Source organism: Phocoena phocoena, chromosome 18 (assembly GCF_963924675.1).
Source record: "Phocoena phocoena chromosome 18, mPhoPho1.1, whole genome shotgun sequence".
Classification (NCBI taxonomy): domain Eukaryota; kingdom Metazoa; phylum Chordata; class Mammalia; order Artiodactyla; family Phocoenidae; genus Phocoena; species Phocoena phocoena.
In genome coordinates this window covers 78,110,920-78,397,375 of record NC_089236.1, presented here as the reverse complement: position 1 = coordinate 78,397,375, position 286,456 = coordinate 78,110,920, and the positions used below count along the sequence as shown (strand labels likewise).

The window sequence follows — 286,456 nt, the reverse complement described above, 5'->3', positions numbered from 1 at the left end:
ACACCGCAAAGAGCAGATAGAGAATGTGGTCAGTTCTGCTAGGCAGTGATGCTCCGGTGGGCTGCCTTGTGAACTCGTCGCTTCAGAGAGGTGCCAGCGATCCACTGGGCATTGAGCCCTGGCAGGGACTAACGGGCCACTGGCACGGCCCAGAGCCAGTCCGGGTTGGGGGTCCCCCGCGCCGATGCACTCCCTGCCCTCTTTCACCTCTTTGCTCTGTCCCAGCAGCTGCCAGGCCCTGTGAACCCCGCTGGGCTGTGAGAGCCGAGCAGGGCCCGAGCTCCCTCCTGGCCCCAAGGGCATCAGCGTGCACTTAGCAACATCTGAAAAGACCAACATCTTCCTTGAGTCTCATTCCCCATAAATCAAGCAAAATAATATCTCAGGCTGTGAAAACAGAGCGAGTACTATTTGTCCTGTGGCTTATCATGGGGCAGCCGCTTAAGGTGTCAGAGAAATCCAGTCCTGGCTGAAGGTCCTTTAGAAGGTGTGACCGAGTCCACATGATGGCGAATGACAGCGTGAGCTGGCACGGCTGCAGGTAGGTTATCCTGGAAGGAAGAAGGGGGGCAGGTACGGAGAACCGAGGGCGATGGGCGGGCTGAGGCCAGATACTCAGCCCGCTTGCAGCTTAGCCAAGGGCTGGCCACACAGGAAGCCCCACAGGTGCCTGAAAGGATTCAATTGTCATATGCTGACCTGTGTTCGCAGCCTAAATTATTGTTTGCCTGGGCCAGGAGGCAAACGCCACTTTCTAAAGCTGGAAAAATTCAATCAGTGGGGGCCGAGGAAGCAATCAGTCAACCAGCAGCCCAAACCCGAGACCTGATGAAAAAGAAAGTCCTTCCCTGGAATCCCGCTCCGAGGGGCCAGGAGAGGCGAGTGGGGATGCACAGTCCCTGCGTGTCCAGCCGTGATGGGAGGACGAGAGAAACCACAAGGAGATACACTTCAGTGGGAGAACAGTCTCCCTGCCCACTTGTCACCAGGCAAACGGGACAAGTGATGAAGAAGGTGGAGATGATGGAGCGGGAATTCCTTTCGTTTTCGCTAGCCTCTGACCAGGCACGTAGCCTGGCTGCTGGTGGATGCCCGAGGGCGTAATGGGAAACAGCGTCTGTTTTCACTCAGGGACTAAATAATATTTTTCTAAGTCTGGCTGAGCAACTAGGTTTTCTTCTACTGGCAAACCCAGCATTGTTAATCTGAAGGTAACACCTTTTCCTTAACTTTTTCCCTCTACTGACATGTGGGAAAACAGATTTGTATTTTCCCCTCCACGCCTGGTCCTCTGACGGCCCTTAGCATTAGCTGGGATTCCCACCGGCTCAGAGGAAGAACCTTCCATGCAGACCTGTCCCCACTCCCAAACAGAGCTGGCAGACCGTCTCCTCTCTCTCCTGATGCCACGTTGCCTTTCCTTGGTCAAAATCACAGGCGCCAGGCTGACAGAGGTCTTCCTTTGTCCAATAGAGGAAGAGAAGGGAGCTTAGTTACTTTTTTTTTTTTTTTTAACAGGGGTCTTCATACACACAGTATAATCCGTAGAGCGTACTAATCTTACGGGTACGGCTTGATGATTTTTTTCCATGTAGATTCACCAGGACAAGATCTACAACATTCTCAGCACCAGAAAATTTCCGTCACACACCCTCCTGGTCCATCATGCATCCCACCCCCAGAGGCAACCTCTGTTCTGATTTCTGGAAACACTGATTCTTCCCATGAGCCAGGCGCTCACTGTGGGCAGCTGAGCCCTCAGGACAAGCTCACGTTAACCAAGACCATAAAACAGTGATGCCAATTTGCTAATTTGTGGCTAGAAATGCCATTTTCCCGGAGGCTCATTCCTGCCGGCAAAGCCCCTCTCTTGCCGGTCACTTTCCTGACACCCTCATTCCCGGGGCAAGAGCTGGGTGAGCATCGCTCACATTTTCTTGCTGTAAACTTCCAGGCCAGCAACTCTTTAAAAATGCAGTAAGCCCGACACCAACATGAAAAGAGGGACAACACCATGTGTTGTTGAGAACACGGAGCGCTGGAACTTTCACGCTGCTGGTGGAGCCCAAGTTGGTGAAACGACTCTCAGAATGTGCACTGCAGTCTCTACAAAGCTAAACAAACGCCTCCCCTAAAACAAGCAAATCTATTTCTGATTTATAGCCAACAGATAGACACGTGCCCACCAAAGACATGCGCTGAAATGTTCACAATAGCTTTATTTGTTATAGTAAACCTGGAAGTTACCCAAAGGCCCATCTATGGGAGGATGGATGCATACAATGAAATACTATCCATCAGTGAGGCAGAAAGGTGACAGTGACACCTCTAGGAAGTGGACAGCCAGGGCTGGAACCCAGGCCTGGTGGTGCCAAGCCTCCCTCTCCTGTCTCCCAGTGTGATGTAACAGTCCGGTACTTTTACCATGAGCAACAGGAACTCAGGCCAGCTTAAATCACAGTGGGATGTGTTGGGAGTTCCCTGGCGGCCTAGTGGTTGGGATTCTGGGCTTCCATTGCCATGCCCTGAGTTCGATCCCTGGTCGGGGATCTGAGATCCCACAAGGTACGCGGCCAAAAAAAAAAACCTCCCTGGCACATAAGTGCTCAATAAATGTTTGTTGTTATTAAAAAAAAAAAAAAAAGACTGGGATTTATTTTGAGGCTAAAAAGATCTAAACAGAAGGGAAAAGGAAAGAAAGGAGGGAATGAGAAGAAAAAGGAAGGGGACTGGCCTCAGAGGAAGGTGGAGGGGCGCCACCCCAGGCACTGAACGCTGGCCCTCGGTTCTTGCTACATCTGCTTCCACAGACTCTGTTCTCTGCTGGTCACACGCTCCTCCTGTAGGGACGGACAGGACCCTCTCCCCGAGCCTGCGTCGTCTTACTGAGGGGACTGTGCGCGAATGTCTGATTCTCACTTATCACTGTTTTAAAATACTAATGGACTCACTGAAACAGCAGTTCATGCACGTGATGTTTTAAGAAAATCAAAAAGGGGTGCATTAAAGAGTCTCCTGTCTGACTCCAGCCCCTAGCCCCCTCCTCCAGAGGCAGCACCCATATTAATGTTTTGTATGTCTTTCTAGAGATATTCTGTGTATAAAAGGCACTTTTTTAGCACCCAGGCTGGTAGAAAGAAAAATTCAGAAAGGCCAATAAAAATCTGAACAGATGGCTAATCTCACTAGTAATCAGGGATGAAAAAGTAAAATGACAGGATATCATTCCATCAGATTTTAGCAAACGATTTGGGGCCTGACCAGATTAACTGTTAGCAAGAACATGGTTCGAAAGAACTTTCACTCTGCTGGTGGGAGTATAAATGTGAGGAAGCGCTTTGGGCAGGGAGTTGCAGACTGTAGTGAAATAAAAATGCTTTTGTCCTAAAACCGAGCAACCAGTCCACTGAGATCTACTCCAACCAACACTCAGAGTTTACACAAAGAAATGCATACAAGCGCAGTTGTAATAGAAAAAAAGATAAATGGTCGCATAACCATAACATGGAATGCTATACAGCCATTAAAATAAATAAACTCGACGTCCGTGTAAATATGACTAGATCTCACGTTCAGTCTACACGATCCACTCAAAAGCAGGAAGAGATTCCAAAACTATAACGTTATTCTGGTTTCTGCTTGGGGAGGTAGAAAGCCAGAAAGGGGGTCGCTTCCGGGCTTCCCTGGTGGCGCAGTGGTTGAGAGTCCGCCTGCCGATGCAGGGGACGCGGGTTCGTGCCCCAGTCCGGGAAGATCCCACATGCCGCGGAGCAGCTGGGCCCCGTGAGCCATGGCCGCTGAGCCTGCGCGTCCAGAGCAATGGGAGAGGCCACAACAGTGAGAGGCCCGCAAACCGAAGAAAAAAAAGTTCATTTTAAGGACAGTTTAAAGAGAATCCCTTTGTATATAATTGGCCATTTCCTTTGGGTTTAACTTGAGATGTTTTCTTCTCTCTCCATCTTTGCCAACATCACGGGTCACGTACTAAATGGGATTTCATGGGAATGCATTCGTCATCTCGCATTTGGGCACCGCCGTGAATATGTACCTTGCAGAAGGGATGTTCCACACGTGTACGTAAAGATTCATCTCCTTCTCGCTCACACTGGTGAGCTCTGAATTCCCAGCTTGGGAGAAGGGGGCAGAAACACTTATATAAGATCACGGAGCATTGGGGCATTAGAGGAAGGGTTTCTATAATTGAAAAAGGCTAAACAATCTGGTGAATAATACAAAGTTCAAATTAAGGACATGGATTAAGAGAGATTTATAACCAGTTGATGCTTCATTCATTTAAATAATATCAATTCTTTCCTCAAGTGAGAATATGAGAGAGGGAGCCCCGTCTGTCCGAATCTCCTTTTATAAAACCCAGGCGAGGAATTCAGGTATTTTTTTTTTCACAGAGACCGTCTTCTACACATGGTCAAATCTTTGCAGCTCCAGGAACTTTAGTCCCTCAGGGGCCCATTTGCGTTTTCAGTCAAGAAAAATATGAATAAGGCTTTCTATAGAGTCCATTTCCTTTACCGCTTGATAACTTCCCACCATATCAATAGGCACAGGAAGTTGGTCACGGTGCCCTCGAGAACTCGGTGAAGACTGACCTGTCATTAGTGTAGGGGAACTCTTGTGCTCACTGCCCAGCCTGGGGTCCTAGACTCCTCCTGTCTTGTCCAGTTCTCACTGTCGGGGTTTAGTTGTCAGGTCCAGTCACTGGGCCTGAGCCGCCTTCAGAAAAGGAAGAAAACTGAAGCACGATTTTCAGGACCAGCCAGACACAGGAAAATGCAGCTAAGAAGCTCAGAATAGGGAATTCCCTGGCCATCCAGTGGTTAGGACTCTGCTCTTTCACTGCTGTGGCCCAGGTGCAATCCCTGGTTGGGGAACTAAGATCCCACAAGCCGTGCGGCGCAGCCAGAAAAAGAAGAAAGAAGACGCTCAGAATATTGTTTTCATTCTTACTTGGCCTTCTTCACCCAAAAGGAAGGCCTGGAAGATTAACTCACATTATGTGCGTTCATACAAAGGAAGGTGTGAAGAATTTTGACTGACCTCTGTTGCCACTGAGAAGTGTTTTTCACAAATACACAAATTTTTTACAGTCACAGAATATCGGAAAAGGAGACTTCCTGGGGCCGATTTCACGCCTGTACATCTCCTAAATCAGTGGCTGCAAATTTGAAACTGAGCTTATGCCCGTGGTTCCCAGGCTGTGTGCCAAGGAACCCTGGGGGGCACCACAACCCCCAGTGTACCACGGGATGCTTTATACCTCCAAGGATACTCAGTAATGTTCCGGGAACGATGAGCTTGAAGGAGTCCACAACTTCACATCAGATAGCAGCTCCATGCCTTTGTGGAGCTGAGTTTCCTTCAGCTGCTGTGCTAAAAAGCAAGGACCAGGCAAAAATCAACGTGGACCATGAAATGGGGGTGGCAGTGCCCCACGATAATGAGGGTGGTGGTTCCCCAAGTGCCAAGGACAGAGAAGCTGAGGGGTAACGACTAGGTGTGCTCCCCCATTAGCTGGGGATTGTTCTTACGTAAGGATGACTGAAATATTGTTTTTAATTTTGATGCATGTGGCATGTGTACTAGTTCTTCAAACAATTACCTGCTTGTGAGGATACAAATACTTGTTTGGACGCTACCCCTTAATAAACAGGATTGCCAGGTATTTCTTTGGGCCAAGGGGCACCTTGAAGAGTCACCGCTTGACACTGACAGGTGCCCTGAGCTGGGGAGTCTGGGAGCAGAAGGCAGACACTGTCCTCAGACTAACAAAGGAGGCGGAAACAAACCCAGAACATGCATGATGGCTGGTTTCTTTCTGAAATTCTCCCTGTTATTTTGCCGGAGCCGAACGGCTCGTTAAGCTTTAGCTCTCTGTTGCCCTCAGGGCAACTATGCACTTTAAAGTGTTATTAAAGAAAAACACCTTTTTAAAATAGAGCTCACTCCTCAGTGAATAAAGCAGGACACTCAGAATCAGATCCCGGATGTCTGTTCCTCAGCCTCTGCTAGGAACTGGCGGCCTTGGGCCAGTCAGTTAACAGAAGATCCCTTTTGCTGCAAACCAGTATACATCATTTTTGTAAAATTAGAGCTGGCGGCAGAAAACTAACACTTCGGAGCAAGGTTTTAAATGAAAAGCAAACAAAAACAAAAGAACATCCCCATTCCGTGACAACTGAATTAACGAATTCCCTAGGGAAAATCTTCAGTGTATAAATGTTGTCTCTGATTCAACCACGAGGACCAGAAAGCACTTCATGGACCACATCTGACAGGGAGTCTGCATTTCATTACAGGCCAAGGACACACGGCTAGGCCGGCCACAGCTTCTGCTCATGTGCCCACCTGTCAGGCGCTGGCGCACAGCCAGGAGGAAGTGACTCCCACTCACTGCGGTCCCACCCACAGACACGCGACGCTGGAGCCTCAGAAGTTTCCCACTTTCCACACTCCATCATGTTCGGGCACCCTGACCCATTACTTCTTTCCAGTGCCCCGCTGCTCTGGGCTTCTGTTTCCTCACCAGGAAATGGGGGTAATAAAAATTTCTACCTCATAGTGTTTCTTTTCAACTAAATTAACAAATACACGTAAAGCAATCACAACAGCGCTCACAGGCCTCCATAAACATTGGCTGTTATTGTTATTGAGATAAATGTCTGATACAGAGCTCCTGAGTTAGTGAGAGAGTAGTTTTTGGCTTTTGAAATGTATACCTAAGTTTTCCTAGGGAAAACTTTAAACCAACTTACCTTTCTTGGAAAGGGCCTCTTTACCTGAGTGCTGGATATTTCAATCTTTAAGAACTTGCCGATTGGAGCTGTAGACCAGTATCTTCTGCTGTGCCCACCTCCAGTTCCAGATGTCATTTGATCGTCTACCGCTTTTTGATGTTAAGAAGTATTCTGAAGCATTTTCTACAATAACTCCAACGCTGATTTCTGAATCTGAAAGTTCCAGCTATTCCAAGAGCACGTCCTCTTCATGGCTGCAGGGCTGTCTTGGTCTGGGGGACCCTGGGGACTCATAACCCCGATTTCCACTCAGAGACTGCACATCTCACCACCACGCCCAGCACACGGCCCCTCTGCCCCCATCCCCTCATGTGCTTTGGGAGCAGGGCTGAAGAATTCTAAATCCCACCCTCATAACCACCATGAAAGAACCCCTCAACTGTGAAGGGGGGACTGAAACAAGCACCCCAAAAGGGCTCTTTCTCCAAATAGATAGAATCCTAAGAAGACACAGGTAAAAAACAAAAACTTCCTACAGAGGAAGATGTGAAAGAAACTATTTATCAGAAAAAAAATTGAATTGGCAATTTTAAACTGAGACAAATGTATCTTATTAGAGGAGAGAAAGAGATCAAATTTAGTTAAATATAAATGGAGAAAGTAAGTCCAGGTCAAAGGAAGGAAAAGTATATTTTGACATATGCAGAAATAGAAAATAGGCACTTTTAAATGAAGAGTTAAAAATCAAAGACTTGTATGAAATAAATAAAGAAATGTTGGGGTAAAAGTGAAAAGAATAGACTTGCCTATAAAATATTTTAGTGTTTGAAATCAAATAGTACGGACTTTCCTGGTGGTGCAGTGGTTAGGAATCCGCCTGCCAATATGCAGGGGACACGAGTTCAAGCCCTGGTCCAGGAAGATCCCACATGCCATGGAGCAACTAAGCCCGCGAGCCACAACTACTGAAGCCCGCGCACCTAGAGCCTGTGCTCTGCAACAAGAGAAGTCACCACAATGAGAAGCCTGCGCACCGCAATGAAGAGTAGCCCCTGCTCGCTGCAACTAGAGAAAACCCGCACACAGCCACGAAGACCCAACACAGTCAAAAGTAAATTTTTTTTAAAAGTCCCTCTCCCCCTGAATCCCCTCCTTGGCTCCTCCCCAAGTGTCCGCAACTAACCCAGTGCCCAGGGAAAAGGACTGTCCCCAGCAGCGGCTGCCCACCACCGCCTGCAGGTCCAGGGGCAACACAGTGTCGTCCACACCTCTCATTTCCCCACCACATTGGTGTGGGCAGACCAGGCTCAGGAGGCTTCCACAAGCGGCCTTTCCCCGAGCTTCTCTGTCTCACCAGCACCTCACTCCCTGTGCACCCCCGGGGAGTTAGCTTCCAAGCAGACGTCAGTGTTCTGTGCTCTGCCGAGGCCCCACCACCGAAGGCCCCGGCTGGGCCCCTGGACTTTTGTGCTTAGTGCCTCTCACCTTTCCTTGCTCCTGTTCTAAGCCCCTGAACCCCTCTGAGCCCTCAAGTCAACCAAGACTCGTGGTTCCCTCCAGGCAGCTTGCTTCCCTGACACAGGCCAAGCCCGGGAGGCTGACCCGCCCAGAGCAGACGTGGACCCTCCTGTACCGCCGCCAGCATCACTGCCTGGTTCTCTAAAGCGAGAAGCCCCCAAGTTCTGCAGCCTGTAATTCAGGACTCGTCAGCAAGGTGTGGGGGAGAGGGCCCACGCAGGTGGGGGTGAGACCAGAGGCTGAGGCGGGGTGAGATGGGGTGCGCAGGGGTGCGCAGGCCCATGGGGTGAGGGCACGGCGCGTGCATGGCACAGCAGAGGCAGGTGGGGTGAGAGCCCTCCTTTCTCCCAGTACATCCTAGAGGGAGGCAACTGCAAAGTGGCAGGGGGGATGCTGAAATTGGGGTCATGCAAAAAAGGAATCAGCTGTGTGTTTCTCTCCAGCAATGGGAGGCCCACCAGGGTGTGGCAGAGCCCTGGCTCTGCAGGCGGGCGCGTGGGGCTGACGAGGCCCCAGCGGCCGGAGGAGGCTGTGCTGTCCCCAGGGGGCTGTGGGCTGCTGTCCAGGCCCCCAGGCAGGGAGATGTGAGCAGAAAAGAGCACTTCCGGAAGGAAGGGCATTGATGCGGCGGCGTGGAGCCCGGCTGCGCTGTGATGCTGAGACCAGCGTTTGGGAAATTCTCCCACGGAGCCGACCTTCGGGAAGTCTCCGGATATGACCGGGTACGAAGTGTCCTCTGGTTCCCAGGGCACACAGCCCTTAATCCCCTGCCCCCAACCCCGTCTCGCTCAGTATGACTGCCGGCGTCCAGGGACCAACCTGGTGCCTCCTGGGGCGCTTTCTCACGGGGCAGTTTGGACAGCAACTGACCTGAGACTCCACAGTCTTACGGGAAAAGGCTTTGTTTCAAACTTCGAAGCCACTGAGTTCCAATCCCGTCAAAGTCAAATTTTTCATTAAAATTTCTATTAACCTTTTCCCATAAGAGTAACTCTCAATTGACTCTTAACCCATTTTGAAAGCCTGGAACAGGCAATATTCGATCACAGATCTGAGGCCTCCCGCCGGCTCTCAGACTCACCTGAGAGCATCCCTCCCGTTGGAGAGCAAGCAACACGTCCTTCAGAAACTGCGAGGACCACGGCTGTGGAGGAGTCTGGCCTCTAAGGGTCGAAAAGACGGCCCCTCCCTCTACCATCGACAAGAATAACCTTCTCACTCCCTGAACTTACTGTTCAAATCATCCCAACCCCCATCCCTCAAGGTTCCCGCAGCCTCACCTTGTAACGGAAGAACTTACAGAAGGCTAAGAAAATGACTTAAAAATATAATTATTGTTTCTCATTATAAAAGTAACATATATATTATTTAGTAATATTTTGTAGGCAACTAAAAATAGAAAATGACAAAGTAGACGTTTACCTTTTATAAAAATATTATAGATACTGTATTTTTTAAACGTTAAGAAGAACCAGCAAATACACTTTTAAAACACTCATGACATTCACAAAAGAAACGCCAACACACAAATGAAAATGAAAACAAATGACCCTCCACTTAGCCAGCACAAGGGCATGGAATGTAATGAGGCATTTTCTGCGAGCAATCTGACACTGTGCGCCCCTGGACATCTGAACAGCACTTGAAAGAAAGTGGCTTTTGGATAAACACAGGGCTGCCCATCTCTGCATTATTTCAGAGACAAAATACTCTAAAGCTAAAAAATGCTTGTAGCCCACCAGCTTAAGGGGCCCAAATTGGTCGATAGCACTGATATTAAAGCCCATTTATTCAAAACTGCATCTGCTCACAGAAATAAACAATCATCAACTGTACTTATTCTACTGGCGTTTTCTTTGTGGACTAATATATAACACAAGCAAATTTTGTGACTCTTCAGTAGACACTAAAAAGGAAGGTGTATTTCGTTTCAAGATGCAAAGTTTGATATATAGCAATTAGACCTACTTCACTAATGCTGCTCTTCAGGGTTGCCTGTGTCAATTTGTCCCATTGCTAGTGAAATTAACTTTCATCCCTTGGTTAAGAGGTTGCCAGGCTGCTCTACTGTGAAGGTAACAGCTTGGGGGTAGATACTCTGAAATGATGTATCTATCCTCTTCCACGTCAGTGATGAATCTTGCCAGAAGTATTACCACGATGAATGCCAAATGTTGATTTTCTAATTCCATCACTCATTCTACTTCTACTGGTTGACATTTATTTATATACTTACTCATTTATTTATTTATTTATGTCAGAAGAGATCCATGGATTCTTACTATTCAGTGGGTCATAATCTCTTATGATCCTTATTTATTCTGATGCTCGGACTTGGCCCACAGAAGCTCCTTCAAGATGGCTCCTGTGTTGTTTTGACACGTTCCCAACATCTTTCTTACTTTCTGACCCAAGGCATTCCAGGCTCAGCTGTATTTTCCCTGTGCAGGCTGGAATCAGCCATTTTTCTGGAAGCCCCAGTTCCTTTCAGTGGACAATGGTATTAGAAACCAAGATCTGGGTGCTGTGTGAGCTCATTGCCACTGGACTGCCATTGCTTCTAAGCCCTTTAGTGGGCAGAACTAGGAAACATCTATGCATGAACACGCACATCTGTATCGATTTCCCTGTCGATACATATTAAAGGCCGTGAGTTCCTATGGACATGGCTAATTCTAATTCAATACAACAGAGATCATTAAAGCTTCCCCCTTTCCATATTCGTAGTCTTCCAAGTGTTTGCAACAAGGCTCTGCTTATCCACAATGCATTTACTTATTTGCTCAGTTGCCTATAAGGCAAACCTCCTGGCCATTCAGACTACCTATTTGGCATCAAGACTGCTGGGCCAACCACACAGACGCCCTCCCCAGCCCAGCCCTGCCAGACTTGCTGGTTGAGCCACTGAATTCTCAGCCCCCAGCCCCACCAAATGCACTAGTCACACCAGCCAGTCCTTGCCACTGACCCAGGAGAAGGGCAAGGGAGATGCTATGGTTTTGCTTTATTGACAACTGTTATATCTTCATCAGATATTCCTCCCATTATAATTATAAAGCACCACACTTTAACTTGTGTAATTCTTTTTATTCTGAATTCAATGTTTGGGAATGCCCTGGTGGTCCAGAGGTTAGGACTCAGCACTTTCACTGCAGGCGACCCAGGTTCGATCCCTGGTTGGGGAACTAAGATCCCACAAGCCGCGGCTTGGCCAAAAAAATTTTTTAAACAATAAATAAATAAAATGAATTCAATGTTGTCTTAAACTAAGATTTACATTTTTAAGCAATTTATTATTTTGGAATAATTTATTTTAATTTAATTTAATTAATTAATTTATTTATTTCTGGCTGCGTTGGGTCTTCGTTGCTGCACGTGGGCTTTCTCTAGTTGCAGAGAGCGGGGGCTACTCTTCATTGCGGTGCGTGGGCTTCTCATTGCGGTGGCGTCCTTGTTGTGGAACACAGGCTCTAGACGCATGGGCTTCGGTAGTTGCAGCACACGGGCTCAGTGGTTGTGGCTCGCGGGCTTAGTTGCTCCGCGGCACGTGGGATCTTCCCGGACCAGGGCTCAAACCCGTGACCCCTGCATTGGCAGATGGATTCTTAACCACTGCACCACCAGGGAACTCCTGGAATAATTTTAGATTCGCAGAAAGAGTTGCAAAGATAGGCGAGTCCCATATACCCCTTCCCCAGTTTCTCTAACATAACTATGGTACATTTGTCAAAATTAGGAGCTTAACGTTGGTACCTTACTGTTAACTAAGTTCTAGGTTTCATTTGGATCTCACCAGTTTTTCTGTGAACATCCTTTTTCTGTGTCAGGATCCGGTCCAGGACCCCACACTGCCATCTGGTCACCATAGCCCCTGGGTGTCCTCTGGTCTGTGCAGTTCTGCAGTCTTCCTTTGTCCCTTGTGATCTTGACAGTTTGGTGAGCAATGTTCAGGAATCTGTAGAGTGTCCCTTAGCGTGGGTTTCTCTGTTTTCATTGTGTTTAGACAAGGGTTATGGGTTTTCTGGAAGAATATGGAAGGCGCCTTCTTTCTCCCCACGTCATACTGGGGTACAGGACGTCTTCACTGTGAAGTTACCTTTGTCCCGTTTCCAGACTCTGTTGTGTGGAAGCAAGTGGCTAAGTCCTGTCCACCCTTGAGGAGGGAGGGGGAAGGTTAAGCCCTCACACGTTTTTTGCTTTAGGGTCACTTGTACGTACGATAGTTAAAATTTTATTTTCATGTTTCTTTGGTCATTTAAACTGGTCTTCAGGAGAAAGGAGAGATAGACACACAAAGAGAAAGTTTCATCTTGGAACAAAAGTGTCTATATAATGTTTTGTCATTTTTTAAAGTCCCAGAGTACATAGACTTTTTCATCCTTTAAGTGTTCTCCAAACAGAAATTCTCAATGGCTGCACTGTGTTCCCACTATCCAGCCAAGCATACATATTTACATCATTTTCCTATTACTAAATAATTCGGTTGTTTATAACTTTTATCTAAAATAATTATAAATAGTAACATAAATTACAACTAAAACTGCCATGTATATCTTCCTATGTCAATTTTTCCAGACACGTCTGATTATTTCCTTGAGACTGTGTTTGGAAGTGATGCTGTGGGACAGTCAGGAAGCGCACCCTACAGGTCTCACACACAAGGCACTAGCCCTGTCTGCTGATTACACCCCCTTACCACCTCCCACCCCCCTCAGAGGAGGGTGCCTTCAGAGAATTACCTGGGGAGTTTCTCTGAGCTTGTTAAAATAGAATTCTAGCAAAGGATTTAGCTAACTAGGATTTAGCAAACTAAATCCTAAATAGGATTCTGGCTACATAGGATTTTGCTTACTATGGATCCAGGGGACACTTGAAATCCAAGGGCTAATGCAGCTGATGCAGGGTCATCTGGAGGTCAGTGAAAGGTCAGATCCTCTCCCCCAAGTTCAAAGGTGTCTCCTCACTGATCTAGAAATCCATTGCATCTTAATGAGCTCTTTGGATGAAAAATCTGAAAGTAAGACCATAAGGAAAAGATATTGAGAATGATGAGTTTTTTCATGGGGGAGAAAGGGGAGGGCTGGGAGGGACGAGGGAGTGCACTGCTGGGAGGTGTGGGTGGAAGCCACCATGGTGACCGGGAACCTGGAGGTCCCTGCTCGGGGCGCCGGGAAAAACTAGGAGAGAGTAAGGAGGTGAGAGCCCTGGGTAGGTCGGCTTCATAAACACCCAAGATGAGGCGCCACCCAAGCCAGCCAGCATTGGGTTGACAGAGAAGGGCTGGGAGAGGAGTCCACCTAGACGCGGAGCAATAACTTGAGCGGATAAGCTTTGTAACTTACAAAGTGCAGGTATTCGCTCCCATTTCTTTATTTGGTTTTCACAATAACCCCATTAGATTAAGCGGGGCAGGTGATATCATCCACTCTCCCCATTTTCAGATGAAAACACCAAGTCTTTGTTGAGGAACCCCGCCGGGCTGTTTCGGACACCATGCTGCGATTCTTTGCAGAAAGGTGACTTCCTGGAAGCCCACCTCCTGGTGGACCTGCTGGAGGACTCGCAGTCTGGCCAGTTATGCTGCTGCCGAGTCAGCTTTTCCGTGGCTGGAGCCCCATGTCGGAGAACTCACTCTTACCCAAGGGTTGGGCCCCTATGTCTGGGTCTGATGAGCATCTGTTGGTTGACTGAAAACTGCACCAACTTCACTGAAGAAGGACCCAGCAAGACGGTAGGAGGAGAGATTCCCAGAGGTGTGCTTGTCCCCCTAGATGTCTGCAAGGGGGTGGGTGGGGACCAGGGAGGCGGGGCAAGGGGGCAGGGGCACCGAGGGGTCACACGTGCCTTAGGGTCTATGCCTAGGGCCTTCAGAGCCACACTTGATGACTCATCAGATAAAACCTGGCAACATTCAAGCTATGTTTGGAAGACCAAAAAACTTACTTAGGAATGACCTGTGTTCAAAAGGCACCTGGACGAAGGAGCTACATTTTCCTCATTTGATACAAATCTTAAACCATAAATTATCAAAGGGTCTAGATTCCAAAATGTCTTTTCCATGGAACAGCAGGGAGACGGCCTTAAGCAGACATCTCAGTTTTAAGTACATTTTAAAATGACGAAGAGAGTTTCATTAACCCTTTCCAGAACTTGAGAAGATACTTTATCACACACAATCACATTACTCTTTAAATAGAATGAAAAACCTAGATTACCAACACTAGAATATAATAGCAGGGGCCATGATATTAATTTTGAATCATGAAGCAAGTATGCAAAATAAAGAAATCAGGCTTAAAAGACACAAAACAAAGGTTTTTAAAAAGAAAACAATTAATTTAAATTTAAAAAAAAACAACAAAAGAAGAAATCAAGCTTGAAATCAAACTATTTCTCACTGAACTGGCAAAGAAGAACAGAATTTCATTTTTTTTTTTTTTTAAGTAGAGGTGGGATTTTAAAACCTCTGAGTCTCTGAACCAATAGTATAGGTATTTATGAGATTTTCAAATGAGGCAGAACCAAGCAGCAAAACAGAGAAGCTTCAGCCCTAAGGTCTGGGAGGCAGGAAAGCCACTTGGAGCCCACCCCAGTCTGAGCTTCTCTAATGTGATGTGAGGGAGGAGCTGCCAATTCATACTTTTCTTGGGGTATCTCCCTCGCCACCTGCCAGGAACCTCCATCCTTACAAAGCAGCTCAGAAGTTCTTGGCGGTGGAAAACAAATTCAGAAAGACAGCAAGACTCTTATCACTGAACAAAACATTAGCAAGATAAGACTGTGTTTATGATTTAGATGTTCCACTCTTTAAATCTTATGTTAGCAGAACTGGTAGTAGATGAGGAAGCCTGGGAGAATATGCTTTAAAACCAGAAGCATTTTGCTTGAGAAAAGCATTAAACAAACCACTGTTCTCCAAATTGTCTTCATTGTTCACCCCATTAACAAATGATGCTGGAGCATGCACCCCAGTCTATGCATATCTATAAGTTACGTGAAACATGCTAATATATATTATAAAACATAAAAATAGAATTTTTTTTTTTTTTTTTTTGCGGTACGTGGGCCTCTCACTGTTGTGGCCTCTCCCGTTGCAGAGCACAGGCTCCAGACGTGCAGGCTCAGCGGCCACGGCTCACGGGCCCAGCCGATGGAGCGGCATGTGGGATCTTCCCGGACCAGGGCACGAACCCGCGTCCCCTGCATCGGCAGGCGGGCTCTCAACCACTGCGCCACCAGGGAAGCCCCAAAAAATATAATTTTTTTTTTTTTTTTTTTTTTTTTTTGGTGGCCGAGCCATGTGTCTTGCGGGATCTTAGTTCCCCAACCAGGGATTGAATCCGGGCCCTCAGCAGTGAAAGCACAGAGTCCTAACCACTGGACCGCCAGGGAGTTCCCTAAAACTAGAAAATTTTAAAGGATAACATAAAATAAATTATAAGTATGCTACAATTTTGGGCAGCTCCTGGGGGTCACAGTGCACTTTGGAGTTGACTGAACTACTAAAGGAATTAATAAAAAATATATTCAGCCTGTATTTCAATTGAGAATACAAGAAATGCCAGTTGAAGAAAGAGGAAGGATAAATAACCACATGAAAGCGTGCTCATGAGGGACAGGGGTTATGTTCTGGCTATTCCGGTTGTGTTTTCTCTTGGTTTGTATTAAATGTTATCACTCACATTTCTAAATCGAGACCATGGCACTTCAAGTTTGCATTTAGTTAAAATGTTAAATTTCAGGGACTTCCCTGGCGGTCCAGTGGTTAGGACTCCGCGCGTCCACTGCAGGGGGCACAGGTCCTATCCCAGGTCAGGGAACTAAGATCCTGCCAGCTATGCAGCACGGCAAAAAAAAAAAAAAAGTTAAATTTCAACTTAGTTCCTATAGGAAGAGAGCTATGGTAAAGAACAAATGAAAATCCTGTAGAACATTAAGAAAGAGAGGGAGGGAGGGAGGGAGAGGTGAGGCAAAGGCATTGGGGGCGTCACCTTGGAAGAGTGGGGATGGGGAGCAAGGCCATCTGGTCAGGGGTCACCTTGGAAGGGCCCGTGAGCACAGTGCCGGGAGCAATAAACATTGAGAGTCTTGGGCGGGGTGGATGGAGGCATTAAAATCTGAGCCCGCAGGGGCTTTATGAAGCTTTGCCCACAACAGGAGGGCAGCCTGGGACTCCGACCCCAGGCGACAGGGTCTCGTACTGCTTCCTGCCCCTGACCCACACCCCTTACCTTCTCCTCCATTCTGTTCTCCACCCAGCAGCCTCCTCTCCAGGAAAACGGTCCCAGCTGCTCCAAAACAGTGCCTCACCCTCTGTGCTACTGCCTGCCCGATGCTCCTTCTACCGTGGTTTATCTCGTACTCCATTGCATTGATTAGCGTGAGTCTCTGACTGGGAGGACACAGAGGCAGGAACACGCCTTCTCTGCAGCCTGTGTTCACCACAGTGCATGGGCCACGCACCCCAAGAAGCTGACTGAGGAGATGCATCCTGAGTGAGGAAGGAGGGGGCAGTGAGATAATCCAGTGATCTTGGCAAACGTCGATACCAGCGAGGGAATGTGATACGTCATTGGAAAGCAGCAGAAGCTGCAAACATTTTATGCTGAAAATATTTCTCTAAACCTTTGCAACCTGATCCCCATAATTGTGCAATTTGTCTGCAACACAGACCCCTCTGCTGGCCTATTGAATCGAATTCATGTGACCCAAATTAAAATACAATTGGGTAACTTCCCAGTTAATTTGATTAAAAGAGAACATTCGTGTGGATAGCCAATTTCCCAAGGAATTCTCTAATCCACATTGTGGTGTTTAGTTACAGCCTTAAGAGTTTTCAGGGGGAGTTCCCTGGCGGTCCAGTGGGACTCAGCGCTTTCATTGCAGGGGACCCAGGTTTGATCCCTGGTCGGGGAACTAAGATCCCATAAGCCACGAGGCACGGCCGAAAAAAAAAAAAAAAAAAAGTTTTCAGGAGAAAAACCGCCTTGATGGTACTTAGAATTTCAAGCCAATTACTTGAACTTGAAATGACTGGCTTCGGCATTCATTCAAATAACACTTCTGTGCATACAGCAATGGTGGCAGGTCCCAGGATAGAAAAATGTGTCAGTCATGGTTCCTGGTCTCCAGTAACTCAATGTTTACTGGGCAGAAGGGATTTGATAAAAGACTTCTATCACCAGCAATACGGCAGGCTAGATATCCTGAACACCCTCAGATTGAAGTGATTAATATGTTAAAAAAATATTTATTAAGTGCATTGCTGAGATGGCATGAGATTGAAAAAAAAAAATCCACAGAGGCCAAAACCTGAAGGAAAGCAGAAATCCTTGTTAGTGAGAAAAACGTCTTTCCCCTTAGGCCAAACCCTGGAGTCCTGGCTTCTTCCCAGAGGGCTGTGTGGGACCCAAGGTGCAGGGGGAACACATTCTGGGGCAGAACTCCCTGACCTTTCTCAGGTCTCGCTCTGGCCCAGAACCCAGCCCAGTGGGAAAGCCAGCGTAGTCCGTTCTCAGAAAGCTAGAATGAGAAATAAATTTGCCCTGCAGAACAGGACAACAGGGAAAGTTGTCTTTCTCCGCCTTGGTGCTGTGTGAAGGGGGGAGATTTGAAAACACAAGCCAGCCTTCGTGTGTGTTTGTGGTGTGTATTTCTCCTAGTTGCATGGTTTGAAAACCCACAAGCTGGGATGTTAATTTTACTTGTTTCCAGGTTGTTAGCGTGTTGGCAGAAGAAAAAGCAACTCCTCAATGGAGGAACTCACCTTCAACTGAGGCCTCAAGAATTTCTACAGGTAAAATTCCAAAGAGATTAGCTGTCCCACAGTAAAAAGAAGTAAGTAAGTAAGTAAATAAATAAATAAAATGACAAGGAGACAAGGTACCAGAACTGAGAATTACAGACAGCAAAATAAAATCCTCAAAGACTACAGAAATTAGCAATATCACACAAACATTATAAAATAACTGTTTTAAATGATTTGAAAATAAAAGAATCTCAATAATAGGATCAAAGAACAAGGAAAAATTTTAAATAACCAAGTAGAAGTTTTAGAAATGAAAAATGTTATTGAAATTAGAAATTAATGTACAGAATAAATAGATATTACTGTAGAGAGAATTCATTACTTGGAAGATAGAGCCAAAGAGTGTAATGTGTAGAGACAAAGAAAGAAAATATACTTAATAGTGAGATGAAGAGAATGAAGAATAGAATGAGAATTATGATGTGTATGTAACTGGAGGTCCAGATGGCTATAACAAGGAGAACGGGGATGAGATAAATTAGAAAAGATAATAGATATTAACTATTTTTAATTCTGTTCAAAGCTACCAATCTTCAGATCAATGAAGCTAGGTGGATCCTAAGAAAAATTAGAAAACAAAACTGGACAGACGAAAGTAAAATTGCAGAATTCAAAAGAAAGAAAGACCTTAAAAGCTGCCAGAAGGAAAAGACAGATCACCACAGAGGAAGGGCAGTTAGACACAGGATTGATGTCTGTGCAGCAGCAAGAGAAGCCAAAAGTCAGGAAGCCTGTCCCTGGTGGCGCAGTGGTTGAGAGTCCGCCTGCCGATGCGGGGGACACAGGTTCGTGCCCCGGTCCGGGAAGATCCCACATGCCGCGGAGCGGCTGGGCCCGTGAGCCATGGCCGCTGAGCCTGCGCGTCCGGAGCCTGTGCTCCGCAACGGGAGAGGCCACAGCAGTGAGAGGCCCGCGCACCGCAAAAAAAGAAAAGAAAAGAAAAGAAAAACAAAAACAAAAGCCAGGAAGCCTGTCTCCAGGAGTTGAGAGCAAAATCTGCCACTCTAGAGTTCTTTGCCCTGAGTAACTGCCTTATAAAATTGAGAGTCAAATGTACTTTCAGTATTCTTAGACTCAACTGGAAAGAGCAAACCACTTACATATTCTCATTAAAGGAAACCCCTAAAGTCAGAAGTTAAGGAAGGAAAAAAAAGTCCCAAAGAGAACATCTGAGATGCAGGAGTGTGTGAGCAAAGACAGTAAACAAAGACTGGCTCTATAAAACAATAATGGTAATGTCTGATTTGTGAGGAAAAATAATACTGAAATACTGGACAACAATGTATATAAATTGATCTTTATATTGTTGGGGAGGAGGGCAAAAAAGTTAATTTCAGGACTTGCTAGGTATGTAGGTGAAAAGTCTAGAGTAACTACTAAAAGAACACAGAGAGTGTATAACTCCTTGACATTGGTCTTGGTAATAATTTTTGAGATATGACACCAAAATCACAGGAAACAAAAGTAAAAATAAACAAATGGGACTACACCAAACTAAAAAGTTTTTGCACAGCAAAGGAAATAAACAACAAAATGAAAAGGCAATCTAAAGAATGGAAGAAAATATTTGCAAACCCTATATATGATAAGGAAATATATAAGGAAATCCTACAACTCAATAGCAAAAGACCAATAACCTAATTTTAAAACGTGCAAAGGACCTCAATTGGGCATTTTCCCAATGAAGACACAGAAATGTCCAACAGGTACATTGACATCATTAATCATCTGGGAAATCATCCGGGAAAAGGTACTCGACATCACTAATCATCCAGGAAATGCAAATTAAAACCACAATGAGATACAACCTCACACCTGTTAGGGTGGCTATTCTCAAAAATACAAATGATAAATGGTAGCCTGGGTGCGGAGTAAAGGGAATCCTTGTGTACTGTGGGTGGGAATGTAAATTGGTACAGCCCTTACGGAAAACAATATGGAGTTTCCTCAAAAAATTAAAAAATAGAACTACCATATGATCCAGCAATTCCACTCCTGGGCATATATGTGAAGGAAATGAAGCCAGTATCTCAAAAAGATATCTGCACCTCCATGTTCATTGCAGCTTTATTCACGGTAGTCAAGATAAGGAAACAGCCTAAGTGCCTGTCGTCATAAGAATGGATAAAGAAGGTGTCAGATATAATGTAATGAAATATTATTCAGCCATGACAGAAAAGCAGACCCTGCCATTAGCAACAACAGGGAGGACCCTAGAGAACATCACGCTGAGTGAAAGAAGACAAAGACAAATACTGTATGATCTCACTCACATGTGGAATCTAAAATTGAAAAGAAAAGTTGAACTCACAGGAACAGAGAGTAGAATGATGGCTACCAGGGGTTCGGAGTTGGGGAGGTGGGCAGATGCCGGTCAAAGGGCACACGCCTTCAGTTATCAGATGAATAAGTTCTGGGGATCTAATGACAACACAGTGATTATAGTTTATACTGTATTGTATCCTTGAAATTGTTTAGCAGATTTTTAAATTTTTATTTTATCTACTGTTGGAGTACAGTTGGTTAAACAGTGCTGTGTTAGTCTACTTAGAGAGTAGGTATTAAGCATTCTTACCACACACAAGGGAAACAAGGTGAGGTGATGGAGCTGTTAATTAGCCTGATGGTGGGTGCTCACGTCACAAAGTATGAATATGCCAAACTGTCAGGTTGTACACTTTAAAACACATACAGTTTTATTTGTCAATTATAAGCCTCCATAAGGCAGGAGGGAAAATGAACAAATAAATAAATAATGTGAAAAAACAACACAATGAACTCAAAGAAAGAAGAAAGTTATATTGATAATGGAAGAAATCAGTAAAATGAAAATAATAACAGATTTGATCAATAAAACAAGACACATGCATTTTGAAAAGACCAGTTAAATAGACTAGTGTTTGACAACCCAATTTAAGAAACAAGAGACAATATACGATCGATAACACTAGAAAGGAGAGGGTTCCATAACCATAGTCATCAAGGAGATAACAAGTAATATCTTCAACTGTATGTCATAAACTTGAAAACCCAGATGAAATAATTATTTTAATGAAAAGTGCAATATAAAATATAGAAAATATGAAATGCTAAAATGGAGTCAAGAAGAAGCAGAGACCCTGATTAGAAGGGATTGGAAAGGACCTGCTAAGATGATGGTTTGCCTAGTTATTCCTAACAAACCTTTAAGGAACAAATAATTCCTGTGATATATAAATGTTTCCAGAGCATAAAAAAAGAGGTAAACCTTCTAAACTCATTCTATAAGGCTAATGTAATCCTAACATCAAAACAAAATTGGACAGCTTAAATAAAAAGTTTCATCTCAGAGACATAAAAATACTAAAATATTATCAAATCAAACACAGAAGTGCATTAAAAGGATCAATCTATCATGTCTATGAAGAGTTTACTCCAACAATGCCAAGATTTTTCAAAATTAGAAAATTTACTAAATTTTTAAAAAAGGAGAAGATCCACATGTAGCTGCTCCCACCCCCAACCTCACTGAAAAAAACATCTAACAAAATTCAACACTAATTTCTGGAAATAGAAATCATGGGAGTAACTTGTCAGAATATCTGACAAACGGTATTCACTAGGAATCTCTGTCAACATCAGAATAATGGTGAAACGCTCTAAGCCTTTCCGCGAGAGCCAGAACAGGACTCCGGTGAAGGAAAGAAAAGCAGGCTCTGAGCAGGGATGCAGCCGCCAGCACGGAGGTGCTCCAGGCACAGCTAGAAAATCTCCGCCAACTGACACCTGAGAAATGAATTTCTCTTTCACTGAAAGAGAAATGTCAGCAGGCGAGGTGGCCAGATGAAGGATCGACATACAAAAATTAACTGCAAATAATGGCCAATACAGCAGAGTCATGAAAAATTGGTCCATGTAAGGTAGAAACTAAAATACAAAATACCAATAAGAACTATGAAGAAAATGGTAAAACTTCACAGAAGGCTATGATAGATCTCATGAGTAAATGGAAATATACCATATACCTGCACAGGAAGATTCAAATAGCAGATACATAGGTATTCTCCAAATTAATCCGTAATAGTTAATGGAAGCAAATAGAACGTTTGTCCTATTAAATGTAAAAAAAAATACCACAAAGTGAAGTTTTTGTTTGTCTGTTTTTGCAGGAATAAATAAATGAATCAGTGGAAAGTAATGGGAGACATCCATGTATATATAAAAAATGAGTATATAATAGAGTTGACTTTCCATATGAGTGAGAAGGTAACGGATTATCCAGTATTGGGTTGGGACAATTGACCATCCATTTGGGGAAATATTTGGTGAGAGTTAATATACACATTAAGTTTAAGTTCTAGGCACTTTTATACATTATCTCATTTGAACTTCATATTAACACTTTGAGGGACGCGTATTACTACTCATTTTACAAATGAAAGAAATTGAGCCTCAGAGAGATGAAGAAAGTGCTCGCAGGTCACACAGCTCTTACGTACCAGAGCCCGAGGCCAGGTCCTTCTGCCTCAGGGCCTGTATGCTCCCACACCATATGGAATTTCAATTAACTCCCTTCCCTAAACACCACAATAAATTCCAGATGGATAAAGCAGACATTGTTTTAAATGTAAAGAATATTGGAGAACATTTTATAATCTTAGGGTGGAAAAGACTTTCTTAAGCAAAATGTAACCCTATAAAGACAAAAGTTCAGAGGTGATCTCAAAATGTAAAGGTTCCTATGACAGAAGATGACATAAACAAATATAAAATAACGGTAACAGAATGGGAGAAAAATATCTGTACATAAGGAAGCAACAGGAAAATGAATAATCTTCAAATAAATACAAATGGCCAATATACACCTGAAGAGTTGCAGAAAATAACTAGAAACAAAGAAAGTGCAAATTATATTTAAATACACATATATAAAATGTATGTATTATATAATAGGTATAAAATATGTAATATTCTAAGTATTTCAGATATAACCATGTGTAATTATGTTTTTTTCTCAAAATGGGAAAACCTCTATTTGTTTACTATCCAACGGCACTAAAGGCAAGAGGAAGTAAGTAAGTATTCTCTTACACTGCTGCCGGAGATATAAAAGGGCACAGCTTTTTTTTTTTTTTTACAATTCAGTAGAAAGATAAAGTGTAAAATCTTCTCTGCTAAAAATCTCATTTCTATGTATCTCTCATAGAGAAATACACATGTACGTGCATGACAAGATCAACACAAACATTCATCTTAGCCTGATTTTCAAAAGACAAAGTTGAAACAATCTAAATGCTGATCGTTAGAGGAGTGTTTAAATAAATTATGGCATATCCATAGGACATCATTATTTGCAATAGTTAATTATACTCAATTAATCTCCATGTGTTGACCGGGAAAGATCTCCAGGGCAAAGTGTTACATAGGAAGAAAATTAGCTATTTGAAGATCAATACATAGGATATGATCCCATTTATGTAAAAAACAAAGCAAAGCAAAACAGTATCTTTGCCTAGGCATTGTTCTGCCTACCTACCGCTATGTAACAATCCACCACCAAGTGTATTTGCTCAGGAATCTGTGATTTGGGCAGGGCTGGTGGGGACAGCTCATCTCTGCTCACTTGGTATGGGTTGGGGGGCTGGGCTGGAATTGTCTGCAGGCTCTCGCTCACACGCCTGGTAGTCCATCCCAGCCTTGAAATCTCACGGCACCATGTCTGCTTCAGTCTCCTCGCGAGGGCAGATGGGAAGGCTCAGCCCGAGACGGGGGAAGGGAAACCAGACCGCATCTTTGATGGGAGGAGTGTGAAATCTGTGGTGTTAAAACCGCTGTAGAGGAGTGTGTATAATTTCTAAGAAAAAGATCTGTAAAGACAGATACGCCAACAGTTGATAGCTGTTACCCTGGGGAGGTCAGTAGATTGGGAAGTGGAGGTCGTAGTAGATTTGGTTAGTATACAAACCCATCTTGAACCGGCTTAAGAAGAAAAGGATTTTATTGACTCACATAACTGGCCGTCCCAGGGGTTCGTGTGGCTTCGGAGGTTGAAATGCTGCCATGGGGGCACTCTATTTCTCTCATTTTCCGGGCAGACTTTCTCCATGTGATGGGCAAGGCCACCTTGGAAGCCCCAGACCTAAATCCTCACAGGTTAGCTGCTCCAATGGAAGGAGAAAAAGTAATTGTGCTGGTAGCTCCAGAAGAGAGCTCCAGGAAAGATGCGGAGTGATAGGCTTGGGGTACCTGCCCTTTCTTACCTTCCTCACTACGGCCAGCAGGTAGGGCATTTCACCTGGCCAGGCCTCTGTCACCTGCCCACCTATTCAGCAGCTCCTTACTGTCCTGACTCTGACTTCCTTTGCTTTGGCACGTGGGGAATTTCCTTTCCTGTGTTTGCTCTTAAGGATGTAATAAACCTTTTTCCGTCCTGCACATTTCCTGCAGTTTTTTAGTGTTTGATCATATTGATCAGAAGCTCTTCGTGGCTCCCACAGAGATTTGATTTTTATCGTCCACGTTTTTATTTCTCGGGCTGACCCTCTGCTTTTTCTGCACTTAAGGAATGTTGGCCTGACACCTTCCATTGTCAAAAATTCCAAGTTGCCCCACCAACGAGGGGGACGTCCGCCCTTGGTGATGCAACAGTCTTCTATCCCATGCACGCTTCAGTGCTGTGACTTTACCAGTAAGGCCAGAAGTATCCCTCACTAGCTGCTTTCCTGTGCGGGATATTAGAAAATATAAATAAAATTGACATTAAGAGTCAGACTGCAAAGGAACCTCATAGGAATAAAAGAGGCAATAAGGTGAGTAAATCTGTCCGTATATTTTGCTTCCTCAAGGCAGTAGCCCCAGGAACTACAATAACGCTGTCCCTCTAGGTTTTTGCTAGTATTATCAAATTTGCTCTTCTGCGGTCTATTCAGTTGTCATATTTTCCAAAAATTAGGTTGCACCGCAAACTCAGTGGCAGGAATTATAACTTCACCTAAGATTTGCATCACACCAATATGTCCCGTCAGGGCTTAATAAAAATGATAATACTGTGTCCTTTCTTTACATTGACCTGAAAGATCATTTTTTTTTTTGTTTTTTTTTTTTTTGTTTTTGTTTCTTGCGGTATGCAGGCCTCTCACTGTTGTGGCCTACTCCCGTCGCGGAGCACAGGCTCCGCACGCGCAGGCCCAGCGGCCATGGCTCACGGGCCCAGCCGCTCCGCGGCATGTGGGATCCTCCCGGACCGGGGCACGAAGCCGTGTCCCCTGCATCGGCAGGCGGACTCCCAACCGCTGCGCCACCAGGGAAGCCCTGAAAGATCATTTTTGAACTATAGTATAATATGGAATAACCCTCCAACTATTTCACAGTTGCCCTCATACATTCTTTTCTTAACCTTCCCTTGTGCCTCTCAATCTAGTTTTCACTTTTGTTAATGTTGAGTCTAGAAATAAGGCCTCAAAATTTGCAAAGTGAAACGCTCATTACTATAGCCTTTCTCATTGAATGATGAGCGGTGAAGTTCATCCTGGCGTATCCCTACCTGCAACTGAGCGATATTTTAGGGCAGCTCTTTGTGCCCTGAAAGTATTTCACTGTTAGTCAACTTTGGATTTTTCATGTTTATGGAGTAGATCTATGATTCAAGGAACCAAAAATATTTTGAAAATCGTGTATATTGACCATGGAATAATTATAACCCTCACCACCACCTAATTTTTACTTACCTTAAGATAAAAATGATAATTTCCATTTGCTGAGCACGTCCCAACTCTTGGGGAAAGAATGAAACCAGATCCACTCTGGTTGCCATGGTGGCAGTATAATTATCCATTTTAAACATGGCATCCATCAGGGCAAGAAGAATTTTAAAAAGGGAAGGTTTACTCTAAACATAGTACCTGAATGTCAGAGCCAGACTTGCAGTAGCTCCCAGTCTAGCACACCATCTGCCCCGTTGGCCATAGTTGATGCCAAGTGGATCTGTCTCTACCTGGGCCAAACTGTTTCTCAAGTCACATGTGTGTTGCAGAGAGAAAGCCATGCTGCCTGCCCTCATTGCTGCTCTGACTCCTGGATTTTCTGAGCCATCCCTTCTCTCTTCCGTCTTTGCTTAAGGCATAGTCAATTACTGCTACTGGCAACCAAAAGATGCTTAAATACAATCACAGAGGAAATTTAAGTATTTATCAAGCAATTTGTTGTGCAAAATAAAATTTGGGAGACAGCAAACCATTTCTAAGCATCTTTGTAAATGGATAAATTGCTAATAAACCTTAGGAACAATTATTGACATTTGTTTTTATGAAATTTTATAATAGAAAGTATTCAGTGCGTTGGGTAATCAAAATCTAACCAAATTCAATTTCTCAAATATCAATCATTTAGAAACATTGCATTTCCAATGGCTTATACATTTGTCCTAAAAGTCTTTCCTTCACACAAACCAATTGAAATTCCATTTTAGGTGTGATTCTAGAACATTTAGAACTTAGAGAAGAAAATGTCTTGTTTTTCTATGTCAGTTCTTAGATTCGTTATTTACTCAACACGTGTTCATTGAAGGCTGACGGCTTCCCATGAAGAGTGTCTGAGACCAGGCCACACGTGCAACGGCGTGGTTCAGTGGGATGGGCCGCCCTGGAGTCACAACACTCAGATCTGGTCCAAGAGCCCCGCCGCTGACTTGCTGAGTGACTTTATCATTCTGGGCCTCAGTTTCCTCACCTACACACAGAAAGGACTACTCTTCTCTCTACACTCAAATTCAACCAAGAGGTGAGTCAGCAAGAAGTTGACCGGGCTTTGATAGCTGCTGAAAATAAAAACTCTATTTCTCTACTTACTTCTGTGTTCTACAAAGAGAGACAATCATTTATAGAAAAGCAGCTGCAGACTTACTCAGGCAGGAGGAAAGAGGAAGTGCACGCCTTATTCTAAGGCTCGACTTGACTGTTTCTCTCCAGCTGTAAGGAATCTCAATTTCATTTCTCAGAATACATCTGTTAACTAGAATAATCAACACTTGACCAAAAGTATTACTCCAGTCCTTATTGGCGTGGTGTTTAGCATTTGTAAGTTACTTGCACACCTTGGCTAGGCCGATCCTCCTGCCGTGGGATAGACGTGAATTGCCGCTGGCCTTATTTTGTCTAGGAGGACACAGGGCTGAGAAAGCAACTCCTCCGAGGTCCGACTGTATGAGGTCAACTAGTCCGGATTAAACCGTCCGACCTCACATCCCATGCTGAGGCCTGGACAGCACTCTGCCTCTGGTAAATTGCTTGAAATTTACTATGGGGCCAGATAGGAAATGCGCTAGGACAGCGCACTGCTTCACTGGAGGAAAGGCAGGTGCAGGTGCTATACTTGCTAATTCAGGTAAAAGCCCAGCAATGCAGACCCCAGGCTGACTACCCTGCACCCTGGGCTATTTCAGCTCTCATCCTGGGCCCGGCAAGTTTCTCCTGTCTTCTTCAGTCTTCTCAGTCGTAGGTGGAAGGTAATTCTCTATAGCCCAGGGCAGCGAGGACAGAGGCAAGATCACTGCGGCATCAGTTAATATGGGCCAACGGTGCCAGGTCCTGACTGCAGGCGGGCGTTCTGGTGCAGGATGGTGGTAAGAGGACACAGGCTTTGCAGCCCAGTGAGGGACGAGAGGCCTGTGAGAATCAGGTCCCCTCACCTGAGTCTTAGCCTCCTTACCTTCGAGGCAGGGCTGTTATAAAGGTTGAACCTAAGTATACAAACACCTACCACAGTGCTAGCACGTGGCAGGCGGGGACTGGTGGCTGTTAATTTGTCAGCAGTGCTGGCTCACTTTATTTAAAGTGGACCTGCTCAAACAAAAGCGTTTTCTTTGTTAATAGGAACACTCAGGTTTAACGAAGTAGTAAATGGTTCAAATCAAGATTTAGCCTGTTACTCAGTTTGCGGTGACTTCTTCTCAAGTAAGGGTTTTAAACTGAGAAAGTATCAACCCCATTTTTTGGAACAAAATCAGATAATACAAAGAATTTAAGGCAGGGGGCTTCCCTGGTGGCGCAGTGATTGAGAGTCCGCCTGCCGATGCAGGGGAAATGGGTTCGTGCCCCAGTCCAGGAAGATCCCACATGCTGGCGTACCGCAAAAAAAAAAAAAAAAAAAAAAGAATTTAAGGCAGGGGAAGAAAAGTGACTTAATGCTTTGTTTCATTTCAGTCAAAACACGTTGTCATCCTTTCTCGGGGGCCAGGGGACACAGCACGCTCCTGTTTGGTTTGTGAGGAAAACAACTGTGCGTTAAATATCCTGAAACAAAACCCCTCATAAAAACCTCCCGAGGCTATTTTGAGTCACGACACGCCATTTACCACAGTTACCTTGCGGAGCCTCCACACTCGTGTAGGATGAGGGTGATGAGGACACAAGTGCGTCAAGAAAAGCTGCAGTTGACCAGCAATTTCTCCAGATTAAACGAATCCTAGAAGTCTGCCTCCCAGACTGCCTAAAAGCACCGGAACCAAGACGAAAGAGGAATGGGTCACAGGCTACAACAGAGAGGGAGACAATTTCCATAAAATCTTGTTCTATACATGCCGGCGATCGCTAAGAGTCATAAATTACTTTAGACAGAACGATGGGGAAGGGCCAGACCCTCCTGCAGAGGCACATTACGTCTTTAAAAGTGCACAGACAGAAAGTTCATAGTTTGCTTAGCGAAAGGTTTAATACCTTAATACGTGTGACCTGGAACGCTATATGAGCGTGAGGTACAAAAAGATATTTCAAGTAAATACCTATTCTTTCTAAATAAGTAAAAAGTAAAAAAAAGAAAAAAGAAGTATATAGTAATAACACAATGGATTTTGTTTTGGTAAATGCTTTATTACTTCAGCAACTGAACCCACAGATGGTACTGGGTACCGAGACCACACCACAACGTCCAAGTCGCTGGAGGGCACGTCTCTGTGGGCGGCCCGTGGGTCCTGTCACTGCGGTATTCCTTCTCAGGACCCTGAAGGTACCCTCCTCTGAGCACCCCGTGCCCCAGGTACACCATGCCATGGCTGCCTGATATGCAGTGGTTGAGGGAACCGAGGTGCCTTGTCCCAGTTTAAAATAAAGTATGCTCTAATGGAAACAGTTTAGACCCTTTATCTGGACTGTAATAACTTGGTTATTAAACGTAAACAACTGGTGGTTAGCAGAGGTGGTGGGTGCATGAAATGGGTGAAGAGGGTCAAAAAGTACACACTTCCAGTTACGAATAACTCATGGGATCTAGTGTATAGCATGGTGACTGTAGTTAATAATACTGTATTGCATATTTGAAAGTTAAGAAAGTAAATCTTAAAAAGTCCTTATCACAAGATTAAAAAGAATTATAACTGTGTGGTGACAGATGTCAACTAGACTTAGTGGTGATCATTTTGCAATATATACAAATATCCAATCATTATGTTGTACACCTGAAACGTAATTAACATTTAATGTTATGTCGATTATACCTCCATAAAAATGTTGAAATCAAAAAAAAAATCAAATAAACAAAAGCAACTGTTCTACATTAGATAGCTTTTCACTAACCTAAATAAATACAAAAAGAATTCAATCCCATTTTCGGCACTCCCCGAGGGTTACCTGGATCTTTCTGTTTTATCTTATCACTTACCTGGTGATAAGGTTCTAAGCACTTATCTGTGACTTTTTATCGTGTCCACTGGAATTAATCGAAGTGATTTAAAGGACAGCTAAATCTAACAAACTCTGCCTCTGTAACACTACACATTTTAAAAAGAAAACATGGCCAGCCATTTGTCCTTACTGGAAACTTTGCATCAAAGGTAGGGAAAAAAGACCCAGCTTTAGATTAACTCTGTTCTATGCCAGCGTCTTACTTCAGCTCATTGAGTTCTCGGAACCACCCTAAATGAAACATACGGTTGATTCTTGAACACCATGGAGGTTAGGAGTGCTGACCCCAGGGCAGTGGGAAATCCGGGTATAACTTAGCGCTGGCCCTCCGTCCCTGCAGTTCCTCTGTGTCTGGGGTTCAGCGTCCACGGATTCAACCAGGTGCAGATGGTGCAGTACTGCAGTGTCTACTTTTGAAAAGAACCCGCGTGTAAGCGGGCCCATGCACTTCAAACCTACGCCGCTCAAGGGTGAACTGTGTTTTAAAAGGGAAGAACCACGATCACGAGTTGGGCAATTTATTCAAGACCTAAGCCCTAAGGGACAAAGATGGAGGTCGGACACAGCAAGGTTTGGCCCCTGTGCCTGTCTCTCTCCAGCAGAGCTGTCTACACTGGAACTGCATAAACATGAAGAAGCCCAGTATTAGCAAATACGTTCTCTTCAATGTTCACGTCCATAACTGAACTCTCATCATTAGCTCTAATTAAAATAGAAGTGGAAAACTAGCAAATAGAATTGTTTTCAATACCGTCGATTTATACAAGCAAAGATTCGTTTAAACTGCTCTTCTCCCCATTGGACTGTCATTGACTATTTTAGTTAACTTATTTTCATCTAGTAAACTTCCTAATTTTTATTTGTCTAGGTAAAGCTTATCAAATTTAAACACTTAAGATTCTTAAACGTTTGGGAGTTTTGCTGGAAAGCAAATGCCCATTTGTAGGTATTGATATGCAAACAGTTCACATTTTAATGTGTGATCAACTACAATGTGCATTTCTCTACCAAACAGCCCTCTGTACTGGAAATTCAATGTACAAGTTAGGGAGTTATGTCTGTGGCACAAAAAAAGTTCTCATTAATTGCTCACCAAAAGAAGTCAACAATCAGAAAACAACTTATGGGATTACGTGTAATAAACACATGCCATGCGCGTGCTCAGATGCTACAGTGGTTCCTCGATTCTTCCTTGTGGTAGCTTCAGGGACTCGGCAGACTACGGAGAGAAACTGTTCTCCCCAACACAGGGTTAAAGTGAACCATATATCGCTTAGAAAGAAAAATTCCGTTGACCCTTTCAATATGTGGGCAGTGGAGGGCACCGATTACCACGCAAGAAGTCAGTCTCAATCAGAGGTCAGCACAGTTCTCTGACTGGGCCAGAAAGTAGGTAATTTCAGCTTTGTGGGCTGTATGGGCTGTGTCCCAACCACTCAACTCTGACGCTGTACCAAAGCGGCCACACACAATGCGCTAGTGAATGAGCCTGGCTGTGTCAATAAACTTTATTTACTGACACTAAAACTTGAATTTCATATAATTTTCATATGTCACGAAATTGGATTCTCATGTTTTTTTTTTTTTAACCATTTAACAATGTTAAGATCATTCCTGGCTCACACACCATACAAAAGCAGGTGGTGGGCTGTATCTGGTCTGTGGGCAGTCACTCCCCCACCCCCGCTCTAAACATACGCTCTGTTTTAACACTTATGTTTTGCTGGCAATTAGATAACTTCTACTTCATTATTAAGTGAGAACAATAAAACAAAATTTGCTTAAGGCTTTGTCTAAGCTGCTGGTGACACGTTTAAGACAAAAATTTAACACTTACTTATATCAAGATTAAATATACTGGTAGACGAACAAACTGGCCAAGTTGCATTTATTTCTTGATGTCAAGTCTGTACGGCTCTCATCCACACCATGGCATCTGGCCGCACTTCTGACTACAATACAGCGAGTGCAAGTTCACTTGAAAATGCACAGCTGCACACCTTATGTAAGTTAAAGACAGCTACACTAGTATTTGTTGATGGCAAAAGCGTGATCTGAAGCTCCAGGACTGGACCACTCCTGTTTGGTTTAATAAAAAAATGTACCCAACCATTAAAAATGGCCATCTGGGGAACGGGCCAATATATAAAACGTTTGTCAGGTAAAATGTAACCATTTAGCTTTTTAAAAAAATGATTTTCAAACTTTAAACCTTTCTATTGAACTGTTACATGGATATACACTATTAGAGCACAAAACAAATCTGCTACGGGCTATATATTCAGCAACTTCGCTAACTTTTTAAAAATCTGTTTGTGAAGTAATAACATTTTTTAAAAAATAAAATAGTAGCTAAATGAAATCTCTTCTTTGCACATTTAATGTGTTCGGTTGCTTCCAAGTCATCCCCGACTGCCAACAAAAACAACAGAAACCAGAGACCCACTCGAGTGTTTAATTCAAACCTATATTTGCAGTTTCTAAAATGCTGATCCACAGACCACTCTCTCGTTACACATGTGCACCAACGGAAAAGCAAAGAGAACCCCGGTCATCCCACGAGAGGAACAGCCCCTCTTCCAACAGTCTTCAGAAGGCTACACGTGCAGTCCCTGCGCCCGTCCAGATGGCGATGCAATAAATACACGGCTCGCCCTGCTCGCCTCGGTCCAGCCAGGCCCGCCACTACCTGTTGTAGGCCCGCTCCTTTTTGGACTTCTCCAGGGCCTTGTCCATGGTCTTCTCGTTCTCCCCTCGACATTTGGGGCAGTACCACTTGCCCTTGGGTTTATGGTTCAGCCCCACGCAGGAGAAGTGGAACCACTCGATGGGGCACTCGTCATTGTCACAGCCGATCATCTCTCCATAGGAGACCTGATTGCACAGACAGTACGTGGGCTCGTTCGGGTCAATGGGAAGGTCTGCAGGGGATGCTTCTCTCTCGGCTTTGGCCTTGGAGCGTTTCTTCTTCTTGGAGGCCTTCGCCTTCTTCTCCTTAGGCGTTCCGGAGGTGACGTCATCATGATCGTGATTATTAGCTGCGTTTTCCCGATTCTCGTTGTTGCGCTGTCGCCGGGACCGCTTGCTGTTAGGCTTTTCTGCCTGCGCGACTGTCTCAGTTTTTGACTTATCCTGGCCAGCTTTGCTGTGGCCAGTGGTGTCACTGACCTCTTGATGTGCCTCAAAGAGTTCCACGTGACTGTCCACCTGCCTGGCCCGGTTCTCCACCAGCTCCACCATCTGACTCACGATCTGGATCTTCTCGTCGCCCAGCTCCTGGCTCCGAATCAGGGCCCTCTGAATGCAGTGCAGTGCTCTCCTCCGCTGGGTGCCGTCCGTCTCCCGCTTGAACTTCTCGTAATACTCATCCAGTTCCTTCAGGATTTCTGCAAAGGAAAAAATTAGCGTTACACCCTCACGGTAAACCCTACCAAGGCTTTCGGTTCTCTAATCTACCAAAAAAGGAACTGTTAAGGGACAAAAAGGACCAATGCAAGGCTTCCTAGCACGAAAACTTGTAACCTGTAGGCCTCTCTGGCAGGTTTTTTTTTTTTTTTCCCCCCGGTGAAGAAAATCTCTAGAACTAAATACAAACGTCAACACAGTTCCTATTTATCAAAGTGCCCCTCAAAGCTCCCCAAGGGACTCTGTGTGCATTCAGAGACTGGGTAATGAAAACTCCTTGGACAGGCAGCTACGGGGACAGTTCAAGTTTAGGTGAAGTGCTGAGGTCCAAACCTTTATTTTCTATAAAATTAATGATTATGTCCTAAATTTCCATTGTTTTTATTCAAATATTTTTGTAATAATTAAAAGGCTGTTATTTTAGCTATTTAATGCACCGACATCTAGAATACCAGATTAAATTAGAGAACGTACATAAATACTACATAGTGACCCAGGGCCTCAGTTTATTGGTCACATCATTCCATCCCAGCACATGAATATCTCTATTACCGTGTATTACTGAAAACAAGAATGGTCTGTCACAATAAGCCAGGCGACCCAGCCTTGCTTTAAAACAAATGTTGCAGATTTTACGTTTCCATTTACTACTTAAAACAATGACATCTATATCTATAAAAGACAACAGATTTTAGATAATCTGATTGAAATAAGGAAAGTAAATATTCTTCCCAAGAATCTACTTAAATACACAGATAGAAATTCCCAGAGTTATTTTCCCTAAACAGTAACCATTAAATTAAATAGTATCAGATTTTTCTCCTGAAAACCTTTTGTAGTCTCTTAAAATAAGGCAATTCAACTCTCCCAACTCAGAAGCTGTGGGAGGATATGGGTGGGACGAGTATAAAATGTGACATAACCCCTTCCAGATCTTATATCCAATTAGTTACAGGGCATAAACCTCACACTAGAGCAAACATATGAACTTAGACGAACACTACTTAAGCACATATTATTTTCCAGGATACATTCTTCAACTGAAGATAGCGCTGAAGACATTTCTTAGAGGAACAATGCAGACTGTCTGCCACCAGAAAGGAGGAATGCCATAGTCTCACGGGCTCTTGGAGTAATTATTCCTGAAAATAAACAGCTCTACTCAACTTATCCAAGTTCTGTTTCACAGGTGCTAAAATATGAGTTTCTGCCATTTATTTTTTAAGTGGATTACACATTACAAAACTGTATCACTTGGTTTAATTAGTAACCAAGTTTCTAAAGACAATTACCATTTCATAGAAAAGAGAACAATTCCATCATATTGCTAATTTAAAATTTCATAGCATACAGCTTCTTTTACATCACAAGCAAGCTTACGGCCACGTGAAGCCCCGCTGTGGGGAAGAAACAAACACCCCATTACAAAATTACCAAGAAATAATTCTTTTACCTACACAACAGCATACATCTCTTCGATGCCCCAAGCGAAGCATTCTTATCGACAAAGCCACTGAAGTACAAACATCTGTAAACAGGAACCCCTGTGCTAACTAGGGCGGCATCCTGTTAGCACACCTGGCTTCTTCAGCTTCATCAGCTCCAACCGCTGCTGACCCTTTTTTCTAAAAATGCTCCATACCGTCACTATAGGAAAGCAATGGTACCGTGGAAAGAATCTAAGGATTAAGTGAGACTGCAGCCAAATTTAAACTGATCTGTCCAATTATTAGAAATGTTTTCTTTGTTTTACACAGGGATTGCGCTGAAGTTCTTTATGAGGCCTTCTTCCTTGGTGCGTGGGCATTTAAAAAATAATACTTTAAAAGTAGCTGAAAATATTTTAAATTCAAAATAACCTCAAATATCATTGGTAAACTAATTACGACCCATCCTTATGAATTAATGTTCGGTTGATGTTTACTATGCAAATACTGTTAACCAAAGTTTGACTTGCAATCTAGGAGTTCTTTTAAAAATAAAGCCTTAATTTTTAGGTTAGACTGTGCTGCGTATCTCAACACTCAGTACTAAATCCCAACCAAATGAGTTACGACTATTACCATGACGGATGTTAAGGCTCTGCAGCTCACACAGGGCACTGGCTTCCACGTGAGCCGGGTAGCGTGCGGGTGGGACCGATTTTCTCCGAAGGAGCCATGTACGCACTGAGCGTGTATTAACTCGACGGAAGACACTCCGGCTCTGAATCGGTAAAACAGGGTGTCAGACAGTAAGGAAAGCTGTAAGAAAGCAACCTCAACGGTATACTGACGTGGACGCTCGAGAATTTTCAGTATGAACTTCTTCGTCTCCTTGCGATTTCCTAGAAATGCTAAGGAACAGTGCCGGTGACGACGAATTCCTCAAAGACTGGGAACCCCGTTAACTCTCCGCTTTAGTCATTCCACCACCCGAGCCGCCTCCGAGCTCAGCGCACACGGGACCCCCTCGGGGGCCGCCCGGCTCTCCCTGTCCCGAGTCACCGACCCACCAGGCCCGGGTCACTCACGCTGCCCCCGCTACACGCAGCCGCACCCGCGGGTCCTCGGGGCCCGGGCGGGAGGCCCAACTGCGCCCTCGGCAGCCCCGGCAGCAAGGATTGCCAGCCTCGCCCTGTCCCCCGGGCGCCGCCATTGCTCCGCGACTGAAGTGACCAGCATCACGTCCGTGGGGGCGGGGCCAAGCCGATCCCCGCCAATGGGGAGGTGACCAGCCGGCGGTGCGCCCCGCCCCTGGAACCACTGCCTATGGGGATCGCCGGGCCGGAGGGCGGAGGCCAGGTGAGGCACCAATCACAACGCAGGACCAGAGAACACAGCCCGCCCTAGCTACACCAATGGCCAATGCGACGGCGGAGGCCGAGAGACCCGAAGACATTCAAATCAACTCGACCTCCTCCCTCCTCCCCGCCCCTCTACCAAAGAGAAAAAAGAAAGCAGCGGAAACAGAGACCCGTGCCAGTCACTGCGCAAGGCCCGCCCTCATCCGGCCCAGCAACCAATGGTTCAGCAGCGGACTGATAAGGACATTCCATGGGAGATGCCACGGCCAGTTACAGGAGGCCGAGGCGGAACATTCGCAATATGCTAATAAGGCTCCTATAAAAGTCGCTGCGAAGCCGAGCCTTTGGTAGAGCGCGCAGGGGCGCCTTCCCCTCAGGGGTTTTCGGGGCGCTGTGGGGCGCTTTCTGGCTTCCCACCTCCCCCCACTCTTCCGTTTGCCAGCTGCGCAGTCCTGTAAACATGGGTAAACTCCGAGTGACTATCCACGTTCCAAATACAGACCCCAGTGCCGTGCCTGACCAGGCAGGAAAGTTTCCCCAACAGCCAGCAATTCCCAGCGGACCCGAACCCTCCGTCCCTCTCCGGCAGTCTGGGCAGCCGGGGCTGCAGAGAACGACCCACAGGTCCTCTCCCCTGCCATGTTCCTCTCCAAGCCGACAATACTTGCCTGCGCCCCCCGAGCGCAGCACAGATGGGCGACTTCTTCGCCCCATCCTCCCTTCCCTGCCCTCCCCTTCCCCATTGCACACACGGAATAAAGCCCTGGCCCTCCGCGAACTACACCCGGCCGCGTCGCCCCTCTCAAGTCGGCCCTCACTCGGTGTCCAGGACCGGGGGCTGGGCGGGGGCGACTGGGGCTACACCACGCGAGGTACGGACCCTGGACTTTATGTAACACTCAGATTCGGGACTGGGTGAAGGTGGTTCCGGGGATAGCGAGCAGGGCCGGGGGACCCCTCGTCCGCAGCGCCCTCCCAGCAGCCCTGCGCGCAGCCCCGTCCCTGCGCCCCTCAGCCTAGCGACCGCGGCACATCCCTCCCTCGGCGCTGTAGCCTGCGCCCCCTGCGCCCCCTCCCCCGCAGCACCCCGCCTCGTCACTTCACTACAAAGAGCGCTTTGCTCGCGCAGCCTGGCGTTGAGACCTCTCGTTCCTCCTTCCTCCTCCGTGTCCGGGCTTCGCGCACAAGGACCTTGGCAAATCAAAGACGCTCCAGACCTTTTGTTTCTGCCGGCAAGGGCCCCGCCGCGGGCTCCCGGCTCTCCAGGAGGGGAGCAGGACGGCCCGCAGCCCCGCGGCGCGCCGCGACCGGTGGGGATGGAGCAGCCGCCCCCGCCCATCCATCCCGCCGTACCTTGGTATTTCGCGTCGATCTCCCGCATCAGAGAGACGTTTCTCTGCAGATCGAAAGGCAGAGACTCGATGGAGTCCAGGTAGTCCTCCACATAGTTCACCAGGTGGATCTGCTCCCCGTTGGCAGGGCTCAACATGGTTCACCGAGGTCCCCGGCGACTCCGCGCGGCTTTCCGCTTCCTCCGGCCCCCGCCCCCTCGGAGCCCAGCGCTGCAAAATGCAAGGCTCCCGCCCGCCGTCGCCCCCCCTCCGGCCGGCCCCGCGCCGCTACATCTGCGAGCCGCGCTGCCTGGGCCCGGGGACCGGCGCCTGGCGGGCCGGACCGGCGCTCGGCGGCCTCAGGCGCGGGGCGGGCGCAGGCGGGCGTGCGGGCGCGCACCCCGGCGCAGGGGCCGGGGCCGGGGCCGAGCGAGCGCGGGAAGGGGCGCGCGCCGCCCGCCGCGCCGCACTTGTCCAACGTGGAAAACCCAAATACCAGTTTCAAACACTTGGGAAACATTCGGCCCCCAGCACCGCGCATGCGCCCCGGCCCCTCCGCCCCCCCCTCTCCCGTGGGCCCCGCCCCCACCGCATTCATGCCCCTCACCAGCCCCGCCGCCCGGGGGTGTGGGTTTGTCTGTCACTTTTGCCCGGGCGGGGGTCGCGGGGGCAAGGGGCAGCGGGCGAGGCGCAAACTTTACTAGGAGTTTCGCACTTGCAGGCGGAGCGCGTCGGGCGGCACTGCACGCCCACAGGGGGACGCGGGGCAGCAGGTAGCCCCGCCCAAGACCTGGCCGGAACCGACCCGGCAGTGGCACCATCGCAAGCCCAGGTTGCTATCTCCCTCCCCACGCTCAGCCCCTCACTCTCCGTAGCCCGCCTTGCAGCGGGAAATAAGTACGGCTCGGAACAGACTGGCAACCTCGACAGCCAGTCGAGTTGCCGCTCTCACCTCAGTAGTCCAATCAGGACGAAGAGAAGGCGGGGCGAGCACGGATACCTCCTCCCGTGCTCTTACTACTAGAAACCCGCGTCCTCCAGGGGGCGGAGGGATAGGGCTGGCCGAGCAGGCCGGAAGCGATGGCGCATGCGCAATCGTGCGGCCCAGGCAGCAGCCTGCCCGCGCGGGAGACCTACCATTCGGCAGTCGGACCACCACTCCCAGCAGCCTCGGCGGCTCCCGCGCTTGCGCGGTCCTCACCGCCCTCCCTTTGTGTTGCCGGCCGGAGCCCACTGTTGAGCTGCTTGGAGACAAAGGGGCTCGAGAGAGGAGCCGTTCCCCACGCCGGGCCCCCGCAGAGGGCGCGCCACCCCGACTCCTTCCCGCCTGTGTCCTGGAATCCGTTCTTTAAGTCCGCGCCCCCATTTCGAAAGACCACCCAAAGCGGGGCGGGGCAGGCTTCCACTTGCCGGGGTCCTGGGGGGTCTCGCCCTGTGCTGGCTCGGCCCCTCCCCTCCCCCCACGGCTCCTCTCCCCGCCCTAAACTCCTCGATTAGGACTTTCGGAAGAGCCCCGTTGCCTAGACGACGGGCCCGCGCTCAGACCCGCCCCTTCCGGCATAGGCCCCGCCCACGGGCGTGGCCACGGCTTCGGCTTTTGTCCTCTGGGCCCAGGCCTGCGACACGGCTGGTGTTCCCGGCTTGGCGCGCTCGGCCGCTTCGGCTGTGCTCAGCTGTTTGGCCGTCTCCTCTTCCGAGGGGCGGGTGTCCTGTCGCGGTCTCTAACCCTGTCAGGTAGCTCAGCCGCAGCCTCCGGACGTCCCTACCAGCTCCGCGCCTGGGCGGCGCCACGCCCTTCGGCTCGTGGATGGGGCGTTTCGGCCTCGCTCCCGGGTGCCCTGCTGCCCCGCGGACGCTCCATTTGGTCGGGGAGCGATGCTCTGAGGTTCGGCACGTTCTGGTTGGAGCTCCGAGTCTCCGGAGAAGCAGTGTTGTGACAACCACGACCGCCGGGAAGTTTTAAGTTACTCTTTGTAACCCAGTAGCATTGCAGACCAATCCAGTGTTTATAAACTAGGTAATTATCTGCAGCGGTGCTCATTCCAGCGATCTGCGGGGCGCAGACGAGACTAAATGGAGCTGTTTGTCTTTCGAAATGAGTTGTTCACATTGAATCGTTTATGCGGTGATTTCCAGTTTTGACCCAGTTTAAAGCAAATGATGAGTTAAGTTTCATTTACTGGCCACTAGCCTGCACAAAAGACTTTAATACTATGACGTTATGTGGAAACGGAGACATTATATGGGATAGAGAGTAAACGTTGAATAAGAAAAAAACATATAATTTTAAAGTACAGTTGCAAGAAAGAGGTTCTTTTAATCCTTGCCTTCGTCGGCTCTAAAATGAGTTGTGTTTATCTTGATTTAAGAATAAAGGTGAGAAGCAATTTACCCCTTCCAGTGATAAGCAAGCCGGAGTTTTCTTGTTTGTTTTTTAATCACGATGTCATCCCAATAATGATTCTTCATGTTTTCATGGACTTCACAGACACGTTAAACAAAAAAACTTATTCATTCAACAAGAAATATTTAATAAGCACCTAGCATGTGCTAGCTGCTGTTCTATGCAGTAGGGATGCAGTGGTGAAAAATGTCTATAAGACATTTAATTTATCCCTTGGGCTAAAAAGTCCGAAAACATTTGATTAGCTTTACAAAGTTCTTAAAGTGTATGCCAATGACTTTACCGTTTTCTGGATAAGGTTAGAAGACCAATAGCTAAAGCATGACTGTGACCACGCATTTTAGATATGCCACTAAAGAAAAGTGTTTAATTTTGAGGATAGATTGAAGAATTTTGGTTGTTTCAATTTTGTTCTTTGGAGTGTGTTTCAAAAATAGTCATTAAATTCTCTTTTCTAAGGTTATATTTCTAGTTTAACTGGAGATGCTGAAACCTATGGGAGTAAAAGAGATGAACATACAATTCTTTATGTTTTGAGGTGCTTAAAATATAAATCCGAACACATTCATCTCAAACTTGAATTGCCCTAAACAATATGTGCTTATCTTATCTACTCTACTTTCGATTTACAAATTTTGCTTTGAAAGAAAATGTAATGCTGAGAACTACATTTTTTTTTGCTGTTGTCATGAAGGACTAAGAAATGGCATTCGTGATATTTTGGAATCATTAATTTTAATATACTTTGCTCTGACCTAGACTGGGAGGGGTCACCTCAACGCTCACGCACTCTTTTGGTGTATGTGCTAATATATCTTTCCAGTCACTTTAATATTGAACCTGCAAGAGGAGTCATGCTTTTAAGCATCATTAAATAATGGGTATGTTTATCACTGTTTGAAGATTCCCAGAAGACTTAAGGTAGCATTGCTGCCTGCCAAGGGCTGAGCACCTTACGGGACCGATTTCCAGAGGACAAGATACCACTGTTAGTTTAAAAATCATGATGTCCTATGGCCAATTAAAACACGCCAGCTATCCAGATTCATGTGCGGGGTTTGGTGTTGTCTTACTAAATCTGTTTTCAAAACTTCTAGCTTTTTCCTTCAATTCCGCATATTCTCACAGATTGCAGTCAAGCCTTTTGTTCATTTTCTTATTTTACTGGCATATCTAATATCTGGGTCAGAGCTTTCTCTATCAGATGTTTTACTGCTCAGATGTTCTCCCACCTGCACAACAGGTGGATTTCATCAGAGATTGATTCTGCAATCCTTTTCTGAATTTGTTGGTGGGTACAGTGAGAGTGTTCAAAAGAACTTGCAATCTAAAGTACTCAGGGATTGGGTAATGCACCAGCAGAACTGTATTTGGGGAGTGTGTGCTTAGCACTGATGTGGAGGTCTCCTAATTCTGAACGACAGACTCCAACATTTTAGCGTCATGCACGCCTTAGAACACAATTCACGTTAGACTACCGTTTAGCTGCAGAGCTGGACTCCAGGGATCTTGGGGAAAAGTTTAAGTGCTCTAGGAAGATAATTGTTTGTCTCTAGTTAAGCACTTGCCTTTCTATAGAACGACCAAAACAAGCCCAAGAAAGAACTGGGGAACTTATGTGCTGTTTTGAGGACTGCCAAAGCAAAGGGGACTTTTTTTTCTTTTTTCCTTTCCTTTCTTTTTCTCTTTTTCTTTCCTTCTTTCTTTTTCTTTCTTCCTTCCTTTCTCTCTCTTTCATTCTTTCATCCTTTCGTTCTTTTTTTGACACGGTTTTGGAAGATATCAATAGGGACACATTTGTTGAGATAATTTGAAAGTAACTTAAAGAGAATCCACCTTTAAAAAGTCCCGTTGAAACCGCAATTCAGAATGTTTTTGTTCTCAAGAGACGAGATGACATAACTTTTAATCTTAAAATGAATCTCAGGCAGACATTTCCTACTACGCGTACTTGATGAATGGGTGGTGTCCTAGCGTCGCTCTTTCATGCGGAGACAGAGTGTGTGCGCTGGGGTGCAGACGTGCTTCGCCAGCAGGCGAGGAGCCGGCAGCTGGTGCCCGCCCCGTGAACCGGGCCCGACCGCGCGTGGGGCCGTCCCCAGGCCCGGGTTGCACCGGCTCTGCTCAGTCCCGCGCTGAGAAGGGCGGAACACCTCGGCCCGCGCGCGGCCCGGAGCGGTGACACCACCCTTGTCTGCCGCTCCCCTCCCCCACCCTGAGGCACTGCCCCTCCCCCTGCGCCGCAGCGGGCTCCGGACAGCCCGAGGGAGGCGGGGCGGCCTCTTTCCGACCGCCTCTTCCGGGGTAGGCGGGGCGTGACCGGGCCCCTTCCGTGTGGGCGGGGCCTGGTGGCCCCTCCCGGAGTGGGTGAGGCTGGCGAGTATCGGCGCGAGGCTAGGGGGGCGGCCATGCTGCGGACGCGCGGGGTCCCCGTGGGCTCCTCGCTCTTCCGGGCCGCGCTGGGCTTGGGGCCGGGGCCGCGGCCGGGGCGGGCGGCGTCGGGGGAACGCGGGCAGGGCTGGCTGCAGCCTGCGGGCTACGACACGGGCGTCACGGTGTACAACAGCCTCACCAGGAGGAAAGACCCCTTGATCGTGAGCGGCGCGGACACCGCCTCATGGTAGCCCCCGGGGATTGGGGGTGGGGTGGGGTGCTGCGGGAGGTAGGGCGGGAAGGGCTGTGGACCCAGCGTATTCGGAGGCGGGGCCTCTGCATGGAAAGCGGGATTGGGTGCTCAGGTGGAAGCATTTAATAAGTGATAAAAGCATGTTTAAAGTCATAGTGATTCACAGGTTCGGCTGTGCATTTGGCGATTCGAGTGTAATACAGCCCCGGCTATGCATTCCCCCAAAGTGGTTACTTTTCAAAAAAGGCATGATTATATGATGATCATAAATGAGAGTGGGGTGCCTTTTCTTGCAAACATGTTTCACATGGTGGATGTTAACTCTGTTCCTAGGTATAGCTGTGGACCCACTGTCTACGACCATGCACACCTGGGTCATGCTTGGTGAGTGTCCTGAGGTTGAATTTTCACACTTTTAGGGACCATTTATTTTGGAAAGAAGAAGCCTTTGCATGTTTTTGCCATCCCTCAAGTGGCAACTTGAGAATGCTGAATAATTACTGTATTGCAGGTATCGTGGGAAGCATACATGTCACAGTCTCGCTTGGTCCCATATCACAGGTGAGGAAGGTCAGGGAGGCAGTGAGGAGCAGTGAAGAAGGACCTGTTTTGGAATCAGATGCTTCTTGTTGGGTAGTGAGATGAAGCCTTTCCAAGGGCCCTTGAATCAGCTGGTCAGGAGTTATTTCTGGCCCCCATCGCTTATTTACTTCCCGGCTTTGGACAGGCCACTTTATTACTTTGTTTTTTAAAAAATATTTATTTATTATTCATTTATTTATTTTGGCTGCGCCGGGTCTTAGTTGTGGCACGCGGGATCTTCGTAATGGCATGCAGGGTCTTTAGTTGCGGCATGCGGACTCTTAGTTGCAGCATGCATGTGGGATGTAGTTCCCTGACCAGGGATCGAAGCCGGGCCCCCGGCATTGGGAGTGTGGAGTCTTACCCACTGGACCACCAGGGAAGTCCCCCACTTTATTACTTTGAGTCCTGGTTTCTTCATCTTTGAGGTGGGGATAATAGTATCCATCTGTTTGAATCTTCAGAGTTTTATGAAATAACTCGGGTAAAGTGCTGCTTACCCCAGTCCCTGAGGCGGAAAGTGTGGTGCAGGCTCCCCAGTTCTTGAGGATAGGTAACACGTTAGTTCATGAGGGAGGTCACACGTTAGGAAGTGTGAGAGCAGGGGTGGACCCTGGGGCTCTGACCTCCATGTGCCCCTTGTCTCCACCTGGTAATGGGCTGCCTTCTACGTTTGTTGAAGTTGCTGCTCTTCCTAATGTTTTCTCTTGTGCATCTTTTAAACTTGTTGTTGTTCAGATCTAGATGAAAAGTCACCTTTATTCAGTACGTTTTCCAAAACTTTATGTATCACCCAGCAAGATCTGAATATTTTGTGTGTGTTATTACAAAGTAAATAGTCTAGGAGTCATTTTTTCCTTCACTTTGGGCTAACTTAACTGTTAATTATAAAAAGCATATTTTGATCTCTTTACTGAAGTATTAAATATGTTGGGGGAAATACTGAAAACAGTAGAGGTTATTGTATCTCCCACCCTGGAAAACCTCTCCACAAAGGCAAAAGAGAAAAACAGTTTTACTATCGAATAAGAATTAAACCAGAATGGGACGCACAGGCAGCTCGCTGAAAGGATTGCAGAGACAGAAGGGACTTGCAGTCTTGTGTGAGCTGAGTGGGCCCAGCTCTCTGGTTCAGGCAGGTCTGTAGTGTGGATTCGGGCACAGGTTAGGCCCCTCCCATTGGGTGGTGAACATTCTTGGTAACTTCATTTCAAAGTGAAGGCTCCCAGGTCCTTTAAACTTTCCTGAGTTATGAGACTGACAGAGGCTTGTTTAGCCATTAGAAGCACTTAGGTACATTTTAAGAGGGCTGAGGAAGAAATCCTGAAAGAAAAGGGGAGTAGGGCAGAGCCTCTCCCTTATTTCCAACTAGCAGAATCAGGCCTTTCATTTGTAATTTGTATCTGTCCTTACAAATACAGAAAAGAGTACAGATCTTCAGTGTATGGCCAAGACCATGTTCATGGCTCTTAGATTGAGAAACAGAACGTCATCAACATCCCAGAAGCCTCCTGTCCGACTCCCTCGCCCAGGCCCCCCTTGAGGATACCACTCTGGGCATCTCAGCGGCACGTCATCAGGGAGAGTCCTCAATTTGGGGTGTCCCTGTGAGGTAGAACCCTAAGTGCTACGAGATTTCTCAAGAGGTTGTAATCTTGGGGGCAGGGATGGTCAGGGATGGTCAGGCACCATCAGGCACGGTCCACTGCTCTTAAGTAAAGTTTAAAATCCCAAAGCCCAGGACCGTGTCCTTGCGCGGGTCTGTCCCTACTCACTCTCCAGGTTCCTGTCTCCACACTCTCCTCCCGGCTCGCCCTGCCAGCCTTTGTGTTAAAGAGACAGACACTTGGGCTTCTCTGGTGGCGCAGTGGTTGAGAGTCCGCCTGCCGATGCAGGGGACACGGGTTCGTGCCCCGGTCCGGGAAGATCCCACCTGCTGCGGAGCGACTGGGCCCGTGAGCCATGGCCGCTGAGCCTGTGTGTCTGGAGCCTGTGCACCGCAACGGGAGAGGCCATGACAGTGAGAGGCCCGCGTACAGCAAAAAAAAAAAAAAAAAAAAAAAAAAAAGAGAGAGACAGATACTTAACAGACACAGCTCTTGCTACGTGCCATTCTAAACGCTGCGCAAACCCCAGCCAGTGATATCCTCTGACCACACCAGGTGGTGGTGCTCTCATCCCCAGAGTGTAAATGGGGACAGGACCCTGGCTGGGAAGTGCTGAGCTGAGGGGGAGGCGGGTGTCTGCCGAGTCCAGGTTCCCCGCTAGGTGTGCGGCCTCAGCCTGGGGAGCTGGTCCTGCACCTGGGCTTTCAGGGTACCCACGGTGCTTGTGGAGGCCCCGGGGAGCAGCCCCATGCAGGTGTCAGGGACCCGCAGCCCCCAAGGTCCTCTGGGCTGTGCATGTGATTTGACTCTTTTTTCACTGTTTTAGGTTCCTGTTAGCTTTTTCTCTTAAATCTCATTTCTTGTAGGGTTTTCCTGACTCGACAAAGAGGGGTACACTGACGATAACTATAGTAAGAATTAGTTGGAATTCCTGCTACACAGGCACCAAGATGATGTACAGCAACCCTAGGACGTAGTGGACTTTTGCCCAGTTCATAAGTAAGCAGTCTGAGGCTTCCCAAGGATATTTAACCTTTTAGCTCCTTGAGAAGGAGCTTCGGAGATGCTTGTCCCTGGAATTCGGCCTCAGCTCTCTTGGGGGCGGGTGGGTGTTGGGAGTTCAAGGGATACAATAATGAGGCTCATTTTCGCGGGAAAATGATTTTATGAGCTCAAATTTAGGCCGTGTGGGTAACAGAGATGAGCATGAGGTTAGCTGACCCTGAGTTTTAAGGTTGTTTTTATGGGAAACTAGTTTCTTGAGATTTTAAATGGATCTCAGATGTTACACCCTTTTGCTTTCACAAGTCTAAGTTACCCCTGTGCAGTCTGTCCATAAGCTGGTGTTTCTGTATTCCACAGTTGTGTGCACGTTTCTTAGGAATGATCTTATCCAGCTTTGATGGGATTGTCCCTGTCCTGATTTGTCATTATTTGCTTCTATCCCTTGTCACGGCGAAACATTAGTTATTCTAGAACACGAACAGGGATGGTCAAAGCTCTCAGTATCTCGACCACCTCCTGAGCTTGCACCACAAGTGAATTTTTTATACAGCTGAATAGATGTAAACTCAACGTCTGTAAAGTTAAAAATGCTAATGTGGTGTCCTGAAATGGAGGCAGCACCTTTGTCAGTTTCTCATGCAGACCCACATGGGCCAGTCAGTAAAAGGCTTTTCCTTTTCTCAGCTGTCCTTGGAACTGTCCTTGATATCACACACTCCCAGTCAGCGTGCCTGCGGCATCACGTTAAAAGTACGGCACGCTTTTGAAGGTCACAGTGTCGACTTTCAGTTTTGAAGATGCCCTAACATTTTTTTCTTTCAGCTCATACGTTAGATTTGATATAATTCGAAGGATCCTGACCCGGGTTTTTGGGTGCAACATCATCATGGTGATGGGAATTACAGACGTGGATGATAAAATAATCAAAAGAGCCAATGAGGTGAGTGTGGATTCTCTTGATTAGTACTTTGACTGGTTAGTCTTCTAACCCCCATTTGACACTTCACAAGACTCTTCAGGCCTTACTGTCCACACGTGGCCCTGCGAGGATACTCTGACAGGTTATCTTCCCGAATCCTCTGGTTCCTTGGAGGCTTCCCAGCCTGAATGCAGGCCCTTCCCTGCCCCCTCAGCCTCCAGGGTAAATACCTCACTCCCTGTTTACAGAGGAAAGTCAAAAGGCCATCTTGGGGCTAGGGAAATTTAGCTCATAGGAGGTTTAATTTTCTCATTTGTTAAGTGAACAGGGTGCTTCTCTTATATCTCATTCAGCATTTAGAGGAAGTCTTGGGGGTAAACTCTAACCCAGGGATTAAATAAAATAGTTATATTTTTTATTTTTAAAAATTTTATTTAGTTTTTTGGCCATGCCACGTGGCTTCTGGGATCTTAGTTCCCCGACCAGGGATTGAGCCTGGGCCCTCGGCGGTGAGAACGCAGAGTCCTAACCACTGGACCGCCAGGGAAGTCCCTGTAGTTCTATTTTTATTTATTTATTATTTATTTATTTATTTTGGCTGCACTGGGTCTCAGTTGCGGCATGCAGACTCTTAGTTGCGGCATGCATGCGGGATCTAATTCCCTGACCGGGGATCGAACCTGGGCCCCCGGCATTGGGAGCACGGAGTCCTAACCATGGGACTGCCAGGGAATTCCCTATAGTTTTATATATGTGTGTGTGTGTATATATATATATATATATATATATATATATATGTATATATTTTTTAAAATAAATTTATTTATTATTTTATTTATTCTTGGCTGTGTTGGGTCTTCGTTGCTGCACGCAGCCTTTCTTTAGTTGCGGCGAGTGGGGGGCTACTCTTTGTTGCGGTGCGTGGGTTTCCCATCACGGTGGCTTCTCTTGTTGCGGAGCACGGGCTCTAGACGTGCGGGCTCAGTAGTTGTGGCGCACGGGCTTAGTTGCTCCGCGGCATGTGGGATCTTCCCGGACCAGGGCTTGAACCCGTGTCCCCTGCATTGGCAGGCGGATTCTTAACCACTGTGTCACCAGGGAAACCCCCCTATAGTTATATTTTTAAAAGTCTACTTTCAAAGGTTCACCTCTTCTGCTTCTTATGATTAGCAACTCTCTATAACAATTATGTATATCTATAACAGTTATCTCTAACGATCTATAAAAAATTGTTAAATTGTCTAATTTACAGAAAACCTACATGGAGTGCCTTACATCCTGTAATTTAAAAAATGTATGAATATATATTTATATAGTTTTTTTAGAAAACGAGTTTATACTTTATATTCATAACCTGCTTTTTCCACTTATTGCATTTTGAGTGTTTTTTCACGTTAAGTATTCTTAAACATTTTAAAATAGTCTTACAACCTTCCGTCACACAGACATTGTACTTACTACCATCCTTATTTTTGGACTCTTGCATTCCTCCCATATTCTGTTATTTTCTCTCAGATTTATTTCCTAGAAACCCCATCTTCCTATTTCCTACCGATTTACCTTTTTATTATTTTATTTTATCTTTTTTTTTTTTTTTGTGGTACACGGGCCTCTCACTGTTGTGGCCTCTCCCGTCGCGGAGCACAGGCTCCAGACGCGCAGGCTCAGCGGCCATGGCTCACGGGCCCAGCCGCTCCGCGGCATGTGGGATCTTCCCGGACCGGGGCACGAACCCGCGTCCCCTGCATCGGCAGGCGGACTCCCAACCACTGCGCCACCAGGGAAGCCCCGATTTGCCTTTTTAATAACTAGACAGCATTCCACCGTTGGGGGCTACTCAGAGATTCCTCTGGACCTCCCCATCCTTGACTGTTTTTATTGTTTCTAGGTGTTAAAAATAGTGCTGCAGTGAATTTCTTTTTCTCCCCCTCTGTTTTGTTTGCTTAAATATTTTTCCCAAGGTGGAATTACTAGGTCAAATGATGAGCAGTTTATCTGATACTATTTGTCACCCTTCTTGGAGTTGGATCATTTCAGAGAGAGGTTACCAGCAGCGCCGAACATGGGTTCCAACTTTAGACGTATTTCCTCACGTCCTCAGCACAGCAGCGTTTCCCATTTTTACTTAGTCTGGAGAGTTCAGTGTGTCGTGTTCCCTTACAGTGGACTCGACTTCCGTTTCCAGGACTGTCCCTGAACTTCATTGACCATCCAGGTCCAGGCTTAGGCCTGGGACAGAGGCTTTGTGTGGACAGAGGTGAGACAGACAGTTCCTGGCCTCTGGACCTTGTGTCCGGCGAGGCAAACGGGCCCTCAGACGGATGCTCTGTGTGTCTTAGTTTATTTTGTAAGCCCAGATTGGGGGTGGGGCGCAAAGAGGGTCACTGCGCCTTTCCGGAATTCAGAAGTGACTTATCGGAGGAGGTTCGCCCACGCGGGATATTAAGCGTTAGGAAGGGACTGGCACGTGAAGAGCGAGACATTCTGGGTGGGCGGGGGGAGAGCGTGTCCTGCGTGGAAGCCAATCCTGCAGGATCCCTGGTACGTGGGGCAGGCGCTGCCAGCTGGCGAAGCTGGAGAGGGAGGGCCGTCCCGGCCTGGACGATGCCCTGGGAGTTGGGCTTTGTTCCGTAGACCGTGGGACCTGCCAGCACGGGACCAGCTCGGTGCAGTGGGAATGGCCCGCTCTGGGGCAGGGGGATGCAACCAGGGACAAGGGCCTCGGGAGGGCTCGGTGGGCGCCCTGCACTGGGGGAGGGTGCGTGCTTCGTGAGTGGAGAGAGAGGGAGTTTGAGGTATTGGAGGAAACCCAAACCAGTCTGAAGCTCAGCTCAGGGCTGTGTTGAAATAAAAATACGCATGCGGTCTTTGTCGTGGTTCCTGGTCCACAGCTGGAGTGATAGTGTCTTCTGTGAGCTAATGGGATGACCAGTGGCTGGGGCCTCTAGATGGTGTTGGGATGGGGGCTGGTGCCAGAAAGACCAGCCATGAGTTGAGCTGGAACTTTCACTCCCACTTGCATCCCTCCACCCCTGCCTACCTCCTGTGGGGGGAGAGGGGCTGGAGGTTGAGCTGATCACCGATAGCCAGGGATTTAATCAACCTTCCCAAGGATGGAGCCTCCATAAAACCCCCCGACGATGGGCTCTGGAGCTTCCCGGTTGCTGGACATGGAGGTGCTGGGAGGTGGTGCCCGCCTGGCCCCCTGAGGGCATGTACGCCCCCCCCCCTGCAACCTCGTCCCGGGTGTCTTGTCCACGGGGCTGCTGCTGAGTTGTGTCCTTTATATAAACTGATAATGGGAAGTGGAGTGCTCTCCTGAGTTCTGTGACTCATTTCATCAAACCTCCAAATTTCTAGTTGGTGGAGAAAAGTGCTGTTGGCCTGGGGACCCCACTACTGCAGGTGTCCGAAGTGGGGCGGTCCTGTGGGACTGAGCCCTTAACTTGCGGGGTCTATGCTGACCCCAGGAGCTGGTGTCAGAGTAGGATTGACGGGGCTTCCCTGGTGGCACGGTGGTTAAGAATCTGCCTGCCAATGCAGGGGACACGGGTTTGAGCCCTAGTCCGGGAAGATCCCACGTGCCGCGGAGCGACTAAGCCCGTGCGTCACAACTACTGAGTCTGCGCTCTAGAGCCCGCGAGCCACAACTACTGAAGCCCACGTGCCACAACTACTGAAGCCCGCGTGCCTAGAGCCTGTGCTCTGCATCAAGAGAAGCCACCGTGATGAGAAGCCCACGCACCGCAACGAAGAGTAGCCTCTGCTCGCTGCAACTAGAGAAAGCCCGTGTGCAGCAACGAAGACCCAATGCAGCCAAAAATCAATAGCAATAAAATAAATAAATTAAATTTATTTAAAAAAACAAACAAAACGAATAGGATTGACTTCCAGCTGGAGTCAGAGGGTCGGAGAAGTGGTTGGCATTGGAAAAGACACACCACGTTTGGTACCAGAAAGGAGCCACTGCAGGGCTGGAGGTGAAGATCAGGCGGTGCCGGTGCTGGTGGTTCATCATCCCATCCCTGGTTCTCTCTGACGGTTTATTTCGAGACCTGGCCTGATTCCGTCTGCCTGGTCTCCAAATCCCCCGCCTGTGTCCGGTGTCCCTGCGGTCAGGTGTCCACCCTGGTCCACCACCGGAGCCTAGAGGCGAGGTCACGAGGTGCCGACGTGGGAGCTGCCCCTTCGTGGGGACCTGTGAGGGAGGGGGAGACGGGGGCAGGAAGGGGGCGGGCGGCTTGGGGCCGCAGGGGCGGGGCCCCAGCCCCGACCGCCAGGCGCGCCGTGCGCTGCTGCTGTCGCTGTCCCTCTGCCCTGCCACCGGAGCCGTTTGCCCAGGACCGTCTGACTTCAGTTTGTGCGCAGCCACTTGCTGGGGTGGCAGCCCTAGGGTCCTAGAGTGGAGTTTTTGAGCGAACACGATGCAGGAAGGAGTGTCCTATCGTCCACGGTGAGGACAGACCAAGGGGAAGGCGGGGGGCAGGCGTGCGACGTCCTTCTGGAATCTGCTGGGATCCGGGCGGGAGCCGAACAGGGTCCGGGACGCTTGGTGGGAAGGTCGGTCCCGCGACGCGGAGCAGGGTGGACGCTGGAGCCCCGCCTCGCTGGCCGGGGGTAGGACGGAAAGGACAGAAGCCTGTGACCTGGCGTGGCAGCTGGGTGAGTAGCCTGCAGGAAGCCCGCGGCAGGCAGGGCCGGCGTCTGCAGGTGCAGGCTGCTCAAGAAGGAGGGCGCCCGGGTCGGCCTTTCACCTGTCCTCACGCCCAGCCGGGACGAGAGGCCGCACAGCCGTGTCCCCGCACTGGGCGCTTTGGGGTTGGCTGTGAGTCTTCGGAGTCGAAGGTGGAGCTGTCCAGCCGTGGCGGGGGCTTGGCGGGTGGGCGCCGGAGGGGAGAGATGGGGTGCGCGGGGGGTTAGGGGAGTGTCAGCCGCGGGGTGAAGGCCGGGTGCCTGGGGAGGGAGGGGCTGGGCGTCCCGGAGCACAGGAGGAGTGGGGCTACAGAGGGCCCCCGCGGGGAGTCGTCGCTTGCTACTTTATAAAGAACTTGCGCTACTTAGAACGTGAGAGTCGGTAGGATTGGTTACAGATCCTAAGCGCAGAGAGTGTTTTAAGTTCTGACACCTGAGCGTTTCAGTACTTATTACACAGCAGGATGCTAACCTGGCATCAAAGGGTCTCTTCTGTCCTCAAAATAGAGTCTTACTTCAAGATGATAAACCATTCATCTGACACACAGAGGTACGAAGATACCCATTTGTTTCTTAGGATCCAGCAGAGACGCTGTTCTTTTTACTGAAGGCGAACTTTGTTGATGACGGCCACACCCTTCATGCCATCTGCTCCAGCACTTGCTCTTAAAATACTTTCAATTATAATATTTCACTTTTCTGAATCACTTCCTTGACTTTAATTTTTGGCACAGTTTTCTAGTTCGTCAGGGATAAAAACCGCAGGAGGATTTCTGGGGTAAGGATGAAAAGAAACGAGGTATATTCGCATGGTCGCATTCTGTGTTAAGAAAAACGATGATAAACGTCTCAGCGATTCAAGCCGAGTTACTCTCTCTGTGCTTTGGAACCCTGGCCCGCGTGCCCTTCCCTCCGGGAAGAAGGCTGGACGCACAGCTGAGGGCGAGGGCTGGACCGGCGGGGTCCCCTGCCAGGGAGAGCTCAGCTGAGGTGATCCGGCGGGGGTCTGAAATAACAGGGACCAGGACCCCGTGTCAGCAGCACCTCCTGTAGGTGGTTCTGTGTAGAGAGCAGCGCGAGCCCCCCGTGGGGTGGGCCCAGCTGCCTAGAACTAAAATGTTAGTTTTGGAATATGATTCCCTCTCCCCCAAGCCAGCAACAGCTCGTGCCCACTTCCAGTGCACTGTCGCCCGTGAGCGCTCGCAGCCGTCCTCAGCACGCGTGGAGCGGGACACGCCTGTTTGCGCAGAGGTGTCCCCGATGCGCCGTGTGTCCGTATTGCCGGAGCTGAACACACTGGTCCTAGAGCTCACACGGAAGAGCAGAAAGCAGGAGTAGCCAGGACAAGGGAGGGAGTAGCCCTACCCGATGTCAAAGTTAAAAACCTATAGAAAGTTGTTGTTTTTAATATATTCTTTCCCTTTTCTTAGCACAGCTTTGCTGAGGTGGAACAGACCTGAGGGAAGCTGTGCGTAGTGCACACAGCGTGTGCAGCCTGATAAACCCTCCACACCTGTGACCATCACCGGTGTCGAGATGGTGACCGGTACCACCCTTCCCCCCAGAAACCCCATCCTCCAGCCTCCCTGCGCCCTACCCCGAAGCACCCCGTCCACTTTCTGCGTCTCTGGGGGCTGTAGAGATTAAACATTAATTTACCGTTACATGAAGAGACAGACGATGGAACACGCTAGAAAGGCCAGAAATAGACACAGTAAATCATGGAAATTTATTTTATGATAAAGATGGCATTTCAGATCATTGGGGAACAGATGAATTACTCAGTAAAAAGTGTTGACAGTTGGGTAACCATCTGGGGGAAAAAATAAACTAAAGTTGGATATATGCCTCACAACCAAATCTGAAGCAGATCGGATTTCACATAAGAGAAGTGGAACCACAAATTACTGGAATAAACCTTGGGGCACTTTTTATAGCCTCGTGTTGGGGAAGGCTTTCCTAAGTTTGTTTCCAAACCCAGAAAAGATGGAGAAATGTAAAAGATTGCTAAATATAAAAAATTTTCTGCCTGCCATAAAATAGCCATAAGGTTGAAAGCCTGAAAAAAATTGAAATTCACAACTGCGGATAAAAGGTTGATTTCTTTAAAAAAATACTTCCTACATATCAATAAGAAAAGACCTAAAAGACCTACAACTCTGTAGAAAAAAGGTTAATTTCAGATGGTTTAGTGTAGATGGTCCCTAAACACATGAGATGTTCAAACTCCCTCAAAATATGAGAAATGCAGCTTAAAGATGCAACGAGAACGTGCCCTTTAGTGTCGCGTCGACGAGGTCTAGCCATCCGCCAGCACTGTGCCCGAGCCTGGCGGGTCAGGTTCAAGGTCCTCCGGAGGCGCTGCCAGCAGCCTGCCAAGGGTGTGCGTGTGTCCTCGACCAGGGCGTCACGTGCGGGTCTGTAGCTCAGGCTGCGCACTCGCGTGGGTGTCACGGCCGGAGACGGCGAGAGCGCGGAGCGGGTGGTGCGAGGTTCACGCCCGGCTGGGAGACGGGCGCGGACGCAGGCCTGCGTGGGAAGGTGGCGCTCGGCGCACCGCGTGCCCGGGTCCCGGATACCGTGTGGCGTCAGCCGAGGAGACCAGGCGCCGGCGTGTGTGGGGCTTTTGAGAGGAGGTACAAGCATGCAGCTGACCACACTTGTGCTCCTGGGACGACTCTGCCAGTGTTTGCCTTGCGGGAGCGGGGCCGGGCTTGGGCACATTGACGTGGCTGGTGTTCTCCAAGAGAGAACTACCGTGCGGGAGATAAATCAGGTAAATACTGATCCATTAGATGCTGATCTTTGGGTCCCACATTGCGTTTTATTTGAAACTTCTCAATCGTCACGATGACACCGAGTTTTTCGGCGTTATTGTTCGGTTGGCCTTTTGTCCTCTGGATAGATGTACGGTAGCAGATTTCTTGTTTAGGAGGTCTGCTGTGCCACAAGGCCACGCTCAGGAGAAGGCCCAGTGGGTCTGGGTGCCCTGTCTGCGCGGGAGTGATATGAACAAGGGTCTTGTGTCCGCAGAGCTGTCTCACCCGCGTGCACGGGAATCCCCGGAGCCATCTAAGGGGTGACTCGGTGGGACTCTCCACCTTGCAAAGAAAGCTGAGGCAGAGAGGTTTGTTGTCTTGCCCCAGACCATGCAGCGAAAAAGACGCTTTGTTCACCAGGTTTATTTCTTCAGTAAACGTTCCTGGCCTCGGTTTCCAGTACGATTCCTTTTTCGGGCCCTGGGCTGGGACGAAGGTGGCCTTCCACTTGAGGAAGTTTCCTTGTCCTCCGGAGCGGGGGTGTCTACACCCGGACACTGTTTCACGGGGTGGGGTGAGGGGAGCAGACGCAGGTGCCGGCGGAGCTGAGAGCTCACAGTCGTGGACCCGCGTAGGGTTTCAGGACGTCAGGGTCGGGCTGTGTGCTGGGAGTGTTTTTCTGCTGAAAAGTAAGAAGCGCTCTAGGGAGGATTGTCGTGTGTGCCGGCCCCCCTCCCCGCCTGAATCCAGAGCCCCTGCGTTCAGAATGCAGCGTACTTCTCTGGGGGTTCTGCTTGCCCCCAGACGTCCAGCCCTGGCCCCTCCAGATTGAACACCCATCACAGCCCCCATTGACGGGGACTGCATTGCTTTCAGATGTTTCTGAGACATTTCCTCATACAGGTACTTGTGACTTGTTTTCTCTTGCCTCCTGAGAGATAAAGGGGTAAAAGTCGGGAACTCAAGTGGTTGTGTGTCGGACGGGGTGACCTGGCTTGCCCTGGTCCTAGAAGAGCAGAGGCTACTTTGTAGGTCTTTGGGTTTTGTTTTGAATTATATAACGGAAATCATGACACTGTTTATTCCTTTTTCTCTCTGACCAGAAAGCAGGTCAGTAAACCTTTTTGACCAGCTAAGGGGCTAGGACGATTAAATGCCCCTTTGTGAGCAGGACCGCGTGGAGGCCGCGCCGTGCGGCCCGGGAGGGGCGGCCGTGCCTCTGGGGTTGCGTCGTGAGCCCCCCAGACTCTCATGCTCTCCTCATCTTCTTACAGATGAACGTGTCTCCCGCTTCCCTGGCCAGTCTTTATGAAGAAGACTTTAAACAAGACATGGCAGCCTTGAAGGTAGGTGTGTGATGAGCAGCTTGGACGGTGGACTCTGGGGCTGACCCCCTCCGCGTGGAGCTGGGGAAACCGCGTCTCCTCTGCTTTCTTACAGGTTCTCCCACCCACCGTGTACCTGAGGGTAACTGAAAACATTCCTCAGATAATTGCTTTTATCGAGAGAATAATTGCTAACGGGCACGCTTACTCCACCCCGAAAGGTAGCGGTTATGTTATTAACCTGATCGCTGGGTGAGACCCTGTAGGATTTTGACGGGGGCGGGGGGGCGGGCTGCATATTTGGGTGGCTCGGATGGGCCGAACGTCTTACTGTCTTTCTTGGTAGGGTTCTTACGGCAAAAATGTTGTGAGATTTTCTACGATTGTGTCTCTTTGTGAAACTGCTGAATCAGTTCTCTTTCAAAATACCTTGCACTGTCAGAGGCGAGGTGGGCATCCGAGAGTCGATCTCAACGAGGCAAACGTGGCCAGGTGCTAACGGCCATGGGGTCCGGGTGGGAGTACAGTCTTCACTGGAGCCTTTTTTTTAACTTTGTTTATAAGTTTTCACAACACAGCTGGGGACAGTGGCGGTGGCTCTGAAGACCCACTCCCTTGTTAAGGACTCTTGCCCCTCTCTGCGTAGGGGAGGGTTGTTTTCGACAGGCCAGTGGCAGAAACGGCAGATCTCCCGACACTGCCACTCGCACCTGTGCATAAAGGGCTTCGCCCTACGTCACCCCCCAGGCGCTGGACCGAGCCCTCCCGCATCCCGTGGCCTCGGCACAGGGCTGTGTCCCCTCTTCCGTCTAAGACACACCCACAGGGTTCCCTCCACGAAGCTGAAGACACTGACTGGGTCCCTTGTGCAGAACACCTCGTCTTCGGGTGCTTTGCCTGATCCTCCTGGAGACAAAGCCTGAATATAGCAAATACGTGAAGGGAGGACTGCAAGTCCTCGCGTGCACGGGCTGCACGCAGTTCCAGGCAGGGTCCCCGCGCCTCTCGGGCTCTTGGGCAGGACCACGAAGGAAAGGTGCTCCCTGTGCAGTCACCCCCGAACACCGCATCTAGGGTCACGCCTCTTCCTTTGTCCTTCACTCTCTACGAGCATGGCGGCACCTGCAGAGCCCCGACCCAGGCTGCGCACTCTGGGCATTATTCACAAGGTCAGAGGCTTTTCTGGTCCAAGAACCGACAAGTTGTGCAAATAAGGCAGCACGGGATGGGCTGCCCAGTGGGACGGTGCCGATATCAGAGCTGAGGAGGTCCACCGGCAGCCCCGGGGGTGGAGGAAGCTTCCTGGGAGAGAGGAGGCTTGGGCCAGGGCTTTGGGGATGGGCAGGATTTGGAAGGCGCGGCTGGGGAGAAGGGGATGCAGCTGAAGAAAGGCAGGATCCCAGAGGCAGCCAAACGCCAGGGTGCAGCCTTGCCCTGGGGCCCCAGACAAAAGCAGCAGCTCCTAAACCAGTTAAACTGGACCCAGAGGAAGGGCCAGACAAAGCACCCCAAGACGGGCGTTCTGTACGACGGGGGACCCGGTCGGTGTCTTCAGCTGTGGTGGGAACACAGTGGGTGTGTCTTAGAAGAGGGGACACAGCGCTGTGCAGAGGCCACGGGATGCGGGAGGGCTCGGTGCAGCGCCTGGGGCTGGTGATGACGCTGGGGTTACGGAGGGTGAGGCCCTTTATGCACAGCTACACGTCTGCTCCAGAAGATACGGGAGGCGTCTCCCTGCGGTCCTGGAACCGGAGGGGGAGGAGTGACCTGTGTCCTGAGGCACCAGGGGTTCACCCAGGCGCGGCACAGGATAAATGCTGCGTGTCGTCCTGTTTGGTTTTGGTTTTTTAATTTATTTATTTTTATTTTTGGCTGTGTTGGGTCTTCGTTCCAGTGCACGGGCTTCTCATCGCGGTGGCTTCTCTTGTTGCGGAGCACGGGCTCTAGGCGCACAGGCTTCAGTAGTTGTGGCTCGCGGGCTCAGTAGTTGTGGCACACGGGTTCAGTAGCTGTGGCTTGCGGGCTCTAGAGCGCAGGCTCAGTAGTTGTGGCGCACGGGCTTAGTTGCTCCGCGGCATGTGGGATCTTCCCGGACCAGGGCTCGAACCCATGTCCCCTGCATTGGCAGGCGGACTCTCAACCACTGCGCCACCAGGGAAGCCCTGGTTGTACATTTTTAATAATGGTGACACAAACATAATTCATTTAAAATAAATGTATTAACTTGAACTCCAGTAATTTGGACTTTGTGGCAGTTCCACAAAAGCTTGACTCTAATTTGAGCTTTGAACTATTTGTGAAGAAAAAATTTGTTCAGCAAATGGGTGAAGTAAGCCCAGGTTTGGGAAAATGTGTTCTCTATCAAGGGAGCAGTTTCTCCTCCTGTCAAAGCATTTTCAAAGTGTTGTCTGCATTCTGACTTAGTAGAAAGCAGTTCCCCCAGTATTTGTTTCGCTGCTGTACCCCGGCGCGTAGGTCGGGCTCAGTAATAAACTGCGTGCGGAGGAAGGACCCCGTGGGGGACTGGCAGAGCCCAGTCACCGGGGGCCGTTTCCCCTCTGTTCTGCCGATGGCCCCCCTGCAGCGCTGGCGCCTGCCCTGTCCCCGCCAGCCGGGCTGGAGAGTGACCGGGGACATGAGCCTCTGACAGTCCAAGCTCCATGGATCTTGTGTTTGTCTTGGCCGCTCCATGAGGCAGGTGGGATCTTAGTTCCCCGACCAGGGATCGAACCTGGGCCCCCTGCAGAGGAAGTGCAGAGTCTTAACCACTGGACCGCCAGGGAAGTCCCATAAAGGCTTCCTGGATCTTAAAGCAACCTGTCTTCAAGGCCACGGTCCCTAAGAAGGGTACTGCAGATACAGACTAGTAGCTGTGTCAGTACAAAGACTGTGAAGATTAAAAACCAGAAGTTTGCAAAGGTTAAAAATCGCACCCGACCTTGGGCCCTCGCGCTGATCGCGGCGTGCAGGTGGCCGGTCAGGAGTGCAACCCAGTGGCCGCGGCGTCGGCCTTCCTGAGCGCCAGCTCCTTCGGGGCAGGACTCTTCCTACCAGGGCTGCGGCTCTGCCACCGCCTTCCCTGTTCTGCTTCTTCCTGAGTGGGGACGAGCAGGGTTTCCGGGCTCTGCAGGGTCCCCGTGGGAGGGTCGTCTGGCACCCGCAGCACGTGTGCACCTTGGTGAAAGGACCCCACGGCGGGGGGGGGATGCTTTCGTGTGAGGTGCCTGTTCTGAGTGGCAGGGTGGTCTTAGGGTATCTGGGTTAAAAACGGCTTGCTTTATTGATGGGTCTGTAACCCAGGGCCCAGAGCTGAAGGCAGTCCAGCGATAAACTCACTTCCCTTTTTTCTTGTTAAAAAGAACTGGCTCAACATTTTACAGAGAACTTACATTTGTGTTTTCCCTTTCACAACAGGATGTTCATGATGTGTGCAAATGCATGTTTTTTTTTTTTTTTTTTTTGTGGTACGCGGGCCTCTCACTGTTGTGGCCTCTCCCGTTGAGGAGCACAGGCTCCGGACGCGCAGGCTCAGCGGCCATGGCTCACGGGCCCAGCCGCTCCGCGGCATGTGGGATCTTCCCGGACCGGGGCACGAACCCGCGTCCCCTGCATCGGCAGGAGGACTCTCAACCACTGTGCCGCCAGGGAAGCCCCAGCAAACGCATGTTTTTTGTTAATTCTGGTTTAAACGTACGGTGAAAGGCACCGCCTGAAGGCTGATGCCGTATCCTGGGTTCAGGGTCTAATTGTCATTAGCTGTGAGGCGTGTGTAGATGCGGGTGCTGACGACAGAAACGAGCTTCACGGTCACCTTTATGAAACAGGCAATGTCTACTTCGACCTGCGGTCAAGAGGAGACAGATACGGCAAGCTGGTCGGCGTGGCCCCTGCCCCCGCGGGAGAGACAGGTGGGTCCAGCCTCTCGCTGCCGTGGGGTTCTGGGGACAAAGCCCAGACCCTCCCCTGCTCTCTCAGACGTGGCGATGTTGCCGGACGTCGATCACACCCGAGTTTTCGATTGAGTTGGGTTTTTTTGGAATAGAGAGACCGCGCAGAGTAGGAAGTTGCTGCAGAACGTGACACGCGGCCTCCCGTTCCTGCCTGGGGCGCTCTGCAGGCGCACACGCCGTCTGCGCTGTCACGTCTTAATGCTCTTGTCCACCTGGCTGCTGTCACGTGTTAAATCCCCGTAGGTATTTTATCATACGTAAATGCCCGCATAAACTTGCCCGTGATTCCGCCGCTTTTCATGTGCTTTAAAGGCGACTCCAATCTACCTCTTGAGAACTTCTAGTTAAGTTCCCATACGTATTTTAGCATGTATGACATTCCCACGGTATTCGAATCTATCCCTATACCCTCTTCTGCAAAGTCATTTTTGTGGAGAAGAAATAATAAGTATATAGAACTACATGGAAAATAATTGGGAGATTGGGATTGACGTAAACATAATTTTAAAGGATACTATTGAGATTTAACAAAACCAAACAAAAAATGAGCAAAAACCCAAAAGACAAGTTGTCTGAGTCATCTCTGCTTTTAGGCGTAACCCTCCTGCCCTATGACCCGTGTCGTTTCAGTCTAATTACAGCGGATGTGTTGAGTTGACTCCCCAGAACAGTTCTTCTAACTTGTGCGCAGTCGCTGTTATCCTGCTTCCGTCCTGGACCATCCATGCCTGCGAGGTGTGGCCCCGGCCTTAGGGAAGCAGAGGAGGAACTTCGGATACCTACACATTCTAGCATCAGCAACACTTTAAAAATATATATACACTTTATTTTTTCGAGCAGCTTTAGGTTCACAGCAGAATTGCGTGGCAGGTCCAGAGAGTTCCGTATGCCCACTGCACACAGCCCCTCGTTATCAGCACTCCCCCAGAGTGGTGGACCTGCACTGACACGCCAGCCTCACCGCGAGTCCATAGTCTACATCAGGGTTGCTCTTGGTGTCTCTCTGAGTTTAGACGGATGTGTAATGACAGGTATCCGTCATTATAGTATCACGCAGAGAGTTTCTCAGCCCTAACGATCCTCTGTGCTCTGCCTTTTCATCCCCTTCCCGCCCCAGCCTCTGTCAGCCACTGATCTCTTTACTGTCCCCATTGTTTTGCCTTTTCCAGAATGTCATAGAGTGGGAATCATACAGTCTAGCCTTTTCAGACTGGCTTCTTTCATTTAGTAATACGCATGTAAGAGTCCTCCTTTTTTTTGTTTTTTTTTTTTGATGTGGACCACTTTTAAACTCTTTAATGAATTTGTTACAATACTGCTTCTGTTTTATGTTTTGTTTTTTTGGCTGCGAGGCAGGTGGGATCTTAGCTCCCCAGCCAGGGATCGAACCTGCACCCCTTGCACTGGAAGGCGAAGTCTTAACCACTGGACCGCCAGGGAAGTCCCCCTCCATGTTTTTTCATGGCTCGAAAGCTCACTTCTTATCAGCATTGAATAACACTCCATTGTCTGGATGGACCACAGTTTGTTTATCCATCACCTACTGAAGGGCATCTTGTTTTGGAACATAAAGAGAGCCCCGTACCGGCTTGTCCTATAACCCTGAACCCCCCTCTTCTGAATTTTCTTGCTTTCTGAATGTGATTGATACAAATACCCTGGTATTTTCCTTTTTGCTCTGATTATCATCTCTCTTTGAAAACAGTTACTCTGAAACTCAGCTACTGACAGAGACGGAATGAGGGAGCATGAGAGCACGTGTGGAGTTGGCCCCTCAGCAGCATCACTGCATGTACTTGAAGCCCCGCACGCAGCTGCACTGCTGGGGGACTGCGTGCTTCTCTCATGTTATAGATAAAAGTACCTGGTAGCTGTCTAGCTTTCACGTGGCAAAGAGAAAAACACGTGCATAAGAAATGTGAGGTTACTCCTCAGAGGAACGCAATCGGGGACGTGCGTCCTGCCTGTTTGGGGGTGACTGTGTTGGTTCGTTCTGGACTCCCTCCCGCTGATTAACCGTCTGTCACTGGCAGATCACTCTGACAAGCGGCATGCCAGCGACTTTGCCCTGTGGAAGGCGGCGAAGCCCCGGGAGCCGTCCTGGGCCTCGCCCTGGGGAGACGGGAGGCCTGGCTGGCATATCGAGTGTTCCACCATCGCCAGGTGAGGTTTTCCCGGAGTCGTCTGTGCTGTGATGCACACGCTCGGCCAGCAGAGGGTGCAGGTGGGGGCAGGCTTGGTCCTAGTGCCGGCAACGCAGGTGTTTGGAAAGGAATCTTAGCGCCCGGGTGGGACCGGCCGTGGGAAGGGAAGCAGCAAAACCAGAACACGTTTATCTCCCCAACATCAGCGCTTGTTCTCTTTGGTAGAAGAGCCCGCTTTGCAGTTAGTTCTTGACTGCCCGTCACACGCAGGCCAGCTCCGGGGGTGCCTGCATCTCTTCCGCGGTAGGTTCAGGAAGGCGGCCAGGGACCTGGGCCAGGGGCTGGACCCCCATCCTTGGCCCCAGAGCTGGTCCTGGACCAGGCGCCTCGAGCGTGACCCCCAGCGTCCCCTTCCGTCTGCCCTTTCTGCCGGCTCTGTCTCGGGCAGCACCACGCCCAGGACGTTTCTGTCTTGGGAACCCCTGTAAACACAGCGCTTCTCTGGTCCCCATTCTCCTCCAGGGGACCCTCTTTTTTGTCTCTTCTCTCACTGTCCACGCATCCCCGCTGTTGTCTGACGGGCGTCCCCACCCACTCTGGTCTCCGGAGGTCACGGTGACCGTCAGCCCCGTCTGCGACGGGCCGCTGACACCCCTGCTCGCTCCCTGGCTTCTGTGGAACAACGTTCTTCTGGTTTTGTCGTCTCTGCTGGGGCCTCATCCACCTTCCTTTTGTGGACCTGCCCTGTGGACCGTCCCTCCGGCATCTGCGCTCCCTTGCCTCTGCCTGTGTGTGTTTGTGTGTGTGTTTGTGTGCGTGTGTCTGCGTGTGTGCTCGTGGGTACTGAAGGCCGCATCCCGGCTGGGCTCTCCACTTCCAGCCTGTCCCGGGGGTTCCCACCATGGTTCCCTGAGCCCTGCACGTTAACTCATGGATTTTGATACATCTGATGTGTTTCAGATATTTATTATAATCAGTTTTTTTAAATTAATTAATTTATTTTTGGCTGCATGGGGCCTTTCTTGCTGCATGTGGGCTTTCTCTAGTTGCAGCGAGTGGGGGCTACTCATTGCGGTGGCTTCTCTTGTTGCGGAAGACGGGCTCTAGAGCGCAGGCTCAGTAGTTGCGGCACACGGGCTTAGTTGCTCTGCGGCATGTGGGATCTTCCCGGACCAGGGCTCAAACCTGTGTCCCCTGCATTGGCAGGCGGATTGTTAACCACTGGGAAGCCCCTGTAATCGGTTTTTAAAATTAGAAACAAAGTATGATTAAGGTGAACATTTCAAAGTACTAGCCACACCCCAGATTTTAAGATCAGCAAACCCAGTTGTCCTCCTATCGGCTGTTGTATGTAGCAGCCTTCTGGCTGGGCGTGAACGTTATCTAAGAGCAGGCTGCCCTGTGCCTCGACCCCACGCTGGTTTCGTCTCTGGTGTAGGCTCACCCCACTCTACGGGGGGAAGCCTCACCCTCCGCCACCCGCCTGTGCCAGCATGCTCATCCCAGCGAAGACCTAGAAGGGGTCCCCGCCCCCCGCCCCCCACCGCGTGCTCCTCCCCCGCTGCCCTCGTCCGTGGTGGTGTCTGTGTGAGACTTACCGGGAAACACATCCGAAACTCCTGAGATGTCACACCCTGTTGTTAGTATGAAACAGGGTCCAGCTTTTCGTTAGAAAACAATCAACTAGGGGCTTCCCTGGTGGCGCAGTGGTTGAGAGTCCGCCTGCCGATGCGGGGGACGCGGGTTCGTGCCCCGGTCCGGGAGGATCCCACGTGCCGCGGAGCGGCTGGGCCCGTGAGCCATGGCCGCTGCGCCTGCGCGTCCGGAGCCTGTGCTCCGCAACGGGAGAGGCCACAGCAGTGAGAGGCCTGTGTACCGCAAAAAAAAAAAACAAAAAAACCCCAAAACAAAAAAAAAACCCAGTCAACTAGGGACTTCCCTGTTGTTCCAGTGGGTAAGACTTTGCACTCCCAATGCAGGGGGCACGGGTTCCATCCCTGGTCCGGGAGCTAGATCCCGCACGCATGCCGCAGCTAAGAAGTCGGCATGCCACAACCAAGAGTTCACGTGCTGCGACTAAGAGTTCACGTGTCGCAACTAAGAGTTAGAATGCTGCAACTAAGAAGTTGGTACACCACAACTAAGATCCAGCATAGCCATAGTAAATAAATATTAAAAACAAACAGACGTGTCCAGCTCTCAGCCCTACTATAAACACTTAAAAGTATTTACAAATACTTGTTGATTTAACAGCAGTGTGGGATATACGTTGTGTTGTAAAAAGATCTGTATTGGGACTTCCCTGGTGGCACAGTCGTTAAGGATCTGCCTGCCAATGCAGGGGACACGGGTTCAAGCCCTGGTCCGGGAAGACCCCACATGCCGCAGAGCAACTAAGCCCGTGCACCACGACTACTGAGCCTGCGCTCTAGAGCCTGTGAGCCACGACTACTGAGCCCTCGTGCCACAACTACTAAAGTCCGCACGCCTAGAGTCCGTGCTCTGCAACAAGAGAAACCACCGCAATGAGAAGCATGGCCACAGCAACAAAGAGCAGCCCCCGCTCTTCGCAACTAGAGAAAGCCTGCGTGCAGCAACGCAGCCAAAAATAAATAAATAAATTTATTTATTTTTAAAAAAAGATCTTCATCTTTTAGATTCAAATAATTTCTCTGAAGCAGGAAGCATTTAGTAAATTTCAAATGTAATGTTACCATCAAATGTTTTATTTTTGTTGAAATCTAAATAATGGACTTCTATTCCTTTTCAGCTTTCTCTTATTTTAAAATAGGTGTGACATGCAGACAAGACTAGAGACTAATCTAACGAACACTGCAGACCCACAGTTTAGCCGTTAAGTCTTAACTTCGTCATATTTGCTTCAGATCTTTGTAAAAATGGGTCACTCGTTACAAGTGCGAGTGTGCCCCCTCATACGCTCCTCCCCAGTCCTGGTCCCTCCCACCTCACGCTCGCCCTCGAAGCGTTTGAATTTCGAGGACTTATTAGAGATTCTCTAGAAACCACTGCCAAGGATGTACGGTCCTGGACGACCTGCTCGCCCACTCAGCTCAGGTGTGACCAGCGCATGCGTGGTTTTTCCAGAGCTGGGCCAGTGGGAGGAGAGTCGGCCTTCAGCAGGAAGGACCTCAGTGAGGCTGTGGCATCTTTGAAAACATCTATTTTTAACCATTTTTAGAAAAACTCACTGGTGTCTGCACCCCCGGGGGGCCGACGGCCTCCAGAGCTCCACAGCCGCCCGCCTTGCGCCCCCTTTCCGTTGTGCGAGCTTTTGCATTTTTTCACGTCCTCTGAAGCAGCTGCTGGTCAGCCTGGACCACTGGTGCTGGTACCGGTTGCTTTGCAGGTGCTCTGGTGACAGAGCTGCGCACACTGAGTGTCCCCGGCAGGCCTGAGAGGTGCCGTGTGCGGTTCTGTGGACCGAGCAGCCTTATAGCTGAAATGCGGCCAGCTGAAATGTGTCACTTTGAATTCTGTTACTTTGTTGTTCATGTACGGCTGCTGAATGGCTCATTTTTCAAAAGCCAAATTAAAAATCTCTTGATTTTATAGTTCTTTTTTTGTTATAGTTGAACAACCACTAAGGTCTGCCTACTGAAAGTAAGAAAAAGTAATTTTGAAGTTTTTAAAAACCACATATTGTATCCAGAGCAAAGAAAATGAAGTCTCTTTCCCAGGCGGAAGAGCTATGAATTAGAGATTTTATGAAGTAAAAACAAATGTCAGGTTCCGTTTGCATCAGCTGAATTGTCATGCATTCGGAATTGGGCTCCATTCGGTGTGTGCGTGGCCCAGGGCTGGAAGGAGTAAATACGGGATGTGGTTTGGAGACCGTGTCATTGGGTTGAGTTAACTCCCTGCTCTGCCCTGTGTCTTGCAGTTTGGTGTTTGGAAGCCGGCTGGACATCCACTCGGGTGGCGTAGATTTAGCGTTTCCTCACCACGAGAACGAAATTGCACAGTGCGAGGTCTTTCACCAGTGCCAGCAGTGGGGGAATTACTTCCTACATTCTGGTGAGCGAGGACTTCAGATTACTTTGTTCCATTTCCATTCTCTCGACTCTGTTCGTGAAATAGCTACATTTGGAAACAGCTGCATCAGCTAATAGGTCAAGAAGCAGAGTTGTCCCTTAAGTGGCCTTTGACTTGTTGTCGGTTGGACGTGACCTTCCTTGGATTGGAATACCGAACGTGCCTTTTGGAACTGAAGCGTGAGCTGACGAGAGTTCGGCCCTTCAGCGGGAGGCCTTGTGAGAGCAGAGTGCTCCGAGCCCATCCGGGGAGGGAATCACAGGTCCCAGGGATGGAGGTGTTCCCGTGCCCGGTCGCAGGCTCGGGGACAGGGGATCCCGTGTTACCCGTCGGAACGCGAGGGCTGTTCCCCACAGGCTCTTCGTCGGTGGCGCTCGTGAGGAGTTGGGGTTCGCCGCAAGCACTGGTGCCCCTCGGTGACCGGGTCTGCCATCAGACGGGACCCGCGGCAGTGCCAGGGCTCACGGGGCTCTGTGTCCGCACACGGCAGGTCCTGCTGCTTCGGATGAGGCGTGGGGAAGGGTTTTGCTGTTAAGACCCACGATCTGTTAGGACGTTGGAATCTTCTTTGTCCCACTTTCACCCGGTCCCGGAGGAACAGCTGTGTCTCCTGACACCCTGGAGAATCGATGCCTTTTCCTGAAGTAAATGGATAGAAGTAGAGTTCAGCAGTCAGATGTTTCGTTTTCCAGATGTTGTCAGTTTTTTTAAAACTTCACTTGTACTTGGTGTATACGGCAGGCTGCAGAGGTTGACATATTCAAGGTTACGTAGCTTTTTGGAAGCCACATTGTAACCGGTTCTTGGAAAAGTTGGCTTGAAAAAAGGTGGTGCTTCGAGCTGTGTCAGAAAAAGTGGAAGAATTTTCTGTTGGGAAATCACAGCTCCCTTGGAAGTGAGCCTGGTACAGATGTGGTCCAGGAGGAGGGCCAGGCTCAGATGGAGGAGTCCTGAGGGGGTTCGGGTCCCCCCGTCTTTCACACACGGGCGTGAAACGATGCTGAGGCTGGGATATGTCTGGAAACGAGCTACAGACACGCTCACAGTGTTGCTCGGAGACCCGCACGCTTTGTGGAGGCAAAGATGTGTCCTCTCCTCGGGCGCTGAGTCAGGTCCCCTGTGTTGGTGAGTCACAGGAGAGGGAGGGGCCATCCCCGCAGAGTGATGCCCTGGCCGGGAGTGGACGTGGGCCCCCCTTGCTGGCGGGTTGAGCGCGGGGCCGATCGGGGGGCCTGTGTGGGCATCCACTCAGGGCTGTGTGACAGGTCAGGGCTCCCGGAGTCCAGGCGCCTTTGGAGACGAGCCCTCCTTCACCCTGCCTCTGGGGGTACAGAATGAGTGACTTTGTTTTTGTTTCAGGGCATTTGCACGTGAAGGGCAAAGAAGAGAAGATGTCCAAATCACTGAAGAACTACATCACAATTAAGGTAACGCACTTGTGTTTCTTGTGTGCCCGCCAGTCTGCCGACGTGTCACGGAGGCTGATATGCATCAGGAGACCCTCATCTCCGGTTCCCTGTGTCCCTGGGGCCCTGATGGGCTTCTGCTTCTGGCTTAAACGGCTTTCTCTTGTCTAAAAGTGCGAGGTGGTGTTTCCTGTCCTGTCGCCTCCTGTGTCGACTCCTGTGTTGAGGGCCTCGGCCTCTCTCCCCTCACTGTTCCAGGACTCCGATTTTATTGATTTGGGCCCTTTCTCTCTCTCTCTCTTTTTTTTTTTTTGATGAGTCTAGCTAAAGGTTTATTGATTTTATCTTTTCAAAGAACTAGTTCTTAGTTTCATTGATCTTTCGTATTTTTTTTTCAGTATTTATTTCTGCTCTTACCTTTATGACTTCTTTCCTTCTATTAACTTTGGGTTTTGTTTGTTCTTCTTCTAGTGCCTTAAGGTGTGAAATTAGGTTGTTTATTTGAGATTTTTCTTAAGTTTTTCTGAGGTTTTTCTTATATTACTAAATCCCTTTTAGGACTGCTTTTGCTGCATCCCACGTATATGAGGTTATTTTAGTGGATGATCTCAGTTTGAACACATGCTAACAGGCTTGCATTTTTACCCACCTCCCATGTTTAATGTTTTTTACATCATGTTTTACATGTTTTGTGTATCACTTAACTTATTGTGGATATAGATGATTTATAGTATTTTTGTCTTTTAACGTTCCTACTAGCTTTATAAGTGGTTACTCTATCTTTACTGAATGTTTGCCTTTACCAATGAGATTTTTCCTTTCAGAATTTTCATATTTCTAGTCGTGGACTTTTCTTTTCCTCTTAGAGAAGTCCCTTTAACATGTCGTGTAATGCTGGTTTAAGGGTTCTGTTGCTTGTCTGTAAAATTCTTTCTCTCTTCTCCAGATCTGAATGATAGCTTGCTGGGTAGAGTATTCTTGGTTGTAGGCTTTTTCATCTCTTCGAGTATATCACGTTGCTCCTTTCTGGCATGCAGAAAAGTCAGCTGACAGTCTTACGAGAGTTCCCCTGTGAGAAACGAGTTGCTTTTCCCTTGCTGCTTTTAAGATTTTCTCTTTGTTTTTAATTTTCCCATTTTAATTACAGAGTGTGTTGCTGTGGATCTCTTTGGGTTCATCTCGTTTGGGCCTCTCTGTGCTTCCTGGGCTTGGATGTCTGTTTCCCTTTCGCAGGCTAGGCAAATTTCCAGCTTAGCTGGAAATATAAGCTCTCTGCCGCTTTCTCTCTCTCCCTCCTGGGGCCGCTACAATGCGAACATTAGTGCGCTCGGTGTTGTCCCAGGTGTCTCTTAAACTACTGAGTCTTTTGCATTAGCTTTCTTCCATATGGACTTAACTCGAATAATCATCTGTTGTAAGGGCGCACCTTAATTAGTTTAAACCATCCCTTATTGATGGCCATTTAAATTATATTTTTCGTGGCCGTATTAAACTACATCTGCTTGGGTACATGCATTTAAAATTTTCATAGGTATTACAAAGTCTGCATTACTTTCCTGACCACTTAGTGAGTGGCCCTTGGGGGGCGCTACTACAGGACTGAATTACTTCCCTGCTGTTGGACTTTACAGAGACCAAAGTCTTCCCCAGCCTCACATTCCAGCCCCTGGCAACTACTGGTCTGCTCTCCATCTATCTTCCTTCCTTCCTTCCTTCCTTCCTTCCTTCCTTCCTTCCTTCCCTCCCTCCCTTCCTCCCTTTCCTCCCTTCCCTCCCTTCCTCCCTCCCTTCCCTCTCTTTCTCCTTCTTTCCCACACTGCATGGCTTGCAGGATCTTAGTTCCCTGACCAGGGATCAAACCCAGGGCCCCGGCAGTGAGCGCAGAGTCCTAGCCCCTGGACCACCAGGGAGTTCCCTGCGGTTTCTGTGAGTTTTTCTTTCAGGTCCCACACGTGGGTGAGATCGTGCAGTGTTTGTCTTCCTCGGCTGTCTGTCACTGAGCCCAGTGTCCTCCAGGTTCATCCATGTTGTCACAAGCGGCAGGATTTCCTTCTTTTGATGATTAATAGTCCGTAGCGTGTATATGCACGTGTATGTGTGTGTGAGCGTGTGTCACATCTTCTTTGTCCACTCATCTATCTGTGGACACTTAGGTTGTTTCCGTATCTTGACTGTTGTCAGTAATGCTGCATTGAACATAGGGGTACAGATACATCTACGAGATAGTGATTTTGTTTCCTTCAGATGTGTACCTAGAAGTGGAATTGCTGGACTGTACGGTAAATCTATTTTTGATTTTTTTTTTTTTTTTTTGCGGTACGCGGGCTTCTCACTGTTGTGGCCTCTCTCGTTGCGGAGCACAGGCTCTGGACGCGCAGGCTCAGCGGCCATGGCTCACGGGCCCAGCCGCTCCGCAGCACGTGGGATCCTCCCAGACCGGGGCACGAACCCGCGTCCCCTGCATCGGCAGGTGGACTCTCAACCACCGCGCCACCAGGGAAGCCCTATTTTTGATTTTTTGAGGAACCTCCATACTGTTTTCCACGGTGGTTGTACCAATGTACGTTCCCACCAACCGCGCACAAGGGTTCCCTTTTCTCAATATTCTCATCCACACATTTCTTTTCTTGATGGCAGCCATTCTGACAGGTGCGGCGTCTCATTGTGGTTTTGATTTGCATTTCCCTGATGATTAGTGACGTTGAGCATCTTTTCAGGCACCTACCTGTTGGCCATTTGTGGGTCTTCTTTGGAAAAACGTTTATTCAAGTCTTTTGCCCATTTTTGAATCTTTTTTTTTTTTCTGTTGAGTTGTGTGAGTTCTTTATATATTTCGGTTATTTACCCTAACCAGACAGATGGTCTGCAAATGCTCTCTCCCATCCTGCTGGCTGTCTTTTCATTTTGTTGACTGCTTCCTTTGCTGTGCAGAAGCTTTTTAGTTTGATGTAGTCCTACTTTCTTTCTGTGTCATTATCAGGAAACGGTCCACAGACACAGAATGCCGTAGAAAGGTCAGATTCCAGATTTCTGTTGAACTCTCTGACTCCACAGGGGCACCCCACAGTGGTGAAAATAAATACCCTTTAGTGTTGCTGGCGTTTGGAGAGCTATTAACTTGGATTTCTGAACACACACTGAGGTTTATCTGACTGAGTCCACATTCTGAGTGGCAGGAAACTACCCCCTTTCTTGGGGGGTGGGGCGTGCCCTAGTGGTGTACAGGATCTTAGTTCCCCGACCAGGGATTGAACCCGGGCCCCCGGCGGTGGACGTGCGGAGTCTTAACCACTGGACCACCAGGGAAGTCCAGGAAAAACCCTTTAAAATAAAACCACCTAAAATCCTGTTGGGATGAAATAGAGAACATGGCTACCCCGAAAACATAAAGTGCTAAAATGAAAAAGAGATCTCTTTCGGAAAAACTGAAGACCTAGACAGACATAAAATATCCATAATGTTAGTTTTTAAATTCTGTGACTAAACGCACGATTATGAGCAGAAAGTCAGGAGTGCAGGAGAGGCACCGACTCGCAGAGAGAAGCGCGTGGGGCTGGGGGCGGCGTGTCGTGTGTCTGTCAGCGGTCAGGGCCCCGGGGCTGCGGGGAGGGCTTGCTGACGGTGGCCACGCCGCGGAGATGCACAGCTTTGCTCCTGCCCACACAGCTCCACAGCCGTACATACCAAGCGTCTGGAAGCGATTTATAAAAAGCTAAACACACAACAACTTACAAAAACAAATCCTCACCTAAGGCAAGCGTGTCCACTGGGAACAGGCCTCCTGCTACACTGTCAGAGACAGGAGAGGACTTGTAACAAGTTATGAAGCAGTTGAGTCCATGCTTTGGTGGGGAAGGAAACCTAAAGAAATAATTCACAAAGGAGAGGGAAAAGTCAGAGGGTGGCTAAAGGCCCTCTGAGTACCCGGCGTTCACTCTCTGTCCCCGGTGTAACCCCACGCCAGCTGAGCTGCGTGTTTACTGGGGTCCCGCCGAGCACAGCCGGTTATCACGAGACCCTGGCAGGTCAGGGAAGCGCTGTCAGAGTGGCTGGAGTGACGGCCGACGGGACACAGGAGGACTCGCAGAGAAGGCACAGGATGCGAGGCCCTGGCCTTGGGTGTTCGCCGTTTGGTTCACTAAGCCTTGTCTTTCTGTCACCATTATAGACACACTGCAGTTACGACACATCTGCATCTTAGCATTCTGTAAGTGAAGCTCCGTATGCGACAGCGCTAGTTCGTTACCTGCCTGCGCTGTCCGTGGTGTAGTAACACCACAGTGCAGGGGCTCGGTCTCCGTGCTGCTGCTTTTGCAGATTTAAAGGGGAAGTGACAGGTGAGGACGCGAGGGCGCGTGACCGCGCAAATGCGAGAATTAACACGCACACCGTGCGCTGTCCACCGGACGGGGTCTCTAGTTGGCTAGTTTGGGGAGTTAGGGGGACGAAGAAATACTCCTTTTTCACACCCTGGAAAGGAGCACCAGGGGACGGACACAGACGTTGAAATACCCGGTGTCTTACTGATGAAAGTCGGGTTGGACAGGGCTCTTCACCTTTCTCCCTGTCGATCCTGTTGTTGGCCTGGCGAAATCTGTGGCCGCTTCCTTAGAACGTAACATTTTTGAACACACAGAATGAAATCTGTAGGAGTCTGACAGCTGTTGATTATATCGAGATACAGGAATCCGTGCCCTCCCTCACTTGAGTGAACGCTCTAACAGAATCCAGCCGTGGGTCTGAGCCCCGCAGCTCACGTCAGATGAGTGACGGCACAGGCTGTGTGGAGGTGATGTGGCCGCAGGCTCGTGGGGCCAACACCCCGCGACTGCTCGGGGGGCGGCCCAGGTGTCTACACTGGGGGTTGGAGGAGCGCTGCGTGTGCCTGGGGGTTAGTGGCTCCTGTCTCCGGCCCCCTGCAGGACTTCCTCAGCACGGCCTCCCCAGACGTCTTCCGCCTCTTCTGCCTGCGGAGCAGCTACAGGTCAGGTGAGCTGGCAGGGAGGCCTGGGTGCTCCTCACATGTGGCCCCGGGGAGCCTCTGAGGGCCTCTGGGGACCCCGAAATCCGGGTGGGGTGCTCCCCGTCCTGTTGGGGTGTTGCCCTCGTGCCCTGAGGTTGGGTTCTGAACGGAAGCCCGAGGATGCTCCAGGGACCCCGGAGCCTGTCCCAAGGCCGCGGCTTTGCAGTGGGACTCCGGTGCCCAGCGCTCCGCGGGGCCCGGAGAGCCTGAGCCCGCGGCACCTAACCCCTGGCGTCATGAGCCGTCCTGGCACAGGGCCTGAGCCAGGAGCCATCAGCATGGCACCGCCCCTCCCCTGGGCCAGAGGGCGTGTCCCCTTCCAGCCCTGAAGGAGAGTCTGGGGACCCCGGCACTCCCCGCTGGCCAGACCCCTGTCCAGAGACCTGGGGCCGCCCGGGTGCGGCGAGTGTCCCTAATCTGTCCCCGCACACTCGTGGGCACGGTGATGGCCAGGTTTCCCTGCCCCTCTGGGAACACAGGGCCGGAGTCCTCGTGGCACCGGTCGGCTGGCCTCCCCAGAGGCGCTTCAGGTGCCCGGCAGGGCCCCTGCTTTCCAGAGCCATCTGTCTGTCTGTACATCTGTCTGTCAGCAGGAATGAGCCCTCGGCCACCCACGTGGGGAGGGGTGTCCACATTTCCTGCCTGGGGTCAGGACAGAGCCTGGCGGTCTGCGGGCGCTCGCGGCTCCCGGGTGACCGGGCTCCCTCCCCGCAGCCATGGACTACAGCGACGGCGCCGTGCTCGAGGCCAGGCGTCTGCTCCGTGCCGTGGCCGCCTTTGTGGAGGACGCTCGGGCCTACATGAGGGGGCAGCTGGCGGGCGGCCCCGTCCAGGAGGACGTACTGTGGGAGAGGTGGGTGCTGCTCAGGACCACCCGAGGCAGCGCTGTGGACGCGGGGGTGGGGCTGGCGGGAGCCCCGGGCCCGCCAGGGGAGGGGCAGGCACCCTGCCTTCAGGGAGGCCTGGACAGCCCACGGTCGCGTGGGAGCGTCAGGAACCTCGTGGATGGCATGGTCGGCGGGAAGTGGGGCAGGTGGGCGGACGAGCGAGCTGTTGAAGGAAGGAGGGGGGACCTGGGTCGCGGGACAGGGGTTGACGGGCGCGTCCGGAAGCCCAGCGTGTGCCCCCCACCCCCCCGGGGTCGTGACCACAGGCCGGCCGTGCCTGCAGAGGTGGGAGCACAGCAAGGGGCCCCGGGAAGTGAACTGAGTGGTGGCGCGGGCGGGAGGACGGAGGCTACCCCGGACGTGGAGACGGTGTTTCCAGTTCTGTTGCTCGGTAAATGGCTCGACGTGGTCATCTGTGTTTCACTGCGTCCAAAAAAAGGCGAGGAAGGTTTGAGATTGGCTTCAGAGACGGTGAGAAAGTGGGAAGACAGAGCCTCGGGGGATACCAGAGGGAGATGAAGGGGGCAGGGTCATCGGGGGTCCCCGGAGGCTGATGAGGAGTAGAGGGCCCGGGGCTCCTTCGGGGCCGGCCGGGAAGAGGGCATCTGCAGGAGAGAGGCAGGAGCTGCCTGTTGGTCACAGCAGTGGCGCCCAGGACGAAGCCCAAGCCCTGGGGCCGGGCAGCTGGGCCTTGCGGGGCTGGGAGCCGTCAGTCACTCGGCCACCCTCCCGACGGCGGGTGCCAGGGAAGGGCCGGCAGTGCCGCTCACCGGCAGGCGTGCAGGGGAGAGTCTGCGCCTCAGTCAGGAGAGGTCAGGTTATATGCCGGCTGACAGCGCCGGGTTGCAGAAGCCCAGGCAGCAAAGCTCTGTCTCTCCCTGTGATCACTCGGGCCCAGGCTCGGCAGCTCTGCCCAACCCTTCCTGTGCCTGGGGAGCAGGGCGCCCGGAGGAGGTGGGGAAAGTCTGGGACGAGGGGCAGCAGGGAATCAATACAGTGGCAGAGCCTCGGAGGGGCCGGTGACTGACCGGCAGGCGTGCAGGACAGCATATGAGTGAGGGGTGGCTCGAAGGGGACCTGACGGTGCCGCTGGGGACGGGTAAGGGGGCAGGCGGGGAGGAGGTGACAGTGACCTCAGTTTCTTTGCCAGGGGCTGAGGGGCTCGAGCGTCAGTCACGGCAGCCGGCTCCTGAGGGGGTCTGACAGCAGAGGGAAGGAGCTGGAAGGGCTGCCCCAGGGGCGGGAGCTGAGGGTGGAGCCCCCCGGGGGGCGTCCGTCCTGGGGGCCGGCCAGCGCCGCAGCTCCTGCCACCCAGCCGGGTCCCTGGAGCGGCCCCGTCTGCTCACCTCCCCAAAGGCTGGGCCACACCAAGGGGGCCGTGCAGGCGGCGCTGGCGGACGACTTCAACACGCCGGGGGCGGTGGACGCCGTCATGGACCTGGCTCACCACGGGAACAGACAGCTGAAGGCGGCTGCCGAGGTAACTCCTGGGACGTGGCGACAGTTCTGAGGACACAGCAGATGCCACCTCGCCAGCCCCTGGGGCCACCCAGCTCCCAGAGCCTGTGGCCTCCGGGCCACCCCTGCGTGTGGCCCCGTCCTGAGCCAGGGTCAGTAGAACTGGGGGCCGTGGGGAGGCCCGGCACGTGGACACAGGAGCTCAGGGGAGTCCGAGTTTGTCACACAGATGTGAGACGGGGAAGGAAGCCGGGTGGGGACCCCGACTGCCCCCCAGCCCTGCCCATCCCTGGGCCCTGGCGCCAGGCTCCTCTTGGATGCCCAGGACCCTGGGACGCCCCGAAGGCCACCTGCTGCCGCCGCCACCCAGGGGCTCCTTGCCAGCACAGGTGCTCAGAGCACAGGCCCCAGCGGCGGGCGGGAGCACCAGCTTCGCAGGGCTGCGTCCGCGCCCACCGGGGGCTGACCTGCCCGGGGTCAGTGCTCTTGCCTTTCAAGAGCCTTCTCTGGGTGACTTGTTGCAGGCGGCCGGTGGTCCCAGGAGCCCTGCTGTGTTCGGTGCCGTCGTGTCCTACATGGAGCAGTTCTTTGAGACGGTGGGGATTTCTCTGGCTGAGCGACAGGTATGCCCTTCTCTCTTCAGTCCTTGACCGTGGGACTTAATCTACACGCTAACTCTATAACAGCCGCTTCTTCCCTTCAGAAACGCGGATTTTAACGGTAATTAAAGGCCAGACTTACCACGTGCTTAAGATGTGTTATGTTCCTTAAAAGGGGAACAGATGCAGAGCTGGGATTTACTAACCGAAACAGGTTCCCAGCAGGACGAGCGTGCACCGTGAGCGGCGAGCCACGGATTCCGTGCGCACTTGTGTCCGGGAAAGACCCTCAAAGCGTACACGGCAGTCAGGCTGCAGGGGACACGTTTCTCCGGCGGCATCTGAGCTGCCGGCCGGGCCCCAGCCGTCAGGGATCCCCGGGCCTGGCCCCCCGGCCGCCCGTGTCCCCGTCACACGCTCCTCAGCAGAGGCCCAGTGCAGGCCCGCGGGCTGTTCGGCCACCGGGTCTCCGGTCCCCTGTGTGTGGAACGTCCCTTGGCCTTCCGTGGCCTTTTCCTGCCCTGACACCCCGGCCCCTCAGGGACTCAGCACATGTGACGCCATCCTCTGGGCCGTGATCCCCGTCTGTCCCGTGCCCGGGATGTGCACCGTGACCATGCCGCAGAGACCCTTCCCGGCGCCAGTGTGGACTCGGGTCCTCCTCCCGCTCGCAGCTGGGGGGCGGAGTGTGGAGCTGGCTGCGGTGCCACACACGGCCCCATCCTTTTGGCACATTCTTGCTTCCTGCACTGACGTTCCCAGCCCATCCGGTACCTGGTATCGCAGGCAGGAGTCGGCCTTTCTCCAGGAGCCTGGCTGCTCTCGGCGGGGAGGGTCTGGGCACTGGGTGCTCGCTGCGCTTGGCCACAGCTGCTCTGGCCCTAGGCGGGCAGAGCCAGCCCCCAGGATCCTGGGTCCCCTCTCCGTATCGACTGTTACCCCCGACACCTTGACTCCGGTTCCCAAAAGTCCCGGGCCACCTCCCTCCGCTCTGGGCTCCCACCTCCCAACATCACTCCCCCGCTGCCCTCCCCGTGTATACCTGTCTCCCCACGGCCGCCGCCTCTCCCCTCACCCCCAGCAGGCTGTCCTCTGCACAGAAGCGTCCTTGCCTGATGCCCCAGGCCAGGGTCCCTCCTCCTCCAGGGGGCCCGCCTCGTTCTGCCTCACCTAACAGACAGCCTCAGGACTGTTGTTCAGGAGCGAAGAGGAAAGGGCCGTAGCTGCCACTTTCTAAAGAAGTGTGAACGGGCCGTTAACGGGAGCCTGGACTGCATACGGGGGCACGCCACCCCGGACCTCCCTGCGGGCCCTGCCGGGCCACCTGCCGCCGTGAGGCCTGGGCACAGCCCGCACTGCCGGGCCGGGGACCTGCCAGCTGAGGCCTGGCGCCGGCTGCCCTGGCCGTGAGCGGGGATGTCTCCTAGGACTGTTTGTTAGGCTGTGAGCTTCTCTGGCCTCAACAGAAAGACTCGCGTATCTTTGCAATGATTTGTTTGATCGAGAGACACTGATTCCCCAGTGGACTGCAGCCTTCCCTGGGCGGTCCAGGGCCTGTTGGCGGCTCACACTAGGCTGAGGGGGCCAGGTCTATGCTGGGTCACCAGAAGCCCACCTCCTCCCCGAGCTGGGGGCTCACGTCTCTGTAACGAGCTGTCTTCTACTGTGGGAGCAGTGGCTGGGGATCACGTGAGGCTGAAGGAGTTGGACCGCTGGCCCCTCCTCCGTGGGGCGGGGGGTGGGGGTGGGGTCGGACGCCTGGCAACTTGGAAGGGCTCCGGGCCCACGCCAGCCCTGGAGCTCCCCCGGCCGGCACCCACGCTGATGGTCCCCGGCCCCAGGGGGAGAGTGCCGCGGGGCTGCACGTGTGCGCGTGCCCACCCGTGCGCAGAACGTCCAGGGCCTTGAACGGTGGCTGGAGCAAGTTTGGTTTCCTTGGTCGATGAGGCCCAGGCCTGCCGGCTCTGCCCAATGCCCCTCCGATGCTGCCCGTCTGCAGTGGCAGCTCCCGCTCACCAGCCTGGGCGACCGGGAGACCGGGCCCTTCGGGCGAGGCGAGGGGAGGGAGACGAGCTGCGCCCCCTGCCCCTCCCCGGCCAGGGGCCCGTCCGCTCACCCGACGCCCGGGCAGTGTGTTTCAGGGGCCGGCGGCCCGGCCGCCCTGCACAGCGTGATCGAGGAGCTGGTCCGCTTCCGGCAGAAGGTCCGGCAGTTCGCTCTGGCCGCGAGGGAGGCCCCCGGGGAGGCGCAGCGGCAGCTCCTGGAGAGGCGGCCCCTGCTGGAGGCCTGCGACGCGCTGCGCCGGGACCTGGCTGCCCACGGCGTCAGCATCAAGGTGAGTGCCGCCCCGCCCCCGGCTCTGCCCCTGCCCCCGCGCCCTGACTCTCACCCGGCCCGTCTCCTTCCCCAGGACCGGGGCGGCGTGTCCACGTGGGAGCTGCTGGACCCGAGGACAGAAGACCCCAAACCAGGGAGCTGAGGCCACGGGATGCAGAGGCCACGGCTCCCGGCGCGGTTCTGTGCTGCCTCAAATCACGATAAAAGCTTGATGTTAACGGTTTCTGTGTGGCTGCTCAGTTAACCTTAAACCAAACTGTCACCGCCCCACGGGTGCCAGTACATGTGCTGGAGAATGGGTTTCGACGGCCACAGATGCAGTTCAGTAAAGTCACATCAGCCCACACCGTGGTCTCTGGCTCCTGAGCCCGGGGCCTGACATCGTGGGACGGCCCTGAAACCACGAGACCAGGACGTCGGCCCTACACGGGGTCCCGGAAGACGTCATGGGAAGGGCAGGCGGGACCCCTTCCCCGGGGTCACCTGGTCTCAAGCAGGAGAAGCGGCCTGTACCCCACATGCTGGGCAGTGCTGGACTGGGCGTGGGCATACGGTTTTACATTTACTTTCCTGGTTACAAAGTATCGTGTTAACCACAGAAAACGCCAACAGAGGAAACCCCTGCAAGTGTCCAGCCCATTTCCTCTGAGTGATAGGCTCTGTTTCACCTCTGTTCTGTTTGACCTCTTCCTTAAACAGTTGGTTCTTGGGGTACCGTCCTCTGCTGCCTCTGAGCAGACACCACAGGGCCAGGGCTGTGCTCGAGTCTGGGTGACACGGGTGAGGGGACAGGTGTGACAGGCGGGCACGAGGCGGGCGACCTGGGACCAAGCTTGCCGGCGGCCTCGCGCTCCGTCTCCTTTCTGTCGCAGGCAGGGAGCTACAGCTGTTCAGCCAGCCAGCGGGAAGCGGGGTGACCCTCTCGCCGCTTCCCCCAGCTCTCAGCCAGGCCGCCCCATGTCCACCGCTGTGGGGCTGGCACTGATCCTGTGGGTGCGGCCCCGGGCAGCAGGCCAGCACCCGTCAGGCGCCGCGCGGACGGCCTGGCTGGCCCGGCAGCCGCCTTAACTTCGTCACTGACCTTCCTGACCCTGAAAGGCAGGGGGTTCCTGTTCTACAGATGAGGAAGCCCGTTCAGAAGCTGACCTGCTACAAGGGACCCAACCCGTGAGCAGTGGAGTCAGGATCCCAGAGGGCGGGCAGGCCCCTGACACGGGACAGGCAAGCAGGGCCGCTCAGTACTCGGGGCAGGCTGTCCGGCCGGAGCCTGAGCTGGCCGCCAGATGTGCTTCGGTGCTGGTGTCCTGGCGGAGTGTCCTCAGCTGGAGCTAGAGAGCGCCCGGGTTTGCAAAGGACAAGGAGCAAAACTGCCCACCTCGTTCAGAAGCACGGGCCCTGAATGGTGCTTTCTCAAGCAAAGGGATTCAGGGCAGAAACACAGCACTTCCCGTGTCGGCTGAATCTTGTCTTCTATGGAAAGAAATAGCTACGTTGCGGGCTTAGTACTTCGTTTTAACGGTACTGGTAGGCAGTGGTGAAAACCACACCATCAGACAGACGGGCTTACGTTTTTTTATCTTCCTGGTATCTGAGAATGTCCTCAGGATTAAGTTGAGAGGTGGATTCTGGCTGTTTAACAAAAAAATACAAAACTCTCCCTTGAAGTAAACCAGATCTGCTTTTTAATAGAGACCATGATTTAGGTGTAATTCCCCAAAGAAAAGAATGTCCGTGACACTTAAAGTCTTCTACAGTTAGATATGAAATAACAATGGTAAACATTTTAAAGGAAATCTTGAAAGTCCATGACTCTTTAGAGGAAGTGGGACCTTTCTGCGGGGAGGTTTCTGACCGCAGAGCAGGAGTCCCTGGGGAAGGACAGACGGACAGGCCAGTCCCCGCCCCACAGAAGGCGGCACCAACGCCTGAGAGTACACTCAAGCACACGTGCTGTAACCAGCCCAGCAGAGATGTGACGGGAGACAGCCAGCTCTCGGGCCACAAAGAGAACTGCCCACACTGACAGCCGCGCCCAAGCTGATCTGATGCAGATGGGACAACTCACTACAGTTTCAGAGAGAACTTCTTCAGAACGTTCCTGAAGCCACACCCACTCTCGAAGCAGAGGGACCTGCCGTCCTGCTCCGTGAGCAGGCATGAAGGCAGTGTTGGTGCCCCCCACCTGGGTGCCATCTCCCGCCCGACCCTGGAGCCCCAGGCGTCCCTCCCACTCCCATGTGCTGTGCTGGGGCCTGTCAGCCAGCACCCGACTGGTACACAGGCCAGGGGCCCAGAGGCCCTACCTGTGCACTCGGGGGTCAGGGTCCCATTCGCTTCCCTTCTGTGATCTTCCCAGCTGCCTCCAAAAGGGTTTCAGAGTTCTAACAGATTTCTCATTATTCTGAAATATTTCAACCAATTGACGAAAACAAGCAATGCTTAATATTTCTGCCCAGATGTGTCCAACCGAATCACCGTTCAAAAAGAAACAAACATGAGCTAAAGAATGAATGCCACATCCCTTCGAGGACCTCAGTTTAAAAAAGAAAACATCATTCATGTAGACATTTGAAAACGAGCGATGGGATCCCCCCGAGAGGACTACCGGAGGAGGGGAACTTCCCGCAAACAGAAGAATCGCACAGCAAAAGCCCACGGCCTCAGCTGAGCTGGTGACGGACGGTCTCGCTGTCATGTGATTCTCTTCATTCTTTTCTGATATTGCCCAGAAGCTGAGAAAAGTTCAGGAATACTCTGTTTCCTATCATAACATCTCCAAGCACACAGCAGTTGAGCCAGAAAGTGCTACGTGCCAAGCTCTGACGCTGTCTACGTCAACCCGCACGGCGCAGACTCACACACCTCCCAGAGGACTCGGATGGACCGGAGGCGGGTCCCGTCACAAACGCAGCTCCCCCGTCGGGGCCACCCCTCCGTCTGCACCAGCTGAGGTTTCGAAGAGTCTGCTGAATGCGGGCCCGAGCTCCCTGATCATGTCTGTGGCGGTGGTGGCGCGGCCGTGCTTCTGGAAGGCTTGGCGGGCACACTGCCTGGTGAGCGCGCAGGCACCAAAGGCAGCCACGAGGAGCGGGCTGGACCTGCGGGGGAGCGGCGTTAGCAGGGCGTCGTGGCCACCGAAGGCCCTCCCTGTCCCTCCTGTGGTCGCCCTGGGACCCACGCTGGCAAGTTCAGTCTAACGTGCCGCTGGGCCTATTAGAAATGCCTCTGCCGGCGACGGCAGACCCCACCGCTCAGGGCGCTGCACCCCGTGGACAGTCACCTCCCGGCACACGCTCTGCCCCTGCCTGCGTGTCCCCCGAGGCACCGGTCCCGCAGAGCAGCACCCCGACACCAGCAGGGACACCAGAGCCCCCGGTGAGCGTCCCGGGACCCACCCCTGCCCCGGGGGCTCTTCTTCCAGCAGACACCGGCCCCTCAGCGGAATGTTCCGAGCAGCCACTTACTAAACGTGCCACTGCTGAAACAGCACGGGAGGAACAAAGACGCGACTCACCCATTGGTCTTCTCGGGGCCAGCCAGGAGGGCCCAGTGCGCCAGGACGCCCAGGGAGCCCGACAGGAGGTCCCCCTGCCCGCCACACCTGCGGCCGCTGCCCTGCCGGCTGCACGTGAGTGCTGCGGGGCGAGGGGGCCGTGTGAGAGGGGCCGTGCTCCGTCACCTTGCCCCCCGCCCCCCGGCCGTCCTGACACGGCGCGGAGGCCCAGCTCCCCCAGCCAGCACCGAGGGGTCTGTGGGGACAGGGTGGGGACGGTGCCCCCAGCCCAGGGAGCCCGCGGCGGCCCTGCCGGGACTTCGTCTGTGCCGTGCCGGGAAGTTTCTATCTCTTGGGAAAACGTCTTAACCAGCTGCTGCCCTCTCTGTGTTAGAGTCTAGAGCACCTTCCAGCGTCTGACTCACGGGCTTCAGGGCCACGCAGAGGAGGCTCTCTGCGTCTCCTGTCCAGCGCATGACAGCGAGCGTGTGTGTGTGATGGCGTGTGTGAGCGTGCACCCTCCTTCCTGGGCACCGGTTCCGTGTGTACAGCTCCCTCATCAACGCCTGGCGGGCTCCTGCCTCCGGGGCAGACTTCAGCAACAGGAGGACTCGTCTGCAGGGAGCAGAGGTGTCACGCACCGAACCCCGGTGCGGATGCGGGCAGGCCTGCTGGGGCTCTGCAGCCACGCGCGGGGCCCAGGGGCTCCCGCCCCACCGGCGGCTCCTTGGGTGTCTCCGTTTTCCGGGCGTTTTTATAAAACAACAGGAAGCAGTGAAAACTCAAGCAACTGCATCTGTGCCTCAGGTGAGGCGGCAACGGGCCTGCAGGGCTGCCCGCTGCCCAGAGCCTCTGCTCGGGGCTCTCCTTGCACAGCACGGACAAAACTGCACCCTGTACCTGGTGTCGACCAGGACCAGCATGCATCACTGCCACGTCCCTTTGCAAAACAGCGAGAAACAAGACAAGAATGGCCTTTCCAGAAGCTGTGGTTGACACGCTCACCAGGGAGTCCCTCTCTGGGGGGTAAGTGTGCACGTGTGCCCGTGTGTGACCGACCGTGTGTGAACAGGAGGTCCTCTTGGGGCTGGTGCCCAGCATGGCTGGCCGACACGCGGCGTGAAGCCCTCGGCCACTCACCCTGCCCGCCGTCAGAGATCACGTCCTGCTCCCCTTTCTGGACCACGGTGACGTTGCCCAGGGCCTGGCTGAGTCTCTGCACAGATCTGTAGCGGTCCCTGCCATCCAGGGGGTCTCCCAGCTACGACGGAGGACAACACACAGACACAGCTGTCATCAGACACGGGAAGAGCCCATCCACCCTGACCCCGCCTCATGCGGGGAAGGGCCCGCCGGTCACCTGCCGACGGCCGAGCTCGGGCCCCACGTGCAGAGACGTTTCCGTCCACCAGCGGGAGGGAGACCCAGAGTCAGGACTACTGGCCCATGGCCGGGATTGTAAAGGTTTGCAAGGGATGCGACTTCGAGTAATAACGAGCAGACGTTTACGGCACTAATACGTGAGGACGCTGGGCTTACATATACACAGCTGACCCCCGAACAACGCTGGTGTGAACCACGAGGTCCCACTTACATGTGGATGTTTCCCATAGTACATACCACAGCCCTACACAATCCGAGGTTGGCTGAATCCACGGGTGCGGGACCAAGGACACGGGGAACCGCGTACCCAGAGGGCCGACTGTGGATCACACCCGGAATTTTGACAGCGTGCAGCCTTCAGCGCCTCTAACCCCTGCTGTTCAAGGGTCAGCTGTATTATTTTATTTCGTCCTCACAAACCCTAGGACGCAGATTCCATCATGCTCCACACTTTACAGAGGCAGGGGCAGGGATGGAACGATCCGCCCAGGGTGCACGGTGGCAGGAGGGCGGGCTGACCCCAGAGGCCACCTTTTATCCAAACGAAGACACGCTAACTGGAAGATGCCCCATCATTGCACGCACCCGGGAGCGCACCTGTCCACCCACCTCTGCACGTCTGTCCCCGCAGGACGAGCCCCTCACCCCTGCCCGGGACGTCGGCTGACTCACCACAGCCTCGGCGAGTCTGCTGAACTCCACGTGGTTGGGGGTGAGAACCGCCTTCTGGTAGCCTTGGATGAGGGCCGGCTGCTGAGCGACCAGCCACAGCCCGTCCTGCAGACGAGGACTCACGTCACTGCGAGGCCGCGGGGTCCCCTGGGAGGAGGGGACGGGAGAGGAGGCCACACTCACCGCGTCGATGACGATGGGGATGCCCCTGGTCTTGGACGCTTCTAAAATGCCCTGCGAGGAAAGGAAGCCAGGCTGAGCAACAAGCCCGTCACCTCTGAGAGGGTAAAAGAAACCAAGCAGTTCCTGACGGACTTCAACATCAGGCCATCAACCAACAGACAGGAAACAAGAAAGCAAACGCATAAAATAATCAGAAAAGAGACTTTGTAAGGCAGGGCCCTGGGAACTCTGAAAACAGGAGCCCACGGGAACCGTCACACAGTGCTGGGTCCCAGGCCAGCCCACGAAGGGCAACCCTGAGCCGGCACCTCCAAATTTCCAAGAGACCCGAAGTCTCGGGAATTCCCCAGCTCCTTAGCTTTTATCTACTTCTCGTAAGTAACACTTCACGTGTTTTCACGTGAATGACCGCAGTAATGAACAGTGCAGCACTCCTCTCTGATGCCACACTAAAAGCTGGAGGTTTTCCGCTTGAAAATGATGTGTGTGTCCGATGAACACGACTGCTGATCATCACGCGCCAGTATTTCATGACAAGGGCGTTTACGGCAACAGCGTGAGAAGAGGGCCTCTACCCGATGGACACTGGGTAACAGACAACGTTAGAAGAGAACAGTGAACGAGACACATGACAAGCAGGGATAATTTAAAACACTGGGAGATAAGCCCACGTCTGTGAAGTAGCAGTGAGGAGTGCAACCTCACCCAGCATAGCTGCCCTGCCCGACGGCTTCAGTCGCACCTGCTGACGCCGGTCTGAGTGCTGGGAGCGTGCCCAAAAGCCCCTCCGGTGAGGGTCAGGGTACGGGGCCCACGGAAGGCTCTCTCCTTAAACAGTGGAAATGCTCTGTCTGCTTGCCCCGAGTCGGGCGTTACTGTTAGAACCAATTCAGATTTTCTGAGTCTCTGTACTTTCCTACTGGAGCTCTTACGAAGACAGTGGCCCAGTGAATGTTCAGACCCGGGAGACGCGAGCCGACACCACGGAGAGCACATTAGTAACACCGCACAACGCGACACTCGGCCTGACGCAGAGAACGGAGGGCTGCTGTTGCTTCCATGGCCCAGAGGGCCTGTGCACTTGACGCTGTCGCGGTCACGGCATCTGGAGGGTCAGCGCCGCCAGCACGTGCCGTGACGAGGCAGCAAGCCCCGCACACACACACATCCGGACAGCAGCCTGACCTAAGGGAAGAACGGGCAAACGCAGGAGCCAGCCACACACAGGTCAGGAGGGCTAACGCGGAACAGGGAGCTTTCTACACACGAGCAGGGGGAGTGAGGAGTGGCAGCTCCCCAGAGCACATCCTGGGAAGGGCAGCCCTTGCTGGAGAGCAAACTGCTACAAGCTTCTGGAGAAATCTGGGAGCATCTCTCAAAAACGTTTCAGTTTCACACTGCGTGGCTGGACCACGCTGACCCCACTTTGTTAGCTCCATCTCAGGCCCGCAGCCCTGCCCCTTCCCCTCCCTGCGTGAGTGACTGAGCTTTACCCCACTCGCCGGGAATGCGCCCAAGCCGGACAAGTTCCCTACCGACTTGACCATCTTTCTCTGATATGAAAACTGGAGGAGTGCCTCTGCAGAGAGCCCCCCGGGGGGCAGGGGAGAAATAAAGTCCAGTTCCCATCAGTGCAGACATGCGTCTCACTTGGGGGTCAGATTCTTTCTTCAGAAATCCCCTCGGACCCTTTCCGTGCAGCTAGGGACACCTGGGTCATCTTCCACCCGATCCTGCCTGTACGTCAGTCCCCACGTGAACTTCAGAACTGCACTTCACTCAGTTGCCTGCTTTGTTTTTCGGTCTTAAAAGTTCCTTCTCAGTTCAGAGGATGTTATTCAGTATCTCCACCTTCCACAGATACTCTTTGATTCAGCAGTGGAACTTCTACAAATTTATCCTAAAGAAAACACCCAAAAGAAACAAATAGATATACAGAAATGTTCAAGGCATCACTAATAGAAAAAAATGCTGTAAACAGCCGAAATGAACTAGTTAAATACATTACAGCATATCATGATGAGGCTATAAAAAATAATGAACATCTGCATATCCTGCCAGGAAAAGCCTCCAAGACACATCCATCCATCCAGGAAAACAACAGGCTGCCAAAGAGCACAGACACTAGGCGGGTCCGTCAAGATCCTACAGCCACAAACTCTGGCTCAAAACCAGCTTATGAACTGGAAGACTCAATATTGTTAAGACAGCAGTGATCCCCAAATTGACCTAGAGATTCAAGGTGACCCCTACCCAAATCCCAGCTGTCCATTCTGCAACTGACAAGCTGATCCTAAAACTCATGGAAACTCACGGGACCCAGAATAGCCAAAACAACGCTGGAAAGAAGAAAGTTGGAGGACCCACACTTCGCGATTTCAGAACTTACTGCACAGATACAATAATCAAGATAATGTGGTTACTGGCACGAGGACAGCTGTACAATCGATGGCACAGAAACGAGAGCCCAGAAATCAACCCTCACACTGATGTCAACTGACTTTCAACAAGGATGCCCAGAGAATTCACTGGCCCGAAGAAGTACTGGGACAACTGGATATAAAACTGGACTGAACCCCTTCCTTAACACCATACACAAAACAACTCAAAAGGGACCACAGAGCTAAAAGAATAAAGCTCTTAAGAGAAAACATAGGAGTAAATATTGCGTCAGGCAAAAACCTTAGATAAGACACCAAACGGAGGTGTCGTATGATCCAGCTTCTCCAGTCTAGGTATATACCCCACAGAAATGAAAACATAAATCCACAAAGAACCTTGTAAATGGGTGCTCACAGCAGCACTATTTGTAATAGCCAAGAAGTGTAAACAACCCAAATGTCCACCAGGTGACGAATGGATTTTAAAAACGCGGTCTCTCCATACCACGGCCTATCACACAGCAACGGAAGGCGTGAAGCGCTGACAACCTGCCACACGGGGTGAGCCCTGAGATGACAGATACCACACGCCGTACGATGCTGTTCCTGCGAAGGTCCAGAATAGGCCAATCCATCGAGACAGAGAGGAGATTAGTGGTCGCCAGGGGTGGAGGCTGGGAGGAACGGGGAGCAAGTGCTAACGGGTGTGGGGCTTCTTTCTGGGGTGAGGAAAACATCCTTAAGCGGACTGTGGTGATGGCTGCAAACTCCGTAAATGTACTAGAAGCCACTGAATTGTACACTTTAAATTCGTTCATGAATGCGGCAAAGGTTACTGCCACAGCCACCCCAGGCTTCAGCAGACGCCAGCGTGGAGGCCAGAGCCTCCACCAGCAAAACAGTGATGTCTCACTGGAGACTCAGATGGCAGTCGGCGCTTTTCAGTCACAAAGTACTTGTAAATTAAAGTACCTACACTGTTTTTAGACATAATGCTATTGCACACGTAACAGACTACAGTATAACACAAACGCAACTTTATCTCCACTGGGAAACCAAAAAATTCACGTGACCGGCCTTATGACGAGAATTCGCTTTATTGCAGTGGTCCGGAACCGAACCCCCAGTACCTCCAAGGTGAGCCCGTGCAGAAGTATAGTGAAATAATCACCAGTCCAGCTAACCCACACAGCCATCACCTCCCCGGGGGAGAACGTAACCTCTCCCCACTGCCCTGACGCCCTGTGCCCGGCAGCCACCCTTCTCCTCTCTGCTTCTCCGAGCTCACCTATTCTGACTCCACACAGAAGTGAGATCGCGCAGCGTTTGTGCTGCTGCCCATTTCACTTAGCATCTCGTCCTACAGAGGGTACATATGTTTTAACCAAACCGTTTGAAACAGGCAATAATAAACGGACCAACTATCGACACTAAAGTTGAAAACACATTTCCTGCTCCATTCCATCCCCAGTCACCTGTCACGGCTACTGTTTCTCCTCAGTGATCATTCACGGGCTTGAAGAAAGTGAAATTTCCAGCCCCAACTTTAACCCCAAAGGCTGGAAAGATTTTCCGTGGAAGGGACCCTTAAAATTCACGTTCTCACTAAATTCTGGTAAAGCAAACACACGTCTGCCTTTTAAAATGTTCTTTACCCACAGATTGCTAGGAAAGTCCAACCAACACTCACAGCGCCCTACACCTTCTTTCCCTTGAGATTTTGTTCAGTTTAACTCAAAAAGCAGAAGCTGAGCCAGGAGCCCCTCCAGCTGCTGAAGCAAGTGGCAAATCAGGGTCACCATGACCGCTAGCCCCCTCGAGGCATGTGGCCGACACCTCCCAGGGCTGGAGCTGGGGCAGGTGGTCTGGGGGCACTGAGAAGGGCCCCAACGAGGGCAGGGAGAGCTCAGCAGGTCCCTGAGATGTGTCCCCTCGGAGAGTGACACCAGGGCAGTGTCGGAGGACCTGGGCAGCGGGAACACACAGAATGTGGGGTTGGTGTGCCATCCGAGCTATTTCCCCTGATCCAGGATAGCATTTATTTCTATTTCAACTTTTTGAGGCTAAAAAATTAGTTTCATCTTCTTAGATTAAAGCAGGCATAAAGTTTCAGTAGTAAGGAAGAGCATAAATGATCAACGAAAATGTAAATGAATGCACGTGTACCCACGAGGGTGAACTAGGGTCTCCTGCCCGCTCCCCCATCACCCAGCATCGGCTACGCTGGCTTTAGCTGAAAAGGACGGCAGGGGACAGAAGAGAGTGCAAAGGCAGCAGAACAACTGGCCCGTGGGGTCCAAGGCCCAGGGATTTCTAGACCAATGAGGACCTCAGGTGGTCGGAGGAGCACCAGGTTAAGAAATTAAACTAACAAGGGCTTTCAGGAGGACCCGCTGACGACACAAAGCTAGAAGCACCAGAACACCTTTCACGTTTCTCTCTAAGGGCACAGCTCACAGCAACGGTGAAGTCACCAGCAGCACCCTCTCCCACTGGCTCGCTGTGACAGACTCCCACTGGGCCCAGCCGGGCACCGTGCAGAGCGCTGCACAAAGCGTGGCCCTCGGCCAGCCCCGGGGGGCACTGCGCCCTTACAGCGGGCACCAGGAGCAGGCTGCCAGGGGTCCCCAGCAGGAAGGGGTCGCGGGGAGGCGACTGCGAGCCTGAGCGCACGCCCGGCCACTGCTAACCCTGCTCAGCCCAGATGCTGGGACTCTGGTCACGTCGGGCCCCATGGAGACTTCCTCGGCCACAGCCTGAGACCAGAGCCCCGGGAGCGAAAGAGGGCGCCGTTCAGCGGTGCCCTGCTCTGGTTTAAGCACATCCCTACCTTTACGCCTAGTGTCTCCTCTATTCCCCAGACCACGTTCTATCGGTCTCAACTCCTCCTGCAAGACGCACACAGAGCAACAAACGACGGAAAATGCATTGCCGTCAGACTCCCCCGATCTAAGGGCCGAGCCTGTGGGAATAGGCGTGGTTAATAATTCTACATGTTACCTTGACGTTTTCAAGAAGAACATCGTCTCTGCCTAAGCCAGGCCCTACGACCAGGGCGTGCAGTCGGGGCAACCACTTTTCCACATCTTGGACGGCACTGGGGCTGTCACTAAAAAAGGAAAAGAAGGGCAAAAGAGCTTGAAATTTTCATCTTTTGTTTACTTTATTAATGAAACTACAGATTTTTCCAGATTTTCCCCCAATGTCCTTTTCTTGTTCCAGGACCCCAGCCAGGACCCCACCATAGTTGTCTAGCTTTCAACATTCAGATGCCCCTGAAAGCATTCTGCTAAGTGAAATGAGCCCAAGAAACACAAATAGCGTATGCAAACAAAACAAAAAAAACGCAAAAAGACAACACCAAACTCACCCACAGAGAAGAGACTGCCGGTTGCCAGCAGCTGGTGGGGTTGCGGGGGGGGGACTTCTGGGTTTTGTTTTTGTTTGTTAAAGAGCAACAGAGCACTGACACGTGCTACATTGTGGACAACTCTCGAAAACAGGATGCTAAGTAAAAGAAGGCAGACACAAGACCTCACAAACGTCTGATCCCACGCATAAGAAATGTTCAGAAAAGGCAAATGTTCGGAAACCAAGCAGATGAGAGGTCGCCTCGGGCTGGGGTGGCGATGGGGAGGGGCTCCCGTCCTGGAGTGGTGGGAGCGTTCTAAGACTATGTGACGTAAGAACCTGGCAAGCATACCACAAACCACTGTACTGAAGTCAGTGGATTTTATAGTGAATCATATCCCAGTAAAGCAGTTCCCTCCACACACATCAGCAACAGTCCCGGGAGCAATAGTGGAGAGAGACACTAATACCCAAGAACTGATGGGGGTCGGAGGCGGCTGCAGGGAGGAGGGGTATTTGGTCAGTGGGTGGAGTTTCAAAGGAGCTGGAGGTTTTGGAACGAGAGGTGATGGTCCGGGAGGACGCACGTCCCACCTCCAGACCCAGTGGCCGGGGGAACAAAGGAAAAGCCACCTCCACTTAGGAGGCTCGCAGGGGAAGCCACCCCCTCTGGGGACAAGCAGACAAGAGAAGGAGGGAGCAGCAGGGGCAGGAAACACGGCGAGGAAGTGCTGTTTTACAGGAAACGACAAAGAGCATGATGTGTGGCATGATGTGAGGGCAGCATACTCGGGGATGCAACTCAAGCACGGAGCCTCTCACTTGCTGGGCCCCTTCCCAGGCCCCGGGAGGGACCCCAGTTTACTCGAGTGGTCCGCATGTTTCTGTGAACTCCGCAAAGGTAGGCAGAGGATCTGGGTCTCACCAAAGCTGAGGCAAATGGAACTTCCTTCCCATCAGAAAGAGTCAGTAATGCAGGGTATATAGTCACGATCATACTACACTTTCTTTTTCTTTTTTTAAAATTAAGACTCACGGGGGGAAAAGTACGTAAAACACGTTAAAATAAGACATGATGACTCATTTCAAAATGACCTGTGCCAGTCTGGTTCCATCACACAGGCGCACAGATGCAGTGCAGGCCGCACTCCTATCTGTGGTGCAGACGTCCCCACCTCAGGCCTGCGGGGAGGCGTGTGCCCGGCGGCGCCCCGACCCCCCGCGACATCAGGAGCCCTCCTTAAGCCCAGACCTGATGGCTGCGCACGACTCTGAGGCCCAGCCGCCACTCTCAGGGCCCACAGGCTACCAGACGGCCCGGCCCGCCCCCCAGCAGCCCCGCTCGGGCTGCCGGTGACCCCGCACTGGGGACCCCACACTGGGAGCCGAGGCCTCGTGTCCGGCTCCAGGCACGGGCTCTTCCAGGACCATCCGCAAAGCTCTCCACTCGGCCCCAGGACGCCCTCCAGGCCCCTCCAGTCTGCTCCCAGCCGCCGGCGCGCCGGGCCCTCCCGACCCACACACAGCTTCGCCTCCTGCTTTAAACGCAGCCCACGCGCTGACAACTCCCAGATCTAGGCTCCCCTGCCCACCCCACGGCCGCCGGCACCATCAGCAGGCCATGGAGATGACAACCTGCTCAGCCCACACCCTGGTGGCTTCCCCACGCTCCTGCCGGTCTCACGGCCCGCCCGCGGGAGGGCGGGGCTGCACTCCCCTGCCGTGGCCAGGCTCTGACCCGCTCCTGTCTCTAGCCCAGCACGCACGCATACCCAGGGGCTTACCACAGCCTCCCAGCGGGACCCCTGCTTCCGCCCTGGGCCCCAAGGGCCAGAACCCTTACTATGACCCCCACGACCAGCAAAGCGTGGCCCTGAACCTCTCTGGTCACCCAGCCCCTCCCAAGCACCCCAGACTAAGTGTCCCCAGCAGGCCTGCAGCATGAGCTCCCAAGCCCGCTCCCCCCCAGCCCCCGTGTCTGCGCCTTCACTGGATGCCACGCCCTGCGCCACTGCCCACGGCGACCCCAGGAGCACCCGCCACACACGCGCGCGCACCCAGCACTCCCCGCCCCGCCCTCCCTGCGGTCCTTAGCACCGCCTGACAAGCTGTTACCTCGTTTGTCCCCCAAAGCTGTGTGCATGGCCCAATACAGTAGACGCTGACCACGCGGGGCTTTTACATGTAATTAAAATCAAAGTAAAGACTCAGCTCCTGAGTCCCACTGGCCGCGTTTCAGGCTCTCAGCAGCCACAGTCTCGCACAGCACCGAGAGAAAAGCTTCACCGTTGCAGAAAGTTCCAGGGCACAGGGCCGCCCTGGAGAGGAAGCCACATGGGAGCAGGTCTTGGGCTGCCCAGTCAGATGCTGTCCCCGCGGAACCCAGGACAGAGTCCAGTAAGCGCTTGCTGAGCGATCGAACGGTCATTACTGCTGCCACGTGAGGCACTGTCACAATTACTGCTGCCATGTGAGGCACTGTCACAGGCAGGCCCACGGCTCCTCCTGGGCCTAGGACCCTCCGGCCATTGCCGACGGGCCACAGGGGACAGCCCGGGCAGCCCTGGGGCCCAGGTCTCCTGCACACTGTCTGTCTTATTCTGACTACAGACGCGGGGTCATTATCGTTCCCTCGCTTCTTCCGACAGCACCCTCCCCCCTGCCCCCTCCCTGCACCGCGGCTACTGCACAGCGGCTCCAAGAAGGCGCACCACGAAGGCGCAGAGACCCTGTGACCCAGGAGAGTGGCTACAAGCCCCGCGCCCGCCGGGGCCCCACTACTCACAGAACCGGGTGAACGATCAGCTCCGGGCTGTACGACTTGATCACAGGCGCGGCATCCTGGGTGGTGAACACGTGGGACAAGTCCGCGCCCTGAGGAGGGGCACAGGAGGCCGGCTTAACGCGGGATTCGCCCGACAGACACTCAAGAGCACTGGTGGCTCTGGTACCACCGTGCGAATTCCGCAGCACCGTCCGCAGAAGAAAAGCGCCCCCTGCCGCAGGTAACCCACAGCCAGGAGGCGTCTGAGAGCCTCCGGCCGGCGGCAAAACCTAAGAAAGGCCTGGAAAGAGAGGCGGGCTTCTGCTGCCGCCAAAGAGGCAGGTGGCCCCGCCGGCTCAGGTGGCATCACGGTGAGGTCCGCAGAAGCAGAGCCCACGTCACAGTCCCTATGCCACTGGGCCTCCAGGACTTGATCAAAACGCTGCCGTGACAACTGCCAAGGTTAAAAGAGGTCCACTGCTTATGCTAGGACTGAAAAGGCAGCCTGGATCACTGTGGTGAAGTACAGTTCTAAAAAGAGTTTAGCTTAAAAGAAAACGAGTCCCAATCCAAGTTACTTTGTGGCTGCACAAGAGGTCAGGGTAGATTTAAAGGTACGTCTCTTACCACGATTACCCAAAATGTTATTCAGATTTCTCTGAATATTGAGAGACTACTCAGAAAACATTTGCTTCAGTCATATTTAAATAATCCAACCCTTTACTAGAAAAATCCTGAAAAAGAAGCTATGAACAAACATACCACTTTGAGAGCTGAGATCGCTGCAAAATAGGGGGCTCCAGTGTACCTAAAAAGAAGACATTTACAGTCAAAAACATCTGAGAATGAGGTAAGCACACCAGGCTTATCAGTAAATTACACAGACACGCAGCACCCGGGCACGGCCCGACCCCCGGTAGAAGCTCGGGAAAAGGGTTATTAACACGGATCAGTCCCAGGAAAGTCAATCTTTCCTATGAGGCTCTGAACCATGTCAGGAGAGGCAGGTCCTGGCCAGGTGCCCCAAGGTCTCTCTGAAATGCGTATGTGCAAACTGAAGCCTTGACGGATGGCTTCAGGGGGCCGTACAGAGGTCAAACTTATCGAATTGTACATTTATAACATTTGCAGCTTGCCGTATACCAACCAGACCTCAATAAAGCTGTTAAAAAATGAATCTCCTAGTGTACAGTGGTTCGGCAAGATTTACATCAACCGGAAAAAAATGGTTATTTTCTATACCAGGAATAACTGATTAGAATATGATAGCATCTACAATACCAGCAAAAATCATAAAGCATCTAGGAATTAACCTTATAGAACACATGATAACTCTGTGGGGACATTTTAAAAACCTATTAAAGAACAGAAAAGATGTACACTTGATGAGAGGACTTAATATTATAAAGACGACACCTCTCTCTAGACTAATATAGACACAGAAAGCACTTGATTTATCAGGAATGCACACAGACACAAGTAAGAGAAAATGCAACATCAACCGAACAAGATTGGGGTTCTGTTAGCAAGGATGGTAGGGATGTGGGTTAGGGGAAAAAACAAAGCGAAACAAAACAAAACCTGGAGGTCTGAGAAGACAGGGAGAGTTTCCCAAAGGCACTGCAGAGAGAGACAGTGTGCTCGAGGTGACCACAGGCCGGAGCCCCTGGACTGGTTGGCACCCCAAGGAGCAGGACCCACCCCCGAGAGCAACGGTGAGCAGAGCCAGCGGTCACCTCGGACATGGAGACAAACGAGAAGAGACTCGCACGCCTCCTTCCTGCTTCCACCCGCTTGCTCGGAAACGCCTGTAACTGTGCTTAAGGGCACTTCAAGCACAGCAGGAAAATCCGTGAACGTGACATCAGATGAGTGACGGTAACTGTTACGTCAATCCCAGGGGTGAAGAAGAGCTTTGCTAACCCGAACAGGGAAACGCGCTCAGGGCACGCTGCACGTGTGACAGTCTCCCCAGGGCAGAGCCACGAACTCGCCCGAAATGCCAAAGGACAGGACAGCGGACATACACACTCACCCCACAGTGTGAATACAAGCCTCGCTAACAAAAGAAATACATCCCCCTCACTTAGAAAGGGCAGTCACTGTCACGTTGGGTAAAGAAACACAATCTAGTTACATGTTATTTTAATAAATACAGCCAACTACATGCTAAACTGTTGAAAAGACAAGGCTAGGCAAAGAGCGTATCAGTGCAAACAGAAAGGAAGCAGAAACTGAATAGTAACCAAGGTCGAAGTTAAGTCAAAGGCAGCAGGTATCACAAGCAAGGACAAATTACAAATCTTCATGTGTCGACGACACAGCAGCCTAATATATAAAACTAGAAGAGAAAAAAGGCCTCAGAAAAAAGCTAGGATCTGTCAAGTTTCATAAGGAACTTCCAGGAATATCTTTAAATTAAGAAAGGAAAGCAAGCAGATGCTGAGCGTCTCTACCTTGACCACAAAGTAACCAAGGCTCATGGTAACGAACACCGTCGGTACAGAGCGCAAAGTGAGAAGCAGCGGCCTCACCCAATCGGCGCCCCATGCCTTCTCTGCTGCTCAATCAAACGTTCATCACTGAAAACTACTGCCGGACTATCAGAGGACACTTGGAAATGACCCCTGGGGTCCAACCGGACGGACGGAGGGACGACAGGTAGGCGACAGCCGGAGGAGGACGCTGTGTCCATGCAACTTACTCTGGGCAGCCTCCCACCACGCCTATCCTCCCAGCTTGCCCTTTGTGCTTCCAGGTGGCCAGAGGAGGCACCACATTCCTCACCAGCTGCAAAGCAGCCTCCATGTCCGTTACTGAGCGTGCTGTATGCAGTGGAAATGCTTGATTTAAAACTGAAAAACAGGAAAATGTTCAGAAAGGTAAGTGTCTACCAGCATACATCAAAAACAGACTTGCACAAAATACCCCATTAATCAAAACACCTCCCAAAGCTGGCTCAATATGAATGCTGTAGATTTTTATCCAATGGTTTCATCATTTCATTTCCATAAGCAAATGCTGTTCAGAAGTAACAACACAACACTACCAATACAGTTGCATGGACCAGATTTACTTCGAACGCATCAGACGTCTTGGAAGTCTACTCAAGCTTTCAGAAAGTTTTTTTTAACGCACTGTTACTTAATGAACTACACATATTTCATCATAATCTTCCTTCAAGTTTATTAGGTCTCTTGTCCCCTTTGCTACTTTCAACGGTCTATTCAAGCCAGACAGGTGGTTCATGTTATTCCCAATTCATTTTCCAGTCGTGGTTCCAACACTCAATTAGATAATCAAATAACCTGGAAATGGCGTTCTAAATAAGGAACACATCTTACACTGGGTTCAAAGTGGCATTTTAAAATAGTTTGATCATTGAATTGTCTATAAATAGCTAATTTTAATTGGCCTTTCTTGAAAAACTTTCTATGTTGTATGTTTTGCCATATTATTAAAAACAGCTCAGCTGTGAGAGAAATCCTGTGTTCTGTAGAGCCCAATGTATGAATAGATAATAAAGCATGCATTTTCTCTAGAATTAAAGGATCTTTGCTGATACGAACAACATTTTCACAAAAAAGGCATCCAATATTTTTATCTTCCCATTATCTCAGCAGCAGAGGAAAACCAGACGTGGGTCACAAGTCCAAGTGAAGAACAGAGACTGACTCAGCTCCATATATATGGTAAAAGAGCTTTATCTTCTATCACTCTTACAATTTTACTTTTCACTCAACGACGTTATTCACGTAATTTTCCTTAATGAGTAGATGTAAATGCCTCCTTAGCCAATATATCAGATGGATGCTTAGACCCAAGATGTAAAAAGAATATTAATTACCATCCATCCAAACGCCTTCCTACCTTCTTCTACATCAACACAGGATTAAAACTCCAAACAGAATCGCCGTAACCCTAACCCTTTGGCCGTGAAAAGGCACAAGGCTTGCTCAACCATCAGTCCAGCCCCCGATGCCTCTGCCCCGGGCCAACCTGACGCAGAGCCGGGCCACAGAGGCGCTGACCTAACAGAGCAATCAGCTCTCACTCCCCGCCCCCGGCCCCAACCTCCCGCACGCCCGCCTGCACCCCAGACTCCCAGCCACGCACTCTCTTCGCCACCGTGCACAGCGGCCCTGAGACGCTCTTGCCTAGGCTCCCTGGCCAGCTGCGGGACAGGAACCACAGCTGTTACAGGTGGATTTCAGGATGGCCCTGCTGACCACTGACGAGCCGTCTGTGCGCTTACCGTGGTACTTGCCATGCATCTGTGTCAAACTTGAACACACCTAGCATAAGGTGACTGGTCAATGCGAGGATATCGGAGAATGGTCTCTCCTCCAAATGCCCCAGAACAATAAATACAGGTGCTTTTTAAAGTCTGGAAATTGTAAAGACAGAATCCAAACTCACCAGTCACTCACAGATCGTTCTGAGTCCCTTACAATGTTTTGGGTTTATTAGCCGCCATCACTTTAAGCAGCTAGCCACACACAGAGCATCCCAAGACCACCCCTGCACCTTCTGCCTCCACAGAATGAGGTATAGCCCCACCTGTGACTTAAGGGCTGGACTCCCACCCTCAACCACCTGGAACAGAGTCTGGCACAGAACAAGCCACTCAATAAATGCCTGATGAATTAATGGCATCTTGCCTCACTCTCCTCAGTTTATCCTTCTTTTACAGACAAGGAAACTGAGGCTCAGAGACAGACCTGTGAAGATGCTATGGTTACGAACGGATAAGCCAGGGCAGAAGACACCATTTTACCAAAATGCTGCCATTTTCAGGCAGAAAAGTGTTTTTTTTTAATCAAATAATCACGCCACCAACCAAAAGACAAGTCAAATCCTTCTCAAATGCCTTCTGAAACCAATTTGGGATGGGTAAAAAACATCACTGTGGAGAAGTACAGCGTTTTCACTTTTTAACTGCAATTGTATGACTGCAAAGCACAATCCACCCTGCGCATTAGGGTTTTGTAACACTCACCTGAGATCAACACCTGTCAGTGAGAGGGCCAAAGGAAGGTCAGTTCAACTTCCCTATACTCCACAGAGAATCAAGTTTCAGCTGGCTTACTGACATGCACCGTTTGGACTTATCCACAGAAATATTGAAATACAAACATCAAAGTTCTTAAGGATAAAAAGGCCTTGGCAAGAGGCAACTTGACGTTTATCCTAGTAAGTAATTTGTCTTCATACAATTCTGAATCTAGAAGAACAGGCCATACCCGTCTGGTTTTGTTCGCTTTAAAGTGTGGCTGAGGAAAGTTAAATAGATTTCTTTATTCTGGGCTGTTTTCTAAAATTACTTGCCACTCACAACTTTGCAATACCAATGTTTCTTGCTTTAATTTAACGGAACCTTAGCTAATTTGGAACATGTGACAGCAAGCTTTAAATTAACCGAGATGCCCTAAAGCTGGGATGGGAAGCCAGTTTTTGGTAAAAGCTCCGCAGCTCGGCCCAATAATGAAATCTCAAGCCGACTCAAAGAGAAATCTTGCTAACCAATCAAGGAGTGTACGAATTTAAGACCAACTGCGACAGATAAAGTATCTCCGAACAAACTGGTGCCCAGAAGCGCCTGGGCTGGTGTGACTGAGTGAAGTGCAGAAGCTGAGGGGCCCCTCGATGCTCCTCAAATCTCCTGAAACTACGGTGCCCAAAACCAAACAGCCAAACCCCCCTAACAGTTACTCTCCGTCCTGCCTGCTGCTAAGGACTACAGCCAAAGCGCGTTTTACCATTTCAGCTACTTTCTGGCTGGGAACCTTGGCTCAGGGCCTCTTTCCTTACAAAACAGCAGCCTCTCCACGTTGTTGGGAGAAGTGAGATAATACAACACACTGTCCAGCGGTTTGAAAACTCTTAGGTACAATAATATCCGCAGGGCAAGAGAGGAAAACCATACAGGAGGGGATGGTGCTCCAAGCCGGACGCACTTGTCCCGTTTACGCCTCATTCTTTCTACACAGTCCGCTCTATTCAGCAGCCATGGCCTGGCCGGGGTCCTCGGGGTCCCTCGGTTAACCCCTCCCCAGGTGGACCCAGGACCCGCGGCTCCGCGCGACCCCGGCCCCACGGCGGCGACTCCCGCCCGGACGAGTAGCCCGCGGCCGAGTACCTGCGTCCAGCGGCGGCCCGTAGAGCGCGAGCGCGGCCGAGAGCACCGCGACAACGGCGGCGCCGGCAACCACAGCCCCGGCCCCCGCCCGGCTGGCCATGGCCGGGAAGGCCGGTATCGCGCTTACCTCCCAAGCAGCTCCTGACGGCCCCGCAGCCGGAACTCACAGCCATCCGCGGACTTCCGGTCTCCCAGCCGCCCTCGCGCGGCCGCGAGACTCACGGCCCTTGGCGGACTTCCGATATCCCGGCGGCCCCCGCGCGGCCGGGGAACTCCCCTCCCTCGACCGACTTCCGGGCTCCCGGCCGCCCCCGCGCCGCCGCCGGAAGCGGGCGGCCGACTCCCAGTGGTCAGAGGTTCGGAGTCGCCCCGCCCTCGGACTGGCCTCTGCCGGTCAAAGGCGGCCGGAGACGGTCGGTTTCATCTAATTTAGGTCTCGGCTCAACTGTCGTCTTATCCGTGCGAATCCTTTCTTGCCCATTCTGTATAAGACAATTCACACCCCCTCTCCCGCCATCCTGCACCCTTGCCCTGCTTTATTTTAATTCATAGCACTTTTCACTACTTGACATGTGCATTCATTCATTCATTCATTTTCAAAGGTCTAACCCTGACTAGAAAGTTAGCTCCAATGGAAAAGATTTATTTGTTCTGTGCTGTGTGCTCAGCACCTGGAACTGGGCACACAGTAGGTGCTTTTTCTCTCTCCATTGAGGTATAATTTACATGACAATTAAATTCACTAATTTTAAGTGTACAGTTTTATGAGTTTTAACAAATGTATATAATCAGGTAATCACCACCGCATGATTTAGGACATTTCTATCAACACACCCAAATCATGCTTTTGATGCTATTATTTTTTAATTTTCAGTTGTTCATTGCTTATATATGGAAATACAGTTGATTTTTATATACTGTCATTGTATCCTTTGACTATGCTAAATTTTCCTATTAGTTCCAGAAGATACTTCTGAGATTATTCGGGATCTTCTACACAAGCAATGTCAGTGTGCCCCTTTTTGAGGTGACATTAACTTCGTTAATTTTGATCGCTTGGTTAAGGTGGTGTTTGCCAGATTATTTATTATCAGTATGAACTACTGAATTTTTATTTTATTCAGAATTTTTATTTTATTTTTTATTAACCAGTAGGTTATTTATTACCAGTGTGAATTCATGAATTTTTTATTTTATTCTTTTATTTTATTTATTTTATTTTATGTAATAATTTTATTACATTACCCTTTTTTCTATTTCAAATGGAAACATATAAACATACATTTATAAATGTAAATGTACATTTCAATGGGTCACCTAGGAGCCACCTCTAACCTTGTGATGTAGCGATTCTTGCTTCTCACAGAACGTGAGTTCCTGCTCATGGCACCTCCCCTTAGATTTGGGGGAAAAGATCTGTGTAAACTTAGGAAATGAGTACAAATCAGTTACACTGCATCTTCCTTGCTCCTCTATGAGGCTGTGAAGTCTGAGAGGTGGTGCTGCCCCCTGGTGGATTTGCGGGGATAAGAAATAAGAGGGTGGGTGGGGCTCGTCTCACTCGGTGTCCAGGTTCACCGATGCCATCATGATTTGTCTCTTATAAAGCCTGAAGGACCGGGAGTGAAAGGTGACCAGCCCGCAACGTGGGCGTCCACCGCTTGTCCCTCACCCTTCCCAACATCACCTTCGAATAACATACAGTCGTCCCCCCTCATTCGAGGTTTTGCATGCCTTGCTTTCAGTTACCCTCAGTCAACAAAGGTCCGAAAATATTAAAATAGAAAATTCCAGAAATGAACAATTCGTAGGCTTTTTTGGCTTGCGTCAGGTCTTCGTTGCTGCACGCGGGCGAGCGGGGACTACTCCTCGTTGCGGTGCGCGGGCTTCTCATTGCGGTGCCTTCTCTTGTTGCGGAGCACGGGCTCTAGGCACGCGGGCTTCAGTAGTTGTGGCTCGCGGGGTCTAGAGCGCAGGCTCAGTAGTTGTGGCGCACGGGCTTAGTTGCTCCGCGGCATGTGGGATCTTCCTGGACCAGGGCTCGAACCCGTGTCCCCTGCATTGGCAGGCGGATTCTTAACCACTGCACCACCAGGGAAGCCCCCCCTGTATCTTTTGAGTCCATGAAATGTGGCCAGTGCAACAGAGAACTGAATTTTACATTTTAATTAACTTACATTTAAATAGGCACATGGGGTCTCCCATGTGGGACAGTACAGACCTAGGACATTAAGAAGCTAAACAAATGGAAAATATTAGGTTAGCTTTGAGCGGGAGAAATTTCAGCGTGTGCTGTATCGCCCACTACACCCTACACTCCAGGTCACATTTCCTCCTGGGATGTTTGCTTTGCAGTTACTCAATGTTCACCTGGAGTGCCCTCTGCTGTCTCTAGGATGACTGTGTTTTGAAACGTGGTCAATGGGAGCAATTTCGGATGAACATCAGTTCTATAAACTGAAAACTAGCCCAGACCTAACCATCCTTATCAGACAGTGCTGTATTTACGTCTGATCCTTTAGAGGTTATTCAAGCAGAAATTCTGCTGGAGGTAAGTTAGAAATTAACTCAGGAGACAATTATGAAATTTTATCATGGTAGTGAAAGGAACACAGACCTTTCTGGACTCTTGATTCGCCATTGTTTCTGCTAAACCTCTTCTTGGCAGAGATTATGCCTTTAGGCCTTGCTAAGAGCTGGTGTCTGACATTAACACTTATATTCTGTCTTAGAGGGAAAATAGCTGGGAGAACCAGGACTAGATTTGCACGGGTCTGAGGCAGATGTGGGCAAAATGGCAGGTGGCCTTTAACATGGGTTCCAGGAGTTCAAGTCCAATCCAGGAAGCAGGGAAACCTAATGAAGAATCTTAAGAAGAGGATTAGAACCTCTGTTTGGTTGGTGGGCATAACGATTTTATGGGTCAGAATCATTTCTCATAGTTGATTCAGGGGCAAGTTAACAAAAAGTGAGAGAGAGAAGCCAGGCTGTATTTATCATCCTTAGGGAATACGGTACTATTAAATTTAAAAAACATTTGGCAGAGTTAACAAGTTTATTGGGTAGAAAAAAACAACGATGCAGTCCAAGTTTGTGGAGGAAAATCATTTGCTTATTCTGTAGGCCACATGAGTCACTAAGTAAAAATCTGAGCATCAAAGTTTTGTTACCCTCCATCTAGGAGACGTGGGGAACAATTAGAAAATGTGAATAATAGGATGAAGCAATTCATGTGGGCTTAGATCGCCCATAAATACTTTAGAGAAAAGCACAGACCACACTGTTTGCCTTCAACTCAAAAGGCCAGAGGAATGAATTCCACATAGGCGTGCTTTATTAGAGCAAGGGGAATTAGCGGCTTTGCTTCTGTGGAGATTAAGAGACGTTCCAGGTCACAGGCTTGGTGCCTGGTCAAGTTTCTAGCCTGGGCCATCATGATATGGTTATGGTGTTGTTTTAATTAGAGGTTTGTAAGGCAGAACCAATATGTCGAAGGCTACTTAATTCACTTCAACAAACAGGTACTAATTCTTTACATGCACAGGGCACCTGCAAGGTGCTGGGACTAGTGTAGATCAGGTGGACCCACAAAACACAAACAGGGTGCCCAGTGCCACGGCTGGGAGGCTGGGCACTCCTGGGAAACGAGGAAGAAGAGGCAGCGGGGGGACCTGCCCAAGAGCCACCTTCTTCCTGATTGGCCTAGGTGTGATGCTGTCACTTTACTCGGAATGGCGGCTCTCTCCCCAGGTGTGAAGGTTGATCCGGACTGATCTAACCTGGCACTGTGACCCCACTTCCCTTGGTAGGGTTTATGCATGAGCAATGCCATCCTGGCCACTAGGCTATGAGGCAAGTTTCGAGGAGTAGGTTCTATGCTCTTAAAGAGGCAAAGCGGGTAGTCCAGTCTGTACACGTACCTGGACCTGGGGAAGCCGTCTCGGGGCCCTGAGGTCATCTTGCCTGAACCTGAGCCAATATTCGGCAGAGGCGGGGAGAGTGATGGAGAGAGCCTGGGTCCCAGCGATGCTGAGTTGGGCAACACTGGGCTCCCCAACATCTGAGGTACTAGGGCTTTTATCTGTTTTTTTCTTGAGGGGGTAGGGAACCTAACACCATGTTACTGCTGAAGAAAATGAGACCCAGACACTAAAAAGCAGCAGAGCTGGCGTCTGGGTGTGATCTACCCTACCCCACACCGGTTAATTTATACCTCTAGCCTTTCTGAGGCTCACGTTTCTCAGCCAAATAATAAAATATATATTAATTCGTGAGAAAAAGTAGGTCTTAGATGCTGCACCAGGGGGTCATTATCACAGGTGGAGTTTTCTTTCTTTGGGTTGACTTCACTTTTGTACTGTGTCAAACAGCCAACAGACAAGATTCAAAGGGCAAGTATTTTGTTTGATCTCTAAGCAGCCTGTTCTCCAGTGTTGGAGGGACACTGAGAAGAGGCCCGGAGATAGTCAGGCTGGCAGAGGTGAAGGGCAGAGCACTACCATCAACCACAGCCCTGCTGGTGTCGACGCAAATAATCAGTAAACAATCTACAACAAGAATAGAAGAGTTTTATTTGAGCCAAACTGAGAACTAGCCCAGAAGCCCTCTTCCCAGATAACTCTGAGAAACTGCTCCAGAGAAGCACGGTTGCCAGCACAGTTTTATATCTTGTCAGAGCAAAGCACCTTAAACAAGTCCAGGATACATTTCAAGGAAAAACACACACAGATCAGCATGTACACAGCGAGTCAGTGTGGCCCTAGACCAGGGAAGGGAGTCTTATCATCAGAGGACGACCAGCACTGACATCTCAGGATGGGAGGCAGTTAAGCTTTATTTTTCTTTCTTTTTTTTTGGCGGTACGCGGGCCTCTCACTGTTGTGGCCTCTCCCGTTGCGGAGCACAGGCTCCAGACGCGCAGGCTCAGCGGCCATGGCTCACGGGCCCAGCCGCTCCGCGGCATGTGGGATCTTCCCGGACCGGGGCACGAACCCGTGTCCCCTGCATCGGCAGGCGGGCTCTCAACCGCTGTGCCACCAGGGAAGCCCAAGCTTTTTTTAACATGGACATTTTTTACTTCCGGTCAATGTGCCCTTTTCTTTACCTTTTCTTTACCAATTAAAGCAGATGTACAATGTGTGTCTGATAGGCCACGGTCAGGCTGGTTCAGTTAGCGTAAAATTCAAGTTAACTCGTGCATAAGCCACAATGTCTTCCCTGCATCTCAATATGTGGACATTTTTTACCACTGGTCTCAAGGACAGTGTGATCAATGCTGCCCGGCTACTAATGACGCTGGTATTTGTAAACGGGCTTCTGCTCCTACCCAACAGGGGGGAGGTGGGTCTGACACATCCATATAAAGACAGCTCTGCCCTGATAAGGCAATTCCCCTACATACGAAGCCTCAAGGTGCGAGCTTTCAAAGATGTGACCGTGCGTTCCAGCAACCTCAGGCGTGAGTGAAACTGCAGCTCGCCCTCCGTCTCCTATTGCTGAGGATCTTTCAGCTCTACCCTCTCCCACCTCCTCTCCCTCCTCGTCAGTAACTCTTCTTGCCTGTTCTCTCCATGCCAGCCCCCGTATGCCAACTGTTGTACTTTTCAAGGCACTGTACTGTAAGATTAAAAATGTTTTCTTTATTTTTTGTGTTTGATTTTTATGTATTATTTGTGTGAAAAGTATTATAAACCTATTACAGTACAGTGCTATACAGCCGATTGTGTACCTAGGCTAACTGTGTTGGATTTATGAACAAACTGGACTTACGAACGCGCTGTCAGAATAGAACTCGTTTGTATGTAGGGGACTTACTGTACCCCCTCCCGGACACCAGGCCCCTGGGACAGCACACACTCCTCTGATTTTACCTCAGTGTCCATCTTCAGGCTTCCAGAACACCTCTGAGTACATATTGTAGTTTCCCTTGGCTACTCCTCCCGTTAGACACTTGGACCTTTGAGAAGAACTCTGTCCAAGCCCAGAAACGTGCTGTTGGCTTCTTGTCCTGTTGCTGTCTTTCCTGTTCCGGACAACCTGTCTTTGGATTTTCTACAAAATACTGCTTTCTGCGGTCTGTGACACATCTCCCTGCAGTTAAAAGCTCTATTAACAGGTTCAACTGGGACTCCTTGGAAAAATGCTCTCTTTTCCCAATGTTGAGATTTTCTTCCTTTAAATCTCATTTCTAGTAATATTTAGAAGTAACCATCTTTTTGGGTGAGAAGCCTGCACTTGTTGCTTAACTAAATGAGGAACCACACCCATTGGGTGTTTATAACTTAGTACACAGGTGAGGATGAGTCTAGCCTCCAAAAGAAGCGTTAGGAGCCAGATTCTGTGTCCAGGTGTTAGAAAGTAAACAGTGATGTTTCCAGAATTGAATTGCTCTTCTCTGGGGCCTCATGGGACTGATGTTAGAAGGAATACCCTGCCCTGTGAAAGCACAGGGTAGAGTCAGCTTGGGGCTTACAAGGGTGTGTTTGCCCTTGGGACCATTTTACCAACAGCCCAGGTGTGGCGGGCAGATTGACTTGGGCCCATGATCCCGCCACTGGGGTCACCCTCTGTGGGATCCCAACCCCTTGAGTGTGGGCGGAACTGTGACTTGCTCCTAACCAGTAGAATGTGGCAGAGGAATGGGAGCTGTTCCATGACCACGTAACATAGATGTGTCTTCATCCCCTAGCAGACCCCAATGTCCCTCTCCCTTACCAGCTGATGACAGAGCTGCATTATGGATAGTCCCACATGGCAAGGAGCTGACGATGGTCTCAGGTAACGGACAGAAAGAAACTGAGGCCCTCGGTCTAATGGGCCACAAGGAACCAAATCCTGCAACAACCATCTGACCTGGGACGTTGGTCCCTCCCTGTCCAGCTCAGGTGGGACCCCAGTCCTGGCCTGATTACAGCCTGTGACAGACCCCGAAACACAATGTCCTTGGTTCATCCACGCTGTGGCATGGGGCAGAGTCTCCTTCCTTTGAAGGCTGAGCAGTATTCCCTTGTACGGTTATGCGCTCTCTTTTCTCCTCTACTGATGGGCATTTGTGTGATTAGCACCCGGGCAATAATGACACATGGTTTCCATTGCTAACAATCTTAGTAGGGAGTAGGGCAAGTCCACTTATAATGTTTTCCGAATTTTAGAATATTTTCATTACTCCGAAAAGAAATCCGTGCCCATCAGCAGTCACTCCATATTCCACGACCCCTCCCCGAGCCCCTGGCCACCACTAATGGACTGTCTGTCTCTACAGATGTGCCTGTTCTGGATATTTCATAAAAATGGAATGAATATGTGGCCTGATTTCTTTCACACAGCTGCACGTTTTCAAGGTTCATCCAGGGTGTAGCATGTGTCAGTGCTTCATTCCTTTTTATGACTGAAAAGTACTCCATCTTGTGGATAGACCACATTTTATTTATCCATTCATCCATTGGTGGACATGTGGTTTGTTTCATTTTTTGGCTACTATGAATAATGCTGTGTGAATATTCATGTACAAGATTTTGTGCTTGGACATATGTCTTCAGTTCTCTCGGGGAAGTACCTTGGAGTAGAACTGCTGAGTCAAATGGTGGTTCTGTGCCCTTTTAGGTGAATTTTGGGTATGCTTGTCAACTTCCATAAAATATATGTTGCTATTTTGATTAGAATTGCATTGACTTTAAAAATTAATTTGAGGAGACCAGAGGGCAGACAGCAGAAGCAAGAAGAACTACAATTCTGCAGCCTGTGGAAGGAAAACCACATTCACAGAAACACAGACAAAATGAAAAGGCAGAGGACTTTGCACCAGATGAAGGAACAAGATAAAACCCCAGAAAAACAACTAAATGAAGCAGAGATAGGCAACCTTCCCGAAAAAGAATTCAGAATAATGATAGTGAAGATGATCCAGGATCTTGGAAAAAGAATGGAGGCAAAGATCGAGAAGATGCAACAAATGTTTAACAAAGACCTAGAAGAATTAAAGAACAAACACCTAGAAGAATTAAAGAACAAACAAACAGAGCTACAATAACTGGAAAGAAAATACACTAGAAGGAATCAATAGCAGAATAACTGAGGCAGAAGAACGGATAAGTGACCTAGAAGACAGAATGGTGGAATTCACTGCCACAGATCAGAATAAAGAAAAAAGAATGAATAGTAATGAAGACAGCCTAAGACACATCTGGGACAACATTAAACACAGCAACATTCACATTATACGGGTCCCAGAAGGAGAACAGAGAGAGAAAGGACCTGAGAAAATATTTGAAGAGATTATAGTCAAAAACTTACCTAACATGGGAAAGGAAATAGCCACCCAAGTCCAGGAAGTGCAGAGAGTCCGAGGCAGGATAGACCCAAGAAGAAACACGCCAAGACACAAAGTAATCAAATTGACAAAAATTAAAGACAAAGAAAAATTATTGAAAGCAACAAGGGAAAAATGACAAATAACATATGAGGGAACTCCCATAAGGTTAACAGCTGATTTCTCAGCAGAAACTCTACAAGCCAGAAGAGAGTGGCACGATATATTTAAGATGATGAAAGGGAATAACGTACAACCAAGATTACTCTACCCAGCAAGGATCTTATCCAGATTCGATGAAGAAATCAAAAGCTTTACAGACAAGCAAAAGCTAAGAGAATTCAGCACCATCAAACCAGCTCTACAACAAAGGCTAAAGGAACTTCTCTAAGTGGGAAACAGAAGAGAAGAAAATGACATACAAGAACAAACCCATGACAATTAAGAAAATGGCAATAGGAACATACATATCGATAATTACCTTAAACATGGATGGGTTAAATGCTCCAACCAAAAGACACAGGCTCGCTTCCTGGATACAAAAACAAGACCCATATATATGCTGTCTACAAGATACCGACTTCAGACCTAGGGACACATACAGACTGAAAGTGAGGGGATGGAAAAAGATATTCCATGCAAATGGAAATCAAAAGAAAGCTAGAGTAGCAATACTCATATCAGATAAAATAGACTTTAAAATAAAGAATATTACAAGAGACTAGGAAGGACACTACATAACGATCAAGGGATCAATCCAAGAAGAAGATATAACAATTATAAATATATATGCACCCAACATAGGAGTACCTCAATACATAAGGCAAATGCTAACAGCTATAAAAGAGGAAATCGACAGTAACACAGTAATAGTGAGGGATTTTAACACCTCACATACACCAATTGACAGATCATCCAGACAGAAAATTAATAAGGAAACACAAGATTTAAATGACACAATAGACCAGACAGATTTAATTGATATTTACAGGACATTCCATCCAAAAACAGCAGATTACACTTTCTTCTCAAGTGCACATGGAACATTCTCCAGGATAGATCACATCTTGGGTCGCAAATCAAGCCTCGGTAAATTTAAGAAAATTGAAATCATATCAAGCATCTTTTCCAACCACAACGCTATGAGTTTAGAAATCAATTACAAGGAAAAAAAACGTAAAAATCACAAACATGTGGAAGCTAAACAATACGTTACTAAATACCAAGAGATCACTGAAGAAATCAAAGAGGAAATCAAAAAATATCTAGAGACAAATTACAATGAAAACACGATGATCCAAAACCTATGGGATGCAGCAAAAGCAGTTCTAAGAGGGAAGTTTATAGCAATACAAGCCTACTTCAAGAAACAAGAAAAATCTCAAATGAACAATCTAACCTTACACCCAAAGGAGCTAGAGAAAGAAGAACAAACAAAACCCAAAGTTAGTGGAAGGAAAGAAATCATAAAGATCAGAGCAGAAATAAATGAAATAGAAACAAAGAAAATGATAGCAAAGATCGATAAAACTAAAAGCTGGTTCTTTGAGAAGATAAACAAAATTGATAAACCTTTAGTCAGACTCATCAAGAAAAGAGGGAGAGGACTCAAATCAATAAAATTAGAAATGAAACAGGAGAAGTTACAACGGACACCACAGAAATACAAAGCATCCTAAGAGACTATTACAAGCAACTCTATGTCAATAAAATGGACAATCTGGAAGAAATGGACAAATTCTTAGAAAGGTATAACCGTCCAAGACTGAACCAAGAAGAAATAGAAAATATGAGCAGATCAATCACAAGTAATGAAATTGAAACTGTGATTAAAAATCTTCCAACAAACAAAAGTCCAGGACCAGATGGCTTCACAGGTGAATTCTAGCAAACATTTAGAGAAGAGCTAACACCCATCCTTTTCAAACTCTTCCAAAAAATTTCAGAGGAATTAACACTCCCAACCTCATTCTATGAGGCCATCATCACCCTGATACCAAAATCAGACAAAGATACTACAAAAAAAGAAAATTACAGACCAATATCAGTGATGAATATAGATGCAAAAATCCTCAACAAAACACTAGCAAACAGAATCCAACAACACATTAAAAGGATTGTACACCGTGATCAACTGGGATTTATCCCAGGGATGCAAGGATTCTTCAATATATGCAAATCAATCAATATTAACAATTGAAGAATAAAAACCATATGATCATCTCAATAGATGCAGAAAAAGCTTTTGACAAAATTCAACACCCATTTATGATAAAAACTCTCCAGACAGTGGGCATAGAGGAAACCTACCTCAACATAATAAAGGCCATATATGACAAACCCACAGCAAACATCATTCTCAATGGTGAAAAACTGAAAGCATTTCCTCCAAGATCAGGAACAAGACAAGGATGTCCACTCTTGCCACTATTATTCAACATAGTGTTGGAAGTCGTAGCCACAGCAATAGAGAAGAAAAAAAATAAAAGGAATACAAATTGGAAAAGAAGAAGTAAAACTGTCACTGTTTGCAGATGGCATGATATTATACACAGAGAATCCTAAAGATGCCACCAGAAAACTACTAGAGCTAATCAATGAATTTGGTAAAGTTGCAGAATACAAAATTAATGCACAGAAATCTCTTGCATTCCTATACACTAACAACGAAGGATCAGAAAGAGAAATTAAGAGAACAATCCCATTCACCATTGCAACAAAAAGAATAAAATGCTTAGGAATAAACCTACCTAAGGAGGTAAAAGACCTGTACTCAGAAAACTATAAGACACTGATGAAAGAAATCAAAGATGACACAAACAGATGGAGGGATACACCATGTTCTTGGATTGGAAGAATCAATATTGTGAAAATGACTATACTACCCAAAGCAATCTACAGATTCAATGCAATCCCTATAAAATTACCAGTGGCATTTTTTACAGAACTAGAACAAAAAATTCTAAAATTTGTACAGAGACACAAAAGACCCTGAATAGCCAAAACAGTCTTGAGGGAAAAAAACGGAGCTGGAGGAATCAGACTCCCTGACTTCAGACTATACTACAAAGCTACAGTAATCAAAACAGTATGGTACTGGCACAAAAACAGAAATATAGATCAGTGGAACAGAATAGAAAGCCGAGAGATAAACCCATGCACCTATGGTCAAGTAATCTATTGCAGGGATATACAATGGAGAAAAGACAGTCTCTTCAATGAGTGTTCCTGGGACAACTGGACAGCTACATGTAAAAGAATGAAATTAGAACACTCCCTAACACCATACACAAAAATAAACTCACAGTGGATTAGAGACCTAAATGTAAGACCAGACACTATGAAACTCTTAGAGGAAAACATAGGAAGAACAGTCTTTGACATAAATTACAGCAAGATCTTTTTTGATCCACCTCCTAGAGTAATGGAAATAAAAACAAAAATAAACAAATGGGACCTAATGAAACTTCAAAGCTTTTGTACCACAAAGGAGACCATAAACAAGATGAAAAGACAACCCTCAGAATGGGAGAAAATATTTGCAAACGAATCAATGGACAAAGGATTAATCTCCAAAATATATAAACAGCTTATGCAGCTCAATATTAAAAAAAAGAAACAACCCAATCCAAAAATGGGCAGAAGACCTAAATAGACATTTCTCCAAAGAAGACATACAGATGGCCAAGAAGCACATGAAAAGCTTCTCAACATCACTAATTATTAGAGAAATGCAAATCAAAACTACAATGAGGTATCACCTCACACCAGTTCAAATGGGCATCATCAGAAAATCTACAAAAAACAAATGCTGGAGAGGGGAGGGTGTGGAGAAAAGGGAACCCTCTTGCATTGTTGGTGGGAATGTAAATTGATACAGCCACTATGGAGAACAGTATGGAGGTTCCTTAAAAAACTAAAAATAGAATTACCATATGACCCAGCAATCTCACTACTGGGCATATATCCAGAGAAAACCAGAATTCAAAAAGACACGTGAACCCCAATGTTCAATGCAACACTGTTTACAATAACCAGGTCATGGAAGCAACCTAAATACCCATTGACAGATGAATGGATAAAGAAGATGTGGTACATGTATCCAGTGGAATATTAGTCAGTCATAAAAAGGAATGAAATTGGATTATTTGTAGAGACGTGGATGGATCTAGAAACTGTAATACAGAGTGAAGTAAGTCAGAAAGAGAAAAACAAATATCGTATATTAACGCATATATGTGGAACCTAGAAAAATGGTACAGATGAACTGGTTTGCAGGGCAGAAATAGAGACACAGATGTAGAGAACAAACGTATGGACACCAAGGGGGGAAAGTGGTGGTGGTGGTGGTGGTGGTGGTATGAATTGGGAGATTGGGATTGACATGTATACGCTAATATGTATGAAATAGATAACTAATAAGAACCTGCTGCATAAAAAATCAAATTCAAAAATTAAAAAAAAAATTAATTTGAGGAGAGTAGACACCTTCACCATTTTCAGCTTTATTTCATGCGTAAGTCATAACATGACTCTCCATTTATTTGTATCTTTGAAAATGTCTTTCAACAATGATTATACTTTTCTCCATAAAAGTCTCATATATCCTGCATTATATTTAGTTTTGGTAACTTTTGATGTATGAATAATGGCATCTTTTTCTATTCCATTTTATAAATATTTATGGTTGATGATAACATGCTATTGACTTTTTTGTAGCATAGATATTACTTCCAACAAAACCATTATTTCTCTGTCAATTATCTCAGATTTTCTACATATGCAATTATATCATCTCCAGATAATAACAAGATTTGCATCTTCCTTTCCAGTTTCTGTTAACTCTTAGTTTTCTTTTTTTCTTGCTGTATTTGCCAGGATGCCCTTGAAGAATCATAGGGGTTATAACAAATGACCTTGCCTTTCTTTTACTTGAATGGAAATGCTTTTAAAGTTAAAATAGGAAGTGTGATGTTTGCTTCTGAAAAATACCTTTTTCTTCAGGGTAAGGAAAATCCCTTTGATTCCATGTTTGTTAAGACTTTTTTAAAAATATCACAAATGATTATTGACTTTTATCAGACAATATTTCTGTAACTGTTAAAGTGATCATATGTTTTTTGTCCTTTATTCTATTATTGCAGTGGATTACAACAATACATCTTCTGATTCACAACATATTGTAATCCTGGGCTAAACTACCTTGTCATGGTGCATTAGTGTTTTTATACATTGCTGAATTTCCTTTGCTGATACTTTATTTATGAGTTTACACCTATAGTCACAAGTGATATTGGTCAATATTTCACGTTCCTTGTACTCTGTATTCAAGCCTATACCAGCCTCACAAACTGATTTGGGTAATTTCCCCTCTTTTTCTACTTTTTCATATAGTCTGTATGAAATACGAGTTATCTGTCTTTCTGAGGCCAAGCTTGGTATCTTTTGATTGAGGGTGACTTTTGACTACTGGCTTAATTTTTTTAATTATTAGTTTATTTATAGTTCCTATTTTTTATTCAGTTAACTGTAGCAGTTTTTACAGAGAATCATTTATTCATCCAAGCTTTCAAAATATTAGTATAAAACATGTATAGTATTCTTATTATTTTAAATTTAGTCTGTAGCCATATCACCCTTTCATCCTATATCTAGTTTATTTGTGATTCTTTCTTCTTTGTCAGTCTTACTAGAGTTTGAAGTATTAATAATCTTTTTTTAAACTGGGTTTCAGTTTTATTCACCCTTTCTATTGCTTCTTTGATTATACTTTTATTAATTTTTGCTATTTTTAATTATCTTGTGATTAAAAAAATTACTTTCTGTTCCTTTTTCAACTTTTAAAAAGAAACTCTTTTTTTTTCCCCCCTCTTTGGCCATGCCATGAAGAATGTGGGATCTTAGTTCCCCGGGATTGAACCTGTGCCCTCTGCATTGGAAGCTCAGAGTCTTAACTGCTGGACCAGCAGGGAAGTCCCAAAACAAACTCTTAAGTTAGTTCTCTTAAATGTTTCTTCTTTTTAATAAATGCATTGAAGGATATAAATTTGCCTCTAAGTATGGCCTTTGCTGCATCACACAAGCTTTAATAAACTGCCCATTGATGTTCAGTTCTAAATATTTTGTGATTCCCCACTATACTTTCTTCCATAATTCGTGAGTGTTTCATTCTAAGCTACAAACATTTAGGTTTTCAAACTCTCTTTTTATTGTTTGTTTTCAACTTAATTGTGTTTTATTTGAAGGCTGTGGTAAGAATAATTTAAATTCTTTGACAATTGTTGATATTTCCATCAAGACTTAGTACAGATACATTTTTGTAAATGTTCCATTTCACACACATCATTTAATTGTCATAAAACCCCATGAAAAAAGGAGAGTAGGCAATAACTTCATTTCCAGATGAGGAAATTATGCATTAAGTATACCCAGAGCCTTGCCCACGGTCACATATTAATTGAAAGAGAGAATAAAGATGGAAGTCCATGCTTTCTTCATTAAAATTTCTCTCAACTGATTTTCTTTTAATTAAAAAAAAAAAATTTCCCTCAACTGTTTACAGCAATACCCCTTCCGGATGAGCATGGACAGGGCAAGTATCAAGGTAATGTTACATTTACACTTTGCATTTGATGTAAAAAGCAAAACAAAACAAAACACAACACTGCATCTAGGGACTTCCCTGATGGTCCAGTGGTTAACACTCCAAGCTTTTGCTGCAGGGGACACGGGTTCGATCCCTGGTGGGGGAACTATTATCCCACATGCCACAGGGTGTGGCCAAAACCCAAAACCAACCAAACAAAAAACCACATGTATCACTTTTGTAACTTTATCGTGTTAGACAACAAAAAGTGAATGAGTAATTTAAAAGATCGAACTGGCTTTATTGAACGATTCATGAACCCAGCAGCAGCACATCTAGCAAGTAGAAAGTAGCTTCATTGAGCTGCAGGAAAGGAAAGGGTTTTAAAGGTGGCAGGGAGTGGGGGAGGGAGGATTATTAACAAAGAATGCATTGTTGGAGGTGAGGTCACCCTTCTAGGGGGGAGGATTGGAGTGGGTCTATCAGTCAGATTACCCCCTAGTGCTGACCAGGAAATGCCAGGTTGGTCGGTTAAACATCACATTCCAGGAAAAGCTGAAACTGTATTTGGGTTAGGTATTAAGTCTTGATCTGCTGCCTTGGGGCCTAACACGATTGATTCCTTTTTAGGCCTATAGTTTCCTTCTTAACCGATGGAGGCGTGTGTGAGGAAGGGAGGAGACGGCCATCCCTCTCCACTTCGACATCCCCTACAAGATTCGTGCTGAGGTTGGCTCCAGAAGGGTCCTCGGGGCTCTGGAAGGATTCACCCTCTCCTTGAACCTGGGTAAGGGTGGGTACTACCCCCCATCGCCAGTAGAGGGCGCAAGAAGCTGCCACGGGGATTAGTGTTTGTGGAGCTTGGGCTGCTCTCGGTGACTCTCAACCATCTCCCCGCGTTACAATCATCTGCGGGGCTTTTAAAAAATACTACTACCTGTGCAAAGATCTGAATAGTCCTTTCTTTCTTTCTTTTTTTAATGCGTTTATTTATTTAATTTTGGCTGCGCTGGGTCTTTGTTGCTGTGCATGGGGGCTTTCTCTAGTTGTGGCGAGCAGGGGCTACTCTTCGTTGCGGTGTGCGGGCTTCTCACTGCGGTGGCTTCTCCTGTTGCGGAGCAGGGGCTCTAGGCACGCGGGCTCAGTAGTTGTGGCTCATGGGCTGAGTTGCTCCGCGGCATGTGGGATCTTCCCGGGCCAGGTATCGAACCCATGTCCCCTGTATTGGCAGGCGGATTCTCAACCACTGAGCCACCAGGGAAGTCCTGAATAGTCATGTCATCAAGGAAGATCTACAGATAGCAATAACACCCACGAAAATATGCTTAACATCTGCAGGGAAATACGAACCGAAACCAGAGTGCGGTTCCCCTGTGTACCCACGAGAATGGGCACGATTTAAAAGACCGAAGAGGGGCTTCCCTGGTGGCGCAGTGGTTGAGAGTCCGCCTGCCGATGCAGGTGACGCGGGTTCGTGCCCCGGTCCGGGAAGATCCCACATGCCGCGGAGCGGCTGGGCCCGTGAGCCATGGCCGCTGAGTCTGCGCAGCCTGCGCTCCGCAACGGGAGAGGCCACAGCAATGAGAGGCCCGAGTACCACAAAAAAAAAAAAAAAAAAAAAAAAAAAAAAAAAAGACCGAAGAAATTAGAGCTCTCAACCACTGCCAGTGGGCACATAAATTGCAAGAAGCACTTGGGAAAGCAGTGTGGCATTTTTTAAAAAAGTTAAACATGTACCTACCATATGATCCATTCAATTTCCAGGCTTTTACCCAAGATAAATGAAAGCACACGTCCACACCAAGACTTGTATGGACGGTCACGGCAGCTCTATTGTAGTAGCAGAGTGGAAACTACCCAAATACCCAACAGGTGAATGGAGAACAAATGGTGGGCTATCTATGCAGTGGAGGGCGGGGCAGGAGGGTGACAAGGACACAAGGAGGGTTTGGGGTGACGGACGTGTTCATTATCTGGATTGTGGTGATGGTCCCACCGCTGAACACATTTGTCAAACTTCTCCAATTGTGCACTCAAGAAATGTACAGTGAATTTACCAAAGTAGCTCACAAAAGCTCAAACACCAGCAATTTCATATGCTTCAACCTACATTTTTAATACTTTCACCCTCATCAAGCAGTAGTTGTTAAGAATTGTTGTATAAGTGCTGAGCAAAGTCCTAAGAACAGTGACACTTCAGAATATTAGCACCGCAATATGGCAGTTTAAACACACTTCACTAACCATACTTTTCCTCCACCCCCACTCCCAAAGCCAGTAAATACTCTGAATGGTGCAAGGAAATATAACTGCAGTTAAAAGTAAACAATGAATTTTAAGTTGTTCGTTTGGTCCTTCCCATAAACGTCCATCCCATTTTCCCAGGTTCAAATTTAAGTTTAAGTTTAGATCTGCTTTTTCTCTTCTCAAAAGTAATGTGTATTCATTATAGAAAATATGAAAAACACAGGAAAACACAAACAAGACAATAAAAATTAAGTAGAACCCCACTATGTTTGCCCACTTCTTAAAACCTAAGACTCAGTCCGGTGGTAAGTTATTTTTAAAAATTAGCTTCAGGTTATAAATAGTTCTTTACAGTTTCCCTAAATTATCTGAGACCCGTGTTAATATTTATTCAAGTAGCTTGAAGTTAGAATTAGTTCCTTAATCATTATAACTGGATCTCTTACAGAAATGTTTGTCCAGTGGTGCAATAAAAAGAACTTGTTCATGTAAAGAATAAAAAGCAATTGGAATGCAGATCTGAGCCTCTCTCCTCGCTGACTCTCAGATACGGTTCTAAAAGATTAGTGCCTGGAAAAAGATTTTCTCATTCTGTCTTCTATTATACAGTTACCGATGGTCAGTTAGAGCCAGACAAATAGAGAATTAAATCAAATAAGAGGGATAGAAGACAAGATAAATACGGCAGCCCGGGGATGGACTGAAAATCTGATAAGCTAACATATGAAAATAGTTGAGAGCCACACTGTGGATGAATTACTGAATATAAATGATGAGAGTCTCAAACCGGAGTTTTAGTGGCACGGTGTCTTTCTTTAAAGATGGATGACAGCCAACGGGGTAGGGGCAGCCCTCCTACCTCTGGTGGGTTCACAGGAGGAGAGCACTGTTTTCAGATTCCCACCTGTTCCAGTTGCAGTCCAAAACTCTAGTAAGCCTTTGGGAAATGAAAACACATTTATTTCCCATGGGTAGTCTAAAAAACATATTATCTTAGTCCGTTCAGGGAGCTATAACAGAATGCTACAGGCTGGATGGCTTATAAACAACAGAAATGTATGTCTCACAGTTCTGGAGGCTGGAGTCCAAGATCAAGGTGCTGGCAGATTCAGTGTCTGGTGAGGCCCACTTCCGCATTTGCCGGACTGTGTCCTCACATGGGGAAGAGGGATGGGAGTTCTCTGGGGTCCCTTTTATAAGGGCACTAATCTCATTCATGAGGGTTCCACCCTCACAACCCAATCTTCCCCCCAATGTCCCAACTCCTAATAGCAACACCATGCATGGGGTTAGGATTTCACCGTATGAATTTGGGGGTGGGGACACAAATATTCAGTCCACAGCAAGTATGTATCGTTAAGCCTTGGAAATGAAAAGTAAATTACAGAACAGAGCTCAGGAATCTTTGCCTGTTTCTACAGGGAAATGCTGAAACTCTGGCCTTCTGGAGGCATCGAGATCTTATTTAGTAAACTCATTAAGCCTGGAGCAGACGCCCCTGAGGAGTGGTCCTTCTGGTCAAACCCTAAGCAAGGTCTCTGTTAGTCCTGGAGGGACCCACTCAGCCTCACGGAGTGGGTATGAAGAGTATTTGAACCGGAGACAGCTGATGCAGAAAGAAGCCTTTTTGGAGCTTCCTTCATCTGGCTAAAGACAGCATTTTATTCCCTCTTGGGGGAAGGAGACTGACCCCTCACACAGGGATGAGAAATTGCACAAAGAAACATTACCACAGTTGCCACACCTCCCAGGTGTCCCCCTAAAAGCTCATGTGTCTCCCCATAGCAGCCCTTTCTGCCCCTTCCTTTCCCCGACTAAGTTGGTATATAAACCCCTATAGCCAGCTGCTCAGGGAGCCCCTTCATCTGAACAGACTCACATGTGTGTGAATAAAACTTGCTTTCTTTCCCCCTGTTAATCTGCCTCTTGTTAACTTTTCAGGCCCCCACCACTGACTCAGCGGTCCAGATTTCAAGGGGGTGTCCTGGGGCTGGCAACATGCCCCACGTTGGACCCTGAAGATGGCTGTGTGCTGCCCCATCTCTGTCCACGTGTGGGACTCTCTGATGGTCTCTTCCCTGTAAGGCCTCCAAATCTCATGGTGATGCAACCTAAGAAGTTTACAGGAACTATGAAGTCTTGAGATTAGACTGAACGGTTGCCTAAGGGTCCAGCTACAGCAGTGGTTTAAAATCCTGAGATGGGCGTCGCCATCTTCTTGTAGCCCCAATACAGTCATTGTTTCATCTTTATTTTTCAGACCATCAGAAATTCTAGAGTCTTTAAGAAGGTCTGTTTTCACATGCCTACTCTTGTCAGGATTCAGGTTTGATTACAATGCAGCCCAAGTTCTAGTCCAAGGAAAGCTAGGTAACTTTATATGCAACAGAAGTTTCAGGGCACGAAGACTTATAGGATACTTAAACGTATGGCCAATTTATTTAAAAAGCAAACCCCCGTACAATGGAATATTACTCAGCCATAAAAAGGAATGAAATAGTGCCATTTGCAGAGATGTAGATAGACCTAGACTGTCATACAGAGTGAAGCCAGTCAGAAAGAGAAAAACAAATATCGTATAATATCACTTATATGTGGAATCTATAAAAATGGTACAGATGAACTTATTTGCAAAGCAGAAATAGAGACACAGATGTAAAGAACAAACTTACGGACACCAAGTGGGGAAAGGGGGGTGTGGGATGATTGCGAGATTGGGATGGACGTATATACACTATTGACACTATGTATAAAATATAACTAATGAGAACCGACTATACAGCACAGGGAACGGTACTCAATGCTCTGTGGTGACCTAAATGGGAAGGAAACCTAAAAAAGAGTGGATATATGTACCTGTATAACTGAGTCACTTTGCTATATGGCAGAAACTAACACAACATTGTAAAGCAACTATACTCCAATCAAAATTAAAAAAAAAAAGCAAACCCCCATGATCAAGGGTAGGTCCTGGGGAGGCCGTGTAGGCAGGAAGGTGGGAAGGCCACGGGATGGATTTTCACAAAGAAGGAAGCGGGAAACAGGGTCAAAGGCCAAAGATGCGTTGGAAGACTGAGTGCCGGTTAGATGGGTCACTGGTGATGAAGAGCATGGGGGAGCCAGCACGACTCAGAGCTACGGAGCTCTGTGACCGCGGAGAGGACGGAGCGGGAGGGAAGCAGCCTGCACGGCATCCCCGAAGATGGAGCTGAGCGTCCAACCGGGATGAGAAAATGAGTCACGTCCACGGTGGGAAGTGAAATATCCCCAAGTGGGCGTATCCACACGAGACCAGGAAAAGCGATGCTTTCCCAGAGGATGAAAAGCCCTCTCTGCTCCTGTCCTCCGAGATGCCGACAAACGGTGAGCTTGAAGAGGTGACAATGGATGGATGAGCACAGTTTGGAAGACTTTCACGTACAAAGTTTACAAAAGTTCAAAAGGCGGATCAGTTACTGAAAAATCAAAAGCAACTAATTTCAGTTCCTGTTCTGTCTGGTTGGGGAAGTTCACGTTGTTTCGCAAGAGGAAGTTGAGCTGTTAAACCCGAATATTAGATTACAGGAAAGGACTGAGGAATGTCTGAACGCAGATGATCGCCAGGCCTGGGGCAACGTCAGCAGGGATGTTGACCTGCTGAGCAAACGCTGCCCTGCCTGTGAACAGAGCAGGAGTGGCCCATCTGCTGATGAGAGACCATGGCCGGAGTCGCTGGTGAGATCAGCCCAGGTGTTAGCAGGGGTGTCAGGCTTGAGCTGCTCAGACGCACCTGGGGGGCTTGAGAAAACCCCAGACCTGGGCCCACCCAGAGTTTCTGAGTCAGTGGGTGTGTGGTGGGGTCAGAGAGTTCCTGTGTCTAGATGCCTGGTGCTTTGAGACCTGGGGCCTGGCCCAAGGGATACCCTCCCTGTAACCAGGTTCTAAGACCCGACTAGGACCACAGGGAACAGCCAGACACCAAGGACCCCAGGCTTAGAGGAAAGCAGAAGAGGCGTCCCATGTCCAGGAGCGCCCAGGTGAAACCATCCATTCGGAGAGAAAAGGGGCTTCTCCGCCTGTGAGCAGAGATGGAGGTGTGGTGGAAACCAGAGGGGTTGCTCAGCTCACACCCGCACCCATACCTGCACCCACACCCGCACCCACACCTGCACCCACACCTGCACCCACACCTGCACCACACCTATACCCACACCTGCACCCACACCCACACCCACACCTACACCCACACCCACAGCTGAATTCACACTAACACACCCACATCCACACCTGTACCACACCCGCACCCACACCTGCACACCTGCACCACACCCGCACCCACACCTGCACCCACACCCACACCCACACCCGCACCCACACCTGCACCACACCTATACCCACACCTGCACCCACACCCACACCCACACCTACACCCACACCCACAGCTGAATTCACACTAACACACCCACATCCACACCTGTACCACACCCGCACCCACACCTGCACACCTGCACCACACCCGCACCCACACCTGCACCCACACCCACACCCACACCCGCACCCACACCTGCACCACACCTATACCCACACCTGCACCCACACCCACACCCACACCTACACCCACACCCACAGCTGAATTCACACTAACACACCCACATCCACACCTGTACCACACCCGCACCCACACCTGCACACCTGCACCCACACCCACACCCACACCTACACCCACACCCACAGCTGAATTCACACTAACACACCCACATCCACACCTGCACCACACCCGCACCCACACCTGCACTCACACCCACACCCACACCTATACCCACACCCACAGCTGAATTCACACTAACACACCCACATCCACACCTGCACCACACCCGCACCCACACCTGCACCCACACCCACACCCACACCTACACCCACACCCACAGCTGAATTCACACTAACACACCCACATCCACACCTGCACCACACCCGCACCCACACCTGCACACCTGCACCTACACCCACACCTACACCCACACCCACACCCACACCCACACCCACACCCACACCCACACCCACACCCACACCCACAGCTGAATTCACACTAACACACCCACATCCACACCTGCACCACACCCGCACCCACACCTGCACCCACACCCGCACCACACCTGCACCCACACCTGCACACCCACACCTACACCCACACCTTCAGCCACACCTACACCCACATCCACACCCACAGCTGAATTCACACTAACACACCCACATCCACACCTGCACCACACCCGCACCCACACCTGCACCCACACCCACACCCACACCTATACCCACACCCACAGCTGAATTCACACTAACACACCCACATCCACACCTGCACCACACCCGCACCCACACCTGCACACCTGCACCTACACCCACACCTACACCCACACCCACACCCACAGCTGAATTCACTCTAACACACCCACATCCACACCTGCACCACACCTGCACGCACACCTGCACACCTGCACCTACACCCACACCTTCAGCCACACCTACACCCACACCCACACCTATACCCACACCCACAGCTGAATTCACTCTAACACACCCACATCCACACCTGCACCACACCCGCACCCACACCTGCACCCACACCCACACCCACACCTATACCCACACCCACAGCTGAATTCACACTAACACACCCACATCCACACCTGTACCACACCCGCACCCACACCTGCACACCTGCACCTACACCCACACCTTCAGCCACACCTACACCCACACCCACACCCACAGCTGAATTCACTCTAACACACCCACATCCACACCTGCACCACACCTGCATGCACACCTGCACCACACCTGCACTCATACCCACACCGGCAGCCAGGCCCATGGCCCCAGGGAAGCAGAGGCTGAGGCCTGATGGAGGAAGACGGAGCCCGGCAGCAGTGCTGCCCTCCAACCCTTCTTTCTTTGTCCTGAAGCCCCTTCAAAGTCCTTCTGGGGGCACATGTCCTCCAGGACCAGGTCCTGACTTGGAGATCAGTCAGGAGGCAAGCATAGACCAAGCTGATCTGTTACAGAAACGAGGGAGGAAGAGGCACAGCCCTGTGTCCAGACTTCGGCCCACAGGGAACGCTGTGGCAGCGACAGGGCAGCGGGCACAGGGCTTCTGCCAGCAGCACCAGGATGCCCCGCAGAGCCAGGCCCACCTTGATCTCACACATCCAGCCTCCAGAATCGCGAGATGAACGTCTGCCGTTTAAGCCGCCCAGCCTGTGGTACTTGTTACAGCAGCCCGGGCAAACCTATACACCAGGGAAAGGAAGTCAGCCTCTTGTCCCCAAGGGAACTGCGGTCTGTTTGGGAAAAGAAACATAAAGACCAGCATCCCAGACTGAGAGATCCTGCAACCAGCGTTGGGATAGAACAGATGAGCCACAGTCTGTGGGTCTACCTATGGGATCACCCAGATTTGGATCAAGCAGACTAGAGGTAGAAAGAATGGAATGACTTGGAAGAAACCATGAAGGAAGATGCTGTAGCGCTGATCCTGGACCAGTCATGTGATTTGTGGGCAGGAATAATTCTGACATTTCCCTGAAGTGTGTGTGATCGAGGGCAGGGATAGCAGCGTCTATGCAGAGGGCGGAAGACGGGCAGATGGTGCGGAAGACAGAATCTGTGATCTCCTCTCTGTACTGACTGCCACCACATGCTTTGTATTTTAGAAGATTCTCTTTTTGTCAGAAATCTACCATTTGGGGAGTTTGTCTTGATTTGACTCCCATTCCTATAAAATTCCATTCAATTTGCTTTGCAGTTTTAGGATAATCTTTACGATAAGTGGAAAATGAGCTGTTAGAAAGCGACAGTGTTGAATTAGATGAAAACATGCTCTGAAATCTAAGAAGTGGTCTCGGCAGATTGTTGATATAAACTACCAGCCGGTATAGCAGTTATTTGATCATGACAGCTTTGGATATCTTGTTTTACTCTCTTCAAGCATTTGAAGGAATTTTTCAATGTTCTCAATTAGGTACCCCTCTCCCCCCAATCTGTGTGTAGATGTTTCAGCCTAATAGTCTTTCTGTAAGTTTGGTTCCCCCAGCAGCCCTGCCAAGGGTCCAGAGGCACTGATTCCGAAGCCTGGAATGTTGGGGTGTGAGCCTTCCAGCAGGTGCAGCCCTGGGAGCACAGCTGGGGATCCGGCCCTCAGATCATCAACTTGACTTCTGGGAAGGGAAGAGGATGAAGGGAATTCTAAGAGAAAGAAGAGCAGAAACTCTGGAGTGGGGTGGGTGTTGGAAAGTGAAAAGTGAAACAGACTTGATAAATACCCACTATTTCCTGTCCAAGCTGGGGTAAGGTTGGAGTCCCCAAGGGCCTGATTCATCCTGTTGACTGTGCGTGGTGCTGGCCAACGGGGTGCTGGTTGAATTGAGGGGGGTCCCACAGAGGAGGGGTTGAGGGACCTGACATTTACTGTGCACCCGCTGTGTAGAGGATCACATGTCACAACAACACCGAGAGGGACAGTATCGTCCACAATTGATAGATGAGGAAACCAAAGTGCATGACGATGAGGACTATTTGCCCAGAGTCGCTTACTTAAAAAGTGGCCAATCTGGATTTCAGATCTAGCTCTTCTCTTGCTCTTTCCTTTCACTCAGCTGACACCAGGCCTTTAGCAGGAAATCTAGTGGATCAGATGGTTATTGAAATGGCCAGAAATTATGCAAGAGAAGTTGGTAGATTTGGTTACTTACAAATAAAAAATAATATTTGCACGTTAAAAAAAAAATCACCATAAGCAAGGTTGACATAGTTATTTAACAAATATATACATATAAGCTTTGTATATGTATATATCATAGAAACTTATTTACATATGTTTATAATTTACGTATGTTTTGTATGTATATATATTTGAAATTTATTTACATATCATACACATATGACCCCCAATTTTTAATTTTGAAGACTGTCAAAACTATAGTAGCACCCTAACTGAAAAGTGTACCCAAGTTATACATAGGCAACTAACCAAAGAAAAACCACTAATCACCAATAGATTTTTTTTGCCTAATTTCTCTCTCTTTTTTTTAATTGAAGTACATAGTTGATTTACAACACTGTGTTAGATTCAGGTGTACAGCAAAGTGTTTCAATTATATATATAAACAAAATATAATTTTTTAAATTTATTGAAACACAGGAAACTATATTCAATATCTTAATTTTTTTTTCTGGCCTTGCCTCGAGGCTTGTGGGGTCTTAGTTCCCCGACCAGGGATTGAACCCGGGCCACAGCAGTGAAAGCACCAAGTCCTAACCACTGGACGGCCAGGGAATTCCTTTTTTTTTCAATATCTTGTAATAACCTATAATGGAAAAAAATCTGAAAAAGAGTGTATATATATATATATATATATATATATATATATATTAGGATACATACTGTTAGGACATAACAGCCCAACCTGCTCTATCCACACTGAGGGGGGCATCTTCAGCCGCTGGTGGACCATTTCGAGGACAACAGCTTCTATATGAATCACTTTTGTTCTTAAGTAGATGTGGGTTCTGCAGATGTGAACTAAAGGGAGGGGAATCAGTATTTTATGGATGTAAATGTTGGGGACATGGCCCAGATGGCACGGCACAGGGTAAGACCTCAAGATCAGACACATGCCCTTTGCCAAGAGCCAGCTGTGTGACTCTGAGAAAGTTCCTAACACTCTGAGAGATTTATAGGTAATGAACCCAATACATAGTAGGGGACTAATAAATAGTAGTCACTATTTTATGTGGGACAAATAGGAGATTTCCACAATATTTATAAATATCTCATTCGATATGTTTCAAAATGATTAGTGAGTGATGTTCACTTCTAAGACATCTATTTTATTTATTATTTTTTAAAAATTAATTAATTTAATTAATTTATTATTTTTGGCTGTATTGGGTTTTCGTTGCTGCACGCAGGCTTTCTCTAGTTGCGGCGAGCGGGGGCTACTCTTCGTTGTGGTGTGCGGGCTTCTCACTGCAGTGGCTTCTCTTGTGGTGGAGCACGGGCTCTAGGCGCATGGCTTCAGTAGCTGTGGCGCGCAGGCTTCAGTAGCTGTGGCGCACGGGCTTAGTTGCTCCGCGGCATGTGGGATCTTCCAGGACCAGGGCTCGAACCCATGTCCCCTGCATTGGCAGGCGGATTCTTAACCATGACACCACCAGGGAAGCCCTCTAAGACATTTAATGATGAATCCTAGAGTGCATCGGTATTATTCTAGAGCAGCAGTTCTAAACTGAAGGCAATTTTGGCCCAGGGAACACTCGGCAATGCCTGGAGACATTGACTGGTTGTCACAATGGGGGACGTGATGGTGTCACTCCTCCTGTCTAGTAGGTAGAGGCCAGGGGGCAATGCTGAACGTCCATAGGACACCTGCCACAACTGAATTATCAGGTCCAACACGTCAGTGTGCTGAGGTCGGGAAGCCTTGCTCTAGTGATGGACGGCTGCTCCTCTAGACCTGAGCAAGATGTATGGGGTACCCACCTGTCCAGATGCTAGCTCCTGGCTCCTCTCTCTTTCCCCCCCTCCCTCTCCTCCTTCTTTTCCCTCTCCCTTCCCACGCCCTCCTACCCTTTTTATTCCACGTCTAATCCACACCAAATACTGTACGTTCCACCTGCAAAATACATCCAGAATGTAAGCAACGCTGATCACTCCTCTGCTATCACACTGATCCCAGCCACCATTGTCTCTCCCTGATGTCCCTGCACCTGCCATGGCCACCTCAACACAGCAGGAAGGTGTTAGGACACATCATGTCTCTTCTCTGCTCAGAGGCCTCTGCTCAGAGGCCTTCTACCTGGTTCAGAGTACAAGCCACAGCCCTCATCATGACCACAGGTGCTAATGACCTTCTCTGGCCACTCGCCCCCCTTCCTCATGGGCCTGGTGTCCAGCTCACCTGCTCTGTTCCCTGCTCTGTACTCCCATGGAGCCCACCAGGAAGGCTTCTGCCTCAGGGCCTTTGCACTCACTGCTCTCTGTACCTGAACCCTTCCTTTTCCAGATAACTGCATGTTTAACTCCTAACCTCATTCTAATGCTCCAGAAACTTCATCTTTGCAGACATCCTGTTCAAAACTGAACCCCTGCATCCATCCCCAGGCCTCGCTCTCTATCCACCTTCCCTGCTCAGTTTTTCTCCATCAAACATTTAATAACTGTCTAGGACACTATATATTTTGCTTGTTTATTTTGTTGGCTGTCTTTCTTACTGCTCTAGCCCTAGGTCAGGGCTTAGAGCTTAGCTTCTCAACTCCTATCTGCTGAACAAAGACATGTACATAGCCAGGGTTTGCTTGTTTGTTTGTTTAAGAGGAAAGTACTTTAAAAGATAGAATTGTTCCACAACAAAGTACCTATAAACTCCCAAGCCACTTTGCAAAATCCAACAGAAGCAACCACATTTGCTTATTTCCTTTATTGTAACTGTGGACAGTCCCAGGATTGTCCAGTTTGCATCTATTTAAAAAGGAACTACAGGGACTTCCCTGGTGGTTCAGTGGTTAAGAATCTGCCTGCCAATTCAGGGGGCATGGGTTCGAGCCCTGGTCCAGGAAAATCCTGTATACCGTGGAGTAACTAAGCCCACGAGCCACAACTACTGAAGCCCACGTGCCTTAGAGCCCATGCTCTGCAACATTAGAAGTCACTGCAATGAGAAGCCCGCGCACCGCACCGCAACGAAGAGTAGGCCTCGCTTGCCACAACTAGAGATGTGAAGCAATGAAGACCCAAAGCAACCAAAAATAAATAAATAAATAAATAATTTTTTAAAAAAAGGAACTACATAATTTTCTTGGCCTTGGGCACCTTTCATCTAAGCAATCAGTAAAAGGATTACCCTGTTAGGTCAGTGGTTTAAATGCAGGCAGAAAAAACACTGCACTCGGGATGAGAGTGGCTAGTTTAAACAGACTTTTAACCTTTTAACTTCTTCCTCAGTCCTGCTTCCTGAAAAGGAATCAGTCTTCAAGGCATTTTTTAGGAGTGGTTGAAATTTGATATGGAGACCTTCTCCTGGTTAAATTTAGTTTTTCAAAGTGCTGGACAATTAAAAAAAAAATTTTTTTTTAAACAAACTTGCTGAGTGAATTCCGTCACGTGCCAGGCGGCGGGCTAGGTGCTGCGATCAGCACTGCCCCTCATATCCTGCTCAGAAAACACCGGTGTTTCAAGTGGGGACAGCTTTCAGCAAACCAACACGTTTATTCAAACACACACTGATCGAGCGGGGACTGCGTTCCAGTTCTAGGCACTTGGGAGACACCAGAGAAAGGCACAAAAAGCCGCGCCCTCATGGGCTTACGTCCACAGGTTTACTGAATGAGGGAGCTGCCCAGAAAGGTCTAGTGAGCTGGGGGATACAGAATTAGCTTAAAAGACGCTCCCTCTCCCTAGGGAAATTTAAACTACCAGAGGAGCGAGGTGTGGAGCAGGGTTGGTGGTGATGTTTGCCCGAAATCCCTTCTGGCCTCACCAGGATGGTGAATTCATCCACTGTGTCCTGACTCAAAGCTTTCTTGAGCAACTATTATGTGCTGGAGACTCTTCACCAGGCCGAGTGAGGAGCAAAACAGAAACAGTCCCTTCCTCATGCCCCTTACTTTCCAGAGAGGGATACTGCACGGAGAATAAGCAGCGTAACTCTATTACAGAGTGGTGAGAAAATAAAGCTGGGTAAGGACTTGGAGGGAAAGGGGGCGGGAGAGGTACTGTAAAAAGCTTGGGAGGGGGTGGACAGTAACGGTGGGCAGAGCTCCGATTTGCGGGGCAGGAAACACGGAGCAAGGCAGGAGTTGCGCAAGGCCGGTCCTCCTCGGCTCAGGCGCCCTTACCCCACCCGCGTCTGAGTCAGCGCGCCGCCCCCGACTTCTGCAGGGAACCCGAGGACTCGGCGCGGCCTCGGCAAACAGCGCCCCCCGGTGTTCACACTAGAGCATCACCATTGTCTCAAATAAGTACCGAGTCCCACAGGCCGAGTGTGTTAGAAGCATTTCGAGGTTCACTCCATGAAAGAAGGAAGATGGAAAGATTTCGTTAGTCGTCATCGCAACTGCCAAAGTCAAATTTTCACTCCCAAGTTTTAAGTGGCGTTGGCTGTCCGCTTCTCAAATAGAAAACAGCATAATCGTCTTCTTGCCAAAGTGAACGAAACAAAACAAAAACGACACTAGCAAGCGCCCCTCCGGCCTAATCACTAACAGTCGGAGGACGGGTCCTCGCAGACCCTCACTCCAGAAAAACTCCGTGCGCCCGGCCCCGGGGCCACACTTGCACCCACGGAGGAGGAGAGCCTGGGGGGCCGGGCTGGAGCCTATCCCCCGCGGGACTCTGAGGTCAGCAGGCCCGGGCCGCGTCCCTGCGCTGCGTCCACCCCCGACCCGCCTCCTCGGACGCCGCTCTCCATCCGCCAGCCGCCCCGACCTGGTGCCCGACTTGGCGCTCCTACCTGCCTGAGTCTTCCGATCGCTTCGCGGCGGAAAGCACCGCCCGCCCCGGGGAAAGGTCGCGGGTCCGTCCAGGAGCCAGGTCCACCTGGGCGGGCGGGGGCCAGGTGCGGCGCGCGGAGCGCGGCGCGGGCGGGACGTGGGGGGCGGGGCCCGAGGCGAGGCCCGGGGCGCCGGGCGTCTGGAGGGCGGGGCTGGGGGCGGGGCCGGGGCGCCCTGGACCTGGTGCCGACCGCCGCGGTCTGGGCGCCCGAGGTGGCCGTCGGTCTGGGTCCCAGGCTCCAGCCCGGCGCGGAGACGCGCTTCCTCTTCCGCATTCCCAGGCGTCCGGAGGACAGGGTGCAAGTTCGGGGTCCCCGCGAGTCCGAGTCTCCGTGAGTCCCGGGTCTGAGCAGACTCGGCGCGTCCGGCTGCTCTAGCCGCACGCCGGGCGCACGGGCCAGAGGGCGCGGGAGAAAAGGAGGGGTGCCTCCTGCCGGAAGATGAGGAAGCCCGACGGGAAGATCGTACTTTTGGGGGACATGAACGTGGGCAAGACGTCGCTGCTGCAGAGGTACATGGAGCGGCGCTTCCCGGACACGGTCAGCACGGTGGGCGGTGCCTTCTACCTGAAGCAGTGGCGCTCCTACAACATCTCCATCTGGGACACTGCAGGTGAGGGGTGAGGGGCTTCCAGCTGGAGAGAAGCGTCCCCCAGGGCAGGGGTCCCTCAGGGCCGGGGTCTCCCAGGGCAGGGTCCCCCAGGGCAGGAGCGTCCTGCCCCACACAGGATCCGGCCCTTGCTCCGCAGGTGTCTGCATCTCCGGGATCAGGCCCCTAGTCACAGTGTGGGACCACCGTTGGCCCCTCTTACTTGACTCCTTTGCAGGTTGGGAAACTGTTCAGCCACTGGGTGCATCTTGCGACAGTCCAGGAGAACACCCTGGGCTCCAGAGAGTGTGCTGGTGACTGTGTACCAGAGCGCCCAGCCCAGCCAGCTAGTGGCAACCAGAGGAATTTAAGTGCTCCCACCGACAGGATCTCAGCTGCTGTCCACAACAGCCTTGCTGAGGGGTGAGCAGAGCTAGTATAAATTACCTGTCCTTACAAAAGAGAAAACAGAGGCTCTGAACTCCCTGAGGGTTTAGGCAGGAACGTAGGAAGCAGAACTCAGGTCTCCTCCCTCAGTGCCAGGCATGTCTGCATTTTCCACTTATCAGCCGCGTGATCTAGGCTCATGTGTGTTATGGGGTTTTGAAGTGATTGTCTGTAGAAGCATTTTTAAGATAGGTAATAATTATTTTTAGTGCGTGTAGTATATTTGTGTTTTTTCAAAAGTACAGTATATCAGAGGATCTTGATTCAAGCTTTCAGTTTGTTAACTCAATAATTACACTGATGTTAGAGTGTTACAATAGAATGTATTTCCTTCCCCATGAAAAAGAATAAGTTACCGCAAATAAATAAACTGTAAATAGTATGGCCCGTTTGCAATGAGCATGACTTTTTGAAAGCCTGAAACTTTAAGGTCTGACTTTTTAAATGTCTGCACGTAAGTTTTTTATTTGTTTTGTTTTATTTTACCTTGTGCCATGCGGCTTGCAGGATCTTAGTTCCCTTACCAGGGATTGAACCTGGGCCCATGGTGGTGAAAGCACAGAGTCCTAACCACTGGACCGCCAGGGAATTCCCTAAATGTCTGCACTTTAAAAAGTGATATGTATACTGGAAGATCTGGTCCAGAATTTTAAAATTGCCACCTTGGGTGCACCAGTCAGCTGAATAAACAGGATTATAACTCACCTTGTTTTAAAAACTGAATTAATGAAGGCCGCTCTCGGACGTCTACCCCTCCTCTCTCCCTCCTGCTTTCTCTGCTGCTGTCTTTTTTGTTGTTATGGCTGTTAACATCTTGACTAATTTATTTGAAAACATGCTGTGAAAACAGCATCTCCCAGGTACAAGTGTACCTTCCCTGCTCTGTTCTCCACCTCCAGGCTCAGAGTGAGTGAAGTTCCTCTAAGATCCTTTACCTAAGCTGACTCTCCGGCACTAAGCATTTGGTAGCGATGGAACGAGGGCTGTAGAAATCAGACCACGTTAACACGATGTGTCTGCCTGTTTGGTACAAGGCTGGTCCTGAGGCTCCTTCGGTTGACTGGTTGGGCCTCACTGCTGTCCTTGGTTTATAAGAGGGTGATGCAGGGGTGGAGCTGGGAGACCCAAACCCAGAGCCCTGTGGTGGCTGCTGTTGGAAGCTGACCTTTACCACGTGGCGTGGTGTTTCTGGAACAGGAGCTGACCGCTGGTGTCAGAGCAGGTGTCTTGGCATCCAAGGTATGAAGGAGCAGTGTAATTTCGATCAACCACTTTCTTCTTCGGTGCCAAGGACGTGGTGCAGCTGGATTCTTGACTGCCAGAGGATTTTGTAATAAGGCTGATGAGATGTCTTCGGTATCTTGTTGGGCTCCCGGGGGCAGCGACTCACTTCCTGGCTGCCCGGGCTGCCGCCTTCTTCCCGGAACCCTGAGTGTGGGCACTGGGGGCCCCAGGCCCCTTCTCCACATTGCTCACCTCCTGTGTACACACATTCAGGGTGACCGAGGCTCAGAGGCAGCAGTGACACAGGGCACCTCTGTGCCTGGCTCCCCAAGGACGGTGGGGTTATATGCAGCTTGGAGGGAAAAGGCAGGTATGAATCTTTGCCTCTTAGGTAATCCTTGTTGGAAATGCAAAAGTTTAACTTTTAGGCGATTCTCTCTTTTTTCCTCCTTTTGCCTTTTGCCCTTAAACTTTCTTTATATTCCACATTGTCTTCTAAGTTGCGTTCGTTTTAATTTTTGTAGCTGAGGCAGAAGGACGGGGACCAGCCAGAGGATGCACGGTTTTGATCGCCGCTCTTGGTCACGTGGCATGGGTGGGGTGGGAGGGTGTTGAATAAGAAAAATGACAGCTGCTGCCCGAAGCCTGCCGGCGGAGCGGTGAGTGAGCCAGAGCGCGGAGAGGAGATTTGCTGGGCTCTTAGGTAGTTCTCTTAGTCAGCTGGCACAGGACCGCTTCCAAGGGAGTGTGGCAGTAGACGGGGCTGGAGCTGGTTCCACCAAGTGTCTCGAATTCTCCCAGGCTCTGCTCGTTGCCCAATTCCAAAGCCACTTCTGCATTCATTGCGGCAGCATCCCACTCCCAGTATCAGTTTATTTTCCTACTGCTGTCGTAACCAATGACCACAAACATAGTGGCTCCAAGAGAGATGAGATTCAGAGCACTTGGTTTAAGATCTTTCCCTTGAACAACTTTAGTGCAACTCAGGAGAGGATGCTGCAGTTCCGGGTCGTGAAATCGCGGTTCCTGGGGGAGGGGAATGTAATTGCTCACGCCGTGAAGTTAGCTAGGAGGTCTGGGCCTCCTGTGCAGGACCGAGAGAGCCTGCATCCTGTGAACGGCTGTGCTGTCCTAGGGGAGCATCTGTGGGGCATGGGGTGGGGCGTGAGTGAAGATGCCAGAAGACATGGACTGTCCATCTGAGGACCACGAGCCCTGGTCACGCTCCTTCTGCTCTGCGTGGAGGCCGCAGTCCCCCGGCCCCGCTTCTAGGCAGCTGCTCCTGGATCCGGGGGATGGTGGGGATGCTGTGTCAGAAGTGGGGTTCATTCAGGTTGGAAGAGGCGGCAGCGTTGTGGACCCGCCTGGAGAAGAGCCGTCTTTGCCAGGGGACGCGGAGTTGCCGATCCTTGACGCTTTGGACCGGCCTGCGAGGGCTGCGTGTTTAGCCTTGCGAGACTGGCGCAGAAGTGGGTGGACAGCCTGCCCAACGTGTGCACAGAGCCAGCGGCGCAGGACTCGGCTTTTAGCTCTCTTAATTTATTAGTGCAGCTGCTGAGTGGGTTTTGAGGTCCTAATCCCGGCAAGCAGGATTGGTGCGACACGGGGCATCTAGCGGATGACCTCCCCTTTCTGCAGATCTGGGGGCTGACCTGGGCCTCACCGTTGCCGTACGTAGTGTTACTGGCGCCCCGCCCATCCAGTGTTTTACAGCAGCAGAGCTGAGTGGCTGCCGGAGAGACCATAGAGCACAGAAAGACAAAAACATTCACCCTGGCCCTTTGCAGAAATAGTTTGCTGACTCCTGGTTTAGGTCACATAAAGAGGAAAGTACTTTTCTAAAAGTCTTTCTGTAGTTTTAGAAACTCCCCGAAGAGTTTAGCATTTAGGGATTGAGGAGACCCCTGGTTCTCGACACACAGCTCTCAGATTTCGCCTGGGTGTCCACTCAGAGCTAGACTGGGGGAGGGTGGGGCCTGGATTTAAGATTAGCCTGGGCTTCTACTGAAAAACTGTTCTTGGAAATAAATCTTAGATTAGGTTTGGGATCTGGAAGCTAAGCCTGCAAAGCCTGTGTTGTAGGTGGTCCATGTCTTTGTGGGTGGTCCACGTCTTGGTAGGTGGGTCAGTGTCTTTGTAGGTGGTCCACATCTTTATAGGTGGTCCATATCTTTGTGGGTGGTCCATGTCTTGGTAGGTGGGTCAGTGTCTTTGTAGGTGGTCCACATCTTTATAGGTGGTCCATATCTTTGTGGGTAGTCCGTGTCTTGGTAGGTGGGTCAGTGTCTTTGTGGGTGGTCCACATCTTTGTAGGTGGTCCATATCTTTGTGGGTAGTCCGTGTCTTGGTAGGTGGTCCACATCTTTGTGGGTGGTCCATGTCTTGGTAGGTGGGTCAGTGTCTCTGTGGGTGGTCCACATCTTTGTGGGTGGTCCACATCTTTGTGGGTGGTCCATGTCTTTGTGGGAGGCCCACCTCTTTGTGGGTGGGTCACATCTTTAGCACTACTGAAGATTTTGAATGGGCGCCCTCTGGGGTCAAGGCGTCATTTGTAGAATTCCTTTGCTTTCTTGAGCAGAAACAGTGACCTGAATATGAATGTGGGTATTAGGGTAGGTGGAAGAAAATCTACTGTCTGGGCTCAGCAGGGTGGACAGAGAGCCATTGTACGGAGAGATCTCAGAGGACGAAGGCTGCCAGGGCACAGCTGCACGTGCTGGGAGGTCCGCCCGGAGTCTCCCTGGAGGAGGTGCTGGGAATTCTGGGGGTGGGTGGGGGGAGGTATTTAAGGCTCACTAGTGTGGTGCGATTCGGGAGACTTTAACTGATTGAGGTTATAGCTGGATCATGTTAATGTCTCTGGGCGATAATTCCACGCTTCGTCGTCTTTAAGTTCGCAGGAGAAATAGAAACTTTATGATTCCTAATTGAACCCCTCTCACTTCGCTGAGACTTCACAGAACTTCCCTCTCTGTGAAAAAGAAATTTTACACACACATGAATTTAAAGGAGTTTTTATTCTTAGAATGAGGGCTTCGTCACTGTGATGACAGACTCTTGCGAGCCCTTTCCTCTTGTCCTCCTGTTATGGAGTCAGGTGCCTCAGGGCTGAGCCAGAGGTGCTATTTGGAATTTGTCACACGTGCCCTGTCCGCCTCTGTTTTCACCTTTACTTGTGGCATCTCTCTCTCCGGGACGTCCCCTCTCCTGGCGATCCCCAACTTGAATTTTGTCCCATCTTCCAATGTCACATACTTTGTGAAGCAGTCATGGGAGCGCCAGATTTCTGCTTGCTCCAGACTGTACTACCACGTGACCTGGTGTGCCTTACTGTGTTCTCTGCCTTTTATCTGTTTTGTTACCCGTTTGTCTCTCCTCTGACTTACAAGCTCTTGGAGGGAAGCATTTGGGTTGTATTCATTTTTACGTTCTCCACAGACTAGCATTTTACTCGCAGTATTTTCTTTTTAAGCTAAGTTTTGCTGGATGAAGTCGTTGAAAGCAATGGGGACAATTTGGAGCGGCCCAAGTTTGCAGTTTTATGGTCTTAATGATGGATTGACTCTGAATGATAAAATCGGTGTAAAAATGTCATTGTCATGGGCCCTATAATGCAGCCAAAAATAGGCCGGTGTATGCCTGGTGAGGAAATACTGGTTCCTGATGTCAATTATATGTGCCCTTGAAACAACTCTTTAGAGACTCCTGTCTCTTTTGCCTTTGATACATTACGAGTCTATTTAGAGACGGAGAATAACACACTGGGACTCCTGCTTCTGGGCAGCTGGAGCAGAAGTACTTTCCCCTCCTCTTCCCACTAATTACAGCTAAAAACTTTGGGGTATTGTATATAAAACAAGCATAAGAAGACTCTGAAAGATGGAGAGAAGAGGGCAGACTGCCCAGGGACCTCGGGATCCAAAGGGTGACCCAGCGGTGAGCTCCCTGGGTTTCCTTTTTGCCTCATGTATCCCAGACTTGGAGCTCAAGAAACCAGAAATTTAGAAATGCCAAAGGCTACGGACAAAACAAGACAAAAAAGGCTACTCTCTCACCAGAGGACCAGGAGAGAGGTAGCACAGTAAGACAGAAGCCTTTTAGACACTAACTGCTGTACTCTAGCCAACACACAGGAAACACTGGACCCACACCCACCCAGAAGGCCTTGCAGGAACCAGGGCTTCCCCCCTGCCTGGTGGTAATGAGGCACCCCAACTCCCCCACTAGGGGGTGTTGGAGGAGGCCCGCTAAGGTGATGGGCTCTCATGTCCGGAAGGTGGTGACAAGCCCTGCCCCCCGCCCCACTTCATGGGGCCACGGGAGGCTACGTGGGAAACTTGGACGTTTGCCAGAAAAGAGGCAGTGCCTGCCCGGCCCCTCAGCTCATGCCGAGTTGATGTCAGAGGGAACCAGCCAAAACGCAAGGTTTAAGTAAGACCCAGAGTCTCATAACGCAGTATGAAAATGTCCAGGTATCAATCAGAAACCACTCATCATACAAGAACCAGGAAGATCTCAAACTGAATCCAAAAAGGCAATGACTAGATGCCAGCACCAAGATGGCAGCGATGGCAGCGTTATCCGACCAAGGCTTCAAAGCCGCCATCGCAAGAAAGCTTCCGTGAGCAGTTACGGTCGCACTAAACGAATGAGAAAAAATAGAGAGGCTCAGAAAAATAGATCAAAAGAAGACCTCATGGAAGTTTCTGAGCTGAAATAATACAACCAAAATAAAAGACTTGGTGGATGGACTCAGTGAGGGAATGGAGGAGAGAGAGGAAGGAAACCAGGAACTGGGAGATAGAACCATCACTTCACCCGATCTGAAATACGGAGAGAAAATAGAACGAAAATGAACAGAGCTGCAGGGACCTGTGGATAAAAGATCTAACATCGTGTCATTGGGGTCTTGGAAGGAGAGGAGAGAGGGTGAGGCTGAAAAGAAATAGCAGGAATAATGCCTGAAAACTTTCCAAATCTGGCAACGTCCATAAACCCGAGGATTCCCGAATCCGAGAGCATCACAAACAGGATAAACCCAGAGAAACCCAAACTCCAAAAACTAAAGACAAGGAAAACGTCTTGAAAGCAGTCAGAGGAGGAAAAAAGATTATAATGACAGCAGATAACTCATCAGAAACCACGGCGGCCAGAAGGAAGTGGCACAGTACTTTCCAAGTGCTGAAAACAAAGATGAAGACTATTGATTTATTTAAAAAAAATTTTTGTAGAAGTGTAGTTGATTTACAGTGTTGTGTTAATTTCTTCTGTATAGCAAAGTGACTCAGTTACACACACATGTATACGTTTTTCATATTCTTTTCCATTATGGTTTGTCACAGAATACTGAATATAGTTCCATGCGCTATAGGGACCTTGTTGCTTATCCATCCTACTTATAATAGTTTTGCCTCTGCTAATCCCAGACTCCCAATCCTTCCCTCCCCACCCCTCCTCCCCCTTGGCAACTACAAGTCTGTTCTCTACGTCTGTGAGTCTGTTTCTGTTTTGTAGATATGTTGATTTGTATCATATTTTAGATTTCACATATAAGTGATATCATATGGTATTTGTCTTTCTCTTTCTGACTTACTTTGCTTCGTAGGATAAACTCTAGATCCATCCATACTGCTGCAAATGGCATTATTTCATTCTTTTTGATGGTTGAGTAGTATTCCATTGTATGTATGTACCACATCTTCTTCATCCATTCATCTGTTGATGGACATTTAGGTTGTTTCCATGTCTTGGCTAGCGTGAATAGCGCTGCTATGAACACAGGGTGTGCATGTATGTTTTGAATTATAGTTATGTCTGGGGATAAGGACTATTGATTTATAATTCTTGTTCATCTTCAGTTCCAAAAAATGATTCTGGAAAGACGTGCTTCTGTTATATATGCCACAACCTTGACTCAGAACTTTTCACCTGTTCTCGTCTTTAAATGACAGTGTAATGCTATTTAACATGCAATTTCACGTTTAATGCGCTATCTAGGTAAACCTTGGAGTTTTCCTTCCCACATGAATTTTAAAAGCTTTTGGCTTTGTAGCTTAAAAATTCACAGGTTTTGCCTGTATAATAGTTTTTGGGTGTTGGTAGATTATCTTGGTTTGTTTTAAGTGAGGTTTATTGAATGTTTGCACATAGCAGTAAAGTTCACCCTAATTTTTTAGTTACAGGAGTTTTGACAAACACATACAGTTGTGTAACACAAGCACAACCCAAATACAAACTATTTCCATCATTTAAAACAAATCCCTGGTCTCTCTGAGTCACCTCCTCTACTTACCCCAGCCCCCGGTAACACGGATCTGTTTCCTGTCCCTATAGTTGTCGTTTCTTTTCTTTTTAAAATATTTATTTATTTGATTTATTTCAGCTGTTCCGGGTCTCAGTTGCAGCATCCGGGCTCCTTCGTTGCGGCATGCGTGTGGGGTCCTGTTCCCTGACCAGGGATCGAACGCAGGCCCCCTGCGTTGGGAGCGCCGAGTCTTACCCGCCAGACCACCAGGGAAGCCCCTATAGTTGTCTTGTCTAGGATCATACAGGATGGAGCGTCTTGAGTCTAACTTCTTTTGCTTCATGCATTTGAGATCCATCTGTGCTGCTCAGTCCTGTTAATTGTGGAGTAACGTTCCGCTGTATGGATATACCGTCGCCAGTTATCCATCCACCAGTTGAAGGACATTTGGGTTGTTTCAGTTTTGAGTGATTACGAGTAGTCACTGTAAGAATTCATAGAGGTTTTTGTATGAACGGAAATCTTCACCTCTCGGGTAACCCACCCAGGAGTAGGATGTTAGGGTTTTACAGTCAGTGTATGTTGGACATCAAGCTGACCCAACACCATTGGTTAAAAAGCCAGTTTTCGTTTTAGCCTCCATTTGTTGAGATACTTACATTTCCATGTACAGACTTGGGAGATATGCTGTGTAGTGAACTAGTTCGTTAGCTCTTAAACACTTATGAAGAGAACGGTCTGTTTCTTGTTTCTCTTAGCTGACTTTACCGCACCCACATGTGGGCAATTAGGCAATGACAATTTCATTGATTTCTCTGCCAGCGTCACAGAAGTGTTGCTGGAAAGGCAGGGCGCTTGGAGAGAGGCACTGGGAAGAAAAGACCCAGATTATAAGCTTTCAGCCTTGGCCATAAAACAGACAAATTTAATGGCTCACTCTGTCTCATCGGCAGAGTCCTTTGGAAAGAAGCTCACGCGTGGAGGCTGGTGACAACTGCCTCGGCCACTTACCCCCTTGTTTTCAGCCAGCCTTCAAAACCAGCTCTTCTCTGAGATCTGCCTTCCTGCCCAGCCCAAGCGAACCCAACCTCACACTAGTATTTCTATTCCAAGAGAAGGCCAAGCTGAGCGTGTATCTCCTGCAAAGTGTTTCATAAACACTGGTTGATCTGTTCTTGGGACCAGGAGGAAGTGGGTGTGAACTGGTGGCTTCCCTCACGCTGGCCTGGCCTCTGTGGGCTGGTCTCAGGTCTCTGAAATAGCTTAGCTGCCCACTGCTCAGTTTCCCATTCTTTTGGCTCAAATAGCCTTGGACCTATGAGCAAAGTGGAACTCAGCTTTGACCTCTCTGGGTTTGCTTGCAGCAAAGATGAGACCAGTCAGACCATTGTAGGAGCATCCTTCAGCTCTGGAGAGTCTTCATTTCCGAGCACAGCAGGTGTCAGTAAACTTGGCATATCCATTGCAGGTACCCACGTCGCAGGAGCACACAGAGTCTGGTGTCATCCTGTAAAACTAGAACAGGATTTAAAGATCCATTTTTTCAGCCTCTTCCTCTTTCAGATGAAGAGACAGCCACGGGAAGTTATTTGTCCAATGTCCGAGGACCAGTTGGTGCAGAAAAGGGGCTGGAGCTAGGGACCTGTGACTCCTTAACCAAAGTCTTTACACTGTTTACACCTTATTTCATGCCGCCTTTCCCTCTATCATTGGACGCTTCTTTTAATTTTAGGGGCCCCTGTGCTTTAAAATCCTCCCCTGCTACAGTCTTCTCAGAAATCAGGGTGGTGTCCTAAGGAAAGCTGGCTTGCGAAGTGCTTTCTAAGGCCGTCCAGGTTGCTGACTCATGGCCCCTTCCTTCCTGGGGCTCCTGCCTGTGTGAATAGCAGGGATTACCTTGGCTTCGGCGGTGCCAGACACCATGCTGAGTGCTTTGGGGACCTTGTCTCTTATTTCCTACAACTACTTTGTGGGGTTGGTATTTTTTTTTTTTTTTTTTTTTTTGCGGTACGTGGGCCTCTCACCATTGCGGCCTCTCCCGTTGCGGAGCACAGGCTCCGGATGCACAGGCTCAGCGGCCGTGGCTCATGGGCCCAGCCGCTCCGCGGCATGTGGGATCTTCCCGGACCGGGGCACGAACCCATGTCCCCTGCATCGGCAGGCGGACTCTCTACCACTGCGCCACCAGGGAAGCCCTGTGGGGTTGGTATTTTTATCACCTCCCTTTTGCAAGCCAGGAAGCTAAGGCTCAGGTCATGCTGGATGCTGGGGAGCCCGGATTAGAGGTCGGCTTCTCGTCACAGTTAGTGGGTTCCTTTCCACTCTTCCCACCACTGCGTGGGTGCCCAGGCACTTAACTTCAGTGCCCTCCGCGGGCAGAATGCTCCCCCGACACGCTGCCCTGGAACGCCATCCACGGAGACCAGGGTGAGATGCAGACTGGCTCCCTCACGCCTGGGTAGCACCCAGACAGAGCAGAACAAGTGAAACAGCGCAGCGGGCACTGACAAGAAGAGAATGAGGCCTACTGCCCCTGCCACCCCCATGCCCTCGTGAGCGCGGGCTGGGCCCGTGACGGAGGGTGGATATCATTAGACGGCCAGTGACTAGCGTCTACATTTACAGCTTTCGATTTCAGTGGCCTACGTTAGAAGTTTTGATTTCCGGTTTGTCTGTGATTTCTCATCTGCTATTTGAAAGAGGGTGCAGGGCCGGGACCTCGCTTTTTTCCTGGGTTCATGATATTTATTTGGTTCCCCATTGTTGAAGGGCCACTTGTATTTCCACAAATGCCTGAACCCAGGCATCAGAAGCATTTCTGGGGGCTTCCCTGGTGGCACAGTTGGTTAAGAATCCACCTGCCAATGCAGGGGACACGGGTTCAAGCCCTGGTCCGGGAAGATTCCACATGCCGCGGAGCAGCATGCGCCACAAGTCCATGCGCCACAACTACTGAGCCCACGCATCACAACTCCTGAAGCCCACACGCCTAAAGCCCGTGCTCCACAACAAGAGAAGCCACAGCAATGAGAAGCCCGCGCACCGCAACTAAGAGTAGCCCCCGCTCGTCGCAACTAGAGAAAGCCCGCGTGCAGCAACGAAGACCCAACGCAGCCAAAACTAATAAATTAAAAAAAAAAAAAAAAAGCCCCTCTGTCTTGGAGAACAGGCCTGGTGGAGGAAGGTGGCCTCAGGCCTGTGCTGTGTAGGTGCCCCCGCTGTGTCTGGGTGACTGGAGGGCACTATTAGGGACTGGGTTAGAGTTGAGGGTGTGTGGTGGTCACTCTTCTTTGTGGAGAAAGCAGTTCGCCTCCATTTGCGCAAGACTTGATCATTCCCGGACTGCTCTCTGCGTGTTCCTGTTTTCCTCTGTGAACCCAGGGCTGCATCTGTGGCCCGTGGACACCTGTGCCCTCTTGACGTCTCTGAGCTGCTCGTGACATCGGTCGGGCTCCCTCATTAAATGAGATCACCAAGATCTTCAACATGTGTTTATTTTTTGCATCTGTGGGAGAGTCATGATTTTGCCCTTTCTTGAAAATCGTCTTTTAACACGTGTCAGGGTGGAATTGCTTAAACAATGCTTGCCCAGATCTCGTTCTTGTCCTAACAGGATTCGGAGGCCCTCCACCGCCATTAAAGCTCATCGTCTGGCATTTCCTTACCCAGGTATTCCTGCCGCTATCGGGGTTATGAGCTGCTTACGTCCTGCGGGTCCTTGAGCAGCTGTGTGGCTGCTCTGGGCCTCTGCTTCGAGATCCATACCGTTGTGCCACTAATGGTGGGGAGGACGAGGTGCATTAGGTGTGCACGTGCGTGTGTGCATGTGTGTGTTACACATGTGTGTGCATGTAGGTATACATGTGCTTGTGTGCATGTGTGTACTGTAGGTATGTGTGTGCATGTGTGCGTGTGTGTCTGCATGTGTTGTACGTGTGCGTGTGTGCATGTAGGTATACACGTGCATGCGTGTGTTGTACATGTCTGTGTGTGCGCGTGTAGGTATATGTTGTGCATGTGTGTGCACGTAGGTATACGTGTGTGTCTGCATGTGTTGTACGTGTGCATGCACGTGCATGTAGGTATACACGTGCATGCGTGTGTTGTACATGTGTGTGCGCACGTAGGTATATGTTGTGCATGTGTGTGCACGTAGGTATACGTGTGTGTCTGCATGTGTTGTACGTGTGCGTGTGTGTGCATGTAGGTATACACGTGCATGTGTGTGCTGTACATGTCTGTGTGTGTGCACGTAGGTATATGTTGTGCATGTGTGTGCACGTAGGCATACGTGTGTGTGTCTGCATGTGTTGTACGTGTGCGTGTGTGTGCATGTAGGTATACACGTGCATGCGTGTGTTGTACATGTCTCTGTGTGTGCGTGTAGGTATATGTTGTGCATGTGTGTGCACGTAGGTATACGTGTGTGTGTCTGCATGTGTTGTACGTGTGCGTGTGTGTGCATGTAGGTATACACGTGCATGTGTGTGCTGTACATGTCTGTGTGTGTGCACGTAGGTATATGTTGTGCATGTGTGTGCACGTAGGCATACGTGTGTGTGTCTGCATGTGTTGTACGTGTGCGTGTGTGTGCATGTAGGTATACACGTGCATGCGTGTGTTGTACATGTCTCTGTGTGTGCGTGTAGGTATATGTTGTGCATGTGTGTGCACGTAGGTATACGTGTGTGTGTCTGCATGTGTTGTACGTGTGCGTGTGTGCATGTAGGTATACACGTGCATACGTGTGTTGTACATGTCTCTGTGTGTGCGTGTAGGTATATGTTGTGCATGTGTGTGCACGTAGGCATACGTGTGTGTGTCTGCATGTGTTGTACGTGTGCGTGTGTGTGCATGTAGGTATACACGTGCATGTGTGTGCTGTACATGTCTGCGTGTGCGTGTGCATGCACACCCATCTAGCTTGACACTCTGCGTGGCGCTCGGAGTGACACTGCAGCCAGGGTGGGCTCTGTGCCGACCTGAATGGAGCACGAACTGACTCGGTTAGAGGAACGGGATTCAGCTGATTGAAGGAAACTGGTGAGGATGCCGTCCCAGGGAGCCAGGGGACAGCAGTTCTTCCTTTCTGCCTGGCCGCTTGTCCCGGAAAAGGACAAGTCCACGTGAATGGAGGACGTTTTTCACACTTTCTGAGTTTCTGTCGTGACGGGAGCCCTCCTGTGAGGCTCTTGCTTCCGGGATGGCCGTGAGTGGTGTAGCCTCACATCACGGTGCCGTGTGTGGCTTGTTTTAAACAATCCCTGGGCTGCGTGAGGATACGTTGCTCCCACTTTTCAAAGCCTGTTGACCTACTGTTCACTTAGCCGGGCCCCTTTTCTGTAGCAATTGCAAAAGCACATTCCGAACCTGAGTGATTTCCAGTCTGATTAACTCTGGTTAGTTACTGTGTGACCGCGGGCCCTGGCAGTGTCGCCTTTCAGCTTCCCCGGTTGAGCAGCTGCTCCGTCTGTAGCTGTTCCCCGGGCGCCGAGGACCAGGGAGGGGGCGGCAGAGGGGGACGTGCAGACGCGGCACACGCAGGGCTGGGCTGCAGGGTTGGCCGTGTTACTGCTGCACGCGTCTTGGGGTGATGAGAGCCTCCCGGGACTGCTCCATGGTCACCGTCCCCCTGCCGCTGCTCCTCGTGGGAGCCCCAGGGCGGCAGCCGCAGAATCCAGGCCCCGCCCAGACCTTCCCGATGAGAACCTGCATTTTAACCACATCGCTAGGTGATTCAAGGTCCAGGTCATGAGCCTGGGCTTCCTGCAGCCGCGGGCAGATGAGCTGTGAGTTTCCAGAAGGGCGAGGGTCAGGCCACTGGCGCTCGCTGGCACTGTCTTTACATGCAGTTCTACCATCTGTCCATCATCTTTCTACCTGTCACTCATCTGTCCATCATCTTCCTTCTACCTCTCTATCGTCTGTCTATTTTTAACCATAGGGGATTTTTTTGTGGTAAAATACACAGAACACAGCGTTTTACTCATTTTTAAGTGTACAGCTTGCTGGTGTTAAGCATGGTCAACTGTCACCACCATCATCTCCAGAACGTTTTCATCTTGCAACTGAAGCTCCAACCCCGTTAAACAGAAAACCCATCCCCCTCCCTCCAGCCCCTGGTAACCCCTTTTTTGCTTTCTATCTCTGTGAGTTTGTCTATTCTCGGGAATTATTTAAAACGTTTACTTTTATGTATAGCATAATATCATTATATTTAAATATGGTAAACTAAGTTCAAACAGAATACTTTGATATGATTGATTTGAAAGGGTTTTTGCACTGTTAAATTGATACAGTCATGTCTAGGTACCCAGTCATCCCCAGAGGGTGTTTCTGCTTTTACAGTGTGTGTCTGTGGAAAATGTACTTTCTAGGGAATTTTATTAGAACACACCCAATCTGTTAAGCAAGAGGTAACTAGACATTGTAAACATACGTAAAATCCTTTGTTTCCGTAGGACTGTTCAGAAAAGGTTTCATATACTTCCCTTGGGTTAGAATTACAGCGCTCCCCGCTTATCCTTGGGGGACGCGTGCCGAGACCCCCAGTGGATGCCTGAAACTGCGGGTGGTACCAAGCCCTATACGTGTTATATTTTTCTTATACGTACATACGTATGATAAAGTTTAACTTATAAATTAGGCACAGTAAGAGATGAACGACAATAACTAGAAGTAAAGTAGAACAGTTATAACAACACCCTGTGGCGAAACAGCACACAATTCAAGATTGCTTACTTCAGAAATTCTCCATTTAATATTTTTGGACGGTGGTTAACCAAGTGTCATCGGAAACCTTGGAAAGTGAAACCTCGGAAAGTGAAACCTCGGATAAGGGAGGTGATTGGAACAGGAAAACATTTGTTCTCTGCTGTGTATTTCTCAGAAGACTTTATATTATGGAGAAGAAGACAAAAACATTCTGTTAGAAATAACTGGGGTATTGACTGAGTGGGGTACTCCAGATAAGAAGCCATTCTAGATAACTTCGTATCTTGAGAAAACCCTTTATAGAGTTAAAGAGTCTTCTCAACATGGTATTTGCAGTTCAGTCTTGTCTTTGAAACAAGTTAAAACTTGCTGCAAAAGATCTGAAATGATTTTAGTTTCCTGCTTTCATAAGTAGAGAATTTCGCAAATTATTGACTTTTTCTTTGATAATCTCTTTTTTTTTAACCCCACATTTGTTTATTTATTTATTTTTGGCTGTGTTGGGTCTTCGTTTCTGTGCGAGGGCTTTCTCCAGTTGCGGCGAGCGGGGGCCGCTCTTCATCGCGGTGCGCGGGCCTCTCACTGTCGCGGCCTCTCTTGTTGCGGAGCACAGGCTCCAGACGCGCAGGCTCAGTAGCTGTGGCTCACGGGCCTAGTTGCTCCGCGGCATGTGGGGTCCTCCCAGATCAGGGCTCGAACCCGTGTCCCCTGCATTAGCAGGCAGATTCTCAACCACTGCGCCACCAGGGAAGCCCCTGATAATCTCATTTTAAAAAGTAATTCTCACAGGACAGCAGAGTGTCTGTTGAAGGTAAAGGATATTGGATTTAATATCCTGGTACGTGAGAGTTTTTGTTTTGTAAAGTTAAATCTGTTACATAAGTGTATTTTCTTTGGATTTGCCTTTTTTCTTAATACTAGAGTGTTAAAGAAGGTCCCTTTATTTGAATTATTTGGTCTTGTTATTAGTTTTAGTAAATCCATGTCTGAAAAGAGTAAAGCAATTTGAGAATTAAATTCCAGTTATAATTATATGACCTTGAGAATTATTTCATAAAGCCCGTCAGTGAGTCACAGGCAAGGGATTAACTTATGTGCAGGTAAGTATTTGGGTGGTTCGTACGGCATATGATGTATTCTTGGTTTTTGTTCAGCCTTCAAATTGAGAAACAGAAACAACAGAGGTGACACGTATGCTGATTTGGGTAAATGTCATTGTATATGTATTGAAATGCGAAAATGAATCCGTTTTTCTGAAACACTTTTCCTCTTCCCCATATGTTGCCATTTCTTTAGTTGGAAATCATTTGGGGTTTGGGTTCCTTTACGTATAGAAGGAAGAAAGTCTCATTTTACAGGCGTGGGTCAGGATGACCCTCGTTAAATAGTTGCAGACTGATCTGCTAGTCAGATGAAATGGAAAAGCTGTTTTTCATTTCGTTACTCGTGTGAGCCCGTGGGCTTCCTAGACTCAAAGAAGAATCATTGGTCTTTGTGTCATGAAGCACGGCTATGCTTAGAATGCCTTTTAATGGTCACAGACGATTAAGAACAAAATTAAAGGACCTATAAATGCAAGCAACTAAGTTGGATTATTGGATTTAAAAGAATAGTTTAAAGTGTTATCTAATCACCGCCTTTGACGGTGTCATTCATTAATCTGTGTTGAGGTTTTAGGTCTTCCTTCTGGCAGAAAAGATACCCCAGTAATATGGTGGGGTAGGATTTTTTTCCTTTTCAACTTCCCGACTTTCATCTCCAGCTGGTGGCTGTTGCATCAGTCTCTGCCTGCGTGGAATTTTCGTGAGGTTCCTGTAGGTGACCCTCAGGCAGGGCAGTGGGAAGGGTCTGCTCCCTGGGTGATTCCGCCCGGTCGCTGAGGCCAAGCTTTAAGCCCGTGTAGATGGGAAGGTGCCGGGCAGCCTCCAGCCCCGTCTCGGAGTTACTGTCACCATCTGAGGAGAATCCCTGCAGGGTGTCCACACCCTGTGGGACGTGCTTCTACCGGAGGACTCCTGCTTTCCGCCATTGGTGCTTATCTTGCCTTTTGGGATTTGCTCAATTTCTGATGAGAGAGCTATTGCAGAAAGCATCCCATTGTTACTTCTTCTAGACTTCGAAATACTGCCATTCTTTTTCGAGCCCAGTTTTGTCCCGCTAACCCTTCTCGGAGTAGGACTTGATCACAGTGCAGCCTTGCACTCAGGACCTGGACCCTGGACCCTGGACCCGGTGGCCGGGGTTCAGGACCCGCCTCTGCCATTCGCTGCCTGTGTGCCCCTGGCCTTTGTGCTGCTCTGTCAGCGTTTGCTTCAGGCCTGGGGGTGGAAATGAGGCCACAGTCCCCACCAGGGGATGGGAGGGAGTCAACGGCCATGCGTGTAAAGGGCTCGGATGTAGTGAGCGCTGTAGATGGGTTAGCTCTTGGGAAAGTTGAGCACATGCAGTGCACTCGCTCTAGGAGCCAGAATAGCTCCCGGTTCTGTTCTGTCTGCTCGACGAGGTCCCTCCATGTGGACGTTATTCCTTCTTCTCCAGGAAGTCTCAGTCTTTGCTCTTAGAGCCCTTCAACTGGTTGGACGAGGCCCACCGACGTTATGGCGGGTGATCTGCTTTGCGAAGTCAGTGATTGCCGATGTTAATCACACGTAAAAAAAAAAATACCTTCCTGGCAACATCTAGACTTGCATCGGACCACAGAGCTGGGCACCACGGCCTGGCCACGCTGACACGTAAAATTAAGCATCACGCACGGCACGACGGTCGGTGGTGGATCACCCCCTCGTTTCCCGGAGCCTCTGCATGGAGGGTGGGTTCTCAGATGAAGTGTCCGCGCCCTGTTGCCCCTCAGTTTGCACACACAGGTGGAGGCAGCTGTGCCCAGCGGTGGCTCCACACAGCCGACCCCTTTTATCACCCTGGGAAGACACGTGGACCCACCTTCTGACTGCATGAAAAGAGCTCTAAGCATCTGTTCTTCGCGAACGTTCCTGGGGGGCAGCTGTTTCCACAGCTGTTCTCTCACCAGGTTCACCGTCAGTGTAGAGACACATACACGCAGAGGGAACGTTCCAGATCTTCCCTGTGACTGTAACCCGTAGTCAAATCGCGTCACACTGAACACAATGGAACTAAAGTCATCCTTCAGGTAGTATTACTTATAATGCTGCGGGTGGAACTTGGAAGCTTTAGAAAAGGATTTTGTTTCATGTTTTAAGCATCTCTCGGAAGGGCGTCACTGCTCATTCTGGGCTGAGCTTCTCTGGGCTGTGCTGGGGCCCATTCTCTGAGGTCGCCCTGGAGTTTTAATTGCTCCCCTCTCTGGTTCTGTGGATCCGGGTTTTTCTATCTCCATGTTGCCACATCGATATTTCTGTGGGCGTTTTTAAAGTTCCTCTTTCTTTCACTGTCTGCACTTAGATTTCCTGGTAGACCTCACTCTACCCGGAAATAAGGATCCGCTCCCGGTTCTGTTCTGTCTGCTTGATGAGGAATAAGGAATAAGGATCGTTCTGATTCTCACCCTGAATGACTGCCTCTTACCTCCCACTTCTGCTCAGCGGCTGCCCATCACATTCTCCGGGGGTACTTTTAAAGGGATAGGATACCCACACCCCTGCCCTGCCGGATCCTAGCTCCTGTGCTCTGGGGTAGGGGGTCCGAGCGTCACTATTTTTTAAAAGCTGCCCCCTCCCCTGTTTAAAATGTGCAGCCAGTGTTGTAACATGGTTTCTGGTGGCCGTACCACCCATTGGGTTATTTAAAACTATTTAAGCCAAAAGGACGCGACGCTCGGGGTGAAATGCTGGTCGTCGTCTGGCCAGAGGACGCTGGAGCATCGAGGAGAATGCAGTCAGACATTTGATCTTCATTGTCTAGCAGCAGGTTCGGGGGATTGTGGCCACTGACCTCTGTCCTCTTGCCCTGGGCTGGTTTTCAGTTCCAGTTACACAGTGGGTGGCAGCCACATGACAGAGGGTGCCCGAGAAATGGGGAGAAGGTCGTCCTCGGAAAGCAAGCCTCATACAAATACGGAAGGTGTAGGAGATCGGTCAACAGCAAAGGTGACCAGCGGGCCCCAGGGGACAGTAAATGTGCTGATGAAGAGCTCAGACGGGGGCGGTCCTGGGATGGTGGAGCCGACCCTGAAGTTTGGGAGGAATCTGAGTCACGGTTTAATTAACCAGCACTCACGGAGGGCTTCACACGAGCCAGGCACAGTTCCAGCCCATTGAACAAATTAATTCCGTTTTCACAAGCCCCTTTGGGTGGGTACTGTCCACATTTTGGTGATGGGAAACAGAAGCCCAGGGAGCTAAGGACCTGCCCCCAGGGCGCACGGTGAGGGTTAATGCAGACAGTCTGTCTGGGAGTCGGGCTCTTTGTAGGCGGTTAGACCTCAGACGGCCTGGTCTCCGGGACCGTGTCCTGGCTCTGGGCTCCACCTTCCTGCTTCTGGGGGCCACATCCCGTGCTTTCTGTGCCTTGGCTTCTCCCTCTGTGAAAGGTGGGCAGGGGAAGGCCCTCTTAGTGTGGTTACTGGGGAGACCGCGTGAGTTTGCTGAATGCCGAGGACTTGTTGACTGTTTTCACGCCGAGCCAGCTTTCTTCCGGTCAGGAGTCCAGTTTTTCCTGTACCTGGGCCGGGAAGGGATGATGGAGATTAATCTCTCCTCCCCTGTAGGAGACCACCCCATTGGTATCCTGGGTCCCCACTCCACATGTAGAGAATGGAATCAGCTCTCTGGGGGAATGGACAGTGCATTTCTTGATCTGTGATTCTGAAGACCTGACTTGGGGCTCCGGCAAACCTGTTAGGTCCTCCTCCGGGACCCCGTCCACTGTGGCCAGCTGGCCTCCCTCTCCAGCTGCTCTGGACTCACCCATCCACGTCCAGCCAGTTTTGTTGCATATCGGCAGTTCGTTCTAGGATGTGTCTGATCGGATGCTGGTGGCATTGTTAACAGATTCTGTGTTTCTCCTTAACCACCAGGATAACTCACGTCCACCTCTGAACTGTGTTGGCGACACCAAGCTTAACATGTCATTTCTTGTTTGTTAATTTTATTTTATTGTGGTAAGAACACTTAAGCTACCCTCTTACATGTTGTTAAGAGCACGTTACACTGTGGCTGACCTCAGCTACCGGGTTGTGTTTGCAGAGCTCATCTCCATAAGTTTTGCATCGTGTTGGTGAAACTTTATGCCTGTGGCTAAGTGACTCCCCATTTCCCCTCCCCACAGACCCTGGCAACCACCATTCTGCTGTTCGCTTCTATGAATCTGACTATTTCAAATGATTCCTAGAAGTGGAGTCGTGCAGTATTTGTCCTGCGACTGGCTTGTCAGCACCTCCAAGTTCCTTGCAGCTTTATTTACAGTGGCCACGAATGGAGGCAACTTACATGTCCTTTGACAGATGAATAGATAAGAAAATGTGGTGTATGCATACAATGGAATATTATTCAGCTTGAAAAATAGAATGAAATTCTGTAATATGCAACAACGAGGATACACCTAAGTGAGACAGTCGCTCCTTGATTTGCGTCACAGACAGGCCAGAGCTCCTGGGCAGTCCCGCGTCCACCCGTCCTGCAGCCCTGCGGTCCGCCCATGGCCAGGGAGCCCAGGCCGCTTCCTGGAGGTGAAGGAGGCTGGGCCCCTCTCTCCGACCCCTGTCTCCAACGCCATGGCAGGCTGTACGGCAGGGGCCACGTACGCCAAGCCTGGCAGCCTGACCCTCAGCTGTGCTGGTTAAACTGGAAACAACCTGTGATTTTTCTTATTGCCGCCTCAGGGCTGGTGCAGGGTTAGCCCGGTGCCCTGGCATCCCCAGAATTGGACCACGAAGCAAAGGAGACTGCCAAAATTTCTAGAGCTTCAGCTTTGGAATTGGTGCTTAGGGACCTGGGTTGGGGAAAGAAGGGGAGAGAGAGAGAGAGAGAGAGAGAGAGAAATACCCGATTTGAGCACGTGGGAAGGGAACCTGTGAGCATCCCAGTTCAAGCCCATCACCGATGAGGAAGTCATCGCTCTGAGGGGTCCAGGAGCTGACATTACAGTGGGCTAGCACCAGGGGCCTGGCTTCCGGCTCAGCGCACATTCACATACTACTGGAAAACTTACTCAGCAGCCTTGGGTTCCAATACGCCCAGAGCCAACCGCAAGCGGCCTTATCTCACCACCTCCCCACTTAGTCTTCACCGCCTCTGTGATGCCAGAAATACCAGGCTCCCACTTAAACGCAGTTAGGACTAAATTCAGAACCTTTGTTCCCTGTCGGACTAGCCTGTCTGATTATGGGCGCTACGCTCCTTTGAAAGCAGCCTTAAAGCTCCAGATTACTTCCAGAATGATATTTAAGAATTTCAAGCACGGGGGGCTTCCCTGGTGGCGCAGTGGTTAAGAATCCGCCTGCCAATGCAGGGGACATGGGTTCGAACCCTGGTCCGGGAAGATCCCACGAGCCCGTGCACCACAACTACTGAGTCTGCGCTCTAGAGCCCGCGAGCCACAACTACTGAGCCCGTGCGCCACAACTGCTGTAGCCCGCATGCCTAGAGGCTGTGCTCCGCAACAAGAGGAGCCACCGCAATGAGAAGCCCGCGCATCACAACGAAGAGTAGCCCCCGCTCGCCGCAACTAGAGAAAGCCCGTGCACAGCAGTGAAGACCCAATGCAGCCAAAATAAAATAATAAAATAAGTAAATGTGGTGTATATATATATATATATATATATATATATATATATATATTTCAAGCATGAAAACTGCATAATTGTAAATTCTTTAGCTGGGGTAACGGCATTTGATTTGTTTGCGCTGGTTGATGGGTAGCTGACAGACCGTGGGATTTGATCAGCAGCTCTTGTCCACCTCTTTTCAGGCTGGCTTTGGGATGCTTTAGTTCCTACTTCCTTTAGTTATTCTGCTTTCTCTTTTGGTATTATTATTATTTACTTTTTTGGTTTTTTTTAAAGGCAAACCAGACATTTTTATCTGGAAAGGAAAACTATTTTGGGCCTAGGCATTAACAGGCTGTCCTCAGAGAACTATGTAACAGAGCTGGAAGCGATTCTCCCGGGATGGCCGGCACGCCACTCTGTCACCCTCCTGTGAAATCTGGCGGGTGGGAGCTGACGGCATTTTTAGCTGTTGGAAAAACCTCTTGCTGCCAGGCTTGCTGTCTATGAGATGAGCCTGTGTGAAAGGAAGAGTCCCGGCTCAGTGGTAATGATGGGGAAGCATTTCTTTTCTTTCTTTGCTTCTTGGCTGAAGTTTCCTATTGCCAGTTTTGGAAGACGCGTTGATCTTCATCTCCCATGGGGGTCCGCGAAGGGACGGGAGAATGCTGTTTAGTTTCTGCCGTAAGCTCACAGTGTAATTTGACATGAGACTTTCATAATTAAATTATTAGTCAGAGGGCTGACCTGCTGTTGGTATGCAGAAGGACGGAATGTGGCTCTTCGGGTGCCAAGTTCCGGAGCACCCCGAGGGTAGGCAGGCTGCCCTTCCCAGCAGACCGCGGCAGGAGCCCAGGGCTGTAAACTTGCTTTCCAGGAAGTGGCTCCAATCCTCGGGATCACTGCGGGATCACAGGACGCGCACCGCCAACTCCTGCTGGTCCTGGCTGGGGCGTCACCCTCTCCAGTTTGCCTCCTCGTCCGATCACTTGGGGGACACTTTGGGCCTCGCCGGAGAAGCAGGTCCCTGGCTTGGGGTTCTGCTCCGAGCGAGGGAGATGACAACTGTCAGATGTAGCCCGTGCGGCCCTTCTTCTGGATGCGGCTTCCTTCTCTGCAGGCCGCTCTCTCCAGGGCTGGCACATCGGCAACTGGCTGAGGCCAGCATGTCGCCGTTTCAGGATGACTGGGGTGGAGCTCCTCTGTATTTCTTGGCCGTTTGGCTGAAACCTGGTTTAATGGCAAAGATCACTATATTTTATATAAGTAGCTGTGTGGAGGTGTCACGCCTTCAGTCCGAGCTGCGAAGACCCCTGGACCAGGGGTTCTTCATTTCTTTTGTGCCATGGATCCCCTTGTATCCGAGTGGCACCAGCCTGGGACCCTTTTTCTGAATACTGTATTTAAACGCATGCAGTAAAACACCAAGTTTTCCCAGGATACCAGGTTTTCTTTACTGGCAGGTCTAATAGCCGTTGAGATTTTGAGCTGACGATAAACATACACAACTGCAGTGTGGATTGAAAGCCTCTGTTATTTCTGTCAGCGACACAGCACAGGGTTTGCTTCCTATAGCCATTTCTGGTTTGTTGCAACGTGTCTATGGAAGGAAATGCTAACTTTCAGTTAGAGGATGGTGAGAACAGAGAATACACCTTTGCCCGTTCAAGGTCATGGACTCCTGGGCTCTGTCCCCACTGTAGTCAACGGGAGACTCTGTAGCCCAAACTAGAGACTACAGCAGAGGAACAGCCTTTCATCAGAGGCAGTCTGGGGGGAACCTTGAGGCAGCTTGGCTGGGGGCTGCTGCTGGGATGAGCTGGGGATTTGGTGCTTTGCCTGATGGAGAAGGAGCCCTGGGCGGGGTGGGGGGCCGGTCAGGTGCAGGATGTCAGGGATGGCGTGTTGGTGTTACCTGGGGAGTGTGGACTCAGATGGTCGCATTGTGCAAGCACGTAAGAACTAGGCAACTTTCAGTCCGCTGCCGTCATTGACACGGGGGTCTTCGCATCTGCTTCCGGGACAGGGGCAGACGATCCCACCCTGACCCTGTCCTCCCTGGTGCTTTGCCTGCCCACCCCCCTGCCCCACCTGCCTCGTCCTTCAGGGAGGAAATGTGGTCCCGCGGGCACCGAGAGGCTGGGGTGCTTTGGAGGGTGGGTGGCGTGGAGCACAGAGGCTCAAGGCGCAATGATTGTCTGGGGGCTGCTGCCCCGCATGCACCCCACAGAGGAATGAAAGCAAACTCCGGGCCTGGTTCTTCAGGAGTCCGGATTCCAGTTAGGGAGAGGCATGTCAAGGGTGATTGATTAGGTCTGCAAGGACCAGTGAGTGTGGGCAAGTGTGCTTCAGGTGACGTCAATCCTGGGCTCCTCCGTGGAGCAGGGTGGGGTGGGGGCCCTCCCAGGGAGGCCTGCCTGTTATGGAGTCCAACTTCATACCGCTCACTGCACACCATGCCAGTAAATTGAGAGACAAGTTTTTGGGGCAAAGAAAGCCACTTTATTCGCAATTCCAGCACACCGAGAAGACGGTGCACTGGCAGTCCCAAAGACCCACCTTTCCCAATTATTAACAGAATCCAGGCTTCTTTTCTACTGAAACGGCAGGGGGTGTGGCTGGTTGTTGCCCGTCCTTGGTGCCTGTATCCTTGGTTCTCGCAGCTGTCCACAGGTCAGGGCACAACGTTCCTATAAATCTCCAACAAGACAGTTGTTATTTTTCTGTTCTGCAACTATATCTCTATATGAATGGAAAAGAGTTATACCTTTAAAGGTCAGAGCCTGGAGAATGGGCTCTCCTGCATATTTCAGGCTCTAGGCAACATTCTTTTACGAAGGGGCAGAGCCAGCATGACTCAGCACGCAACAGAGCCCAGGGTTAGTGCCAAAGGAACAGATCCAGTATGGAGTCAGGTTTGCTCTTCTCTGTTACACATCCAGGTCCAGGGGGTTTACCCTCCGCCCATGGAGGGTGTGAACTCAGACGGCAGCTGTAGGAGGTGTGATTGATCCCGGTGCCTGGGACGGCTTCAGGAGGGGCCCCGTTTTGCATTTATGAACTTCCCTCCATGGAGTCAGTGAACCGTCTTCCCGTCGTGAATGAGGAAGAAGGGAAACCAAGGGGGCCATTGAGGAAAACCTGGGAACAAACGTGGTCACACTTGGCCTCCGGAGACCCCAAGGTGAGGGGCACTGGCCTTGCTGCGATCTGGGCCTTTTACATACAGGGCTTCTGATGGTTTTATATGAAGGAATAAAGGTATTCAAGTGTGACGAAATTTCAGTTCTTTGGGGGTTTAACCCATCAAGGTTTTCCCTCCCTCCCTCTGTCCCCCTCCCTCTCCCTTCCCCCTCTCCTTACCCTCTTCCCCTCCCCCAGTGTCTTCCCCTGGGTCTGCAGTTCAGAGGAAAGGTGGGAGTTGAGACGGGTGCAGGGTGTAAATTCAGCCTCTGACACGATTGAGGCTCTACCACCTAGCAAATGAGAACGAATTGTTACGAAACAAACCAAGAAATCTTACATGAGAGAAAAACTGTGTTGTCCTTTTTAAAAAAAACAAAAACAAATGGAGGGGATGATTTGTGGCTTCACTTACTCAGCGCATTTAGTGGCACCGAGCGCGGGGCCGGGGGGTGGGGGGCGAGTAAAGCCACAGGTTCTGTCCTCCCTGGTGGAGACAGGTGTCTGTTAGCTGCGTGACCGAGACCTCCACTCGGGGTTGTGCTGAGCGTCTGCGTCGGGGCTCAGAGGGACGAGGCACAGGCCAGGACAGAAGGGGGACCTGGAAGGGGGCCAGGGGCCCCCTGGGAAGTCACAGTCAGCAGAAGCCCTGGGAAGTGCCCACCCTCTCCCCAAAGGACGAGAGAAGGAGGTTGGCCCAAGGGAGATTTATGCTGTGTTCTCGCTGTGACTTGTCCGACTTAGAAAACACCCATTTCCCCTTAAAACTGAAAAGGCAAGGAAGGCCTCAGCCCCTGCACAGGGGCTGTCACCTGGGGCCTGTGCAGCCCTGATTGGTGCCCATGGGCAGGGGAGGGAGGGAGGAAGAGGTGGGAGGAGGTCTGGGGGGCCTGGGGCCATCTGCGTCCGCTGTCACTTCCCCACTCTGGGCAGGCCGGGGCCCAGGCTTCAGGGGTGGGGCCAGCCGTCGGTGGCGGGATGTCCATACCTGCTTCGCCGTGTGGCGTGCACAGCGGTGCCCAGCTTGGTTGAAAGTGAAGTTGCTCTGTCTGTCTTCCCTCAGAGAGAGGGCATTTCCTTACTGTGCGTGTTCTCTGTTCCGACACACTCACTTCTGAGTCCTTCTCCAGGAGGCCCGCAGCCTGCGGGTGGGGAGGTGGCCTTGGAGGTGGGGCAGGGCCTTGGGCCCGGGGAGCTCTGCTCTCTCCGGGAACGCAGACTTGCCTGGTGCCACGTCAGCATGACTGCCACGCTGGGAGGTGGTCCAGAGTGTGTCATCGAGAGGAGCAGGACCCTTGGCGGGAGCGTCGCGGGTAAACGTCCCCGTGTAAGACGCAGAGATAGGAGCAAAAGCCACACCACCGCCCATTAGGGGGAAAGCAGGGCCCGGCTGTCTTCCTCCGTCTCGTGGGTTCACTGCGGTGGGTGGACGGGGCTGTGCAGGACCTGCTGGCCGTGGGGACTGGCCATCACCCTGTCTTTCTGCACAGCAGGGTCTCCATCCCGTTCAGCTCCAGCCACACCTACGTTTGGGGTCACGATTCCATGGTCCCTCCCAGGGGTCCCTGGCGGCACGGTCGGGGGGCACTGCCAGAGAGGAGAGGTAACTGTATCTTTCTCCCCCCTCGCCCCCAGGGCGCGAGCAGTTCCATGGCCTGGGCTCCATGTACTGCCGGGGGGCGGCTGCCGTCATCCTCACCTACGACGTGAACAATGCCCAGAGCCTGCTGGAGCTGGAGGACAGGTTCTTGGGCCTGACGGACACGGCCAGCGCCGACTGCCTCTTCGCCATCGTGGGAAACAAGGTGGACCTGAGTGAGGAGGGGCCCGGGGAGGGCGGCCAGGAAGGAGGGCAGGGCCCTGGCCTGGCTGGCGGCGGCGGCTGTGCAGCCCCCAGGCTGCCGAAGCAGGTGCAGCCGGAGGACGCGGTGGCCTTTTACAAAAAGATCCTCAAGTACAAGATGCTGGATGAAAAGGAAGTGCCGGCCGCGGAGCAGATGTGCTTCGAGACCAGCGCCAAGACCGGGCGCAACGTGGATCTGCTGTTCGAAACCCTGTTCGACATGGTGGTGCCTGTGATCCTACAGCAGAGGGCCCAGGGGCCGCCGCAGACCGTGGACATCACCAGCTCCAGGCCGCCCACGCGGACCAGATCTGGGTGCTGCGCCTGACGTGCCCAGGCCCGGCCCCCCAGGGTGCACGGCCGGTCAGAGGAGAAGATCGGGGGTCACTTTGTAGAACTGCACTCGGAGGAGGAGACCGGGTGGAAATGCCAGCCAGTAGCGAAGGTCCCCGTGACTGGTCCCCCACGTACATCGCTGCCCTGGGAGGTGGGGAGTGGACGAGCCGTCCAGGGGAGCCCCCTGCAGAGCCGGGCTCCCGGAGACCGCCGTCCCCTGGCTGCCCCGTCTTCACACCTGGCCTCTGACAGAAGGTTTTCGGCTGTCTCGGCACCTGTGTGACTATCAAACGTTTCTGCTCACTGTGATTTATCTTTGGTCCTACCATTCGGTACTTGTACCCTGATGCATCGTAATGATTCTCGATAAATGTTAATTTATACAAAATCAGGAATCAATGTTTTTTATATCGGTTGCAGCATTGTGAGCCACACATATTATTAAAAAGGATTTTGAGAAGAACTTCGATTTAGACTTTATTTGTGCTCCCATGGGCTCCTTGCTGGGGGTGCTCGAGTGATGGCTGTGAGCTTAAGGCACGTCTCTCTATCTTTAAAAGCTGCATCGAATCCTACAAATTCCAGGTATTTAGGTTGGCCCATCTGCCTAGTTGTCTTGAAGACACGAGTTCCAATAATAGAAGCAAAACTAAAAGCTCTGTCTCTGCTGACCTCTGTGTGGGTCGCCCGGGCAGTTGCTAAATAAGAAACCTCTTTTCCGGGGGTGGGGTGTGGCTTTGTTCTTAAGAGATGCCAAGACAGGGAAGCCGTGAGACAACAGTTTTGTTTTCTTAGAAATTTAATGGAAAACAAGTAGGTCAGGCTTGGGGCTCTCTGTTGGGAAAGGGGTGTCTCAGCCAGCTTGGCAGCTGTAATGAAATACCGCAGACCTTTATTTCTCAGTCCTGGGGGCTGGAGGCTAGATTGAGGTGCCAGCCGACTCAGTTTCTGGTGAGGGCACTCTCCTGGCTTGTAGATGGCCACCTTTCTGCATGTGTCCTCACGTACTGGAGGGAGAGAGAGCTCTTGTGACTCTTTCCTTACAAGGGCGCTAATCCCATCATGGGGGCCCCACCCTCAAGACTTCATCCAAACCTGATTACCTCCCAAAGGCCCCACCTCCAGACACCATCCCATCTGGGGGTTAGGACTTCAACATATGGATGTTGGGAGACACAAGCATTCAGTCCTTGACAGGAGGCAAAGTGGGGCAGAGGCTGGTTGAACAATGTTTCATGAGCAGTAGTTTTTGGGGGGAGGTGTTCAGTGTTTCTGCGGAGAGCCCATGATCTCTGATGCTGTGGCCTGTAGCCCTGCCTCTGCTCCCGGGTGGTGCACGTCTTCTGGGTAAGCAAACGAGCCCCATCTGTGTGATGGAAACACCATCAGAGCCCCCTGTATGTGACTGGGGAGGCCTCCAATTGAGATGTCCTGTTACTGAAGCAGATCTCGAGGTCTAAAACTTCCATTTTGCAACTGTAGCCCGTTCAAAAGTGAAAACGAGTCAGTCTGATTACTTTTCATTGACGAGGCTTAGTTTCCCATTTAATGGGTGGAAGTTGTATTTATTTTTCCACAAAGTGTGTCTTTGCTAGTGAGACATCTGGGAGACCTAGGAACTTGTCTTTGAAGACTGTGGAGGGGAAAAAGCATCCTAGGAAATGATTTCTCTTTGTACTTGAAGGCAGGGGTGGCTGAGTTCCCACAGCCCTTTCCGCCTGGACAGTCTGATTGTCTTGCCCATCTGCTCTGAGCACCCCCAGCTCGTGCCCTTGAATGGCCCCGCGTTCTGGAGGATGGCCCAGGACGGCACCTTCTCCATCAACAGCATGTAAGCATTGCACCCTCACTGCTGCACTAAAAAGTAGGCTTCACTCTGGGCTCTGTCCCAAGTGGACTTTGGGTGCCAGCCTGGGCTCTCGCCGGGGAGACTGGTCCTGGGGTCTGAGACTGCTCACGGGTTTCCAGCCGTGGTCGCTCGTGGGCCCAGTTCCCGACCAGGGAACCAGGTCAGTTCTGGGGAAGCTTCAGCTGCTTCAGTGAGCTAGCCAATGGAGAAGGAGGGGATCCTCTGCTGGATGTGGGTTCGAGCTGGGACCTCAAACATTCTTTCTTTCCCTTTGCTCAAATGCAGCTGCTCTGTGGCTGGGAGGCCACGGACAGCCGTGGGTTAACCTGCTGAGCCTGGCCCAGGAGCCATTGCTGCAGACTTTCACCCGAGTGTCCTCAGAAACCTTCTTCTCAACAGCAGCTCCTGGCCGGGCATTTCCTGGTGGCCTCGAGATGTCCTGCGTGGGAAGTTTTGAGGGGGGTTATGTTGTAATCTGGGTGTTGGAAACCGTGGTTCCCCCTTTTCACAGGCCGCTAGGCCGGTGTCTTAAGAGAACCGCTTTGTCATTTCTGAACCCGACCTCCTGGTTGAATCAGCACTGCCTGCTGTGCCAGCAACCCTCTCCCACAGACGTCCGGCAGCTTCATCTCCTGCAACGTCTCCCTCCGGCCGAGGTGAGCCGGTGCTCAGAGCCCGGTTGCTGTGGGCAGTGGATTGGAGATGGGTTTGTCCTCCCGAGAGAAGGGGGATGGAGCTGACTCGTGTTCCACCTCCGAGCTCTGTGCCGGCCCTGCATGCGAGGAGCACCTGCGCCGATGACCGCAGCCCACCGGAGGGGGGCGAGCCCTGGGCACTTGCTCTTGTGTCCAAGAGCAAGAGGTGGGGTGGTCTCTGCAGGAGTTTGGAATGTTTTGAGGCAGAATCTGCCCCCGCTGTGGCTGATGGAACCGGGGGTTGTTCTTGCCTTTGTGTAATGAGGCAGGGCCAGCCCCCCTCCGCACCCCACCCCGCCTGCCCTCATTAGGTCACACCCCCTCCCCGTTCCCTTAGCACTTGGCCCGATCTCTTCCACTTCTCGAAGCGGGACCCTTTGGCCTGCACTGCTCTCAGATACACCCATTTCCACCAGCTCCTAAAAAGTCCACTGTCCTTTCTTTTCTTCCTGCTTTACGTTATTATTAACTGAGGTCCATGCTTTATTTAGATGCCCTTAATTTCACCTAATGTCTTTTCTCTGTTCAGGGTCCCATCTGGACACCACATGACATTTAGTTACATCTCCTTAGGGTCCCCATGGCTCTAATAGCCTCTCAGACCACCTTGTTTTGGTGACCTTGATAGCCTTGAGGGGTATGGACAGGTGTTCTGTAGGGCACCCCTTGACCGGAATTTGTCTGATGTGTTTCTCCTGATGAGGCTGGGGTGGAGGTTTGGGAGGAAGAGCACAGAGGTAAGCGCGCTCCTCAGGTCACGCTCACGGGGCGCCCGCCGTTACCGTGACTCATCACTGATCGCATGGCCCAGGTGTGTGGCTCACGGTCCCCGCGGCACAGGTGCCCTCTCCGCTCCTTCCACACTCCGCTCTCTGGAAGGACGTCGCCAGGCACAGCGCACACGCCCCTCTTTTATGGTAGAATAACTACCCACTTTGGGTGTTTTTACAAGGATTTGTCTCTCCTCCCCATTCATTTATTGATTCCATCGTTATATCGGTATGGACTCACGGACATTTATTTGATTCTTTGGGTTATAATTCAGGATGGCGTCCTTCTTTTTTTTTTTTTTTTTGCGGTACGCGGGCCTCTCACTGTCGTGGCCTCTCCCGTTGCGGAGCACAGGCTCCGGACGCACAGGCTCAGTGGCCATGGCTCACGGGCCCAGCCGCTCCGCGGCATGTGGGATCTTCCCAGACCGGGGCACGAACCCGTGTCCCCTGCATCGGCAGGCGGACTCTCAACCACTGTGCCGCCATGGAAGCCCCAGATGGCTTTCTTCTTGATCACGTTATCCCAGCTTTCGTGAACGGGAAGCTGTGTCTGTTGGCTGCTGTGTCCCTTTGACCCGTTCCCATCTCTGGGGTTTATTTATTTTTTAAAATTTATTTATTTATTTACTATTTATTTTTGGTTTCATTGGGTCTTTGTTGCTGCGCGTGGGCTTTCTCTAGTTGCCGCGAGCGGGGGCTACTCTCCTTTGCGGTGCGTGGGCTTCTCATTGCGGTGGCTTCTCTTGTTGTGGAGCACGGGCTCTAGGCGTGCGGGCTTCAGTAGTTGTGGCTTGTGGACTCTAGGTCGCAGGCTCAGTAGTTGTGGCGCACGGGCTTAGTTGCTCCGTGGCATGTGGGATCTTCCCGGACCAGGGCTCGAACCCGTGTCCCCTGCATTGGCAGACGGGTTCTTAACCACTGCGTCACCAGGGAAGCCCCTGGGGTTTATTTTTGAGTACTTTCTTACTTTCTGGCACCACCTGTGTTCCAGATTCATCTTGTGTGTTTCCTGCACTCGTCCTAGAATCAGCCATTGCTCCAAGGAGCCCTGGGACCTTTCACTGGGGAAAGTGTCCGAAGCCCAGATCTGGGCTGGGTATGCTTGTTGCCAGCGGGGCTGGGGGTGTTTCTTTAGAGCCCTCCAGCTGAGAGCAAGGAAGTACACATGTAGATACTGACGCCCATGTCCAGGGGTCTGTGCTCAGCCAAACCTGGTCTGGCCGACCTCTCTCACTCTGATGCATCATCTCCCCGCTTCTCAGCTGTAAACCCCATCTCAGGCAGTGGGAAACGCGCTCCCTGCGCCCCCATCCATTCCCCAGTTGTTCAGTTGCGGCAGACAATGTGGGTCAAGGCTGCAATAGGGGGAGCACAGCCATGAGGCGGGCGGGCCCTTGGCCTTTGGCTTCAGGCCTCCCTCGTTTCCAAAGTTACCCATGTTAGCATTCTCCCCTCCCCCTCCAATTAGTTCCTAACACCTGCTGTTTCTCTTTTTAAAAAAATAAGTGATGTATGATATCTCGCTTATTTGCGGAATCGAAAAAGAAATGACACGAACGTATTTACAAAACAGAAACATACAGAGTTAGAGAACGAACTTAAGGGTGGGGGGCAGGGATAGGGAGTTTGGGACTGACATGTACACACTGCTCTATATAAAATAGACAACCAGCAAGGACCTACTGTATCACGCAGGGAGCTATGCTCAATAGTCTCTCACAACCTAAATGGGAAAAGAGTTTGAAAAAGAATAGACACATGTATATGTAGAACTGGGTCACTTAGCTGTACACCTGAAACTAACACAACATGGTTAATCAACTCTACTCCAATATAAAATAAAAGGTTAAAAAAAATCACTTCCTCCAAGAGGAGTTCTTTGGTTCAAATATCTCTGCTCTGTATTCCTCCTGTACCCCTAATTTCTCCCTTCATAACATTCATGGCGCTTTATTTTAATTACTTTTTTTATTGCCTGTATCCCCCAGTAAACTAAAATTTCTACGGGCAGGCACTAAGTGCGTCTTGTTCCGTGTGGTATTCTTACCACTCAGGACAAGTGATGTGTGCCTTCAACAAATGTGTTCTTGAAAAAATACTTGTCAAAGGAATAAATAAATAAATATGCCACATTTATAAATATAAAGAAAAGAGCGATGGCCTCTTTCTGGGAACGGCAGCCTGTAGGTAGGGCCACGTCCGGGTGTGATCTGAGCCCTGGTGTCGCTCGGGCAGATGGACGAGATGGGCGCCTCTGTGCTCACGTCACCCTCCCCGGTGGCTCACGGGTACCTGTGGCACTTGCTGAGTGTGCTGACCGGGCCACGTGCCACGTAGCTCTCGAGTGGCAGGGTTGCCATTTCCCGTATTTATACCCTGCAAACCGTTCACTTGGGTTTGTCCTGCCGCTTCACGGTCCTCCCGCAGCTCAATATCACCCCTTCTGTGCGTGTCAGGAATTTACCTTCAGAAGGCTTCTACCTCACCCCTGCACCCCCTGTGTTGGATACCTCTTGTCCGTGGGAACGTCTTTAAAACCCTCCAATGGCAGGGAGTCTCCAACCCCTTCTTCTTGAGGCTGGGACACGACACCAAACTCACACGATGGTGTGCACGCCAGCTCTCTTGGGGCCCTTTCACACGTAGGAACGGATTTAATTCTCAGGACGCCCCCGTGGCGAGCAGGGTCTTCGGTTCAGCTCCCCTGGTGGCCCCCAAGCGGAGAGCTGCCCCGGGGTCCTCCAGACTCGCTCTTAGGCAGCGGGAAGCTGGAGCGATATTCCAGGACTTTCTCCGTCTTTCCTGGTGCCCCTCCGACCAGCCAGGATGCTTCCAGAGGCATCTCCTCTGGTTTAACGTGGGTCCTGGCATCGTCTGTGCGAGGGGTGAGGAAAGCCACCTTATGAAGCAGTTGCGAGACAGTGATTCTAACCTCAGGGCACCCACTCTCTGGAAAATGGGGGCGGGCAGCGTCAGCCACTCACGTACACTTAGCTTCCGGGGTGGCGGTTCCTCTCAGCCTTGAGAAACTAGACCAGAAAAATCTCACGCAACATGCAAGGGTCTGTGAAGGGCAGAGCTTGAATTTTCAAGGTTCAGAAGGTTGGCCGTTTGACGCAGACTAGGAATCTTCACCTGCTGTCCTTGCACAGGGTCATGAGTTTCGTTGCACAAACAGGTGTTGGGGTTATGGATTATTGGTGTTTGGTGTATATTTGATGGTCGACATTTTGGAATCCAATTATGTATCGAGATCTTGGTCTTCTCGCCGTATGTATTTTAGGTGTGAGGTTCAGTGTTTAATGCTGGGCACCTACCTCTGATGTGCGAACCTCACGGAGGCATCAAAGCTAAACCATGTGAAATCGTGCATATGAAACTTTTGAAAATTACAAGACACTATACAATTTAAAGAATCTTTAAGACAGCTGTGCCATCACCTCCCCGTGCTGGGCATCTTTCAGGCCCTGGCCTCAGCCTCTAGGCTCACCTTTTCCGCTGCAGCTGTTGCTACGGAAACCAGATGTCCACAGGTGTAGCCTACGATGCCTTGCATCAGCTTCACCTGGTTCTCTGATACCTCCACCTGGGGTGCTAGGAGCCCCCTCAGCCCCGGACATGTGAGGCAGCCTGACCCGTGGGGGCAAGAGATGGAGGCTGAAAATGTGCCTTTCCCACGCCTGGGGGGGGGACCATCTGAGTGTCCTTCTGTGGCCTCCCTCGGTGGGTCCCCGCAGGATTGAACCCTGAGCCCCCCACAGTGGCAGCCCCCTTAGTGAGTTGCCCTGCTTCCTGGGTCGCTCTGCCCAGGTCCCATTCCACTGCCTGGAGTCACGTCCCCACTTAACCCTCCGGAGCAGAGTCCTCGTCCTGGGCGGCCGCTGGGGGTATGCAGGCCAGGCAGGTGCTGATCTCCTTCGAGTAACATCATCACGTGGAATTATTATTATAACATTGTCACCTTGTTAACTGTAGAAATTGTACTTAGAAAAAGTTTAATATGAGATTGAATTTTAAAGGGTAAAAATAAATTCTGCGAGTTGGGTGCCTGAAGGTCAGCCAGGTTCCAGAGAAACTGAAGCCGGAAATGTGTCTTGGAGGCTATATCTTGGAAACACTGGGATTTTGTTGGGATGTTGTGCTGGGGCTGGTGAGTGACTGGTACCCATCTTGCTGATCCCCATGAGTGATGGTGCAGGTGTCTTCTGTAAACACTAACGCATTATAAACACAGACAGTTCCCTGGGAAACGAACGACACCACCACAGGCTTGTGTTCAATCTGCTGAAACTTGGAAAACACAGCTGCGCGGTGCCGAGCTGGGTGCAGGGCTCGCACTTGGGCCCGGATGCAGTGTTTTGGGGTTCACGGCAAAGTTTGTGCTCTGTGGACTCGAGAAAATTAGGCAGGCAATGACTTGGGGTATAAAAATGTTCAAAACGAACTTTTATTTGGGGGTCGTTACAGAGGATGGAGTAGGCATAGGAATACAATTCTGCACAAAGTACGGAGGGTAAATGTCCGGGGACGGCCTGGGGGCAGTGGAAGCATCACTTCCGACCCTACAAGGTTTGCTGCCACGCTGCCTGGCTGACAACAGACAGTGAGAAGGTCTTCGCTTCTATGTGAGTTTTGCCGAACCCAACGGTCTGTAAGGGGTGGTGGGAAGAGTGATAGCTGGTGTGCGGACATCAGTGGCTTTTAAAACAAAAGGCACAGTCGGCCTTCCCGAGGGGACCAGGATCCTTCGCGTTGCCGGCGTTTGGGAGAAGAGGGCGCCGTCACCATGGGGGCTCGGAGAGCAGGGCTGCGTCCACCCCCAGGAGCTCCCCGAGTGGGAACAGCGGGAGTGAGCTCCGGAGCCCGCAGGCTGCACGGCCTCATCTGTCTATACCTCCCCGTTGAGTTCAATAAGTGGGTTATCAGTGACGGCTGAGACTGCCGTGACTACATAGATACACAGGAAGAAGTTAGCTACACTGAGCGTGGAACCATCTCGTATGGATGGCCCGAGAGGGAGGGTTCGTGGTTTTCCGTTTTGGCGGGGTCAGGGTGTCCTACAGATGCTACAGATGTGGGGAGAGTGGGCAGCGCCTTGGATGCCACGGGGTTATTTGGTCGAAGTGCTGGTGCTGAATTCCTTTGGTAGCCCTTCTTTTATTATTCTTTTGGTTTGTTTTTTAGAGAAAAAAAAATGAAGTCAATTTTTGGGTCGGCATCTGAGGTAATAAGTTAAGAATAAGCACCAAAGTGGCCCCCCGGCTGCGTGTCCCCTGCAGAAGCGTGTCCGGCGGGGCGGCCCCGACATCACAGGTTCTTCATGCACACCTGGCAGCGGCTGATGTGTGTGCGAATGAGGCCGGCCTTGAGGGTGTCGGCCGAGGGTGTGCCCTGGAAGCTCTGCTCGGGGATGGTGGTGAGCCAGAAGCTGTACTTGTTGGCATAGTAGTGGCAGGTGCCTCGGGCGCCGTTGCACTCGATGAATGGCGTGGCTCGGAAGTCCTCCAGGCAGCTGCCCGGTGACACCAGCGACTGGCCGCCCCCTTCGTCGCCCGCGGCCGTGTGCTGTGCAGGGTAGGGGGACGGGGCGGAAGAGATGCCGACACGTTAACTTTTTCTTTTAAAGGAAAAATAAAACAGCAAGGTCCTGCTGTAGCGCACAGGGAACTCTGTGCAATATCCTGGGATAAACCGTCAGGGGAAAGAATAGGAAAGAGAATGTATGTATGTATAACCGAGTCACCGTGCCGTACAGTGGAAATTACCAACATTGTAAGTCAGCTACACTTCAATAAGGTAAATTAAGATCAACATGTGGGTCAGAACCAGAGGGTCTATTAAAATTAAGCACCGTCCAGTGGTTAGGACTCCGAGCGCTCACTGCCGAGGGCCCAGGTTCGATTCCTGGTCAGGGAACTAAGATCCCTCAAGCCGTGCGGTGCAGGCAAAGAAAAACAAAAGAAAAAACAAAAAAATTAAGCACCAAAGTGCTTCCTGCTCCTCCTTTGCTAACGTTTATGAAGGGGGAGTACGGGTGCTTTGAATTTTATTATTTTTTTAAGAAAAGCTCTACTTGCTGATTTTTCTACAGTGAACACGTAATACTCGTGTAATTAGTTTTTTTTCAATCAGAGGGTTGTTGTTAAATTAGAAATTGGTTGCTTGAGATGGTCCTGCCTGGGAGACCTGGCCAAGGGTTGGAAGGGATTTTCTTTGCCACTTTCAAGTTCTACTTTCTCTTGGTTTCATAAACATGTTTAGCTTTTACGAAGGGGCATGGTGGGGCTCCGGATCTCAAAGCTTCTCTCTAAAACGTGTCATCTGGCTCGGTCCAGCCAGCCCAGTGGTAAGTGTTGTGTTAGAACCCGCAAATTTAGACCAGGAACACCTCAGCCACGGTGGGCAGGGCACGGAAGAGGCTGTCCTGTGAGATGTTTGGGCAGAAGCCCAGTTTAACCTTTTCTTCAAATGAAGCAGCAAAGAACAAAAACCTCTGAACAGTTTTCTGCTCACAGAATGCGGAAGCCTTCCCAGACAGAGCTGCTGTGTGTTGTCGACAGAGACAAGCAGACGCGTCTTCATGGGGCATCTGAAGCCCCGCTTTGGCCTGAAAGAGCCGAGGCCCTGCTGGTCCCCCCATGCATATGCGCGCACACACACACACACACACACACACACACACACACACACACACACACACACTTTTCCAATGTGCTCGCCTCAGAGGACAAGCCTCTGGCTTTGGGACTCAAGCAGCTGATGTCTCTTAAGAGAATCACTCATTGGACACTCGGCCTGTGAGGACCTCATTTGAATCGAAAGGAAAAAGTAAACCGATGGCCGGCTGGAGACTTACAGTAGCCACCAGACCAGCTTCGAGAGGGATCACTGAGGTAAGGGGGGGCCGACGTCTTTGCTGCTGTGGCAGCGATGGATCAAAGCGTGTCTTGTGTGCAGACAAGACAGGGACCGTCCCCCAGACAGGCAGGGGGACACTAAGCCGCGTGCTGGCTCTCCGGCGTCTGTGCCCGCAGGTGCTTCCGTGTTCTTGGAAGGGAAGGTGTGGGCAGCCCATCAGTGCCGCCCTGGTTGCACAGCGGGGCGAGGGGACCATGGTCCTCTTGTCACCCGCCTTGGGGGTGTCAAGGGCCAGGCTGGCAGGAGGCGCTTACTGAGGATCGTGTGTGCTTATCCCTTATCCCGTGACACAGCTCAAGATGTAATTGCTAATAAAAGAAGGGCTGTCTGACCTTTCTGGATACAGTGTAATCACTCCCTTCACAAGGAAGAGGCTCGTTTTTAATTTTTGAATTTCTCGGTGGGACCAGAGCTCTGTCCATCCACCAAAGCCCCCTGACATGATTAGCTCCTGAAAAGCAGACAGTTGCCTGTCCCAGCACAGAACTTAGTATCCTGTTGCTTCAAATTATTGCAGCAGCGATACCTTAAAAACTGTTAAAAAATCAACACTTGTTTGTCTTCTCCTTCCTTTTCCAGAATCCAGGTTTTTTTTCTGTTGTTTTGATAAGATTAGCAAACTTGGTATTTTATATATATATATATATATATAAATATATATAAATATATATATATATAATGTTATTAATTTAATTTATGAAATATTTAACACGTTGGGCATCCGGTCAATATAGTGGAATTACGACAGTCATAATAAATATAAATGCAATACAAGACCCACCCTCCCCACTGGACTTTCCTTTCTCCCTCTGATGGTAAACAGGAAAATTGTAACGGATGCTGTCATGATAGCCAAATTTATCCTAATTAAGGCTGTACAAAGGCCTGGTGGCAAATTAATGGGTCCCTTCTGGGTGGGGGCAGCTCCAGGCCTAACACGGCTCAATGAGCAAAACGCAGGCTGTATTCCAGCTCTCACTCCTCCCCTGGGCCAGATGCCCTTGTGCAGTGCACAACCTGAACAACTGCCCTGATTAGACTTACAAAGGCCAGGATGTGGGAGAGGAACTCAGTTTGCACCTGGGCCCGCGGGCTGACAGAGAGCAGGCAAGCACCACGTACCATGAGGAAGGAATATCCGATCCACAAGCTCCGCCATCCAGCCGGGCAGTGGGGGATGGAGACGTCCTGGCTGTGGACGGCAATGGCAACGGCCGGGGCCTCGCACACGGAGCAGCGGCTGATGTAGGGCCTGATGTCCTCCTCGGCCACAGGCATCATGGGCAGCGGAGCGGTGGTGGAGAGCCAGTAGGACTTGTCGTTCCGGCTGGCATAGTAGCAGATATCGCCAGGGTTGCAGTACAGGAAGGGCATGGTGCTGAACCGGGCCAGGCAGGAGCCCGCCAGCCCTGCGGTGCAGGGAGGGACCGTCACGGCTGAGCATGCCGGGAAGATGCCCCTCCAGGCCCCCCGCGGGGTTCAGCCGTGTGCGGGGCGGGGTGGGGGGCGGGCTCGGGCTTTCCAATCCCTCAGGGGCTGACTCCACCGGCACTGTGCCCTTCCGAGGTTCCCGCACACCTCGGGACCAGGCTGGGTCAGAGGGAGGGGCGACTTGGCGAATAGCACCCCGGTGAGGCCCGTGTCGGGGGCTCTTAAAGCACCAGCCCCCAGCACCCACCGATGGCATCCCAGATGGGGGCCTGGCTCATGGCACCCAGGTGCCTCCCAGATGGACTCTGGTAACTGTGCCCCCCAAATAACTCCACCAACTTCATCTCAGGGCCAGAGTGAGTTATTTCCCCTTTCACACTGACTGCTTTCCAGCTGAGCCGGGTGTCTGCTCTGCCCTGAGGCCTGCCGGGCCCTGTGCTGGCCTTGCCCTGTCTCTGCTGTTTTAGGCCCTTACTCTTGTTTGCTATGTCTCACTTAAAAAAACTTATCTGGACGGGAAGGTGCACAAATCATCGGGTTCAGCCCAACAGATCTCCCCACCACACACATGGCCACCCTCCCTCCAAGCCCCCAATTTTAGTATGTGTTGGCCATGTTTTCTATGGGCTGTTAGGTCTTTTAAATTCCTTTTGGCAACCAGGCTTCCTTGGATAAATACCGGCACACACGCCCCCATATCCACGCTGCGGGGTTCTAAGTGCCTCCCAGCCCCTCACGACCCCGGCCTGACTGCTTATACACTGTGGGGCAAGAAGCAAGGATGACGGGGAACCGCTGGCGGCCTCCAGGGCACGGGGCAGCGAGAGGCTGGGCCGCGTGAGCCTGCGGAGGCCGCTGGGGGCTACGAGGCAGAGTCTGCTTCCCGACCCCAGGTTGGGGGCATCTCAGTGCCTCCTGAGGACTCAGCGACCTCACTGTGGCCAGCGGGGCTGGCCGAGCTCGGTAGGCTGTACCTACCCAGATCCTGGTTGTGGGCCTTCTCCTGGCCCTCAAAGTACAGCAGGCTGTATCCGCTCCAGAGCTTGTTCATGCCCACGGGGCACATGGGGTCCTGCTCCGTCTGGCTGTGCTTCACCAGGAGGTGCCCGATGCTGACACTGCGGCCGGGCATGCCAGGCAGGCCGGGGCTCCCGGGGCGGCCTGGCTCCCCTGGGACCCGAGACAAAGAGGCCGCCTTGCAGCTGCCGTGCGGACCGCGGCCCACGTGCTGGCTGCGTGCGTGGCGACATTCACAGCCCTGCTCTGCCTTTCCCCAAGGGCCGGGGTCTCAGTGGCTCTGCCCTTTGGGACCAGGAGCCTCCTGGGGAGGCCCGCACCCCATCCCTAACGTGGGACCACAATGATGGGAGTGAACAAGGGGCAGGGACTCAGCCTCCCCCGCGAGCCGTCCCCCCAGGGCGCCCCGTTCTGAGCAGGAATGAGCATCAGGGAGTCAGAAGGGTCACGGAAGCACTGTGTCCAGCCCCGCCCACCTCCTCTGCCCCAGGCGGCAGGCCCCCCTGCTGATGCTTCGGGGAGCGGCCATTCCCAAGGCTGGAAGCCCACCTCCCCAGATGTCCACCCGGGGGCCCGATTCTGGCCCTGACGCTGCAGAACGGCTGATCTGCCCCCAACAGGACACCCCTTCAGACCTCTGGAATCAGCCGTCCTGGGTGACCCTGCCTTTCTGAGGACGTGCCGTCCACCCTGCACTGTCTTGGCCCCTGGCCTGGATGCGCCGCCCCCTGCCCCGCCATGCGTGTCTCGGGTTGCATCCCCCAGCATTTTACGCTCTCCTGGCCGTGGGTCGCCGTGTGCTTCCTGCGATCTGGGCGCTGACCGTGCAGCCCGTCCCCTCTGAGACTTTAATGTCAGCACGGTGCTCACACCTCGGGCTCAAGCCGAGCGCAGGTGGATTACACCAACTCTCAAGACTATTTTTTGCATGAATTGCTATTATTTCTGGCCTATCCCATCCTGCACACGTGCAAATAATTTTAAGAAGTCGATGACATAAGACTTCACAGCAGCCTGTAATGTAATCGGTGACTTTCAGCTCATAGTTTCCGGCCCTCAAGAGCTTTACGAATCTTGTCTCTCGAAATATGTCTGCTGCTTCCTTCTCTGAGGCACCTGCAGATGTCTCAGAGGAAGGAAGGAGGCCGGCCTGTCCTGGGGACTCTGTGCCAGGTGTTCTGCCAGATGCAGGGGACACCGGGTGGGCGCAGGTATATGGGCCTTGCCCAGGCTGCAGCGGGGGCCCCAGGCTCTGGGCTAGGGGGTGCAGCCCCTCATCTCTGCTCATCTCGGGGCTCATCTGACCCCTCCCCGTACACCACAGTCCATTTAGCAGACTCACAGCGGGACCTGGAGGAAGCTCCCTGCCCTCTGCCCCCTGTCACCATCACTCACCTTCATAGCCAACGGGCCCCTGCAGCCCCACGGGCCCCTGGTCTCCTCGGAACCCGGGAACAGCTGACACGCCGCCTCTTCCCTGGGGCCCTGCCTTCCCTGGACTCCCGCGGAAACCTGCAGAGCCACCGAGACACGCGTCAGTGCCCCAGGAAGAATGCGATGCTCCATCACTGGTGCTCAGCCAGTGCTTTCCAGCAGGAGAACAAAAGTGAAAGCAAAGCAAACAGGAAACGAGGGGTGGCCCCGCAGCAGTGCTCCTACCTGGTTCTCCTGGGCGGCCCTGGGGTCCCATCTCCCCCTGAGGCCCCGGAGGGCCTCTCCTTCCCTGCGGACCCACTGGCCCCCGCTGGATGGCAACCCTCTGGGGGATTCCTGCAATCCCCGGGGCGCCCACAGCACCCGGGGCACCTGGAAAGGGAAAAGAAAGGCCGGATGATGCGTGAGGACCACTTCGCTCTCTTGCTCTGGTCTCTATTCCATTTTTGACCCACTGAACCAATTCCGGAGCTTCCTTTGAGCCACCGCGCTCTCTAGAGGTGGGGTGGGTGATAACCCACCTGCAAGTCGCTCAGAGCCCTTCCAACAACCCGTCACCACCACGTCCCTGTGACAGAATGACCTCAGAGGCGTCCCCTCTGAGACTCACTTACCCGGGAGTCCTCGATCTCCTTTAGGTCCTTTGGGGCCTCGGTCTCCCACACTCCCGGCGGCGCCTGTGTTGCCCATGAATCCTTGCTCCCCCCTGGGCCCTTCCGGACAAGCAGGACATTGAGGACACGTGGGGCTGGGCGGGGGCTCTGGCCATCTCTGACCAGCGCCGCCAGCCTCCCCGAGAGGAGCCCCCCACGGGCACCGACCCTTACCTTTTTCTCCCAGGAGCCCGAACACGCCAGGCCGGCCCTGGGGCCCGGAGTCTCCGACCCATCCTTTGGTCCCCGGGTTTCCGGGGGCTCCTGGACTCCCCTCATCTCCTTTGATTCCAGGAGGAGCCACGGGCCCAGGTGGCCCCGGGGGACCTCGATAACCTGTTGGCATCAGTCCCAAGAAAGGTGAGTGTACACAGCAGGAAGGCACAGTCACGGCCGGGAGGCCGGATGCAAAGTCACCCATTCAGGGGACCGGCTTTGGCAAGTTTGTAACACTGGGCAGCTTTGCTCTGTATTGTGGTAAAATATACGTAACATAAACGTTAACATTTTAACCATTTTTGGGTGTACAGTTCAGTGGTACGAGGTGCATTCACGTCGCTGTGCAGCCATCACCGCCATCCTCCTCTGAACGTGTTCATCTTCCCAGCGGAAGCTCTGTCCCCACTGAACACCAACGGCCCCTCCCCCGGCTCCTGGCCCCCACTATCTACTTTCTGTCCTATGAATGTGGTCACTTAGGGAGCTCCTATCAGACAGTATGTGTCCTTTTCTGTCTGGCTTATTTCACTCGGCATCATGCCCTCAAGGGGACAACGAAAGCGTTCTATCCCTCAAGCAATCAGGTCGTGGCCAGCTCCTGTCCCCAGAGATTCCAATGTATCCCAGCGTGAGCCCTGCTTACCTTCCAGGCCAAATATCCCAGGCGCGCCTACGTCACCTGGTAACCCAGAGATGTTGGAAGGGGGGGTGATGCCTGGAAACCCCTGAAGTCCTGGGCTCCCAACCGGGCCTCGTTCCCCTTAGGACGGAAATAGAAGTTGGTTAGTACCAGCACCCAGCTTTTCATCTTGTTTCCTCCCTGTGCCCTCACCTGTCCAGGAGCAAGGCCAACAAGGAGAGGCAGTGATGGAAGGCGCCCAGCGCGGGCTCTCAGGGCGGGTCTGGGGAGACGGGCCGCACTGCCTGTCCCCACTCCCACCGGCCCCCTCTCGCTGCCTAGAGGGTCCCGTGGACCTGCCTCTGCTGGGATATTGTCCTCACTGGCATGCTACCTGCTCAAGGGACAGCTGATGGGGCTATCTGTGGGTGACACCTGGCCCTACCCTGAGGGGAGGATGTCACTGACAGGGCAGCCCTGTTGGCCCAGAGAGCACCCGTCGTGGGAAGGCTCAGGAAGGCCGGCGCTGGTATTTCAGTCCTCCCCGTGCCGTCCTTCAGGATCCTGGATCCCGAGGATGTCCAGCGTCCTGGGCAGAGTCCGTCCTCACTGCCCACAGATTCTGTACTTGCCATCCTGCTTCCCCAACTGAGATTTACTGGTGACCCCCAGTCAATACCCGCAGCGCTCTTGGACAAGCGGGAGGGAGAGAGTGAGTCCCAGCTCAGAGTGTCGGCAAGGATCCTCCTACTATCTATTTCGTGCCACGTTTTCTGCACTTCTGTGCTTTTTGTGGGTGATTTCACTGTTTAGAGTGGCCCCCAAGTGTCACGCTGAAGTGCCGTCCAGAGTTTCAGGAAGGCTGGGATGTGCTTCACAGAGAAAACTGTGTTACACGCGCTTGCCTCAGGCCTCAGCTACAGTGCTGGTGGTCCTGTGCAGGTGGCCTGAGCCTGGGTCCTCGGCCCTGGGCGGAGCTGTGTGAACCACACGCCCCCCCAGGACTCACAAAGGCCCCAGCTGGCCGGCCTTCCTCCTCCTCCTGCCTTCAGATCAGTGCTGTGGGGCGGGGTATCAGGGAATTCTGGACTTTGCACTTAATGAAAGGCGAGAGGAAGGTGACAGACCCTGGAGAATCAGATGATGCGGTCCGTGGGCCTTGAGATACCCGCCCCCCATAGGAGATCAGGGTCTCTGGCCTCCTCAGGGCCTGGCTTCTCCTTTGGGTGTCGATGGGTCTAGCTTCGGGGGTAATTCTGACCAGAGCACAGGCGCTCAGGCCCTGGTCTCGGAAGCCCAGGTGTGACGGGCCTGTCTTGTCCAGCACCCCTGCCGGCTGCCCAGGCGGCGCCCGTGGACAGCATGCTGGGCTGAGCTGGGGGTGGGTGCGGGCCCCGGCCGTCAGGAGACAAGCGCTGGGCCAAAAGCACCTGCCGGGGCGCTCCCCTCTCAGTTTAGGTCGAGCCTGGTCTGCTGGTGGATGGGCAGGGGGTGGGGCTGGGGCTTGTGCTCAGCGGCTGAGACCACCTGGCTGCTCCCACCACGGCCCAGGCCTGGCGCGCAGGCACAGCTCAGGGGCTGTGGTGCGTTCATCCACTCATCTGTCCAACACTCCCGTGCGCATGTCACAGCCAGGGCCCTGTGCCGGGTGCACACCTAACCCTGGGGGCACCGAGGGGATGGAGTATGATCTTATCCGTCCTGCAAGGGAGTGTGGTCAATAGCTAACCCCAGCGGAGTAAGATTATGATGGAGTATAAACGATGGAACACTAGTGGGAGGTTTGCAACAAGAAATTCTCCCTAGAGGAGCCGGCACCTGCCCTGCCCCCGGCCTCTCATCTCAGACTCACGGACACTGTGGTTCTGGGGGTGCAGATGGTGATACTGGGGTGTTGGCCTCACCTGGGATTCCACGCTCCCCTTTCCGTCCCGGGGCTCCTGCGGGGCCTGGAAGGGTGTTGGCCTCTCCTGGGTCACCCCTGGCCCCGGCAGGACCTGGTAAGCCGGCGTCCCCGTGGATGTCCGCACCTGTGGCCGGGTTGACAAGCAGATGTCAGTGTCTTCAACTGGGCAGAATCCATTTTCATGAGTGGAGGGATAGTAACGCTCTCAGTGAGACCCAGAAACAGAGAACCCAATGGCAGCCGTGGAGATTTCAGCTTCCTAGGTGGCCTTGGTGCCCCAGACCCTGCCACTTGGAAGGAATCCTGGGGATCGTCACTGAACCCCTTTGCTTTATAGGGGAGACCACCGAGGACCCCCGGAAAAATCCCAGATTCCAGGACGCAGATGGTCCTGCAGCTGAGACCTGCCGAGGGCCCCGGGCTCCTGGTGCTAAGCCTGAGTTAGGTTGAAGAGGAAAATGCTATTGAAAGCCTTCCCTGTTCCCACATCAGGGGCTCAGCGTAGTTGGTGTCAGAGTGACGTAACTTGACCATCTAAATTCGAATTGAAATGTTAACTGAGTGTGTGAATTTATACATGATCCCTCACATCCAAATTCACCTGTAGACAGATGAACGTTTGATTACGTAAGACATCTCTAAAGAGAATATTCTAAAAGCAGTGGTAGAACTATGGGTATTTTTTTTTCTTTTGCTCAAGTGTATTTTTTTAAGCTTTTCTCTACTCAGCATGAACTTTTATAATCTGAAAACAATAAAAATTGTCCTTAAAAAACATATTAATGATACGCCCTACAAATATTATTAGTCCAATTAATACATTTTAAAAATTAAATGCAAAGACAGGGCATTAAGATTTAAGATGAACTAAATTTAAAATAAAGAAATTTCAGGGAAGTCACTGAGAGTTTTGCACATGTGATGGCATCTTCCCAGAGGGGGACAAGGGTAAAAAGGAAGCTTTCTGCACAAAGGGGATCTCATTCCCCCTTGAGGAAGAGATGGACACGCAGATGGTATTCTGAGATACCAGAAGGGGCTAATCACGCAGACCTCATTCTGCCACTGGCTTTTGGAAAGGATGGGCTTTGTATCTCCTTCAGGAAAAGAAGGGTCACGATAACTTCCAAGAGCAGCTTCTCACAATTTCTTAAAGGTCTCACTTTCTTCTCCTTACGGAACACCCTGCCCCGCCAAAACCCCCAAACGCCACTGCTGTGAAGGGAATTGTCTTTTCTAAACCCATCTGTCAAAGCCCTAACCCGCCATGTGATGGGGTCTGGAGGGGGGCCTTTGGGAGGCGTTTGGGGTGAAAGGGTCCCAGATAGGATTGGCGTCCTTATATAAGAAGAGATACCAGAGAGCTCGCTCTCCTTCTCCACCGCGTGCGGACACAGCGAGAAGCCGGGAAGAGGGTCCTCACCCGGACTCTGCCGCAACGGCAACCACCCCAAGCTTCCCGCTTCCAGACCTGGGAGGAGGAACTAACTCCCTGTTGGTTGGGCCCCCGGTCGGGCAGCGTTTTGGGGGAGGAGCCAGATGGGACTGAGTCCCCGTGGCCTCAGGGACGGAGCCCGCCCTGCTCCCTGAGCTCCCCGACTCCCGTCCAAGTCCCTGATGGCCCGCCCGATCCCTTGCCCCACTGCCATCTGGTACCTGGGGATCCTGGGAAGCCTTTGGTGCCTGGCAAGCCGTGTAATCCGCCGATGCCACGGAGGCCGGGCAGACCTGTGGAGGACCCTCATGGTTATTCCATGGCGGAGCAGAGGGAGACCCTTAACATAATCAGACGCTCTTTTCTGCTGTGATACGGTCACCCATCCAGTGTGTTCGAAAGCTGGGCAAACCGAAGTACAGCAAATACTGTGACATGTACATCAGTCACTTCTGTGTCACCCAGGAGAACCATTAACCTAAAAATCGTTTTCATGGAAACTCTTTACAGACTCGTTACAGCCAGAAGGGGACTGGGCAGTGCCGTGTGTTTCTTTTCCTGATCCGTGAGTCACTGTACATATGAAAACGGTGCTTGGAGCCAGCAGCCTGGTATCATTTCCATCCCTTCTGGATTTCCAAGGATCAGCCTAAAGTGGGACTTGGGAAGCAGGCGACAGTTCTTCCTGTGATGCGGGCAGTGAATGTGGAGTCGGGGTACGCCCCCCCGAACTCTGGACAGGAGAGTGTCCAAGGGCCTGTCCCCTGACCCAGGCCTGTCAAGGCCGGGCCGAGTAACTCCCCAAGCCCCCCAAGGGCTGCAGCAGACCTCGCGGTGGGGACCCTTGCATCTGTCCCTCTGTCCCGCCTCTGCACCGCCCAGGTGCTGACTGAGAGTCACCCTGAGGTCTCCCGGCAGGTTTCTGTTCATCGTTCTGGGGAGTAAACGCCTCTTTGCAGGTTGCCATTGCTTCGTGTCTGCAGAGAGGGGAGGGGTCTTACCTGGTAGGCCTGGGCTCCCCGGCCAGCCGTAGTCTCCTTTGGTGCCGGGCACTCCCGCCCGTCCCGGCTCTCCCTGAGGCCCCTGCAGCCCTGTCAGTCCTGGAAAGCCTGGGGGACAGACACATCCTTCAGGGGGACACAGGAACCCCGAGGCCTCGTGGCCTCCAGCTCGGGTCCTGCCTCGGGGAGGGACTTTGCGGGAAAGAACCAGCTTCCCTTCCACGTGGCCTTGGACCCCGCATTCAAGTTCAGCAAGGTTAGCGCAGCCTGGCCAAACAGAACAGCTTGTGTATTCGTAATCTCATTCCATTGTGCACATAGAAGCCTGGGGAGAACCCAGAGACCCCTTGAGGATCAGCCTGTCTGTGTTCACAGATCCCGGGCAACAGCGAGCAAAACGGCAGCAAGAAAAAAGCACAAAACGAATTCACTCGTGTAACTTGGGATCCCCCGTGAATTCTGCAATTGAAATGCACGAAAGGCAGCCGTCACAGGAACTGTCTAAACATGTACAGAGAGACAGACGGTGGCCGCACAGACACGGCCATCGGCCCGGTGCCTCCACCACAGCTGGGCTGGGCTGGACCTAGGGAGGGACAGGTGGGAGGGAGCTGCCTCGGCTGCGACCATGGGCGAAAAGCAGACGGGCGGAACTGGCCGCCCTTGTTTTGGGCCCTTGGAGATTTGGGGGCTTGGCCGCACTCGGCCTCACTGGCCACCGCACTGTCCAGCCGGGCCCAGGGAGGGCAGGCTGGGGGAAGGTGGGTGTGGCCTGGGATTTTACCTGTTTGCCCTTTAAGTCCAGGAGGGCCCTGGACTCCTGCCAGGCCAGTGATCCCAGGGAAGCCGACATCACCCTCTGATCCCTTCTCTCCGAAGAATCCCTTTAGACCTGTAACCACAGATGTGCTACTCAAGAACAAACCACAGCCGTCGTGTCACTGGGGCTTAAGGCTCGTGGGGTTCAAGGGGGCACCAGGTAAAGGATGCTGCCTTCGCACTGGTGCTTCCAATTGTGAATGGGGGTGGAAACCTAGACGGCTCCTTCCTCAACTAAATTTCTACCTAATTCCCTGCTCTGAGCCTGTGGTCCGCAGCCTCCAAGCTGGCACCCAGCGGTCTGCGTCCTGGCATTCACACCCTTGTGAGCTCCACCCACACCGAGTAGGGCTGAACTGCGTGAACACCAGGACACCGCGGACGTGCCACTGTGCCACCTCGAGCCCAGCTTATACAGATCATCACTGCTTTCACTCTGTCCCTGCTCTGGAGGAAGCCAGCTGCCGCGTCATGAGGACACTCAAGCTCGCGGGGAGGAATTGAGGCCTCCCGCCAAGAGCCGCCTTGGACGTGGATGGTCCGGCCCCGCCTAGCCTTCAGATGAGGCAGCCCGCCCGACCTCATGACCAGAATCTCACGAGAACCACCCTGTTTCCGAATTCCTGGCCTCAGAAACTGTCAGATAACACCAGCGGTGGGTGCTCTAAGCCGCCACATTTTGGGGGCCTTGTTAAACGGCAACAGACCACTCACCTGAGCCCTTATCTGAGTGGTTTCTAACGGGTGCTGTGCCGGGGAATCTGGGGGGTTAGTCAAAACATGAGACGGGGCTTCCCTGGTGGCGCAGTGGTTGAGAGTCTGCCTGCCGATGCAGGGGACACGGGTTCGTGCCCTGGTCCGGAAGGATCCCGCATGCTGTGGAGCGGCTGGGCCCGTGAGCCATGGCCGCTGAGCCTGTGCTCCACAACGGGAGAGGCCACAACAGTGAGAGGCCCGTGTACCACACACACAAAAAAAACAAAAAACATGAGACGTCTGAGCCTCTCAGGTCTGGGTGAGGCCCGGAATCTGCCTTTTAGACGAGCCCCTCAGGTGCTTCCCTGCTCACTGGGTGGACTTAGGGAAGCGCGGCCTTCCCGTCAGTGACACTGTTCTATGACACAGGTTTTGGTGTTTCTGGGACGCTGGAAGATTCTGGAAACTTCAGACCACCCCGATTCTACACAGTCACTTCCGCCAGTGTCTCCTGAAATCTCTGAGGCTCTTCTCAGAACAACTACTGTCGACGTTCTCGTGGTCTTGAAGAAAACCACCTAAGACGTTCTGCTTGTTTTCTATGGATTATTTTAGTGTTTTAAAATCTGCTCCAAACCCCTATTTACCTGTTTCTTCCATGAACGGTCTCCACCACCTCCACCTGGACCCAGAGTCCAGTGCAGCCTGTCTCCCATCCTCCGAGGAGGGACCAGGCCAGAGCCCCCGGTCCCCGGGGCCCTCCCACCGGCAGGCCACCTGCCCAGGGCCCCTGGGCACCTCCCGCCCACGCTGCAGGGGCAAGCGCTGTGGCCGAGCCCACGTCTCACACTGCACTTGTCTTCGGGCGAATGGAACACCGCGAGGATGCTGACAACTGACACCGCCCCTCTGTGCCTAGGATACAGTCCCCTGGGGACGGACACAGTGGGAGGCTCCACTTCCTGGACTTCAGTTTAACTAAAAGCTAAACGTTCAAGGGGGAGCAACCATATTTCCTGGGGTGGGGCAGCTTCTCTTTACACACATTTTCAATTGAACAAACAAGGCCATTGTTAGTGACATATGTGGAAAAGATGGTCTCACATTTCTGCTTTTATAAACCAAACTGCCAAAGTAATTATTTAGGACGGGAGATCCAGCCAGCCTAAGGTACCCTTGTGTCTGGGAATAAAGCCATCGGGAGACCAAACTGTAGATCTACAGGGCGCCCAGAGGAGTTCATAGGTGAGGTTACCTGTTCCTAAGTGACAGCCCTCCACTCCCAAGCTAGACAGAATGTCCCTTTCCATTCTGGCGTGTTCTCTCAGGAAAGCTCAGCGCCCTCCTTGTTGGCCGAACACACGGACAGATTCTTTCCCCCAACCCGAGCCATCCCTAGGCAGACCTGTGGGGTCTCCCAAGCTAAAATCCCAGGAAGGAGGCATTTATTCCAAGTCCCATGGGATATGACACAAGCAGGAATTTTGCCCTTGAACTTCAGTGATGCTCAGAGAAGGGGCGTGAGCTGCCATGCCACGTGACACCCCCTGACGTACACAGGGCTGGGGGGCCGCCCCTTGTCTTACGCAGTAGAGAGGTCTGACTTCCACTCCCCTTTCACAGTTTGCAAGGGCTCTGGTCACTGTGTCACTTGCTTCGCGCCCTAGGATGTGTCCCAACAGAACAGGCACGTGTGGTACATTTTAGAGGCTGCAGCCCCTCCCATCCACTGAATTCTCTCCATCTTCCCTCTCAGGGAGAGGAAGGTTTCCTGACGTTGTCTTCAGGCTCAATTTAATTACAAATGCCAGTCTTCCTTACACGTTGGGCTTAAGGACCTCAAACCATCCCTACATCGTGATCCGTGGGTTCGCTAAGTAACGCTACGGTTGGCAAGCATGAGTGACGACAGACCAGGGGGCAAGGCTGCGGAAGATGAAGGGGTGGAGAATCGCTCGGGTACCTGGTGCTCCAGCGGTGCCTCCTTCCCCCTTCAGGCCTGGACTTCCTGGAAGGTCTATAGTGTTTCCAATATCACCTGTTAGGTGCAAAAAAGATGGCTGAAGTCAGGTCTTCCTGTGGTTAGTTTAGCAACTTCTATGACACTACCTTCCTAATAAGAATAATTTGCTTCAAAGTAACTAACAGCACCCACAGGCCTGATGTCCCCACACTGCCCGGGATGCCCTGGATCGGGGATGCCCTGTTTTCACCATCCCAGCAACACTCACCAAAGTCACCGATGGGGCCGATCTCGCCGTGAAGGCCTACTCTCCCCGGAGCTCCCTTGTCGCCCTGGAGCAAAGCCAAACATGAAACCATCTTACATGGCCGTTCGTGAAGTCTGTAATTTTTTTTATAAAAACTTTTTGTTTTATATTGGAGTATAGCAAATTAACAATGCTGTGAGAAGGGTTTCCCTGGTGGCGCAGTGGTTAAGAATGCAGGGGACACGGGTTCAATCCTGGTCTCAGAAGATCCCGCATGCCACAGAGCAACTAAGCCTGTGCGCCGCAACTACTGAGCCTGCGCTCTAGAGCCCGTGAGCCACAACTACTGAGCCCGCGTGCTACAACTACTGAGCCCACGTGCCACAACTACTGAGCCCGTGCACCTAGAGCCCGTGCTCCTCAACAAGAGAAGCCACCGCAATGAAAAGCCCGCGCACCGCAATGAAGAGTGGCCCCTGCTCGCCGCAACTAGAGAAAGCCCGCGCACAGCAACGAAGACCCAGCGCAGCCAAAAATAAACAAACAAATAAATAAATTTATTCAAAAACCCTGATGCTGTGACAGATTCGGGTGCACAGCGAAGTGACTCAGCCATACGTGTACATGCAGCCTTTCTCCCCCAGACTCCCCTCCCATCCAGGCTGCCACAGAACGCTGAGCAGAGTTCCCTGTGCTGTACAGTAGGTCCTTGCTGCTTATCCATTTTAAATACAGCAGTGTGGACATGTCAATCCCACACTCCCTGACCATCCCTCCCCCCAACCCTTCCCCCCCGGGAACCATAAGTCCGTTCTCTAAGTCTGTGAGTCTGCTTCTGTTTTGTAAGTAAGTTCATCATTTCTTTTAGATTCTGCATGTAATGGATATCATACGATATTTCTCTTTCTCTGTCTGACTTGGTGAAGTTTGCAATTTTGAAGGGTTAGCGACGTCATCATTTTGTAAAGAAGTCCTGAAGTTTTCCAGTGTAGTATAGAAGCTGGTTCGCACACCTGTTCTTATTAAACTGTAAAGCAGTAATGATGGCCGTTTCATTGAAATAAATAACATCAGTGACACAGACCATGGTCGTGACAGTGGTAGTAATAATCATGACTGACTACGCCCTACCCTCTGCCAGGCTTACCCGGGCAAACATGTTGGGTACCATCTCAAGAGCTCATTCAAGCCTCATAGCAGCCTGTGAGGTGGGTACTGTTATTGCCCATTAGAGAGACGAGGACGTTGAGGCACAGAGAAGTTCAGTGACTTGCCCAGGGTCGTTCAGCCCGTAAGTGGCAGAACTGAGTCTTGTCCCCCAGGGACCGTGGACCGCAGTGCTTGGCCAGCAGGCCACGGGGAGAGGAACTCACAGAAGATGCCCACTTACCCTACTGCCTGTGAAGCCCGGAAACCCTGAGATTCCGGGGGAGCCGGGCACGCCGGGGAATCCTGGTGACCCGGGCACGCCGGGGAATCCGGTATCTCCTTTGACTCCTTTGACGTAGCCTGGTTTCCCCGGCAGCCCAGGGACTCCCGACAGCCCGGGGATCCCTGGCATTCCGGGAAGGCCTGCAGGGAGACTGAGTGTGAAGTTCTGGGGGGACCCTGCTCCACCCCCCCGGGCGCCCGAGAACCACCCGCCAGCCCCTGGTGCGGACGTCAGGGTGTCAGGAGGGCTGCAGTACAGGAGGCTGGCCTGGGCGCTGGGGCGTCTCTGCTACTCTCACACACTGCGAGGGGCTGGGGTAGGCAGGGGGCCCTAGGCCACCGGCTCTGAGGTCAGGCGGGGCCTCACCTTTCAAGCCCAGGTATCCTTTCAGTCCCATGGGGCCTTCATCTCCTTTCTCTCCTTTGATGTCTTTCATTCCTGGCAGGATGATGGGAGGTGGTCCGGGGGGGCCGGGGTCCCCTCGGCTGCCTAGAAGGAAACAGAATGCAGTCATTCCCTTGACCTGTGGGTGGCACAGCTCCCCCAAGGCTGCAAGCTGGGAGCCCAGGTGATGGGAACACCCGTCTTCCTCCACCCTTCTCTCCTCGAGGGAGGCGGGCACAGAGTGTCTTGGCTGGAGGGACCGCTACTGACTTCAGAACATGTTCATCACCCCAAAGAACCCTGTGCCCATCAGCGGTCACCCCCTCTGTCCCCCCTTCCCCAGCAACAGGAACCACTAACCCACTTTCTGTCTCTGCAGACAGGTCTGTTCTGGACATTTCATACAAACGGAAGCAGACAGTATGCGACACAATGTTTTCGAGTTTCATCCATGTCGTAGCATGTGTCAGAGCCTAATTCTTTTTCACTGCTGCCTACTACTCCTTTATATGGCTATGCCCCATCTTGTTTATCCGTGATGGATACCTGCGTTGTTTCTATTTGGGGCTATAATGAGTCATGCTGCTACGGAATCTGTGTATGAGTTCCTGTGTGGATGTGTGTTTTCAGTCCTCCTGGGCGCACACCCAGGAGTGGATTTCCCGGGTAATTCTGTGCTTTTCTTTCTAAGAAACTGCCAACATTTTCCACCCTGGCTGCTCCACTTGACATTCCCACCAGCAGGGTCTGAGGGTTCCCATGTCTTTACATCCCCATCAACGTTCGTTATTACTAATTCAGTTGTTTTAGAGACCATGGTGATACTTTGAGAAACAAGGGTGTCTGAACAAATGTCACGAAAAAATGTGGTTCGTTGGGAACACCCTTCCTGAATCTCCCACCTGGGGTCTTGGGTTGCCCACCCAGGCCAGGGCTTGGACCAGGCTCGCTTCTGGGGGTCACCGTCTCTTTGCACGGGGTGTGGCCGTCTACCTGGACTACCGTGTCCCTCTGTTGCCAAAGGTGCTCTGTCCTTCAGACTTCACCTTCCACTTCTCCCCTGGCCTCACTTCCTCGTGTGCACCACGGAATACTCACGGTGGGATATGTTTCTTAGGATGTTTTTGGTTCTGCGTCATTTCCGTTCTCAAGTTCCCTTCGGTTAGCGTCACTCCCTCCTTACACACGGCCAGTGTATTGAAGCAAGGAGGAAGCCCTCCAGCTCCCGAGTTAGCTTCTCTTTTAATAGTGTCTAGTGTTTGGGTTGCCAGAACATTGTTCTAGGCAGTGTCAGGCCGCCGTGAAAGTGAGTCTCAACCTGGCCGAGAGGTGACGTACCTTTCACACCGGGCTCGCCAGCCAGGCCCTTCAGCCCGGGGACTCCAAAAAATCCAGTCTCTCCTTTGTTTCCCGGAAGCCCGGATCTCCCCTTAAGCCCGAGCATGCCTTGGAAGCCGTCCATCCCGGGAGAACCCTTAACTCCTTCAGAAGGAATGAGAAAAGCGCTGGGTTAGGCGTGGCTAATTGCCACGGTGACAGCCCCACTTGCGACTTGTGTGAGGAGATGCTAGGATTCTTAACGTCCGTAGGATTTTCGGGACAGCACTTGCTAAGGGACTGGTCTGCTGCCTGAGGGGCAGAGTCAGCCCGTCTGCCACCGGGGACAGACGTAAGGCCAATGCAGGCGGACAGACAGGGCGAAGCTGGAAGTCACGGGGTCCCTGGCCTTTCCACTAGTTGGAAAGGGGCCCTGGGACTTGGTGTGATGTTGACACTGTACCCAGTGTGGAAAACTGGCAAAGGGCCCTGGAGAAGGCGGCAAAGGGCCTCCAGCTGCAGTCAAGGGCCAGAGAGCCCCACTAGCGGGGGGACTAGCCTCACCTGCGAGCAGGGAACCCTACGCTGGGGACCAAGCATTTCCCTTTGTTTCGGTTTCTGTTCACCACCCGGCCTCCGGATCTGAATCCCGACTCCCGGGGGCCTGTCCACAGACCGCCCCCCGGCAGAGAGCAAGTCCCGCTCTTCAGACAGTCCCTCTCTCGTGGGAAGTTAATCAACTGGCATTTGGGGGCACAGCGGTCACAGCCAGCCTGGGCAGCATCACCTGGTCCCCAGAGCCCGACGCAGCCTGGGGCTGCGAGGCTGCGCCCTCCCGCGGAGCTGTCCCACCCGCGCCCCACAGGCTAGGTCCCTGGTCATGTTCTGCAGTCACCTTTGGGGCCCGGGGCACCAGGCATCCCGGCCACTCCTTTGAATCCAGGGCTTCCGGGATGACCTCTCTCACCCTGCCAGCCAGGGTCACCTCTATCCCCGGAGACGCCCTTCATGCCCACGGGGCCAGGGACACCTGTGTCACCTGGCTCCCCTCTGTCTCCAGGCAGACCTGTCAGGAAGGGGAAGGAAGATAAAACAAGATGAACAAATCACACAGAGAAAACACCTCTATGATATTTTTGAGACATCGATAACAATAACTTTTGGTAAGAAAAACGTCTTGGAAGGACAATGGGAAAGTGTAACCACGGAGGGGAGTCTGAAGGTGTGACTCGAGCGTGTAGCACACCGCAGGCTGGCCTCTCTAAAGAGGTCCTTGTCCGACAGCCGGCAGCCAGCCCGTGGGACACGAGTCACATGAGACTTTCTCCGCTCGGGTGCAAAGCCACGGAGCTGGAACGGCTGGGGTTACTCGTGGCTGGCGGCACTCCTGACACCGCTGGGGTTAGGTTCTAGGGGAGGTCCTGCGACACCTGCTGTCCTCATCTCGTTAGGGTGTCAGCAGCTGCCGGCCTGCCCTTCCCCAGCCTCCCCGACGAAGCTCAGCCCCTCTGTTAAACCCCCCAACGACTCCCAACGACTCCCTCACCCTTAGCTGGCACTCAACGCCTTCTGAACGCCGGCCCCATGTCCCTGTCTAGGCTCCCACCCCCTCCTCAGATGATGCGCTCTCCCCCGGCTGGTCTCCTGGGGCTGTCCCTCCTAGGAAGGGCCCGTCCTCCACGCCCGGCCCCTCCCGTCCCCTCCTCCCAAGGCTGTTCTAGCCCACGAGCTCCCCTGCGGTCTCAAACGCGGGGCCCCGCGGTCTGGTCACCCTGCTGCTCGCCCCGGCCAAACGCAAGCTTTCCCGTGGGTAATTCCATCCCCTCCCAAACCGTGGGCTCCATCAGGGAGGGCTTTGGCGTGCATCTTGTACACACCATGCTGTGCTCCACGCCTGAGAACAGGCAAGGCCTCGCGAACACTGGCACAGATGGCCCAAAGCCGCTGCCCAGGGTTCCCGTTACTGTGAAACCAGTGGGCGGCACGGTGTCGCTCCCCCTGAGTGGAGCCTCCAGGTTTGGGACGCGGTCGAGGCCACTCCTGGGGGACGCATCTGGCTTACGTCTGACCTGTGTGGGGCACGGCAGTGCCTTGTGTGGACCGGCTACGGTCCTGGACAGAGCCGTCACCTGACTATGGCAAACGACAGACTAGGGTCACCCTGGACGTTGCCTCATGGACGTCTGGGCCCCTCCCAGCCTTTCTGTGATGCGCTCGGTCCCCCTGCAAGGGCTCCACTGAGCAAATGTCTACAGTTTCGTGTCTGTGCTTTCCTGCTCCCGCCCACCTCGCCCCATGGTTTTCCTGAAGGAGGGTTTTTCCTTTCTTCTCCAAAATTTTCACATTCAGGAAACAAATCACGTTGCCTCTTCAAAGCAGAGCAGATTTTGAACTTTTGCAGTGGGAATTCTGTTTTCCTAATGAAATCTTACCTAGAACCCTAATATACACAACAGGTGCAAAGGAAGGGCAGACTTCTCAGGCTGTTTGATGAAATACATGTCCTGAACCTGTCTGGGGCTGAGCTGTGTCCCTGCAGAATGCAAATGTTGACATCCTAACCCCAGTACCTTGGAATGTGACTGTATCTAAAGCTGGGCCTTTAAAGAGGTGATTGAAGTTAGTTAAATGAGGTCATGAGAGTGGGTCCCAGTGTGACAGTTGTCCTTATCAAAAGAGAGATTAGGATGCAGACACGCACAGAGGGGTGACCCTGTGAGGACACAGGGAGAAGACGGCCGTCTACACGCCAAGGAGAGAGGCCTCAGGAGAAACCAGCCCTATGGACACCCTCATCTTGGACTTCCAGCCTCCAGACCGTGAGAGAATAAATTCCTGTCTTTTAAGCCATGCCACGTGCGGTACTTTCCGAACCCCTGCAGCTCTTGAGAGGGGGGTTCCTTGGAGCACAGCTGAGAAGTCCCCAAGGGGTCGGTGCTGGTTCCGTTGTCAGTGAGGCCCTGACTCCTTGATGGGAGGGTGGATCCTTACCTCCAAAACCTGGGGTGCCCGGCGGCCCCAAGGGCCCTTCCCGGCCAGGAGCTCCAGGGTAGCCATGCTGTCCTGGTGGCCCGGGCAGTCCCGGCTGGCCCGAAGGTCCTGGGAAGCCCTGCTGACCCTTCGGGCCCGGTATTCCCGGCATCCCCTGGCTTCCTGCAGGAACGGAGACAAGAGCCGTGAGGTCAACCCCATGCAGTTCATTGCAAACAACATCTGTCTCCTCAGACCTGTTCTATAAAAACAGGTTTTCTGGGTGGTAGGAAGTCCGTATAAATGACAAGATCGAAGTAACTCATGCTCTCACCCCGAGACAGTTACTAACATCTTGTTATATGTCCTGCTGGCCTCTTTTCTGTTCCCGTAACTATACCTAGAAGCAGACATTTGCAGAACTGACACATCGTTTTAAGTGCAGTTTTAATCTAGGGTTTTTCACTTGACATTACATTTTGAGCCTTTCGCCACATGTTAAAATACTCTTGGGACTTCCCTGGTGGTGCAGTGGTTAAGGATCCGCCTGCCAATGCAGGGGACACGGGTTCGAGCCCTGGTCCGGGAAGATCCCACATGCCGTGGAGCAACTCAGGCTGTGCGCCATAACTACTGAGCCTGCGAGCCACAACTCCTGAAGCCCACATGCCTAGAGCCCATGCTCCGCAACAAGAGAAGCCACCGCAATGAGAAGCCCGTGCACTGCAACGAAGAGTAGCCCCCGCTCGCCGCAACTAGAGAAAGCCTGAAGCGCAGCAATGAAGACCCAACGCAGCCAAAAATAAAAATAAATGAATAAATAAATAAAACTTATAAAAACAAATAAAATGCCCATCACAGGCACGTTAAATGGCTATGTAAGTAACATCCAGGTCTGCCCACTGCTCCTGACAGGGGCGGCCGAATAGACATGGATACAGTTTCCCAAAACCGATGCTTTGGAAGTCAGAGCTTTTGCAGACACAATATTCTCCCAAAGGGCAGGTCATCAAGGCGACGCTGAACATGGGAAGCCGCACAGGCTCGGAAGCTCCCCTGCTGCTGTGGGGTGCCGTTATGCTCAGACGCTTTGAAGTCTGTGGGAAACAGCTACACTTCAAACATCTACCACAAGCAGCCTTCTGTAAAAGAGCTCGGGCAGTTCTTACAGTCGGATCGCAGAAGAGACTGGCGGACACGTGCTCCTGAGGGTGGGGCGTCCAGCTGCCCGTCGAGAACCGGGCTCATCCCTCAGTGTCTCCCGTGAAGGACGCCTACTGGTTTGACGGCTGGTGTTGGGGAGTGTCACCTCTGGCACCACACAGGGAGCCCCTGTCTGCCTGGGCTTGGGCGCTGGGCTGATGACAGCACAGTCAATACATAACGGCTGATGCTTCTCTGACGGGGACCCCAAATGGCCTGGTGGTCACCCCACCCATTCCAGCAACACAATCGCATTAAAGCCAGGCATTCTGGGTTCTCAGGGCCCGTTCTGCATAAACTGGGTACGCAAAGCCTTGGATGCCTTGTTCACTCACCAGACAAGAGGCATCTTCCCGCTTTGCTAAACATGCATCGGTGACGTTGTGAACGTTACATTTTTTTAAACCCATCAGTTTTACACCCACAGACTGAGCCGCGTTCCAGTTCATCTCTGTCTCCCTCCCAACCCCTCACCGGGCACGGCCAGCTCCTGCCTTCTTCGCAGAACCGCACACATTCTGCTGAAAGCAGCAGGGAGGACCCTAAGCTGCGTCCCACCCAGCTTGGGAAGAGAGCACGTCGGCTCATCTGTACTCGCAGAAGAGCTAAGATGGCCTGTACACAGCATGACAACCCTGTTCTGAAACATTCTAAAGAAACGCTGGAACTAAGGCGGAGAAGAAGCAGCAGGACTCACAGCGTCCTGCATGCAGCCCTGGGCTTCTCACCCAACCCCCAGCAGAGATTTCTGACCCTGCCCCCCTGCCCCTGTGACTTACCCCGGAATCCAGGAGGGCCTCTTTCTCCGGGGGGGCCCTTCAGCCCAGAGCGTCCAGGCAGTCCGGTGTCTCCCCGGGGCCCGGGCTGGGCCCCCAAGACTTCTCCAGGGAGGCCCCTGTCTCCCGGAGGCCCGACTGGCCCCGGCAGGCCGGAGGGACCTGGGAGTCCATCCAGGCCAGGGCGGCCTACTGCACCTTTGACTCCTCGAGGCCCCACGAAGCCTGAAAGGAAACACAGGGCGTCCCTATAACGAGAGGTCTGCATCATGACACCTAAGCAAGGCACCAGAAAGAGAACAAGTGGCCGAGATCCTGCAGGAGGATGTTTGGCTTGTGTGGACTTAGTGAAACCGTCTACGGTTTTGTTTAGATGATACAATTCCCCAGTGCCTGGGCCTCTGCACACCAAGTAACACAGCCATGCTCCCGCACACCATCTGAGCCGTGACCACAAAGGGACACCTGTGTTTGGGGCCACTGAGTCGTGGGCTGGGGCACACGGACACCCACGCAGGTACTCCCAACTTCTGCTCACAATTCATTACCAGAAACACGTTCATTTCCCTCCATGTACAGCTCAAACGTTTAAGCCCTTTTAGCCACTAAGTGGCTTCCATGATGCTTTGCCGTGGCAACTGTCGAGGAAATGGTTCGAACCGCTGACTCGGACAAGCTGCGAGCTGCAGGGTGGGCAGGCAACGCCGTGAGCAGCCAAACACAGGTGCTCTCTGCGTCGTATCTGGTGAGCGATCCGCAGATCGGGAACGGGTGCTGAGGGCTCAGAAGAGGATGACCTTATGTGCCCTTAGAAGGTTTCATACCCACTGGAGAGAAATCTCTCTGTGCACCTATCTCTTTTTTCCTGCCAGATCTGTAAGTTTCTTCTGCAAAATTCCAGCACAACTTCAGTGAGGAAAACGGCGACATTTTTTAATTTCCCAAGGACAAGAGCAAAAGTTGGCATCAAGCATTTGTCGAAACAGTTTCTAAATGTTAAAAGATGATCGAGGTGGGGCGGCCTGATGGTACACACAGTCCTTCCCTGAATTTACGTGGCCGAGCGGGAGTCCCACCCTGACTCACCTGGGGGTCCTGGGAATCCCTCTGGACCTGGATCTCCCGGGAGACCCTTGAGCCCTTGTGCTCCATCAGTTCCCGATAATCCCGGAAGCCCTCTGAGGCCTTTGGCACCTAAACAACCCAAAGAAACCACGACACAGGTCAGAGCCGCATAAGCCGACCCCAGCAGGAGACGAACAGGAGAGGGTCAAGGCCGGCACCCGACTTAACGTGGCCTCTTAGGAAACGGGGAAGTGACGAGGCTGGGGGATGTCAGCCCCGAAACAGCACCTCTGACAGCTGGCCACCGAGTGTCAGTCTCCATGGGCACCTGTCAGTCTACGCCAGAAACGACGAACCTCGGCTCTCAACACGACCTCATGATCTCATTAACCTGATGATCTCACTAACTTCATGTTGTTGAAACATGTCGAAAGTCCTCTCCCCTCACACGCGATGCATGTACATTCCGGGCTCTGCTCCCCCAGCACCTGGTGAAAACTGTCCCACTGCAGTCTGAGCCCCTCCCCCTAAGAGTCACCACCACTTTGGGGACAGCAGCGTTCGTGCCTGTGCTGGGATCCACGATGGACAGACCCCTCCGGGGCTCGGGCAGGGAGGGTCGCGAAATGCCACGTGGATAATGCGCTCGGCTCTCGGAAGCCAATACAGGGCCCTTAACTCTGCTTCTTGGTGCAGGTGACGCTTCTGCATTTTGCTTCACCGTCCCCAGATCCTGTCACCCCTGTGCACCTGGACGACACTCTCAAGATCCGGGGTGCCTACGATCAGCCAACGCGCTTTTCCAGTTTGGGGCTACCTCGCACTGTAGTACTTTACAGTTTACACAGGACCTCAGCTCCAGGGTTACGTGTGCAGCATTCAGGGCACCACGTGCAAACTAGGGGCCGTCTGGAACACCTGCACTGCTCTCATACAGGCGAGGAGCCTAAGTTCCAGAAGGAACAGGTGAGATGCCCAAAGCCCACAGCTGACGAGCGGTGGACCGAGACTCGCACACGGGCTGCTGGCGTCCACGCCGGATCGTCTGAGTGGCCCCTCCGTGGGTGGTGGAGGCGTCTTCTCCGCCCCGTCCCAGTCAGAGGAGGGGCGAATCGGAAGGCAGACCCCCCGGGCCGAGCTCTGCCCAGCGGTACAGGCTGAGAGCTCGCCATCCTAGGCTGACTGACACGGCGTCGGGGCATCGGCAGCTGTGGTCACTCAGCCCGTCTGTCATCTCTGAAAGGCCGCCCCACGGAGGGGGAGCCTGGACGGCCCCAGACCGGGCTCTGTGACCCAGAACCCTTCCTGAGTCCACATGGATCTTCAGCTGGGTGATGGTCTGTGGCAGCAAAGCCCAGCTCCCAGATCCTACAGACACGTTCCTAGCCCCGTGGGTCTGCTTTTCTCTCAGTCAAAACCTGAAAGAAACACTCCTCTCCCGCATGATCCTCTTCTACACCCTGGGACACACGGGGATACAAGGAACGCACAGAGCTAAGCCTCCTCTCTGGGCTTGGGGCGCTGCCGTCTCTGCCAGGCTCGGGTGCCCACCGGGCCTGTGTCGCAGCTGAGGCTGACTTCCACGTGGCAGGCAGCCTCTCTCTTACCCTAGGGTTCGCTAGGTGTCACTACACTGACGCGCGCAAGTCGGCTTCCTATAGAAGCTGCCAGTGTGCGGTACGGTACCGAGAATCCTGTGATATCCAGGCGGGGGCGGGGAGGGCAACGCGGGGTCGGGGGCAGAGGAAGAGAGCCGGAGAGGGGAAGGGAAGACACAGACGCACGGAGGAAGGCTGGAAGCGCTCTCCCATTACCTGGGGGGCCGGGGGGGCCCGGCTGGCCCGGCGATCCCTTAGGCCCTCCAACACAACCTGGGAAGAGAGGACAGGGGAGCTGTAGCCACGGTCCACACCCATCGTCACAGCTTTGGACGTGTCTAATGTCGAGAGCGCCGGCCGTGAAAACCGGCTGCCTCTTTACCATCAGAGTAATTTAATGATTCCACTAATCTCGATGCTGATGTAACTGTAATTTCATTTGATAATGAAATCAGAATATTAATATAGGAGGCACATAAGTAAGTCCAGTCGGATGAAAACACGTGCCGTGCTGGCAGTGAGGGCTCCACCCTCTCGGAGGGCAATACCTCACACAGCGGAGTTCATCCAGGTGTCCTTAACCCCTGCCCCCGCCCTCCCCGACCCCAGGGCAATTCCCACCGGGGAGGGAGGAAGCTTTCAGTTTCAAAAGCAATGCTGTGACTTCTCCTTTGTGACTTCCATTACTTTCAGAATTAGCAGAGGCAGCTCGTTTCGCTGTGAGTCGTGCAAAACGAAAGCCGAAAGCCGGTGGCAGCCACCTCTGGCTGGTGACAGCGCGCAGGGGAATTCTGTCGGACAGAGCACGCTTGCAGACACAGCAGTCCTTCGAGATGCCCTTTGTCTGTCTGCCTGTGATGTGGCAGGGCTCCTATCTTGGCTCGACTTAGCGGCCAAAGAGGGGCTTTGGTCCCCTCTGCCACAAGAAGGGTCCGAGGTGCAAAGGTGGACAGCCGAGGCCATGAAAAGAAAGGACCTCGGCCGTCTTCAGGGGGCCTGGGCTCTAGCTGGCAGAGCCTCACCCCCAGGGGCCTTCCCGCACCTTTGAGACTGGCCAGCTCTCTGGAAGCTCTGGGGTTGCCGTTCCTGCTCTGCACCCTCACCCTGAGCTCCTGATCTATCCCCACACCTCGTGCGGGGGACCCACGGATCCTGATGCTGCTTCTCCAACCCCTGGCCTTTATCCCAAACGCCTTACTCCAGACCCTCAACTGCCACTGGTGAGCTGCCACCGTCCAGATGTTCTGCCGGCACCTTTGACTCCAAAAAAACTCATCCTCTCTGCTCTGCTCTTCAAATCCTGCCCGAGGCCTGGCATCCATCCCTCTGCCTGGCTTGCCACCTCGGTTTCTAGGCCCCCCTGGCCAGAGACTTGGCCTGTCCGATGGCAGCCGGGTCAACTTCTGGACCATCCCCTCCCCTGAGCTCGCATCATCTGGGCATCCTCTCCTTATCCGTCGGCCCTGTTCCTTCTAGCATCCATTCATCACTGGACCAAATTCTTCTCCCATCTGGACTCACTCCTCACCCCGCATAATGAGCAAATAATTCAGTTGCCCTTTACACACACAGAGACGTATGTTTTAGGCGTGAAAGGACTTATCTGTTGAGTTCTTACCAATACTGTAAACAGATGCTTTGTACTGCAGGGACAACTTGGTGACACGAGGTCATCACACTTGCCCTTCCCTGGGCTCTAGGCTGAGGCAGATGGAGCGCAGCTCCAAGTCCACAAGCGTTTCTACTTCTGATGGCAGCTCTGTGCCCACGGTAGGGATCACATCAGTTCTAGCATATATTCTACAAACTGAGAGTTTTCAAGAATTCTAAAGCCGCCCGACGGTCATGACAGTACCTGGCTGGACGGTCTCCTGTCCATCTGTTCCGATGGGCCTTTTCACACCCGTATCACAATCTAGGGGTGAGACAGCGACAGAGTGAGGCAATTCTGCAATAACGGAAAGTGCCTGGCTTTTCCGTGTGTATGTCTGTGTGTGTGTGTGTGTGTGTGTGTGTGCGTGTGTGTGCGTGTGTGTGTGTGGTGGGAAGGCTGGGACGGGCAGGGCATCAGAGGCCCATTGCTGGACTTCTGTGCTGAGCCTCTGTAACTCCAGCACTAGAGGGAGAGGCCCCACGTTCCAGCTGGCGAGAGGAAGCTGCAGTGGGTTCAGAAAACCCCGTGGCTGGGTGTCGCTCGTGTGTGATGAGAACCGATGGTGTGACACCATCTCACGTGACTCGCCCCGGGGAATTCGCGCACTGCCTAAGAAGAAGAGCGGGTGTAGAAGCACAGTGTCTCATGACTTTGAAAGACGCAAGCCTGGACCCGCCCCCCCGCCCCCACCGTACCTATTTGTCCTGGAGTGCCGGGGGCGCCGGGAGGCCCGGGGAAGCCTGGAGGTCCAGGTAATCCAGCATCGCCGGGGAAGCCACGCTCGCCTTTGGGGCCTGGCAGCCCCAATCCTGGGGGGCCCCTTTCTCCTGGAATGCCCTTAGTACCGGGGGGTCCTGGGTGGCCTGCGTCCCCTGAGGGGCCTTTGATGCCATCACCCTGTGAGAAATTTGGTTCATCTCTTACAATACATGTAAACCCCAAAGACAGCCATCTTCCCAGCTACTTTCCCCCGTTCCCTGAATTCTGCGCTCTGGATACAGAGATGAGTAGGAACTGACAGTCGTGGTCTCACCAAGCCACAGAAGTAAAGGACAGACTTTCTAACAACCACGGACAACACCCTCGAAGATAGTTCTGGAAGGCATAGGAATCTGAGTATTTTTCTCTTTCCAAGCCACCAGCGCCCTGCTTGGACCTTCATTCTCCGGGGGAATTCTTCAAGAGAACGGTTAGGCACAGATTTGGCGAAATGGGGGCAGGAACACGTTATTTCATTGTTGGGATTCAGCGTTTGTGACCCATCTCCTAGTCAGAAGGGACAACGCAGCGGTGAAGGGAAGGAAGTCTTTGGTTTGGACGAGAAAGTGCATCAGAAATAAGGAGAGACGATGGGACCAGGAGAGCAGGAAGCCGGGAGGCACCGGGCACAGCCGTGACCTACTCATGCAACTCCTCAGAGGAGGGTGAGGGCAGGGAGGGAGGAGAAGGGGTCTAGTGTCCGTGGCCAACCGCCCTTCCCCGTCTGACCCCCACTTTTCCCCACAGAAAGGAGGCTGGGGGCTCTGCATCTTATCACACACAGGCTCTTTCAATGCCGGTGTGTGTTTGCTGCAAAAATGCAGCTGTGTATTTTACAGGTGACCCTAGAAAAAGCGTTCCACCTTCCATCTAGGAATATTCGACCTGGGGGGCTCTCGTTCTACGTGATGGCAAGAGGAATATTTATTTCCTCTTTTTCTCTTACATGCTCACTCAGGGCTTGGCTTCCAGCCTCACTCACTGTTTCCTAGAAAATATGACTGCTGCTCACGAAAAGAGAACAGGTTGCACTGGGAGGATTTTCTGCTGTGTTAGCACCTCTGACGCTCACGGGTTTAAGCATGTGACTGATGGGGATGAGGGCAGAGCCGCCACCCCTGCCCGCCAGCGGTACTCACGGGAGAGCCTGGGAGGCCTGGGAATCCATCCAGCCCATCACGGCCTGGGATGCCGCTGTCCCCTTTCAGTCCAGGCACACCTGGGACACCTGGCTGGCCCCGCTCACCTGGGGGAGGAGTGCCGCGTGAGTTGCTCACCCAGGGAAGCCACAGAAGGGTGCATGGTCTAAGATATGCTGGCCACAGGACTGACCTTTGGTGGTGATGGTTCGAGAATCTCCCTTCATTCCTTTGGGCCCGGGAGGGCCAACACCACCAGGGGCTCCCTGCAGAAACAAACACAAGGTTTCTTCCTCCTTCACACTGTTAAGGGCGGCCGAGAAGACAATGATTTTCGTTTATACAACCTGAGGGCCCTTACCTGTCATCAAGCCCAGAGCCACACACCTCTGTCCGTGGCCACCAATCACAGATGGCCACGGGGCATTGAACGTGGCCAGCGGGATTGAGACACTGAATGTTTAATTTTAAATAGTTAAAACTTAAGGGAAGTAGCCACACATGGCTGGATGGTGAAAACAAGAACCTTGCTACTCAAAGTGTGGTCCCCAGACGGGTAGCACCAGCCTCCCTGGGGGCTTGTCAGGAATGCAGACGCTCAGGCCCACCCAGGGCAACCGAACCGCAATGTGCAGCTCCACAAAGTCCCAGGGATTCGTAAACCCATTAGCTTTGGAGGAGCTAGGGCTGCTAACCCTAACTGCCATCTTGTTGAATCCGGGCAAATAATGTGCCTCCAAGTACGAAGGACGGACATTTGTGATCATACTGAGAAGAGCAAGAGTATCTAATCGACAGCTTGTCTTCCTAACTGAAATCAAGGTTGGAAAAAGATCATACTTCACAGACAAGTCACTGCAGGAACACTCACGTCTTAAGGTGTAAAATCTAGTTTAGGTCTTTCGATGAGCAGAAACGAGCAGATGAACGTTTCCGGAGGCTTTTTAATGTGCGTGATATGCCAGTTTGGGGCAACTCTCGGTTACTGGTATTTGCAAGAATACGGGAACTTTTAGTGTTGGTTTAATTAAATGGAATGTTTCAAGGGATCGTAAGTTCTTTTCACCTAAAAAATTCCACAGCTACTTGATTTATTGATTTCGTTCTTTGCAGAAAAGGGTGACATTCTCTCAGTAACTAGAACAGCATGTCACACACAGGCAGTGCTCGACCAGGAGGTGCTGGGCCGATGGACGGATGCATGTATGCATGCTAATCGACCCCCATACTTCAAGCGCTCTGCCAGTTTCTATTAGTACAGATATTAAACCACCAAAAACTGTCTCAGGCATTCCTGCCGCAGATACATAAACATATAATTAAATGCAAGATAAACACGGTACCTGAGATGTTTGAACGCAAGTGCTGTGGGTGTGCATGCGGTACAGCTGGGGAGAGCACGTGCTCCTGGAAGACTTTAGAGATTCCGTGTGCACGAAATGGGATCCATTTGACTTCTTAGAAATATTCCATCATTTTATAAATAACTGAAGGTCCTACCAGTCCTGCCATTATTCAGTTTGGATTCTCACTACGTACACTTTTTCTGAATACTTGAGCAACGTCTACATGCTCGGCCATGATTTGGAGATGGTGTCATTTTTAAAGTAGGAGGAAATGTAGCATCTATTATGTTCAGTGGGATAAAACTATTTTTCTGAGAAGTCCCGGAGAATGGAGAGGTGCCGTGGACCTCATTTTCACCTGCAAAGCTCCCGCGACACGAAGCAGTTATGAGTCATGAGCCTCTGCACCGACAGCTCTGAGTGGCTGCAACTCCCCTGCATCTGGACACGAAGCCAGATTGTTCTAACCGTCCCTGGCCAAGTGTCCTGAGCAAACTTTCCTCTATTGCTGAATGTATAAAACGATAGACTTTTCATTTTATAAATCTCTTGCAGCTCTCTTTTTAAGTAAAAATAAATAAAAAATATAGTTTCTTTGTCTTCATCTGAAATTTGCTTTGAGATCCTTGGTCAGTTAAAACCTGCCACGAAGAAAGACCTACTCAAGATGATCTTTTCCTCAGGTGTGAAGTAAAGCCCACTTAGCTGGAATCCAGAAAATGTCATACATTCTTCCAAACTAAATTCATGATATACTTGGAAGTCTCACTTTTTATCAAGCTAAGGGAGGCTTTATTGAAATGCTAAATCGTCCTATACTAAATCTGAAGGGGTGAACACACAGTATGTGGTGTGTAGCTTTGCATTCAAAATGCTAGAAGCGTTGCTTTTTTTGAGATATAATTCACATGCTATAAGATTAACCATTTTAAAGCATACAATTCAGTGTTTTTGTTTTTTTTTTTTGTATTTTCACGAGGTTCTGCAACCATCACTATTACCTAAATCCAGACCATTTTCATCACCCCAGAAAGAAACAGTCACTCTCATTCCCCCTGCCACCCCCAGCCCTTGGTAACCACCAAGATACTTCATCTCAAGATGCCTCTTCTGGACACTTCATACAAATAGCATCATATAATATCTGTTCCTTTGTGTATTATTTCACTTAGCATAATGTTTCTGAGGGCACCACACTGTAGGACGTGTCAGCACTTCATCCCTTTTGATGGCTGAATAATGTCCCATCGGGTGGGTATGCTACGTTTCATTGATCCATTTATGGGCATTTGGGTTTTTTCTACTTTCCGGCTGGTATCATGAATGCTGCTGTGAGCTTAATGCACAAGTTTTGGTGTGGACACGTGTTTTCAGTTCTCCTGGGTCTGTACTGGGAGGGGACTTTCTGGGTCACACGACACCTCTAAGTTTGACTTTTTAAAAATTTGTTGCCTGCGCTGTATGGCTTGTGGGATTTTAGTTCCTCAACTAGGGATTGAACCCAGTCCCTAGGCAGTGAGAGCACAGAGTCCTAACCAGTGGACTGCCAGGGAATTCCCTATGTTTGACTTTTTTGAGGAAGCATCAAACTTTTCCACAGTGCCTGCCCCATTTCACATTCCCACCAGGAAAAGCTTTAAAGCTCCTCTTGGAATACGTGGCTTTTTTGAATGTCACACTGGGTGCATAAGTGTTGCTGGTCTAAAGCTGTATTAATTCAATAAATAAAAGCCGGGAATGGGGAAATGGGGCCGGGCGTCAAGGTCGTCTTATCGGCTTCGTGGTACAACTGGTCTCTCACCTTGAATCCTGGGAACCCGGGGATGCCGTGCTGGCCGGGGTCTCCCGGGCTGCCTTTCCTCCCTGGTTCCCCATTGGTGCCGGGAAAGCCCTTGGGTCCTGGTGGCCCCGGAAGACCCCCAATGAACTGGTCACCCTCTGCACATTGACAGTCGCCGGCATCGCCTGCAACGTGGGTGGAGAGAGAGGGACTTGTTATTTGCTCGTGAAGCACCTGTACGACCCTCCTGTTGGCTCTGCAGGGGACAGGAGGGCAAGGGGCTGAGGGCTTGGCTGGGGGCGTGGCCACCGCAGGACACGCCCACTCTGGTCCTCACTCCCTCTCATTCTTAGACAAGGAGCGTGAGATGCAGATACGTAAAGAACAGGACGTTGACGGAGGTGTGGGAGGAGCTGGGGACTCAGTGACAGGAGTTCTGAGAAGCCACCGCAGGGGCCTCGGGGGGAGGGCCGGAAGGTCCAGGGTGAAGGGGAGCCCGAGAGAGGGCGGCCTGGCAGCAGCTGCGGGCTTGGAGCCCAAGGTCCTGGTGCGGAGGGAAGAAATACGTGCCCTCCCTTCTTCTGTCTTGCTGGCTGGACCCAGGGAGCCCGGGGGCAGGGGACGGCCGAGCTGGAGGCTGGTGATCGGCTTGGCTCCCAGGGCGCAAAGGGGGACACGTGACGGCCCAGGGGTGCCGAGCTGCCCAGCTCATCCACGACGCCGGACCCCTGCACTGCCCACAGCTCCACGCGTGCCGCAGAGGTCTGGCGGTTAAAATCCGGGATGCCCAGGGATGGGCGAGCCGAACAGGCCCCCCCCGCGAGGTCCCCACAGGCGGCCCTTGCCTGGAGAGGTGGGGTCCCCCAGGCGAAGCAGGGAGAGGAAAGCAAGCACAGCTCGTTCCCACCAGCGTCCGCCCCACCTGGGCAGGTCACGTCTCTCCTGCTTTGCCACCGCCTTGCTGCCAACGCATCCCTAACTCGGCGAGTCGGGTTAGGACCAAACCAGATGACGACCCTACAGCCCTCTGCAAATACTTGTTACATTTTCTTGGAGCCGAGGGCTCGGATGAGTCATCTGAATTCAGTCTAAGAGGCCACCGTGCATCTTTTCTGTCCCATGTTGGGCCCCGTGTTGCCTGAAAGTTCAGTGATGAACGTGGCAGACAGAACAGAGACGGGAGAGCCAGCTGAGAGCTGGGTGTGCGGAAAATGAGGAGATGCCGCCCCCCAGTGTGAGGGCCCTGGCAGGGAGGGGGCCGGGGGGAAGCAGGGGCTCGTCCTCTTCTTGGAACCAGTGAAGGGTGAGCTGGACTCAGGAGGGCCAAGCAGCGCCCCGCCCCCTGCTGTTCCCGGACTCCTCACCTTTCCATCCTTTCTGTCCGCGAGCCCCGGGGAAACCATAAGGTCCAGGGTAGCCCACCCTGCCCTTTGCTCCTTTAAGGCCGAAAAGGAAACCTGAGGAGAAAACCCACAAGGACGGCACGTTAGCACAGCCCAGGACCCCGTATGCCCCCACCCCGTATCCCCCCACCCCGTGTGGGAAGGGTTACAGCCGAGTCTCCCAACAGAAAATGGCCCCCATTCCAATTCCATCCCGACTACTTGCAGAAAGACACGGAGACTTTATGTTTTGTGGCCATTTTGCTTCCAGGATTGGAAACACATGTGAACGCCTATGATTTTAGCTTTTCCATTGAAGTCTAGAAATAGAAATCTTTACTTTTCGGAAACACTGAGTCCAAAGAAGACTTTAGGTTTTTTTAACCACGTGTTTTACTTCAACTTGGGTTCTAAGACTACTGCAACTTCTGGTTCCCAGCATGACAGAAAACCCAAACAGTAAAAGACGTTAAAATGAACCGGCTTCCCCAGTTCTGTCCTCTCCTCTGGAGCACGCGAGCGCCTGTGCACGCCCCTGCCCCCAGACCCCACCATCTTTCCTCCTTCACTCCTTTGGGTGCACACACGTAACCATGTAGATAACTTGTGATTCTCCCACCCCCATCACTAGGATCACGGTACTTCAGGCATCCTTTCACCATGTGCAGGGCTCTGATAATTCCAAGCAGGGACATCCGGGTGAGGGTGTAAGAAACAGACTCTAAAAGCCCACAAAACGCTCCGCGTCCCACTTGAGCAGAGCGCCATCTCGTGGTGGGAAATGGGCTGCACATTCCCGGGAAGCACCACTGCCGGGTACTGACTCCCAGGACCCCGGCCCGAGCTCCGGGGTATGTGGAGATGGGTTGAGGCCCAGGAGGGGACCATGCTGGGTGGGGAGCTGGGGAGGGGAGACCCAGAGTTCGGTTTGGGGCATGCAAATTTGGAGATGCCCGTGAGACACACAGTGGTGACGAGGTGTCCAGCTAACAGCCGGGATGAGTTTGCAGCTCAGCAGACTGAACTGGGCTAGGGACACAGTTAGGGAGAGCTGGCACCTAACTGGTGTTTAGACTCCTGTGAATGCGGGAGCGTGCTAGATAGAGAGACACAGACAGGAGCTCCACTGCCCATGGGATGGTGGAGGGGGAAGAAGGAAGACCTAGCAAAGGAGCCGCAAAAAGGAGGGGAGAGATGACAAGGCGCGGGGGGAGGGGAGCTGGAGAAGAGAGTGTGTGTGTGGGGTGCCGGCTGCCCCCTGTACCGCTGGGAGGCCGCTGACAGAGCAAATGGTGCTCAGGATGTGGCTCCACAGGTCACTGGTGACCAGGTCACCAGCATGTCAGCCTAGCGGTGGACTGAGGGCTTTATGCTATGTTTCCACATTCTCCCGATATGTTAGGAGAAGCTAGTATTACAGGTAGTTATTTAATCACAGATACTCCAGGGATGTTGGCTTTTAAAATCTGAGACGAAGACATTGTGGGTATGCTTCACAGCGTTTGCAAATCTAGACAGAAAAGGCAGTTTTGGGCCATCTTAAGGTTCCATCCTCCCTCCTTCCTACACTGCTTTTTTCTTCGTCTGGTAAATTCATAATTTCAAGCAAGTCCTAAAGAACAGCACTGTGCCAGGGAACTCTTCCTAATGCACCGTGGTAACCTAAATGGGAGGGCAGTCCAAAAGGGAGGGGATCTCTGTATGTGTACGGCTGAGTCATTTTGCTGTGCAGTGGAGGCTGATACAACGCTATAAAGCAACCATAGTCCAATAACAATTAATTAAAAAAAATAAAGGGATCTCCTGATGAAAAAAAAAAAAAAACAAAAAAAGAATAGCGGTGCACCTCTGCGATGTTTCCAACGTGATTTTCCTGAGGAGGTCAGTGGCCGTAATAAACCTGGCAGTAGTTTGACTTATTCTAGAGCCCCGGCAGTCGACTCAGTTACCTGAGCTGAACTGGACGTAAGCAAAACGTTTAGCTCAGAAAGAAAACCGGCTTCACGGTTTGATTTTGCTGGAGCGGCAAAAGAGTAAAAATTCTGGTTTCCATCAGTAGCAACACATAAAACTGAGTGAAATGCAGTTAACGGGAAAAGAATCCAACGGTTTCATTCCAGGGAAAGCGCTGAAGAACTCTTTGGGACTCAAGGTCATCGATGTTAAATTATGACTCTACACAAAAATATTTAAAAGGCCGTTAAGGTTGGCTACTTTTTGTACAAGAGATTGCTTTTAAAAAAGTGATTTGGGAGCAATGTGTCTCATAAGATAAAATAAACATTTCAAGGAGAACTGAAGTTGATAAAATGTATCAGACACCATTCCATCTGTTTTATAAATTCTCCCTTCAGTTAACCACATGGACCGGAAATTAGTTAATTTGTTTACAGATGACTTACATTGGTAAATCATAGATTTACTAAGCAAGACGTACAAAGCCAGATGGTATGTGTTTGTGTCTATCAAAATGGAATTTAGTTATAGGAATGATGGCAAGGTTAGCCTTCAATCACAGTCTTTTGAAGAGGCTGTATTTTTATGCTTTTATTTTTAACACATCATGTTCTGTTGCCAAAAAAGGAAAACTCAACAGATACCATTTACTCAGGATATGTAACGTTCACAGAAACTTAGCCATTATCACAGATGCCGCAGTAATAGATATTACTGCCAGGATAATAAAAAAGATTCGTGATAACAGTGCTCAAAGTATTTGGCAAATTCCAGGGAAATGTCTGCACCCCGAATTTTTCAAAAGAACGTGAGAATCTGCTTTTTGCAGTTGAAGGAAAATTGGGAACGTAGAGCCTTAGTAGCTTAAAATTTAACGCGGAAGACAACAGAGAAGTGACTGCTGAATTTTTAGTGGAAGGAGCATGTACTGATGTGCTTCTCATGCGTCCAACAGTTTTCCTTCTAAAGAGACAGCAATGAGAAGCTGGCTTCTGAAAGCAAGCTCGATCTACCTTTCACTGAACTCGCACACTATCCATTAGCACATGTGAAGAGGGGAATCTGTCAGAGATGAGCGGGGGGTGACATCAGGAATTAAAAGTCAAATATTTTGAAAAGAAGATGCTGAATTGTGTCCATGTCACAGAGACAGAAATAGTGACCTCTTTTTTAGTTCGATCTTACAATGTTCAAGGCATAACCCTGAAGCTGGAAGCTGAGAGAATAACTGTTTTGGAGGGCAAGCCTCCTTGGAGCTCAGCTGAAAGATGAGCCACGGTTGCATCAGAACCTGGAAACTCAGTTTCGTGCCCGACAGCATGAGGGTTCAGACGCCGTGCCTGTCCAGTCTGTAGACTCTCAGTATCTTCCATCTGGGCCCCGCCAAGGGCTGCCACGTCCCGTTACAGGTGGTGCAGCCACTCCTGGTGTGAAGCAGCGTCACCTGTTCAGCTGTAGCTCTGGCTCCTCGGGGGCCCAGATCACCAAGGCTGCCTATCGCGTTGGTTAACCCAGGGGAGAGGCTGTTTGTCAGGGCGGGCCTCTCCTGCCTGCACCCCAGAGTGCCCACCACACTCTCACACTGCCCACTGCCTAGTTCACGGAATTATTTACAAGAAAATCCCAAGTGAAAATCCAACCGGGGCCAGGCTTTGTCTGGACACTGGCACGACGTCCCTTGAGTTTCCCTCCACTTACCGTCTGGGCCAGGTGGTCCCGGGAGCCCTGGGGGACCTCGGAGTCCTGGCTTTCCGTCAGCTCCCGGCAGGCCGGGGTACAGGGCGGGGATGCCCTGCTCTCCTGTGAAGCCTTTGGGTCCCATCTCGCCCCGTAAGCCTCTCTTCTCATCTGAAAATCCAACAGCGATCACAGCAGCGTGAGACCTCTGAGATTCAATCGCCCGCGCTGGCGTTCCCGCCCCGGGAGGCCCCCAGCTGGGCCAGTGGTTTACAGTCCCATCAGTGACTTAAAGGGCAACGCCGCCGGTATAGTTCATCACTATCTTTCCACTTGAAGAAGCCCCTCTCCTGGCCCCCAGACGACGGACCGAGAGTTGTTATAACGCTGGACGACAACCGTGCTCTTCCCGGCCAAGTGACAGAATCACGTGAGGTGTCGTCAGCACACCTCCGACCGAGTGAGGGAGTCACTGTCACAGATGCGTGCTTCTGTGACGACATCCCAACACGTATTCGAGATTTATTAGAGCTGCTGGGCCAGCCTATGAGACAGAGCACCGACTGCGGGACCGTGCAGCCATCGAGGGGCGGGGGTTTGTGTGAGACCCGAGGGGACGTCTCAGTTTCGATGCCGTGGAAGCACGTTACCTTCATCTCCGATGGATGTCCCAGGCTGGCCTGGCAAGCCGAGGTCTCCAGGCTCCCCCCGGGCTCCTGGGTCCCCGGGGGCTCCATGGAATCCTGGGTCCCCTCTGGCACCTGGAACCAAGACAGGCCCCACGTTATGAACAAGACTGTCGTCCAGGACTCGAGGCAGATGTTCACTTTTTCGTTGAACGTATATTTACTGATATTCTGTCCATCGCATGGGGCCGGCGGTGTCTAAATGTTTCATCTATGGTGGCCCCTGCTTTCAAGGAGCTCATTTTCAACCAAAGAGGACTGATAAAAGATCCCTATAAATGTTATAAAACAAGAGAGGAACAGAACGCCAACAAGATACAGAGAGGTTTCAAAGGAGGGGAGGATTATCTGGGGGGAAGTCTGACATGGAGGGACCACAGAGCGTGAGAATAATAGAAGTGGACAGTATTTTTGAGCTCTTGAGTGTGCAGACTCAGCGTTACACACTTGGCTGACATTTGATTCCCGTAAAAGCGCGTGTGCATAGTATCACAGCCCCAGTGTCACAGCGGGGTGAGGCTTCATGAGAAGGTAAGCTGACAGCTGATGGAGACAGATGACAGGGGAGGGGAGGGCAGAGGACGGTCAGGGGAAGGACGTCCACAGAGGACATCAGCCCAAGTGAAGCAGGTGAGCACGGAGCAGGACACCTGGGGGGGGTGGGGTACGGGTGAACAGGGTCGTGGAAAATCAGGTTGCATAACAGCTGAGTCAGCGGGAATGAAGAATGAATGAGACGATTTGGACCCTCCTGCACCAGGCACCACGGGGGGAGCTGGGGGGCGACGGGGGCCAACTCTCTCTGAACCCCTCTTCCCCTGAGCCCCAGCTCTTGCCCGGATCAGCTTTTCATTGCTGTTGGCTGGATGAATGGCAGACGTGAAGATTCTTACAGACCTTTTCCCTTAGTAAACAAATGCCAAGGGGCTTTGCTGTGCTCCCTGGCTGTGTGAACAGCAATGCTTTACTGCATCGCGGGTTTTTCTGGTCTACAACTGGGAAAGTGGAGAGCGTATGATGTTTCATGGTACAGCGATTAGTAATTGTTAGGAGAGATCACATCACTATGTGATCTTTAATGTTTTAATCTTAAGAGAAAGTCCTTAAGATAAGAAGGGATTCACTGGGCCTCACGCCAGATGCGTTTGTAAGGGGTGGCACATGTGAGTCTGCGTCCCCGTGCTGGGCTCGGCTGCCTGCAGAGGGGACGGAGGGCTGGGCTCTGGAACAGGGGTGGCCTGGGTCTGAGTCCTGCTCCTTGGCTTGCTATGTACACGATTTGGGGCGAGTTACCCAACTTCTCCGTGCCTCAATTTCTCCATCATTACATGGCGGCCAACGCCAGCCCCCATCTCAAAGGGTCTTTACAAGGAGTAAATCAATGGACTGGTGCAAATTAGAACAACTTGCTTCATTGCCTGGAGAGTGCTCAGTCAGCACCATACAAATGTCAGCCATTACCGCGACAATAAAAAGAGACAAAATAAAATTGAAAACCACAGATCTTCTCAAGTGTTTGGGAAAAGAGCAAGGTCACTTTTTAGTTACATTTTGCAATCATTTTTTTCAATGCAAAGCTCTTCGACTCCTTTGCGTTTTGACAAAGCTCCCGCAATGCTGCCTGGTGAGAGGTACATGTATTTTCCTCTCTTCCATGACAGAATCTGCTCATGGGTCAACCTCTCACTCCAAGGAGCCCTGGAGCTTGGTCAGCCTTCCAGCTCACCCAGGACGCAGGAACTCCGCTGTAAGAGGCAAGGAGGGTGGCTGCTGACTTTCTCACCCTGCACTTGGGGAAAAGGAAATTTGACCACCCACTGTCCCGGTGTGGCTTCCAGGAATGCAGGGTGGTGAGGGGAGCTGAATGCATTCCGGGCTCTCAGTCAGGGAGCTTTCTGATGAGTGCGAAGGAGACATCACCAATGTTAATTTTAAAAACTGTGTTCCCAGTATCACCTCACACATGTCAGAATGGCCATCATCAAAAAGTCTACAAATAACAAGTGTGGGCAAAGACGTGGAGAAAAGGGAACCCTCCTACATTGTTGGTGGGAATGTAAATTGATGCAACCACTATGGAGAACAGCATGGAGGTTTCTCAAAAAACTAAAAATAGAACTACCATATGACCCAGCAATTCCACTCCTGGGTATATATTCAAAAAAACAAAGCACACTAATTCAAAAAGACATGTGTACCCCAGTGTTCACTGTGGCGCTATTTACAATAGTCAAGGTACGGAAGCAACCCAAGTGCCCATCAACAGATTTATGGATAAAGAAGATGTGGTACATATATACAATGGAGTACTACTCAGCCATAAAAAGGAATGAAATAATGCCATTTGCAGCAACATGGATGGACTTGGAGGGCATTATGCTAAGTGAAATAAGTCAGACCGAGAAAGACAAATACTGTATGATATCACTTATATATGGAATCTAAAATATACGACCGACTAGTGAATATAACAAAAAAGCAGCAGAGACACAGATCTAGAGAACAAACCAGTGGTTACTAGTGGGGCGAGGGAAGGGAGGAGGGGCCGTATAGGGATAGGGGGACAAAAGGGTTATTGAGGGATTATATGAAATCATGTGTGTGAAACTTTTGAAAACTGTAAAGCACTATAGAATTTAAAGAATCTTTCATTCAATAAAAAAATAAATTTTAAAAAAGTGGGTTGTAAAATAAAAAAAATTAAGTTCCCAAAGTCTCAAAGACATGATTTCCATTTCACTAAAATCACCAACAGTAAGTCAACCTCATGTCGGGTCCCTGGGGTTTCTGGCTTGGCAGACGTGTTGGGCTCCCCAGAGAAGGACGGGAAGCTGGCTCCACGGTGGTGTGGACTCCCAGGTTTGAGTTTATTTGAAATATACTCAACGATGGTTTGATGTCACCCTGGAGATAGACCTCTAGGGGACCCCACCTGGCCTTGTCCTTGGCCTCGCTCTGTCTATAGTTTCCCCATCGTTGGATGAAGACAAGCAAAGGTATTAAACCAGCAGATGGTTCACACCTTAGCAGGAAGGTTAGTCCCTGACCCCTGGGCATAGATAATAGGGTGAGACAGATGACCTACTGGGTACAGGAAGGAAACATTAGAGCATCTTCATTTAAAAAAAATCTCACCCTTTAAAATCCCTATCTGATGTACATGTTTTAGCACATGCAGTATTCAGTCATTCAGGTAAACATTTACTGAGCAACTACCGTGTTCCTGGACTGTTCTAGAACTGAGGATACAGTAGTGACCACACAGGCTAAAATCTCTGACCTCAGGGAACATCCTGTATCATGGATAAATTATCCATAAATAAATATTCATACTATTACTTGGTGGGGTGCTGAAAACACTTTCTTTTTAAACCTAGAAGGACGCACATTCAAGAAGGTTCACAGACCGTTGCTCTAAGTGCAGAACTAGAATTATATTTTAATAGATCGTGCTGATGGGAGGCTGAGCTAAACTAACAAGGACAGCACAAGCCACAACACGTGCAGAATCCCTCACTGACACTCAGGGGTCAACTGTGACCGTGGGATCATCTTCCTGTACGAGCTCAGGTGCAAATGCCTGGAGGTTTAATTCTTTGAAGTTTAAAAGGCTCTGACTGTTTCCAGACTATGGACCGTGATCAATCCCAGGCTCCGGACCGGTGAGCGGGGGGCGTAAGCATCTCGGCGCGTTTGGCCCAGAAACCAGTGAAGTGGCTGGGACGGCGCCCATGGAGCCCTGGCGGGCACGAGGGCTGGGTTTCTATAGCGATGCTGCGGGTGGCAGAACCAGAACCCGCACAAGGTATGTGGAAATGAAAGCCTTTCCCAGCGGAGGAAAGTGGTGAGCACTCTCTCAGCTAGAGGCAAAGTGGGGGTCTCTCCAGGACACCCCGCGTAAGCCACGAGGTAGGGAGGGCCCACAAGACTGAGATGCCCCAACGTTTAAGTGCTAAACATTAACGCGTAAACACTTTTCTTTTTTGGCTTTGTTTTGCTCAGAAAATCTCACAAGGTCATGGCTCTGTGTCCACAACAGACGAGAAAGCAGGACAAGTGGCATACAGACCTTTGGCCAGGGAAGGATGCGGGGAGTAGGCTGGTGGGCCGGGGGGGCCTGGTTCACCCGTTTCTCCCTGGAGAGAGAAAAGAGGAAAACGAAAGAACGTGAGGCTGGCCTTTTGGAGTTTTGGACACTATGCCTGTTTCCAAAGAACAGAACTGAAAGCGACCATGAGCCCAGCGGAGGCTGCTCTGAGTCACAGAACCACGGACGGCGTCCGGGCTCCACGTCCACGATGCTGTGCTGCTACGTCCGGGCATCCCAGCCACCAGCTGGACACACCAGGAGAGAACAGGTGGGCCGGTGCCCACCTCACTCTGAGACCCTCGTCAGTCTCCGGAAGTGGCCAGGTGACCGCCTTCCTCAGGGCAGACTCCTCTGTGTTCATGACCGCACCTGAGCTGCCCATGGGGCCAAGCTGGGGTGGTGTGACGGCACCTGATCCAACACTGTCTGGACGGCGAGACCTGAAATTCCATGAGCTGCCTTGATGTCCCTGAGCCTCACAGGGCCCGTAAGGCCTGACTGTGAGTCCCCTCCATCCTCACCAGCTATGGCCCACCTGGTGGTAGATGCCCCCCAACCCGGCTAGTTCCCCCACCAGCTGGAGCAGCTGCACCCCCCGGTCCTCAATCTCCCTGCCCGCCCGTGGGATTATTCAAACAAGTCAGTCGTGTCCCCCTCGGGAACCAGGGGCCCCTACCCTCTTGTTACTACGACGCCTGCGTCTCTCAGCCCCCTGGTTCACTCTGCTCCAGGTGCAGGTCCCCACTGCCACCTCTACGTGGCCCCATATGGCATGCAGCATCCTGACACAGGTGACTCATAGGTGAACGTCCATCTCCTCTCTCCGTGCCAGGTGTCGTGTGATCAGTTACATGACACAGGATGGAGGAGGCCTCCTTCTCCAACAGGGTGTTTAGGAGGTGATCAGAACACCACCCAAGGGAAATAAGGGGAAGTCATCCCAATTCAAATGAAAACTGAGCCCACCTTGGGTCCTGGGTATCCATCAGGGCCTTGGAAACCATCCGGTCCTCTGCTTCCCTGCAGGAAAGATGTTTAGTGCTCTATAATAATTTAATTTAATTACATAATTAAATTAATAATTTAAATATGTTAAATTAATAATTTAATTAATACTTCAATTATATAATTATATAATAATATAATTTAAAGAGGTAAGCACAGTCCATTGTGTCTAATAAAATCAACAATAGTTTGTTAAGATCACCTACTACCTACGTTGTGTTCAATTTCCCCTGATTTTAATCTCAAACGTGTCTTTTTAAAGTTGCTTTGTCTGAATCAGGATTCAAAAAAAGGCAAACTATGACATTTGGTTGAAATGTCTCTTAATTTGCCTGTAATTCATAACGGTTTTCTCTTCCTTTCTACTTTGGAACCTTTTGTCGCTGCCGTTGAGGAAACTGGGTCATTTGTACCGTGAACGCCCTGTGTGGTGGATTTGGTCCACTCCATCCTTGTGGAGTTGCACAACGTGCTCCTTTATCCCCCAGATTTTCTCTAAACTAGTTGTTAGATCTTGGGCCTCCTTAGTCTCAGGTTCATCTTTTTTGAACAAGATTTGTTCCTGGCGGGTCCCGAGTCCTTCCCACTGAGTCACACGTGCCGACTGCCCCCACTGTTGTGATTTCACGATTGACCAGTGGGGTCGGGCGTTGGCAACCTGATCCATCTATTAAAACCTTCTCCCAAGATGGGTTTTGAAAAATTTTAGTTCACACCAACTGGAATCCTTAAACCTTTTCATTTAGAAGTTTTTGCTCTTCACTGAAAAAAAATATCTAATGCTAATAATGACTGCCTTCTAATTCTCTTGAATATGGATTGAAAGACAAAGTTTACCCTTATGAGCCACGTCGTATCTGGATAGATATGAAAAGCTTTTAAAAAATCTAGAAATTTATTCCCTCTTGCTAAAGAATATATACAGTAAGCCCCCCCGCCCCAAATTCAGAATGCCAATGGGATAAAGTATATATGTTATCTGATTATTTTACTGCATATTTTGAAATCCAGGAGCACGTATGCTGAAAGTTACATTATTTAGAATGAACTAAGATTAATTTGGTGCTTTTGCGTTGGGCCTCTGGTTTAGATGGACTTCCTTTCATCCTAGGTGGAGCTGAAGACTCGAAAGTGAAGGCAAATTTCTCTGATAGTAAAAGTGACCTCCTGCTTAGAGGCCATCCCACGAGACAGTCTGGGAGCCCTGACGGAGCTTGGAGTGACTGCGGAGTCGGTGAGCAGGCATCCCGACTGAGCCGTGTCCAGTGCGACGTAACCGCCCCGTGCAAACAACGCTACCTGTGCTGACGTGGGACAGCCCCCGAGAAGCGTTGGGTGAAAAACATGAACGGAGGACCGCGGAACGGGATGAAACGTTCATTTTCCCTGGTTAAGTTACATGCATGTAAAAATACACGCCCCGCCTGTGCGAGCCCTGATCTGAACACCCGGCCCACGTGCACGGGGGTCGCCTCTGGGGAGCGTGCTGGGGGTCTGCAGTGGGCAGGGCTGGCCCGCGCACTCTCTACCTGAGTTAGTGAAGACAGCAAATAGTGAAAATAAAGAAATCATTACTTAAGAAAATCGATTCCTACGTTTTCTCGCCCATCTGAGCTAGCATTCAGACAACTTCTAAGCCCGATGCAGATTTATAGACATTTCTCAGCTACCATTTTCTTCCTACAAAAATGGCCAAAAATCTGCCCATATAACACAGGATAAAAACAACAACTCGGGTCACCACGGAAGGTAAGCAAAGTGCCAAAATGTGAGAGATCAATACATAAAAAATGTGGGAGGACCTGTGGCCGCCATGTTGGCAACCTTCCTACAGGACGCACTGGTGGTGACACCGAGGAGGGGGCAGGCTGGAAACCACGGGAGCCGTGGCCGGTGCGGGCCGGGTGACGGGAGGCTCAGAGGGAGAGGACCCCAGGGCTGGCTTTTGCCAAATGAGAGAAAACGTAAATGAGCTCGCTTACGCTTTGAGAATGATCTGGGAGGAAGCATTATTTCTGCTACTGTAAACTTGGGAAAGTTTTAAATGTTTTCTCTGGGGACATTTTCTTCTGGGATGCCCCAGTCTTTGTATGTGACCTTTGCAAGGTGTTTCAGGCCTGGAGCAGATTGCATTTCATGTCTCAAACTTACTTTCTGTCCCGGTGAACCTTTCTCACCATCGAAGCCAGGGGCACCCTGGGTTGAACAGAAAACAGAAGTGGTAACAGCTCAGAATATGCAGTGACATTTCCCGGAGGGCACAGTTATGGCACCCGCCGTGGACTAAAGTAAAATACTTTGCTAAGCCAGTATCAAAACCATCTGAAGCCTCCTTTTCTTTCCTAGAGGAGATGGGTCATTTTAGGGACACTTCCACGGAACGCATCCTGTCCAAGGCTTAAAGAAATTTGGAGAAATCCATAAACAGTACAGTAAAAACAGTAAAGCCAGAAAGAGGCCTGCGCTCCACTGCTCTCAGGAGCCTTCGTTCTTACTTTTGGAGATTGTAACGCATGTCCTCTGAGTAGCTGTGGCCCCCAAGTGGTCACCACAAGGCCACTTTCTCTCTTCCTGGCTCTGCCACGTTTCCAGCTCACCTGGGGCTGGGTGTGGCCAGCTGACTGAGCCCTGGCCGATGGAGGGACATCTGCCCGCGGGCCCAGAAGCGACAGGTGGCCGAGCTTCCTCGGGAGAAGACTCCCCACTCCCACCCCTTCCACCCCACCAGGGACATTTTTGTTGGACTCGTAGGGCCACAAGAAATCAACTTCTTTGTTGGAGCCAGCCTACATTTTTGTCACCACTAAGCAATTCCTAATACGAGAAGAAATGTGTTTGAGTTCTGCTCCTGCCCCCGGCCCAGGCGGAGGTGCACGGTATTAAAAACCGCAGGTAGTGGGTGATGATGGTGTGCCAGTCAATGCAGGCCCACGATCGTAGCCGACAGATCACGGAAGGGCAGGACGCTGACAGCAGGGGGAAGCTTTGTGTCGGAGAGCAAAAGGATGTGCACGGAAAATCTCTGTACTTTCGGGTCAACTTTGCTGTGATCCTAAGCATACGGGATTAAGAGGTAGGAACTGCTGTGTATAAATAAGCTATAAGGATACATTGTACAACACAGGGAATCTGGCCAACATCTTATAATAACTGTAAGTGGAGTAGAACCTTTGGAAATTGTGCACCACCACCTGTAGATCTATAACACATGACATCGTATCAGTATATCAACTACACTTCAATAAAAAATTAAAGAAAAATAAAGTCTTTAAAAAAAACCAGACAATACAAAGCAAACGGCTGGTGTAGAAGGCATGGTTTACCCGCATTCCTGAAAAGCCCATGATTCCTTCTTCTCCCTTCATGGAAATGCCCTAGGAGAGAACAGAGAGACCTGAGAGCGCCCACACTTCACGCTCTGCCTGCTCAGGGGTCCATTCTTAGTGCCCCGACAGCGGCCGTCCTGCCCCTGTGTGTCTACTCCAGCTCCGCACACGGTGGAGCCCCAGGATGTCTGCAGTCGGCCTGGATGGCCGTCAACCCAGGATGTCACCTGTCATCGTCACCTAGTAAGTGACAACCGGGAGGACTGGGCATACGGGGCAGGCATGACCCAGATCAGGGAGGGCAGGGCGATGACACGGCTGGACCCCAGCAAGGAAGCCACCACCAGACCCACCCAGCCCCTCCATGGCACTTCTTTTCTTTTAAAGGGTTTAGATTCATTTATGAGCTAAAGTGTTGATTAGCTGGTGTTGACTGGGGAATGAAGACATTCTGAAACTGTTTTCTGGAAAACAGCGTAAAAAATGATCATACTTTCTGGCTGTAGACAAATGGATCGGAAACCAGAAGTTGCAGGTTGTTACAACCCAGACACAGTCTATCATTATGATGGGAACACCGAGAATTTGGGAACCACCAGTGAGACGAAGCATCTTTATTCCTGACTTACTTTTCTTCCTGGTTCCCCCTCACTTCCTTTTTCACCCTGCACAGAATACGAAAGACAAGAAATGCTCATTAATTCGAGAACAGTAGTATTTAAAATTGATCAGGATTTATGATATGAGGTGAAAAGTATTTTACAAAACTGTAAATAATGAATATAAATGAATTGTAACAAATGACCCCTAACTTTTGCAGCTTCAACATTCAAGGGGAAAAATGTGCTATTTCTCCTGGACTTTCACAATACAGATGAAATTGTGTGTTATCTTTGGTATGATTGCAAGGCTGTCTCTCTTCTGCCCGTGATTTGCCTTTAGTGGCCTCTGTGGCAGGGGGCGCACGCCCAGGGGACAGCTCCTGATCATAACATTCATTTGAGTGAAAGATTGTTAGGTGGGTCCTCTGAGGACAAGGCTCATTGGGAACGTGTTGAAACCCTGAGCGAGAGAAGCTTTGGAAAGCAATGTCAGCTTTACGTGATATAGTTTTCCCACTTCTCTTAGCCTAAAATGGGGAAAGAAATGTAGTGACCAGTTGGGTCCCTTCCCCCATCAGTCCTAGGCCAGCACCCAGGATTCCTGCAGGTCAAGACTGCCCCCTGCAGGCTGGCTGGGCCCAGCCCCAGAACCTACCCCCTCTTGGCTGTGGAAAATGAAGGAAATCTGATTCAGATGCTTTGAGCATCTCAGCATGGATCAGATCTGCTCTGGCCTCACTCCATCCTGGGCTCCTGTCCTGAAACTGGACAGAGGCTCTACCTTGCTGATGGTCAGGTCACCCCCAGGAGCCAAAGTCCCTCCTGGATCCACCCTGATGGCTCTGTGGAGGCCCCCCTCCTGCCTGGTTGTCCAGGGACGTCCTGCTCTGAACTCAACTGGTACATAACCACCCCGTCTGGCCACACATCAGCCACCTCCAGGCCACTTTCGTCACCGGTCACGTCGCTCATAACGGCCGCAGCTGCCCAGGCTGATTTCAACCGTGGCCGGGGTCCAGCCTGTGCTCTCCTATCCGTGACTCAGCACCCACGCCCCACCTTGACAGATACTTGAGCGACAGGAATCATGTTCCACATTTGGGATCTTTCCTTTGGTTCCCGTGACCTGTTCTGGTGCGTCTCCCCCGGGTCTCCGCTCTGCAGCCCTATGAGGTCAGGATTCTACCAGGTCAGTGCTTCGGTCTTTATCAGCAACAAGGGGACCTGAAGGCTTAGGAAGGGTAAGTGGTCTGTCTGAGTGAGTGAGTGGTAGAGAAGGGTGTTCATTTTTATTTAGACTCCAAGAGTATGCTTTTAATCAAACAAAACCTTAACAGAAATTATGAGTCAGAAAACTGACTTTGATCCAAAAAGCCCACGATGATGCTCCACGTCGGCAAAACCTACCTAAAAGTAGGTTTTATTTTGCCGAATACAACATTTGTTCAGATAGCTCCATATCCTGGCATTGAGTTGCGCTCTGACCACTAACTATGTCTATACTAGAGACTTAGGACAGACCTGAGATTTTTAAATGGATTCTCGTGTTGTTTCAAATTCATCATAATTATTTACAGTGATGTACTGATACACTCGTGTGACTGTGATCAGTGCTTTCATACATAGTTTGCCAATTTGGCGGTGAGGGCTTTTCCACTTTGAATGCGACTGTTTGAATGAGAGCAAAGAAAGTTACCTTTTCTCCTCCTCCTGTTTTTCGTTCAACTGGGAATACATCAATTTTGCTGAAGTCCCTTTACCTTATACAGCTCTGGGAGGATCACGTCATTTTTGGGCCTCTCGACGTAACTGTTGTCTGGTGGAATCCCACTGGGTCCCTGCTGTCCCATGTCGCCCTGTGAATGGTTTAGCAAAGCAGCTGTCTTTACATTGAAAATTCACGACCAAGGTTGAATAAAAGCACAATCCCACCGCAAACTGCTGTTTTTATCTTTGCATATTACTTACCACACGTACACCGATTTTATAGTGTTATAATCATAAGATAAAAATCATATATAGAATAAAATAATCGTAAGGTAAAATTATTTGATTGCTACTTGCATGAAGAATCACTTAGAGGGGACTTCCCTGGTGGCACAGTGGTTAAGAATCCACCTGCCGATGCAGGGGACACGGGTTCGAGCCCTGGTCCGGGAAGATCCCACACGCCGCGGAGCAACTAAGCCCGTGCGCCACAACTACTGAGCCTGTGCTCTAGAGCCCGCGAGCCACAACTACTGAAGCCCGCGTGCCTAGAGCCTGTGCACTGCAACAAGAGAAGTCACCGCAATGAGAAACCCACGCACCGCAACAAAGAGTAGCGCCCGCTCGCTGAGACTAGAGAAAGCCCGTGGACAGCAACGAAGACCCAACACACCCAAAAATAAAGAAAGAAAGAAAGAAAAAAAAAAGAAGCACTTAGAATTTATGCATACAAGCTGGTCACAATTTGGGGCTGCATTTGCTTCTGTGGAATTATCTACTTATGATGAATTTCTATACAAGGAAATTACTAGGTCTGGAGGCTAAATATCTTGGTGGTTCTTGCTATGTGTTATGCTACTGCTTTCTAAGATTGGTACCAAGACATAAGAAATGCCTAAGAAATGAAAGACCAGTCCAGTTTCACCACTACTTCACCAGTTAAGGGGGTTTTTATATAATAAAGAGCAGCATCTTTAATAAACGTAATATCTCAGGACTGCTTTAATTAGCTTTTTTATCATTATCAAGAAACGCTTTTGTATGTGATGCACAGGTGGTGAAACCTTCGATCTGTAACATTACTGGACCACTATCCTTGTGTAATATGCTGATTTCACCTCCAGGAATTAACACAAAAAGGAAGTTACTGCCTTTTCTTTTGCTATTTTCACATATAAACTATATAATACAGATTTGAGCTTAGATATCACATAACATGAAGAGGAGCAAACTGAGATGATGTTATTAGCCGTACAAAGTGGCACTTCACAGTATATTCTGAATGTCTGCTAATATTACAGCTAAAAAATACCTAAAACTGTTCAGCTCCCCTTTACCTATGGGGGCCTTGATGCTATTATTACTATTTTATTAATATTTGTGGATTACAGACATTAACTTCATTCTCATTCTATCTAATGTGACTATTCTCCTTTCCGCCCGATGATTTCTTCCCAGACTTTTCTTCTTTCTTCGTTATCTTACTATTTTCTTATATTCCATCATACAAGACTTTCAATTTTTATGAATTTGGATCTTCCAATGTTTTTCTCTTGTGTTTTTTCCTATGGAATTCACACAAAGAAGAAAGGCTTTCCTTGTCACACCTGAGCAGTACGGGATTGTACTGAGTCTGCTGTTCAGTCAAAAAGCAAAATGGGAAGAAAAGTGAAAATGCGTGAAAAGTGAGACCAAGGGAACAAATCCGCTTGGCGGTGGGCACTCAGGTTCTGCAGTGAATGCAGTGGGTTGCGTTCTGCGAGGCTTTGCTTGTGGCTGTGGGTGCCCAGCTGAGCTTCTCACACACTTGATCTCAGGGGCTCCTCTCAAAGGCCACGACGCCTTTGAACCTTGGCACCGTGGGGGAACTGCAAGAGTCCACGTGGCCTCTTTCCTGCCTTTGAGCCCAGCCAGAGCCGGCCACGCTCCCTGGTCCCTGAGCCGGCCACGTCCCCCAGCCTGAGCCGGCCGCGCCCCCTGGCCTCTGAGCTGGCTCCACGTTGTCTGCTGCTCTGTCTTCCTCAATCTCCTCTGGATGCCCCATGTCAGAGGACACCACAGGGAAATGCCTTTACTTTCTAGCTGCTGAAGACGGCTGAAGTTACGTGTGCGTCAGAGGTCCGGGCCTTCTACAGTCTTACTGATCCATAACCACCACTGGCGCCTGTTTCGTAACCTGACACTTTACAGTGATTGTTTCCTTTGCAAACGGTCTGTTTGCAGAGCACCTCAAGATAAGAGCATAAAACGAAGACATTAAAATGATCTGTCAATATTTCCTAATTCAATCTATTAAGTTTCCTTTACCTTTTCTCCTTTTTCTCCGTAAAAACCAAGTCCTCTGTTGCCCTGAAAGATAAATGGCTTCTGTAAGTTTAAAGTCAATAATCACGGTGAAATAAAATTACTTTTTTTTTTTAGAAAAAGAAATCTATTATCTATGTGTCTGCAACATTACTGGATAACTATCCTTGCGTAATATTCTGGCTTCAGCCCCCAGGAACTAATTGATACAAAAGGATTAACGTCTTTTCTTTTGCTATTTCCACATATAAACTGTGTAATAAACATCTGGGTCCATTCCAGATATCACATAAAGTGAACAGGAGCAAATCGGGATGCTGTAGCAGTTACAGAAAGTGGTACCAGTTACAGACAGTGGGTTCTGAGCATTCACTAAGATTAAACCTTAAGTGACAAAAACTCCGCGGTTCATAAAAATGATAGTGTTTCAATACAGCCGTGCTTCTAAGAGACTTGTATTTTGTACTTTAAGCAAAACCTGAAAAATAGTGGAGTAAGAACAGTTATTCTGTCACCCTTGGGAACACTTTGCCATCTGCTTTTTGAAATATATTTTATTGTTCAAATCCTGCAGACCGGGAAGTTGCCTATTATTGATTCCCTACTTGTGGTCCTGGGCTTTGACAGTCCAGGGTCCCTGCTAACTGCTTCTCTCTCCTTTAATCCTCTACACCACACGATGAGCTTGGGCATCACAGATGGGGAAGGTGTCATACCCTTGGACCAAAGCCTCACAGCGAACAAATGGTAGAGCTCAGGTCTGATCCCAGGTCCTCCCGACTCTTAATCCCGTGTAGACCGGCTCTACAGGTTAGGGTCGCAGAGCGTTTCCTTGGGTTCTGGCTCCTCTGGACTCAGAGAGCAGCCATTTCCCGCCTTGGATCCCACATCTGAAGATGACGATTCATACCGTCCTCTGCCTCAGACTTTCTCATTTTGGTTAAATAATCCTAATTTCACAGAAAGATTTCCTACCCTTTGAATGATCTTAGGGGATGGCGTTCTTGGGGTTTAGCCAAACTTTTCATCTTCCTTTTTGCTTAAGAAGCAAAGCTAGGCTGGCGACCTAGTAAGTATTTGACAGATTCATGGAGCTGCCGTGCGTGGGAGGGCTGACCGGACACGATGCCGTAAGTCAGTCCTCTGTTCTCTGATTCCCAGCAGCTCTGCTTCCTTCTCAGGGCCCCTACCCATTGAGACAGAGGATCCTGTTTGGGGGGGGGGGGCTATCTGATCTGTCTCTACACCACACTGTCCACCCCCCCCCCCGATGCCCAGAGAGTTTCTGCAAATAAAAACAAAGCCTTTAATTAATCTTTGCTTTTCCTTTGCTTCTTTCCCACCTGGCTGGGAGCTGAAATCAAAGCACAGAAACGCAGCCAGGCTAGATGAGAACACGATTTGCTTGGGACCCCGAGGTCCCCGCTGCCTCACGAGCCGGAGTCCAAGTCACCAGGAAGTGACCGGGCGGAGGGTGAGGGCTGTTTGTGCTGCAGCCAAGTGGGGATCTGAGGCGACCTTGGGGCTCAGCCGCCGCGTCCTACATCCGCTTCTCTTGGCGCTGGGCCGTTCCCAGCCTGCTCCAGGCTGCCGGACAGTGGGGAGCCCAGTGGTGGGGACAGCAGCCCTAATGAGCTCCAGCCGCAGCTGGAAGCTGTGTCAGAGGTGATGGGAGCTGGGGGTGAGGTGGGGACAGCCAAGGTCCCCAGGCGGTCATAGAGATGGGGTTTCCGTGGGGCAGGCCTGGGAATGGGCAGGCTGGGAGATGTCCTTGGCCACATGCAGGCCACAGAATGGTTCTGAAAAGTTCATAACGGTAGCCCAGTATTTCTGACTCACGTCGAGTTTCGACCAAATACTCCCCTCGCCAACCTCCTACTGTTTGTCTTAGACATTTATCTACCTTTCCGAGGTCACGCTAAACCCTAATTCTGTCACCAGGTTCCAACAAGCCACCTACTTTGCTGTGCTCCAGCCAGCTGACTCATCTTTCTCTGATGAAAACAGGATAGCATCGGGCCTGAGCCTGGCTTGAAACTCACCAAACACAACCCTAGAAGCGGACATCACACTGTGGTACAACCTACCTGTATCCAGGTAAGAAGAGCGCCATCAGCTCCCTACACAACTTTGGTGGCATCTCGTCCCTTCTTGTAAATGAACACACACGGATAAGCACGAGCTGTCCCTGATTTGTTCTAGTCTACGTTTCTAATCAAACATTCACCACCAGTTGGACTTGCATGTAGCCACAGGAATGCTATGTGAGTTGCAAGCAACAAGCCATTCAATACATCCACTTAATGACTTCATGTGACCATCCAGGTGCATCACTGGATTTATCCCTGGAGTTTATAACATTGTCTCAAAACCCTACAAAACGGTCCGCATCATGAGATAAACAGTACAGCTATCAACCAAGCAGTTCCATGGTCAAGAAGGACACACACAAACACGTAAGGCCCCCCTCCCCTTTCCCTCACCATCCCGCCCCCCACCAACTTACTGGCTGTCCTTTTGGTCCAGGGGGTCCAGGGGGTCCCTGCACAAATACAAAGAAATTTGGAAACTGTTTTCTTTATCCCAGGACCCAGATAACATCTGCTGGAAAGCCACTCTCTGTATATTTAGAATACCGGGTAGTATGTAGAGAGGTTTCTAACACATTTGTCTCGGCGGGGAGGCAGGGCTGGAGGGGAGAGGGCGGGGGTCAGGCCCAGTTCTCAGGATTTGCTGGCTGTCCACACGCAGCTGTTTCTGGTTTGCTTTTCTGAGTTCAGGCTTTTGACTTGACCCCTGTCCTACTCATGTTTGCTCTGATCCCTTTGCAAGGTCTCAGGCCCTGTCACTCCAGAGACGGCTTCTCCCGGCTACCTCTGCGGTCCCCCACAGGGCACCATCCTGCACTTTCTGCTGGTGGGCCAGCAAATGTGCACAGACAGAATTAATTGACATCCAGGCCACCCTGCAGGGTTGAGAATCCGCCTGCCAACATCACCATATGTCTTTCTGCAAAGCGTTCAGCGTCAATACCACACTTGGGATACAAGTTTTAAAAATGCTTTAGAAGAGCAATTTGTGTTGTAGTACAAATAAGTGGACAGGGCAGGGGGCTGTGGGAGATCTTAATGGTTCATACAAAGACCCTGAGGCTGTCACCTCGGCTAGGGACCCAGCGGGTACAATCTGCTCCTCCACATCCCTGAACTGTGTGCGTAAAGCACGACACCCCCAAACCCTGTGGCACACGTGCTGTAAGCCGACAGCTGGGTGTGCCGGAGAGCAAAGAGCATCTTGTCACGTAAGCCTCATCTCATCCCCTTCGGCCAAATCTCTCACAGCCACAGGGCTGCTTGGAAAAATGACCGTCATGGCACCAGGGAACTGTGCTTTGTAGAAACATGATCAATTATTATTATCATCTTCTTATCGACAATTAGAAGGGAATGAATGAGCGCTCCCACCCCCGACTGTTGGTGTGACCGCATCTTCCCAGACACACGTGTGTCCACTGTTTCTCAGTGTGTGTCAAGAAGCTGACACCGCAGCTGCCTCGACCTTGAGCAGTGGTTTCCTCTGAGAAGGGCTCTCTCCCCTGCAGTCCAAAGCTCTCTTTGAGTAATTTAAGGCCTGTTTGTTTATTAACAAAAAGTGAGGGGAAGGAGAGAGTCAGACACCTTGCAGGAACCAGTTCATCTTCTGGTCCTTTGTGCAGTGGGAAGGGCCTGAGGCGGCCAGGCCCTGGGACTCTCCTTCTCCCTCCCCTCCCCTCCTCGAAGCAGGCCCTCCTTCACCCAGGGATTTGTCCTGTCGCACTTCACTCTATTATTTGATTTGCAGGAGGAGGGAACACCTGTAGACCACCATTCAGGTGGGGTGCAGGGGCCACTTGTTAATTGGTGTCCAATGTCTCACCTATTATGATGGCTCTGCCCAGGTGCAGCGCACCTGCTCTAATGGTCATGCCAGGTGTGGCACCCCTGTTTCTAATGGCCATGCCAGGTGTGGTACACCTGCTCTAATGGTCATGCCAGTTGTGGCACCCCTGTTTCTAATGGCCATGCCAGGTGTGGTACACCTGCTCTAATGGCCATGCCAGGTGCGGCACACCTGTTTCTAATGGCCATGCCAGGTGTGGTACACCTGCTCTAATGGCCATGCCAGGTGCGGCACACCTGTTTCTAATGGCCATGCCAGGTGTGGTACACCTGCTCTAATGGTCATGCCAGTTGTGGCACCCCTGTTTCTAATGGCCATGCCAGGTGTGGTACACCTGCTCTAATGGTCATGCCAGTTGTGGCACCCCTGTTTCTAATGGCCATGCCAGGTGTGGTACACCTGCTCTAATGGTCATGCCAGTTGTGGCACCCCTGTTTCTAATGGCCATGCCAGGTGTGGTACACCTGCTCTAATGGCCATGCCAGGTGCGGCACACCTGTTCTAATGGCCATGCCAGGTGTGGTACACCTGCTCTAATGGCCATGCCAGGTGCGGCACACCTGTTCTAATGGCGATGCCAGGTGTGGTACACCTGCTCTAATGGCCATGCCAGGTGTGATGGCCCTGCTTCCAATGGCCATGTCCAGCAGAGCCCATTTCTTCCTTATCGACCTATTGGATTCTGGTCTGCTTTGCCAGGGATGACAGGCCCTTGTCAGCTGGTCAGGTGTGGTGCTGGGAGAGCTCGTGCATGACTGCAAAGGCGCCCAGCCAGCACCAGGTCAAAATTTGACCTAGTTGGCAGTGATCTGATGACCACACATTCTGAGTTCTCATTCTTCAACCTTGATGTCAGCAACGCATACAAAGGACGACCTGTCTGGTCTTGGCGACCACAAGCGTCAGGCTGTATGGTGAGGCTTTCACCAGCGTCTGCAGCTGAAGGAGCTGCATCTCTAGAGGACGCTTGACAACCTCAAGGGCGAGCACACGAGCCTGGTACTTACTGCTCTTCCTGGAGCTCCAACCGGACCCATCTGTCCCACAGGCCCAGGGCGGCCGGGAGGCCCCTAAGGACAGGCAACCAGAGAAGGCTGTTAGCAGAGGCCGACTGGGGCACGGAGTCCGGAGTTCTTCAACTTCCGCTTCGTCTCTTCTCTAATAAAAAGAACGCTTACCTGGAAACCGACCAGTCCGGGCACTCCAGCTTCCCCCTAAGTGAGAAGAAATAGTTTTAAGCATTTTAGCTTTTAGGCATCTGTAGGTTTAGTGACATTTTACTGCAATGTTGAAAATAAGTATATAAGGTGTATCTGCCGTCTCAGGACTTGGTGATGTTGATCACCCAGATATCTGGGGTGCTGTGAATGTGGGACGAGTGTGCCCACGGTTAGTGTAAGATTGAAAACAGCCTGGGGGGCAGTCAGAGAATTTCAAATCAGTTGTGATTCTGGGCTATTCCATCCCTCTCTGCATCCCTCCACTCCAGAGCTCACTTGGAAATTAACTTTGTTAATCGCGAGTTTAAGCTGTGGTGCTTGCTGACTCCCACCTCTACCGACTTACCCTGTATTTGTCGCGGTCCTTGCTAGACAGAGCGTAGGGCTCGCCTTTCTGCCCTTTGGGTCCTTGGGGCCCCTAAATTAGCACATATATCATAGGAAGAAAAACGAAGAAAACAGTCCGTCAGCATTCAGTGCAACAACTGTTATTTGGATGATTACGTGTTGCCTTTTTTTTTTTTTGGCGATACGCCGCTCCGCGGCACGTGGGATCCTCCTGGACCGGGGCACGGACCCACGTCCCCTGCATCGGCAGGCGGACTCTCAACCACTGCGCCACCTGGGAAGCCCCTACATGTTGCCTTTTATAGGCAATGTCTAGCTCTTCTCACGGCCCATTCCAGTTATTCTGAACACCAATCTCTACCTTAACCGCAAGGGTGAGAGTTTTACTTTCATTTTTACCCAATAGCATCTCTCTTACAGTTAAAATGGAAATACTCTATAGGATTTAAATTATTTTCAGAAACCCACGTGAAGTTTCAGTAAACAAATCCTTTCCTCTACCACCCTGTTCCTTTTCTTTGTAAAAATACTATTCTGTGTCTTCTTTGGCATTTATGTACTAAAATATCAACGCATTCACACTGAAGCACCATTTCTGGGAGAGATACTGGGTCATCCTTTAAAGATGGAATTGTGTCAAATATACACGATGTGTGAGTACGTACATACACATATACATGTGTTTTAACACCTACATATAAAATCAATATTTCAAAGTGACGGCTGTTTATTGGTAATGAAAGCTATGATATTAGAATAGAATAGAATGCAATGTAGCTTATGGAAAAGTTGAATCACATGAAAAACCAGCAGCCAGTGGAGGAGGTGGAAGGCGGCGGTGTGAGCGGGACCAGAAATCCAGCAGCCTCGGCGAAACGCAACAAAGGGTGTTATGGCTGCCCTGCCCTTACCTAAAAATGTTGTTTTTAAATAAAAAGTTTTGCCAAAAAATGTTAGTTTAATCCTGAATTTGCAATATACTGGTGGTAAAAAGGTAGCAATAGAATGCCGAAAAATATTTCAAGATTCTTTGCAAAGACCCTAGAAATTAAATGAAGCCACGGAATAGATCATTATATGGAAGTTCTTCCATTACGAAAAGTAAAGTCTATCTTGTATATCCCGGAGAACATCATTGTTCTGTCACGTCACAAAGGATGTTAGAATCTAATAAAGATGATGACTAATAGAGAATTTTGTCAAGATTTAAGCTTTTTAAAATTTTAGTTCCACGATTCCACTATTATTCACTGTTATTTGAATCGGAGCATGGGAGGAAATGAAGAAACAGGAGGCTGCAGGAGTGAACCACATAAGCCAAACCCATTACTTTCTACCTAACGCTTAAAGAATGAATCGGGGGCTTCCCTGGTGGTGCAGTGGTTGAGAGTCCACCTGCCGATGCAGGGGACACGGGTTCGTGCCCCGGTCCAGGAAGATCCCACATGCCGCGGAGCGGCTGGGCCCGTGAGCCATGGCCGCTGAGCCTGCGCGTCTGGAGCCTGTGCTCCGCAACGGGAGAGGCCCCAACAGTGAGAGGCCCGTGTACCGCAAAAAAAAAGGAATGAATCAGAACATGGAGTTATCTGAATGCAGGAACAGCACGCCTAGGTATCCTCAAGCCAACCTCAGCAGGGGAGGTGTGCTTTACCCTGACGGCTAAGCAAGAGTGGGGAGCCACGGCTTCCCGGGGTGTAAAGGCAGGCCTGGCACGTGCTCCCGCCTCCCATCACTGTCCTGAGAGCAGAAGGCAGCTCAGCCTCTTCAGAGAGCTTTGCTAAGACAACTTCTCAAAGGCATCCCCTGCAGGGCCTCCTGAAAGCGAGACCTTTCACGCATTTCCACCACACAGATTCCAGAGCCGACCCGTGGAATAGCCCAAGCGGTTCCCATACTCACACGGGGGCCGAGGAAGCCACCAGGGCCGCTGGGTCCCGGGTAGCCTGCGTCACCCACTGTCCCGTTGCAGCCGTCGTAGCCAGGCGGTCCTCTGGGCCCGCCCTGGCCAGGATGTCCCTGGAAACAGAGAAGCGAGTGAGTCTTCAGCCCGCAGGGGTCTAGTTTTCATGTAACTGTGATGAAACAGCTTAAAATCTTCTCAGAAGAGATGTCCCTGGCATGAATCCAAGCGCCAAGACAACTCAAAATGAACCAATGAATGAGTGAAAAACTAAGTCGTCAAGGGCACACAGGTGTCCTTCTCAGCGGCAGAGGGCCTGCACGACACAGTTCCGTTTCCCACGGGCTTTGGTAAGATGTCAACTGTCTTGGGGTTTCTGCTGCTTTGCTTCCTTGGGCGACAGGGAGGGCTGTTTTAGCAGGAACAGGAAAGGGTAGGTTGAAAAATTCTAGAAAACACTCTAGAAGCAGATGCTGCTTGGGGATAGCAAGGGTCAGCTGTGCCCAACCGAATTCTAGATGGAGCTGTACAGACCCACGTCCTAAACGGGCGAGAGTCACACCTGCAGAGGGATCTCATCAGTGACTTAGCGGCAGGTAGAAGAGCTAATTTCCTTACTGACTTTCTTCAATAAGTCAATTGACTTATTGTCGTCTTCAGGAACAGGACTTTTTAGATTTTAAACACGAATAGAAAGCAAGTCAGGTGTTCTGGGATGCCGGGTGGGGGAAGGAAGGCAATGCGATCACATGTGTCTTTCGTGTAACTCGGGGTCAGGCTAGGTCTCTGGGCGTCTCAACCACGTGAATCTGGTTCTGGAGACATGGAGGGGTCAGGTTAATAATCTACAGTTTATGGACTACGAGACCAGAGCCTGTTTTGCTGTTTCTTTACACGATAGATGTTTAGATATATGATTTCTTACTGTACAATTTCTTTACAATTTTGGTTTTCTTGATAACAGACCAAATATATATTCCAGAGTGATTTTTGAGGCCAGTGGGCTGTCTTTTAGGTTCACCTTGAGAAATCTGGAAGGTTTCAAAGGAAATGAACAAGCCCTACACAGAGTGCCTGTACCCTGAATGATATTAAGAAATACAATAAGTGAAACAGAATTTTTCTTTTGTTTGCACATTTTTTTGCTTCCGATGTTCAGAGCCATTGCTTTCACTGGTGCCATCAGATAAGAGATCCAGTAGGCTTTTCAGTCAACCCTCTGGTGGGTCAGAGAAACCCTGATTGTCCCTGTAAATCATGAGACACAATCTCTCTGGTATTGGAGAGCCAGCAGCATTTTGGTCTTCGACGTAAAGGCCTCTTTTTTAGGAGTCTCTAGAAGCTGACCTTCAAATTCAGAAATCAAGCTCTGCAGGTGTTCTCATGACTGTTAGGATTCCGTGATGCTTTCATTAAAACGTGCCACTGAGTCCCTTACTCTCCTCCCGAATTACCCGTCTGCTATTGGTCTTTCTGACTCGCTTAGAATCGATCGACGTCATTTGAAATTGCATGCCAACCTGGTCTTAGTTTGAAATTGTCCTTCAAAGAAAAATTTCAATTCTGTTGAGCTATATGTCCCTCTTGTGTCCAACATCTAATTAGGTCCATTTCTGTAGGATACAATTCTTAGATTTACCGCACATCGCTTTCTATATTCGACTTCTAAACAGCCAAAACTGTCAGGTCCTTTTAACTCTGTGCCCATTAGGTGCTTATATACTGAAAGTGGCATTTACATTCACTTACTGTGGAGCATCTATCAGACTTCGGCAGTTAAAGAGACTGTTTTTAGCAGCGCTGACATTCTGTAGAAAATGACCCATCATCTGTACACCATGATCACCCTTCCGTATGATGACTATTTCCTCCCTAATTTGCGAAATATTTGCTTCTGATATTAAATGAGTAGGAAGTGGAAAAACGAATGAAAACATGATATAGATCAGTTACACTATTTTCCCATAATGTCGCTCCATCTAAAGCGTGGACTTCTACTTCCAGAAGAGACCACACTGAGGAATGATCCAAAGAGTCCAAAAAAGTAGGTTAAAAATGGGCGATTTCCTTCGAGGCAGTTGGTAGGGAAATACTTTTGTTATTTGTTTAACCCTTGAAATCTGCGGATCCTTCAACTCTGCCAATTTCTCAAGATTCTGACTCATGTGAGAGTTATTTCCTGATTTGCTCATAGCTGTGTGTTGTCACTGATGTGTCTGTTCGAGGCCTCACTGAGGATCACCAGCCATGTAGGTCTCACGTCTTGGCAAGTGTGGCTTCCTTTCCTTAGCTCTGCCTTCTGCTGCAAAAGCCTCCTTGAAGGTGGAGCTAAAGATCTGAAGGAAAAGCATGAATCCCCTGTGACTGCTGTCCGCTCACACCCTTTCCCTTTTCTCCTGCGATGGAGCAGCGCCACTTGTGTAGCCTGGGGGGTTGAGGATTCTCCCCCTCTGTGTGTGTGTGTGTGTGTGTGTGTGTGTGTGTGTGCGCGCACGCACGCGCACACATAAGTGTACAGGCACGGTGATAGACAACATGTGTGTAGGGTAAGGGCGCAGACATCTGCGTGTGTGTGAAGTTCCAGTGGCAGTTGTCCTTCAACTTCAGCGGTTAGAGGGATGGGGCAGGTCTGAAAGTGCGATAAACACATTTATCCCGGAGGCTGGGATCCGCAGGAAGCCGGCCCTGGGAAATCTGCTCCTGGGTCCCGTGAAGGCTGTGAGTCAGGCTGCTTTGTTTATTTTCTTATGCCACAAGAAGTAAAGTAAACTAGGTTAGAAAAACACATTTGATTGCGTTTTGAGACTTTCTCATGGACAAAGCATGCCTTTCGTCTTCTCATTTATGTGCGGTAACTACCAAGAACTTGAGAAGCTACACAAGCTTCAGGACAGCCCCGCTCTTGGCTGGACTACTTTATATTCAGGTGGTTCTGGAGTTCAAACAAAATGTTCAGACTGGCTTTTTATAGCACGTCTGTGCAACACTGCAGCTTTTTACTACAAAACAGTGTCCAGTTTTAGCAAAGTAGCCTCAATTCTGAAGCCAAGTCCAGAAGGACGTTTACAAAGCAAACAATCTGTCCAATATTTGACTGGATTCCACGAAAAAAAAATACGCACATGTAGCCCCATAAGTTTTTTGTTATAAACAAGAAAGGGGGACTAGTGAGACATGTGTCTGTAAGTCATAAACGTATTGTTTTGCACGTGTACAGTGTTTTAAAATTCTAATCTTATGAAAAACTTACGGGAATTCCGTCGGCACCAGGAAATCCAGAAACGCCTCTGGCTCCCTGTAAAGAAGGCAAACAGACTTAATGATGGCCAAGACGCCTCCACCCTTCAAACAGCGAGAGAAATACCCACAGTTACTGTACGTACCACGTCTCCCTTCGGTCCTGTGATCCCGGGAGCTCCCCTATCACCCTTGTCACCTTTGCGGCCTTGCAGTCCTGGGAACCCTTGTAAGCCGGGGGGCCCGGTGTATCCCTGTGGGCCCACTGGCCCTGGCTGGCCCTGTAGAAACAACACACGTTCAGTTTCCACAATTCATAACCATGCATGAGCATTTTCAACCATGTTGCTTTTGAAGCTACACTCTTCATTCTTAAAGAGCTATAATCTTCAGAGAACATTACATGTAAACCACTGCCTTCTGCCACGAGAACCACAGAGCGATTCCTGGCTAACAAAGAAACCATAGAGCTCAAGGGGAAAAACATTAAATGAGAGGAAAAAATGATCCTAAATTACTACAGTGATGTTATTGTGAAATGCTAATATTGGGTTGGGATGAAAGAAGAAACTTACTTGGCTTTTAAAAAAAAGTCCTTTCAGTATAAAAGAAAGTGCCAATCAAATTTCTAAGATTTTCTCTCTATCTCAGTATAATGCATACAATAGGTATGGAAATGGAACTGGCATCCAGCTATCAAAGTGGTCCCTGAATGTCTAAGTGATTAGAGAATCTCTCCTTCTGTTCACACACACACACACACACACACACACACACACACACACAGAGAAGAAAAGAAAAGGTTTCTGAAATATATAAAATGTACGTCCGTATCCATCAGGATGGCTATTATTTTAAAAAAAGAAAAGACAAAATTACATGTTGGCCAGGATGTGGAGAAATTGGAACCCTTGTGCTCTGTTGGCGGGAATGTAAGTGGTGTGGTCATTGTGGAAAAGAGCATGGTGGTTCCACAAAAAATTAAACAGAGAATTACCTTGTGACCCAGCAATTCTGCTTCTGGGATAACACTCAAAAGAATCGACAGCAAAGACTTGAACAGATATCTCTACACCCATGTTCACTGCAGCATTTTCCACAATTGCCAAAAGGTGGAAGCATAGTATCCACTGACGGATGATGGATAAACACAATGTGGTCTATCCACACAATGGACCATTATTCACTTTAAAAAGGAGGGAGGGCTTCTCTGGTGGTGCAGTGGTTGAGAGTCCGCCTGCCGATGCAGGGGACACGGGTTCGTGCCCCGGTCCGGGAGGATCCCACATGCCGCGGAGCGGCTGGGCCCGTAAGCCATGGCCGCTGAGCCTGTGCGTCCAGAGCCTGTGCTCCGCAACGGGAGAGGCTGCAGCGGTGAGAGGCCTGTGTACCAAAAAAAAAAAAAAAAAGGAGGGAAATTCTGACACAGGCTACAACACGGATGAACCCTGAGGACATTACACTGAGTGAAATGAGCCACACAGGGACAAATCCTGTCTGATTCCACCAACATGAGGTCCCTAGAGGAGTCACATTCATAGAGAAGAAAGTACAATACCGGCGACTAGGGGCTGGGGGAGGGGAAAGGGCAGTTAGAGTTTTATCGGGACAGCGTTTCAGCTCTGAAAGATGAAAAAGTTCTGGAGACGACGGTGATAGTGTTTGCACAAGATCTGAACACGCTTAATGCCATCAAACTGTACAAAAATGATTAAGATGGTAAATTTTATGTTACGCGTGTTTTGCCACAATAAAAATAAAAACATTAAAAAGGGGAATCTAGCTCTCTTATTACTGAAACTAATTTATGCATTAGTTCTATATTAATATCTTTTGTTAAATTAACTGACTTAATTTTTTTAGAGCAGTTTCAGGTTTACAGAAAAATTAAGCAGACACTGCAGAGTTCCCAAATACCCCTCTGCTCCTCCAACTGCCCCCCACTTCCCCACAGTTTCCTCTACTACTGACCACTTGCATTCGTGTGGGAAATTTATCACAACCGACGAACCAATACGCTATTGGCTGAAGTCCAAGGTTTGGAATAGGGTACAATTTTTGTATTGTGCATTTTATGGATTTCGATGACAGTATAACGGTGTGTATCCAACATAACAGTATCATAAAGCACAGTTTCACGACCATAAAAATCTCCTGTGCTTATGCAATCCTGTTATATTTTAATGAACCTCCCAGGTTAGCCCCAATTAAAAAAAAATCCCCAACCAACTAACTCTGGCTCGACTCCTCCTTAAACGCGTGGGTCTGCTGTTTACTCATCACACAGAGCCCTTCTCTGCCAAGGCCCCTCTGCTCTCACGCTTCAAATCCTGGTCTTGCCTTTAGATTAAGGGGCTTCTGAGTCAGCGTTTCTAGGCTTCTCTGTCACCGCCTGTAAAGAACCTTGCTTATATAAACGGTGAAGCTAAGACGTCTGTCTGTCTTCGCAGAATGTTTCTAATCTGTGCTCAACGTCACACAACACTGACAGGAAGTGAGTAATTTCAGATGCGGCGCGAGGTGCGGCCTTCATGTCACAGACAGAATCGGAGGGAAGCGCGTGGGGAGACCCTGCTGCCCCTCCCTTTAGATGTTGGACCCCAGGCATGAAGGGAGCAGTAAAGAAGTGTCTTCGGGGTGGAGGATACAGATCCCGCTAGATGGCTTAGACCTGCCCCAAAGCTTGGGCCCCCGGTCTCCTCAGACAAAGGGGAGACTGGGGCTCCCTCAGGGCCAGGTCAGCGTTTTAGGGATGGTAGATTCTCTGCTCTCCCCACACGAGTTCCAGAGAGGCCAGTCCGTGCAGGAACCAGCAGATGCTCCCCTGGGGTAGCCTGACCACACGCATGGTGTGTCACGGCAAAGCCAGCGTGTTTGAATCTCTGGAGAACGTGAAAAAAGTGGTTAGGGGGATTGTGGCCCAAGACGGGTAGCCCTGACCTTGGACACATGACGTCCCAGGCTCATCCTTTTCTAAGGTCTTGGCATGATACATTTGTTGGAAGTTTGGGGACAAACATGCTTTTTTTTTTTTTTTTTTTTTGCGGTACGCGGGCCTCTCACTGTTGTGGCCTCTCCCGTCGCAGAGCACAGGCTCCAGACGCGCAGGCTCAGCGGCCACGGCTCACGGGCCCAGCCGCTCTGCGGCATGTGGGACCTTCCCGGACCGGGGCACGAACCCGTGTACCCCGCATCGGCAGGCGGACTCTCAACCACTGCGCCACCAGGGAAGCTCTGATTCACATTTTTATGGCTCTTCCTCAGCTGTGCTCATTTCTGTTTTGTCTGTGACTGCAGACCATGCCTCTAAGCCTCAGAATTCCCCTAACCATCGGAGGCCCCTAGTTTGTTAGTGCTTACAGGCAGCAACCTTTGGGGGATAGAATGTTTCTCATTAGTACTGTCATTTTTATTGCCCATAATCTACATCTCTTCCAGGGGATGACTGTCTAGCGCCAATTAAGAGGGACCGTCTCCCATTAACCCAAATGGGATACGTGCGTCTTAATGAGGAAAAGCCTCACCTTGTCTCGAGTTCATTAACCTTTCCTGACTCCCTTTGATGGGGAGAGTGACTAATGACATCACGGTCTCATTTTCTTCCCACTGTCAGTAAACTTCTCTTTAACTTTTGTTTCTTGGAAGGGAAGTCTGACTTTGGGAATAAAACTCTAGCCTTTCCTTCTCTGGAACACGCTCTCACTTTTTTCTTTTTATGGAGGTGAAATTCCCATACCACAAAACTACCCATTTTAAAGTGGCTTCAGGTATATTCACAATGTCCTCTATCTGTCACCTCTATCTAGCTCCAAAATACTTTCCTCACCCCAAAGGAAATCCCATACCCACTACCATCATTCTCATGCCCCTAACCTCCAGCCTCTGGTAACCACCGTCTGCTTTCGGTTTCTATGGGATTTACCCATTCCGGATATTCCATATGAATGGAATCATACGTATGATATATGACCTTCTGTGTCTGGCTTCTTAACCTAATGTTTTTGAGGCTCATCCATGTCGTAACACGTGTCGGTACTTTATCCACGTTTATGGCGGAATAAGATTCCACTGTGTGGATAAACCAGTTCGTAAGTTGTGGACGGTGCTGCTATGAACATACACACACCACTGTCTGCTTTCTATGCACACACCTGCTTTCAGCTCTTTTGGGTCTATACTTAGGAGTGGAATGGCTGGATCACACGGTAACTTTGTTTAACTGCCTGAGGGAGAGAGCGCCAGACTGTTTTCTACAGCGGCTGCCCCATTGGACATTCCCACCTGCAATGTGTGAGGGTCCTAAATTCCCCGACATTCCCACCAACACTTGTTATTTTCCATTAAAAATATATATAGCCTAGAGGGTGTGAAAATGGCGTCATTCTGAAGAGCTCATCTTGAGCTTCTGACAGATGAAACATTTCACAAAATCCCCTCTAGCTGCGGCTCTAGGGAAAAGCCGGGACGAGCCTGGAGGGAATCTGAATTATTCCCTCGTCTTCCAGGACTGGTCCCTCAGTCTTGCTCTCAGTGCAAATCCTGCATTGCTGGGACCAAAAGGACCCTTATGTCAAGGTCTGAGGACCCTGGTATGCATGCTTTGGTCATCAGGGATGAGATTTCCCCTAGGATATCCTGCCCACCAGGGCATCTAGGGTGTTTGCAAAGAGCAGCTGGAATGATTAGTAACAAAAAGGATTTTCCTCTGTACTAATCATCACCCTTATCAACTTCCAGCCTCAGACGAGAAAAGTCCTGATCGGAAAAGTTATTTCCATCTCTTCCTTTCTTTTTGTAATAAGTGATGTTAAAAATACAAATTACCCCAGAAAGAGTAGGACTGTAGCTTAACTGTCTTTGCATAAATTTCTAAAGCTCCTAAAATTCCTGCAATATACTTGACAAAAGTATTTCCACAAAATACTTCTCAAAAGCCAGCAGACATTTGGAAAGGAGCTGTAAACCTCATTGCCCTCTCTGTGCCCCCCGCCCACAGAGAACTTGATTCTATAGATGTATCACTTCCTAGGAAACGGGATAACGGGAGGATCCTGTACTCCTGTATCTTCTGGGATGAAGCGCTACAAAAGGGTTCAAAAAATGGTTTCTCTCATTTTTACCCCCAGGACAAGTGTATCAAGGAGGTATCGCCCCCGCTTGAGAGGGGAGACAAGCGGGGTCTGGAGGGTTAGGGTCAGGGATGACTGATGCATTTAGGTCTCGGCAGGGGTGGAGTCCACCTTCCACGCCACCCTTGCTGCTCGAGTCGAGGTCCATGAGCTGCATCAGCGCCACCTGGAAACTTGCGGGAGATGCAGATTCTTAGGCCCACCCAGCCCTCCCGGGGCGGCACCGACCGTGATCCCAGGCGGGTTCTTTGCACAGTGAAGTCTGAGAATCCCTGCGTGACCCCACCCTCCTTCCCCTCCTGAAGTTTTCATGGAAGGAGGCAGGTATGTCTTCGTAAGAAAACTCTCTTAAGCATGAGGTTACATCTCAGAAGAGAGGTCGGGCTTCCTGAGCTGGGCAGAGAAAAACCTAATAATAATGTCTGTTGAAGACTATTTCTAACAAAGTTTTTGTGGTCTCATGCTTCGGTGCAACTGTAAGAAGGAACCAACTTTGGTCACTGTTAGGATGGAGGGGTGCACACGTGCCTCTCCCTTTTGGACATCACTCCTGGAGGATGCCTGGGACGTCCAGGGTTAGTTTTGGAAGCTGGAGTCTGGACGGGCTGAGAGTAGGAGTCCAGGCTTGAGCGCACATTGCTTAAATACCGCTACTGTGGAGGGAATGCACTTCGAGTCCCGAGACACTAAGCTTTCATGAACTTGGAATTTTCACTTCTGAGAAAAGGGGCAAAATAGATCTGTGCACAGGCTGAAGACCTCTGCAGCTTCTGCGTCAAAAATAAAGGTAGAAGATGGATATGACCAATCAAGGCCCCGAGAAATCACACCTCAAGTGCAGAAAACCCCAAGGAGGTGCCCGCTGCCATCCAGCTTACTAGCCCTAACACCCGCACTGGGAAAGGGAGTAAAAAAGGGAACGATCAAGAGAAACGTTTCCAAGGATCAACCCTGCTTCACTGCACATCAGGACTTTTAATCTACGGTACAGTATTTTCCTGGTGGAATAAGAATAAGCTTTTCATGCCTTCCTGGCCAACATCTGAATAGTAGGAAATCCCTTCTCCTTCCTAAGTGTACTCTTCCTGTCTCGCCTTTTATGGGCTCTGGGCGCTCCTCCAGACACCCACATCCTCTCCATCCCCTGGCGGCCCCTCCCCTCCCGGCCCTTCCTTCCAATGCTGTAGCTCTCTGTGACCTTCAGGGGATTCCAGACCAAGTCCCAGCTCATTCCGTGAGCTGTACACACACATATCTGAGAACATATCAAATGGCCCAAAGGGCTGGAAGGACCTTTCTTTTAGGATTCAGGAAAATAATCTGTTCGTCTAAATTTTAGAATCAGTCATCTTTCTTAGGGATAATCATTAGCATTTGTGAGCAATTTCTGATCACCTGGCAGAGTGAAGTCACGCCCTCTTCCAAGCTAATAATAATGTGAAGGTTAGTATTGAACTGTATATTACACATATAATAGCTATCAGTAAATAGGGCCAACTGCTTGCTCCAGGCAAAACAGACAGCGCTGATGCTAACTCTGCCACCTTTTCCCTTCGCTTCTTACTAATATATAACAAAACATCAGGACTCTGCCCTGGGTGCTACTCCAAATAAAAGAGTTCACTTATTCCTCAATAAGAAGTATATGGCCTCCTGGGAATCCTGCTGTCCTGCTCTCCAAAATTATCTGACACAGATTGTAGGGCGAGTGTTGATATAAGGGAAACAACATCCATACGTAAAGAAACAATCTTTGACCCTCACCCGGCTCCAGAGACAAACATTTATCAGTCAAAATGGAATGCAGACCTAAATGTAAGCGCGAAGACTGTAATACTTCTAGAAGAAAAGCACAGGGAAGAATTTTTGCGACTGGATTAGGCGAAGGTTGCTTTGATAAGACATGAAAATCACAAGCCATAAGAGACAAAAAGTTGATAAGATTAAAACATTTGATCCTCAAAAGATACTGTTTAAAACAGAAAGAAGGCCGCACGCTGAGAGGGAAATAGTCACAAGACACATACACAGAATATAGAAAGAGTGCCCAGAAATCAATAATAAAGAAAAGAACCTGATTGAAAAAATGCCTAAAAGATCTGAACAGACCCTTCAACACAGAAGAGGTACAGATGGAAAACAGGCATGTGAAAGTGGTTAAACACCATCGGTCATTAGGGAAAGGCAAATTCAATCCAGGAGAAGGTGTAGCCGCGGCTGCTGGAAGGGCTGACACACCCACACAGAGAAAACTGGCAACGCCAAGTGCTGCAAAGGATGCGGAGAAGCCGAAGTCTCATCACTGCTGGGGACACAGACCCGAGCGGCTAAAGCCAAACGCACACTTACTAGAAGAACTTTAGGCAATGGTTCCTAGTGGTTCAACTTATTTCAGCTGAAAAGTAGAAACAACCTGAGTCTCCATCAGTGGATAAACAAACCACGGTCCATTCAGGAAATGGAATATTACTTAGCAACACAAAAAAGAAGCAGCCATCCACTGTGCACGACGGTGAGGATGGATCTCCAAGGCACTGCACTCAGTGGAGGATCCAGACACAAAGGCTGTGTTCTGTTCGTCCTGTTTATGCGATACTGTGCTATGATCCCATCTAGGGGACACTCTAGAGACAGAAAGCAGAGAATTGAGTGCCAGGCCTGGGGGCGGAGGGAGAGGACAGACTACAAAGGGCACAAGGAAACTCTGGGGTCGTGGACCTGTTTTATATCATGACGTTGGTGGTCGTTACATGGCTGGACACATTTGCCAATATTCACGGAATTGTACGTAAACTATACCTCGATAAACTTGACTTAAAAACAAACAAACAACAGAAAAGAGGTCTTGTGGAGGCCAAGATTAAGAAGACCACCTCTGCAGTTCACAGGCAGATTGCATAGGACCAAGTCCTTCCTTCTAGTACATTCTTACAAGTGAATTTATAAACTAGATATTATTTAGAAGTGGAAGAAGAGAGGATGCTTGTAAAATGACGTATTAAAAACATCTAGCAAGGTGCTTCTGAAAAATGTCTGCCTGTGAAGTGAAAAAATCTGAAGAAACCAAGACGGAGCTTTCCTTGTGTGGAAGCTGGATCCTGCGGGATCCCGGCAGGAATTAGGACCGTCCTCCCCACAGCCCACAGGACGGCAGGGGTGGGAGTGGGTCAGGACCAAACTAGATTCAGAAGCAAAAGATACACCTAGGATGTCAAGCCTTCCATTATATGTGGCTTTCATAACAAACAAAAACAGAGGGTGTCACCTGTAATAAGATGTTCTTGGGTAGTTTATCTGAAATGATTTGACTTGGAAAGATTCACATTTTAAAGCAAAGGAAAGATAGATTCTCTCTTGTTCTCCATCCATAGGACCAAGAAGTCTGAAAACTGTTCCTTATTCTAAAAATAGGCAGCACATGGGCAGTCGAACATAATGGCTTCAGCCCAACACAAGGCTGAGCTTTTTTTTTTTTTTGCTGTACGCGGGCCTCTCACCGTTGTGGCCTCTCCCATTGCGGAGCACAGGCTCCGGACGCGCAGGCTCAGCGGCCATGGCTCACGGGCCCAGCCGCTCCGCGGCATGTGGGATCTTCCCAGACCGGGGCACGAACCTGTGTCCCCTGCATCAGCAGGCGGACTCTCAACCACTGCGCCACCAGGGAAGCCCAAGGCTGAGCTTTTGAGAGTCTGGATGTGATCTGCCTTGGCACAGTTCAGAAAAGCTGGTTTTCTGGAAAGGCCTTCCATTGCCTCTGTGCTTTGTGGCAGTTAAGTACATTTCATTTGCCTAAAGACGAAGCCTTGCCTAACAGACAGACTGGACTTCCTAAGCCTCTTGTTCTCCAGGAAGGAGCGGAGGTAGGTGGTGTGGATGGGCTGAGGGCTGCAGGGAGCAGAAACGGCGGCCAAGGAATGGGCTGGAAGAAGCCGATTCTGGGGCTGTGGTTGTGGGAAACAATGAAACGCTCTTTCTAACTGAGCAGCTGACAGCATGGAGACAGTATCAACAACCAGAGTGTCGTCAAGTAGCCCTGACGTCATCCTGAGTTATCACACAGGGCGGCCCCAGGCTGTGCTGACATGACTAGAAAGTGACAGCTACAACAGGAGACAGCTGTGGAGTCACTGGGATTATGAGAAGCTGACGCGGCCATAAAAAAGAGCGAAATAACGCCATTTGCAGCAACGTGGATGGATCTAGAGACTGTCTACTGAGTGTAGGAAGTCAGACAGAGACAATATCATATGATATCGCTTGTGTGTGGAATCTAAAATAAGGGTACAGATGAACTTATCTACAAAACGGAAAGAGTCACAGATGTAGAAAATAAATTTATGGTTACCAAGGGGAAAGGGGGGGTGGGTGGGATAAACTGGGAGATTGGGATCAACATATACACACTACTCTACATAAAATAGATACGAAGGACCCTCCGTAGAGCACAGGGAACTCTACTCGATACTCTGTAGTGGCCTAGATGGGAAAAGACTCTAAGGAAGAGTGGGAAAAAAAGAAGAGTGGATATATCTATATGTATAACTGAATCACTTTGCTGTACACCTGAAACTAACACAGCATTGTAAATCAACTCTACTCCCATAAAAATTAATTTAAAAAAAGACGATTGGTAATGAAAACAGCTTGCGGCCAACACTCATGGGCTCAGCTGTAGACTATCAATTTTCATGTGTGAGCTGTACATGCCAACCTCTCACTAGCGCCCTTAGGCTGTATTCTGAGGTCACCTCACGTGTGCAGTGGGGACCGCGTCGTGACACCCTGTCTCGGTCACTGCCCTGCGTCCAGGGACAGCCAGCAGCCCGGGAAACACAGCCCCTGGAGGGAAGAGTGAGCAGAAACACCGCGTGGCCTTCCAAACGTCGGCCTCCCCGCTGAGATGATCCACCGGGCGGGCGGCCTTGGAGAGGGACCTCTTAGCATCCGTGGCACAGACCAGGAACGGAACCAACAGTTCTATCTCCTTTCCATTTAGACTAAACACAGTCACACGAAAGAAGAACATCCCCGAGGCTGGCATCATATTAAGTCGGTCTGTCATGGAAAAAAAAATTGGCCAACAAAGGAAAAAAGATTAAGAGCCAGGGAGGGTTCCGACGTGGCTGGGTGCAGGGATCTTTTCCTGGTCCTCTGCATTTGAAATGTTCCTGAAAACGTCAAGTTCTAACTCGAGCTCCACCTTCTCCATCCTGAGAAAAGGTGTGACTACTTCTCCTCCTCCTTCCTTGGCTTTAATCTACTTTTCTGTTCTTGTACGTTCATGAAAGTTACGTAGCTTTTTCATTTCCTCTTCCAGATTTCAAAATTTATTTTTACATTGACATGCAATGAAATCCACTTTTCCGGCATGTAGTTCTGTGAGTCTGGACACACAGATGCTCCGAGTAGCATCAGCTCAAGTCGCTGGGCTGCCCGCCACCCCTTGTGGTCAAGCCCCCTCCCCAACCTCTGTCCATCACTGGTCTTCCTTTAGTCTCATGGTCATGCCTCTCCCAGATGGTCACACACATGGAATCACTCGGTGTCACAACTCTGGCGTCGGCTTCTCTCACTCAGCGTTTGAGATCCACCGCCTTTGCGGCATCAACAGGGTGATCCCTTTTATCGCGGAGGAGTGCTCTGTTGTATCCCATCACCACGATGTTTATGCATTCACTCCCTGAAGGACATCTGAATCGCTTCCAGTTTTTGGTCAATGTGAATTGGGCTGCTAAAATCACTCATGTATGGCTTTTTGGTATGTGTGGACATGCTTTTGTAAACACGCAAGAATGAGAGCACTGGGTCTTACGGTCAGAGTACATTTAACTTTAATAAAGCTGCAGGGGGCTTCCCTGGTGGCGCAGCGGTTAAGAATCCGCCTGCCAATGCAGGGGACACGGTTCGAGCCCTGGTCCGGGAAGGTCCCACATGCCTCGGAGCAACTAAGCCACAACTACTGAGCCTGTGCCCTAGAGCCCGCAAGCCACAACTACTGAAGCCTGAGCGCCGCAACTACTGAAGCCCGCACGCCTAGAGCCTGTGCTCCACAACAAGAGAAACCACCGCAATGAGAAGCCCGCGCACCATAATGAAGAGTATCCCCCGCTCGTCGCAACTAGAGAAAGCCTGCGTGCAGCAATGAAAACCCAACGCAGTCAAAGAAAAAAAAACTCCAGGGGGACCCAGTCATAGGAGGACACCCGCACAATTAAAATAAATAATAAATAAGTAAATAAAAAATAAAGCTGCAGAACTGTTTTCCATTTTGTGTTCCCACCAGCAATGCACCAGAGTTCCAGGTCCCTGTCAGCACTTGGTATCGTCAGCTTGTTCCCTTAGCTGTCCTAAGAGCTCTGCAGAGCTGACACGTTATGGTTTTAATCTCGCTCCTTCCACGTTAGTGCTGATGCTGGATCCAGTGCAGGGCTCAGAGTTTCCACTTGTAGCACCATCCTTACCGGTTCTGGGACATCCCTCTGCAATGAAAACTGGCGGTCCAGTCCCCTGTGAGCCCCCGTCGCACGGTTTGCTCAGAGTCAACCGGGATTGTGACCACAACTTAGGTGCCTTTGCTCTTCTCCATGAAGACAAACCACCCACAGTCAACTTCTCTACAAATGTGAGTTCCGAGGTCAGGAGGGCCTGGGGCTGGCGGGGCGGGGGCCAGTACGAACATGATATCAGGTCTGAAACGTGATCTCAGAGCAAAGGGCCTCAAAGGCAGGGATGAGAAGGGAGGATCTCTGTGGGGCAAGCACGTTACCTTGAACCACACTGAGGCAGGAAACAAGATAGTTAACGAATTTCTACTGTACAGAAACTAAAGAGAAAATCAGCCCCAAACTTTTTACCTACTGTATGGACTTCATTTTATTTTTGTAAAAGAACATTCTCTTCTACAATATCCTTCAGCAATATCCTACATTGTTGTACAGGATGCATGCCTGTCTTTCTGGTACAGAAACACCAGCTTCTGCTTGAGCAAGATTCTTACAGGGAAAAACAGTCCTTTGAAATTAGACCAACATTACGCCCCTTTTCACATTTACCTCTCTGCTTTTCACCATTGATAGCCTAGTACTTTCCCAGAGGCTTCATAAGATATCAGGTTTGGAAGGGACTTCAGGAAGCCTCTGGGCCCTGAGCACCCCTGGGAGCATCCACTGAATCCCATCTGCCTCTTAATAAGATCCCAGGTAACTGAGGCTCCTCAAAGCTTGAGGAGATCACTCAGGAATGGCTCCTATCCCAGGACCGGTCCTGGCTGGCCGGCAGAGCATCAGCTGGGGAGAGTCTGGCGCCTGAAGAATTTCTGGTCTAACAGCTTGCGGGTGGAAAGCGGTGGAGCCTGGGAATCTCTGTTTTTAAGCAGCTCCCCAAGCAATTCCGATGTACAGTCAGGCTCCTCATGTGGGACAGATAAGGGAACAGCTCAGGGAGGTGCAGCCCCCTCGTCACTCTGCCCGTCCTCCTGCTGGGAACCCCTCCCAGCATCCCCTCCGCCTGCACACTGGGTGCTCCCTGCGATGGTCAGGGTGGCTCACCACTGCTGACCCTCTGAGGGTTTACTCTCGAGTGTGGGAAATGTGCAGAGATGCCACCAAGACCCCCTCTAGCTGTAAAATCCAGGGGTCCCTCCCTGGCCCCTAAGCAGAGCGCTGCATGAGCTTCCCCATGTGGACAGGCACCGCAGCCCAGCCAAATGCTTTAGGATGGAATTTTCCTGTATTTTCAGCATTTACAATACTTTTCCTTCCTAAAGATCAGTGACATTATTCCGGTGATTTTACCGCGTGAGTCTACGTGAATGCCTTATAGCATTTTTTTTTCTCTCCAAGGAGAGAACCATCTGAAGACCACCTGAGTGGTCTCTTCCTGCAGGTGCAGGTGGCCCACCTGTGAGGGGTCTCTCCCAGCAACTGCAGGCTCTGCAACCATTCGCGGTTCCTCTTCTCCCTCACCCTCACCTTCCACATCGGATCTGTCGTCAGGTTTCAGGGATCCATCTCGTCTGCATACCTCGTCTGCAGGTGTCCCGCCTGTCCAGCCCGCGTCGGGGAAGCCAGGCTTGCCGTGTTTCTGACCCAGGCGGACTGAGCTCCTGGCACTGGGTCAGGGCCCCTGCACCTCAGGGCCTTTGCACATGCCTGCCGTCCTGGCCTGGGCTCTTAGGGGCTCTAGAGGCTGTGGCTCAAGTCTCTGGGGACGTTTTCCTGACCCTGAACCTAGACCAGGGGCTTGAAAAGCTTGCTCCAAACACAGTACTCAGTGTGCAGCCTGCGGGGACCAGGCCTCATCCAAGCCCCTGTCCCAGCCTCTGCTACAGCATCTGATGCCTGGAGTGCGCTCAGGACCGTTAGATGAATGAATTACGGCTCTGAGGTCACCCAGCTCCGCCCCATGACAAGATGCAGGTTCCTCCCACATGGAAGCAGAAGACCAGAGTCTTCTGTGTTTAGACCATTATGAGCTCACGATTTCTGAAGCACTTCCAAGGCAGAGCTTCAGTGGGTACAACTGTGGCCTTCTTGTTCTCTCCCTTCAATTCCTTGAGTCACCTGAATATGTCAAAATACATCCCCCCCCGTCAGGTCTTGTCGACTCTTTGCGCCAGATCTGTGGGGTTTCTGAGTGTCGGTTCTAGTGGATGGTCTGGTTTTATCTGTGTTGTCAGACAGATGGCTTTCCAGGCCTCTAGGATGCTCACGACCAGGAAGATAAATAACACATCCATCGTCTGCCAAAATCAAGATAGGAAATGAGGCAAGGGCTTTGGAATGCAGGGCTCCCATCCCCAGGAGGCTCAGTCCTGGTAATATTTCAACCAGGCTGTTCTGAGCACGAGCCTCAGAGATAAGCTGTTTAGCGCACCTACCGTGACTCAGGAGGGTTAAAGGTTACGGAGAAAAGGAGCGAGTTGGCCAAAGTGGGTCTGTGCAAAGCTATAAAAGGAAGATTTTCCACGCTCGCCGAAGGTCTCGGTTTTAAAATCAAATTTTAACTTTATATCAACAAAAGACGCCTTCTTATTACTTTGATTCTCCCGGTCTGAGGAACACCTTGTAGTTCTGGTGGCCAACACTAGGTGGCAGTCAGTCGCGCTCTTTGGGACAAGGGCCCACCCCACCCTCGGTTCAGACAGCTTTGCAAAGTCCAAGATTTTGCAATCGTTTGGGGTTAGAATGACCCCCCTCGGTGGATCAGAGGGCAGGCTCCACATTTGTCATGGGGAGCTAGCCTCCCATGGGGAAAATTCTGACGAAAATTTTGACTGCGGAATTCCAATGTTGTCTGAAGAGCTTATCAAAGCTCATTTTTCTCTTCGCAGGGTAGTTGAGTGAACTCAGTAATTAATTATTTGATAATTCCCTTCCCTTTTGACTTGCTCAAAGGAATGTGTTCTAAATACAGATACAGATATAGACACAGATAGATAGATATTTGAGGGCCTTTTAAACCCAAACCCAGTGCAGAGGTCCAAGAAATAGCGATCAAGTTATTGGATTTGACCCCTGTGTGGGACGAGGTTATAAGAGCAACTAACATTTCCAGACCAGAGCATTTACTGTTTGGAGCACTTTCCAACAGTAAAATGACGTAATCCCTGCAACACCTCTGTGAGGTAGGTCTGTTCTTAGGTCTATATTATAAGTAGGGGAACAGAGATACCAAGTGGTGGAGGTCCCTCAGCCAGCCTGTCGAGGAGGGGATTCATACCCAGCTTCTAGAGAACATTCCAGAGGCTGTTGTCACCACCCACCTGAACCTCCCCTGAGTCATGGGTATGACCGTGGACCCCGAATATATCTTTTTACGGATCTTCACGAAGCTCTAATCAAGCCCAAAAGAGATGGACAAACTGCAAAAACAAACAGATGTAGGCTTGGGTTCATGGAAAATCTAGACAAAACTGAGCCAACTGCAATCCTTCAGTGATTCTCTAAAAACCCCGTGTCTCTGCTTTAACCCGATGCCGCTCAGTTTGGGACCACTTCACGGCTCATTAATCCCCCTTCTGCTCGAAAGTGACTACAGCCAGAAAGAGAAGGTGAAACTCAAACAAGGCAGGTCTGTAACTCTGGTCAAAAGGTATGTAAGGACGGCCCTGGGGCTGCAGGCTGAAACTGGGAGCTATCAGCACACTCCCGGGAACAACGAGACGGGTCTCTGACCTGCGCTCCCTCCCGCTCCCATGGACAATATGTTGTTGAAGAAGGATTACAGTAGAAAGATCTGATCGTTTCTGAATGCTGGTGGTGGTGTTTTATGGTAAAAAGACGGAATCGTTACACATTTCCTGAACAAAGGGTTTCTCTGGATGTTTGAGAGAATAAGCTTTCAGATATGGGGAAGCTATTGAAAACTTAAGCATACACCTCCCGGGAGAACAAGTTTATGGTGGGAGAAGGCCATCGTGGCTAAGAGGGCTCTGTGCAGCAACCTCGGAAGGAGATGAGCTAAGGAACAGAGGTGGTGCGCAGCCCCTGGCTACTCCTGATGGGCAGGGAAGTGTCAGAACTGGTGGCTATTTGGTTGTGAACAAAATAAAAGGGTCTAGAAGTGACTTTAAAAATTAAAATTAATTAATTTTTGGCTGTGCTGGGTCTTTGTTGCTGTGCGCGTGGGCTTTCTCTAGCTGCGGTGAGTGGGGGGCTACTCTTCGTTGTGGTGCGCGGGCTTCTCATTGCGGTGGCTTCTCTTGTTGAGGAGCACGGGCTCTAGGTGCACGGGCTTCAGTAGTTGTGACTCACGGGCTCAGTAGTTGTGGCTCGCGGGCTCAGTAGTTGTGGCTCGCGGGCTCAGTAGTTGTGGCTCGCGGGCTCAGTAGTTGTGGCTCGCGGGCTCAGTAGTTGTGGCTCGCGGGCTCAGTAGTTGTGGCTCGCGGGCTCAGTAGTTGTGGCTCGCGGGCTCAGTAGTTGTGGCTCGCGGGCTCTAGAGTGCAGGCTTCAGTAGCTGTGGCGCATGGGCTTAGCTGCACCGCGGCATGTGGGATCTTCCCGGACCAGGGCTCATACCTGTGTCCCCTGCAGTGGCAGGCGGGGACACTTAACCACTGTGCCACCAGGGAAGCCCCTATAAGTGACTTTTAGTTTGATGTTGGGAGTGGCTGAAGCAAAGAGATGAGAGATGGAGGTGGGAAGCATGGACGTAAGGGTCTCAGAGAAGTGGCGGCAATGTTAGCACTGCAGGCAGAAGCCCTTAGATCAGGTGGCGACGTGGGCCTCTTTGCCCCTTCACCGTATGGGGCTGTTGGATCCTGGCAGTCTACAAACGGCAGGGACTGTATTGGTGCAGAGCTGGAAGATCCCCTCAAGATGTCAGACCACCCGAAGGTACCTAAACATGTATTTGATTGTGTACACATGAAACAGCTGGGAACAGCTCGTGGAGAAAGCTCTAGCCCAGCTTTGAATACGATGTCTCCGAGCCCGAAGTAGCCTGGACAGGGTAACATGACCAGTCAGTGGCAGAGCAGACTGGTGTTCAAGGTCGTTAATTCCTCACAACCCATGTCGCCTGTGAAGTCTGATATTGGGAAAGGTTAAACGGCAGACAGTAAAGCCAGATCAAAATTCAGCCTTCTTTATTCACAGCTTACAAGTATCTCATGCTTTGGAAATTGTTGCAAGACGTGATCAGTAATAATACCCAGTGCACGGGTGAAAGCTCTGGAGATACGGACCAGTCAGAGCCCCGTGATGGCAGCATCCCTGCATCCCTGGGCTGCCAGGGAGGCGAGGGCTGAAGGTTCCAGCCCACCGTCAGGGTTAAACGCCGTCCACAAAGGGCCGGTGCTTCCTGGTGCGTCTGCCCCAGCAGATGGCTATCTGGACATCCCGAACTTCCCTCCTACGACTCCCCGCCCGGTCAGAGTGATTATTTGGACGGACACTGAACACACATCCGCAATTAAAAAAAAGAACAACAAACCACGAGAAATTGATCTTTTTTCAGTCTGGTGGAAAGATAATGGATGGCTCATTTGTCCAGACATGAGACCTGGGGTCCTGGGCGAGAGGAAACCAAATGACATTAACATCCATTCCAGAGCAGTGACTCAGCTGTGTCCTGTTCTCATGACACGGGGCGAAAACAACCTCCAGAACATGGGTTCTTCTCCACCGCATTTGTGGAAGGAAAAATAAATAGCAGTTTCATCTACAAAATGGAAGGCAGCGACTGAAGACAGCTGCGTTTCCAGGCGTCACGCTCACCCCGACACGTCTCTTGTGCGTCTGTGCTCCTGCGAAGACCTTAAAGCACCACCTCTGGCAAAAGCGAAGATGCTCACGGCTCATTTCATCAACGGGGCAGATGCGGACAGAGTGAAAATACAGACCTGGAGCTGTGATTAGCAGGGTAAATGCTCGCGGTCTTTGGGGCTTAGAACATCCACAGTGTGGTTTATCCATCACAAGCTAGGTGCTCAGCTTCTGGGTGGGATTAAGCCCCAGAAAGCCTTACCCTGGATGTCTCTGTAAGGCGTTCCCCTTTGTGTGTGTTGTGTGTGTGGCTATCCTGCTCTCCACCACCGCCGTGGCCTCCTGGGGTTGTCCTATTTGCCCATGCTATGCAGCTGGGCACCAGCTACACAGGGAGGGGTTCTGGGGGTTTCTCTCTGTGCCTGGGTGTGGCCACGTGGAAGGCCTTCAACACCCAGACGGTCCTCTTCCTCTCTCCTACAGGGCCGTGAGCCGACCACGGCCTAGATGGGCACTTAGCGGGCTGGTGCTGTATGCACCGGTGGTGATGCCCGTCGCCTCAGTCAGGGAGAGGGAGACGGCGGAACTCAGGGAGAGAGATGGCGGGAGGGAGCCCCCCAGCTGCTCTGACCCTGAGTCTCAGAGTACGGTTCCGTGACTCGAGGAAGCATTTTATCTGCTCCCCAGTAGAACCTGAACACATTCCGAAGTCACCTCCTATCTCCCACTGGCCCGAGCCCACGTCAGCTGCTTCTGCATGGACAATCTCTCCCCTCGATGGGCAGGACCATCGCAGTCTACGTCCTGGCCCCTGCCTTCTGCAGACGGGCTCCTGTCCTGGACCGGGCTCTGCGGGGCTTCTCTGCACACCCTGGCATCTTACTCGGCCTCCTTCCCTGGTTTCCGAGCTGTAAAATCTGGTTTTCTCATGGGTTTACATTTGCTCTTCTTTCCCAGGAGCTCTGGGGTGAGGGCTCTCGTTCCCTGGAAGCTGCGTCAGGGATGCTTCCCAGCAGGCACCCTACCCTCTCTCCATCCGAATGTGTGCCTGACACCCCACGGTCACTGTGGACTCAGCACCCTCACAGGAGCTTGTTAATCCATTTCTTCCAGCCCTGCCCCTTCCCCGCCTCTGCCCCTCACCCCGTTCCCTGCAGTACGTCCACCTAGACCCCAGCCCACACAGTGGGGACGCTGCAGTCCTCCGCTCACAACTGGTGTGGCACCCGGGCCTCCTGGCACTGGCCTCGGGGGCTCCTGGTCTCATCTCCTCCCAGCCCTCCGTCTGGGTCGCTGGATTCCCCCAACCACATCCTAGGTCTGCCCTGTGCCCCCCATCTCCAGAACTGGCTGGCGCCCAGCCTCTCCCCAGACTGGCCTTTGCTCCCTTTCTTCTGGTGAGTTGACAGAGGTGCCCTGTATCAAGGAGAAGCACTGGCTCGTGATGGCTCTGCTCTCTTCCCAACCTTCCCCGATCAGAGGAAGAGGGAGGTGGTGTGGGTGCCTGTGTGGACAGCAGTCACCTCTCTAAGGAGCTCCTGAAGGCTTAACGAGAGCCGGCGAAGACTCAGCCCTTCACCTTCAGCAAGATCGAACCGAGCGGTTCACATGCCCTCAAGTGTGTCCTGATCATAAATGAAGCTAGAACGACTGCTGAGGGGCCTATGTATGTATTATATATATATATATATATATATATATATATATATATACACACACACATATTATATATATACATATACACACACATATATAATATGTGTATATATATACATTTAGAAGGTGTGAAGAATACAGAAAGGAGAAAAATATGTGAGGTAAACTAAATATGGACTCGACTGGAAGTTAGCTTGTAGCAGTGTAGTAGGGAAAGCATCTTGGCTTATTTATAAATTACAAAAAAATCCGAACAACCAAGCGTCCACTTCTAATTTCCAAGTGGATCACAGTGGCCTTACAAGCTCATCCCCAGGAATCTAACTCTCTCTGGAATGTGCCCCAGGAGGGACCTGGTTTTACATTAGAGTAGCTTGCGTCCATATGCAGACTGGATTTTATGCGGTACATTTCTGCGAGTTTCCTGGTATGTTCCTGGATCCACTGTAACTTCTTTAAGACCAGACAACACGTACATCTTTGAATGTACATCCGGCGCTGTGCAGTGTCCCGCACCCAATGAATGCTCGGTGAATACGCCACTTCCCCCTATTTCCGGGTAGATCGAGGAAGCCATAAATGTCTACGGTGACGATGCACCCGCTTCTGCGGGCCCTTTACGCATCTCTCTGATTTCAGATACACTGCTGCCTACAGATGACAATTTACTATCTGCTTTACGTCTGGGGTTTACGGTTAAGGCTGTCATAGATTTACTAGCTGCTCAGTACGGCAGTGATTTCTTTCAGCCAAATATTCCTCTTTGTCATGAAAACAGTAGCACTTTCTTGGAAGCTGAGCTCTGACGTGCAGGAAAGATTCAGGGGCATAGACTTGACCACTGAGAGGCTGGCATGGGGTCCCCTCGCAGAATGACTCACCAGAAAATGATTCCCAACGACGAACAGACTGCCACTCCTTCAGCTACTTTCAGCTCACCCTCCCAAGCTCCTGGCCAGAGACCACAAGAGGGACAGGCAACCCCAGCTTGCTTCTGGGAAGTTCTCTGGGAGCACACTTTGGGCACGGACACCAGAGGCCACTAGCTTGCTCCCCTCTTAAAAAACTCCAGAAGAAAAAAAACAGGGGAAAAATGAGACAAATTATTCCACTGGGATTTGATACACTCCTCAGTCTCAGGTACCATGTCTGAACACAAGAGGTGCCCACGGTTGCCCACGAGGGCAGAGAAGCAGGTGTGTCAGCCTCGACAGCACCCCGTCCCCCCAGCCGTGAGCTCCAGCCCCGCTTCAGGGCCTCTAGCTTGTCTTTTCGTCCCCCTGGAAAAGTGCTGGGCCCTCCAAGGAAGGCGGCCGTCCCAAGCCCTCCTTGCTGGGAGTCCCGCCTGGCACCGTCCAGCGTGCATTTCCGAGACACAGACCTGAGGCCCCAGGCTTCCGCAGTGCCCGGTCCTTGAAAGAGCCCACATCACCAGGCCCGCCCTCCCCCTGCACCCCTGGGGCACCGGCCAGCACTCACTCCCTGCTGGTCCTCTGAACAAAGGCCATTTCCCAGCCACAATTCACCGCTTTGATCTCTGAACTAATCTGCTGTGTTTGGATTTTACAGGAATTTTATAATTCCTACAGCCCACACCTCCCGCTAGCTACCAGCCAACTCCCCTTTCTCTCTCTCTCTTTTTCTTTTTTTTTTCTGTATGTGGGCCTCTCACTGTTGTGGCCTCTCCCGTTGCGGAGCACAGGCTCCGGATGCGCAGGCTCAGCGGCCGCGGCTCACGGGCCCAGCCGCTCCGCGGCACGTGGGATGCTCCCAGACCGGGGCACGAACCCGCGTCCCCTGCATCGGCAGGCGGACTCTCAACCACTGCGCCACCAGGGAAGGCCCTCTCCTTTCTCTTTAAACCCACTGCTTTAACAACGGTCTCCACTCCATCCTTCCCTCCCTGGCGTGAAGACGCCACACCCCCCTCCTGGGGACAGCTGTGTTTCCGGTCCCCGTCTCTCTGCCCCTTGTTCTGTTTTCCTTTTGGGGGTTTCTTTCTCGGCTCCTTAAATGGTGCTGCCTTAGACGCCCACCTCTCGGCCCTGGTCTTCCCATCACACATGCTCGCCAAGGTGAGTCCGTCCCAGGGCCTGCCCTGGTGACACAGCTGCCCCTCCTCGAGCCCTCACACCAGGGCAGGTACCTGCAGCCTGCACACGCCACACCCTGCACCTCTGGAAGGAGAATTCCGCTCTCTGCCAGGTGATACCTGCTGTCCAGGTGGCCGCCATGCCTTATTCAAACCTGCATCCCCAGCCCATACCAGGTTCTCTTATACCTAGTGGGTGGCAGCGTGTTTGTTGAATCAAGGAATATTCAAAATATAATGACTTTTATAAGTCTTGCATTTTACAGGAAGGGCAGAACCTTCACATATGTGTCCGGATCTGAAGAGCTGCATTGACCCAGAAAGTTTGCCTTAAAAGGGTAATTAGCTTAAATAAGGGAAATCGAAACACGCCAGGATTATATGTTTTGCTACCTTATACTTTTTTTTTTTTTTTGCCTTGAACAGTAACTGATTCAGAGACACAGCAGAAGACCGTTTAGACCAAGAGAATCCTTCAAAATATATGCTGGTAGGAACTGGGTGAATTACCTCAGGGTGTCTGAGATGAGCACGACAAAGTCCGGTTTTAGAAAGTCACAGAGCCGAACGCTTTCCCAAAACAGAATGCGAACTTTGTAGAAGCTTTTAAAAAATAAGTCTTGTTTGTTTTAGTTCCCATGGGCAGGCCAACACACAAACAAAACTCTATTGTCTCTTTCTAAACACATCAAATTAGGTTCCCTTGAATTTAAATGGCAAACACCTTCGTGAAACTTGTATGACATATGTTGTACTTCATGTGACTGTAATTACTATATTATTCATTTAAAAAGACACAGGGGCTTCCCTGGTGGTGCAGTGGTTGAGAGTCCGCCTGCCTATGCAGGGGACGCGGGTTCGTGCCCCAGTCCGGGAAGATCCCACGTGCCGCCGAGCGGCTGGGCCCGTGAGCCATGGCCACTGAGCCTGCGCGTCCGGAGCCTGTGCTCCGCAACGGGAGAGGCCACAGCAGTGAGAGGCCCGCGTACCGCAAAAAAAAAAAAAAAAAAAAAAGACATGGATTATACTAAACTGAGCTGGTTTGATTCCCTTAAGCAAAAGCCCCAAACCAACCCTCATCTACAGACTAGGTTTTAGTTCTGACAACGCTCCAACCCATAAATCTCTTCTCTGCTTCTCCCCCAACCCCCAGACTGACAGCAGGCAATCAGCACCTATCTATGGAATACACAAATGGATAAGAAATTTATCAAAAGCAGAGCAGTCAGTTGCAAAACTGAGTCCTGCTAAGCCAACTTGATGGTTAGGAAAAAAGTTGGAAACGCGTGGGTGTTTCTCAAGGTCTTAGAAAAATTCAGGAAGTCCAGCAGATGTTTTCTGTTAAGAGGCATTGGAAGCCCCAAGAGCTACATCTGCCTTTTTTTTCTCTAATATAAGTTTACTTGTGAGACTTTCTTTCCCTCTTGAATAGTTCTCTGCTAAAACTTACAAAACAGAATGCTGGCCAAAGTGTTCAACTCATGAAGCCTCAATGACTAACTCAAGTGGGAAGCAGCCGCATAGCACAGGGAGATCAGCTCGGTGCTTTGTGACTGCCTGGAGGGGTGGGACAGGGAGGGTGGGAGGGAGGAGATATGGGAACATATGTATATGTATGACTGATTCACTTTGTTGTAAAGCAGAAACTAACACACCATTGTAAAGCAATTATACTCCAATAAAGATGTAAAAAAAAAAAAGACTAACTCAGAATATGTGCACGTGAACAGGTAATTTCCTATAGGGAGCAGAAATCGAGATCAATCATTATAAACACTTCATTTTCTGAATAACTCTTTTCTCCTATTTATGGAAACGGAATTGGGATTTTTCTTTAATCTAACCGATGATAAAGAGTAAAATGAAGGTTGCGATAGTTACGATCTTCTCCCCCTTTGGAAGACGATACGATAATCATAATGGTAGTCAACCTGTTTTTTGTGTCTGTGTTTTTTATAAAAATAAGGACAAAGGAGGAACACACTCCAGGCCCCAGACATCAAGGTAGTGGAGATTATGTAAAACACGGGGACTTTCTGCTCTCTAACCGAAATTCTGAATCCATGTTTGAATACCTAGGGAATGGTACTTGTCTTACTATAGTTGTTGTTTTAACCGCCTTTGGAGTTAATGGAAGTTGATCTTTGACTCCTCATTCTAGCTTACATGACATTGGGGGCTGAGGGAGGGACAAAAGTTTCCACTTGACCAAAGTTTCGAGATCCAAGAAGTGAATTGATGTTCAGAAAACATCTAAAATCTTACTTGTTTCTCATCTGCTGAGGCACTCTCCCACTCCGATTACTTATACAAATTGGTCTCCAAAGGATTTATAGAAGATTAGGTTTATATAACCAACATGCCCTATAGGAATGAATGAAAATGGAAAGTACTCTCCTGGCTGGCTGGGGACCAAGGCTGCAGGACCAGGCAGCACACAAACCTTGTTAAAGTTTAGAAATGCAGCTGGCTGTGTGTTTGGAGAATCTGTCTGATTACTACACATGGTTACTGGATATATTATGAGCATGGAACAAGTTCAAGAACATTAGATTCTCTTAGCCTTGTGGCGATTACCAAAGCCATCAAGAATTTTAATCAAGCATCGTACAGGAGGAGCTTGTGCAATCATCAAGCTCCAGAAGCTGTGACCAGAGCAAACCTCACTCACATCCCTCCTTCTCTCGGCCTTGAAACAGAATGTTTTTTCCTCTGAGAGAAGCAGGTGGCCTCTCAGATTCCTGCCAGGAAGACCACGGATTGCAAATATAACCAGACTAAAATAAATTAGAAGAGCTGTGTGGGAATTTGCATTTTAAAACATTTTTCACGACAAATCTTCCCAAATTTTAACCATTTTTGAAAAGTTCCAATATTTTCATGTCTTTCACAAAAGTGGATTGCGTCACCCGGGGAATGATACGCATCTGGAGAATGAGAGGTTTCACAAGACCTAGGCAGGCTCCCACACTTGGTATTTGTCAATCTGTGGGAAGGAAAATGGGAAGGTAAAATGGGTCAGAAATGCAAGACTTGAGGTCTCGGGCCAACCAACCTCAGAGAGCCACTTAAAATCCTGTTATAGGGGCTTCCCTGGTGGCGCAGTGGTTGAGAGTCCGCCTGCCGATGCAGGGGACACGGGTTCGTGCCCCGGTCCGGGAGGATCCCACATGCCGCAGAGCGGCTGGGCCCGTGAGCCATGGCCGCTGGGCCTGCGCGTCCGGAGCCTGTGCTCCGCCACGGGAGAGGCCACGACAGTGAGAGGCCCGCCTACCGCAAAAAAAACAAAAACAAAAACAAAAACAAAAAACCTGTTATAAAGCTAGACTCTGCCTTCATTCCTAGACCAAGTCAAGACGAGATGGTTCAATTCTGCCCCCAATGTCAGCATTATTAATAGATAACGTCTGGCGGGTTCTCTGGGTGTTCCATGAATGTGAGCTTCTCAGCTGCGTTTTCAACCTTGTAGGTTTGAGGGCGTGTGGGGAGATCACTTTATCTTACTCTGCCGCTTCCTCTCTGTGTGACTTGGGGCAGGTGGGTGCCCGCAGGTCACTATATCCGACCTGAGGGCTTCTGGGACGACTCCAGAGCTGGGTGGTGCCCGGGGCGGGCGATGTTCACTGCCTTCCTGCCCGCTGCTCTCCCTTTCCTTCTGCGATTCCTTCAACATCCTTCACCAAACCCACACCAGCACACACTGGGTGCACAGGAGCTGCCCCACAAAGTTCGCGTTCTCTGGGTGTTACTGTCAATGAAGAAAGTTCTTACAACCGACTGGCAGTTGTGTTCGTTCCCTTTTGATAAAACGGCCTCTTTGAGCCAAAATGGATACAGTTAGACAATGAAGGAAAAAACCTGTTCTTTTAAAAAATGGATTTGGGGGCTTCCCTGGTGGCGCAGTGGGTTAAGAACCCGCCTGCCAATGCAGGGGACACGGGTTCGAGCCCTGGTCCGGGAGGATCCCACATGCCACGGAGCAGCTAAGCCCGTGCGCCACAGCTGCTGAGCCTGCGCTCTAGAGCCCACAAGCCGCAACTCCTGATCCCGCGTGCCACAACGACTGAAGCCCGCGCGCCTAGAGCCTGTGCTCCACAACAAGAGAAGCCACCACAATGAGAAGCCCAAGCATGGCAATGAGGAGTGGCCCCCGCTCAACGCAACTAGAGAAAGCCCGCGCACAGCAACGGAGACCCAATGCAGCCAAAAATAATAAATAAATAAATAAATAAATGGATTTGGCCCCAAAAGGTAAGTTTAAAAAAAAAATCAACCTAAATTCATTTGGCTAGGGGTCCTGTAACCGCTCACTAGATGATTTCTAACTCCGACCTGCCTCTGGGCTGGACATCTTTGGTACCCTATTAAGTTCATGGTGCTTTTCATTTTTTAATTTCAAAGGCAAGGATGACTCTAAACTTGTATCTCTGATCTTTCGCTGACTAAATTTCCTGCTGTTATGTCAAGGGGCTGGATGAGTATTCCTCAGAACAGATATGTGTTTCATTCTTTTTAGTTGCACGTAAATAAACATATTTTACACTGTGGGCATCCTCACCCCCCAGCAGCATGTAAAAATAGCAAAAAATAGCCATGGAAACAACCAAGAAGGAGAGGGTCGAGAAAAGGAAGAGGAAAGCAGAGGCAAAAAAAGGAATCTGATTTTTTAATTCAGATTTTTGTGCTTCTCTAAAAATAACATCAAAGCCTTCAAAATACTTAATGGCACGTCAAGGTTATCTTCAAGGGAGGCCGGGGTGACTTGTGAATTTTCCCAGGTGGACAGCTTCTTTCTTGGGTCTGACACTGCTGCTTTCAGCAAATATTAGCCCACCTTTTCAAATTAGAGGGCTGTTACAATGTAACTTTAGAGAATCTCTTCCCGGGATTCCAAATAACAGAAATAAGTTTGCGGATACAAACACACAGCGTGAAAGCCGCGTTCTGAGTGCTCTCTTGCAGACCCAGCACGGAGCTGCTTCTTTCTTCTACCCCACACCCACCCACTCACTCTCCTTTATGGCCACAAAGGGCCATTCACCCTCTCGCAGTTGATATAAGGATTCCTATCTGCGCAGTTCAAGCAATCATCATTCCTGCGGCCACATTACTCGGTAAGTGACAGTCCCATTCAGGGCCAATACTTCTGGCCTCCAGTTTTGATTCCCCAAACGTCTGCTTTTCCAAGGTTGTGAAATATGCCACCTACGATGTTCTTAAAAAAAAGTTTGACAATTACTCTCAGGAACATAAAAATATGTATCCATCACTAAGTGGGAATGAGAAACCAGAAATTCATTTTTCAAAGTTTTTCTTTCATGCTTTTCTCCCCCCTCATCAAGCCCATAAATATTGGTGACCTGCCACCCCATTCAGAGATGGGGACACAGAACCGGGATGGACTGGTGGCTTGTGACACCAGGAGGGGTTCCTCGGTTCTGGGCCTGCCATTGTACCTGTTCCAGTTGCCTTTGGCAAAAGCTCTGTAAGTAGGAGCCCAAGACGCTTGTGACGCTTTGGCAAGTAAACTGACTGTAAAATTATCTGCAGACAAGTATCAATGGGGGCGTAAAAGCAGTGGGCGAGAGGAGGTTTTCCAAAAAGTCTCTGACTGTCATGTAACATTACCAGGGCTACACTGTGGTCTTGGCAGTCCTGCTGGGGCCCTGAGCAGCATTATGACCAAGGATGGTAAGGCTGTGAATAACCCCGTATTAGTCACACCCCCGGAACCTGGCCTCGCAGAAAGGAGTGCAGGCTCAGGCTCTGTGGGATCTGATGCTCTGGCTTGAAACACAGAATAAAATCACGGAACATGTGGACACTTACTGGACCTTTTTCTAAATCCTCTCTGTGTTACAAGTCGACACGGTCAGCAGATTAAAAATAGGATGGAGGACAAATATTTGCAACTATTTAATTATTGACAGGGATCCCATTTTATTCCTAGGAATTGGAAACCACCTTTAGTTTTTATCATCACAAGATAATAGGGTCAACTTCGTCTATGAAATAGTCTATTGAATATCTATTAAAATTCTGGATGGTTTCATTTTAGACTATCATGGAATTTAATTACAAGATGTTCAGTCCTTATCTTTTGGAGATCATTAGTAATTTAAAAAGAAAAAGGGTAAGGAGTGTGTCTGACGTTTTGCTAAAAAGGAACCAAGGACTCCTAGAGGCATGTTCCCCAGAGAATGAAACGATTCGATCCCACAGACCTGCTTGTGGAGGTTCTTGTCCAAGTGCAGGACCCCCCCTTGAAGCTGAAGGCAAGTCCATCTGGACTCTGGGACCACGTGCTTGTGTGGAAACCACCATGACCCTCTAGTTACAGAGAGAAGGAAACCGCTGCGTTTTCACCAGCACCTGGTTGGTTGAGAAAAATCCCTCTCAATCTGCATTATTCAATCACACAAATCCCCGACGACAGATGTACCACCTTAATGAAAGATGTTAACGAGAGGAACAGCTGGGGTGGGAGGAGGCAGAGGGTGTATAGGAACTCTCTGTATGCTGTGCATGTCTTCTGTAAATCTAAAACTCTAAAACACAAGGTCTATTTAAAATAATAGAAGGGAGAGAAGAGTACGTTTCACTTATCTTAGCCTCATTTTCACTAGGACCTTTTACTTGCTTGGGGTCCTTACTTATTATCTCTTTTATTCCCTCCCCCTCCAGTGGAATTCAAGATTTGGATCAACAGTGACAGATTTTCTTGGGGAAAAACATCCTTTAATTATAAAGTGAGTGTTAGATTCAGTCAACATAACGACCACGTCTAAAAAGGTAAAGTAAAACACGATGGGAGAAATGTCCCACTTTCTTCTCTTTTTTTTAAAACATTAAAAAAAATTCATTTATTTTTGGCTGAATTGGGTCTTCATTGCTGTGCGTGGGCTTTCTCTACTTGTGGTGAGCAGGGGCTACTCTTCGTTGCGGTGCGCGAGCTTCTCATTGCGGTGGCTTCTCTTGTTGCGGAGAACGGGCTCTAGGCACGTGGGCTTCAGTAGTTGCGGCACGCGGGCTTCAGTAGTTGTGGCTCGCGGGCTCTAGAGCGCAGGCTCAGTAGTTGTGGTGCACGGGCTTAGTTGCTCCACGGCATGTGGGGTCTTCCCGGACCAGGGCTTGAACCTGTGTCCCCTGCATTGGCAGGTGGATTCTTAACCACTGTGTCACCAGGGAAGCTCCCCACATTCTTATTAACTTTGCAAAGCGAGGGTAGGGGTTGCAGAGAGAGACAGAGAGACATGGAAGGAGACACACAGACACACACATGGGTGGGTGATAAGGAGGTGGGGATCACCTAGCGCCACAGCGTGGCTCTGTCCCCTGCCATTCCGTCAACACCCAAGCACGGCACATGCCTTGCATGCAGGGAGCATCTCTCCACAGTGAAGGAGAAACCACCTCTTTAAGACTTCTCTCTTCCATACAACACGGCAATTTCTGTGAGGTAATTCCGTGCGCGCTCTCTTACTTGTTTTGGGATCAGTTATGAATTGGAAACCAAATCCGTGTCGGTAAGCTGTGGCCGCAGAGGGAGGTTAGGGGTTGCCTGCTGTGTAATGTGCATCCATTGTGTTTTGGGAAAAGATATTCTGACTCTCATTGTCTATGAGTCATGCAACTGAGGTTTACTTTAAACATTTTTTTATGGGGAGATTCTCTTGAAAGTGTCTAGAATTACAGCACAAAGTATTATAGTTGAAAACTGAGTAATTAAAACCCAATATTCAAAACCTTGCCGCCAAGAGACCTGAAATGCATTTCAACAGGAAGATCACTTCATTTTTACATAAGGCTTACATCATACTGTATAATAGTCATAAAACAGTAATCCTGACATCATTTCCACATCCAAGTATTGCCATTTAAAAATTCTATGCTTTTGAAATTATTCTTGGATGGGACAGTCACGTAGCATTAGTCGACTAAGCCGGTGAAAGTGCAGTTTGCTATTTTAGTTTCCTCTTGAATAGTCTTTAAAAAGAGCTTGTTAGAGAAATAAAAAAGCTCAATTTTACATCACAAAAGAGAATCACACAAGATTAACTTTATTCACCGTTTTTCATGAACTTGTGCTGCTAGGAGGGATTCTTGAAACTCTCTGTAGCTTCACCAAGAGTACATCTTCCCAGGTGGGTAAGATCTGGGTGGGCACCCCCAACATCTCCCAGTTTGCCATGACTGTGGAATTCTTCCTCCCGGCTAAAAGAAATCCTCCGTGCCTTCACTGTAAGTCTTTCCCCTCTCCCTGCACATGAGGGGGAGGATGGGAGGGTGAAAATCAACGACGCGTTCCTTGTTTATCCTCCTCCTGGACTCCTAGACTACACAGTTCTTCCCCTGCATCACTTTCTTGGTACTAAACTGTCTCCCTCTCCTTCTTTATTCCAGGACTTAATTTATAGCTAAAGAAAGAGGAAGGATGGGGGATGCCACAGAAGGCCAGATGGTTTCCAGGCCAGGAAGTCTCCAATTATTATTCTTGACCACAATTAGATAAGAGGGGAAAGGAGAGGAACAGACTCTAGCGGGAGATTCTCAGGCATCCCATGAGGAAACAGGAATGAGATGGCCATGTGCTAATATGGTCTTTTTCTGCACAGGGCAGGGGCCATCTGCTCCTCAGTCCACGTCTGGCTGGAAAGTCACAAACATTTTTGCCTCATAAGCACACGCACGCAGAGGAGGTCTCAGAGAACCCTGCGGACCCACGGCTCTGCTGTGACCTCATCTCTCCCCTTTGTCGATTTAATCCTAACTCTTCCCCCTGAAAGAAACCTACCTTCCCCCTGTATCTGGGAGGTCAGTCACCAGCCCAGACACATTTATCTTTCAACTATAGTTTCATTCTTTGAGTTTACTCAAATTCCTTTGGAATATGGGGCGGGAGAAATAAATAGTATAAAGTAATTATCTTTCAACTGTCAGTGCTCCTTCTACGATGAGTTGCTGTTGCCTTGTTTTCTTGCTTATTCTTTTTTACTCTTAAAGCCTCACAACGTTCAGCCTTGACTTTCAGTATTGATTTTAACCTCTTCTTTTCCCTAGATTCTCAAATCTGGAGTTCTCTGACTCCTGCCACGGGCTGTTGAAAACTCAGATGTTTGTTTTCACTCCCTCCAAAATCACCCTGGGAGGGAATGGAACGTGTCGGGGCAAGAAGAGAGAAGGTTCCAGAAGACATGCATAGAAGGATGCTCACAAGATAAGAGGTATAAGGGGGACTAAGAAATTCAAGGTAAATATTGAGGAGAGAAGAGGAGACTCCCACAGCTAGCCAAGGAGAACCACCAAACCACGCCTGCAAACGCAGTGGCTGGAGTGGAACGGGATGGGGGAGACTGCCCACCTGCACGAGCGCTGACCACAGCTGAGGTTACTGCAACTCCCTTGGACACCTATGCCAATATCACCGTTCCGTTGGCAGAACTAAAGCCCGAGGCTTGCAGAGGTGAGGGATTTCCTCAAGGCCAGCAAGCTGGTAAGTGATAGAGCCAATTCCTTCTCCACAAGCATTTCAGTTCTCTGGAAATTATTTTAACCCAGTGACATCTTGGCATCACCACACCGTGCTCGTGACAGTAAGGCAGCAGCTGTGGGACACCTCAAGAGTGAACAGGGCTGGTGACATCAGGTTTTCTGATTGCCCCCATTTTGCTAATTTGGAAACAGATGCTTCTGGTTCTTTTGCTACCCAAAGTCAGGGGCTATGGGAGAACCTGTAGATATTACAACTCTTTTCTTAATGCACAAGTTAGACATGTTATGGAGCTCAGTGCATCCACGCCAGCATTCCGGAAGCAAGGCTTCAAGGCTCCTGAAAGCAACAACAACAAAACCCCCAAAGCACTAATAAAAAAAAGAACATTTTTGTGTGAATGAGGAAGTACCAGAAAAAGAAGTCTTGACCCCAAAGTTTCTTACTTAAACTGGAGAATTCATAAGTCACTGGTGACCCAAATAACTGAATAAACAGTTTAAAAAGATACTGTCAGATACAAAAGAAGTAGCTTCCACTTGATATATGTCTGTTTAGAAAACAGATTTCAGTATTAAAAAAGAGGGTTTAATTCAAATTTGGTAATAAGTCCAACTGTCCAGGATCACATGGGAACGGGGGATCTTTGACCACAGTCATTCTACGAGGGGGATTTACTCAGTCAAGGTTAACGACGGGCTGCCCTGCTGGTTCTCAGACCTCACACGGCTCAGCCCTGCCATATAGGATTCCTCTGGCGAAAGCATCCTGAGACTGTGTCATTGGGAATTAACATCAATGGAGTCAAAGGGCATGAGAATGGACTTTCCAGTCCCGAAAGAATGGTTCCCAACTGCCCTATGGAATAAATGCTGCTCATTTTAAACATGAACTTAATACGTGTAAAGCTGGAAACCCGGATACAAAAGTACTGAAATGTGATTTAACGGGGTGTCAGTTTGTGGATCTGAGTCTGGACCAGGTTCTGTCTGTCACCCGTGGCGTGAGGTTGAGTACAACAGGTCCCCTTTGTGGTCTCACTCATGGAATCCAGCTTAGACGGGCCCAGGGTCCCTTCTGGCTTCAATGGCAAAGACTTCCTGTGCCAGGTCATCAGGTGACCTCGGGGAACCTGTGGATACAGGGATGCCACCCATCGCCACGGCAGTCTTTCTGGGATCCCCACCAAGCGCAAGTAGACTATGGATGTCCAGTGGGGAGGTGGTGGCTTAGGAAAATCGACAGCCTTGCACCTAGTAACCACCTGATTTCCAGTACACATTCACTACGCTCTCTGTGAATAAATGAATGAGATTGTAACGTAAAGTCTTCCGTTCTTGTTTTTCAAATTACCCCAGGCCAGGTTAAACGGGCATTTAATAAAACTGAGTTGGTTTGACCAAGTACATGGCATAGTTGACTAACGTGTATTTATTAAACATTGATTTTTTTGAGAAGGGTCTAAGAGTCAAACAAGAAGTGATTTTGCATTACAAATGTCTGGGGAAAGCACCACACAGAACAGGGGCGGCTGCGTAAATTAATGTGGCTGACCCCACCCCCTCCGTCAGCCGGGATGGAAGCTTCTGGACCACTAAGGAGAACCCAGGGCAGGGGCCTTTGCCCAGGTCGGGCTTCACTCTGGGAACTGAAATCTCAGAGACTCACCCGCGACATCCTGTGAGATGTCCGTGCTACAGAGAACGGTCTGTCGCGCATACAACTTCTATCATCTTCCCTTCCCTTAGACGGGGGTTGTGAGGACAAACACGCTGAGTGGGCCCCTTCTCAGGCAGATGACGCTCACATCAGTGGCCCAGGACATGAGTCTGATGGCCACTGCCTATTGCTCTGAGATTCCAATTAAGCCACGCAGGGTGTATTCACTCCCAACCGTGTATGTAAGAAACTGTATGAGTGTGAGAGTGTGTATGTGTGTACAAGGGATACGGCAGGATGCAGGCTAAAGACAGGAAGTGCTTCAAGGATGTTACATGTCCCCCAGAGGATACGCTGCTGCACAGAAAGCAGAAGTGATACGATCTAACTTGAACCTTAAGAGGTAATGGCGGTCAGCTCTGCTATTCCCGTCTAAAGCCAGCGTCCCTTCTGGCTCCCCCAGTGGCCGGTGGCCTCCCTTCTCACGCCTGGCCTGGACCAGGCCTCGTGAAGAGGCTGATTTCCAGGGATGCTGGGAGAAGCATCCCGCCTGTGTCGGCTCAGCTGGGGATGGCAGACACGGGACGGGGGAGCTGGGGGGGGGGTCTGCTGCTCAAAAAGGGGGTGACAGGAGAGGTCTGGGCAGGAAGGGGCCGGAGGGAGCTCCGGGTTCTGGGCCGGAACCTCATTCACCAGGAGGGGGAGGGGAGCCGCTGTGAAGGTGAGGCTGAGAGCAGGCTGGACACAGGGGTCAACGAGGAGGGATGCTTCGGAGCAGCTGTCCCGACAGACGCACAGGGACCCTGCAGGGAGGCCCCAGGGCCCGTGGAGCCCAGCCCTTTGCAGTGGCAGCAGGACAACTGATCGCACAGTTTAGTACACACATTCTGCTGTCAGAGCAGGCTCTGTGCCTCTCCCCAGTACAGCTACAACCAATGAACCAATCAGACCCTCATTCGTGTGAGGGGCAAAATTTTCTGTTTTCGCTCACTCACCACACTTAAGCTTTATGCCATGTTTAAAGTCAAAAAGCATGGTTCTCTGATGGGTAAAAGCTGCCTCTTCCATAAACACATTCCTTCCGACAGCATTCATCTTGCTCCGTGGTCTAAAAATGTGGCAGTGGTGCGGAGGACCGAGCACAGCGCTCCTTCTTTTTCTCATTCAACGAGTAAAAATAAACTCTGAATTTTGGGAAGAGGAAAGGCCACGGTGCCAGGAGTCCCAGAACCTTCCCTTTTCAAGTAGTGTCTGGAGCGCCAGCCCCGCCCGGCACTCAGGACGCGGGGAAAGTTCAACAGGGCCGCCCCGGCTGCCTCCCGTTTCCAGGCTCAGCTCCTACCCCGCTCGCTCGCTCGCTCGCTGGCTGGTTAAGGGGGGCTCTGGCACCCACCTGTTGTTAAGTCCTGCTCTGAGGTTTCACGTTGCACATCAATCTTCCCTTCCAGTGTATATTTGGCCTACTAGGGTACATCTGAGGAATTCTATTCAAATCAAGCTTAAATAGGACCTGCCTCTGAGTTTTCCCCTTGACCATTTTTGGTGTTTTCCTGTTTCTACTGTCAGGGTTTCCTAACATAAGAATCATTTAGGGATGCCCGAAAAGTCTACTTTTGGTCAGGCCGTCAACACGGAAGCTTTAAAAACATCCCAAGGCATACACATTTTAACGCAGGTGGGAGCCAGCAGAAGGGAGAACATACTTTATTAAAGAAACATCGCTTCTTTAATAAACGTCAGCGTGTCCTGAACTGAGGACACCCAGGGCAAAAATAAAACCCAGGGCAAAGCAAGGAGCAGGTCCAGGGGCTGCGGAGACCCACTCGGGGGCCCCGCGTGCACAGCTGCGACCTCTGAAGCCCTAAAAAAGGACACCGTGCCGTCACAGCCGCGAGGCTACTTATTTGGCCCCATTACCTGCCTCTGAGTCTCATGGGCTGAGGTGTTTAGGAAAAACAGAAGTGAAATCCCAGAAGCCATCTATACTTAGAAACAGGTGCAGGGCTTGCTGGGGGCCACAGTTGGCCCCAAGGTCCTTTCCAGCTCAGGGTCACCCCTGAGCCCAGTGCGGGACTGCCGGTGGACAGGTGGCAACTTTGGCCAATAATTGGCTTCCCTAGAAGGGCACTGTTTTCCCATCCATTTCAGGAGCCATCCCGGTATCGAGGAACAGCCGTACGGAAAGCACAAAACCTGCCAAGGCATCGCAATTTCTCCTGATCGATGGACTTGAGCTACGGTTCTCAAGACCTAGAGTGGTTCAGTTTTTGACCATTAAGGAGGTTAACTTCTGAGGTTTTAAAAATACTGTTTATGGTATATGATCCTGCAATCCCACTCCTAGGCATATATCTGGGGAAAACCATAAATTGAAAAGATACATGCACCCCAATGTTCACTGCAGCCCTATTTACTGTAGCCAAGACATGGAAGCAACCTAGATGTCCATCAACAGGTGAATGGATAAAGATGTGTTTTATATATATATATATATATATATATATATATACACACACACAATAGAATATTACTCAGCTATAAAAAAGAATGAAATAATGTCATTTGCAGCAACATGGATGGACCTAGAGATTATCACACTAAGCGAAGTAAGCCAGAGAAAAAGACAAATATCATGATATCGCTTATATGTGGAATCTAAAAAAAAAAAAAGACACAAATGAACTTATTTCCAAAACAGAAAGAGACTCACAGACACAGAAAACAAACTTATGGTAACCAAAGGAGAAAGGGCTGGTGGGGGGAGGGATAAATTAGGAGGCTGGCATTAACATACACACGCTACTATGTATAAAAGAAACAACAAGGACCTGCTGTAGAGCACAGGGAACTCTACTCAATATTATGTAATACCTTATAAGCGAAAAGAATCGGAAAAATAGTATATATATGTAACTGAACTGCTGTGCTGTACGCCTGAAACTTACACGATATTGTAAATCAACTATATTTCAATTAAAAAATTAAAAAAATACCGTTTATGGTAATGCCCTTGCTCTGCGTGGGTATTGAGATGGTCCACTGAAGTGAGTTTTCTGGATAAAGATTTATCCATTTAACATTCAACTTTGGGCCACTTTCAGTACACACCTTTCTAAAAGCTCTTGGTTCAGAAGGCCAACATGCGTGGCATTGATCACATCCATTGTGATTATTGCGTTTGCTGTCTGTTCTCTCCTCCATCTCTGCCCCGGGGCATGATCTTCTAGAGAGTAAGCATCTTACTCACCGTTTTTCCTGGAGTACTCTTTGCATAGACGGTGCTCCATGTAGGTTTGTGGGCCAGATAAAGAAGCGGAGGGGACACTATAACAACACAGCCGTCCCACGTGGCTGCCAGTTGCCTCGTAAATTTCATTTCTAACCTCCACATCAAACCTGTGAAGTATGTTTATTTTATTTTATTTTTTTCCGTACGCGGGCCTCTCACTGCTGTGGCCTGTCCCGTTGCGGAGCACAGGCTCCAGACGTGCAGGCTCAGCGGCCATGGCTCACGGGCCCAGCCGCTCTGTGGCACGTGGAATCTTCCCGGACCGGGGCATGAACCCGTGTCCCCTGCATCGGCAGGCGGGCTCTCAACCACTGCGCCACCAGGGAAGCCCTGAATTATGTATTTTAATTTCCATTTTTATAGATGAAGAGAGGGGCTCAAAAATATTAAGGAATGTGCCCAAATCACAGGCTAGAAATGACAAAGCTGACATTTGAGTGCAGTTTCTCTCTAGAACCCCTCTATTTCCAGGGTACCATGTTTCAGATGAGGAAACACACCCGGCATCTTTCTTCTTACAAAGTGAATACTGAGTCCTGTTCTCACCTGCTCACGCATCTCAAATGCCTCCATAGACTGCAGGGCCCTGTCCCCAGACGTTCAGATCAGTCGGTCCCAGGAGATGCTGATACCCCATTCCAGGGACCTCACTTTGGGAACCCTTGCAATACTGAACGTAACTCAACATCTTCTCAACACTGCTTATCACGACCGTCGATGGTTAGCACTGCTGTGCTTTACTCACAGCATGACATGGTCCCAGATTTCTAAGCCCTTTTGACTCTTCATTTTAAAAAATATTTATCCTTTTTGCCCTTGGCTGTTAAGTTGCAAGCATCACTTCTTGCTGGTCTCCAAAAGTCCTCCTCTTTCTTTTGTCTTAATTCCTTCTAATCCCTTGTTTGTGGGAAGCTGGACAACCTCGCCGGGCTTGGCCAGTCTGGCTCCTTTCCTTCCCCACAGACCTCACTGCTCAGCACCCACTGGATGCGGGGGGCTTTCTCCAGGAGCCCAGGTCCAGCGGGGCATGGGGAAGTCGGTCAATGGCTGCAAAGGCCACTGGGGCCCAGAGGTGGGCGCCCAGCTGGGCCGGGCAGGCCCATGGTCGGGCAGGTGAAACTAGGCGTGGTCCTCAAGCTCGCGTGCGAGGTAGGTGGGGGGAGCCACTCTGGGAAGAGTCTGGAGGGCAGAGCAGGTTCAGGGAGTTAGAAGTGACTTTTCACAGCAGGGTGGCGGCCTCGCTGGACAAGTGAGTGCCACCTGAGCCACCCACCAGACGGCAAGGGCGATGCTCCCCAGAGCTGGAGTTGTGGTTAAATTCCCCAGGACAGGAGAGATGCACAGAACCATGCAATCAGGTACCTGAAGAGGGTTTAGAGCTCACCCTGGCCTCTCCCCTGTCTTAACAAGGTGTCAAGATCCCCTGAAGTCATTAAGCACAGATGAACGGCCAAGGTCCAGCATCTGCAGAGACCTTCCTGGGGCCTCTCTCCTCGGTGCGCCTACGCCATCAGGTGAGGGTGTTCCCTTCCATACGCGCGCAGGGCAACACTGCCCCTTTGTACGTGGCTTCCTTCTCACACAGAGTGGGCCACCGGTGCAAACACACTGCCATTCTTGGGATCACAACGAAAGGGATGGATTCCTTGTCTTTGGAGTCTGGAGCAAAGAGCCCACCCCAGCGGTCCCTCCGGTGGTCCCTTCCCTTCCCATTGGCACCCCTTTCTCGGGGACCACATGCACCAGTTTGAGCATGACTTGGTTTGAAAAGTGCTGAAATAAATAATCCCCCATTGTTTTCCCCTATGAACTTCCTGGTTGATGATGCCTAAAACCTCGTACAATCTAAAAAGCCAAAAGGAAAAGTATCTATTCTTGACCTGGTATAAACCTATAAATGCAGTCCTCAAAAGCCATAATTGCACACAGCATATTAGCATTTATCAGAAGAAAATATAATTGACTTCTTTTTTCTCCCAAATGCTTCAGATGTACCCTGATTTTGTGTGTGTGTGTGTGTGTGTGTGTGTGTGTGTCTGTGTGTGTGTACGATTATGCGGAATTGGTTTAGTTCTGTAAAGTTAAAACAAGATTGGGACCATTAGATGACCAAAAGCAAATGCTACCCGGACTCAGCTTGGGAGCAAACACGACTGGACCTTCGTTTCGTGCCTGGGACAGAGACTGATCCACCTTCTAACACCCAGGCCCAGTTTACTGAAGAGTAAGTTGACTCTGAACCCACACACTCTCACATACAACAGTTCTTTCCCCGCTCTCTTCCTGTCGTCCCCTTGAGTACTGTACATAGTATGCATGGCTAATAACATCAAGCAACAAGAAAACAGTGAGTTTCCCATTTGTTTTTTCTGGATCTTGTTCTGACACCACCTTCTATGGCGGGAAAAGGCCAGCATGCTATCATGGATGCTGGGAGCACAGCATTGTCCTCCCAAGTCTGAGTAAGCATTTAAAAAAGATAAACAAGGGTCTTTTTTTTTTTTTAAAAAATGTGATGCATCAAGAGTGATGTTTAGAAGACCTAGTTGAGGGACCTCCCTGGTGGTCCAGTGGTTAAGACTTCCCCTTCCAATGCAGGGGATGCAGCTTCAATCCCTGGTAGGGGAGCTAAGATCCCACGTGCCTCAGGGCCAAAAACAAACAACAAACAAAACAATCAAAACATAAAACAGAAGCAATATTGTAACAAACTCAGTTAAGACCTGAAAAATGGTCCATATCCAAAAAAAACAAAATCTTAAAAAAGAAAAGACCTACTTGAGTTGATTCTCTGCCAGAATCTTATGGTCCGTATTAGATAAAATCTTTGGTGGAATTCTGAGTATGTATTTTAACAATGATATCCATAACTCACAATGAAACAGCCACTCAACCCCCGTTCTGAACCCTGGTTTTTGAGGTTGATATAAACAGAATTCTACCACCGAACTGGCTACGAATCTCTAAGAAATTGACCGCTCATTTTTCTGTTATTCAAAGTATACATTTTATTTTTATTTTTTAAAATTAATTAATTTATTTTTGGCTGTGTTGGGTCTTCGTTTCTGTGCAAGGGCTTTCTCTAGTTGCGGCAAGCGGGGCCCACTCCTCATCGCGGTGCGCGGGCCTCTCACTATCGTGGCCTCTCTTGTTGCGGAGCACAGGCTCCAGACGCACAGGCTCAGTAGTTGTGGCTCACGGGCCTAGCTGCTCCGCAGCATGTGGGATCTTCCTGGACCAGGGCTCAAACCCGTGTCCCCTGCACTGGCAGGCAGATTCTCAACCACTGCGCCACCAGGGAAGCCCCAAAGTATACATTTTAAATAGGGAAAAGGTGCAACTATTTTTGACCTCCTTGAAAAGAAATTTCTTGGGAAACATAATAAATTGTTCACCCATTAAAACAGGCAGCTGGGGTTCCTGAAGGTGGGGCTGCAGGGGGATGATTTATTGTTGTTGTTGATTTCTTCTATTAATATTCCTTCTCTTATAATTGTATCAATTTAAGGAAATCATTTATTTTTAAAGTGCTATTTGAACTGTTATACTGTTAAAGTTTAATGTTGAAATATTAACTTGTTAAAGTGACGTGTGGTAGGTTCTTCAGTTTTATGTATTTTGTATAACGCTGTATTCACTTTGTGTGTCATTGTAAATGGGGTTTATGCACAGGGTTACCATAAATACACGCTGCTTTATTTGTGCGGTATCTAAGGAAAAAGAGGATTCATGCTCTTTACTCTGCAGCACCTGTTTTGATACTTGGTTCATTTGCAGTGGTGTGATTCATATATTTCTCTCTGGGGATGTGGGCGGAAAACGGGTGCACATTGTTCTATGAAAAACTCGACTCTCGTTTTTTCCCCTTAAGTCTTTAAAAAATGTGTTGTGGAAAGAATTGATTCCATCTGGCTAATCAACAAGGATGCTTCGGCACCATGCAGCTGTTTTTGAGAACAGCGGTCCTCAAATACGCTACAGCACCGTAACTGCTTTGTTTAAAGACATTTGGACGAGAGAGAAGGTTTAGTGATGGGTCCTCTCCCCCTACATGTGATTTGATGTATGCCAAGTCCTTTGAGACCAGCCAAGCAGCTTCTACCTCCTGAGCTTCATAACATAGCTGTCCAAGAGCGGGACACAAATGAGGCGGGCATTACCTCAGGAAGCCGTGAAAAATTCAGCAATAAGAAATACTTTTTTCCCTCTAATAATTATATTATTATTATAACAGCTAATAAGCAATAAGAAATACTTATTTCCCTCTAATAATTATATTATTATTATAACAGCTAATAATCAAGGAATGGCATCAGCCTCCTAGAGAAAAAAACAGTCCAGCAGAAGAAGTGCTAATATAATATCTTAGTATGGAAAGGTAACAACAAGAGCAATGTGGATGATGGTGACGTGCCGGGCCCTGGGCTACACGCATCCCACACCTCATCTCCTCTATCCCTCACACCTCTTCCAGCCGCTTATCATCTCTGCTTCACAAATGAGCACGCAGAGGCTCTGAGAGGTACGCTTGCCTACATCACACAGCCGATGCGGGGTGAGGCAGATTCCAACCCAGGCTGAGTCCAGGGACTGACCTTCGGACAAACAAGAGGATTCCCGGATGCAAATCCCAAGTGCATTAGGAAGCAGCTGATGGTCTGAGACTCATTTTCTGAGCTGTCCTTGAAGCTGACTCCTATCGGGGGTTCATCTGTGGGTGGGACTTGCTTGGCAGGAAGACAACGCACAAGTTGATAGCTCGTGGCTCTTGATGAATTGGCTTAACAATTGCTCATTTCCCCATAGAAATGCCAGTGTTTTAATTTTAAAAAGTACTCATTTTTCCCCAGAGGATTCACGGTTATCCAGATGTTTACCTGAGCAAGGCTGGGGTCTGTCAGCTTCCTTCTTGTGGGGTGGAGGCTTCAGGAAAAGGGGATGTTAGACGCTCCAGGTTTGAGACAAAACACGGCGCTCAGAGGCAGGTCTCATGGCCTCTCTTTTCTCGTCTGAATATTGGTGGTAAAAATCCCTACATTTAAAAATTAATAGTGTGTATGTACGCATGTGTGTAGGTAACTATCTTACTTCTAAGGTAATATGAGAATCCAATGAATTACCACATGTACAAATAGAAACATACTTAAGATATTAACCTTGAACTTTTAATATTTAATTAAAATATTAAAACTGTATAGGAGGGGCTTCCCTGGTGGCGCAGTGGTTGAGAGTCCGCCTGCCGATGCAGGGGACACGGGTTTGTGCCCCGGTCCGGGAAGATCCCACATGCCGCAGAGCGGCTGGGCCCGTGGGCCATGGCCGCTGAGCCTGCGCGTCCGGAGCCTGTGCTCCGCAGCGGGAGAGGCCACAGCAGTGAGAGGCCCGCGTACCGCAAAAAAAAAAAAACAACAAAAAAAACAAGACTGTATAGGAAAAGGAGTCTAATCTCTGTGGATTAGGCAAAGGCACATCCCTTTAAAAAGGATCTCCTCTACAAACTCAGAATCAATACTAATACACGATGCCCATGCTGCTGGGAAAACAAAAGACCTAAATAATAAAAATTATCTGTTCCATCCAACCCTCAGAGCCAAATCACCCCAAAAGATTTCTTTTAAAAGCCGCCTTTAAAGAGGTTCCTTTGGGTTAATAAACTCTTTTCGAATGAGTCTCTCCAAGCAGGGTTAAGACATGAATAATTTTCTCTTCAGTGAGATTTAGCTTCACCAGCCATCTTCACTTTGCGCAAACACAGGCGTGCAAGAGGCGTAAGTGGAGCTGGATGGGCTGGTCAGACAAGAGCGCTGGGCAGGTCCCTGAGAAAGGAGGGCCGGCCAGCAAGGGAAAGCCGTGGAGACAAAGGAGGAAGATGCCAGGGGCTGGAGAAAGGGGCGGAGCGCACAGGTGGACGCAGGCTCCTGCGGGCAGGTGAGGTCACAATGCAGCACCCTCCCTCCTGAAAACGCTGAGCTCAGCCACGGCTCCGGAAGGCGCGCCAGACCCTCACTCGTACCACCCACGCCCACGCCCATCATCCACGCCCACACGCACCAACTGTTGCCTACGCACAGCATCCTCCCATGGCATCCTTCTGCACCTGACGTGCCCCCGGCAACACCACTGTGGAGATGAGAAAACTGGTGCAGAGAGATGAAACCAGAACAGTGTCTGGGCCAAGCGCCCTGGCTCTGGTGCGCCGGCACCTCTAGATTTGGATTTGAGGGCGTGTCGGGGGGTAGGGAAGAGGGCGCTTCTCTAGCGCTTCCCCGAGAGCGGCGCTTCCTGTGTGCACACGTGTGTTCTCCTCGAGGGCTGCAGCCCTAACAGCTGGGGCCCGGTCATTCTCTGCTGTGGCGGCCGCCCTGTGCCTGCCGAGGCATTTAGCAGCAACCTTCGTCTCCACCCGCTAGAGGCCGGGAACAGCCTTCCCGAGTTGTGACAACCAAAAAGGTCTCCAGACATTAACCCATGTCCTTGGGGGGCAGCCCAGCCCCTGGGGAGAAGCCCTGCTGGAGCCACACAAGACTGCAAACTGAAGTCCGCGCTGTACCTATGGGACAGGTACTCTGGATGAATCACACCAAAACCCCCTATAAAGGGGCTCAGACGCTGCCAAGTCCACTACCTCCCATTCACAAGCTCTGGAGAGTGAAGGAGGAAAGTCCTCCCTGGACTTTGATGTGCTGTCTCTCCTGGAGCAGCTCCCTTCACGATTTTGTCGATTGATAGCAACGCAGGGCTTTCCACCTCGATCCTGGGAGACAGGTAGTTTCATCACGCCGTGCAGAAGGAAACTCACCAAGGGATCGAATTTCTTGCCTAAGGACAGTCTAGATCAGACTGGAAATACTCCCTAGCCTTTCAAAGTGCTTCCACCTCCTGCATATCATTCAAATGCTGTCCGTCCCTAGAGAATGGTGCACACAGGAAGTTCCCGCTGGGGAAAATTTTAATATGAATTTTGATAGCGGAATGCCCTCCAGTTACTTCCTTGTAAAATAGATTTCACTGATTATTTTTGTTTCGTGGAAGCAAGTTGCTTCGGTTCTTATTATTTTCTTTTAGCTCTTTAATCGACTTTCAAAGGCTTGTTGTAATTCTATAATCTTGTTTTCTACTGGGCAATCTGCTGGGGTCTGGGGGACCCAGAAAAAGGGAGGCGCTTCTGTACATGAGGCTGTGGATGAATCCCTTAGACCAGGATGGGCCTCAGTTTCCTTGTTTGCAAAAAGTGATTTATAAGTGGTAATATGTCCTTCTTAGATCTAAACTTTTCTGGATTTGTTCCATATCTCTCTCTCTATTTTTTGGACAGAGCTTTTCCCTCCCTTGTCTATAGTTCCTTAATCTGTGTTTTATTTACAAATAATTTGATGAGCAAATCCCTGCTATTCAACCTTACAAAAATAAAGGTCTTGTATAAATGAAGATGTAACTAAAGATATATACATCTTATTTTCAGCAGAGAAAACAGAAAATACTACTCAAAAAGAACAAAGGCCTAGTGAATCTGGGTGAAACGCTTCATTTCACATTATAGTTTGATTCAAGACACCTGGGTTACTTCCTTTGTCAAAGTCATGGAAACTGGAGGTGGTTTCAAAATTCTTAAATGCTGTGCTTTTGACCTTGTTAAGTTCCCACGTGCCCTGTTGGTTCTTTTTTTTTTTTTTTTGCAGTACGCGGGCCTCTCACTGTTGTGGCCTCTCCCGCTGCGGAGCACAGGCTCCAGACGCGCAGGCTCAGCGGCCATGGCTCACAGCCCCAGCCGCTCCGCGGCATGTGGGATCTTCCCAGACCGGGGCACGAACCCGCGTCCCCCGCATCGGCAGGCGGACTCTCAACCACTGCGCCACCAGGAAAGCCCGCCCTGCCGGTTCTTTTTTAGAGCAAACCACTCTCTTCCCAACTGGGTTTTCATCGCTAACAAGAAAGACATTTTGAAAATATGCATTTTTTTCCAACCATAAAAGTTCTGCAGAGAAGAAAAGCTTCGTTGAAATACACTTGCAATATGTTTAAATTGTGTCTGAATAAAACTGCTAAATATAAATCAGGCTCATTCTTATAAAGTATGTTTTCAATTGATTTTACCTTATTTAACATGATCTTCTATCACCTCAGTTCTGAATACTGTTTCACCAAGTTTAGTTCAACCTCATGAACCTTTCCCGAGTCAAAGCACAAAAGGAGGTGGGTGGGCTGCGGGAGGCGATTCTCTGAACAGCTGGCTCTTGGCGGTTACTTTGAAGAGCTTTCCCTTCGGTCAAACAACCTCAGTGGGTCTGCGTTCCCACCGCTCCTGGGGATTAAGGTCCAGGGTCCTGGGATGGCAAGGGGCTCTGGGCACCTACTAACATGTGGCCTCGACTGGCACACCTCCGGGCACGTAAGCAAGCTGGAGGGGAAGGGGTGTCCATGAATTTTAGGGGGGCAGGAGCTTGTGGAGGAAAAGGACAGAACAGCTGGCGGGGGGCAGAGAACAGGTGTAACCAATGCTCTACCTGAACAAGAGCGTGTGATGCCAAGCAGGGGGCAGATGGCACTCACTGCAGGCAGAACAGCGAGTCCACCTCAGCGACGATCCACTTTGGCGAATGTAGTCAGAACCACCAAGGGTGCCGTGAACCTGTGCTCTCCAACCCCCCATGCCAGGAGCTCTTTTGGGGGTCGGCAGGTGACCCTCCTCAAGCCTTGGCTGGTGAGAAGCAGAAGCCATGACGAACCTCGGCATTGAACCTGATAAATAAAAGGAAAGTTTCCCTTCACGGGACAAGCTGCGCTGGTCATTCTAAAGATGGGATGATCACTGATTGGGGAAGAACCCTTGTAGAGCATGTTTTCTAGGTGCACAGAGAATATTTGCTCAATAATGTGGCTTGATGTGGGTGTCAGGAGAGCACCTCTGCACAGCACACGCAGGAACGCCTCCTGATGGGGTCCTGGGCCGGCAGCAGCAGTATCTACGGGGCACCACCCCTGGGCTCACTGAGGAAAAGGCGTGAAAAGCTTCCCGTCCCTTCAGGGTGTTCTGTAACCTCGGGGATGCTTCTCAAGAGGGCAGAAAAGCACTTATTTCATGAACCCTGGCAGGATAATCAGGGCAACAACACAGGAGTGAGGGTGGGGTGGCTGAGGGCAGAGATGAGTGGGAAGCCAGAGCCAGTGGGAGGAGAGGAATCGGTGCTGAGGGAATTGGAGCATTTGCCATATTTGGAGAGCCTTCTGGTTGACAAACAGGAGATTCCCTGGGAGCAAAGGGGGCAGCAAGACGAGCCAGGCTGATTTGCCAGTTCATGGCCCAGAACTGCCTCTAGGAGGGGACAGAGAGGAGGGTGACTGCAGGCAGATGGGGAAAGGGTGGATGTTTAATTTACCAAGTTGTGGCTTTATATACATATGTATGTGTGCATATATCTCTATCTATCTATCTATATTTTTTTTCTTCTCTGGCTTAATGGTTTTGTTGAGGAAAAGAAACAGGAAATGATAGGTTGAGAAAGAAAGAATAATTAGGAACAACTGAGTCTCACATGTGCAGTATCATACCCAGACTTTAAAGGGTGTCCTTCAAGAAAAGACAAAAGTGTGGGCTGTAGGTCTGGGTTCAGAGTTTGCTTCCTCAACTCTCCAACGATGTGACTTTGAACTACTCACTGTGTCGTTCTTGATTTAATTTCCTCAATGTAAAAGAGGGACCACATCACAGAGACCTTCCAAGGACCGGGTGTCAAGGGACGCAAAGGCTTCCCAGCACCTCACCCACCATGAGCCACCAATAAGTACGGGTGTCATTACAACTCAGAGTGACCCAGATGGACCCTGTTTCCTGTTTGATTCTATAATTCATATCAAGGGCTAAAACCGAACAGGATGAATTACCACTGTCTTAGGAATAAAACTCCAGTTCAGCTGACAACTGAAGCGTAATGACTGCTTCGATTTTGTTAACAGCCGATCCCACTGGGAAGACTGTCCACTGAGGTATTTGATTTTTACTTTTTAAATAAGAGAAGTCAAATATTTCACCACCAAAACCCTTTTACGATGGGCATTCTCTGAAGGTAAGATAAAATACATCCTTGACATGTACTAGCTACTAAAAGTCCAATTAAATATCAACGCTGTGGAGGTGCGGAAGGCTGCCATTTGTAGAACATTTTTTCACCCACAAGATGCTTTTGCCGCCCAACTGGCATCGCCTGGGTGGTGTGGGTGAGGGAAATCCTGAAGTTTGGGATTCTAAATCAATACGGTTATTCTAGAGCCCCAGAGCGGAACAGATACCCCAAGTGAGTAAGAGTGCTGGGCGGAAGAACTTACAATGAAATCTTCATGATTCTTTACCAACTGTAAAAACAGGCAGCGGACATCCCCACTCTGAGAAATACTGTGTGTCTAAAAATAAACTGTTTAGTCACTAACCCATATGGTTATTAAAGAATGGGGTAGATAGTGCCATAGTGGGGAACATACAGGAGATTCCATACAACATTTTGGAAATAAAGTCTTGTGAACCAAAACAATGGCTTTCCATAACAGCCACTGTGCTCGCCCCAGACAATGGGTAACTTAGACACACAAACAAAAGACAAACAACAGAAGCTTCCAAAAAGGCAAAGGAAACACCTGCTACTTTTTAAATGGAAGAAGACACTAATGACTATTTCATATGGAGCCTTTACAATAACATATGCTTCACCGTAGTGACCACAAAATGAGATTTAAAGCTGTAGAAAATGATCAGTCCAGCAATATCTACAGTTAGTGGGGAATTTTGTGTCTTTTCAGGTTATCTCTATCGGCAATAGGAGAAAACATGTTTATAGACAAAAAAAGGTTACTCGTCTTTCAGAAACAACATGTAAAAAAGGATGGCAATATATGCATAGATAACACAGACAACAGTAAAATGCCTCTAAATTGGAAACAACAGCACAACACTGATTATTTTGATTAAAAAATAGCATGAGACAAATTCCAGAAAAGTGAAACCATACGGAGGCTACTTCTCACGTCTACATTCCTGATGTGTCAGAAGGAGACTTAAGAGATGCTGAAATAGTTCACAAATCACATGAAGGAAAAATGGGTCAATCTGGACTGGTCTTCAGAGACAGAAACTTTTTTTTTTTTAACAAAAAAGACTATTGAAAAGTTTGGGGAAAGTTCTTCTCTTTGTGACTGACCCCCCCCCCCACGCCCCCCCACCATGAAAGGTCCTTTCAGAGATCCACATCCTAGGTGGTCCACGGGGCCCCAGGGCATCTGAAATCAATGGTACTTTTGTCAACACCTCCTTGAAATATCCAATGGCACACATTTCTTTTATGCTTTAAGCCTCTGTGAAATACAGTAAGGACACTTGGAAACTCCAGGGGGTGGGGGGCGGATGTAGCATTTTTATTAAAAAAAAAAAGGAAAAGGTGAGGGGCTTCCCCAGGCTACTCAGGGTGGGAATGGGATATGGGATCTTGGCTGTGCCTGCAGGCGCCTCTCCCATCTATGAGCCAACTCCCTGTCGGTTTATTCCAGGAATTCCTGTTGACGCAAAGCCAACAGAATATAGAGATCCGTGGGGCAATAAATGGTGGAAATGGGAATGACAGTGAATTCCTGGAACGGCCAACGTCAGACCCGAGGCAGAAAGATTCAATTCTAGAGTTATCTCCTACGGCAGTGACACTGCCCGATGAAACTTCCCAAAGAACGGGAAACGTCAATGCCAAAAGTAGAAGGACGCTTGATGTCTTTGAAAATATTTATTCCTGCTTGTTCAAAGTGTTTAGGAACATCTGGACTAGGTTTGATATAAAAACTTGATAAATGTAGAAAGGCACTAATGTATTCTAACAAAGTTTCAGGGCATTAAAAACGCACCCACCCGGGGCTTTATTTTAAGTTCTAAGATAAGATTAGATGCTATAAATAACTAAAATCCCATGTTGAACACATGAATAAAGGGTTTTCTATGATAGTAAATTGCTAGTCTCCTGGAAACATACACAGAAAAGGTATAATATTTAATAAATATAAAATGCATACAATTAAAATACACAAATATACATGTGTATATGTATGCACACATATATGATGTATCCATTTCAAAAATCTGAGGTTATTTATTGTAATATGTATATCTTAATTCTAAGAAGAATCATCTTATTCCAGGCACTTTTACTACTTCAGTGACTGTTAGGAAAGGATACAGGATGACAATTCAGCATCCCTCATCCTTCATAAATGTCAGTTTCAAAGGACTAATCTATTCATCTTTCTGATCAACATGCTATTTCCATGACTCATCTTTCCTTCCAAGATAACTGACATTTTTGAAGGGCACCCTTTTTGTTAAATTTTATTTTTTTTCTACTAAAGAAGTCTTTTTAATCTTCTGGAATTAAGGAGTTCATTTTCATCCACAAAGTTCTTTTTGTTTACTTCCTTGGTCTGATTATTCTACTTGAGGGTATGCAGATGGCTACATATCCTTTTTCATCAATGCTATCCTCAAAATAAAGTCCTAAAAATACCAGTGGCAATGAACATTTAGACATCTCCTTTTCGGTTAGTAGCCGTTTCATGGAATGTCTGTGTTTGAAATAGATCAGTATTACACAAGTAAAGATGCATAAAAAAAGATAAAGGGCAGAAGAATACCCTCATTTCCACCATCTCCAAATCAGAATCTTTAGCTCCACCTTTCAGCAATTTCACAGTAATCAAAGTAAAATCTGGGTCAAGGCTGAAAAATTAATCGCACAAATGGAAGACCAAGAATCAAAAAGCAAAACCCAAAAGGAACACAACAAGAGACTTACTGCAAGAAAAAAACGGCGTTTTGGGTAGACACACATCGCTCGTGAGCCAGTGCAATGGCGTGTTTGGTGAAAACGGGTGATGGGATTTTTTTTTTTTTTTGCTGTGTGCGGGCCTCTGACTGTTGTAGCCTCTCCCGTTGCGGAGCACAGGCTCCGGACGCACAGGCTCAGCGGCCATGGCTCACGGGCCCAGCCGCTCCGCGGCACGTGGCATCTTCCCGGACCGGGGCACGAACCCGCGTCCCCCTGCATCGGCAGGCGGACTCTCAACCACTGCACCACCAGGGAAGCCCAAGGGTGATGGGATTTTACGACACAGTCCTAGAAGCACAGCATCCAGACCAGGGAGGAAATAGCCTCCCTTCACTTCACGCTGGTCTGGCCGCTGCTGGAAAGCCAAGTTCAAGTCCGCAGGCCAGGACTCCAGAAGGGAAGTGAGAAACTCAGAAGAAGGAGATTAGAACGAAGGTACAATTTTCATATGAGCAATTGGTCGGGAAGTCAGGGGCACCGGTAATGCAACAGTTGATACTTTAATATGAAAAAAGGTTAGGAGACCACGTTCTTCCCTAAGTTCTGAGATCAGTAGATTTGGAAGGAATGGAGTTGTGATGGGGCCTGTAGAGGGACAATGGAAGAGAAAGCTCACTGGGGTTCCGGGAGCTTTGCGGTTGAAGCGAGATGCTAGAGGATGGGGGTGTCACCTCCCGTACGCCGTGATGGTCATGCTGGTCCCATGAACCATCTGTCAATAGTGCTGAACTGTGCTCTTATTAATGGTATTACATTTTAGTGGTCTAACTGTAACCGAGCAGGACCCTATGCGGTCTTCCCGGGACAGACCCTTCCCCTACACCCTCGGCTGTAGCTCCTCTCTGAAGTACCTAGATAATAGTATCTGATGCACATTTCCTGAGTTGTTTTACAGATGCTAAAAGCCCCCAAATGGAAGAAATTAAGTACCTGATGATCAAGAGCCCCCAGACCTACTGGCGCCTAAGGATTGATAACTTTAAGCCCTGTGACACCACCTTGTTACCTCTCCATCGACCAACCAGAGAACTGTGTATGAGCTGATCACACACCCTGTGACCCCCCTCCGTCACCTGGCCTTTAAAAACGCTTTGCTGAAACCCCCCGGGGAGTTCGGGGTTTTCTGAGCAATGAGTCACCCATTTTCCTTGCTCGGCCCTGCAATAAACCTTTCTCTGCTCCAAACTCTGACGTTTCTTTCGGTTTCTTTGGCCTCACTGTGCGTAGGGCCCACGAACTTGCGTTCGGCAACATAATAATGGTCGAAGCTCACCTGAAGCTATTGACATAGCTGTATTGTAACCAAAGGCATAACTTCAGCCTTCTCGGATTTCAAATGAAACATCCTAATGCTATTATTTAGTTCAACCTCTTTACCCTTGCCTCTAGTTGACCGGGAGTTTAAAAAAACAGCTATTTAAATATAATACAACTATAGCACTAATATCACTTTACTGTATAACCTGTAGAGGTTAAGTCTATGTCTTCAGGACGTTCTTCAGTTCTTTTCTATACAACGCTTGAGGAGAAGCAGGCTGACGTCATGCCCCTGGCATCTCCTGATTTCAAAATATACTCTTTAAAGGCAAGAAAAACACTGGCCAGAGGAGAAATTATTTCAAACAAAGATGCGAAGCTGACCAGGGAACAGAAAGAAATCTCCTAGGGGCTCAGATATGCTTTTGCTTTATTTCTTGTCTATGGCATGTCTTACACCGAGTTTCTTTTAAGTGAAGCTGTGGAATCAACCTTATTGTCTGGAAATTTTAAGTGGGATTCAGTGTTAAGCGAGAGTCCCAAAGAAAAATTCTGTTTTTGAGGAAGAGCTGAACTTTTTTAGTTCAACTTTTAGGGGGTGGATTATTTTCTTTTGCAATAACATATCATACTTTTCATTAATTGGGTATTTTTTAGTGACTTTGACTCTAGATATATATGAATCTATTCTGAGTTGTGTGTGTGTGTGTGTGTGTGTGTGTGTGTGTGTGTGTGTTTTCATTAAGTAACCAGGAAAGCCTTTCTTTTCTGGAGTCCTCTAAGAACAGAATGGCTATTCATTAGTCTCAGATGTATTCTTCCGTTCTTCCTGGGTAAGACGTTGGGGAGATTTGTCAAGGTACTGCACCAACAATTCTATCATTCTACGATGAGAAATACAAATATTTGTAAAACAGCAGGTGTTAAATGATGAGGAATTACCCCCAAGGCTTTCGAGTGAGGAAGCCGTCTTCCTGTTTCAGCATTTTGCTTGGATTATCTGGCCTCCTATTCACCCGCCTCTGTCTTTCGGGTTGTAATGGTGCGCTTTAGGGGTGTGGGCACATAGTAAACTCTATTAAAGATTTGTGCATCTCGCCCTCAGCGGCAGGTGTATCCAGGCTGCCCAGGTATAAGACAATGGGCTACTTCTCTGAGTTGAGTTGAAAAGGGTAGAAGTGTTAAAAGCAACATCCACAAAAGAAAACCGCTTCCTAGCCAGTCACAGGGTTCTGTTCATTTTGTATCCAATCATTGCACACTCATTTGTCCTCAAAGCCATGGCAGTATGTCTTTTACTGAATTAAGAAAGGCTAGTCTTGTTGGCAGATGCTAAATGCGGGTGCAGGGCATACAAATGACCTTGACATCAGGGTTCTTTCGAAATATATCTTCACGAGGCGTAAAAAAATGCCGTTATCACCATTTGGAGTGTATTTTCTCAAAAAATCATGCAGGGCTAAATACATGCCAGCACTTTAATTACAGAGAGACCAACTTCTCCATAAAATTCATCTGTCCTCTGTTTCTTTATTTAAAACAGACTTTAAGTCTGAAGAACAGTTAAGTGCTTTACAAAGACATTTTAATGAAAAACATCAATGGTGACAATGCAGCTCAGAACTTATTAGGCCAAAGATGTTATTTACCCAGAATTAATGACTTCCATTTCATTTCGTTTTGCTTTCTTTCGCTTTGTCCTTTCTGGTTCCAGATCTTTAGGAATCATCCATCCTAACAGCGTTTTGAATACAAAAACTTTTGTTCCTATGGTGGGATTTTAGGGCCCTCGCGGGGGCTTAGGAGGAAACTACCATCATACAGGGCTTGTACTGGGTTACAGGAAGGTCTAGTCCTGCTTTGATTCTTCTAGAATTCAGTCTTCTAGACTGGACACAGAGAGGAAGGGGGCAGGGATATTTTGATCTTTCTAACCAGTGGGGAAACATGCCCTTTTGAAGGCTTGCTTTCTACTTCCCGTGTGAGTAAGACATCTGACGACTTGAATGACCTGGTTGTCTACACCACAGTGGGCTAGTTTGGGTGGGATGCCAGAGGGCTCAGAATCACAGGCTGTTCAGGCTCTCAGGTTGAGCAGTTTCTTAAGAAAATTCTGAAATGCCTAAAGCATTTAAAAATAAATTCAAATTCACCCGAATGCCAGTGATGTATGTAGCATCTTTGCCTTTGACTATTAAGGACACGGGTAGCTTCTTCTAATTCAAAAAGGAGAAAATAAGGCAGAGAAAAGACGACCCCCTCCCACTGTAGAGTGAGAAATTGTGCCTGTGCCACTTGGTTTGGCCATTTCTGCCATTTTTCTCTGGTTATTATTTACTATCTCTGGAAGAAAATAGGAAGAGTAATTTCAAAAACGTGCAATCTACTAGTTTTCTCTTTATTACAGGAGCAGTCCAGTTTAAGAGTGTTTAGACGCAGGGGCATTTAGCCTCTCGTATAGGCTGCCCCAGTGAACTGGACATGGATGCCTTTTGCATATGAAGACTCGACCTTTCTTCCTACTTAGCGAGGGAAGACAAATTCAGAGAAGATGTTTCCATTTTCAGATGGCGTTTAGAAAGCACTTCATGTTCGGTAAGAATTTTCCTCTGGTCATTTTAGAAATCCTGCAATTGTTTACTAAGGATGGGCTGGAGGTGAATAGAACGAAATAAAGGTCTTTGAAGACTGGCATTCCTTCTCTAAGAGAAAAGGATACGCTTCAGTGCTGTACTTGTCAAAACATTCCATCGGAGGAAGGAAGACGATGGATTTCCAAAGGCAGAGCTTAAGTCTGGCATCGAAGAAGAGTAGAATGTTCCTTTCTCTCACCCCGGTTTATCAGTGGTCTCTTGGAGTTGGTGTGAGGTTTTCAGTCAAAACTCAAAACAGTACTATTATCATTATCCTGGCTCTGACCCACAGATATGTTTTCCTCGAGGCCATGAAAGGAAGGCCATTTCCCCAGAACTGTCAACTTTGGACTGGAACACAGTTAATTATTTTCTCACCATCCTTGGTGCTGATGGCGGGTGTGGATGGCCAGCCTCCCTGAGGTTTTGATCGCTGCGGCCACTGCCCAGAATCCATGGTGCTCCTTGCCCACGTGCATCGACCAGCCAGCCAGCCTCAAGGCATCATTTTTGTGCTTCTGCATATACCATACTTTCACCAATGTCCCAGTTTTCCATAAAAACATCTAATATCAGTCTATGGTCAAAGGGTTGGGAGAACAGGGACCTGCCTAGGTAAAAAAAAAAGTTATTTTTTTCTCTCAAGTTCATTCTCTCTTCTGCCTGAGCTCTGAGAATGTCTACTCTATGCTCCTTTTGTTTGGATGGAAATTCAGAAGGGAACAGAGGGGTGTGGTTCTCTCAGAAAGAAAGAGTGGGCTTCCCCCGGTATTTCTAGGGCGGTAGACACCTCAGGCAAGATTGAGTGTTTGTAGACACTAGGTAAGCATCTTTCATTAGCAACACCTGGAGACAAGAGCGCAGTATGATTTTTTCATTACGAAGGAATGTGGTCTAGGCTGCCAGAGCGATGTGTGTGTGTGTGTGTGTGTGTGTGTGTGTAGTTTCACCAGAAGTGGGACAAATGGATAAATAAAATACGTAAACATTTAGAATTCTTCCTCTGTACTCAGGTACTAAGCTGCTCACGTGTCAGTGCTTCATTATTAATCGCTGATCATGTGCCCACCGTAAATGCTAACTACATTTTTTTAATCGATTATCTGCTCTGCTGTTACCATAGCAGCAGTGCCGTGGGCAATTCCTGTTGTGGTTGATAAATGCTAGGCCACAGCCACTATGATGAATTTTCACCCATGATTTTCATGACTCCTATTATTTAATGATGTATTTTACTGGAGGAAACATGGGAGTCCAGGACAAAGTCTGTCATGCTTCAGATAAGGGACATGGTGGTTTCAATGGCGTGGAAATACATTTTTTCTCTAAGTGCTGACTTTCAGTCATCAGATTCTGTCTATAATGACGTTCTCTGAGTCCATGCAGTGAGGTGGTATTAACATTTCGCCTTTTCAGGATTTAATAACGTATTCTTCCTTTCGGATGGGCTCCAAACTGGCCCGTTTTCTATCAAACCGTGACTAGTGTCAGAACGGTGCTTTGAAACTAAACATTTCCCTTACTGGGGTGGGGTTGGGAGCAGGGGAGTAAAGCCAGAGATGCCACAGTTGCTTCTCTCTGCTCCAGCTGCACAATTAAATCATTTCTACAACACTTGATTGAAAGTCCTACTCTAGGGCTTCTCCTGCCGATGCGGGGGACGCGGGTTCGTGCCCCGGTCCGGGAAGATCCCACATGCTGCGGAGCGGATGGGCCCGTGAGCCGTGGCCGCTGAGCCTGCGCGTCCGGAGCCTGTGCTCCGCCACGGGAGACGCCACAACAGTGAGAGGCCTGTGCACCACGCACACACACACAAAAAACCACATCACTTATGTGCGATGTACAAATTAGGCGGGCATCGTCTACATCTGCTGAAGTACTGTTTTCCTTGCAGAAAGTAACCAAGTAATGGAGCTGGCTGTAGCCACAGCGGCATCGGGCTAGCCAGAACCACTGCCGTTCCAGAGACGCACTAAAAATAAGCACACGATGTTGAAAGTAGGTGAGAGCTATGTGTCGACAAAGGTTATACAAGCCCAGAAGCCAGGAGGGGTTTCTGCTATTTCTGAATCATTCTTCACCCTTTCTGGGCTGTGACAGGGCAGAAAATGCGGGCGACGAATTCCGTCAGGTCTGCTGAGCAGACCAGTAACAGGCATCTGCCTGGAGAGGCAGCAGCTGGTTTGGAAAGAGGTCTGACACAGCAGCACTGATGTTTTCATTTCGCGCTCGCACGTGTCTCCCCAGAGCTGAGACAGATGGCCGTGTGGCTTAGGGGAACCCACCGGAGTGGTAGAGCACACACATCTGGAAGATCTATATTCTGAGCATCTCCCTTTGCTCCACAGTGGTCAACCAGCCTTTAGATTTATACTGAGCATTTCAAAGAAAACAATTCAGTTTTATTGCCACAGCCCAGTTATACACATTTGAGGGTAAGGTTTACGATTAGCGACGCACGACAGAAGATACCGCCATCAGCGAGACTCCGGCTCTCCTTGGAAGAGACCTTATTGCCACAGTGACTGTGGTTCAGAGCTGCTCAGGGCCCCTCTGCTCCCTTCCCTGATGCTACGCGTCTGCTTCCTGCATCTCTTGGTTGCTGCCTACCTGGGCTGACAGGCGAGGGCCAAAGCCTGAGTCTCCTGCACCCCATCCATCCGTCACCACCCATCTCCGAGAGCTTTGTGTTCACACTTTGCTTCCTCTCTCACTCTGTTTCTCTCACTTTGATTTATATTGTTGAATTTAAGGAATCTGGTGAGGTCGAGAATTATTTGCTCATACTTTGACCCAAGTCCAGGGACCCACAGACTGTGGGAAACTCTTAGCTACATGAAAAAAATGCAACAGCCAAGCACAACTTGCGCCGATTCTCAGCCTTTGCTTAAGTGAGTGAGCTTGTCAACTGCACCCTTCCAGGAGTTGAGGCTCCAGTCTTGGGGCTCCTGCTGCCAGGCCCGTGGAGGGCGAATGTGGGGGGGGATGACTGCACAGTGACAGGGAGATGCCGGGTCCCTCCCTCCGGGTTGGTGGTTCACCTCTGGGACCAGTCACAGTGGTGGTTTCTCCTTTTCCCACCGCAGCTCAACAGGCTGTCTAACCACCCCAGTAATTCCCAACGTTTGGGACTTACTCGGTCTTTGTATGAACCAATTTCTGAATACCTGATTGCCTAGGAAAACAGGCGTCTTGCGAAGGTTAATGCCATTAAAAGGCTGAAATCGCCTATCTGATCTGAGTTTATGGCCAAAAAAGTGTCAGGGGAACAGGAACCTGACTGAGTAACTGAGATAATGAATTAAAATTGACCTCGGCTGGAAAAATCTGAGAACTTCACAACCTTTTTGGTGAGGTAATGCACAAAGGCAAAGGCATCTCTATCCGTTGAATCAGATGCCTCCCCTGTCCTCTCTCCTGTTTTCTATACTATGAAGCTTTGTATCACATGGAGGCGGTCACTCTGCTGTGACTAACAGAAATTCTCTCTGATGCTTGCAGCTCAACTGCCTTCCATCTCCACCGTGCGTAGAGAAAGAAAGAAGAAAAAGAACAGAAAAAGAGGACAGGGCTTCCCTGGTGGCGCAGTGGTTGAGAATCTGCCTGCCGATGCAGGGGACACAGGTTCGTGCCCCGGTCCGGGAAGATCCCACATGCCGCGGAGCGGCTGGGCCCGTGAGCCACAGCTACTGAGCCTGCGCGTCTGGAGCCTGTGCTCTGCAACAAGAGAGGCCGCGATAGTGAGAGGCCCGCGCACCGCGATGAAGAGTGGCCCCCGCTTGCCACAACTAGAGAAAGCCCTCGCACAGAAACGAAGACCCAATGCAGCCAAAAATTAAAAAAAATAAAAAAATAAAAATGTTACCATTCTTTAAAAAAAAGAAAAAGAGGACAAAAGGGAGCCCTCCTACACTCCTACAGTGTTAGTGGGAATGTAAATTGGTGCAGCCGCTATGGAGAACAGTGTGGGGTTCCTTAAAAAACTGAAAATAGAACTACCATACGGCCCAGCAATCCCACTACTGGGCACATATCCGAAGAAAACCATGCTTTGAAAAGATACATGCCCCCCAATGTTGACAGCAGCACTATTTACAATAGCCAAGACATGGCAGCAACCTAAATGTCCGTCAACAGAGGAATGGATAAAGAAGATGTGGTACACATATACAATGGAATATTACTCAGCCATAAAAAGGAATGAAATTGTGCAATTTGCAGAGACGTGGATCGGCCTAGAGATTATCCTACTAAGTGAAGTAAGTCAGAGAAAGACAGGTATCATATGATATCATTTATATGTAGAATCTAAAAAAATGATACAAATGAACTTATTTACACAACCGAAATAGACTCACAGACATAGAAAACAAACTTACGGTTACCAAAGGGGAAAGGGGAAGGGGAGGGAGGGAAAAATTAGTAGGAGTTTGGGATTAACAGACACACACTACTATGTCTAAAATAGACAACAAGGACCTACTGCAGAGCACAGGGAACTCTATTCAATATCTTGTAATAACCTATGATAGAAAAGAATCTGGAAAAGAATACAGATTTACATACATATATTTAAACCTGAATCACTTGGCTGTATACCCGAATTGTTGTAAATCGACTATACTTCAGTAAAAAAGCAAAAAGAATACAAAAAGATATGGGGGCTGGGCATCTTTGTCTGGCGTGATGAGTATGTGACCATTAGCGGTGGAGAAAGTCCGAGAATTTAGTGAGTTGCCTTTCTTTGTGGACAGTACCCTGTGGAGTACTGCTGGATTAGGACTTACACTTTCTAATTACTCCAGTATACTTAATAGGGATTAGTTGAAGTAGAAACTCTCTAACGACAACAAAGTCTTAACTCATTTCTTAATATACGATATTTGTTTTTCTCTTTCTGACGTATTTCAATCTGTATGACAGTCTCTAGATCTAACCACGTTAACTCACTTCTTAAAGTTATTTATTTTTTTGATTCACTAAGCAACTGAAGAGATGGCTGGAAAACTGGCTAGAGAATCACAACTCTTGAGTCAAGACAGCAAAACCTCTTTTCTCTGACTGTGTGCTTCCCCCCATCCCCTGGAATCTCCTCCATATAGGTTAACATCTGGCCAGAGGTGTGCAGACATAAAAGATCACTGGACTGGAACACGAACTCATCTGAAAGTCGGAGAGCTCGAGTTCGGTTCTGGACTGAGACGGGAGCAAGTCACTTAGCCCCAAATGTCACTGTCCTCCCATGAGAACTGGCGGATGTGGCTAGGGCACCCTCTGCACCTCCCAGCGCTGGCCCGGGAGCAAAGGGTGCGCAGACTGCTGGGCCTCAGCTCCCCCCCTTCCTGCCCCCTCTACCGATTTGCTGGAATGATCCACGGGGTGGCTGGCTCTGTCTGCGAGACGCAATTCTCTTCCTGTGACAACGCGCCACCCGCCACTCCAGGGCGGGGAGTCTGGCTCGATACAGAGCTTGCTCTCTTGGTTAGGACGAGAAGTCCTTTGGAACCAGAATCCACAGTACCTTTGTGATTTCTGCTTAGAGTCTACAAGTTACCCAGTAACATACAGTTTCTGGTGTTGGCTGTCACCATGGCGAGGAAAACATTAACTGGACCCCGTGCCCATATAAGGCAGAGTGAGCCTGGAGCTCGGGGAGCGTGGCTCTGCGGCCAGGCCCCGTCACAGCGGCTACGGTGGCACCGAGGGGAAAACAGACAGCAAGGGACCCCAGGGGAAGCTGTGGGAAAGAACAAACTATGCACACAGCTCTCGGAGTGGCAAAATCCACCCCACGGCTATTTTTGTGTATTACATTACTTATGAAAAATACTACCAATCCAAAAGCAGGGCAGAAATAGCTCTGCTTTCGATAGGACCCCATTTGGGTAGACTTGCTAATGAACAAATATTTAATATACATATACCAGGTTCGTAGAATGGACACGGACATTCTATTTTCATAAATGACTGCGTAAAGTATATGCGACCGTCCTAACAATAAATACACTGGGCTCACCCTGTAGACAACGATAAATGGCGTTAGTTATTTCTCCTCACTGGGTTTTCTTCTTATCTCTTACTGTCAGCCATTCCTATCACCTTATTGATCAATATTCAATAGCACACCTGAATCAATCGGGCAGCCCCGGGTGCTGACAGTTAGAACCACCGGGTTTGGATCTGTGTGGTCCAGGAACGGGGTCTACGTCTCTCTTCATGACTCCAAACGCTCCAGAGAGTGGCACCTGCAGGCCAGTCCCCTGGTGGGGTACCGCTGGCCCTGGCTCTTGAACAAACTACCCGGACAACTGCCAAGTCTCAACTTAGTTTGACCAAGATTGATAATGTGTCTCAAGGAAAGTCAAGCCCATGCTAGGTCACTCATGTTAATGAAATTAACCAGAAGGTGTCATTTCCTACTTTTTGGCAATGCGTAGAAACAGAGACAAGGTATTTTCTTAATCAGGGATGACAGGAAATAACACCTGTGCTGTAAACTTAACTAAACTAGAAAGACCAGGGGACCTGCAGAAATTCTCTTCTGATGACCTCTTTGAGAAGACCCTCGGCGTCATTTAAGAATCCACTGCTGTGCAGACGGCATCACATACGGAAATAATCAGAATGAACTACCTTTATGGAAGAACAGCGTTCTTGCAAAAGCATTATGGGAGTTATGTTCACATATTGGTTCTACGTTAACTAATCATAAAGAGTGAAAAAGAACAGACCCAGCCCCCTTCTACTCAGTCTGGGTTCTGTTTGGCAGATCCCAGGGAGAATGCAGGTCCTATCAGAGCTGGGGTCCCTCCAACTCGGGCATGTCTCACAGTTGCTTGTACAACACTCGTTTGCCTTCTCTGTGCCCGCAGAAGCCTGAGCTAGCCAAGCGCTGGGGAGGGGAGAGCCCTGCAGTCAGGCTTTTCACCACTGCCCCAGAACCATCGCTGGGAAAATCTATAGCAAGGGACTCCAGGGGAATTTAAGTCTCACGGAACGGTTTCCATATATTTAAAAATACTTCTCCTTGTTAAATGCCGATAAAGCATCTTCAACTAGCACCTGCTTAAGCACAAAGTCCCCACTCCAAGCAGAGGAACCCTTTACTAAAGCAACAACAGCAAAAACTGTCACAATGAACACAGCCCGCGGAGACGGAAGCTTTGACCTCCTGGCAGAAGATCACTCCTCGACTGTGAGCTATGCCACTAAAATAATGGGGAATCGCATGTTAGTACATAAGCCCACCACACTTATAAAGGGGTTCCCTGCCACGCCTTTTACGTATTTGACTTTTGGGGGCGACTCAGGTAGGGAAGGATGTAGGGTATGACACCCAACCTCAGAAGCGGGTCTCCAACCAGACGTCTCTTCCTCCTGGTGGGTGGGGATGGAGCATGGCTACTTTGAAAACTGACTTTAGAATTCAACTTGGTGAAATGCATTTGGAGCCCCCGAGGATGGCTGTAATTCCCGGTTCCAACAAGGACAGGGCAATGCAGGCGAGAAGCCCCAGTGGCCTCTTACTACCTGGTGTCGGACAAGCATGAGTCCTAGAGGGAACTGCGTGATTCCAAAGCATAAGGACTCAGAAGACTTTGTGATGTAAAACGAAATACTGCTTCCCACAGTGCCACACACCAAAATGGGCTTAGACATGTAAACAATTCCTTTTTAAAATCAGCAATACCAAGACTCAAACATCAGCTTTAAAGGCTACACTTTGATTGAACGTATGACACCCAAAATCAGGTCTGTATTTCAAACTCTGCCAGATGTTACGGTGATAATTTGGGGGGACCGTTTTTCTCTGACTTACCTATGAAGTGGGCTTTACATAAAGGGCATTCAGGGAATGAGTGGGATCATTTTAAAAGCCAAAGCGATTCTCAGCGGTATAATGGCAGCGCCCTCTAGTTTAAATGGCTATTGCAGTATAAATGCGACTATGCTTTCTTTAGGCAGTGTTTTTACAAAATGTATGCTTATATATGATATAAATATAAAACGCAGTTGCATTATGTGTACCTATATGCATACACGTGTATTTGTGACAACAAACAAGAGAAAAGAGGCTTGAGAAAGTTAACGCAGTTCTCAATGTATTAAGAAAGTGGTATAAATCGACCCAATTTTGCATTATATTATTGTTTCTTTGTGGGAAAGAACGCGCCTGTATTAAATTTCTTAGGAATGTGTGCAAAGGACTTAACCAGGCAGGATGCGGCACTTCGTTCAAAGTGGATGTGTAAGGAAGGTAATACCGCAGTGCTGCGACTTACCCATCCTCCTTTCTCGGGATAGCACTGGCAGCCCCCACTGCAGTCTCTCCCTCCACAGGGCACATCGAACTTCTTCACGCCCTGCAAAAATGAAACACAAAGCAGAGAAGTTACCACAACACTGCAGCTACACGATGCGTTATAGTGCCAGGTGCTGAGGGCCCTTCCAATTCTAACAACTACTCATTCAAAACTTTCGGTAAGTCTTTAAAAAAATAGAATTTAATTTTCAGAGCAGTTTTAGGTCCATAGCAAAAGGTACAGAGACTTCATGCACAGCTCCCCCGGGCCCCAAGCTCTCAACCAAGAACATCCCTCACCAGACGGGACATTCCTTACCATCAGTGAACCTCCACTGACACCATCACCACCCAAAGTCCACAGTTTACATCAAGGTCGCTCTTGCTGCTGTACGTTCTATGGTCAATAAGCCTTTTTTCAGTGCCTATTAAATGCCAGATGCCAAGCTAGATCCTGGGGCTCAAAAGTCAAGGAGAACTTTGCCTGGATCCAGGGATCCCACGTGAAGTGAGCCTTGGATACTGTGTTAAGCCCTTTAGCTTGGAGGAGGAGTCCAGGCACGTAGGAAGCAGCCCTTCATTCTGCCTGGCAAGGTGGGGGATGGATTCTGGGAGGAGGCGTCCAAGGCTGAGTAGGATGGGGTTAAGATAAACGCGCAGGGCACTCCAGGCCCCATTACACAGCACGGGTCCCGGTGAATTACAGGGAGAAGGGGCTTCTGATCCGGAGGCAGAATTTGCAAATACACCTGGTAGGTGTATTTGTAGGGTGTATTGCAAATACACTCTCACCTCCATCCACGGAGAAGCCCCGCGCCCCTTCCCTTTCCCTGAGACGTGCTCGTCTAGGGTGCCGAAGAGGAGGGGTTGGGGAAGAGGCTTCTCTTAAGTATTTATTCAGTCGGGTCGGGGTGACCTCAGTGAACTTTTCATCAGACACCGAGATATAACTCCTTGATGACTTTAGTGGATGACTGGGCGAGCTCTCTGGCTGGACGACTCCAGCGAGGAAAAATGCACTTATTTCTTGCCCTCGATCTCAGAATTTCAGGCAAAAGATGGGCTTGGAGACTGGACCGTGTCTGAGCTC

General features: G+C 50.0%; 5 protein-coding genes across 6 annotated transcripts; 2 read left to right on the top strand and 3 right to left on the bottom strand.

Moving 5' to 3' along the window:
• Positions 1 to 32,417: 32,417 nt before the first annotated feature.
• ING1 (inhibitor of growth family member 1) lies at positions 32,418 to 37,411 on the bottom strand. Of its 2 annotated transcripts, none has more exons than XM_065896117.1 (2): positions 37,276 to 37,411; positions 32,418 to 33,118 (listed from the first exon to the last, which is right to left on the bottom strand). In XM_065896117.1, the coding sequence occupies exons 1-2, from the start codon at positions 37,409 to 37,411 to the stop codon at positions 32,418 to 32,420; spliced, it is 837 nt and encodes a 278-aa protein (XP_065752189.1). The 2 variants fall into 2 exon arrangements, with proteins under 2 accessions (XP_065752189.1, XP_065752190.1); XM_065896118.1 differs by lacking the exon at positions 37,276 to 37,411 and adding an exon at positions 36,099 to 36,174.
• Positions 37,412 to 42,065: 4,654 nt separating this feature from the next.
• On the top strand, positions 42,066 to 77,171 carry CARS2 (cysteinyl-tRNA synthetase 2, mitochondrial). The gene is made up of 15 exons (XM_065896201.1): positions 42,066 to 42,277; positions 42,617 to 42,667; positions 46,300 to 46,417; positions 55,122 to 55,193; positions 55,288 to 55,393; positions 58,997 to 59,080; positions 61,156 to 61,285; positions 65,168 to 65,301; positions 66,679 to 66,746; positions 71,648 to 71,714; positions 72,463 to 72,601; positions 73,992 to 74,115; positions 74,618 to 74,716; positions 76,824 to 77,027; positions 77,103 to 77,171. The coding sequence occupies exons 1-15, from the start codon at positions 42,066 to 42,068 to the stop codon at positions 77,169 to 77,171; spliced, it is 1,677 nt and encodes a 558-aa protein (XP_065752273.1).
• A 2,757-nt stretch (positions 77,172 to 79,928) lies between these two features.
• On the bottom strand, positions 79,929 to 97,574 carry NAXD (NAD(P)HX dehydratase). The gene is made up of 10 exons (XM_065895948.1): positions 97,523 to 97,574; positions 93,961 to 94,111; positions 92,019 to 92,064; positions 91,278 to 91,366; positions 88,142 to 88,250; positions 82,761 to 82,811; positions 82,578 to 82,682; positions 81,663 to 81,783; positions 80,544 to 80,664; positions 79,929 to 80,127 (listed from the first exon to the last, which is right to left on the bottom strand). Exons 1-10 carry the CDS (start codon positions 97,566 to 97,568, stop codon positions 79,929 to 79,931), a joined length of 1,038 nt encoding a protein of 345 aa, XP_065752020.1. The 5' UTR covers positions 97,569 to 97,574.
• A 29,927-nt stretch (positions 97,575 to 127,501) lies between these two features.
• On the top strand, positions 127,502 to 154,314 carry RAB20 (RAB20, member RAS oncogene family). Its single transcript, XM_065896303.1, has 2 exons — positions 127,502 to 127,673; positions 153,779 to 154,314. Exons 1-2 carry the CDS (start codon positions 127,502 to 127,504, stop codon positions 154,312 to 154,314), a joined length of 708 nt encoding a protein of 235 aa, XP_065752375.1.
• Positions 154,315 to 162,946: 8,632 nt separating this feature from the next.
• On the bottom strand, positions 162,947 to 286,164 carry COL4A2 (collagen type IV alpha 2 chain). The gene is made up of 46 exons (XM_065895947.1): positions 286,159 to 286,164; positions 285,347 to 285,427; positions 224,946 to 225,080; positions 224,813 to 224,857; positions 221,562 to 221,678; positions 219,661 to 219,732; positions 219,273 to 219,308; positions 219,102 to 219,164; positions 216,662 to 216,697; positions 214,159 to 214,200; positions 211,905 to 212,000; positions 210,172 to 210,207; positions 209,540 to 209,590; positions 208,368 to 208,412; positions 206,178 to 206,231; positions 205,191 to 205,257; positions 201,086 to 201,196; positions 200,457 to 200,606; positions 196,785 to 196,877; positions 195,442 to 195,605; positions 192,488 to 192,560; positions 192,295 to 192,401; positions 191,092 to 191,293; positions 190,598 to 190,657; positions 188,959 to 189,015; positions 187,166 to 187,273; positions 186,083 to 186,304; positions 184,122 to 184,283; positions 182,026 to 182,196; positions 181,152 to 181,295; positions 179,796 to 179,918; positions 179,388 to 179,569; positions 178,019 to 178,082; positions 177,751 to 177,825; positions 175,057 to 175,164; positions 174,273 to 174,380; positions 173,493 to 173,564; positions 171,835 to 171,960; positions 169,955 to 170,071; positions 169,267 to 169,428; positions 169,054 to 169,152; positions 168,665 to 168,811; positions 168,401 to 168,517; positions 166,967 to 167,158; positions 165,680 to 165,966; positions 162,947 to 163,204 (listed from the first exon to the last, which is right to left on the bottom strand). Exons 1-46 carry the CDS (start codon positions 286,162 to 286,164, stop codon positions 162,947 to 162,949), a joined length of 5,043 nt encoding a protein of 1,680 aa, XP_065752019.1.
• Between the last annotated feature and the right edge of the window lie 292 nt (positions 286,165 to 286,456).

Bases quoted from the DNA above. Each gene is read 5' to 3' on its own strand.
- ING1 (XM_065896117.1), bottom strand. From the start codon at position 37,411: ATGTTGAGCCCTGCCAACGGGGAGCAGATCCACCTGGTGAACTATGTG. The intron at 33,119-37,275 runs GTACGGCGGGAT...TTTCCTTTGCAG, and splicing joins GATCGACGCGAAATACCAAG to AAATCCTGAAGGAACTGGAT.
- CARS2 (XM_065896201.1), top strand. From the start codon at position 42,066: ATGCTGCGGACGCGCGGGGTCCCCGTGGGCTCCTCGCTCTTCCGGGCC. The intron at 59,081-61,155 runs GTGGGTCCAGCC...TGTCACTGGCAG, and splicing joins TGCCCCCGCGGGAGAGACAG to ATCACTCTGACAAGCGGCAT. The intron at 66,747-71,647 runs GTAACGCACTTG...GGCCCCCTGCAG, and splicing joins AGAACTACATCACAATTAAG to GACTTCCTCAGCACGGCCTC.
- NAXD (XM_065895948.1), bottom strand. From the start codon at position 97,568: ATGGCTGTGAGTTCCGGCTGCGGGGCCGTCAGGAGCTGCTTGGGAG. The intron at 94,112-97,522 runs GTAAGCGCGATA...CCTGTTTTTCAG, and splicing joins CGTCAGGAGCTGCTTGGGAG to TTTTAAATCAAGCATTTCCA. The intron at 88,251-91,277 runs GTGAGTAGTGGG...TTCCTTTTTTAG, and splicing joins CTGATCGTTCACCCGGTTCT to TGACAGCCCCAGTGCCGTCC.
- RAB20 (XM_065896303.1), top strand. From the start codon at position 127,502: ATGAGGAAGCCCGACGGGAAGATCGTACTTTTGGGGGACATGAACGTG. The intron at 127,674-153,778 runs GTGAGGGGTGAG...CCTCGCCCCCAG, and splicing joins CTCCATCTGGGACACTGCAG to GGCGCGAGCAGTTCCATGGC.
- COL4A2 (XM_065895947.1), bottom strand. The intron at 214,201-216,661 runs GTAAGTTGGTGG...TTTATCTTTCAG, and splicing joins CTGGACCAAAAGGACAGCCA to GGCAACAGAGGACTTGGTTT. The intron at 201,197-205,190 runs GTCTGTATGCCA...TCTTGGTTCCAG, and splicing joins GCATCCTTCCCTGGCCAAAG to GTGCCAGAGGGGACCCAGGA.